Consider the following 288,358-nt stretch of genomic DNA (forward strand, 5'->3'; position numbering starts at 1 on the left):
AAAAGTTTAGATATTTTTATGCTGGTAGTCAAATTTAAGAAACACCTACTGAGGGCAAATAGTTTAATAAGACGTGAAGAATACATAATTGAACAGCGAAGCACTTATGCAGCTCTTACAAATCTGAAATAACATTGTGTAACACCTGTACTCTCACAACTGAGGCCCTTTTGCTTTATGAAATATTCAACTTTTTTTTTAAGCCACAGCATATCTTATTATAATGCAAAGAATGAAGTGCAGTTCACTTTTAGCCATTGTTTAAACTAGTAGGCATGAGCTTATTTTAGTCCCAAAGGTCTACAGGACAACAGTTCATATCCAACATTAAAGTTGTATTTTGTTCTGGTCCTCGTCACTTTGTGTGGTTTTTTTGTCTTCTGCAGGAATCTGTTGACTAATCTACTCTAATCTATTCTAATCATGAGGAGTAGCTGAATATAGAGTTGAATAAAGAGTTGTCTTCAGTTGGTCCAACACTTAAGCCCTGTTAGCTAGTGGGGTAGCTAAGGGAGTTCATCGCTCTTGTTTGGCCTGAAATGTCGGATATTGGATGGATTTCCTTGAAATTCTGTACAAGACTTTGAATAAATACAACGTGGTCCCTTGTCTTTTGACTATTGACATTTCCAGCAGCCACTACTTTCTTGATTAGCCGACTTTTGCATCGAGGCCAAAGTAAGATAGGAGGAACAGTACAACATTTGTTAAACTTCCACAATATCATTGTAAAGAAAATTTCCTCCTATTGCTGCATATCACTCTGATCACTTTGTATCTATCTCCAGGCACAATGAGATGCTATTAAAATTGTCATTGGACAACAGAAAAATTTACTAACTTGCTTAGCCTGCTGTTCCCTGTCCCTGGAAAAGTAAAGTTCAGTGGAAAGAAAGATGAAAAAAAACAAACCCTTTTGGGTAAATTAAGCCCAAAAACGTTTTTACAGGGGGGTTATGTGCCAAATTGATATATCTTTCATTCTGTTTCTAGCAGCGATTAAAAAAAAAAAGAATACAACATATACATTGTGCATTAAATGTGCAGATATCCAGTTTTTGTTACCAGTTCAGTCTTAATGCTAAACTGTGTTCGTCAATGCAAGCTGCTTCATATTTACAGATTTTAGATTGTCCATCAATACAGTCAATTTATGCCTCCTCATTAAAGCTCCCCATCTGCTATTTAACAGTGAATTATTAGGCTGCCTATAGAAGGCTCTATACGTAACAGATGGACCTTAAAGAAAATCTCATTAACTAAAGGAAAGCTTAAGAGATCACATCTTAGATTTTAAAAATAGTTTTGAACACATGCCCTCTTTGCCCGCTTAATCTTGACACATGTTGTGCAAGCAGCCAATCTGATGTATTCTCTAACCCAGTAAAGCCAACTGGCTATTCTTACACAAAGAACTAAATATGGAAACAGGGCAAGTTAAAGTCATCAGAATTGAAAGTTTTGAGGGCAAAAAGGCACAGAGCGTCCCTCAGGACAAGAAAGAAGAGCCCAGCATGCAGTTTAAGGTAGAATGGCCTAAGTGAATGGATAATAAGGCTGCAGAGGCAGTCTGGACAGACGGTCAGTGATCCCCCCGCAGGGAGAATAGAAGTTATTTTACAGCAGATTGCCTCACACTGCCCACACGAGCTAATTATACAGACTATTCATGCGCGTCTTGTATGGCAGAATTGTGTAATTACAAAGAGCCTGTTCCTGTGATAATGTTCAATGTGAAAAACTGATGGAGATTTTGGTTTTACAAGTACAATAAGTCCATTAGGTGATTTTCTTCCATGCTCGGCACATTATCTGTATCTCTGAATCAGGTAATTTACTTACACATGTAGACACATAATCTTGCAGTGTTGTCAATCTCTTCGGATAAAAGTATCTCCTCTGGGGAATGAGAATTTTTCTTTAAAGCATGCACACTGTTTTGTATCAGATGTGGAGGTGAAAAAGGCCATTTCACGAAATGAATCTTGACATGAAGCGGTGGCAGTCGACTGTTTGTGTTAGCCATAACAGGGAGAATCTCCGTGACAGGACTCAGCTCGGCTCTCAGAACAAGGTCAGTGTTTCCTTCCAGCACAGGCATGGAGAGTTCACAGCATCGCTCAGCACCACGTCTTAAGACTGGCAGGCAGGACCGCCAGACAGGAGAGGTGATGAGGGCAAATCAAATATCCAAACACACATATGAGCGCAGACAGATCTCCAAACATGAGCACACTCAACTTGAGGAGAAGCAATTTTAAAGTCCTTACTTTCTTCTTGAAGTTTTTAACTTTTAGGGGCGCAGTGCAGTCAAGTGGAGCCCCCCTTGAGTTAGTATTTGGGACAAATTGCCCACCGCTGCATGAATCAGGCCAGGTGCCACACCAGTCAACACTGTTTGCAGCGATAATTGCAGTCAGGGATCATGTCCTTGCTGCTGTGTCAGTAACTTCCAGGAACTATTGAAGTTCCTGGAAGGAACTCATAGCCTTCAGGTGAAAACAAACAGATGGTGAAGCCATGTGTCTTAGAGGAGGCAGATGTTAGTCTAAATCTAAGCTGGGCCAGGAGTGTGGGTCAGTGGCTGCAATAAAGTAGGAGACAAAAAAAAATGTCTCCTACTTTATTGTTCCCCTTCACAAAAGGAGAGTAGTTTTGCTAATGTGTGAAGTCACTTGTTTAACCTAAAAATATTCATCTTTCCAACCTTCAAATAAAACAAACAGCCCTGAAACAGTTGTGTAATAAAATAATCTTTCCTAAAAACTCTGTGTCGAGGTGCCACAAAGTCAAGTGTTACACTTCTTGCATTGAATTACACGGTTAAACCTTGTTATTAAAATATTAGCTTATGTTGTTTTAAGTTTTCTAATAGATTAAATAAATGATGTACTTTTGAAACCATGGGTGCAAATGATAATTTCAGCTGTACACAGCTAAGAGCGAAGACTTGTTTTAAGATTTTGTGATATTTAGAGGTAAGGATGGCTTTTGTGGGATGAGCAATTAATAAATTAAAAGAAACCCAAATATAAAAAGCTAACGATCAAATTTATGTTGACATACTCAAACCAGCATTAATTACAGAATGACATGGAATGATGGAGAAATGTGTGTCAGTGTGTGTAGTGTATGGAGTGGGGGAAGGGCAGGCCAAGGTAATTTGGACAAGCTTGTAAAGACCAGAAATCAATGTATTTTCTAAATGTCTTTATTATGTCATTAGAGTAACATTTGCATCAACTATGATTGAATCATATTTCTTTTCACTTACTTTTATATGGAAACTTTGGTTTGGCTTTGGCTTTATGAAAAATTACAATGCTTAAGTTAGTTGCTTATACAGAGGTCTTCATTAGACTTTAACTGTAGGTCCTCCATGGTCTTCTTCAGTAGTTAAATGTAATGGGAGGTGAAAATCTTCCTATGGTGTTCTCCATCCAGTGATTGTTATGTTGGTGTGTGGAAAAAAATAAATTGAGTTTGTCAGAGACAAACATTACCTCATAGACATTTGACATTGTCATCCCGAAAACGACAATGGTCAAAACCTTTTTGAAACGTACAAAAAAATACCCCAAATGTTCTATTTTCAGTTCACTTCTTCTTGGCATTTACAAAAGGCTGGCTGATTGGAAGTTGGAGCTTTGAGGTTGAAGTGATAGAGCTCTTGCCAGAAGTGTGTTTGATCAGTTTTAATCCCCAGTGGCAGTCTGTAAGATTTGAGCACAGATCTTGTGGTTTATAAAAAGACATCAGCTCTAAGCACTGAGTGTACGGGAGGCAGCAGGTCAGAGAAAGCAGCAGAAGCAGGGGGAGGAAAGTTTTGTTTATCAAGAAAATTTCTCTCTGCTTGATATCATTTGAACGACTGGAGGGAATGCTGCAAGACTTGATCTTAAATTTTACCAAATTTAGCTTGAGTACTTACCCTGGATTACCCTGGATCTCTTTTTTTGCATGAACATCTGGTTAGATGTTATTGCCTGTTTTAGGTGAGCTTGGTGTAATTAAATGGGAATTTGACTCTTTATTTGTGGAAGGCTGTAATAAGAGTAATATAAGCTCAGTAAGAGATGAATGGAAAATGAACACACACATTCAGACAAATCAGATAAATTAAACTCTTGTTAAACTTTCTTTAATTTTCTAAATGTTTATCGATCAAACGTAACATTACACAGATATGACTGGATGTTGTATGACTTGAAATGTCTACTATATTAACTCCAACAGAAGTGGAAGTCTGGCACCAATGCAAAAGTCTTGTCATGATTTGGTTTCTTATTTTCAGAGTTTAGATTTTCTTGTTGTTTTTAGTTCTCATTCTTCCCTGATGGTGTTGTTTCCCTTGGGTGTTTTCTAGGTTAGTCTTTAGCGTTTCATGTGTTATTTTGTAACTTCGTATCCTAGTGTTTCTTTATGTTCTAGTGTGTTTTGTTTCATTCTTGAGTTCTGTGTGTCTTTAGTGTTTCATGATTTAGTTTTGTAGTTGTCCTCAGTGTTTCTTGTATTGTATTCCTGCCTCTGTGTGTTTCCCTCCATGTTGATTGCCCTGATTGTCCTCACCTGTGTCTTGTTGTGTCTCACCTGTGTCTGATTACCCTATGTCTATTTAGTCTCTGTGTTTCTTCCTGTCTGTGTCAGTTCATTGTCGTTTGTAGTTATGGCAGATGTTAGTTTTCCTTGTGCTCCCAGTGATTCCTCGTGGCTACCTTTATTACATTTTGTCTTTCCAAGAAAGTAAGTTTTTGTTTAAATAAATGTTTTTATTTAGCTTCTGCACTTGGGTCCAGTTCCTTGTTTTTTACCTGAACGTGACAAGTCTGACAATGCAATGTCCCCGTGTTTAATACTTGGCTGATTTAAATCCAAAGCCTCACTAAGTTATACTATGTACTGGCTAAGAAAACCCTCCCTCACACCCAACCAAGCAGAGTCTGCTTGGCTAACATTTTCTTTCCTCACATGTCAGTGTGGGTACATGCTGGGGTTGATACCAGGTCTTGTCTGTTCATGGACCGGTGGAGGTATGATGTGGTGGGACCAATTTGAGCGATTAACCCCTTCCCCAACTTGGACCGCCCTTTATATCCTACTGATGTATATTTGATGCCATTTGTGTCAGGTTGGACTACATGGGGGACCCTTAGGGACAATTCTAGGCATGAAGTTAAAATAGCAGTCTGCATTGATAATAGGATTAAACATGGAATTTCTTTTTACAAAATTCTACTTTTTTTCAGACGTTTTTCTGGTATCCCAATCACTTCTGACTTGTTACGGACCAACAAATAAAAAGACTCCTTGTTTTTTTGTGTCATGTCGGCCTACGTATCATGGTTTGCCGCAATGGGCACAGTACGCTTAGATGTTAAAATTAAAAAGTGGAAAATGGAGGGAAAAAAGGTATGAGCTGCTGCTGGTGTGTCTAAATCACAATAATTTTTTTGAACCAAAACAAGACATGAAGTGTAGTAGATGGACATGTTTTGTATCAATTTATCACTTCCAAAAATTAAAATTATGAGCTCCAATTTGTTGCACTAATTGTTGCTCTGGAAAATCAGTGACAAAACATTTCCAGCTTTGATTTGCCTCCTATTATGCTCTTTAACACCCTTTATTAATGAACCCAGTCAGAGATTCCTGGTGAAAGCAAGGCACTGATCATTAATATAAATTATGTTTCCAAGCACACATCTCAGTGTTTTTGTATTGTACTTTTTTATTATTTTCATATGAAACAAATCAAGTCTCTCAATATCTTTTGAAGTGTGAAATGTCTTTTTTTTTATCATGAATTCTCACAGTACATTCAGTTAAGGTTGATCTGAAAGAAAACATCTTTGAACTTGGCACTTAGAAAACAAACACAAAGAATTGTCACCTTTATTCATTTAGAACAAAATTTACAAAGCCATTCAAACAGTAATTTTTTTTAAAATCCTTTTGTGTTTTTTAAACTCAACTGTTGAGAATATTCAAAATACACTTTTTAATGTTGCTTCTCTCTCTCTCTTTGTACTTACAAATATGTACATTAAAGTCTCAGTGTCTCGTCGTGCCGTCACACTGACTCTTCATCTCTGGTAATAAAAATCCTCTATTTTTAGTGTTTTATTTATATCTCTTCCCTTTGGCAGCACTCTTTTCAGCTCCTCGCTATTCTGTTTGAGCTCGAGTGTCTGTGATAGTTTGCCGTGCTTAGATGGACGTTCCGTGGCTGGGCTCACTGACTTCTGGGATGGGTCCTCCTGGCACTGGTTGGTAGGACATTGGCATGGGGGTCTTGACTGGGCTCTGCCGGAAGAGCCCCCCATTGGGTGCCCTGTGTTTGCAGCGGATGGAGGGCATGGTGGCACTGCTGAGGGGCAGGGGCAAGGTCCTGCCAGCGGGCACACCCAGTGTCCTTCCTGCCCCATGACCCTCCTGGAGGAAGGTGCTCACAGAGAGCCGTGGCGGCCCCCGATGACCTGGATAGTCCCGAACAGACAAGGCCTCCAGGGACTGACTGGGCTGCATGCTGCCAATGTCCAGGGCAGAGATCTCGATAGACTGGCCTGGCAGCTGCTTGTGGGCCAAGTCCTCGTCCAGGAGGCTGTTCAAACGATGGTGGACCTGTTCCAGGTTCACCTCTTTGTCCTGTAGATAGATGGGAAAGAAAGGCAGAGCCACAGAGAGTGTGTGGAACAAAAGAAACCAGGAGAGAGAATAGTGAATAGTGGTATTAATGGCAGAAGGAGAATGAATGTAATTAAAGAGGAGGGAGATAAAGAATACAAGTGAAAATGAATGAGCAGTGAAAGGGTTTGAGAGGTTAAAGAAAGAATGGGATGGAGATAGAGAGTGAATGAAGATAGAAAAAGATAGGTTACAATGGTTGTTTCATCATCATACCCTGTTTACATCCACTGACGTCTACTTCATTAATATTCTATAAGTGCAAATCTAACACGTATCTCATAATGTTAACAGGAGTTTGAAGAATGCTGAAATTACACACCGACTTATTTCAGCTTCAGAAACTCAGATCTATGAATAAATAATACGTTTTTTTTATACAAGCAGCCAACATCAAAAGAGACATTACCTTAAAGCACTTAATCCTGAATATGAGGTCATAAAAGGTAATGTCTCTACTGCTGAAATGGACTTTAATGAAGATGTCTCTTCATGCAGAAGTGTTTAAATTTTCTCCACAATTAGGTGACCACACAGCCACAGTGGGCGACTCTTGCATGAAGAGCATCAGCAGTTAACAAGACAGGCTCCAATGGACGCACAGATCCAATGAGTCGGACTTTGTTAGGCAATAAAATTTGTATGAAGACAAAGTTGTTCATGTCAGTAATTGAAGTTGGCTAAATTATGCCGAAAAATCTGTTCAAAAATTTCAGTTTTTTCAGACACACACACACACATCAAAGAGGCAACACAGACACAGGAGGAAATAGGGAGAAGCCAAAAAAAGGAATAAAGGATTGTTTATCAGAATTTTTTTTTGGCTGCATCCTGCCCTCAAAACAGCAATCTCCTATCCCACCATCATGCACCCATTTAAGTTGAGCCACACTGACAACAGACAGAACCACAAAAAGGCCGAGAAACAGGAGAGACCATGGGGTGAGATGACAGATGAAGCAGCTACAATCTACCCCTGCCCAACCCCATGCCCCGCCCCTGTTGCCCTGACACAGCCAATGACCATCCAGCACAGTCAGCCAGGCCTCTCCTGACCTGTGTCAAGAGCCTCGACCTCTTCCCAGTCTCTCTCTCTGTCTGTCCAAATGTCCCGCCTCCCCTCTGGTATGTCATTATATGTCAATGGACCAGAAACCCTTTCCAGACCGTAATCCTTAGTCACCTGCTGAAGATCATAGACAATCATTTGTAACCAAAACTTTCCCCTGCAAATCTGGACACTGACATATAATTTTATTTTCTCACTAGGTGACAAAAGGAATGAATTAATTAGCATTCGGGAAACAAGTCTTATTTGCTCTCTTTTTGTAATTAGATAAGAACATGTATACCACTCCAATGCCTAATGTAAAGCACTGTGAAGTGCGATGAGCTATTTTTGGCATCCATGGTTCAAGTCTGATAATTTCTTTCAGAGACAGAGTAAGGCAATTGACAGCTGGAAAACTTCATTAGCTTGGATGTGCATTCAATAGAAAAACAAATAGAAACCAGTGAACATGAGAAAATATAGTTGAACTGTGTAATTCTAAGTACTGTTTTCCCACGGTTGACTTTGGTAAGAAGATTAAAAAAAGAGAAAAAGATGCCTTTAAAATCTAACACAAATGGGATAATATGTGGTTGACCAGGAGTAACTCTTGCAACTAAAGTGCGATGCAGTGCTCAAAAGAGTTTTTAACAGTTAGACTAGCTGTTTTGTCCTGCTTCCATTGTTTGTGCTAAGCTAAGCTAACCGTCTCCTGGCTGTTGCATCTCATCAAAAGACAGATACAGAAGTGATGTAAATTATTTTCTCCAACTCCCAGAAAGAAAGCAAATAAGTCTTTTTTTCCTAGAAATCAACCTAGTACTTTAGTTCAAGGATATTTGCAGGCTAAGAGTCGATTTTGTTTGAATTGGCTGTCATAATGTCCACATACTACATTTGTGCTGTCATGGTGCCGGTGGTGCTTTGAACAATTTCAAGTGATACTCCACCAAAATCTTTTGAAAATCAAACACTTTCTTCCCACAGGCTTGAAAGGTAGCTGTGAATAGTTTGTAGTATGAAAACAGCAGCTGTGGGCAGACAGGGTTCTTGGCGCTTATGCAAGAATTGCTTGTTCTTTTGAAATCTAAATGGTCAGAAATCAAAAGGCATTCAATGCAAGAATGGTTTAAAATTGAGTAAAGCAGCAGATCTTCAAATGTAAACATCTTAACACAGAGAATATAAGTCATTGTTTCTTTAAAAAAGACTGATTATTATTTTGTTTTAAAGCTGCAATTAGATTATTTATAAATTACAAGATCTTCTTAATGATGTCTTAAAGGTCCGATATGTAAGATATTAACAGAATTAACTCATAAAATGACCTTACTATATCTTCAGACATTTAGGAAACGTGATATGTTAAAGTGCTTGCTTCTCTTTCAATAAAGCAGCAGCCAGTATGTCCTCCTCATAAGTTTCAATTCTGTCGCAGAACGGTTTGTTTTTGTTTTTGCCAGAGAAGTAGGCCCCACCCCTTCCTGGCTGTTTTGCCCCTTACTTTGCCAGGAGAACGGCAAACCAACAGGTGCTGCATCGATGAAAGCAAGAAAGCACACTGATTCTACCCGACCTAAAAAGCCTCTGCCTTTTTCTGATAAGCTCCACGACCAGAAATGTAGTAAAACAAGAATAAAGATGGAGATGCTTTTTTTAAAATGTAGAGAGGTAAGAACGCTGAAAGATTTCAAGACCGATGCAGAGCTAGTTAAACACTGTAGCTTCTGTGTCCACACATCGACTCTAGGGAGGAGGGGGCAGGGGGAGACAGCTCGCTCCCATGTTTAGAATTTGGACCGCAGTACCCATTTTTAATGCTAGGTGTCAGAGAAAATGTTTGTTTTATCCAAAGGGCTTTTGATTACAATTTTTAAAACTATTTTTCTTCTATCGACTGATAACCATGTCAGCATTTCTGAGGGTATTGTATTCAAATTTCTGTGGATGTTTTGATACCTTTTTCATGCTTAGAATCTGCAAACTTTAGGTAAAGAAAGACACACACCTACTGTATAACAGTCAGATTTCAAGCCTGTACAACTGTTTGATGCTCAAAAGCCAATTTTGTGTGTAAAATCACTTCAAGACATGTCTACAAACAATAAAAATGGACAACACAACCATTGTAATACTTAAAGAACACATTCAACACGTTGTCTCGTGTAAACAAAGAGTGTAGTACATGACAGCAGTATGTGGTTATTATGAGAGCAGATGTACACAGGAGACTGAAATAGAAATAAGCAGCAGTAATTCAAACTCTGACATGCACCTGAAAGTAGCATGGGTTGAGTTAGATTTACTGCACGTCTTTACAGGACAGGACTGGATTTTAAATGGGTGTCCTCAGACGGTGGTTCTTATTTGATTGTTGGACTGTCAAGTCAAACAGGAAGGTCAAGGCTCGGATTATTTATTAATATGTGCTTTTGCTCACACTTTAGTTTAGGGATCCATGTCAAGCCTTAGTTGTCTGGACGCCTCATGCAGAGGGGCTGCCCAGCCGACAGCAGCAAGATGAAGTCAGAGCTCTAAAGCGGTAAGACTTGAATGGATTAGCTAAAGAGAGCTATTGTACGACTGAAGCTCTTATGGACTCAGAAGTACAATTTCAGTATGTGCTTTTGAATTTGCATTTCATTTATTTGTTGTCATCATTCCAGCTGTGGTTCTCTCATATGATCACCAATGACTGATCGAGCCAGAATGTAGGCTATTACTGTTTGAATGTGTCACTATAAGAGAATCACAGAGAGAGTGTTCGAGAGAGAAGCCTTTCGAAGTTCCTAACAAAGCACCCCAACCTCTCTCCCAACATGAGAAGGAATGAGCAGATTGATCACATGACGTCTGGACTATGATCAGGGGCACACCTATTATAACTGGGTGTACTGCAGCTCGACTAAATCGGGGCTGGCGTCAGGGCCTGCTGGATCCATAAAGTAGAGTGTGGCAGTGGCATCTCTGGGCAGGACCGGGGGGCCCGGGGGTCTGGGTCTCGACCGGGGCCTTGGTGGGGCAGGGGGACCCGTGGTGTTCACCATGGCCCGGTTCTGGGTTAGCAGGCTTGGGCCTGGGCCTTGGCCCGATGAGCTGTCGGTGGTCACCTCTTTGGGCTGCTTTCTCCGGCAGTGGTTGCTGTTCCACCAGGTCTCCAGTGCGGCCACGAGGAGGGCCAGCAGCAGCCCTGCAGCCAGGATGCAGAAGACGCCGGCAAAGCTGTGGAGGCGCAGCGCCCGTCCCTCTGGCTGGGCGTCTGCGTGGCTCTGAAGGTCACAGCGGCCAATCTTTGGCCACCATTTCTGTTTGAGGATGTCGAGGTCGCCTTTTTCCTGAAGCTCCAATATCCTGTGAAGAAGGAAGATGAAGTAGTTATTTGACACACAGAAAGTGTGCAGATTCATGGGATAACACGTGGACACAGGACAGTGAACAAATCCCTCAAAAGCATTGATCCACACCATGGTAAATGCTGGCTAATCAAATTACAAGGACAGGCCAGTAGAGAATGGAAGATTAATTGGTTTTCATTGACAAATGAGTGAAAATTAGAAAGTCAACATCAAAATGTGTTTAATGACTGCTTACATGATTATACAGTGTAGCACATGAATTAACCTGATAAATAGATATAAAGAACAATGTTAATGTACAGCATAATCATTCCCTGTTACCTAATCAAAGATCCATGGGGGTCTGTGGGTAAATTGTAATACTGTTAAAAACAGTTACTAAAAGCTAACAGTAGCTGAAACACCAAAGCTACATAAGTTATACTTGAGTTACAGCCTCAAGATGAATTGGTGTGATATCAAATATATGATATATAGGCATGGGAACAAAGATGATCCAACTCTACAGTCAGCGCTCTTGTTAGCATGGAGGGCGGAAAGGATGGATTTTGTGTCGGAGAATGATGACGGCTGTGTACAAACTGAGGCGAGACAGTAAATCTGTCCCACTGGAGAGCTTAGTTTTCTGCACAGTCATTACTCAGCCTCTCACAAACAGTGACTGGCACACATATGTGTTTGTGCAAAAGCCTTCACATTCACTCAGACAATGCACACACAGCTGCCAAAGCTTTCTGACATTTTTTACACATTTACTCTTTACACATTTACTCTCATGAAACATCACAACCCCAAGATGCTTAATCATTCACAATTTCTCTCCCTGCAGATCATTGATTTAAGCTTTTTCATAGACGGCTCAGTGTGGAGTTTACAGGCCGATCAATCCTCCCATTTCAGTTGGTGTTTGTCCTTGAATTTATATTTCACATCTTTGAGAAAGTTTGCTACACTGATTTGAAATTCCCCTCTATCAATGTTGTAAAACTGCACTGAAAATGTTTGCAGCAACATATGTCTCTCTTGTGTCTGGAGGAGAAATAACAGATTAACCAATAACAAATAGTTAGAGCAGAATGTTTGCAGTATTTAACTCGCAGTCTGCCTCACCAAGACAAACTGGGATGAGGAATGTTGAAACTCTTCATATACTATTAATTGGATCTAGACACCTGTACCAATACTAAGGTTATTATTACCTGGGGTATAATTTTCTTTGCTCAGTGCATCTGTTTATGACAGATGGTATTACATTGTTAGAAAGAGGTTATTTGCCCATGTGCTCACTTCATGTTTTACATTTAAATAATGTTGGTTTAGTTATCAGGCCAATCTGTTGGTGCGTTAACATTTTACTTGTCTTTGTTGTGAAATCTGAACAGATATATGGTGTTTAAAACGTTGTTACTGATTAAACTGATGAGCAGAACTTAAATAAACTAAAGTTTGAAATATGCTTTCATTTTTTCTATTCATGATTTCAGACGGTTTACTTATTCTATGATACCAACGCCAAGATCAATAAGCTGATACTGTTGAGCTTTGAATATTCCAAACATGTACATGCAGTATGAAAACATATACGTACTTCTGTGAGAAGAGGTCTCTGTAAGGACTGCCGTGCTGTAGGGCCATGCCGTAGCCTCTGGTGCTCAGGCTGTTTCCTGCCACAGTCAGCGTACAGTCGTCGTCAGTCAGAGCGGCGTACTCTACCACCGCCATGTCCCACAGAAAGGCATACGACTCTCGCTTTGCCTGGAAAATTCAATGAAAATTCACACAACACACACACACACACATAAACTATTGTTTTTTTTATGTTTTTGGGACATGTTTTCCCATATTGGATAGGCCATGCAGGTAGGAGGGTAGGAGAGAGAGTTGGGGACAACATGCAGCAAAAGGCAGAGGTTGGAATCGAACCCATGGCCGCTGAGCCTCTGTACATGGGGTTCGCAACATAACCGCTAGGCTATCAGTGCCCTATGAATGGGTTAAAAGCAGAGACAATAGCATTATGCCTTATTAGAGACAAAGATGGTTCGTCAAGACACCAAAAACGTCTTACTTTACACCCAGAAACCGAACAAACCATCATATCATCTTAGAGAATAACAAGATGATTCTTTAGAATCTTAAATTCCGATTTTAAATCCTTTCTCTTTTTTTAATATATAAGAATCCCATTACTTCTACAAGTTGTTGTGGTTCAGTCTGCCTATTTTTAAACTTTTGACTTGACATGTCTGACAAGGCTTCCCAATCTTTTTCGGCTGGTGGCCCCACTTTGACTTCACAGAACTGTGGCGACCCCAGACATCCAAAACACATAGAGCGTTTTGCTAAAATTAATTTGTTTTCAATCATGTAATAGTTTTTCTTCTCTCTTGCAAGAAAACATTCATTTAAGACCACATTTTTGCTTTGCTATGTATATTATTGTGGACAGAGGAAGAAAGGCTGGGATGACATTTCTGCACAATGTATGACAGACAGACAGAGACATTGCTCACAGTAACCGGTGTTGGAAATATTTTAATTTTTTGTAGATCAATAAATACAAATTTAAGGCAACCCCCCATTTCAATTCTATGTAACCCTGCATGTGATCGGGACCCTAAGGTTGGGAAAGCCTGGACTTTGGCATTCCATTTTAAAGCATTTACATGCAAAACTTCTGATGACAGTTTCAACATGTGAGCCCATTTTCAGTTTCTGTCATGTTAGAATGAGTAGAACAGTTTGGTTAAATATGTTATACTTCCAGACAAATATTGCACAGGAAGCCTTCACTTTGGGAGAGCATTGAGGAGAGCAAACAGTGTTAAAGCTAAATATTTGCACAGGAATTTGCGTAGACATTCTGCCCACTCATAGAAGAGTAAACATTGAATAGCATGCACACTACAATACTTCTTTGCAAAGATGATGAAAATAGTTTCATCCTCGCTCAGCTTAGCTCTGCATTCCTCTGCGTGGAGCATATTTTCAGCGACATGATTTTGAGCTGTAGCCCCGAGCACACACTGTGGAGAATATTGAGAACAACCACAGCTGAAAATCTGTCTGAAATCCTGCTGGATTTCCTTTTGTTTTTTGGCGTACACATTTCTCTGGCTTTTCTCCCTGTGGTGTCCTTACATCTAATGTCTTCTAGAATTAGACTCTGCTCTGAACAGATACAGCTGAACAGCCTTTTCACCTCACATCTCATTAGGAGAACACAGGGCTTTCAAGTTCACAAACCTTTAATATATAAGCAAATACTGCAGAAATCCCACCGCCATCAAACTAAATAATTTAGGACGGGGCACATGCAGGAGTTTGAAGCACTGTAGTAATTCAGTTATTGTGAATATATTGGCTTCTTCTCATAAAGGAAGTTTAGAAGACTTGCTTTCCATTGATGTATCCGTGCAGTGCCGACAGGCCGACTACACTGGATCCAATTAGCTGCACAAGAAACGGAGCAGTTTGATGACAAGTGAATACGTCAAGTCTCTACAGTAATTTGTTTAATATGGATTACTTTTCAATCTGATGCTAAGTGTGTGCATGTTTTTGTGTGTTTGTCTATGTGCTCAAAGAAGAAAGAGAGGAGATAGAATAAATGAAATATTAATGACCACATTAGCACGCTTCTTTTGAGAGAACGGTTATAAACCCTCACTATTCAATAGATTAAACAATATCACTTCTCTCAGACACCTCTCTGAATAAGAGGCTGTAATTGCTTAAAGTTTATTTCTACCTGGCTGTGTGACGATGAAAAGCTACTGTTAATTATCATCAAAGATGAGCTCATGTTTCGCAGAATTTATTTCTCTTTAAGCTGAAGATATAACCTTATTATATTCTTGAATAATTTATGAAAGGATATTTATCTTCTGGAAAACAAAGTAGTACATTTAAAGTCTGCCTGTCTAAAGTGCAAGATTGGCTGAATATTTTTATTTATTTATCCTTATGTTAGCTAAATGATACTGTTAGAGTGCTGCAGGAATTCCTCTTAAGACACAGATACTGAGATATACAGATAGATAGATATGAGTTTGCATTTTTGCAAAGATATCGGACACAACTTTTGTTGTTAAGATTAAGATATTCCACCTTTTGTTCTAAACATGTCTTAAAAGAAGTGATATCTAACATGTAGGTCAATCAGACTACAGAGGTTGTCAGGTTATCAGACCATGTTGTCATTCATTTATAGCCTAACTGGCTTTTTGAATCTGGCAATCTGACCTTAAACTTCAGAAAGTTCTGGTCATTGTGTGAAGATTGTCATGCCAAAAATAAAAATCCCTGAAAGTATCACAAAAGTTTGGACTGCCATGAAGCTTCTTTAAACAATCATACCATATTGAAATGGAAAATCTCATTGTTTTTTCTGTAAAGGGATACAAAGGTGTTGCATCGCAAAATTTGTGAAAAAAAAAGCTTTCTTTGGCTTTCTGAGGACAAAGTAAAGCGCTGAAACATTTCCAAATATTGTGCACACTACCACTGTCAAAGGTTGTTTTTTTCTTCAAATGAGCTAAATGAATTGGTACAAACAGCCTCGTCTGAAGCGGTGTGTAGCCTTTGTTTCTCAATAATGTGTCCAGCTGACTAACACTTCCTGTGACTAATACATTTGTTTTTGACAAGTAACTCATTCAACCCCACTCCATAAAACTGAACTTTCCCTTTAAGGAAACATGGCCATGCTAACATCAACATTGGCAGCACTTAAGCTTGTTTGGTTTCCACAGCAACAACAAAGAGGCCAAAAGGAGTGTAACAAGTGGCAACAAGAGCCAAAAGTCCTCTGACAACATCGTATTTTCGAGAAAGAAAAATACTAACCTTCTTGATTCCCTCTGATGGGCTGGAGACGGAGTTCACAAAGCCATCGTTCTTGTTGATTGTCTTCCAGAGCTCAGCAAACGTGTTGTCCTGCTCCAGGGGGTTGGTTCCTTTGGCCCGGAAATACTCGTACACAGCCGACTCCCTCACGGTCCCATAAACCAGGTCAGCCTGCCTGGACAGGTCCTGGAATGACCTGCAGACAGGAACGCATAATCAAGATGATGACTTTGATTGGTAAAAGGTTAAAGACAGAAAATCACTTTCTCTGAAATATGAAAGGAAAACATTTCACTTAGCCTCATGTAGAGAGCTAATCTAATTTGTGAGTCAGCAGGAAGATGGACTATTGTGAAATTTTTAGTTTAGCTCTTCTCTTCCCAAGTTTCTAATATGCACTATAATCAGCTACATATAAAAAGACTGAGTTTTAAATCAGAAATGGACTTATAAATGGATAAATATGCCTCATTGGAACAAGAACCTGTTTTACAAATCTGAGTTAAAAAATAGTCTGATGATCTGACGTTTTCATCTCTGGTACTGGTGATTTGTTTTTGTTTGTATTTGGATCACAGACTGTGCCTTTGCATGATATTTACAAGGCTAATTTGTGTGTTACTGCCTCTTCACATTATTTATACACATGCACTGGCTTGTACATTTTTCTGCCAACAGAGCTGTTACATCTTACAATATGTCAGCTTTAAAAATCATCTCATTTTTGTCTTAATACACTCCAGTACTTTACATGTATGATGAAATAAATCACCAACTGAGGAAACTCGTGTCAAGTCAGAAAATATGCACCAAATCCTGATGTTTTATCTCTAACAGTTCAACTCCTATTGCTACATGTACATTTTGCATTTCATAACTGACTTTGGCCTTATTCTTCCCCTTTGTGCCTTTTACTAATAGTGAATAACATGAATTAAATCATGTTTACTGAATACATAATTTTGTCTGTGTTTTGTCAAAAAATAAAAATCAACATCCCTCTCTTCTTGTATTAATTACTTGACAGGGGCCTCTTTGCTCGTAGCCTTTCATGTACATAATTCCTCCTCAATTTGAAATTCAAGGTTTATTTCTATCCAAACAGTGAGCCTAAAAAACACTAATCAGCATCTCCTTTATCAACCAAATTAGCGCACCTGCAATGAGCTGCCTGACACTTCTGATTTCAAAGCAGAACCTTCCTCATCACCACCAGCACAAAGACGGTTTTTAGCGGTAGCTCGAGAGCTTGCCTTGAACTGTAATGTATTCTTTTATAAATACTGAAACAAGACTTGTATTTGCAAACTTGTCTCTGCTGATTGAAACGCTTATCATCCAGATGCTATTTGAGCAATGAGATATGTGACTCCGTTCAGCAGCTGTTTTGTTCAAGCAGACATTATTGGCATTTTGTAAATCCTCATATTCGCTGGATGCCAATGTCCTTTTAATTTGAACATAATTTGAATGGCAATCTACCCTGAAAATTACCTACTTACTTAAATGAGATGGTTTGATGTTTTTTGGCATGCTACTCTGTGCAGATTTCAGCAAATCAGAACACGAGAGTCACTCCATACTGTGTCTAAATCTAAGACTGGCTTTTAAATAACTCCCTAAAAAGTGAGAAATCACAAACTTTTCTTAGGATGACAGTATTGGACATATTTAACAATTTAATCAGAAGTCTATGGCGCAACAGTGGATGTTGGAGGAAAATACAAGTCAGAGAAAGACACAATTGATTATATATTGCATGCTTGTTCTCGCTTTAAACAGAAAGCCTTATTGCACCGAGTAGAATATCCTGCTTTAGTATTTTCTAACAGCCTCTGTTATTTACCTACACATGCTGAACTATTACACTCGAGATAAATCAACACAATATATTTCTAGATCAACAGGGCATGGAGCAAACATGGAGCAAATATGATTAACAAAATGGTGTGAAACCATTTATTGAAAGAAAAAAAACACTTGAAAAATAATAAACAGATGGCGGCACATGTTGAAGATCAAACATTCGGTATCAGTTATCCAATAAGAAGTGGCAAGGACTGAATGTAGTAGATTCTGTAGTATGTGCCATGGACATATGTCATCCATTTGTAAGCACTTTTCCTGGTTGGCCTTTCTAATCAAGCATTGCAACATACACTTTAATTTGTGACTAATACAGAGCAGTCCAACCAGCCCTCTGTTCATTCGCTGTAATGGCTCCTCGAAAGATTCAAAGAATGACAACACCAACCACAGCACACACGACAGCCACATTTGTCTCTCTCTCTCTCGGCCATGCACGGCTGCAGCAACAATTGCTTGAGAAGATTATGACATCATTCTCTTCTTATGCCTACATGTCACTAATTGCCTGTTAGGTGTAGGAGCAAAGGTGTTAAATGGCTGACAGCACAGTTAGGAATTATTATAAAGACATTTATAAATGTTAAGTAATGTAAGAATTAAAATAATTTAATACACAGTACAGATATATAGCTCACCCTTGTTAGTATAATATAATTGAATTTAAAGAACAGTTATGAAACGAAGACTATGTGTGCATGTGGAAGGATAAAATAACACTGTTAGCTTCATTATTGCCATGAAGACATTTTCAATATCACATATAGAATATGTATATGTAATATAGTTGAGCAAATGTTTGCAGAAGTTACTGTTCTATTTTGAAAAACACAGTCTTTACATTGCACCAAAATAATGTTTCATTCATGGCTGCATTCAGAATAATGCGGAGGCACACTTGGCAGACGCCCATAAGCACTTGGCTTGTTTTAAACTTATTTGAGGAAAGAATTTTAATTGCTGTAAGGATGTTTTTAAAATAATGGGAACAGGCTTTTTTTTAAATTTAAGTCATATCTGTCAGAATCCTTGGCACATGATTTGCGTTGGAGGAAAAACTGTTAATGCTTTTATGCAAAACATTTACAAAGAAGAGAAGACATATCAAAATGCTATATAATGAGATACATCACTAGATTGTTTTGGGTCCCAATTTAAATCAAACTATGGTATCATCTGCATATAAACAGATTTAAAATTTAAGGATCTTTTAATGCTAGAACACAGAGGGGGGAAGTAACCCTCAAAGCACAGAGGCTTTTTTCAGAGGAAGGGCATTATTAAACTATGTCTGTGCATTTATATGAAATTAAGTATCCAGCCACACTCAGCTTTTCGACACGAGCTAATATCTTAGACTTGTTGTTGTTAAAGAGAAAACTGTTTTTTTTTAATCAGCATTGGGGATTAAAGACACCTGATTTCCCCAGGTAGCTTTCTCCTAGAGAATGCTGATTTCTCTGCCATGTATATGGAAAAGCTATTTCCCCTCTTATCTGCCTTTTACAAGTAAGCATGGCAAGACTACAGACAGGTATAATGATACCTGAGCGGCAGGATGAAAAGAGAGATATTTACAGAGCAATACTATACTATTTGTACAAAACAGAACCCTTTCACAAAGTGAGGAAAAATGTAAGCTCTGGCTGTCGGTCTGCTGACACACACATTCACACACGCACATGCATTCATACATGTATACACACGCATACATACAAACAAAAAAACAGGGGCAGGGGCAGCATCTTTATCACTTTAAAAATTGGAATCATTCAGCCATGGTGTTTCAAAAAAAGTCTTGGAATAATAGAGAAATCTTATTACAAATGTGCTGCATGATGTAGTGCATGCATATAAAGATGACATTTGACAACCTGCTTCTCTTGGTAAAATGGTTCTTGAAGTGCATGTTACAGAATCAAGTTTGTATTTCAGATGTAGTCCCTCGAAAATATAAACCAGTTCTGGACTCTGCAGACCTCAGTAGGCATTGTTTAACTATTTGTTCGATGAATATTGTTGCATTGAAGAAGGCCGTCTCCTCAAAGGCATTGAAAATACCACACCCCTCTGTCAGTTCTCTTTTTTCTGTGTCTATATTACTTAACACAATAGGGAAAAGATTGAACTACTCGCAAGTTACAGTTAGGATCACAAAAGACGGTGCACAAAGACGTTCACAGTGAGTTTTACATCTAGGGAAGTATTTACCTTCACAGAATGTGTAATTGGAAAGGGAATCAGCAGAATTAATTTGGATTCACTGCTGCTAAGTAGGACCTGCTGCTAGGCAATTCAACAAGAGGCTTATGTTTGTGAAGAAAACAGAAGAGTGCAAAAAATATATATCTTCTACCTCAACTTAAGATCATTTTTGTAAAAAAAAAAAAAAAAAGGGATAATTAGAAATAATTTTTAATGCACTGTGCTGTAGTTCTTTACTGTTCTCATATTTGTGTCTCACCAACAAAAAGTTTGATTTTACTTTTCATAAATAGTTTTGTTGACTTAAACTTTCTCCCCACCAGTACATTTGTTCTCCCAGGAGCGTTCTGTATGTCTCTCTCTTTTATTGCTTTTTGCACAATGAATTTAGATTAGCCAAGTGGTGAATTCCACAGTCTCCAAGTCTTATAAAGTGCTTACTGACCGGGAACAGCAGACAGGGACATGTACAGCATGTGATGGTTCCAATTTAAAATTTGGTCACAGCCACTCCTAACTCCAATCATTTGAGGGTGTGTTGTTTCCGCTCCCTAAACTGTGACAAATATATACTACGTGATCCAAAGCCAATTGCAAACCTTAAAAACCACTGTGAACACACATGCAATGCACACTTGTAAAGGTCTTCTCACAGGTGTTCATGTGTGTGCTGCTTAGCATTCACTCCGAGTCCTCACATGTCCACATGTGGCTATTTGTTCAACAGAAGACTGACCCAATGCAATCAAATGCCTCCCTGCCTGTTCTTCAGGGACAGACAGCACACAGAATTGGATTTGGTATCTGGCATTTGTACTGAGAACAGGCTAGTTGTTAGTCTGTGGGTCAAAAATGACAGAAAAACAGCCTGAGGAAGTCAAGCAAGTGATGCTGATGAGCTATGCTTGAAGTGTAAATCTTGAGATAACGTATACTGCATGCAACACAAAGAAAATAAAATGATGCTTTTCCATCAAAACAAAGACATCAGAAGATTTTAAAATGTTTACAAGACAGCATGCAGAAGTTTTTAAAGGGGTCCAGTAACAGGGGAACTTGTACACATCAAAGTTGCTCCAAAAACTTAAACAGAGGCCTTTTTTCTCTTAAAGGTTGTTTCAGGTCAGTTTCAGGACATACTGTATTCTCAATGGATCAAGATAATTAGTTAATCGTTTGTACTGGGACTTTCAATATTCAGTAGGTCAAAAGAAACAATGTGTCAATCTGACACTGCTCTTTTCACAATCAAAACAGTCAATCCTCACTGTGGAACATTTTAATAAAGGCTGCATAGTGATTGTGCTATTCATTTTCCCATCATACACCCTCCCACCCAGCAGTAGGGGTGACAGACAGTAAAAAAAAACTATAGATATAATCAATCTTCTTACTTGGTAACTCATTTGTTATTGAAGGTCAAATGGAGACATCAGTATTAATTTCTGTCTTTTTTAATAACCAGCTAAAATCACCTCACAGGAGCTTTAATAGAAGTAAATGATCAGACTCAGTTTTTATAACTCATTTAAAAGACCAGGATCTGGAACAAAATGTCTTCTAAGGACATCTTCAATGTTATGCAGAATACATCTTGTGTATGTCTATCTTTTGAAATGTACTGTTCACATGGACACAGTCATATCATGAATATTAGAAACTAACAATAACTGTTGGTTTATGAGCTGTTAATAATAAAAAAAAGAATTATTCCTCTATTAACTATAGGTGTAGGTGTTTACAATGACCCCTGGTTGTGTTGAGGTTACACCAGTAGAGAGTCAAGTACATTTGACTTGCTGATAGAAAATGTTCGATTGAAGCTTTGGGGCCTTACCTGACAGCATTGTCCATGCGCGACACGGTGAGGTAGGCAGCCAAGTTGGCTGTGTAGGAGGAACACACGATGAGGGTGAAAAGCCACCAGCTGCCCATGACGATACGCAGAGCGACCGATCCCAGGATGGAGTCAGTGCCTGTGGAGGTACAGTATAAAATGTGTCAAAACAGCACCATATCTTTACTATGTATTGTAAAGGAATGCACCACTTTGATATCGATTCATAAATAGCAGTCTGAACTAAACTGACTCAAATAGCAGGAACTGGTATCCATGAAAACCAGGCCAATGGATTTGACTGAATTGAAGTGCGGATGGACAGTTTCCTGTGTAAGCAGTGGAGGGTAAGGCCATTGTTTTTCAAAAGTGAGGAAGGAAGCTTAAGTATCAACTAATTGGAGGTATTGACTGATACCACCTCGGCAGCACCTTGCAGCGGCTGCAAAGTTTTGAAACTTTGTTTTACAAATTAGGGCATTCACTGTTTATCTTAGTCTGATGTTTACTTACGTACACAAAAAAATGAATCCCAGTCTTTTCCACATAGTGGGGTTTACAGTTTATTAATTCAACACTGGCATCAGATCAGTACCAGGTATTGGATGATGCCCAAACCCCAGGTATCAATATAGGAACGTTAAAAGTTGGATTAGTGCATCCCTAGTACCATACAGAATGATATTATCTATATCATGATCAGCATGCAGCTCTCTCTTATATAGATACATTGCTAGAAACTAATGTGAGTTCTGAGATGGTCTTTGTGTTACAATGGGATGAGGCTACAGAATGGTACTTGTGACAATTACAGCAAGTTTATTTTACAACACATGAAGTAAATTTAAAATAATTTACATTAAAATTTTGCTCATATATATTTGTATGTCTTGAAGACATCTCACTTCCTTTTTTCATTCTTCTACTTGCCTTTTCAACATTATTTCTTAGATGTCTTGAGTCCTGTGCCCTTCACTGTGTTGTTTGAGGAGAAAATCTGGCTATCTATAATAGCTTTACTTTCATTATTTTATTTCTGCGTCATACTGAATCTCTGTCTTCAAATGTCCAATAGCTTATGAGGTGCAAAAAAAATAAAAAATGTCAGCACACATTCTAATTTTGAAGAGTAAAGCCATAGAAATGTCATCTGAAAGATTCAGGAGTGTGAAATGTAATGAAAACATATTTGTCTGAGAGTGTCACAATCAACACAGCTGCAGCCTTAGGACAGCTTGGGGAAGAAAAACTGAAGACCTTGTCAGATGCACAACATTCCGGCATCAGTCATTTTTATTACACACGGCCATGACAGATTTCTTAAGGTCATTGAATGTGAAATGTGCATCTTGAAACTTTGAGTATTCACCCAGTGCAAGTGCCCACTGTTGGGCAGGGTCTTTAATTTTAGTAACAGATTGATTCTACTTTCCTCTTCATATGGAAAAAAGTGTTGTGCCCAAAGTTCTCCTTCAGAGTTTAAGATGATTTCCAACCTCTCCCTGATCTGACAAAAAAAAGGAAGGTCCCTGTTTTAAGGCATCAAGGAAAGCCAGTATGTCTGTGGGTGGATTAGGTTATTCAACCCAGATCATACAGAAAAACAGGGAAATGCTGTTGTATCATTATGAAATCATTCGGTTTATGCTCCCTGACAATGGCACACAATGCGTCAGCAGACCCACATCAAAGTGGCCCATGTCATCTGATGAAATTAATGCAATCCACTTGCCAGAAACAAGGTGAAAAAAGGGAGGCAGAGAAAACACATGCCGTAAATCACACACACATTCCCTGCTCCCTACCTACAGAGGGAGTTCTCTGTGGTGGGCTATATCATGAACTCAATAAAAAAATATTTCAGTCATTACTCGCTCACTCAATGATGCCATTGCTGCCTGTCATCATCATTAAGAAAAACTAACGTTACTCTGTTGAAAATTCTTTACTCTTTATCAAAAAGGTTTCTGGAGTTTGGTAACAAAATGCCGCCCAAATATTTTCTTTTTTGTGTTTCTGTGTTCACACTGGTCGCACTGTTCTTGTCACTATGAGAGAGTCAAAAGTCTCTTTCTGCTTGCAAAAAGCTTTAAACCACTATGCTTGATGGTATATAATGCCTGGATAGTAACTGGTTGTATGCTACGTTTGAACAATGCATTGTGGGATAGAATGATTGCACTATATAGGTCATTATAATGCTCACTCAGAATTTGGTCCCCTCTACAAAATGGTGTATTCACTATATAGTGCTATATGCAATATACTGTAGAGAATAGTGTGTGGTTTCAGACACAGCCATGGAATTTAGCCTCTCTTAAAATACAGTGGGAGTTGGGCTCCTAGGCAGGGTGCCAGACTTTGATAGATGCAGTTTGTGGCTTTGACATTTGTTGCTGAAGTAGTCATTTATCCAAACCGGACATAACTGGATCCCCACCGGACCTAAGGAGGATGTTCTCCTTGACAAGGACACCTTCAGAAAATGCTAGGGTGGGCGTCGTGCCTAAAACAAACCCACTACTGAATCAGCATTTATTGACATTCATGTGTGTATTTTTATTGTTTGGTGTTTTGTCATGTCTTTCCATAATCAATTGAAGTAGTTTTGAGAATTTTACTTAATGAGCATTAAATTATTGATTTGATTCAGGATTCAGTATTTAAAAGTAATACCACTAAAAACCAAGAGAAACAGTAGATTTTGTATTGATTCAATAATGACACAGACCTTATCAACAAACACAACTTTCAAAAGAACTGGTAACTAGTTGAAATGTAAATTTGGCCACCTGCCTCACTGTGGTCTTCCATTACATGACAATTAAATGACATGTAACAATTGGCTTTGCATGTTGTGGCCGCCAGAATCAAACTATCACCCACCTTGTTGCACAAAAGCGCCATAAACAATCCAGATGGCGCTCTGAAGCGATGTGGACACAGACGGTGGTGGATGGCCTCCTGCATTGTTCTGGCAGCGCACTGCCTGGATACGTCTGAGTAGGAAGATCATGATGCCCACTACAGGGATGGCTGCAGCAATGCATGCCCACACTGCCAGGTCAAATGGTGCCAGCAGTGAGAAAATGTTGATCTTTTCCTCTGATTTGCGCATCAGGATTCCCACTGAATAGTCCAGATAGCGCTTGCTGAAATCCACCACACTCTCACGTTCTGGGGTGATGGTGATGGCTGAAACTGCCAAGTCAGCGCGCTGTGGATGGAGGATTATAAAATGCATTTAAAAAACAACAATATATAAGAAATAATAATAATACATAATTGTGAATTGGTTAATAATTTCAAACAATTTAGGAAGTTAGGGTTTATGGCTAGTAAAAAAAATAATCAAAACTTTTGTCCCAATTTAAGTAATTTCAAGTTTCTTAGTTTTTGGTGCACTATGATTAACAATCAGAGCTTTTATCCCTCTACATTTATTTACAAATCTAGCAGATTGGTTATGTTGGAAACCTTGTGTCTGAAATACCTTTAGGCCTTTGTTTCTGAGAGATCTCCAAAGATAATCATCAAATTCGAAGGAAATTTGATGTGGACATTTTCAAACCCATTTCGAAGAAACCAAATTTGTTTTGGGAATAACAAGCACCTGCCTTTCCTTAACTATACTGTCATCTACCCGAGCAATGTTGCTGTTGATGCTTATGACAAGGGCTACTTGGAGGTGGTTTCTTGGTCATCTTAGAATTAAGTTGTTTGTTATGCTCCACATTATCTTGTTACTATAAGTTGAAAACTATAATGACTAATCACAAATTAACATAACTGATGATTCTGTTTTGCCAAAGTGAATCATCATTGGCTGACAGTTATTTCAGCCAACATATTCTGGAACTAGTGACAGTTGGTATTGTTGTGTTAAATACCTTATTGTTCATTCTGTCAGTGTTCAATCAAACTGTTCTGTCTGATCAACAACAATGAGGACTGAAGGAAGAGAGTGCACATGCTTAACAGCATATGAAAAGTTTGAAACATGAACATGAGTCATCATTATGACCCGTACCAGGTTTTGTAAAGTGCTCAAACTTCATAGCCTTTCTCCAAAAAAAGCCCAAATCCCATCAAGTTCAATCGAACAGTGATGTCACCCTGACGAGAAAACTGATTTGCTAAAACATGTGGTTGGTTGTTGGCCCTTCAAATGTTTTTCTAATCTCTACATTTTGCTCAGCTTTCTAATTGGGCTCCCATTTCATAACAAGACAATGTGGCCTGACTCCCAGAAAAAAATGATTAGAAGTGAAATCCGAACATTGATTGACTGAGATAAAAAGAAAACAAACAAACCTTGCCAATGAGTTCTCCAATCATCCCATTCCAGGATCCATTAGGGAGAAATGATCCATACTTTCCATCCCTGACTTGGTAGATGTCATATTTGAAGCCCAGTATCTTGGCCAGGGCATCCAGGACATCGATGGAGAAACCTTTGTATCTCTTTGGTTGGCCCAGAATATTCTCTGCCACCATCACAAAAGGTTCTTCCTGTTTAAAGGAAATATCGTAAAGCTGGTCAAAGGAATTCTGTGATAACACATTACTGACAAAGATAATGCCCAAAATGGCTCTTAGGTGTGGGTGGATTGTCTCTAAGCCCACGATTTATTTGTGAACTCTGGAAAAAGTAGGGCACGTGTACTTAATCACAAGCATGTCATTTATAAAGATACTCTATAATCTCCTTGGGCCCAGATTTGGTGACCGAGGCTAGGACACATTCAGTCATCTTAAGAACTTTGTGATGACACCTCTAAGAGCCTCAAAGGTGATCTAAGTTTAACTTCATCTTAATAAAACAGTTTCCTCAGCAACTGTTGACCTGTAACACATGGCGCCATGGCAACTGCTACAGTTCATCAACCTGGAAATTGCCATTTCAAATTTATTGCGCACCCCCATGGTTCTTCTTTATGGGATGGAAGTGTCAGGGTAGAATTAAGTGTTTGAAGGAGGAGTAAAGAGAGCTTAAGAAGACATGTGGAGAGGGACAGAGAAGAGGGGGGTTGGTGTTGAAGTGGGCCGAGGCAAATGACTTGATTAAGTGACACTGCCAGGGGAAAGCTGAGCAGAACTTATGTGAATAAATACGGTGAAGGTAAATCATGTATGAAGAAGGGGAAAAACTATGAGAGGGGGAGGGAAGTGACTTTAGCTTCTGGGACTGATGAAGTAAGATGAAGAAAAACCTCTGGAATGCAAGGTTGAGTTTCAACTGCCTGCTGTTGCCATGGATTCACAAGACAAGACGGGAAGACATAGAATTTAGTCCTAGAAGAGAGTATGATCAAACAGTGTAAATTGGATTGGTACAGTATAGTTCTATTTCTCAAAGATCCAGTTTGCCCTTATTGGTTCTCCATCAGCCTTGAAGCTCACTGAGGACACGAGCATCTCAGACTTGCCTCTAATACACTTTTCTCACTGTATGGTTTAGCTCAGTTTGGCTGAAATGTAGGTGTACTTGCAGTACTTTCTACGTTAAAACTGACTGAAAATTACTTGGTACCTTGTTCTTTTAAAAAAATGTAACCTCAGCCAAGGTTTCCATGCAAGCTCTGCCAATGCTCGAAGATGGAGATGTTTACGTGTGCCCCATTGGAAAACAAAATTAGAAGCCTACAGAAATAGGGTGTTGATAATCTAACAGGAGTTTGATGCATGTTGCCTATCACAGTCAACTAAGTCTACATAAAGGGGTCTTCTCCAACTGGAAAAAAAAAAAAACTTGAGTCCCTGGTCCCAACTGGAGTCTAGATTAGGAGACCATACCATGCAGTAGGAATCAGGCTTTCAAGAGTTTTTAGTTAATTGGTTAATTGTGAGGGTTTTTAGGAAGCCTTCTTGTTCTCTGCTCTGCTTTTTATGAAGCTGACTGTTTTTAACGGAATTAAATTTGAAAGCTATGTTGAATGTCATGAAGAAAGAAAAGCAAAGCAGTATAAGTCAAAATACATTTTATGAGAAGGTAAATGGTGTTGCTCTCTGAAAAGGGATTTCCAGGTATTATGTCTGTGTGAGTGTGTATGTCAGAGTTGAGATGGATTATTGGTAGGTAGAAAGACTGTTATAAATGTGTTGATGAGTTTGCCTTTACACTGTGTGGTTTGTTTTCTTTCTCTGACCTGCCTACTCAGGTCAGGTGTTAATAGATTCATAGTTCTCCCACAACTTACCAGTAACGTTACGATCTTGAGCGTCACTCCCTGCATACCGCTCTCTATCCGGTTCTCCTTCAGGCTACCATTCAAACCACGGGTGGAGTCCCAAGATGCCAGCTAATAGGAAGTAAGAAAAATCAGATAAATGAGGAGAATAGATAAAAAAATAAATCTTGGGCAGGTCTCTGAGTAACAGTGGTGCATAACGACTCATTCATAAATGTATCATAAACAAGACTGAGCTATTGAGTAAAGAGTAATGATCTTATCTGCCATTTTGTAACTCAATTTGTAGTGAAATTGAACACTGAGTGGCCAATGCCTCAGTAAACACAAGAGCTGGTTACCAAGGCAACAAGTGTCAGTCATTAGCATACTATTGGAAGCCCCTTAAAGAGTTCCACAACTTAATGCTATTGCTTGTCATACTGGGAAAGCAAACTACTGTATACTTTACCAGATGGAGAACATGATGATGATGATGATGATGATGATGATGATGATGATGATGATGATGATGATGGGAGGAAGTAGAAGTATGCACATTGTCAAATAATAACTCTAAGAAGCCGTTTTGCTTGTTGCATTAGTAATGCAAAATAAAAACACCCCAAATTATATTACAGAAAAGTTACACATCAGTTTTGATCACTTCCAAAACAATCTGTCATTTGAAAAACTCTCATTCCACACCGTCAACAGTTTGAGTTATGTCTTAAGTCATGAACCTGATGTTCATTCAATTCTTCATAAGGGCTGCCAGCTGGACAAGGATTCTTGAGGATCTGACACATCATTTAGTGTGGACTATGAGATTCGAGCTGACAGAACAAGACTGGTGGCCCAAGGCCAACAACAGTCCTTTCTGTCCACAGCACACGTGCACCATCAGTAGAAGAGACATACTGTTCCGCAAAGCCATGATAGATACATCATTTTAAAGTATTTCTTAGTTTAGTAAAATACTCAATGCAAAACTTTATTTTAAACATGCTCTGTCTAGTTGAAGGACTTTGGATCATTGTCTTCTTTTCAGGATCCATCAAAACAGATACTTCTGTTGAACTCAGTTCAATAAATAACACATTTTATTAGAATTCCTTATAAATGTAACCCTTCCCTTAAAAGTTAATGATTTTGATCATCAGTCAAAAAGACTCAAGGTGAACTGAAGTTGCCAGTTGAATATCCAAACAGCATGTAGAGTGGAAACTTTAAAGATTCTTGAACCTTCAGTGTTAACTGTTAATTAGGTTTAGAATGGGAATGCAATTGTCTGTCACCTACCCACCAAAGGAAAGTGTTTAAATGGGTAAAAAAGATTAATAAGTGCCTGTGAACATTCTCCCAAGATTAAATTTTCTTTTTTAAAAGTTACCATGCCATCTGCCCGCAGCTTTTTTTAAATCACTGAACAAAACTATCTAAAAATGTCTATGGTGTAACAAAAAACAGAAATAGTGACTCTCATGAAACCAGCAACCCTAGGGGGGCTTGGTCTTCCAAATCTCCAGTATTATTTTTTGTCAGCCAACAACAAAATTTGGTGTCATGGTCAATGGATAGACCGGACTCTCTGTGGGTTCAGATCGAAGCCAGTCTGATTCAGCCTGTATCCCTATCTTCTCTCGTATTTATTAAAGGTTTCAGTAAGATGAAAAATATCGAACTCTGTTTGACTATTACTAACACTCTTTTGACCTGAAGGGACTGTAGTAAGAAATTTGGTACAGCTAGTATTTCATCCCACTCTTCCATTCACCATAACCCAGATCTGAAGAAGTATTTCCCGGTAATCAACATAAGCAAGTGGAAAAACTTGGGTGTAGAAGCAATAAATGATCTGTTCAATAAAAACATGAAAATAAAGTCATTTATTGAATTACGAGCACAATTTGGTGTCCCTAACACAGATTTTTTTAAATACCTACAAATAGTGTTGTAGCTTTTTGTTTCACTCAATCTTTATTTGATTATTATTTGTTTCTGTATATTTGTCGATGTTGGTTTATTTTCTGGGTAGGGTTGGGAGTGGAGGAGTAGGGAGTAGAACAGTTTACACATTATCTTTCTTTTTTGTATGTGTGTCTAAGGATGCTGGCTATTGTACACATTATGAAAATAGTAAAAAGATGTATAAAAAAATAAAAAATAAGGGCCTGTGTGCACAGACAGAGTTTTTTGCGCTTGTAGTGTTTGTTTTGAATGCAGAACTAATGCAGTTCAGCGTTTTCAACACTCAGCATCCTGAGTGCTAAAACGCCCTCGGCGTCAGCTGGTTTTTGTCGTTGGACTCATAGCGCTCTTGGTTGCTAACAGTTCAACTTTTGGAACAGTGCTGTACTGGTGAATGTCACTTTCCCCTCACCGACCAATAAAAATCAAGACGGGGCGGGACTTACTACATCAACTTTGTCAACAACAATAAGAGGAGATGCTAGTGGTACAAGCTGACCTGATTGACAGACAGGCAGGATGACACGCTTTGTTATAAGGCTTAAAACCCGCCTCAGCTTCAGCTCTTTATGTTAACTGAAAGTTAGGCTGCGACAGGATTTCCAGCATGGCAGCTGCTGCCGATGAGCCTCTGGAGCCCCCTGTCATAACAGATGGGTAATGTCACTCAGGCTTCATCCATTAATATTTACAGTCCATGGTTGTAATCCTTTCCTGCTAGTTTGCTGGAAATATTTAAAGTCTGGCCGACCACTGGTGCAAAGGGAAAACTTTAAGCCAGATATAGTCTGATAGGAGTTTTATGTGGTGCTGACACAAAAGATGAGGAAGAATAGTCAAAGATAGGTGTTGATCAGCTATGCTTTTTCAAATGTCAAATTTCTGGGAGAGGAATAATCCATAATTAGATGTTTTTGAACATGTTGCCTCAGTAAAGTTCTCATTTTGTGTGTTTTTCCTGCCAAATAATCACAAGCTGAAACTTAGTTATACCTCACTAGGAGATATCGCACGTCTCGTTTTGGCACAATTACACTCAGCTGAATCCTAGTAGGCAGCTTACATGACTCACTTTCATCAGAGAGGGAAGGTTTGCTAAAAGAGTGCTGGCACTTGAGAAAATAGTTCTGGACATTTCATTCAATATTTAGTTGAAAAAGGTACCAGAGAAAACTGTGAACAGGAGCAGGGATATTTTTAAGCTTCAAGATTTCATCACATGTCCTTGCACTCAATTTTGACCTTTTGCTTTATGAATTATTAAGAGTCTTTTGCTCTTTAATTTGATTGGACTTGTGCAGTTGGGTGTGGGCCTTAAAATATCAGAGTTAAAAAACAAGTGAGCGTATTGTCTTGATGTTAAGCAAAAAAAAAAAAAAAAACAGATTAAGCGTATTTAGTGTTCTCAGGATTTTCCATTTGGCTAGCGGACAAGATTGTTTCGAAAAACAAAAACAAATCTTTGTCACTGACACTGAAGAAGGCTAATGATTATACAATCAAGAGAAAACTATTTCTTTAAATATGCAAGGCAGCAACAAATGTACAGTATGTAACTGTGAATGAAATAAAGGCATTTCAGGCAATGGAAGAGGTTTTGAAAACTTCAGAGGATTATTTAATTATACAGTATGTTATATCTTTTTTTCTTAAAAAAACAAACATCTGGAAAGCATGTGACCCCCTAAAAAACATACCACATCTCTATGTTAAGTTCCACAGGCAACTGCTTTTGAATCATGTTTGAAACCTGCCAGCTTGTGTGGGTGGAAATGAACTGTTCTCTCATCGTGCAGGATGCCACTCAAGAAGATGTGTCGTCTAATTATCTAAGCGCAGTGCTCCCCAACAATATGGAGAACAGGAGGTTAAGGAGCTGTTCAATGGCAATTGGGTTTAGGGCTGTGCAGTATGTATTTACAGAATTTTGCTGCATTATAATTTGCTCAGAGATGTCAGTAGATCTTGAGCAAAATGCATGTAATGAGTCCAATTCTGCAGGCAAGTACTACACAATCTAATTATAAAAGCAGGTCTTCTTGTTTGTGTATGCCGATGTATGTGACTTTGTTGTTTTGGGTGTCACTGTGCTTGGGTGTGTGTGTTTGTTTGTGTGTGACGGGACAAAATGTCAAGCTGTGCTGCCTGTTCACAGGGGACTATTTTCTCCATGAGCAGCTTTGTCCTCCAGTGGAAAACAGAGCAATCTCTGCTGTGTAATCTGAAGAACACTAAAGAGGAACACTTCTACTTCACAGAGCTTTGCACACCGACATGCACCTGGGAAGGTCACAGACAGTATGTACACCTGCATTTGCAAGAGTAACACTTCACTGGACACACTGTGATCTTTGAATACAGCTTTGGAAAATGTCATTTGGGGATGAATAATTGCTTTATCATTGAATGTGCAGCAAATTGTAAATCATCGCTATTTCTTTGAAGTGCCAGCACATTAAGGCTTACGATTTAGATGTCAGCCTATAAATATGCAAAGAAGTCACCAAACGTTCACCTTCTGTAAGTGAGATCAAAACATTCTGTTGTTTCCTTCTAACAAATGGAGGAGGGTATGTGATATTTTTTTTTTGGTCTGAGAGCTCAATGGAGAATACCGAGCTCATGAGATTTATAAATGTACCGTTTACAAGCTGCAACAGTTACAGGGCTGCTTTTGAGCTAACGGTTATGATGCTCAATACCATGAAGTAATCATCTCCAATGGGGCTGATATAATGCCACTGACCACTTGGAAATGACAAAGGGAGGAAGTGAAATAGTGCCATAACTGTCACAATTAAAGGATCTCCCAAACATCTTATAGAAAGTGCTCGGTTTTCTTTCATGGGACCATTTGAACTGCATAATGCTGGATGTTGAAGTATAGTTGAAATACTATTCTGCATCTTCCTTTGAGCAGATAGTCCAGTTCCACAGGTGCTTACATATTGACAAGCCCATCATGCTACTGAGTTTCTTATTGACCCACTAAACACATGCCTTATATTAGAACTACCAGCCTATTAAAGTCCATGAACATACTGTTCCTAAACATTCTATATTTTTTATGCATGTCTTCTTTAATGCATATGTATTTGTGTCCTTCCGTGTGATCATGTTGTGTCTGTGCAAATCCACATACAGTAAATCTATTTTTTTTCCAATTCCATTTTGTGTCCTCCAGCGGTGAGGAACAAGACAGAAAAAAAAGGCCAGACTGGTTCTGACTCTAATCACCATGAACGCAGCGAAAAAATAAGCCGGCCATTTAAATCAGTCAAGCCAAGAGACATCTTATTTGTCCCGTACTCTGGAGAGTAGCACGGCTGACAGTCCATCACTCTAACCTCTAATAAGCCACACGGAGCATGATGCATAAAAACAGAGTCAAACAATAAAAGACCGAAAAAAAACAACAGAAGAGAACAAAAGGAAGATAAATGAGTAAGAAAGAAAAAAAAAAGATATAGAGGAAAAATGAGATGAAGTGAGTTCATTCTTCTATCAAAATGAAATCACTCGGCGAAAACGCAATAAGAAAACGGTGCCACCAAAATGAAAGCTCTCAATGATCCAATTTCTTCCTGTTTTCCCTCATTTATTTACCGCACATGTTCCCATTTTAAATATAATGTGTTATCTCGGAGAAAAGAAAAGGCACAGTTTCTGTATCAGTAGTTAGATCAGTGCACTATACCGCAGACTGATTGATCCTCTATTCTCTGTGTTTTAGCCTAAATTGTTGTGTTGCTTAAAAAGAGACTGGATGCAAGAGATGAAGAGAGACAGAGAGGGATCTGTGGGTTGATTGCACATAGTGTTGCACCGTCTATGGCAGTGAGGAGAATACAGACCTGCTAGTTGTCATAAAACAACTGGATTCTGCTCTCAGCTCATCGTACCCACTTATAAACTGAAAAGTATTTTTTTTCCTTTTTTAAACTTCACCTCATGAAGTGAGAGCAACATGGAGCAGGTAGTGGAGGTGATGTGCATTTAAATGAGCAGGGTGGCTGGAAGGTTGGGAACTTCTGCTCTGTGTTGTTTTATGATGGATTGGAGCACACGAGAGAGAAGATATTGAACAATGGGAGAAATGTCATCCACTTTCCATCCAATTATTTGACACTCTAAAAAGGATTCACTTTTCCAGTCTGACAGCATGTGGGTAGCTCTTGTTTAATGATATTCTTTTGATGCAGACCCTTTGTGAGACGAGGCATTTTGTACATAATTACAGTTATGAATTTAAAGAAGGACAACTTTTAAAATGGTAATGCAATGACTTTTTTCCATGGCTAAAAAAAAATAACCATCATTATACCAATTTTCACACTGCTTACCAGTGGTTAAAAGAGTATTATTAATTTTATAATGTGGACTGCTATAAATAGAAATATTCTTATCACTTTCAAGCCAGTTAGTTATCTATTGAAGGCAGAGTCCAAGCAAAAAATAATGAGTGGAAATCTACCAGTATAATATTAAGGTGCATTAAGGTTTGTTAACTATATTCATGATTGTGCTTTTTTTTTGCATTTTACCAAAACGAATAGTTCTAATTATAGTGCTGGTATTATAGTCCTACAAGTGCAAATCAAAGCAGAAAGGGGAGCTTACATAACCCTGGAGTAGACAAAGTTCCTAAGGGCTTGAACATCTTAATGCCTGGCAAATTAATCATCGGCTCTACAGCCTCATCAACCCCCTACAGGTCTATTATTGGTAAAGAGAAGCCCCCTAAGAGACTATTTAATGCCCTTTTCTGCTTCATCAGTCAGTAAGAAAAGGGATTGAGCAATAGGACACATCTAAGTACACCAAACTGGCATTGGGGCACATGTAGGTCATGTAATCGACCAGAATTCATCAACTAAAACCATGTAGGGTGTCACAATGTAGGAAATGAAGAAAACATTGAAAATCATCCATATCTCTTAGTTGATTGAAACCAAGTGTCTACACAATTGGCTCTATTGTGGCACTTGGGTAACACATTGCTGCCTGATCTGGCTTGGTTTTCAGTGTATGGACTTGGTGGAATTTAATGTGTAAATAAACTCCAGCTATAGCTGTATTGAGCTAGCCTTATGCCGATGTTGCCAAACACACTTGGATGGATGTATTGGTGCTGTTTGGTCTGTTATTTTTTAAATCTGGCAACAGTCAAGCTACCAGACGCACCAGATTCAGGCTGCCAATGACAAAGCAATTTTGTTGGCTCTTTTAAATTCATCATTACTGACTCATCAACCACAACAATTTATTTTATTTTATTTTAAAACATACAGAACCTTGTTCACTTTATTGACAAGGTAAATGGAATATATGCATTGCATTTATAGGCCATCATATGGCATGTGAGGGGCACTATTAATTATTTGTTTATTTTGAAAGGGACGGTGTCCAGCCACTTAGCCGTACTGTACTAGAGTTAGCAATGAGTTCATTGACATCTGTAGTCCCTGGACAGGTCACAGAGGCAGTTACTGTATTTACTGTATGAACAACCGTTGTTGTCGGACCTCTTAATCACACAACTGTAATCATACTCCTATTTCACTACAAAGCAGCAGATCAGCGGTAACACACAAACAGTAGAAGCAGTGCAGGATATTGTAACTGTTATCTGGACACTCTGCGTACTCTTTTGCATATGACTGAATCACAGCAATGCCGATATTTAGTTGAACAGCCCCAATGAGTGTGTTACAGCATAGTTCTAAGGGCCTGTGAGTACGAACGGCCTGCTTTGCACTTGCAATCCTACTTCTCACTCACCTTCCAAAAGGTTTAGAGGCTCAGATATAGGCCGAAAAATTCTCTTCAGTGTTTTTTGGTGTTTCTTTTTTTGTCTGTGAGCTCACAGCGCTCTCTCAGTTGAAACTGTTCAACCTTTGGAAGACGGCATGCTTATCAATGTCTCTCAACGACCAATCAAAATAAAGAAGGGGCAGGTTCCAAGATCAACTTTGTAAACCGCAATGGCTTAGAAACTAATAATTTCCTTCAAAGAGTTTCTCTCAAGCTACCAGATGAATGTTTTAGAGAGAACAATTTCTAGGTCTAGCGCTGCTGCTAATGCCAGGCCAGGTTTCCTTTCCTTTGTTTTCAAATGTTCTTTTGCATTTTAAAACAGACCTAATGGGCACCACCTAGCAACTTTCTGGTGAGAATGCTCTGAAATTAAAGTTGTGTGCACTGCCGGCGCAAAATACTGTTAGAAACAAATGCCAGTAGTTTACTAAATATTTATTTTCACGCCCAGACACTTGATAGTGCCAAAGGACTTGAGAAATGGGACCTCTGGCACATCACCAATCCGGCATCAGGTATTGGGTAGTGTCTATTTTGCCATAGAAAAGCACAAATGTTATTAAAATGTGAATTTTGAATATTATTAAATATTCCAGTGCTGTTTCTGTTGACACAGTGGAGAGAGAACTACTGCATGATGCATGCAAGATGCACGGCTAGAAGGAACAATTTCTTTCAAACGAACAGACTTCTCTATGAAGAGCTCTGTGTTAGCTGGAAGTCATTAGCAATATCTGCTTAGAGACGAGCTGACACATCAATAAGCGCAAACTGGGAAGGCAAAACAACAACAACAGCATCGATCACTCTGCAGCAGCACTGGATGGTGGGTGAAAACTCACAGTAGCCATCCAGGAAATAGTATTTCAGTCTTCATTACAGTTGCTAACCACAAAGACGGCTCATCTAAGAGCCATCAGGCTGGGGAGAAAATGGACTGAATGCAGATAAACGATGATGGAGAGGGAGGAAACCGTGGCTGAAATATGGGGAGAAAGGGGGTTAGCAATGGAGGGAAAGAGTGAGCAGAGGAGAGGATGGGAGATGAAATGAGAAGAGAGAGGGGTAAAATGAAGATGGCTCTAAGGGGTGGACATGGGGCGGATGGGAAAAGGCACATGCAATCACTGTTACACTCCACTTGAAAACACACACAGTAGCATGACATTACAGAGAAAACAACATAATTGTAGCTTTCCTCGTGTTTTGGGGCGAAAATCATGCTGAATGTATGTATGAACATCCCATTATAGAGAAACAGAGAGGAGAGGTCCATGATTTTTTTGTGTTTTCTCGCAGTATATGACTCAGACTCACAGACAGACTTGCCAGGTAATGAACAGCAGCACTGAATGCATTTGGCATCCTATTATCTGGCCTTGCTGTCCCCTTCTGCCTCTAATGATTTGGATATACAAGCGCCCACATGTGAGTGTGCACCCTGCCCTCTGTTCTCTGTTTGCCTGGCTGCATGCTCTCAGTGTCTGAGATGCACTGCAGTGTGCAACAATACATGTGTGTGTCAGGGCTGCACTGTTTGCATGCATCACCCTGTGCTTGAATGTCTGACTCTGCTGGTGGACGTGAAAGTGTACGTATCATCCTGTGTGCATAAACAACATGGCTCTGCATGTAATGCGCTGCTTTCTAGCTAATGCGAATGGCCATGTTATGATGAATTGGCCTCATGATTTCAGTTAGGCTGAGTGGTGATTAAATCTTCATTACTGCTTCTGGTCAGTCCTGCTCTACATAGATTGCCAAGAAGCTAGATTTCTCTTCATTCTGCAAGAAGTCTCTGACTGAATCAGGACATCCACAGCCACAAACAAATTACAGCTAAGAAGAAAAAAAGACACAAATTGTGTGCTCAGTCTCTCTCTTTAAGACAGCAATGATCAAAGATTAGGCAGGTTTCTAAGTCAATAAAGCTTGTTTGTTATTTTTCAAATGTGAAATGGCTTTCCTCCACATTTAGCCGGAGATCAAAAACATACCCCCTTTGACAGAATGCAGTTTATAGCAGGATGCAAATATTTGATAAAATCTAAGGTTATGGAAATGTTCAAGCCAGGGTGATTGGTTTCTTAAAATGGGAGATTATATCAGACTGACATGGTGCACTCAGGAGCTCCAGTAGAGGGCACCCTCACACCTGACACCTTCTTGAAAAATGTGAACCCTCAGGGATCCGAGTTGCTGATTTCAAGCCTACCAGTAAGTAAATTGCATTCAGCAGACATCCCAGACATATAAGGAAAAGACGAACAAAAACACAACAAGGATGTAGGATCCTGAGGATTAAGATTGAGCGGTCTATAAAAAAACCCATACGCATTCAGAAACAACTGGTAGTAGGAAGCCTATCTGTGGAGTATTTGTTCCAGGCACTTCAGTTTACCCCCAGGATTTCTAGTAAGAGTTGACTCGTTTCTGATTCTGCTGGAAAGATGCACTCCAGCTCTTTTGTTCCTCCTAGGTAGTAAATGAGCTTCCCGTGTGGATGTGCTGCATATTAACCTGAGAGAGGGACGATTACCTGCAGGACACCAAATTTTTAAGGATGGAAATTGAGCGCCTAATCTTAAAAAGGTTTTTCAGGGGGCCTTGAGTCAATGAAAAATAGTTTAATTTCACTTTCACTTTTCTCCTCACACAGCAAGTGGTCACACTGAGGCAATGTCTAAGTGAGGCTTTTTTCATCAGTGGTTTCACTGTCCCTGCTGTTAGCTCAACACCTACAGATTGGACAGTTATGTAAGTCCATGCAGTGATGAAATTACTAACAAAAAGCAGACCATGAAGTGCTATACCAAAGTTATACTGATTGGTGTAGAACTGGGATAGTTATTCTTGATATAATGAAAGGATACAAACAGCTATTACTGAATCTCTTTGCCATTGGGTCTGTAATGAATTCACTATTTTCATAAATATCTATTTGCTACACTTTAATATTTCATGTAAGATATCACCTAAAGTTTAACAAGCTGTCCTTTATTGACAGGTTCAGAAAAACTGTATGGAAAGACGATTGATTGGACTTACCCGTTTCACATCTTTGCCAAATGTCTCGCTGTAGCTGGTTCCAAGAATCTCAAACTGCACATGGGAGTTTGAGCCCTCAGCGCGGAAGTCCATCATCCCCGTCAGGCCGCTGATCCGTCCCTGTAGCAACGCAACACAGAAAGGAGTCACCGTGTGAGATATAAACACAGGAGGAGTGGCACTGATGACTATTTTGTATTTTATTTCTAATTGTGCATATCTAGGACATGACACTGAGCCTGTTTTCACTGACAAGTACACACAGCTCTTTCTCTCAAGGCATGTATGAGAATAAATGTTGCATTAGATTATGATCCTCTAATGAGTGTGCTTTGGAAGAGAAGTGTTTTGGCTGTATTCTACAGAACTGTGATGTTTCACATAACATTATCATGAAGGGGAAGGTATCACTGCTGCTCAATCATAGCGTTTCATTTATGCAAAGTATGTAATTATTCACTCCAAAGCCTTCTGAGTGTCATCCAACCAGGCTTGTTGGAACATTGTGAGGTTACAAATTGTGCTTTATTAATGCTGCTGTTTTAAAAAGGGGGTATCAAGTGTAAAACAAATCAAACCACTCTTCACTCCAAGTTATTTTACAGATTTGTTTGAACTATACCGACAGAACATTAGGACAAAAGCAACCCTCCTTTGTTTTTCTCCCCCCCCCCCCCCCCGGCCTTGTTATGTCACACTTGAGATTAAACCAGTGTGACTCCCAGAAACAATGAAAAATTCCATTATCAGACTGAAATAGTAGCAATCGACAAACTTTCCAGGATATGCAGCCTTATTTGTATGGAAAACTGAAAGGGTTACACAAGCACAACAATATCAAAGACCAGAATCTGCCTCAAATCTACCCTGAGGCCAAGCTTAAAGATCACATTTAACAGTCTGCTTCCTTGAGGGTATTTCAAAAATAACTGAATTTAAATGATGTTCCCAGAGACATCATAGTATATCTATTGACTTTTTTAAAGAGTTCTTGACTGTTAAAACTACTTCAATGCCTGCTAATGCTTTTCATGAATTTATGAATGAGCACTTGTGGCATATCTATTCATATAATCATTGAAGATAAAAAATAGTAGACTCTATAATTTCTAATTTCTCACAAACAAGAAAATATAAATCAGCACCTTTGTAAATTAATAAAAATGGTTATTACAAATGGACTACCTTTTGGATGGTGTCCAGCATTGACCATCCTCCATTCCACGGCTTGGTGGACTTCCTCATGCAGTTCAGGCTGGCCATACTGTGCCACTTCCTGTCCTCCAGTTTTCTGTAGAAGGCGTTAGCCAGCATCAGGACACTGTCGTACAGGTAGAGATTGGACACCTGTTGAGAAGAATTTAAAAAAGCAATATTAACAATACATCCAAGTGTTTGTATTATGCAACGCAGAACAGGGTGCAAACTGAGTATACAACAAAGGAAAACAGTTTTCAGGTGTCCAAAAAACCAGTCCACATTGTAAATGAACGGAACCACTTGTTTTTCTGTCTGGTCCTGGGAGGTTGGATTTTGAGAAATAAAATATTCTCAGTTGGGAATAAAAGCCTGTCTCCTCTTGGAATGAAACTGTGGAATCATAGGGCAACTGGTAAGCCATTTTGTCTTTGGTCTGACAATGTTACAGCATGCTGTTTGATGTCGAGCTGACATCCCAGGTTCTTTATTTATATAAGGGATATTCAGGGTTGGTACAAAAAATAATAAAGCAAATTCCTGTCAAGAGTCTTAAGTTGAAAAAAAGGCAACAATATATACACATATGTAATACCGGAATGACCTGTGCAGTGTATAGAAATGTGCAAGATGTTCAAAGGGACTGTGCAAAACATTTACAGTGTCAAAGACAGAGATCTACGGAGCCCCTGAAGTCCCAAAAATGTAAATATTTTATCTTGTGTGCACAATATAGTTATCTTGTATGTAAAAGTTATCATCTAACATACCTGCACAAGATAATGACTTCTTGTGTGCAGAGACTTCAGGAGCTGCATTCATGTAACCACACAGTCAAATGCTTGGTATAGCAATGAGATTAATTGGCAGTACAACTGTAGTTGTGCATTAAGCTACCTCGCTGAAAGGAAAGGGCAGAAGTCAAAGGTAATGATAGAGTCCAGTGGTGTGATGGGAAATCAACAGGGAGCAAGAACACAAAATGTTTTCTCTGGTTCAATCTTCCTCTAATGAAGCTGCCATCAGTCTGTCTCCCTCAAACTGCAGTGCACCCTGTCAGGAATCATGTCTCCTGCCTCCTGTCTTGCTGTGACAGTGGATTTGATAGGTCCTCTGGGTCGAGTCAAGTCCAATCCTCCCAACAGCACAAGATCCATGGAAGCAATACTAGCTGCCACTCCAGGCCTTCAGCTCATGACACCTTAAGACTTTTAGTCCTGGCCTCCTGGTGGTACAACATCATACAAGTCACGTTCACTCCCCTGAAGGTCACTCAGTCAGAAGCCGAGCAGCTCGGGACATCTGAGGTTACAACTTCAGCAGACGTGTTTGTGAAAGCACTCCACCCTCCGGGTGTTGAACTATTCTGATGAATGCTTAAACTTCCATTAGCCGATATTTAACCCTCTTTCATGTGAATTACTTAGAAATGTGAATGCACACACCACATGGTTCTGCCATCTGTCCAGAGTATGGATGAAAAAGGAATATGAACATTTGGATAGAGCTACAGAGATCACACCAATTACATACCAGATTTATTGAGGAAAGTTATAAGGTGGCACTTTTACCCCTATACAGACAGTACTGCGTGACAGGGCAAGGTTTCTAAGGGTGCGGTCACACTGGCCATCCGTACCGTGCCCAAGCACGCTTCAACGCTAAAGTCCAGTTCATTTGACCAGTGTGACCGCTCTGTATCGTGCTCAGGCACGGTACACTTCCTTGGCTTTGGCACACTTGGGAGAGGTGTGCTTCGGCACGGTACACTTCATGCACGAGCACAAGCACGAGGGTAAACAACGCTGACAGCCTTCATTATGGAGAAATCCAGAGTTTCATGGCTGTATCTGACTAAAATGACACAATATAAGACACAAAGTAGCTGTCATGTTCTCTGTGTTGTTCTCCGATGTGCGGGCGTCCGCGCATCGGAGAACAATTAATTTGTTTATTGCTGTGTCTGATTAAAATGGCTTAAAATAAGCTGTAAAGTAGCTGTCATGCTCTCTGTGTTTTTCTCTGATGTGCGGCTGCGGACTCGACTGCGCGTCTCTCTCTCTCTCTCTCTCGCTTGTCCGCCTGTTTGTAAACTGAGCACGCTTCATAATAACATAAAGTGTGCATGTGTTGTATTAAGACGTTACGTACAAGAGGTAATCGTGCTTAGGCATGGATAGTCCTGTGTAGTGTGATCGCAGGCCGCGCCGGCCAGCAGGGGAATAGCGCTGCGTGGGGGGGCAATCGTGCTTGGGTACAGCACGGTACAGATGGCCAGTGTGACCGCACCCTAAGTGTGTGGACTAACTGTGATTGAGCAAATGGAAATGTATTCCTCTATTTATCCATATTCTCAGTCTGGTTCAGTTCCAGATTGACAAATCTATGATAAAAATCCCAGATAATATAATTTTCTGTAGGGCATATATTTTGTGTGTAAATTAAACTGTTGTTAATAGACCTTCACATGGGGGCCATTTTGCTCTGACATCATAGCTAGAATGCTGTTATAATGTAATGCTACATTGTTTCAGGTTGTATGTCCTCTAAATGTAAAAAATCTCACAATTTCCATTGACATTTCAAGGCTTCCAGAGTTCTTTAAGAAAATAAATTGGGAAAATCCAAGGCCAGCCAGCATATCAACATATTTTATAGCCAATCGACAGCTAAAGTAAGTATTCATGCACTCCTAGCTAATAGTAGGCTAATAGAAGTGCTGCATGGTAATATTACTTTAAGGAATGTTATACAAGAAGATGGGAAAGACATACAGTATATAAACTAATTTTAGAATTTAGCCACTTTGTAGCTATCACTACCATTAGCATGGAAGTCACAACTTTTCATTGTTATGTAGCTTCACCATGTTCTCGTTAGCATTCAGTCACTTTCAAGCTAAAGGTGCTATGAGCTACAGAGTGGCTGAAGGCTTACATTAGCTGTCTCTGAAGAGTTTCACTATCCATGGTCTATTTATCAGTGAATAAATCAGGAAATGCTGAAATAAGAACTATCGCCTGATTCCCTAAGTTAAGACAACACAAAACCTAAAGACAGCACGTCCTGTACTGTAACCACATTTGAGCTTCCCCCTTAATGTGGAAGGAAATTTGCTCCCACGTGAATCAGTGAATAGTAAAATCTCAGCAGTTTATTTACTGATAATTTATTACAGCAAGGCTTAGACTCTCTTAGACTGGTACATTAATAAATTCAAGCTTTTCTTCACTTTGAAACAAGATTTCACTCTTTGCTGCGAGTAACTCCCCAGCCACATTGAGCTCAAGTCATTTATATTCATGGATGTTCATGTCCCTCATTATTACCTTATCTAGGGAGCTTAATCTATATTCGGTTGCATACATAATCAGTTAATATTTGTCTTCATGTGGCACTTTGCATATGCTCGTCTATGATGTCCTTCACCATGGCTGCATGCATATCCTGTGCAGTCACTATTGAAACAGTGGAAAACAGATGTGATCAAGCAGGTTTTATGCTCATAACCGCTCACAGCACATATTCAACACCTAAAACGACAAAAGAGCACACCATGCTCGTAACATGGTTGGATAAAACTTGGTGGTAGGTTCCTAAAGCACAAACTATTTCAAAACTCACAGCCAGTTGGATAAAGACGACAGCAAAAACACAACCTTGTCACGAGTCAAACCTTCAATTCAGCGTCCTTCATCATGTTGTGCATTCAGCACACTCAAAGCCCAGCCAGGCTCTCCTATGAGGGAAGCTATATGTACATTGCTTAGGGAAAAATTTGCATGGATATTGGACAATTTCCATTGTACTGAATTTTCTTGGATGTTATGATAATTTTTTTCTGTTTTGAAACATTACTACTTTTGAAATTCAATGTTTGAGACTTCAAACTCATGACAGCAACTTTTTTCTATCTTCCTTAAGAGCAAATTATATAGATATAATTTCTCCCAAGTTTCATTTCTCAGTACTTGCACGCACTGACTTTACTACACTTTCTACTGAAATATATATATATATATATATATATATACCTTATCAGATGATTAATAAAAAGTTTATTAAAGAGTTGTTTTAAATTGTAAAGTTCTTTGTTTGGAGTGTAAAATATGTGAGTTTTGTTGGTATTTAAGATATACATGCCTATACCCAAATTCAATGTTATTTTCACTTATTAATGAGTGAATGTGAGATGGGAAACCCATGTGTGTATGGTCAAGATTTGGGCCAAATGAATTACCTTTGTATTTGGAGGCAATCCGTATGATGAACACATTGGTAGAAGCAATTTGTTTTTAGCTGTTTATTTTTTAAGGTATTTGAATTAAACATATGTGAAATGTATACATCGACTATAGATCAATTATTTACTATACAGCAAATCCACATTCAACCTGTAACCTGTAACCTTAAATGTAAGTGGAAATATCTCAGGGACATCATCAGGAAATGTTAAAGTGTTTATATTTACCTCAAGGGACTGCAGATAGCCTTCCTGTGGGTCACAGAGCAGGGACGAGATGCGATGATTGTTTCTCATACAGCGAACATTGGTGTCTCTCCACATAGGGAAGATCTGACGGATGATGGTCATCCGGCCCAGAGAACTGTGGACCAGCTCCATGATGTCTGCGTCGCTCACCTCCTGAAGACAAAGACAACAGAAGGAGTTTAATGGGACACCTAAAATATGAATAAGAAGTTTACGAAAGTCTTACGTGGAGATATATATAAGAAACAAACCCTCAGAGGGGTTTGCATTGGCTGTGCTCGCTCTGTATGTAATTTAAATATTAGATGAGACGTTGGGGGGCTACAGAGCAATTAGATCCAAAACAAAAAGGTAGACTGTCAATGAAAGCTAGGGTTTGTAAAAACAACATTTTTGCTCAACTTGATTCCGTAAATAATCAATAATAAGTTATTTCTCTGTTGTTGTTTAATTGACAATAACCAAGTGTACATCAGCACTGATAATCCAAAATGTATGTCCCAATATTTGCTTGTTTATAACTTGGATCACCTGAGGGCATGTATTCAGGTCAGAAGTCACAGAAAATAACATTTTAATCAATTTCTATTATAATTTTAAAGACAGGAAACTAAATATGTTGTATTATTCCATTACATGGACAAATCGATAGACATTTCAAGTTGATCCTTCACAATAATATTCCAGGTGACCCTTGGCCCTGTTCAGTGTGTGTATGCTTGAGTGGAGGGTCAGCCGCGATCCAGCCTGTGAAGGGGTGGATCAATATTCATGAGACATCAAGCTGCCAGCTGGTCTCTTGAGCCAGACTGTGGTCAATGCAGGGCAGACAACGAGTCTCTGGAGAAACCTTGGGTTCATATCCTATCTGACAATAAAGCTGCAAGGTTGCTGTCGAGTCAAAACTGGAGCAGCTTTGAGTTGATCTAATCCTTCAGCACACAGGCCCACACACCCTATGCGATTTCCTAATCAGACGATTTGATCTCTCCCTTTCGCATCGACCTCTCCCTTGTTAGTTATTTCTCTATCTACCATCAGTGCACATTCCTTCTGGTATTTGTCACTGTAAGGTATTTTCTTTCTTTCATCGTACTATGGTTTGCAGTCTCTTAAAATCTTGCCATCATAATTTCTCTGTCTGTCTTTATATGTATGTTTTTTTGCATTACAGAACTGCATAATAAATTGCAATGTCATCATCAACGGTATAGGAACATGTGCATTAAATACAAAAACAAAGACCCCCTGAATCCATGATTAAGAAAAATACATTTTACACTGTGCATTCACATCAGCATGTAAACACATCAGCTTTCAGATGAAGCCGCATTCACACCATTTTGGTACATGATGTAAAGCCTCAGTCTCAAGTAATTCGGTGGCGACTGCAAGATTATCATTTTTTAGGGCCATTTTTGTCTTTATTAACAGGACAACTGAAGAGAGGCATGAGAGGAGAAAGTAGGGGGATGGCAAGCAGTGAGGGGGCCAAGGGTTAAGGTTGAGCCTATAGGGCCGCTGTGTTCAGAACTGTAGCCTCTGTACATGTAGCAAGCTTTAATCACAAAGCTAAACTGGCGCCCCACATTAAGCACTTCTTGAATTATGTTGGATTCAGGACAGAAAATGTGTTATCAAATTTGAAAATAACAGACAAAAAAGAATTGGATTTATATATAACCTTTGCATCTGTCCTGGCTGTATTTCAGCATGCCTATAAACCCCTTTATTTAAGTCTTGCTCAGAACAGGCTGTTTCTGCATCTATATTGTAAGTGAGCTGTGTTTCGACCACACCTCTCTCTTGAAGGGAGCACCATGCTCATTTGTTCCCGGTGAGAAGGCGGACTCAGAGGGCAGAACAAACACCTAGCTGTGGGGGTGTCATCCACCTGGGGGAGGAGTTACCTCCCTGTGTGATGTCACAAAGGGAAAATCTCTAAACAGCCTGTTTGAGCATGTGAGATGATGGGTATTTCTCAAAATGGGGGGGTTTGTAGACAGGTAAGGGACAAATATTAGTGTTCGAAAAACACCGTAAAGTGGATTTAGCATAATACTGTATGTGACCTTTTAATATGTTCATTAAATTCTAAATCATTTTGTTTCACACATTGAGCAATGTAATCCCACACTGCAGATTTCTCCCCTATAGTTCAGGCCCACAGTCAATCTTGCATTTTTCCACAGAATTTGTAGAAAACAATTTTAAACTTCCTTATAAGTTTTTCAGAGCAAGCACTCCCAACTAATTTATCTGTGTATAGCACAGAGAGTTAATCAGTCCTGGGGTGATTCAAGCACAGCTAGTTTTATCAAGTGACTCTTTTTCTGACTCTTCACAGTCACTCAGGTGGAAAATATGAATATTCATGAGTTGCCGTGACACATTAATCAGATGAATTATGCCGCATGGTTCACAGAGCCCAACCCTCACGTCCAAGCTAATAACTTCCAGTGCCACCCGATGCGAGTGCTCTGTCACCATCAAGGCTGACACTTGTGTCATAACTGGACCCGGCGGTGGCACAGACCAAAGGGACACGACAGAAGAAACTGTGCCTTTTCCCCTCTGTTTCAGGAGAGAGTACAGACCGTTTATTCACGATTTCGACTCCACTTTGAAGTATTCCACTTGTACAATATACACACAGACGAATCACCTATAACAATCTGATGAATACAAGGCAATCCAATAACAATCAAAGGATTTTAAAGAAACACTGAAAAGCACAAAATAACATATTTGCTTGATTGGAAGTAAAATATTTTTGATTAATCTGTAAGTATCTTTTCAGGTGCTAAGCCTCTTGGAGGTAATCCAGTCAATATTCTAAAATAGTGAAAACAGCTGACCCATGATTCAATGACAGCCACGCACCAAAATACATTAATCAAATCAAGTTGAGCTGACAGATAGGCTAAATTATCCTCTTTGTGCTGCGTGTACTGTTATTAATCTTTCACCAAAAAAAAGAAGGAAAAAGGGAGCCTGTAATCATGACAGCAATTTAATCACACGCTAAGGTGCTATTTGAAGCATTTAAGAAATATTGCGAAGGGAGTCAGAAAAGAGAGAAAAAGACTAAAGAGTAGAGCGTATGACGTTAATTTGAATGTTCTAGTCCAGTGGTTCTCAAACTATGGTACGCTCCCTGTGGTGGTACGCAAAGGAATCTCCACAATATAAAAAAAAAAATGTTCAGCATAAAACGCCAACTTTTTTTTTTTTGTCGTACTCTTATTTTATGTGTCTTGTATCTATTAGGTTGTATTTATATCAAATGTGTTTCCCCCTCTAAATTAATCTAGTTTTTGCAACAAACAACTTTAACCTTCTCAATTTATGCTCGCGCGCACGCACAGACATAAACACCAGGAGTACCCTCGTGTTTTGAAAAGTTCCACTCGATATTCAGTTATTTATAGGAGTTCAGTACTGAATCAACAGAAGGCAGCTGTAGGCCTTATAATACAGAGGCTCTGGTTGCACAGAGCCTGCACTCAGGGGCAGACTGACCAACTGGATGTTCTGTCAAAGTCCAGAACGGCCGTCCCTTTATGTGGCCTATGTGGCTCATCAGAAGTAAAAAAAAATTATCAGCGATATTAATGTCAAAACAACAGAGGGCGCCAATATGATAATTTATGTTATTTATGTGGGGAAAAGACACCAAACTTGAAACAAACAAAAAAAACACAAAGAAGAGGGAAAGAAAATGGGAAAAATACTTTTGCGTTTTGGGGAGGGAACGTAGGCCTATTAGTAGTCTATCTCTCTCTCTCACCCTCTTTCTCTCTCCCTCTCACAAACACAAACACTGTGTTTTGTCCTCTTTTCTCAAAAATGACAGAGCCTAATTAAAAGTAGCCTATAGGCACAGCCATTGTCCTCATACTTGGACAGTTGAATTTATTAAAGGGTAGGTTATGATATTGACGAAATATTGAATACGTTATTTAAGGGTAATTCTAACATCTCGAAGCATTTATGCTTATGGCCACAGAAAAGGACATCCTAATGTCCCTTGACAGTGAGCTCATTATAGATAAAGTTGCAGAAACCAGTGCCCTGTTGAGTTAACTTTTACTGCCACAGCATTGAGTACATTTTCATTAGCAACCTATAAACAAAGTTTCTATCCTCCAAGTTCAAGTTAATATAGGTTAGGCCTACCTTCTTTGAGAGTGTTCTGAAATACTTTTGTTTTATTTTAGTTTTATTGTAGTTTTGTTATAAATAAACACCTCAGAAATTATCATCAATTGTGAAATGTTATTATCTGTGAATATCTTCAGTATCGTCTAGGTATAGTGTCTTGAAACGCTGGCAAGTGGTTATTTAAATACGAAATCGGGAATGGGCTGTGGGCCTTTTTTTTTGGAAAAAGTCCAGGGCTTTTTTTTAGCCCCAGTCCGTCCCTGCCTGCACGCTCTCTCTCTTCCCCTCTCTCTCTCTTGCTATCTCTCTCTCATGTGCACGCAGCAATTTTATGAATAAATGAAAAATTAAGTAAGAACAGGCCGGAAATATACTTGGGCCCAGGTATCGTCTTTGTGTGGGAAACACTGGAGACTAAATATTCTCAAACAGGTTGCTGGTATAAAGTTGTCATTTTTATTGTGCTGCACTTTTTTTGATTTGGGCAAATGTCAGTGTTGTGTGGAGTTTAAGTGTCAATTCTAGCACTAGCCCTTAGTAGTCCTACAGCGTGGCTGCCAGAAGTAATAATAAATAATAAATAATATTCTTTTTATGAATATATTTGCCTCCTGCGTAAAATGTGTGTTGAAATAGGCCTACAGTGTATTTTAAAATCTACCATAATGGTGGTTCTTGGAGAGCCAAATATTTTCGGAAGTGGTACGCAGTCTAAAAAGTTTGAGAACTGTTCTAGTCCATAAAACACACTTGTGTACTTTAGAGTAAATGTGATTAGCAAGACAGGAAACTAAATTAAATATTTATTAACCAGTTTTCTGGTGAAATAACTGAATTTGTTTGATGTTGTCCTTAGAAATACAGAAAGAAATCAGAGATGAACAAGATTATATAACCTTAAAGGCAGGGTTGGTCATTTTTTCCAGATACTCTTTTTAAGATTTTGGTTGAAATTGTCTTTTGTTCAGGACAGAAATCAATTATTCATGGACTCTGAAAAAGGAATGAAGAAAATCTGTCATCTGTAGCAGTTGTAAGCGTGGAAAAATCTCAACCAATATCTGTCAAGAGGTACCAATCTGATGAACCAATCACACCTCCCTGTCTCCCTGCTCGTTCTCTACCCCTTGCGTGAACTAACCAACAAGAGTGCATCACCAATGACGGAGTTCACACCGAGTTTGTCTTTGGCCGTTGTGAGTAGTGAAATAGTCATGAGCTGAGGTCAGCTTATGGAGCAACGGCGTTCGTGCATGTAGGTGAGAGGCGTGGCTTTTGAGGGAGCACAGAGGGGAGGAGGTGGGTGTAGATGGAGCACTGAGGGAATGCAACTTTAACAATCATGTTCGTTTTTGAAAATGACCAACCCTGCCTTTAAGCCTTTGCTGCTGTGTGGGACTCAGACCTATATAAACAGAGTTCTAATTATCACTACATAAATGATCATATTCTATTTTGCAATTTAAGGTGTGCTGATCTCTCATTATTTAATCATCATTCTGCAGCTAGTATCAAATATATTCCCCCTTGTGGAAAGTGGTGATACAGTTTATATTAGTGGCTTTTCATACAGAGGACACATTCATTAGGAGGAAAAATGCACAATGGTTGTGAATTGGGTATTAAGAAGTTCAACTGTTTAGATTCAATGTCTTGCATATGCACTGAGGCTTGGGAAATAGCTTTCAGTGCATACATCTGAAAAGTTTTCTGACACCTAACCATTAAACTTGTCTTTAAAAGGAGCCTAATAGCTGACATATGTACCAAACTAAATGTACCCAATACTGGATGTAGGAAGTAAAAACTCAAAAAGTATTGGATGTCTCCAATTTGGACATTAAAGATGTAGAAAACATTCTACAGATGCTTCGAGAGCAGACTGCCATTAACAGTGCCTTTTTGGATGATGTTTTAATCCTATCATTGGCAGATTTTATTAATGGTGATTAAGCTTGTATTTTGGCAAACAAAAACAGATGATTCGGTGGAACTCTGCCAGTTCTACAGGAGATCAAAGTTATTATAACTTGTTTCCTCTGCCAAGGATACCAAAGACCATTTTCATAGCTGTTTGTCATATTTTGGGTCCTGTTTTATTCTGTATCAAAGGAAAACTTATGGACAGGTTTTTTTGGAAAAAAAAAAGAAAAGAAAAAGTGTATGACGGAAGTGGATGTGTCGCTTTGGTCAAGGAAGAACAATGTTGAGGCAGATTTTAATTTTGACTAAGCAACAAGGAAAACATCAGAAGCATTAAGTTATTAAATACATACAGACATAGAAAGTGAATGTGCTGTCAGAGTTTCATATAATAGAAGAATGGACCACTAGCCTCTGCAAAGATTTTTGCTCTCTGAGTGACCTTCTATTTAAATATCCATAGGTTGGTGCAATACATCCACAGTGGGAAATTAAAAGTCAATGCACTTTAAATTCTTTGAAAATGCAATAACTACAGTAAAACCCGCAGGCACACTGACAGATGGATGTACCATGTAATTACTTGTGGTAAACAGATTTAGATTTAACAAGGCTGAATTGTAATGACAGGGTTAAAAAGTACATGATCTACAGTACAGGTAATTGGACTTTCTACATCTTAGCCATAAAAAAGGCTAGTTGAAAAACTAGTCAGAAAACTATGGCAGAATGTAGTTTTCTGAAGCAAGTTTCAAATATTATTTCCATTTTCAAAACTGTTGCATTCAATTAATTATTTCTACTGAAATTTTCATGCCAATAATAACTTTTCCCTCGAAATGTTGAAAAAAGGCAATGTTCTTGCTGCCCACAGTCCATGATTGCCTGCGAGGAAAGAACTTTAAATTACACTGAAACAAAGGAAGGTCCATTTGCAACAACATGTGTTCTGAGCAGGCGGAAATCCAACATAATTTCATGCCAAATTGCACAGCACCATCTGATCTGCATCAGCACAACCAGCTCTGCATCTCCAACCAACCCCTGTGCAGGCTGGTTTGTTTAAAGGCAAGCAGTCACCAATCCAGCCATTGTGCAAAAATGACAAGAATATGAAAGTTAGAATTGGAATTAAAGATTAGATAGGCTGCTAAGAGACTGCTTATCTCAAAGTGAGATAAGGTAGAACGGAGTGTAAATGTTCACATCAAAAGCTTACTATTCATGACTACAGTGTAGAGCTCTATACAAGAGTTTGTGTTTATGTTACTGCTTCAATACAGTAGGTCTATATGTAACATTTTACATGTATAAATCGTTTTTTATCGCCCATTAATAAGCGAACGGTTAACTGATGTGAAAAAGTAGATGTTCACTGTCTTATCTGTGTTGCCTGTATAAAATGTTCGTATTTCGTATTTTCCACGAAAGCTCCAGGAAGTGACATTTTATGCACGTTCTCAACGTCCTCCTCACGCCACTCCGCTTACAGAGATCAACAGTACAAACTCATCACACACTCCCGGTCTTCACCTCCACAGTCAGAGGCCGCCTTCCACACACTTCTATCCGCCCTAAGAGCTCTCAAAGGCGGACAAACTCATCACACACTCCTTCTCTCAGCCTGCCGAGACTGTCGTTTGTAGGATGTAGAATGAATACAGACACACAGACTCCTTCACAGACTTTCACATGTGTATGACCACTTACCTCCTCTGTAAACATTATGCCGGTAAATATCCAGTGTTTCGCGGCCGATGATGATGCTCGTTTGTGTACGTACGAGCACGTATGACGAGCACGTGAGGGAGAGCGAGCAACAGGTTACTGGTGCAGTTCACTTAACGGTCATGCGGTATCGCTACAAACGCAGTATTTTTGAAAGTTACATATAGCCCCTTTAATGAGGAAGGTCGCTACTGTTGTTACTGTTTTAGGTCCTTTAGATTGATGACATCTTTATTATAATTTCATTTTAACTTTATTTAAATCGGATGTCCCTTTAGACTGAAATCTCTTTTATTATGGAGACATGGCTTAGACAGCACAACACTTACAGTTAAGAAGGATGAGATAAAAAAATAAGATGAGAATGATTAGTAACCCCATACTAATTTTTGGTGCCAAATTCAATATACAAAAACTAGAATAACATAAAATAAATCCAGCCCTGATATAAATGTGAATTACAAAGTGTGTGAGGTTACAACGCAAAGAAAATGCCTGACAGAGCAACATCAGAAGTACTATTAGTCAATTTAAAAAAAATGACTTCATTTGGAAAGAAGTAATGGAAAATTAAAAGTAGAAATCATTACTGTTAAATAATACTGACAAATAATTACTGTTCTCTGTTTAAAATAAATGCTTTGTTATATAATAGTCCGAACAAGAAAACATTTAGAAGAAAATCAATATTACTTAAGTCTACCTTCCCTTCCTACAGTGTGGCATTTCATTGTGTCGGTAGAAAAGGGTTTCCATCTGAATCGCTCGATGGGCAGTTACTCAAGACATCAGTCATATCATGACTGTCCTTCTCGACTCTGTCTGTCACGGCTGCCACAGCCACCTAATCCATCAAACATTCTGAGGTGTCACCGTCCTGCCTTTGAAGGAAGAAAAACAAAAGCAAATCCTCGCAGAGTGTGCAATATGAGTCCAGCAGACAATGTCAGATACACACAACCTCCTGTGTGCCTACCTGTCTGTCTGTCATCCCCCGACCTGACTGATTAAATTAAGTTTTCCGAAACTTTTTACAGTCTGTTTTTCTTAATTTCAAAGCTTTTTCTTTTTTTCCCTCAAGGATTATGTTGGTCACTTTTGAGTTGAAAATAAGTGTAACGGAACATCAAGTGGATACCACACCAATCAACTCCTGTAGGTATTAAAATGTATTAATATTTGTCAAATATAAAAAGAAAAATTTCAGTTGAGAGGGGGAAAAAATAATTTCCTCAAACTTTTGTCATTAAAATGACACCACACTGATTTTCCTCAAGGTAGTTTCATAATGCGTAATGTGCCTCTGAAGGGAGTTGTGTTCATTTTGAGAAAATAACTCAATCAACATCCCTTAAGTGACAAATGAAGATGTTGAGTTTGAAGGCACATCAGGGAGGAAAAATTAGGACAGCTTTTGAGTTGTAATAGTGGCAAACGTTAGTGGCTTTGCAGTTTGACCAATGCCATGGAACTAAATGTCAGTAAAGCTAATGCTTCATTAATTTGGCCCTTTTTTCCTTAAATGTCTGTTTCTTAAAGTTGGGGAAATTCAAGTGTGATTCTATTTTCTTAGGGACATCCATGTGTGATCAACAGCCTTCAACCAGTAACTATTTTGAAATCTCAGATCGCTGTATACAGTATAATACTGTAATTTTATATCACTATGCAAGTGTGATGCTTCTGACAGCCGTGAATGAAAAGACTGACTTATCATGACATCACTTCTATTCCCTTTTGTTTATATCGAAGTCTGTTACACCTCCTTGTTTTTTGACTTGAGATCACACTCGCTCATCATCAGCATTTTGCATTTCTATCCATCTCACTTGAAGCTCTTATCACATTGCTAGCTTGACAGCTACATTCATTCCGCCACATGTTGCCGCCGGTGGCAGATTAGCATAACTGCTTGTTGTGAGATTTGAATGAATTGTGAGACCTCGTTTTGCCTGCGTGGGGGGAGGTAAAAGCTGGCAGGAGCCTGTGGGAGCTGATGGGGGTGTGCGGTTGACAGGGAGCCTTGAGATCACCTAAATGAATGTCACAACTCAGTCAAGGCCAGGCAGCTGAATGGGAGCATGTGTCCCCAGAGAGTACAGGGGCAAGAGGTAACATGGGGAGCTGTTATTTTCCTGCAGGATTTTGTGATACAGTCGGACAGCATCTGGTCAGGAGAACAGGACATGCCTCAGTGCAAAAATAACAGCATAAGTGTGTTGTAACTTTGAAGTGAAGTGAGTCTTCTGACTTTACCATCAGCTGCTACCAAAGGAGATAGATTTTAGTTTTTACCATCAAATGAGGCGATGGAGGTTTGCAGGGTCACAAGGGTCATAGTTAGGGCAAAACACCAAGGGGATAAAGCTTGTTCCAAAACAAGAGTCAACCTTGGGTTGGCTTTCACCCTTGGATGCAGAGTTGGGCTGCTTTCTGTTTGACAGGCAGGTGCCAAGCACTGGCGGTTAGCTTGTGCTAGTGTGCTAAATTATCAGCATTTTCAATTACAACAAATGCAGGTAGCTTGCAGTAACAGCCCCTGATGTATCACTTTTTCATACTAATCAGCTGATATGAGAACATGTTGATTTGCTATTGATTGGATGATGCTACAATCACAGACAGCTTAATTCCATAATGAGGAGGCTCATGAGGAAGAGGAAATTGATGCAAAATACGGAGGATAATGAGGACAATGATGAGGATGGAGAAGAAAAGGAGTGCCTTAACAAGCTGCAATAAAACTACAAGTTTGCTCCATGGGAAAGCTAGAGAGTGAGTAAGTTAGTTCTGCCTATACCTGTGTGCAAGATGCTAACAATAACTTCAGCAGGCAGGAAGCTGCTAGCTAGCAGGATTGATGTATTGCTCTTTCCACAGTAATGTCGAAATCTGTTAATCCAGTTATAGTGAGTGTTACAGTCATTTTTCTCTCTGCAAAATCCATAGATGCTTTGTGTTTGGAATATATGTTATTGTAAGTACGTGGTTATTATTATTGATTCTTATTCATTTGATCTGTTCATTTATAAAGAACAGAATTGCAAAGCACTTTAGGACATTAAGTAACATGCATTTCAATTATAAGCCCATGCAGGATGAGTGCATCTTGTTTTTCTGAAGAAATATTTATTAATTATTGTTTATAGCTTCAAAATCATAAGCCCACTTTGAGCAACCTAGGCCCATCATGGCTCCCTTGTGCTGCTACTGTTTGCAATCTCATCATATCTGTGTTCCCTCGCAGCTAAACAAATACATTAAAAAATAAACCTCCTGCACACTCTCCTTGCCATCAGCCATGTGAGGAGCTTCTTAGAAATCAAATCACAGGCTGATAGAAACAAACAGAGCTCCCCTGTAAACCTCCTGCCCCTGTAGAGATAAGCAGCAAATCAGGATCCATTATTCTGAGATAGAAACACGCCTGTATTTCATTTGCATGATGACTCATGGTGATACAGGTTAAAATATAGGAATCAAGCAAAAGGTTGACTACTAATTTCAATTTTTTATTTTTTTCTGCCCAATCTGAAGGTGAACATTTGTGAGAAGTGTGAGAAGTTATTTAATATTCTTGTTGGCCTTTTCAAAATGTCTGTGGTATACTCTCATTTAAAGGTGTTTTTTTGGCTATACAGGTTGCTTATACTGGGTGATGAAATGAAAGGCAGACAAAAAAAAAGTACAAATAGTTTTCAGAAAAGTTACTAGAAAAGGGGAAAAAGTAATTAAGCTAAAACAAATCTCTGAACTAAAGGGAAAAGCAACAGAGGGACGCAGAAAATGAAAGATCTCTCTTGACAGAGGGACTGAGAAAAAATAAAGACAGAGAAATAGAATGGGGATTTATTTCATCGTTTGCAGACGCACATTCTTTGCTTTTAACTACACACCAGAGAGAGATTACTCTACACTGAGCCACATCACATCAGTCATTTAGGGAATGATGTTGAAAGTAACATGTCATTAGTTCATACTTTCCCTCAGTCTGATGCAATTAAAGCTAATGTCTTGGCAAAGGTTTTGCAGTAATTGGCTGAAAGGCGTTCACAAGTTTTTGTGTGAATACTGCTTAAAATTAAGGCCCTATGTTATCGTCTTGCTTTAAACTACAGAGGCCCTTTAGGGACATATAAACAAAAATCTGCCAGTTATAGAAAACTTGCAAAGAACTCAAGGTCTCATTAGCTTAAATCAATACTTCAGTGGAGAATGATTTCAAACACTGAAGGTGGTTATTTCATAAAAGCTCATTATAGTTTGAAATTAGGTTATTTAGGCTGCCATATTCCAGAAGGGCTTTCAAATTATTCAGCATCATTACCTTTTTTGGAGATCAATTTTCTAACTAAAATTCTTGTAATTGATTTTCTCACTTAAGCATAAATGACACCAATGTTTAACACTTTGATTAGAGTCTTATATGTATTGGGGCCAATATATGTTAATTTTACACAGTCACAAATTCTTCTGCTTCAGTCATTCTGTAACTGAATCACTCGGTCTGATGCTGAAACAACATTCATGGCTATCTGTGATGCAAACAAACATTAATCATACTCCATGAGCCTTGGATCAATACCCGTCATGTTTTTGGATGTTGAGCACATGTTCAGATGTTTACATAAGCAACCAGATGACATTTCAATGACATACCTCGAAATGGATGCATGTATGTGTGCGTGTGTGTGTATGTATGTGTGTGTGTGAGCTCCTATTACTTGCAGAAATGCTAATATTCAAGTTAAACTATCCTGGAACAACCTTTAATCTAATGGTTTTCATCCACCGCTTTTTTCATCTCCTTATCTCCAAATCACTGTGAATCAATAGAAATGCGGCACTAAAGCCAAATACAGAGCCCACTGTTCTGTATTCACAAAGTGCACCTGAGTTTTGTGCTGTTACAGCCACTTTAAAAGACCATTAAGGTCAATGTCAGATGCACAAGCACTTACACATAGGGGGAAACAACAAAAAAAAGAAGATCAACAGTTAAATGAGGGGAAAATATATTGATTCAAAAAGAGGCCTGGTCCCTCAGACAAGAAGAATAAAACAATTGCCAAACATTTTCTGCTATTCTAAGTGAATGTGAAAGTGCAAAGAGTGACAGCGTTATAGACGTTCATGTATTTGAGTGTGCCTTGGCAGCATATTGCTCTCAGTGTTGAAAGGGGCAAACATGCATTAAGGTTTAAATCACTCTGGTGTGTTTAAGGGTGTTTGTGTTTGGCCTCACCTCATTGGCATAGACCCAGTGGCTGTCCTTGGACGCCAGGTTGGTTTCCACAGCCTGCAGTGGGAATTAAAAGAAAGAGAGAGAGGACAAAGAGAGAAGGACATTTTCAGAATTCCGTGCAAAATTGATCGAAATTGTACAAAAAGTCAAAGTAAGTCACAGCCCAGGTATCTCTCTGGAGATTGATTTGTGAATCAAGACTTTTTGGCACGCAGACAGGGTGCTATTGGGATGGGTCATGGGGGTAGGCATCATGGGATGCATCAAAATTACTCTGCCTGGAGCATATTTCACAAATCAGCTATGCTGAGCACACAAGCTACGTACGTCAAACATTTTCCTCCAATGTGAGAGTGAAGCTTTGAGTAAACGCCCACAGCTCTAGAACTTACTCCATTAACTAATTTCACCACTCTTTCTTCAATACAGTTTGAAAGCAGAATAAGAAAGTGGAGCCCACAGAAACAGGTGTCAGTGTTGGATATAGGTATGATACGAGATCTGTTCAGATTATGCTGCACTAGAGAGTCAACGGCTTGATCAAAAAACCTGACAAATAAGTTTGGTAATGAGTTAAGATTAGATAGACAGATCTATTTACAACTGGCCAACAGAGTCTGCTATCACAGCTATTGAAATAATCCATCAATCTTTATTTGTATAGCGCCAATTAATAACACATTTTATCTCAAGACACTTTACAAAAAGCAGGTATTGACCTTAGTCTTTGTTTTTTATTATTACAAATGAGCAGGTAAAAAAGCTATATTACAAAGACCCAACGTTAATCCGAGACACTTAGCAACATTTAGCAAAGTTACATTGGCAAGAAAGAAAACGTCCATTAAAGAGGCAGAAATCTTGGGCAAAACTAGACTCAGGATGAATAACCATCTGCTGTAACTACGTTGGGTTTGAAAAATGTGATAGACGGAGATGCAGGAAGAAGGATAGAGACAAACTATCCTTATAGCAGCCGGACATCCCCACCATTGATCCAAATAAACTACCCTACGTTTACAGTTCGACACTACAAATGTTGCTGGTTTAAACCTTGCACTGAACATTTTAAAATTTTACAAATGTTGAGTTTTGGAAACCTCACTAAGACATATGGCAGCTCTATGGCAAGTTTCTGCGTTGATAGATTTACAGTATATGACTTTAATGACGTATCTTGCAGAATACTGTCTGATTTTATACCTTCTGCTCTGCTGCCCCTTTTTCTTGAGTGAAGTCTTTGTAAGGTAAATACACAGTGAAAATCGACTTTTTCAGGAGAAGTGCGGTTTTCTCTACCCCAATTACAAAACCTGGGCTTGTTTTGTATACATAAAATGTAAGAAATCAGATAATGGAGGTAGTCAAGTGCATTTAAATGCATTGAATGACCCCAAACCCTTCAGTACAAGTGAGAAAAAACCCCCCCATTGGAATAACCGTAAAGCATCCACCTCATTATGGGCTTCCTCCACCTGTCACGAGACTGCACAATTTGACATCTGTCATGCTTTACGTGCATGAATGCTTTCCCTGCAAATTGCTATCATTAGTGTCTAAATGAATCCGTTTCACAAAAAGCAATGAAGACTGATGTCTCAACATATAACTGGTGGAACCCTGCTGCATTTTAACTTAACAACACCATGCTCATCAATACAAGCCAGCGCAGAGCGTAGCACGGAAAGTTGCCAATCGATCTTCTAACCTTGGAAGAGACATGATTTGATTTTAATGCTCCTCTCATTCCGGATTGAGCTCAACATAGTGCAAGAGGACCAGAGCAGTGCAAGACAATATTTACCTCCTTGGTGTGAATGCCAGGTATTTTAAAATTAAAGCATGTTGCCTTCAAAAATTGCCCTATAATTCAAACCAATATGATTGCATTATCCATGGATTCTGTGAAACACGAGACAGATGGTGGACTAAGAAGACTTAATAAAAGAGCAGGGACATGTGTTACATGTGTGAGCATCATTAAGAACAGAGAAAGAAAAATGTATTTTTTTTCATCATTGTATGTTTGCCATATTGATTAGTGGTGAAACCATTCAACTAAATTAAGCAATATTCACATCAAGAAGTTATTTATGTACATTCCCAATGTTGTTACTGTTCTATTTGTAATATAGGTCTCAATAGTGATAAAGTTACGGTACTATGATGCACAACCTTCAGGCACAACAAAGCTCTGGGGAGGCCGTGAATTGGTGTGTGTCTCAGTGTGTAGGTGTCTGGAGAACATTGAAGGCTGCAGCTCTGGAGGTAAAGCTGCAGGGATGGCTTAAAGCGAAAAGCTGAACAAAAAGAAAGAGGTAAAGAATATAGATTGTGTGAACTCTGTGTGGTTGGGTAGAGGCAGGCGAGTGGGGGCTGCAAAAAGCTCTGAACAGGGTTATTCCAGTAAAATGATCATTGTCTTAATTAGTATATTTTTACTGAAGCATTGCATTCACTTTGACTGTGTCCGGGTCTGAAAGTAAAGCCAATACAGTGGTGCCTAAAAAGTGAAGTATTTTTTTTTAGAGGCCAGATGGGGACAACTGCTGTTACAAGAAGAAGTGTGATTATATTTATGCAAATCACAGCACCCATTAGCTATCCTCTGACAATGACATATACCTTATGGAGCAAAGTCTAACTTTTCAGAGCTTCTAGCCAGTGGTTAGTGATTGAGGACCGCCAGCCAAGACTTCCTTTTCTGTGCGCTGCAATAACAGTCCAACAAGCAACTTGACAAGTGAGAATCGAGTTAGAGATGATTAACAACATTTAAGAGCTGGGCTTGCATGCAGACATTGGAGGTCGGTTAAAGCGGAGCTGAAACTAAATTATGCAACTATTCGAAAAACCTCAGTGAAAGATCCTATTTTGACTACAAACATAAACCAGGACATCACTCAAACCAAAAATGGTGTCATCTGCTTCATCCTGTATTCTTATACAGAATCTGTAAATAGAGATTGTACTTAATCTTGTGACATAATGATCTTACTTTTCAATTGATTCATTTAACTCAACAGTTTCCTAGTTCGTTTTTTTTGTCTTAGTTCTAGTTTCAACTCTTCCACAAAACAGAAAGATGTTCATTTGATCATTTTAAGTCACATTTTAAGAAAAATGTTTAAAAAAAACCCTGTCATGTTTTAGGATACAGGTATACCTAGTGATTAATATGCTACCATGGTCCCCTGTCAGTCAGGATAGAGGCCAAACAATGCACATCATCCCTTTCATCGAACTAAAAATAACATGGCTCGAGCCAACATACCAAGCCTGAGGTTTCAAACAACTAGTCCAGAAGCCATGGATGACGACATGATAAAGTTGACATGGGAACACTTTATTAAGGTTAAAATGTTACTGTTTCAGTTTTCCATGTGCCACAAAAAATATATCCCAAATACAAATGGTGCTACATGGATAACAATCTGAGACACAATAGAACAGTTTAAAAAAATAAAAACTCATCTCAACTTTTAGCAAACTCAAACGTGAATTCATCATTGACACACCACTTGTGCTGCCGTGACTACACAGGCACAACAATTCAGCATTTAAGTTAAAAGCTGAAGATCACTTAGGGGCTCTTGTAATCTGTATGATGGGAAAACACATCATGAAAATCCTTCATGTGTGAGTAATCCATTAATTCAAATTACGAGGATGTCTCTGCAGGGCTAAATATAATCTGACAATGAGAACTATTGTCTGCCTTGAAGAATAACCTTGACATTCAAGAGAGACGACAGCTCCTTAAGCTGCATTCACTGTTCCAGACAAAAACTGTCAGATGCCATAATGGTAAAAAACAGAGTCAAGTGCTGTAGTGTGGGTTAGTTAATGTGTACCAGCTGGGTTGCAATGCTTTGTTGAAGCCGTGGGCACAGCAGAACCCACCACTTGAGAAGTTCAGCCCCAGTTCACAGCCCAACGCAAAAACACTGACAACTTTAGACACTTGAGAAATAAAGCCTTATTAAGCTAAATGATGATGAAGCTGAGTGAAATGTTTAGGAGCTGCTGTTTAACCTTGCTGCTGTGTGAATGTGACTCACTCATAATTGTGTGGACAGACTGAAGTGTTGGAGAGCTGCTTCCATTGTTAGTCAATGCTACCATTCTCTTTGTCTAAAGAAGCTAAAGGGGTAAAAGAACCACTGCCTTGTTCTAATCAAAAAAAAAATATATACATTGTAGAATGATAAAACACTATCTAGTTTTTAATGTTCTTACTTAGCATAGCAGACTCTGCCAGTGTTACCAGATAGTGTGGGTTAAAACAGGTTCTCTTGGGTGGACACAATTTGGGCGAATTTTTTCGAGTTGGGCAGTTTTAAATTGTATTATTACCATAATTACAGTATATTGAAAACATTTTAAGATACAATTAATTTAAAAAATGTCACATCTAAGCACAACATTCCAGTGAGAGGAGATATGAGTTGCTATCATCATAACATCCACCCAACTGTGGCATAGGCTACAATAATTTAGCTTTGGACTTCAATCCCCCAGAAAATAATATCTGGATTTTTTTTATACATACATACAAAATTCAAACTGTTTGATGGAGCTAGAAATGTAAGTCTCATTAGCATGGCTGGTCACATGAGAGTTGTTAGCCGAGTCTCTGACCTAGTTAGGCCTCACTACTGTAGGTGCTAATGATTCGCAGAGGCTAACATTTCTAGCATCATCAAATAATTAGTTTAGAAGTGAAGAAGACTTTCAGAGGAGAGGTGAAATTTCTTCAAGATTCAAGAATCAAGCCGTGATTTATCATGACCTAGATGACTGAGAAACCTACACAGCCATCTTGCTATGAAAACTTTTTAAACCATGTTAGTGAGTGTATGTTATGTCTTTTTGCATCACATCAGTAAATGTATCAGAATTGAATATGCCTACATTACTGTCCTCACATTATCTTTTTGTGTTGCCATCCTTGTTAACTTCCTGGTACGAAATGTTATTTCCTGTATGTTACTTGTTGTTTATGTGTGACCTTGAGCTTTCCTCCTTTTCTCATATATATGCAAAGAACTATGTCTACATAAAGACAATGTTCTTGTTGTTAGATCTTTATTTTTCAGATTTCTACCACATACATACCTCTTTACTTTTGTTGTTGATAAGAAACAAGTTAACGTGGATGATGTTGCTGAAGAGCTAAATCCAGCAATGATGATTAGTGGACATAATAAAACCACACCAGAGAATAAAGAGGACGAGGATGAGGCTGAAGAATATTACTTACTAAACAAGCTACATGAATACTGTAAGCTAGTGACGCATGCTAAGTTTAAGCTACTTCCGTCATCTGCTGTATGCCTCTAGCTAAAGTTACAGCTGACAAGTGCCTCCTAGCTAGCAGGAGCTGTCTTCCCGCCAACAAGCCGTGCTACAGTTGTTCATGGTCACAATGGAAGCATTCAGATACATTTTCAGCTGATTTTAAATTTAGATCTGGATTTATCTGTGACTGTTGTTGTATAAGTGCTGTTGGTTTTCTTTCTCTGTTCATATGCGATAGGGAATTGTTTGTGCTAGCGTTATCTAGTAACATGCACAGCAGTTCCATACATATTCCAACTGAGATGACTCTGCTCTCATTTTGCTTATTTGCAATATTATTTTTTATTGAGTTTTGCGTCACAATCTAGAACCCTCCTTTTGCTTTCCCAATTCAATTCCCTCACGACACCTTTGAGGTAGCAACAATTGGGATTGCTCTTAACTCAAATGTGAAATGTGATTTAATTAGCATCCAGTCATCTGAGATCTCAGAAACATCAGAACACAGTGTGCTCTAGGTACTTAAGGGAATTCTTTCATTTAGATTCAAATCTTGCAACTCTTAAGTACAAAAGCCCCTTGTGTGTCTGTATAATTCCTACATCATTTTGCCTAATAAGCCTTTTTCTAATCACACGTAGTCTTATTTCAGATGAACTAAGCTCGTTTTTCCCCCTGGCTTCAAATTTATCTCACCAAGCCGAAAAATCCATTCGAGACCTTAAATGTTATCGACATCCAGGCAGAGTAATTTCGGCTTTGTGTGATTTTCCTTTCTTTCTGCTCACTTCAGGAGATGATGTAACAGTGAAACTCTGGAGAGCAATGTTTTGGAGAAGGAGGCTAAGACAGGAGCCTGGAGTGACATCTGAGGAATATTCTACATTGTTGATACAGCCAAAGCCTGGCGACAGTAAGATCTCCAATCAGAAACGCAAAGTACCCCAGGCGTGTTCTTTTACAGTAGCAATGCCACAAAGGCAGCCAGAGAATGCCAAGTACAATTTAAAACCATGACAGCCAGAGAGGGATCGAGAGGAATTGCGGTGAAAAATATGTGAAAATAGCAGGGGGGAGGTTTGGGCAAGAAGCAGACTACGGAGGAGGAATCTTCTGAATGTGAATAGATGAGAGTTCTCAGTTTGAACTCATTCAATACAAAGATTTAACACAGTATAAAGTCATGTTTTGGATACTTTAAATCTAAGCAAATATAGTTTATACTAAATGTCACATTCTTGCAATAAATTCTGCCTTCATAAAGGTTATAATGATCTATTTTTGTTAGAGGCATATTTAACTTTATGGTAATTCTCGAGGATTTATTCATTTTTACGTGTTATACTGACAGGTGTTTTATATATATCTCCTTTTAATTAATATCAAGGGTAAGCTTAGTAACAAAAGCGCCTCTATAATAATTTTCTTCATTAACCTGCAGCTGTTCTTATTGATAAGAATCCATTGTAAAATTTCTAACACAGCTTAATTAATCCATTGGTGTTTAAAACTGCAGTGAATGTAAAAGTTAGGACAATTTTGACTTAGACTTATGATATCGTTATTGCTTGTGAAAATGAACTGTTGCAATAAATAAATTATTTAAATCGCAGCAGTGACAGAACATGTTCTAACTGAAGTGTTATCACTTTAGATCAAATGCCTTGCTTATGGACTCACAGTGTGAGTAATGTTGTCTGACTTATTTGCTCACATTAGAGTGTGCACTTCTTACAAGTAGAGAGAATCACCACCCTGCAGCTTACAGTTAAGATAATGATGTAAATGCAATGTGTCCTCTAAACAAACGCCTGCAGAGTCACCATGTGGAAAGAAGAAGCACTCACCCTTGGAGATGGAAAAAAACGAAACGTGTTTAATTGTTCACGAAGTGCATTTGCAGTTCACTGAACCATACTTGTGCTTTAGTTGTATAACAAGGTGATGTTGACAGCTGTGATTACCTTAAAAATCACACAGGTATGCAAGATGTACTAAAATGTCTTTCACTTGATGTGTCATTGCTGTCTGCATCTGTCTGCCGCTCTATCTAGACATGAATCTGAATTTACATCCTCTTCATCTTACAGGGTGTGATGGCCCTGGACAAGGTGTTTTGTCTTGTGCTGTTGTTCAGCCTAGATGAGCTGGTCACAACACAGGGGTTTTATTGGATCTCTCCAATCAAATTCCTACTTCAGGACGTTTCCATAATGAAAACGGTTGGAGTATCATGTGCAGTCTGCTTAAAGTCCTTACAACATTTTTTCATCAAAATCCATGTTTGTATTACAAAATATGCCACTGGCTGCAGAGAGAGGGTTAGCGGTGATGCTAGCTCTGAGTGACCAAAACCTAGTCTTACTTCCTGAAGCAATGTGTGGTTCAATTTACAGAGATATTTGCCCAAACATCATTGTTCTAAATGCCAGTGGGATAATTCTGACCAAGGATCTGGGTTAAATAACACTTGAACAGTATAAGCGAACTGAAACTAAGCTTTCTAAAAAGCTAGCTGGGGTTAGTTCTCGTATTTACTATTATTTAAGTGGTAGAAAAATAGTTCCACAAACAACTTATCAAATTCATTTTAGTCTTAACATAACTGTCATTAAACAAAAGAAAACACAACACACTAACACTGGTATATCGATCACAATTATGCAAATTGTTACACTTCAATGCACTCACTTTACCCACATGTACTTTACCAACTTGCCTGTCTCTCATACATTCTGCTCCTCTTTTTTTACCCTTCTCACTGTTGATCTCCAGTGACAACAAATTTATTCTCATTTGAGGCAAGGTACCATGGCTTTAAGGTCAGGCCTTGGTGCATGGCAACCAAAGGCTTCTCTCGGTTTGAAGCGGTTGTCTTTCAGAGTCTTGGTATTTGGATGTAATTTAGAGTGAGTGGGTAATGAAAAGGCTTTGGAAGCTTTCACACCTTTTGTGTTCTCTTGGTCTGTGGATCTTAAAAAAGAAGCCAGGAAGTAGTAATGAGGTCTGTCATAAAAGATTCACGATAGTCCCTCTGAACTCAGCCTGCCTCTGTTGCTGTGGAAACTCACCTACGGACCACTTCATCGGCCATGTCGGCACAGAATTGAACACAAAGGTGCCAATTGTCTTCAGTGCACCTTGAGACTGACAAATGTATCCATCTTCCACTAAAACACATGTAAACATGTCAATTTCATGAATGAATGGGTTACTTAGTCATGTGGATTGATCTATAGCATCTTACAATGAAATAATGTTGAATGCTGAAAAGACATAGCAACTGCGGAGAAAATCTGCACGGGTACTGATCTGCAGAGATAATTGTGCACCTGGAAAAATCTCTCTCGACCTTTTTACTCTCAGAATTTCAGACCAGGTGGCCCTCCCAGGAAGACGGCACACGTTTGTCACATTAAAAACAAATCACAACTCCCATCTGTCACGGTACGAAAGCTGCTACCTTCACTCTGCATGTATTAGCTTCCCACTGGCTTTCACTTAAGCCATGAGTGGAATGGCTAATGTCTCCTATAGGGGAGCCACCAGTAGCAACATTAAAATATGGACTAAAAGCAGGAACTGTGCACTGTGTGTATACATGATAGTATTGTCCATTTATATACAGTATCTCATTCTATTCCTCTGTCCGACTGTCTGTCTGTCAACGTACAGAATGTAATTGTTTATCTGTGTTTATCTCTCCACAACATGTGTTAATGTTTTATAATTCTCTCTCTCCAACAGCATAAGGTGAATGCACATTTGAACATCAATGTTAGCAATGTCTTGACATATTAAACAAATGTACCAATCTACTAAAAAAGACTAAAGATGATTTTAACATAACAAAATCAAACAAGTCAAATGATTTAAAAAAAATACTTCTTATCATACATGATATTGGATACTTAAAAAAGAAGTAGATATATTTTGATCAATTGTATCCCCCCACTGGACAGGATGATTGAAGAGAGACATAAAACTTTGGGAGGAGCGAGTGGGGGATGACATGCAGCAAAGGGCCGAGGTCAGATTCAAACTTACAGCCGCTGCAACGAGGACCATAACCCCTGCACTTGGATGCGCAACATCTGGTGCCCAAGTCCTTAGATACTTTTAGTAAACAGCTGATGGTTGACACATGAATGTAATAAAGTTGGTGTTCACATACAGGTTACAATATCACACAAGCCGCTTTTCTGCTAAAACAAATGCCAGCTGAAGTGTTTTGACGTTTCCTGTTATATCTGTAGCTCTATCTTAAGTAAGTTGGTGGTGGCAACTCTTAAACTGCTCCTCAGGAATATCCCTGCTGTGGACTGCTGAGCTGCAGCATTATGGGAGGGATTTGTCATAGTCCCTAAAGGGATTAAAACTAGGTGTGACATTTTATGAATGCCGTAGCAGGCAGAACAGCCTCCTGGGTGCAGGCCTTCACTGAGTCTGTTAAAACCTTTAGGGCAAGAGTTTGAGGACCGTTCACTTTTTTTTCAAACGGTGCAGAAGACTTGGTATAATTGACACTGAGCATGGAGTAAGCCCACCACACAAATAAGAGACAGGCTTGTAATGCTAGGTTTGCCAATATATAAACTGTTGCCAAAACAAAAAAAAAATGCATTGGCAACAACAATTCAATAAAAATCAATATTTACTATTAAATCCAATACCTTTTTAGTTTACATTGTTTGGCCTTATTTCCTAAGCTGTCTTTGTAACATAGCCACCATAACCAAATATATTAACACTGCAGTACCTCAGGGGTTCAATTTACCACAGTTATTTTTCCCGGCTCGAATCTGAACAATATAATTAGTGCCACGCCACAAAGCCACGCTGATTGATTGATTGGGGTGTATTGTGTAGTTAAACCCTGCTGGAGGACTGCCAATTGTTCAGACAGCTTATTATTCTGAAACCCCAATAGTCCAAATATGTCCCATTGGATTGATTCAGCCATATTGGGATTGGTGATAGGGTAAGGGGCTGGTAATGCATTATTCATCTTGAGGCCATTCGGATTTTAATATAATAAGCTGTGAAGACAATGGCTACCCCTGATAACTATGCATGTTTAAAATATTTGACTTTCTCATAACCACTCATTTTTGCATCAGCTTCAACATACAGCTTCAAAATGTGTTGGCCCTAAGTCAGTTCATAATATATTCTGCAAAAAGAAGCCATCAACAAGTGTGTCGCAATGGGAGCAAACTTGGCTTTGAGCAAAACAACTTTGTAGGAATATTCAAACTTAGTTAGCATTTTAACAAGACACCAAAGCACACTTCTTGAACAATACATCTTAGCAGAAGACAAATTACTTTGCATTTCTGCAGGGTGCCCTTGGGGGGGTAGTGCTGAACATAAACTAAAGCCCTGCACCTGGGGGAAATTTATGTTGTGGATCTCTGATGATATTTGCAATTGAATTTTTATTGCACAGCTGATGGATGTAATAAAGCAGGATAATTAACAGAGACGAGAGTACCTCCCCAAAAGTTATTTTGTTCATCTGTGACTACAGTTCCAACACAAGAGCATAAAAAAATATTGTCAATGTAAAAAAGTGTTACACTGGGAGACAAATCTTGATACATAACATAAATACAAATGTAGGGTTTTACATTCAGAGTAATAAAGGGGAAGACATAATTACACGGAACATTAACATTGCAGGCAACAACCTCTGTAACTGTGAACTGTACGAGGATTGTATTTTTGGAAACATGTTAATGTGAGTTATATCTGTCTTGACCTCGCTGAGATCATTTTCTGATTAATCTTTCAAAACATCTCCACAGGAGTAGAGCAACTCTTTGATGCTGCGTGGTGTTATAATTCAAGAATGAACATGGCTGAAGAGTGAGACACCATTGGTTCAGGGGGCGAAAACTGGCAGATAACATAGAACAAGGTTAAGAATTGTTCTGATGCGGATACCACAGTCGATACAGGTGCTGATATCAGTATCAGCTTCAGATACTCCCTGAAAGGTGGCATAATATATCAGTGAGTATGTATTCCAATGCATTGATCCTATACTATAAGATAACATGGAACAAAGCCTAAAGATATTTAGATACCAGTACCAGTATCGATATCAGTACCCTGCATGCCTAAAATGTGGTATCATATATCAGCGAGTATGTCAGTCAATATATGATATCATGAGATAAGATGGAAAAGGGTGAAAAGCTGTTTCAATACCAGTCTCGATACTGGAATTGATACCAGTATTATTGCCACTGATTACTTGGTATAAGCTATGGGTGGTTTCACATTAGGGACCTAGGGTCTGAGTACGCTTGACCCCAAAGTCCAGTTCATTTGATTTGAACATAAACGTACCATACTCATACCATACTCATGATTTATGTGTACTCGAGTAAGGTCTGCTAGAGATGTGAAGGCATCCCTGCTCAAACAAGGAAGTGGACCGCTGTATAACATAATTGTAAACGGCTAGTGTTGCTCCAAAAACCGCCATATCCACGTAGCACGGGCCCGTTTCATCGCTGGAGCTGCACGGTACATGTGTATGTTCTGTATGTTCTGTGAAAGAGGGTTGTTGTTGGCGCCTTAGAAATAACAAAAACATCCACAGTAGACAGGATGGTGGTTGCCATGGTTGCTTCTACTGCTTTCTGTTTTTTGGCTGATTAGCAAAAGAGCTATGTGCTTACTGCCACCTACTGTATCAGACTGTGCACATATTGTATGTGAGTGTATGTAAGTGTCGGGTACGAAACAACTGTGCCTAATGTGAAAACGCCCTAATCATTAAGTGTCTGTAAAGAAATCTGTATTGCACAGCAGTAATTGGTATCACATTATATGTAACAAACACTAACACTAACAAATCTCCAGCACTACAAATAAAGGAATGGGTCAAAGCAAAGACATTATAAGCAACTGAATACTATTCAAATGCACCTGAATAATGCATGCAACCATTTCTAGTTGAGTAATTTCAGGTGACTGAAAACAAGAAGTGTTTTCCACGTAGGTGCTTTGTCCTATTAAAAGTCCCTTAGCTGTAAATAATGAATGACAGAACTTTACTGTCACAATGAATGTCACAGCACAAAAACACACATTAAGAGAGAGGGGTAAGAGATGTTTTGTTCTGGAAACATTTAAATTACTAGCTGCATCTTAAGTCAAAGTTGTATTCAGGACAGGACAGTAGCTTCTTGTAAAACCAGAACTGGCAAAAGTCTCCAAAAAACTTTTATTTCAAATGTCGTGAAACACTTGCTTGCAGTGGGTCACAGATAAATAGAAGTGAGAGACACTTTGGCTGTGTTTTTTACTCATTTAAAAGCTGAGCAAATGAAAAGTTGAGACTTGACAGCTTTTGTTTAGCCAGAACTGCTCTGATGCTTTGATTAAGTTCAAATCATTAGATAAGGTTCCTTCTGGATTATCCGCCCTCTCACCAGAGACCACTATTATCACCACACTGCAGTGCCCTTTTGTACATCACATCCTCTCTCAGTCTCTTCTTGAGCTGTCGACTTTGTTTCTTACATTGTCACCAAGGATGGACTGCCCACCAGGTAAGAACAACCAGCAGACACATTTACAGACGACTACAGGCACACTCTGCTGTAATCTCTGCTTGAGGGCACATGATCACACTCTCATACTGCTGAAGCTGCCTCAAAGTCACTTCTCACAGGGGGCTGTCACAGAGGGAGAGTGAAAAAAAAAAAAAAGGTGAGAAACCTGGAAAAAAAAAATGAAGGTGGTATTAAGATATGGCAGCTAAGTCGGGATCTTGTGAGAAGACGAGTGTCGGGCATGTTTCTCCAGCTCATCATCTGTGTGTTTGTTACCGGTTGGCATCACATTACTCCTGTCCTTGCTTCCCTCCACTGGCTACCTGTCACTTTTAGAACTGATTTTAATATTTCACTGATCACTGTCAAAGCTTGTCTTGGTCTTGCCGCAGGTTACATTTGCGAAATTTTTACCCCCTACAAACCATCTTGTGACTTCAGATCCTCAGGTGGCACCCAACTGGTAGGTTCCAAAGTCGAGGCTCAGATCTAAAGGAGACCGAGCAAACAGGGACCCTCGACTTTGGAACGACCTGCCTGAGGAGATAAGGCGGGCAGAGTCAGTGACATCTTTTAAATCACTTCTTAAAACTCACTTTTATAGACTCGCTTTTATGTGATTTCACCTTTTACATTTTTTATTTTGTATTAACCTATCCCTCCCTTTTATTAATTGTATCGCTCTTAACCTTTTTATCAATTCTCAACCCTTCCTTAAATGTTTTAGCCTTTAAATGTATCCCTTCCTGTATTCATATTACCGCTTTTAGTCTTTTCAGTCCTACTCCATTTAATGTTTAACTCTTCTGCCCTCTGTTGCTTTTATTTAACCATCTCTCTTTTATTCTTCCTTTTTATCCTCATTCTGTTAGTGCCTGCGATGTGATGTCGTCTTCCACTTCTTTATTTTTATTTTTATACAGTTCCCGTCTTGTTGACTTTCTATTTGATCTTCCGTCATTGTATTGTTTTATAGCTTTGACTGCCTCTTGAATCCTGCCTGTTCTATCTCGTCTATTCCTGTTATCTACATTGATATTATTTTTGTACTCTGTTTGGCCGTCTGTTGATGTTTGTTCTGTTGTTGCCCTGACTTTATGTATTTGCTTTTTCTGTCAAAGCACTGTGTACACTTTTATTTTTAACAGTGCTATATAAATAAAGTTATCATCATTAATATTACAATTATTATCCAAACCTCGGTCTGCTTTTTCATGTATTCCCCCTTCCTTTTAATCCAAACTTTGTTTAAATATTTGGTGTGTTTATTTTTTCACTCCATTGCTGCGACCTGGCTTATCACATGTGGGCAGGAATTGATGCTATTTATTTCAAAGATGTAATGCTTTTTAAAGTAGCTTTTCAAGGGACCAGTTGGTATACATACCAAGTGCTATGAATAGTAAGCATGGTTTACTCATATTACTGGAATAAATAACTTGTGCAGACCAAGTACATTTATGGTAAACGGATTTGAGCTTGTATAGTGGTATTCTAGTCTTCTGACTACTCAAAACAACTTTACACCGCATGTCACACCTACCCATTCACACCCTGATGACAGAGACTGCTCAGAGTCCATCAGAAGTCACTAATCCCATTCACACACATTTATACGACATTGACAAAGCAGCGGGAGCAGCTCAGGGTTTAATGTCTTGCCCAAGGACACATCGTACATGAAGCTGCAGGAGCTGGGGATCAAACCCCGGACCTTCCTGTTGAGAGATGACCGACTCACTGAACCAAGGCCGCCCACAATTTCTATGTTAATGTATATATGCATGGCATTTTTATGGACTTTTTAAAATTTCAAGGATACATTAGTATGAAGCACTAGTAAGCATGGTATGTCTATTAGAAATCATTCAAATACATTTGATGTATTTTCAATTTCTCAATTATTGCTCTTCGCTTGTGCTTTTACTAAAACCCTTGTAAAGAAACTTGTAACTTGGTTCTTTAAAAGTGCTCTATAAATGAAGTCTATATTATTATCATGATCATAGAGTTGTCCCTCGTAGGCCCATGTAGCAGTGAGGAAAAAAAATCTCTTCAAGAATCCAAAGGAACCAACCCTGCACAACTGTGCATCATTTTAAGCCTGTAGCACATTAATAACATCACGCAGCATATTAATCATTTTCTAAATAGGCAGAATGTGGGTTGCCAGCTTGGATGCCGGAACACCTGTGTGGTATTTCACAGGATTTCTCAACTGGAGAGCCACTTCAGTTTTTTTCTCCATAATGTCAACCGTGGGTCAAACACAGACATTTATTATTCCTCCTGAACAATTAGTCTTTTTCTGGTGCTGTGTTCGAGACAAGACCACAGAAGAAGAACCTCTTATTGCCAGCCATGAGAAAAAAAAGAGCCATTGCTTCTTTTTCTGGAACATCACCACGTGAAAATGAGACAGGTGTTGTCCACCTGTGCAGATATGCACCTTGCCTATAATGGTTTGTGAAAAATAACAGATGTTGCTGTCCTGATGCGATGTGCCAATGTTCTCACCCTCCCCTCCCTTAATAGATATTATTGAGCTACCATTAGGCATGGAACAATACTGTGCAGACGCTGGTGATAGAAGACTGTAGGTGCACTGTGCTTACTGTTGTACGCTAGATGTGTGTGAGAGAGAGGAAAGGAGCTCCTGAAATAGCCCATTCATGCCCGAACAATCAATGTTGAGGCAGATAATGAAGGCAGAGAGATGACCAGATGTCCATTAAAACTGACATTTAAAAGCACAAGTTTCCACCACCTGTAATCTTCAGTGAAGTAAACAAGGATGTTTTGAAGTGAAGCACGAGAACACACAGACACTCAAATAACAAAGATGATAAAAGAGGAGCAGATGCCATACAAATGACATGAAGAAATATCCGGTGCAGGTTCATAAATACTTTGTTTTGGTCTTTAAAACCTTGCTAAATAGAGCTCTTTTATAAATCTGTGATGTGCCCGCTGGCTCTGTATTGATGCTTTTTCTTCTGAGAAATGTAGGACCTCTTCTCGCTGGAGAGTGTTACAGGTCAGAGTGAGTAGACAAGCAGCACAGTCCTCCTGATTGGACAAAAGTAAGCAAGATAAGTGGGCAGGCAAATAAAAGAAGGAATAAGAAACAGAGGGAGCAGGAGAGGTATCTGTGGGAGGTTAGCCGGGCCAAAGAAGAACATGAATCTGATCCTAATTATTTCAGCACGGGGTGAGACATGTCTTCTCAGAACACCAGCGGGAAAGAAGAGGTGTTATGGAGAGTGGGAGTGTGAAAGTTTTGACATGATGCTCATTCCAAACAGCTAGAAAGGGAGGCGGCAAAGGAGGGGGGGAGGGGTTGGAAGGCATGATGCCAAATATCTCTGGAGAAATTGGAGAGATATTGTTTGGGATGTTTTTATGAAACATCTTTAGTCCAGTTTGCTTAATCAGCATTGCGTTTATGGCATGTTTGATGCTTGTTCAGGGGCAAGAAGGGCTTTAAAAGAGGTTTTACAGAGGTAAACAACAGGCAATAGACGATAAATTAGTCAAATATGCTGTAAATAAACCATTTGTGCATCCTTTTTTTATCCCCCAGAGATCACTGTGGTTGTATCAAAGACACAAAGAGTTTTATATCGGCTTGGAAGGAATCTAATTTCCCAGCGTTCTCTGCTAGTGGCCTCCAGTAATGGTTTTGCTACTTTATAGCTGGCATGCTTTTCAATATACCTGAGGGCTGCGTTAATTTAATCTGTCTCATCAAGATCAATAAATGCGGCTGAACTGTGATTCTTTAGGACATATTGCCTGCTAATAGGCCACAACGATTTTAGACGAGACCATTTTTCTACAACCTCATATCCACATTTAGGTGCGTCTAATCAAGCCTGAGAGCCGCTGCGAAAGCAAAGCTCTTACGTACATTAACAGCAGCCCTCATACCAAAGACTTTCTCACTCACTCTGCCTTTCCCATACAGTGTGAGGTGCATGAGGAGGGCTGTGAGAAAAGAAGAAAAAGAAAAAGATGAGGGAGGGCGAGCGGAGAGGGCTTCCCGAAGCTGAGGGGGAGGCGCGGAGTTGTGGGAGAGGATAGAAGGTGCATGATCAAAGCCTATATTTTGAAATCACTTACTTCTCCATTAGTTTGATTAATGGGGCCAGCCGCACAGTCAGACAGTGGCAAGGGGCTTGAAAAATGATGCAATTACTGCTTTTTGAATAGAGGGCTGAAAAGGCCTGCTTGAAAGGAGGATCCAGAGGAGATTCTTGCAGGGTATCCTGGACAGTAGAGTATTCCTCCTCTTCATCCATCCATCCTTCCTTCTCCTGCTCCACATGCCATACACCCTGAGGCCCCCTCTGCACTGCTCCAACCCCTTCAGAGGCGGCTCCCATCAGGCTAAGTGACATGCTTCACTGGCCCTCTGTAAGCTGCAGGAGCAAACTATAAATTGTGATTAATCTGTATCTGCATCTTTTAGTGTTTGGGCTGCATTCTGTTTGATGCTCCTCTCTAGACCCCTCAATGCTTTCTATATTCTTCTTTTATTTATAGCAATGCTCACTCTACAGATGCTCATCAAGCAATATGAAAGATTATTATGTGACCCTCTTGTGTGATCAGATGCGATGCGACACAGAAGCCTGAAGTGTCACTTGTAAAAATGATTTTCTAAAACCCTACGACAGGCTTTCAAATCAGGTCTTCCTTAAATGTGTTTTAATAATCACACATATTGCATTCAACAACAGAAGCAAACATATCCTCTCTTCAATCTGTGTATTTCAAGTGTTTGGATCTGAGGTACAGGATCTAATATAAGACCGTTTTTATTGTATTATTAATATCAGATGGATGTTTGTGCCATTGACGGTTGGAAACGGAGTAAAAAGGGAAAAACCTGAGCTAGGGTTTTTTGTGAAACAGTGACAGGTCCCTTGGATAAACGCTCTTGAAGTTGAACTGAAAAGAGATAATCATTGGCACAAGTGATAGACGCTGTTATCGACAGTGTTGGGTAGTAACAGCGCTTTGCTTGTAGTTTAACCACGTTAACCACATGTCTCAGTGGCTTGGTGGCAGCATCACTGTTTCCTGATTCTGATGCTTTTCACTAGCATTGCTGTTTTATAGACAAAGTAGTGCATCCATACAAGCTAGATTTTCCCACAACAAAGTTTTGGCGCAGCATGAGCGCTCTGTCACGACGGCCTGAAATCAAACTGTTAAGTATCAGTATGATACGCTGGCATGTATTTGTAGCGGAACATCTACTTCCACACGACTGGGGCAGCACTGTCTAATCCTTCATTTGATACCTACAATATCCCTGCTGCTGGAAGATGTGCAGACACACACGCATTCAACTGATTCACCAAACAGCTAATACAAGCTAACATAACCAAACCCTGTGAAGTTTGAACATCGACAGTGCAGTCTGCAAACATCAGCCAGCAACTTGTCAGCAGTTAGCTTCAGCACAGAAAGAAGGGGAAGAGCGGCACAATCAATGAGGAGACAGTAGAGAAGTTGGATATTAGATTAGGAGGGAATGGGACAATTTGTGCCAGTGAGTAAGTAAGTATAGCCCACCTCCTGTTTTAAAGCAACTGTGCAAATTCTTTGTCATTTGATCTTAAGGAAGCACACATTTATCTGGGGTAGCTTCTATATAGTAAAGCCTAGTTTCATTTAGACTGTCTACTAGCTTAGCTCACTTGATTTACTACTTTCTTGCACAATACTAGAGGTCTCTCTGAGTTGGAGGCAACAGATATGTCTGTTAAAGTCAAGTTTACTAAATAGTTCAGTCATTAAAATGAAAACTAAAATGACTACTAAATACTAAATAAACACAACAAGACAAAGGAAGAGAGGCACCTCAAGCAAAATTCATACTTATTGAAATGTTATAATCCAATGCACTTGGGTTTTCAACTGAATGCTGCAGGTACATGTCAGCTCTCTGGAAAGTAAAGGGCAGAAAAAACTTTACAGTTATTCTGCAGTTCTTAAATGCCATCTGGCCAATTGTGGTTTTTAGATAATAACTATTTTTTACCAACTCTCTGTTGTAACTATGATTACATTTTGTGCTCTGTGGGAAGCCCTGATTATTGCTTTAATGAGACAGCTAATGTCTTTTTTCTGGCAAGGCTGGGAGAGCTTTGAACTTTTCAAATTGAATCTGCTTGGGGTAAAAAAAAAAAGAAAAAAACAGCTACAGTGACAAAGCTCTTGGTTGAATTCAGCACCAGTGAGACTTGCTTTATTTTGAAAGTGTCTGTATGCAAAGTCTTCACATATCAAGAGATGTGACACATGGGGATAGAGAAAAGACATAAGAATGAAGAAGAAAAGCATTTGGGGTCCCCTTTTGGAGAAAATGACGAGTTGAGAGGAGAAATAAAAAGCAAAAAATCCAAAGATTCATGTAATAAATTTCTAACATGTTACAATTTTAATTTGACAGAATGCTTCTTGGCATGATAATGGTGATAATACCTCAGCTCTACACTCTGCTACAATTAAATGAAGGATCACATGAACGTGTTGGCATTATAAATTATTCTTGGCAGAGTGAGAAATCCCAGTTCAAAATCTATCCCGTGTGCTTGTTCACACATTAACATTTACAGTGATTCTCCCCAGAGTGCTCTTTAGGTTTTTACATCAAAATTACTTGAGGGTTTCTATAAACTCTCCCAATGCAAAGTAAATCTGCTCATGAAATTCCAGCAGCACTAGCAGCTATTTGAAACTCCCACAGGCTTATAGAAAGGAAAAAAAAAACTCTTCTGAGAGCAGCCCCTCTCTGTGCTGGGGTGTGACGATCTGTTGCGCGGCTTTTAGCTTCACATTGAACGTTTGACACTGAACAAGCAGCAAGCTCCAGGGTTGCAAACTGCAGTTCCTTGAATAGCCACTTGATGGGAGGCGCTTAAGTCATCCAATCCCCATTAGGCCCCATTTTAAGATGCCCAACTTTACAGCAAAATTAAACATGTTCACAGCCTGGTACAAATAAATGTTTTAGTCTCCATAGCTCATTTTCTATTCATGACAACAATGAAGGAGGTTAGCTTTTTAAATTTTGAAAAAAATTTAAGGCTTTAAGTTAGCACAATTTGTTGGAATTGGAATTAAATAAAAACACTTGCTTCCTGGTTTATTGTGCTAAAAGACTGTCGAGGAAGTCATTGCTCCAGTTTTTTTTGGTTAAGTGAAATTCAAGTATATTATTATTATTATTACTATTAACATGTTAGCACTCATTAGCATGTCCGCTGCACTGGCTGTACCTAGTTTGTTACCTCGCTTGGTGTTTGTCATACATTGATTTATTGTTGTGGCCGGAGTTTAGGACTCAAGATAGTTGTTGCCTTATGTATCTGCAGAGAAGTGAGCATGATGTGAATGAATGTGATGAAAGCAGCGCTTCTTTTAATTCAGTATGATTCATTCAAGAAGGTAGTCAACACACAAATTATTGAGTGACTGTATCCATTATTTATACAGTTTATGAGACTAAATGATCATAGATTTGTGGGAATCTATATTAATTTATCATATATAAGAAAATACAAGTCATTCAAATGATGTGTCACTTCCCACTACTATATCATTTTCTCTAATTGTGAATTTCTTCTTAACAACCTTGAGGAAAACACAAAAATCAGAAACAGCTGCACTATCAAGCTGTTCAGTTGGTTTCATGAAGACATAAACTGACTGAAAAAATTAAAATTATGCAGAAAAATACCTACATGAAATAATTTATGCTGTTGATGCATTTCCAGAAAAGATCATGTTTATCTTACATTCTTGTGGATGACAAGGACAGACTAGATTTCCTCCCTTAATAATGCTACCTGCTTGTCTTCACATACAGTAGTTATGCAGAAATGAGATGCAGTGTGGGGCCATATCTTTCAAATGTGGGTGTTACCATATCCCTGCAAATTATACTTCAAAGGAAGATATGAATAAACATGTGCACATGTTGGACACTCAGTGGTACATATTTGTGTGAGAGCAAGAAGAGAAAATAAAACAGGTAAGAAAAAAGGATCAGGACTCTTGAACGGCAGTTTATATTCATATTCTTTCCACAGGGGCTGTACTTTAATTGAACATTTTCTCCAGAGCTCTCAGACTGTGATAGTCTGTGTGCCGGGTACCAATACAGTACTTGTTTTCCAAGTGGTTGGCTTTGCAATTACCCCTATAACTCTTACTGTATTTTGAGTCTGCCACTTGGGAAATGGGCAATAATCCTGAGCCCACAGCAACAATTTCACAGAGACAGAACTTTCCAACAATATTGGTCGCTTTCGGTATAATTGCATCTCATATTATGCAGCGGGGGGACAAATATACAGAATGATATAGCCATTAACATACAGAAAAAGTAACTGTCTTTTTGACTATTGCAATCCAACAAGAAAACGAAGCACATAATTGTTCTGCAAAGACATGAAATGGCTAGACTGTCTCAACAATAATGATTATTAGACATCTGAGTGCTCTTTAGGAGTCCTAACAGGCTTGACTTTGTGCTCTGGCCTGATTGTTAGCTTATTCACTGAAACAAAAGGAAAACAAATGGCTCAACTTTGATATTTAAAGGACTTTTGACACTCATGTACAACTCTAGAGGTCACCAGATAAATGAGACAGACTTCCTGGCTGCCTTTTACGAGATTTTGCTTCCTGAAGAAATCAAAATAGCCCAAGAGGTTTACTGTTTCAATAATGCTACGCAAGACTCATAATCGCAAACATCCATCAAAGTTTATCACCTGCTGTCAAGCATGGAGCCTGTGATTTGGGTGCTGCAGCTGAATCACATAAAGTGAGAGGGTCTTTGTTCTCTACACCTGACTGTACTGAATATTTGGAAGCATAAAGGACAAGGTTAGAGTGATCACAGAGGCCGGGGAGCAATCAATTACGCCAACATTTAGCTTTTCATCTGTTTCCTCCTCATCATCGTGATAATCACTGCTACCTCCGCCGCCATCAGTCGCATGATGTCGAAGTTATTTACCCTTTGAAGGCCCTTTCCCACTTTTTAAGAAGTACCTCGACATTGATTTATGTGACGGGATAAGCAGGCTCCTTAAATACACCACAGTTTTTAATTCTCTGGCATTACTTATGAAAAGGCAAATTATTTATGAAAAGCTCTTTAACTTCAGCAGATGATTCATACTTGGAAGAGTAATAACAATCAATCAAGTGAAGAGCTTGCCAACTGCCCTCGATTCTCCATTTTAATACCAGAGTTTGTATATACAACCATTCTTCTTGATTATTCCACCCTACAGTGAAATATGTACCTGAGGGGGGGGGTTATTTAGACTTTGGAGGGGTAAACTACTTTGTTACTGTTGTTCAGCCGTTGTCACTAAAGTGCATGCACAGGCAAACGTGTAAGGACGGTTTCAAAGTCAGAGTATGGGTGAAGTATTTCACCAGCTTCCAGGAGACACATTGAATTGATCATGGACAGAGAGGGAGCCATCTATTATTAGCCTGTCAACGTGTAGCATTTACTCAACATGCAGAGCAATTAGTGCTTTCTTGATGTCTGCTGGATTTTCTCCATGCTCCATGGTAATAAGACCAGGTTAATAAATTGTGAAAAATCACATGGAGTTGCTGAACTGAGCCATACCAACTTATTGGTTTTGCTCCCAGCTGTGGAAGCGGTTTGGAATGCTACAAAAACACCTGCTACTACTATTTGAGTGCATTCTTTTTCATCCTATGCCCATGATAATGATTATTTCCATGTCCAAATTACAGCAGGAGAACAAAGGTACGTGATGGTCTAAAAAGTGTATAACATAATGGATCATTCTCTGGCACAAGCAGAGACATGACAGAACAAACAAAGAGAGAATATTACAGAACAAACAAGCTGGCAGAGAGGGCCGAGGATAAATGAACAGAGGAAGAGAAATGGAGACATAGACAAAAGTATACAATGCAATAACAGAAGAGGAGGCAAAAGAAGATGAGGTTATAAGAGGGGGAGAAAAAAAAAAGTAAGGGCAGAAAGATAAAGTGCCCATGTAGAGAGAAACAGGAAACCATTTAGATGGGAAAAACACAAAGAGGAAAATAGGGAATGTCCTGTAACAGGGACAGGAGGGGAAAAGAGAGACAAAGAGAGCGAGAAGAGGAGGGAACAGAGGGCAGGGGAGGATGAGATGTAGGACAATGATAGATCGTTTTCTGGCAGGCTCAATTTGTCACGCCGTTATTGGGAGGAAAATGGAATAGAGGAGCAGCAGAGGGGGTCAGAGGGAGAGGACAGGGGTCCAGGGGTGGGAACGCTAAGCCAGGAGGGAGCAACGGGTGCAGACTATAAGCGAGATAAACTCCGCACACCTCTTCACCTCTGGCCTTCAACGGATGATTACTGGGGTTACAGTACGAGATGATTCCATCCCAGTAACAAGTGTCACCGTGTACACCGTAAAACCAGTCAATGTGTGGATGTTCAAGTGGTTTTGCTTTGTATTAACGTTCCTTAATCCTTGACAACTCATTTGGTGTGTTAAATTATGTTTTTTGGTTTATTAATGATACACTTTGGATATTAAATGGACATGCCACCAAATTTGAACACTGGGCAAGGATGGGCTAAAAATATTAATAATATAAAATATTGAAAGTGTGAGATTGGAGCTTGAGCCATTGTGGATAATAGTCAGGATATTCTGGCCTCTCAGCTGCACAGATTCAGATTTTCGTTCCTCTTTTCAAGTACCCAAACTGTATTAAATTGCAAAACTGAATCTATACATGTCCCGTTTTATAAAAATGATTTGATTCAGTATAAAATGTTACCCTCAGACCCAGAAATACCCCTCTAGATTAAAGTTAGCCTCTGAGTTTCCAGAGTTCAAGACATTTTGTGGTTGACTTTTCAGTTTTCTTCATTTTAAAACTCTTTTCTCGCAGATTCTGACACAGAGCAGCTTCAACTCTAATGACTAATACCCTGATATCATTGGGCTTTTTAGGCTTGAAAACATACTACTTGAGTTTTTATTGTTTTGCTTTTCGAGAGTTCATTCTTATGCACTGTTGTCCTACGTTGGCCTTTTGGGAAATAACAAATTTCAGATTTACATAACCTGAGAAAAAAAAAAATCTGTGTTATGAATATGCATCACAGTAAGTGCATTTGCATACATACATATGCTTAACAGCCCCTTCATTATAAGAACACGTATATAATTTTATATGATGCAACATAAAAGCTCAGCCATGCTATATTTACGACAGCATCTGTTGACACTTATAGAAAGGTTAAAATTCATCTTCATGTTTATTAATGAAGTCTTAGTGGGATGTGATTTTGTACTTAAATGCATTCTATCCAAAAGGTGTCTCTTTGCATTTGGCTAACGTACAGAGCACAGCTGAATGTAATTGATTTCAGTTCAACACCTTTGCAAACTACTATTTCAATGAAAACATGAAAATTATGCTTATTTAACATTTTCAACCATACACTCTTTTTTTTTTGTAAGTGCAGAATCTAAGGGAGAGCTGTTGTGTGGCCTGTTACTGAATATTTGGGCATTTCATTGCAGCTATCATGTTAAATTTAGCATTTCTGAGACGTAACTTTTGACTTATAAATGGGGATATCGCCCAGAATATTTATCCAACAATAATGCAATCAGTAAACAGAATGACATTCTCAGATTCCACACATTGTCTGTTTATACAGCAGGATTATCTTGATACAGGATTTTCTCTAAAACTATGTCCTCTATTTAAACTTTGCATACATTCTACCTTCTTTGTAATCGCGCCCCCTAATAATCAGCTTTGTTAGTCACCTTCATAAACTCTCCATGCCTCTGATTCTGAATCACGTCAATCAACTATAACCCACTGTGGCCTTCATTTGTATTCTGGACCAGGCTTGTTGAATCTTGGTGGCTGCAAGTGTGTTTTTCAGTGTAAAAAAAAATCAAGCTGAAAAGCACTTTTGGGGCTTTGTAATTATACCTGGCCTCACTCATTAGCACTAAAGGGGGGGGTGTAGACAGAACTGGCAGTGATGGATCATGGGAAGGAATGAGAGGTGACGCGGTGAAGGTGTATGCACGTGTTTAGGCATCCTTCTGTGTATGCGTGTGTGCATGATTGGAGAGGAAAGGATGTTGTTTGTGCCAGCTCTACGCTCCCTTACACCAACACCATGCTCTCTGTTTCAGGTTAATGAGTCATGCTGGGATAAACATTTCCAGGTCGCGGCCAGCTTTGTTCCATCTGAGGGAGAGGAGGGTGAGCCCAGGTGCCAAGACACAACTGTGTAGGAAAACTTAGAAAAACGTGCGAAAATTAAACACACACATACTAAGAGAAACAAATATACCATAAATAATACAATAATTTATTTTTAAAGTTTCTGATTTATCTTATTAAAATGTGATTCTTCTTTTAAGTTGAAATGTCAAAAACTGGGGCAACAGTACACACAGGGTACGAATTGGAAAACAGCAAACATTAAGTGAAGTCTAGATGGGCGGGGGGGGATTTTACCGTAGATATTCCAAACAGGGAAGCTGTAGACGGAAAACAGTTTTCGGCCGCCTTGATAACAATTTTAAATGCTGCAGATAATGGCAAGAAATCACTTCTTAAAAGTAAACATTACTCAAATTCTGCCACAGATTGTAAGTCTATTAATAGAACAGGTAAAAAAAAATGCTTGTGCTCCCTGTCACCTTCACATTAAGCGCACATAATCTTCAAACGCTCATTTTGTTTCCAGCTCGCAACACTCTGACTTTGACAAGACAATTGTGAAGGACACAAAATGTTACAAAGTGGGAGCTCACTGTCAAAAGGCAACTATGGGTTTCGTGTCAGAAAAATATTTGTGAAGTCTGTGAGGCTATTGGGTGTGTGTATGTGTGTGTGTTTTTGCGTCCCACAAGCTGTCATGTCAACGGCACAGAATTCCCAGAGCAAGAAAAAGCCATCATCACTGTCTCCTTTTCCAAAGCACCTCATAATAGCCCGTCAACTTTGGCCGCTTTTAAATCACCGTCCACAAGCGCTTGTGACGCTATGACGGAAGAGTCCTTGGCATCAAAACACAATTCCTAGCAAGGGCAAATGTGTTTATTACAGTTCACACTACGGTGTCACAAGGGTCCATTTTTAATCAGCGATTCATGGTCTTGAGGCTTGACAAGTGAATCTGTTTCCAACACAGCTAGCTCTCCTGCCATGCAGCCAAATGGATGCAGATTACCAAAGCACGCCCATTCTCTTCTATTTATTCATAAAAGAGAACATAAAAAGACACTCTTAGCTGTGAGTTTTTGGCAACATGTTAAAAAGCAAATGGACAAAATGGAAAAATGAAAGGTATTATTTACTGAACTGAATATTTGTAATCATCAAGCCAGACAGTGTTGCCTAAGAAAATATTGGATAGAGCAAGATGATAAAATTGAGTTTTTGTGTTATAGTTGAGCTGAATAGCGTAATAACAGAACTGACCTCAACAGAGTCAGAAAAAGATTCAGAACATTTGCTTTGAGACGGCCTAGATACTGAGTCCTTCCATTTGAAAGGGATATTTGAACGTTGAAAAATATGTTTCAGCTGGCAGAGATGGTTCATGAAGTGGCAGATTCAGGAAATAGTAAAATAGTCAATAGCAATATATTAGCTATGACTTACAGAAAGGCAGAAGGGAAAGAGACTGGTACCTTTGGCATGTCAGTGTGGGGTTGTCTTTGAATGCTGTATGTACAATGACATATTATGTACATTTATATTTGTAGATTTAATGACAGTTATTTAATGGTATTTTTTGTAAAGGAATGTTGCTTTTACTGTATAATGCTGTGTGTAGGCTACAAGTAAAAAGCTGACAATTCTTTTTATTCCTGCTCAACACAACACAAATATAAACTGCCACCCTGAACAAGGAGAAAGCTGATAAATGTCAAAGTCTATGTTTTTCAAAATAGTTTAAAACCTTATTAAACATAGCAAGTGCTAATTCAAGAAACTGGCATTACCAATTGAAAATGACAAAAATCAGAGCTTCTCATTGTGAATTTAAAATGTAATTTGCATGATTTGTCATTTGCATGATTTGGCAGTGTGGACCTGGTGGAGACTTTTCATTCTAGTGTAAAGAGAAGCGCACAAACAAACTGTTCTTCTAGCTGAGATCATCTTAGCCGTCACAGCTGGAGAAATGGATAAAAAAATCCTATGAACAAGTTTTCATCTTTTCCGTGTTAGACATTCAATCTGGACTGCTTTCACACTTTCATAAGGTGCCGATTAAAACACTTACGGCTGTCAACATCAATTCCTTAATTATAGAGTAAAACAAAAACCATTTATCCCAACAAGCTTTAAAATCCTCCTCATTGTCTGTCAGATACCATACTCAGTTTCTCAGTTAAGCATCCTTATCTCTTTTGTCTCTTTTCACTGTTGCCTCTTTCCATTAGATTTCACCCATCACTTTTTCATACAGAGAAGCTCTATTATGTTGAAGGAGTCCCTTCAAGCTCATCATCTCTGACCTTTCCTTCCTGTACCCATCTCAACCTGTCCTTTATTTCTCTTCCTGTTTGTCTCCCCCTTATTTGTGCTCTTTCTTTCTCTCTCTATTTGTGTTCCTGTCTTCCTCTCTTTACCCTCCTGCCACCCTTTGCAGCATCCTTTTCCCCTCTCACTTTCCCTGGCAGCAGGCAGCAGTGCTTGTCACTCTTGTAGCTCAGTGAAGCTGCCGCACAGGAGGCAGACCTCACCGCGCCGCCTCTCTCCATCAATCAACAGGCCCGCAGTGCTGGCATGTCAAGTGACACCATTCTGTTCCCCCTCAAAACAACTACTTTAAGAAAATAGAGTCGTGCAAACAAAGAAAACAAACATATAAGGAAACATTACATGTCCAGCGTAGACCATAATACTCTCAGCTCCATGAGAATAAGTCCATAATATAAACGTTTTTATGGCATTTAATATTGAATATTTATTGCTGTATATTTGTACAAAGAAGTGGCACTTATCATTTTCAGTTTTTACATTCAGAACAGGTATCTCAATTTCTGAAAGCATTTTTAATCAGTGTTTGTGAAAATGAATCACTACCTCCCAAAGCCAGAACCCACAGAGCCAAAAATCTAATTTGGGTTTTGCAAAGATATATAGCCCAGAGCTGCACTATGACAATTACTTGCAGAGTGACTTTGGTAACTCATAAAATGTGTCACGTTTTTTGTACCTAAAATGCATCGTTTTATGAAAGTGATTTTGCAAAATGTTCACCAATACAACCCAAGGACGTCGAAATGGGAAAGCTGAAAGCCTGAAATTCCACTTTATGACCCTCTAAAAGGCTTGCGTGACTCAAGTGAGGTTTCCCCAATGAAGGGAACAGAGAGCAGTCGGGTGTCAGGAACGAGGCGGCTCTGGAGCTGACAGAAGACGCTACATCCTCTCATGGCCAAAATGAACAAGAGACGAGATGGCAACTGTCTGGACGGGAAAGCACAAGAGCCAGAGAAACCGCCAACACTGTCAATTACATATGCATGTTTTTCAAAGTATGAGTAACAACTGTAGCCGGAGAGTAGACTATGAAACGGACAGCAGACTTGTGATAGAAATGGTTACTCAGGAAAGTAGGGCAACCTCGGGGTTGGATGGAGCAGAATGTGTGACTATAAGGACGACTATTGCAAATGTACTTGTGTCCTTTAATGTAAGTCAAGGGAATTAAGAACTTTAGAATAAAGTTATTAATTTGTCCAGCTACATTAGTCCTTTGATGAACTGTCCGACTGACAAAGGTACCTCTCCTTCATCTATTTTTTTTCCCATCACCGTCAAATGACTTTGTGGAGAAATCTTTAGGCATGGACAGATAATGAGAAGAGGAGAAAATGGGACCCTGGGCTGAGGCATGTTAAAAATGCCCACCACCAAGACACCCAGGCTATTTAAAAAAAGATCTTTAAATCAATATTTAGGTTGTTTCTTTAAATGTTTTTTGTGCTCATCTTTGAAGTTGTTTTTTTTTTACTTTTTAAGGCCACTGCATTTGAGCCCTAACTATCTGTCATAAACAACCTACAATAACCAGACTGTTTGTACTAGTTTTGAGTCAGGTAGGTGTGTGTATTTGAAGTCACCTTGTTGTCTTTTTTCCTTTCTGAGGCCACATTCTGTGTCTTTGAAGTCCCTTTGTATCTCATTAGAGTTGCTTTGTTTCTCTTGTTGTTGTTGTTTGTTTAAGTTGTTTGTTGTCTTTTTGAGGTCAAATTCGTTCTTTAAATGTCAATTTTACTGTCTTTGTAGTTCTAACCCTAGTAAAACGAAGTCTTTGATGTTACCCATAACCAACCAGATGATAAATGAAAACGTTACCAACACTACTGTTAGTAGTGGTATTGAGTTACTTTGAAGGTACTTCGTTTGTCTTTGTATTTAGGTATCTTTGAAGATGTTTTTTTTTTTTGCACTTTTTGAGGCCTTATTTTGTGTCTTTGATCTCCCCGAGTCACTTTGTAGTAGGTTTTCTTTTCCATTTTGTTGCTTTTTTGTTCATCTTTGAAATTTTGTTTTGTGGGTTTTTTGTACAGTGAAATTCTGTCTCTTTAAAGTCCTCATGAGTCTCTTTGTATTTATTCCCTTAACCCTAACCCAACATGTAAGAAAGATACTCATAATCATCGTTAGGTCACAATTTTTTTTATTTATACTTATGCTTGAAGGAGATTTTCTCTTTTTGAGGTTATTTTTGATATATTTGAAGCACCTAATAGCCTCTAAGCAGTTGGTTGGTTTCTTTATGTTGTTGATCATCTTAACAGTCATTTTGCATCTTTTGCGTTTCTATCCTGTTCCTTTGAAGTCCCTTTAAATCTCTCTGAAGTGGTTTTCTCGTAAGTTGTTGTCATTTGAACGTATTTCTTTTTGTAGTCGTTTTCAGTCCTTTCTGTGTTGTTTTGTGTCTCTCCTTGTTAGTTTGAAATGCTTTGTGGCAGCTTTACATTTCTTTGTCGTCACTTTGTGTCTCTTTGTAAGCAGGTCTAGCCATCCATCCATGTGAGTCGATATAAAAAATGAATAAGTAAACAGTAGAGCGTAAAGAGGGGAGATGATGAGAAATAAAATGGGGCTTATGAACTTTGAAACGCACAGATGACTAATTCAGAAAAGAGCAGGAAATAGAGCAGGTCTCTGTGGAAAACAAAAGTATTACCGTGAGTTTATCAGCTTTATAAATGTCATACTTACAATATTTAACACCGCAATAAAGAACCCTTCACACATTTTCTAGATTAACAATATCATTAGTCCTCCTACTTAACTGAGTTTCCTAACATATAGATTATCAAAGTAAAAAAAAAGAGAAAATACGAGACGCCTGTGATGAATTTTTGAACAGGCATTTAGTCATCCTCTAATCACCATGGCAACTTTCTCTGTAGTGCTGAAACACTTCATAAGTACTTAAATCTCCAAGGCATCCTCATCATCATTCTCCATTCCGATATTAGCATATTTACATTTTCTCCCTCTGTATCTCTTGTGTGGATAGGGTACGATAAGTGACAACAGCTACCAAGGTATTAATGAAGCTTTGATGAATTAACAAATCTCCGACACTTCTAATATATTAACCAATCACAGGATCATTTAGGATATGTGCTCCACGTGAGGCTGTGCTGCTATCGCAGTCCCTGAGATGCCTGTGTTGGTAATTGTGTAATGAATGATAAAGAATATAATGTGCAAGATTTAATGAAGTATTAGGAGAAGAAAAGGATGCATGAGTGTGTGTTGAAACACAATTCATCAGACTACAGGAAAAGATCAAAGCAGTGTGTCATTAATAAAACTTGTAAACCTTGGTGTATTCACAACCTGTGCACTGATTTATTTATAAGTGCTTCATTTTTAGATTAATAGTGGAGCACTAACACAGCTAATTGGAACACAAGTGATGTTTTTCACTTACTGTTCATTAACACTTTTTCTACCATGTAAGCTCATTTTGATTAGTTGAAGAAGAAGATGTGCAGAGCTATCTCAGATTGTGTTTAAACCCATTTGAGACGTTGAACAATGTAGATTATTCTGTATTTCATTCTTAAAAGGCTTCAAATCAAAAACTTTGTTACAGACAGGATTGCAGTAAATACAGATTATGTCAGTTATTTATCCTCCACTGATCTTCCAATGCAAGGAAGCTTCAATACAATAAAAATTCAAAGTAGACATATATATATGTTAATAAGCATTTCAATTTATCATCATGACTGTTTCAGTTCCTGCCACGTATACTCCAGCACCAGCTCATCCTCACTCTCTCGTGTAAGTATGGAGAAGTAGATTTACAGTAGCCTACAGAAATGTCATAACTCAGGCTTATGGTTTGTCTTTTTTTCTCGGCAAGTGACATTACACAGAATCGGGCCATGGGGTCGCCGATGTGAGAAAATATTGTTTAAGATTCCAGGGAACAAGAAGCTAATAATAAATCAAAATTGGAATATTGAACCTTATACAACAGATTTGGTAGATACTTTTCGGCTGTAATTTGACAGTAAGACAAATTTGCAAACTGGGGTCTAAATAGAGACATATGGATGTCATTGGGACAGGACATTTTGCTTCACATATCATTAGAGGCCATCATCTTTTCATGATATTTGTGACTTTCAACAATATTTTTTAAGGGTTTTGTGTTTTTAATTGAATTGAATTTGCAGATCAAACCATGCCACATTGACGTCAGACACATTTTCGTTTTAATATGAAAATACGCCGCCTTACATTATGTCCATATTATTGGACATTTAACTTTGATAGTAGAAAAAATATGTTGCTTAATTGAAACCATGAAAGGTGAAGATTAAAAATGGGATTTGTGATTAACTGTGCATTTCATTATAAATTAACCAAAATTGGTGGAAAAAGTGTGGAAGACATATTGGAGCTTTGTTGCTGTTAAGTAGGCCTTGTATTCTTAATCTTCGACAATATTTTCTCAGCTATTGTTCTGCTGTCCATTAGAAGCCCAAAACCTTGGTTTGAGTTGGAGAATGTTTGTTGTTTCATCAGTGTAATGGATAAACTCTGGATAAAGAGTCGGACTGTGTTGTGTTTGCTGGGCAGAACAAGCCTATCTGTTAGATTTTTATGATGAAATATTTCTATTACCAGTACTTCCACTGCCACGCATCGTTATTCCTCAAGCACTACAGTTTGTTTAAATTCAAGATGTCTGACCCAGTGGTGATAAGGAGAAGATCGCTTTTGCTATTACAACCTTTCCCAATTATTCTTGTTTACTTGTGTTAATGTCAGTAATTATCACCTAGGTTCATATCAACTGGTAAGAGGAGAAGACAGCCAAGCAAATGAACTTTGAACCAAGCAAGGTGAGATGTGCATCAAAGTAGAAACTTAGATTCATTAACTCCCACATGTTCCAGCTATATTTAGCAAACACATTATGGAAGACGGAACTAGGAGAAAGGTTAGTTACAGCTTTCGAGTTGATATTGCATGAGCCAGGAAACTATAAAACCTCTGTGGTTACACACAGTCACAGTCAACAGTTGAACTGTGCCAGGGGTTATATCATGCAGTGCTGTTGACTTGTTCAGAAAAACAGAAAGCCAAGAAGACTGATTGAATGATTCATAGAAGAAATTCGGTGTATGCTGGCAAAATATATATTTGCTACATTTCATTCTGAATATTGGCACCTGAAATTTGGTTTTATTCTGGGAAACTCGACAGAAAGCGACACACATCTCAGTTTGATCTCTGCCATCTGCTTTGGGGTTTTGTTGGAGCTCAACATGGTTGCAGGAAGACAGTTGCATCTTGTTTCATCAGTTTTACCAAGGGAAGGGTCGCGAGTCTGGTCTAATTGGTAGGTTCCCAATTTGAACAAGGCAGTTTGTGTCCTATTTTGTTATCATTTGGTTGTTTGCTTTTTTAAATGAGTCAGCTTTCTTTACAGGGGTGCAAAGCAGGTTATGTTGCTTTTTCCCCATCATTTTAATAAAAAGGCTTGTTTTCTGCCTGGGTCTATTACTGTCTCTCTGCCCGTGGTTTCTGGTTCATGGATGGAGAAAAGTCTCAGTCAAGCAGCCTACCTGGTGGATGAAAACCTGTGCTCCTCGAGGACTCATGAGCAACACAGCCCTCCGCAAAGTATCCCGGTACCGGTTCAGCTCCTCAGTGCGCATTGTGTTGAAGAGATCAGTAAAGACACGGCTGACATTACGGTCCACCCTTTGCAAGGAAACATCCAGACCCATTCGAGACGCCTGGTCCATAAAGGTTTGCAAACCCCGGATATCTGAAGAAGGAAAGAGAGTTGTTATGACAATCAGTTGTTATGGGGGACACACACACAAACCGATAGAGACAGACAAAGACGAGCCCTTTTGGCAGGTTTTGTGCAAAAGAGAACTTAATTCCCTGAGCATTTCATCTGAATTATGGCTGCACAACCTGCTCTTTCAACACCTGCACATGCCCCCAATATTTTCGGGCTACGTTCCAAGGGCTTCCAGGCAGGTTTCATTCTTTGCTCCTGATCCAAAGCGTGACAAAACACAACAAGCCCTCCTGTCTTCTCTGTTTCCTGGGGGTTTACAGGATATGAAACTGCAGGCAGGTGTAGCTGTCCCCAGAGATCTCCCTGTGTGTGTGTGTGTTTACGTGTGTGTCTTTCACTGTACAGGAAAACCGCTTATAAGAAACTGGGCTGCACACACAAATCAAAGGTGATCTGCAGCAGAGGGCACACAATAAGCACACAAATCCCAGCAGTCACCATGTGCCAAGTCATGTCGCATTGTCAGAGGTGGGGGGGTAAATCGCTATAGGGCCAAACCTCTTACTGCAACTACAATGGCTGTGTTTGTGTGTGTGTGTGACTATGTGTGTGTGTGTGCTTGTGTGGATGGATGGATGGGTGGGTTTTCCCCTGTTGCCTCTCTGGAGGTTTGATGAGTCATCTGGTGCTCCAGTGCTTTAGTGCTGGAGAAGAGATGATATACAGAGACATAGAAAGACAAACTTGCTCAAGCAGACATATGGCTGAGTAAATGCAAGACACACACATTCCCACACACGATTACACACACACATGCCTACAATATCATACTGAAGGACTGGGCTGCCCTTTTTTTGAGCTAATATGGCACAAAGAACTATTTTACTCATGGCCAAAAAGTCTAAATTTAGACTAATAAGAAACCCATGACCTGGTCCGAGCAGCAGAGAAACATATGGATACATTTTCTCTGTTTCTCTGTCTTTAACTTGGGGCAAAGTGAAACAACATTCCGACCATATGAAGCAAATCAAGAAGACATACTGTAGATGCTCTGCTCATTTTTTCCCCTTCTCATCATTGTATTGAAGTTTATTTTTTAGGGTACTCAGAGGGAAAAAAAAAATGTTCAAAGGGCAGAACAAAAGATGAAATTAAAGCATTCATCATTTTTGAAGTCTCTCCAAACTCTTACTGCAGCACTCTTTGAAAAACAATTCCGAACACACAAACTTAGTCACACACCCCTGTTGGTTTCTTTGCCTCTAAATTGAAATGATTACCCTTGGTACTGTTACTTTGGATACAATGAGTAATAGCTCAACCTCTAACCAATTCATTCTTCGAGGAGCACAAACACAAATTGTAAGTTAATCACGGTTCCTTCCCTCATGTCCCTCGACTGGACTGTTGCAATTAATTTTGAGCTACAATATATTTGTTTTTAAATTCAACATTCATCTGAGGAAACATGTGGTTATATTGACTGCAGAGTTAGCATACAATCTGAGTCATGTGTTCTCTGTTCTTCTTCAGTGTGAGACGTCTCTGTTAGGAAACCTGGAGGCTGTACAACCGTCTGTGTATTTGTGATGACTCAATAAGAAAACAACTGACTAATTGTACACACAAATTAAGAAGCTGAGGAGTTATTGGTGCTTATTACTTATCCTACGGGCTTTCTCTCTTCTGCTGTCTGGAATGGAGTGGAAGCTATTATTGGTTTTACACACAGTATCATGTCTTTGAGAGTAATGACAAATGTTGCAAATCCTATGTGAATTAAAATAACTTAAAAAAAGATGAACTTTTGCAGACATTTAAACTAAATAAGGTTTCACTGTGAGCACACCAAACAAGTTTTTCCATGGTAACAAACTGTAATGTTGCTGTTGGTTGAAAACTTTGTATCTCCCCAAATTGCAAATAGGAAAAAAATGTTCTGTGGCATACAAAGTTTTTAATCCCAAGAAGGGCCAAGGGAAAGCGAGCATGCGATAACTTCTATCGATACCGAGATAGAAAGATCAGACTTCAAGGGCTGTGTTCCAAACCAGTAGCGAGCTTTTCCACCAGGCAACCGTGTCGGCCGTGAACAGGGCTGCAGAAAAGAGGATTAACTTGGAACCAAAGGTCTGATTTCTGGACATGTTTACCCCCAGCTCCATTTCTGAACGCAAATCTGCCTCTGAAAGTTTTCGATATCACAACTAGTCTGCCACTCCTGTATTTAGAGTCCCGCTCTGGTGCTCTGACAAATGACAAATGACAGGGGACTCGGATTTCTCTCAGATTTTTCTTTGTCCCTCACCCATCAAATTAAATAACAGCAAAGATAGATGGAGGAAGAGGAAGAAGAAGAAGAAGAAGAAGAAGAAGAAGAAGAAGAAGAAGAAGAAGAAGAAGAAGAAGAAGAAGAAGAAGAAACAGCATGACGTTTTTTCCAAACATCCTCCCCAGCTCTATCTCTGCTGAGTTGAAACTAAAGCAGGACTCCCTCTTGGATTGTAGTGATGCAGAAATGGGCATGTCATGATCAAAGGGCTCAGAGGTTTTAGTGAGCTCTCAGGCTGCATCGCAATCAAGGCAGAAAAGCCAGAGAAATGGATCCGCTACCAGCCTGTGTTTACTCCAAATTGAGACGAGCCTCTTAAGGCTATCACTGTTATTTAGACAAAACTTACCATAGGGACTTATGTGGAATTTGGATTAACTTTTGTTTTTGCAAATGTGAAATGTATCAGCCACTGAGTGTGTTATCTGCTACAAGAACAGTCACAACGTTGATCGGATTGCACCTATATGTGTGAAAGGTTCCAGGCTGATCATTCATAGAGATATAGGTCCAGGTGATTGCCAGTCAGATCTGAAGCTACAGCTTATGGGACTGCATATCAATGGAGGAAGAATGGTGGAAATGGTCTTAAATTCTCAAATGATATCTTGGTCAGCAAGGGACAAGGTCTTGGTGGAATTAACAAGAATGCAAGCTTGGAGCACGTCAAGGAGGAGGCCTGCCATCTGTAGAAAAATAGGGAGCTGCCAAGGCTGAATTCAAGTTTTAAAGAAAAGTCATGAATGACATAGAGTCATCAACTGTCAATAATGCATTATAGGGAAATTGAGTCATGACCCCACAAGAAAATGATAACAACAATCTGTTTTCCACAGGTTTAACACATACATTGACTTTGTGTTGCAGAAACCCAAAGACAGTTTATACTTCTTCTAGTTTATGGATGGGTAAAAGGAGTGTGGTTGAACATATTGGGGTTTCTGTTGAGCATATGTCATAAAATGATCACTAATGACCTTCTAAACCTTGTTCCTGGGCTATTTTGGTGTGTTCGGGCTCAGGAAGTATACATCTGTAACTGTCATTTCACTGTGGTCCATTTTTCTGGCAAGTCAAAGACAGCAGCAGTTTGCTACTATACTTTTGTTAGGCAAGAATATATTAGAGTTATTTCTTCTTTTTGTGGTCTAGACTACAAATGCTGAAAGCACTGTCAACAAAATGGTTCCAATAAAAGCATTCTGGTCTGAATGTAGAGCGGGCAGCCACAGAAACAGTCAGGGAAAGGAATCATTATTTCAGTCCAGAGCTGGTGAATAGTCACAAAGATAATGACTACAGTTATTGTGTTTTTTTGGCTTACAGCACGAGTTTTAGTCCAAGTGGGGAATAAAATTAATTGCCCTACTTAAGTTTGGCTGACATGCTTTTTGGGATGGCACGCTGCTTTTGTTGGATGGGAGACAGATAAAACAGAATGCAAATATAACAATAAAAATGGTAAATACACAGTCAGGTGGAAGAATCCATAATATAGAAACATCAGTCCTGTAACAGACTGTGGGTTACATTCAAAGTGTATTTTTTTAAGATTGAAAATGGACTCAAATAAATGGTTAAAATATTATGTTGAGATTCAGAAAATGGGCCAGTGACATTCTCTTGAACCTCGTCTCACCTGCATCAAGACTGAACAATAATGAGGACATATTATTTACTTTCCCATTTTGTAAAAAGGATAAATGCTTTATGTGTGATCATGCAGGATTTATTTCTTCAATTTCCTAATCAACATTCGTTAGCGACGAAAACGATGGAGCAATAATAAATATTTTATCGGCATCTCCTGCTTCCTATAAATTCCTACTTTCAAGGTGATTAACATTTTATCAACACTTCCTATTTTTTTTTTTTTTTTTTTATGAAACTTTACAGATGATGCAAAATGAGACAGCTGTTTAACTTTCATAACTGTGGCCCTAATGTTTATACTTCAAAATATAGCTGAACTGTTTCCCAAATTACTTTTCTCCTCCTTAACAAATCTTTGTCAGTGTCTTTTACTTTCTCTTGAAATGTCTCATCACTATTCTTACGGGGAGCCACTTAATGAAAGGTCAAACTACTTGCACTCTCTGAGAAATAACCTTACAAGTTTGCAGGAAGTGTGACAAACCGTATGGCCTTTGAAAAACATTAATTTTGATGAAATAACGTAAGGCGATAGAAAAGTGTTTTGAACAGGATGAGAAGCATCTTGAGTGCTCTCTTAATATTCATAGTTTTATCTCTGATCTGTCTCCATCCTTTACCTTCACATTATGTATTAGCCTTTAGACCTGCTACAAACTCTGCATGAGATATCATTTGTGTTAGACCTTTCTTGTGTTATAAATGCACTTTTTCTACATTAGAATCCACCTCCTGCTTGGGACCAAAAGCAGTTTAATCAATCTCACACCTAATCCCAGCCTAATTCTCTCCTCCTCTTACAGAGAGCCATTCACCACAGGGTGGGCAGAGACAGATGTAGCTGCTCCACAGTCATTACTAAGCACATGTTAACTGAGACGGACCTGCCAAGGAGCCTACTGTTGTTCGGGACAATCGACCCTTCCTCTTAGATTTCCTATAATTGCGCATCAGTCGTCTTTTATACTCTCCTTGTTATGACGAAATGACAAAGTAATTTTGCAGAAGCTTTTGTTTGCAGAAAGTCTACCCGATGTTTTCTTTCCACACAGAATCAATAGTTGGCTTCCTTTTGCATACACACCGTACACTTTGAATGGCATACAGATAACACATTGCAATCTTTGAGAACAGGAACAAGAGCTTGTGACAATGGCAGCTCAGTGAGACTGTATTTATTTCCAGCTGTGCTTTGATCCTAATGCTTATGTACATTCGCTGATAAACTCACTGTGTAGGCTATTTTTAAGCAAGTTAAATGTCTACAATGTAAACCAGCTTTAACGTACAATATGTAGAATTTATAAGGTTTACATTAATAGTCCCTTAAAGGTATAGTATGTAGAATTTCATGACAATGTTTACATTCAAATTAATCAAAAAAAATGTTATATACATATATTTTGTTGAGTGCTTATTACCTCAAATATTTCCATCAGTTATCAAAGCCAGAGAAATCCATAATTTTATAGTTGTAACGGGACGTGTCTTGTCGACCAGCTTACTTTAGCATGCTAGTAGGTTAAAAAGTATTGTCTTTTTTTTTTTTTTTTTTTTTACCGTAAACACAAAGTATAGATCAGGCTGGTGGGAATGTCATTAGTTTAGCTTTTATTTGGTCATAAATCAGCGTTTTATGTTCCATGTCTTCCATGTTCCTGGGGCACAATATTTCCCAAATCAATATCCTCTTAATGTTACATCACAGTGACCTTCAACGGATTATCTCAGTGATAGTTTTACTAAGGTCAGATTTTCAAGATAGTCGCCCTTGGTTAATTTTATGGAATCCCTGCATTAAAGTTAGAGTTCTTAAATTGAAACATTGATATCTCCACAGTGGCTGAGTGGATTTTTACTATTCAAACTGCATGTGAAACATCCATCTCAACGTATTCCTTAGCCATTAGTATTGCAGAGAGAGCGTATACCATAATCTTGCAGTCTTTGTGAATTAAGTACCCTAGGAACATTAAAACCCCGAAAAGAGATTGCCCTAAACTTAAGTAGAGGACACATTTAATGTTGACTCGAAAAGATGTTTGGAAAGTTAAGAGATCACCAAAGTTGTAGCAATTCATCCTGATGGAGGCGTTTATTTCTGCGCCAGGCTTCATGGTGATGGCTACAAGTTAAGAAACCCAAATCAAGGTGTCAAATATAAACCTGGTGCGGCCAGAGCAAGAGTCAAAGTAAAGTAGGATTCATCTAATTGAACCACAAACGACAAATCAGTACTTGAATATTGCAGTCTGAATGTTCTCCAAAAATTAAAAACATTTCTGTTTACAGAAGCAGTACTAAGAAGGCAGTTATGTTTCAAATATTTGTAATACAACAGTTGGTTAAAGGAGGAATTTAAATCTTTGTATAGACACTTTTCATGTTTAAATTGTCAATATTGAATAACTCATTGAAGTGAAGGTGATGACTATTTGAGGTGTTTGCAGCAGCTGACTTACAGCAGACATAGAGGCATGTTGTGTCAGATTTCAAGCTTGCATGGCATGACTGACTTATTCGGTCTGCTGAGCGCTGTCTATTCAAAGACACGGTTAGTTTAACAAAACAAGCAGAGACAAGAGCAAGAACCTGGGTTGTTTCTGGTCATGGTGAAATGTAAAATGAAATCGAATAAAACCCCATCTTTCGATTCGCTGCAGGAACTCAACCCTCTACAGTGGATTCAGTCAATGTCATTTAAATGCAGCCAAAAGACAACAGAGAACAGTTGTTTGTGCATGAAAGTTTCATTTGATCTGCGAGCACTCTGGTCGGTTTGAGAAGAAAGCCCACAATTCACAAGGGGCAGCGTGATCCTTGACGGCAACAATGAAAGTTTGCTGTCAGATTTGTTTTTCAGCGGGAGAGGTGAACTTTTGTGGCCTTTACATTGCACTGTGTCTAAATTGTCCTTTTCAAAATAAAAGCTGAGGCATTATGCTACCCTTCAGTGGTGTCAGAGAGTGGGACTGGAACCTGACACAGTGGGCTTGTTTGAAAGAAGAACAGAATGGACTCTAAATTTATAATGAGAGAGAAATAAAGAAAGATGGATTAAAGGGAAACAGAAAGACAAAATAATAAACAACAAGAAAGAAAAACAAAAATCAAAAGAAGAAGGATCTGCATCTTAGAAAGCATGGAGGGTCTTTAAGCTTTTATAGCATTATCATACAGTTTAGTTCTGTCCTATTTGCCTTAAGGCAGTAAATGCAAAACAACACACATAATCTTTACAGTTCAGTGTCACCCTGCATTTTCTGGAGCCACAATAACAGAAGAATAAGGTTATTTCTGTTACTGCTGAATGGAATTAGGGAACGCGCACTCTCTCCTGACAGCCGATCAAATTATGTGTTGAAAATGTACAATGACAAATGGAACCAGAGGAGGTGAAGCCTTGGAAGTTGTTTACATAATGTGCCCTTTATGCGACTGATGCATTCGTAAAGACTTGGATGAATCAGCTTCCCTGACACACTTCTTTACACTATGCTAACCTTTGCCCCTAAGGTTGGAGAAGCCAGCTGTTTACCTGTAATACAAAACAACATATTTACTATGCTCTCCGTATCCAGAGACTGGTGGAGCTCTCACAACCAAGATACATTTGTTCATGTACATTGTTCTGAAGCATGAGGCCTTGGGCTGCGTTTAAGGAGGCATCTGCCATAATGCACTAGCAGCAAATTGCTGACACAGCAGCTCTGCAAAACAATCTATCACACACATTCTCCCCTATTTTAAATCTCCAGAAAAGAGTGTCTTGGTTTAGCAATCAAGCTTCTAATCAGTTTGTGCATGAATTCCTTTTTAAACATTTTCATTCTGACATTTCTGTAATTATTCGGAAAGGGGATATAAATGAACAAGAGAGTCTCTACAATTTCTGAAAGAATCCAAAACTCCCATTCTCCTATAGACAGTCACATTATAAATGGCACTACATGGGAATACACAGACCGAGTGCTATTAGCATAGATCAAATGAGTGCCATTCTAGAGTCACAATCAATCACCAAATCGTATTGACTGAGACAGCTTAAGTGCATCAGCCAATGCGTTTTATACTCGTATCATGTTTAAAGACTGTATGATTAAGGAAGTGCTTTAAAAAAAAAAAAAACATCTCAATACATCTTGCAACCATGTGATTTGAATGTTGAAATAAAACACAATAATACAGATCCGTCCCGTTGAGGTTTATTTTTTTCTGGCACTGGTAACAACAGGTTTACTGCCTGGTTGATAAGGCAAGCAGTTAAGTATAGACATTTATTGAGCATTTATTTCCTTTTGGATTTAAAAAAAAAGATGGTTAACATGCTCCTAAATCTTGTCAAACCCAAAATCTGTGCCAAACATGAATGTTTACATGTTCTTATATTTGCAGACATGCTGGTGCTTTCAAGCAGACCTTCATCACCATTCGTTGGTTCGATTGAATCACTTGATTAGCGACTGAAAAGATGGAAACACCTCAGTTGTCTTGGTTTGTATAGCTTTAACTGAAACAATTTGTCAAAAAAAGAAAATAAATGAGAACAACTTAAGTTCTTTTTGAGCCCATACAGTTTTATGGCATTAATAAAAATATTAACCACTATGCATCAAATCTACAGTAATAAATATACATGAAGGAGAAGTAGGTGTTTCTGGCCAACCATAAAGTTCACCAATGTGACAAATGTAATGAAAGGAAAATTCTTATTGAAGGGATGTCACAGCTTTGTACTTACTGCCCTTTTCATGCAAAATGCACACTGAGAGCTGAGAAGAGAAGACAGGAAGGCTTTGACAGGATCACACTGGGAACCTGATCCGAGCTCCTGTGCTGTAGGGTTACATAATCTCACTTCCACTGTTTGATTACCGCTGATCTGACAGCGAGTGTTGGAAGCAATATAATGTTCAAATCACATCCGTGCTCATGAAAGTTTAGCAATAATGGGAGAAGTAGGACCAGAGATTTAAGTGCAGTTTCTGAACAGTAAACTATGCACCCTGTAAATATATTTGATATAAGACAATTATTCATTGAAAAGCCATAAAAAAAATGATCTGTATCAGAGCTTCACAATGTTCTGCAACAAAGAAAATCTGAAGCTTCTTTTTAAATCTGAATTTAAATGCAGCACCCCATCAGCCCACTTCAACATACTGTATAAATATGCAATATATTTTTAATGCACTGCATTTTCTTCCCTAATTACTTTCAGTTAATAGTAAGTTAAACAACCTGACCAACATATTATGTATTGTAAATGTATGTAAGAAAATCTGTTTTAATGCACTTTTTTTGTTTGTGGGTAAAAAACAGACTGAATGAAAAAATTACAAAAATGAAAGAAGACAAAGGACACACATTTTCAAAAATTCCAAAACAATTCTGCTATATTTAAATCTGATACTGAGGCATAGAAAACATGAAGTAAGGTGAATTTCAATGTTAGATGTTAGATTTGGAGAAAAAGTTTGGAATATATTTCCCTAGCAGTGTGCAGCATACAGCTTAAACCGCTTCACCATGGTTTGATGTTATTCTGGGAGCAGTCATTACATTTAGGAATATTCACTTAAGTTTATTTTAGAAGTGGTTGCCCTTTACTCATTCTTAAAATACTCCAAGTCCAGCTGCTGCAAAATTAATTCATGAACATCCTGCCAATGCTATATCTTTTTTTTCTTTATTCTTTTTTCTTTTGATTAGACGTCTCTAGCGTGTATGCACCCACACTCACTGCACTTGACTGACATCTCCTGACTCTCCTGTAAACTCTGTTGTAAAAGTATTTTAGCTCTAGAGAGGTACGCTGCCTGCAAAAATCCTCAGGATATTCTCCAACAAAACATTAAGCGGAAAAAATTCTAATCATATAAAGCAACTGAAAGCGCCTCTGTAGGTTTTAAATGCTGGTATTGATCTTCTGTAGTTTTTTGGCATCGAGAGTAGTATGTCCTTTAGGCCTAAACCAAGTCTCAAAAGTGTGCTTATAAAGAGATGGCATCAATGTCTTCCTAATGATTGATTTTGTTGATTATTCTCTGATCAGTTCAAAATTTCAATCAAACATTTTTGTAAACATTTCTTGGCTCTAGTACTGAAGTAATTTCTCAAATAGCCACCAACAACTTGTGAAATTCAACTGAGTGTCCTGATTACATTTATCTAAGGCAACATGTAAAATGACTTATAACCACAGACATAAAATTATATAATGTAAGTAAAACTGAGTGAATGGCTTTAGCTGTTTCTCCTTATACAGCACAAGTTCAAATTCAAAATTCACTATCTGTGCCAACTCAGATTTGCAGAGCGTAGTCTACTTCTCTCTAGGCAGCATTGTGGGTCACTGTTAGTACTGCTCCAAGGCAGGCTCCACGGGTATTTTGACTGTTATGTGATGAGGATCCTAATTAGCTGCTACATTCCTTAATTAAACAAGTGCAGAGTTAAACAGTTTAGCACAAGCTCAAATGCCAATGGTGCTGACTTTGTAGCACCTAATTTAGCAGACTAAAAAAAGCTATTTGTGTGAGTCTGGTATCCAATTTTGCTCATGGATGGTGTCTTGTTTAACTGAGCCTTCGTGCATTAGACATCAGTTCCCCCTCACATGGATTGCTATTTAAAGCTATGAGGATTGAGATGTTGATATATCAAGAGATGGTTAACAAGACAGCCAGTCACACAGACAAACAGCTAGTCAATAACAATAAAGCTAGACAGACAGGAAACTAGCTAGTGAGATAAAAAAAAGTTAGGTCAACAGAAAACAAGTGAGAGCATAAGCAGGGCGGGAAGAAAATCAGAGAGAGAGGGCAAACTAGTAATTCAGACAGTGAGCTAACAAGCGCTTACAAAGAAAGCAGGTAGACAGCTAGACAATGAGAAACACAAAAATCAAAGAACTAGCTAGAAAGAAGAGTTTGCTAATCAGATAGAGAGCAAGCTATTAGACACCCAACTGGTCAGAAACAAAGCAGGACAGTTTGTCAGAGAGATAGTAATTATGTAGTAATTAAGATAGTATCATAGAGACTCAGACTGTGTGCTAACTGGTCATACAACCGCCTAGTGGAAGAGAATGCTAGCAAGATAGCTAGTCAAACAGATAGACAGTTGGCAATTATAAAGACACATTTATCAAAAAATTAGCTAGTAACAAAGACAGACATCAAGCTTGTCAGATATAAAACCAGCAAGACAGCAGTTTGTGAAGAAAAAAAGGAGATAAAAGAGCAAGTAAAAGAGTGTGAGCTAACTATTCTGAAAAATCAGAAGAGGAGCAAGCAGCAAGTTGAAATAAATAAGAAAGCTTAACAGACAGGCATTCCTGACTAGCTGTTTACAGATAGCTAGCATACTAACAAAATTACACAGCAAGACATCGGGTCACACAAACAGAGTTTTAAATAGCTAGTCAAATAGACTACAGAGGTACATCCAGGATTGCTCTGCTGTGTTTCTGTGAAACGTGGCTCAGAGACAGGATTCCAGATGAAGCCATAACACCAGCAGGCTACACGCTCTTCAGAGCCATGAAGAGTCTGGAGAAGCTGGTTCTACATTCCATAAACTCTGTGGTTCCAGGCACTGTAAGACCCCCTACAGTTTGCTTACCGCCCCAACAGATCAGTGGACGACGGGGTGGCCCTTGCACTCCACTCCACACTGGAACACCTGGACAGTAATAACACAGACGTAGCCTACACCTGCTCTTTTTGGATAACAGCTCTGCATTTAACACCATTAGGCAAATGAATCTGACTGGAAAGCTGGCAGACCTTCGAGTACCGACAACAACCTGCAATCCTGGACTTCCTCATAGACAGACCGCAGGTGGTGAGGATGGGAAAAAAGGTCTCTGCTGACCTCACAGCCAGCACAGGAACCCCCCTGGGCTCCTGCCTCAGCCCAAAACTCTTCTCACTGTATAGATGACTGTGCCTCCACCCAGGACAATAAAAGCATCATCATCAAATGTGCCAACGACACAACCATCCTTGGCCTCATCAGGGGGAGGGATGAGTCCTCTTACAGGCAGCTTGTCCCCAAAATCACTGTCTTTGGAGACGACAATGACCTTGTTCTCAACATAGTTACAAAAAAATGGAGTTAATTCTGGACGTTTATATTGCTCTTCTATTTTTTATACTTTTTTACTCTGTGAGAAATTCACAAAAAATCCAATGCACCTGTACTGTTCTGTACTTGTGCAAATTGCAATAAACATCTAATCTAATCTAAATAGAAACAAAGTAAGCAAAACAACTGTCTCAGACAGAGGGTGAGAGAGCTAGCTGGTTACAGGAAGCTTGATATGAAGCAAAAAGTCAGACAGACAATAACCTTGTTTGCTAGTCAGACAGAAATAAAGATGGAGACAGCTAGTCTGGAAGAAAGAGCTCTCTAGTTACAGAAGATAAATAATTAGCACCAAATTCAGTAAGACATATAGCTAGTCACAGACAACTAGTCAGAAAGAAAGAAAGTTAGGAAGAGAGCTAGTCGGGCAGACAGCGAGCTAGTCAAAGACAGCCGGTTAGACAGAAATAAAGATAACACTGCGTGTCAGACAGACAGCTAGCTCTACTCACAGCGTGCCAGAGAGAAAGACAGCTAGTCAGACAGACAAATGCTCTTCCAAGGTGGGATTTTCATTGATCCAACGCAATGCTGACAGTGCAGTTTTTTTACAGAGTTCCAATGTCATGAACAAATCCAAGGGCACATCAGGTAAATGGGAAACAACACGTCACATAGCCTACATTCACAACAAGCTCTGAGTACAGTCCAAATTGTCAGGTGAAAACCTGGTTGGAGTAAGCTGGTCGCTGTATTCCCTTTAGGGTTTCTTTAATGTAGGCTACACTATCAACTTCCGATTCCTTGTGCTGAAAAAATAAAACAGATTACTCCATTTTCTGGGTTGCACTCCTTCCTTGTTCCAAAAAAAGATTAGCCAGCAGTGGCAAAGTATCATCTAAAAGAAGCCAGTTCAGCGATATAATCTTCTCATCTTTCTGCCCTTGTACTTTCTTGCCAATCTCGGCTCTATCAGCCCTTAGCCTTTTGCCAAATGTGGGTCAGGAAAGGTCTGGTCCACAGGGGCATCGTGGTGAGAATAAAGAAACAGAAATAGAGAACATCTGAGAAGATAAATGGTTGGGACACATCCTCATTTCTCTGGTGCCACAAATGAGCCAATTAGGCTCAGACTTGTCTCTTCATGTATGCTATCAATGCATGTACATGCAGTATGCAGCAATCAAATCATGCTTAGCTGTACAATCTCTGAACTTTGATTTAATTTTTAACGATTTGCATTACAGATTGTGTGTATGTGTGGGAGTGGTGATGTTCTTTCATTCTGGCTCCAATTCAGAGTATTCTATTCAGCTTTACATCTGTGAAAGTCTGTGCACACTCCCTCAACATTGGAGATGGTTTAGGAGCATTTGCATTTGAATGGATGAGCTGAGATCATCTTACATACCAATGACATGTTTATGGGACACATTTTGACAATTAACCGCTCTCTTTCGTCCACACTCACCGTAGTCGCTCTCGTAAAAGATGATGAACTTATGCCAGTGCAGTTCTGAGACGAGGGTGAGCAGGACTTCATTGATTCGAACAGGTGGACGGGCAGCCAAGGTGTAGCTCTCTCCATCTGGGCTGGGGTTGAACTGGCAGGCAGTGCGGGGACCTCCATCCCCATTTCTCTGGATGAATAGGTGGGGAATGTGCATTGCATCCGTCAGAGACTGCAGAGCACTTGCAGCGGCACAGCCCGTGGATGTGACAAGAGCGAGGATCCCCTGGTTCATCAACTCGCATGCTGGACAAAGGACATAAAAATAGGGGGAATGTGAATGAAGCAAAAGGAGTACAGAAGAAAGAATACAAGGCAAGAAAAGAGGAGGCATATAAGGATATAAAGAAAATCATGATGAGGACAGAAGTTTAAAGGGAAGGTTCAAGAATTCATAATGTTAATATGTGTATCCTGTTTTGGATTACATCTGAGAACAGATTGGAAGAAGGAGGAAGTTCACAAAATGTTATGATAATGTGAAGATTAGGGATTCATGGGGTGCATCCCCTAATCCTTGCCCCCTATAAAACTACTTAAGGAAACACTCACTTAAAACATTGGATAAATTAAAGAGCAACATGAGTCGGTAAGGTATGCTAAGTGACAGCACATTGCAAATGAAGGAGAGGAAATGTTCAAAAATGAAAATCTGGAATATGTAAGCTACAAACAGGTAAAAGAATGGCTTCTGAAGTCTCAGCTAAATACTGTGCCGCCCCTCCTTTGCTCTTTCTCTCTCTTCCATGTAGACATGCTATAAATCTGTAAACCCGCACAGATTAAGTCTGCAGACACATGCTTGTAATGTCTGCAATGGGTCTTAACTTCCAAGCGTTTTTATTTACACGTTCTTTAAGGATTTATTTGTTTTAGATCCTCTTAGCGGGCACTCAGCAGCCCGCTGGGACAAAAAGCCCAATATCTTTTAAAGATGAAAATGCCATCCTTGACATTATTAATGCATCCAAAATTGACAAGAAAAGCTGTTCTGTCTAAGTAGCGATGAATATTTAATGACAGTGGGTAGACTTGAGGTTGCTGTGATCTGACATATTAGGCATTCATTATTATGCTCTTCAAATAATGACTGCTGATCAATGAACTGAGAAGATGATTTATACAATCAGAACCACAATATGTTAAGTATACTAAAGATAGCTGAGATAACTGGACATCTTATCAGTGTTATTCACAAGAAACAACATGTATTCTTAGCCAATATTACTTTAAAAGCTTGTTTTTTTCTGATATTTCAAGGTTTTAAAACTTAATTCACAAATGTTGACCCTTAAAACCCCTGACATGACTTTTTGTGGAGTAAAACTACTAATTCAAATCTTAGGATGCAAAACACTCAAATAGGCATCAGCGAGATTGAGAAAGTTACACAGGCTGAATTTTAAATGAAGAATATTGACCTTGAATTCAATTTTAAACCCTATTTCTGTTAAGAGCTGCATAAATATCTACAACATGGATTGTCTAATTGTGCATGTGACGTGGGAAAGGCAAAGACAAACTCTGCATTCAAGTCTTCACAACAGGACTCAGGACTAATTTCAGCATAAACAGCTGAGCATATTGTACAAAACAGCAATTAAATGTTCTCCTCCTGCATTTCATAATTCAGTCTAATTATATAGTCAGCTTCAATGTCTGCAAAATCAAGCACAAAGCTGCAGCACTGCAGTCCAAGACCACATTATTTCATACAAATCCTTCAGACTGAGCCTGTTGAGATACACAGCGAGGACTGCACAGCATGACAGTATCATACAGGTAGGATGCCATTTATGTTAAATCCACCATGCTACCAGAGGAGGTGTGAAGGAGAAGATGACAAAAAAAAGGAGAGTGGTTTAGGAGGGAGGTCTGAGACGGAGAGGGAGCAGGGGAAGGATGATAAGAGGGGGTGTTGAATGGAGCCATACTGGCAAAGGGTTGTGTATGTGTAGGTGTATGTGTGAGAATGTATGGCATGGGGGGGAGGACTATTAATGTGACAAATGACGGTTTCATCTGCTGACTGCAAGCGCAGGACTACATTAAGGCTCTGTAAATCATGAGCAGAGGGGCAACTAAATAACATACTGAGGAGGAGCGGGGGAGAGTAGGAACAGACTGCAGTATGAGGGACTGACTGTAGCTGTTTTAAAGAGTACAGAACAGAAGGAAAGAGTGCAAGAGATATTATTTGTAGCTTTTTGGATGAATGCTCAGGAAAGTGTAAGAAAGAATGTTCTTCTTCAGAGTGGAGAGTGTCACAGTTTTTCTCTATCTGTCTTTGTGGATGTGTGTGTGTGCGTGAGTCTGTGTGTGTGTGTGTGTGTGAAGACAAGAAGAGGGTTACATGGACGCTGATATGCAGTGCAATATGGCACTTTGCAGACATTCCTAAGTGCAACATGAAAAGCTAATACTCTGCAGCAGGAAGTCATGTGATTGACAGCTAAACAAATCTAGAGCACGCTTTAACACTGATTCAATGTGTAAATGTGTGAGTCGGTAACAATAGAATATGCACTGAGAACAGAGACAGTCTGTTCCTGACAGTCACTGATTTATTTCAAGACAACAATTTTCACAATATAACCTTTACAAGCCTGAACAATGATTTTTTTCTGTTTCGATACCATTTAGAGACACTGTAGAATGATAATATTAGAGCAGTCAAACATCATCTCCTTTTTGAATTTACTCTTTAAACTGACTTGTTTAGTTTGTTTTTGGACTATTGAATGGAAAAACAAAAACATATCAAGATACCACTATAGACTCAATGGACACATTTTCTTAGAGCACATCAGTTGACACATTTTTCAGTTGAATTGAATAAATAATAGAATTTAGATTTTTTTGTAAAAATTCATGATAATGTATCAAATGTCAGGCTGCTTTGTTTTGTGCAGTACTGGTGTGCTAATGTATAAAAAAAATACAGCAGTACCCCATCTGTCATATATTTGACCCCATCTAACTATATTTTTCACCTTCATTGGTTCTCAAAGAACACTGGTTCATATAGTAACCTTTTTTACCCTCTTTTGATTTGTAGCCACAACCTCCTATTGTTCTGCCATCTTTAGCAGGCTGTGGCTAAAGTGCATTTGCAGCCATTTTGGCTTCAAAATGGACACCCCAGGAACCATTACAGCAGACACCCCACTGACAGGAGGCAGAAGTACTCCAGTCATTGGCAGAGATGATAATGGTGGAATAATGACTCCTAAATGTTTCCCCTCAAGTGGACAGAGGCCATCAGTCATTTCCTGCTAGTTAGCCGACAGCAAATGTCAGCATACAACAGCAGCCTTATACGCACACCTTCAAATAAGTTCTTCCTTTGCCAGGATTTAGCAAATGAAGGTTCCTATTGAACCTCAATAAGTCTGTGTGTTGTGATAAATTCATGAACTGTGTGTGCTGACCGAAATGGATTCATGGATTTTACAAGGGTCAAGTCTACTGTCGTTGAATCATTTCTGCTAGAGATGCTTGTTAGAGCTGATTTTTTCGGAAAGAGAGATTTATTAATCCATCCAAACCCACTGTGGTCACTTTCCTCTCATTAATGTTTCAGTTGATGTATGCATGATGAATTCAGTAGAGGCAGATTAATTTTTAAACACATGTGATCACCACTGCATATCTTTAAAAATCTAATGCAATTACCATTACAATGAGATCCTGTGAACGTTGCTTAACTGTCAGCAAATTGAGGGAACAAAAATATATTAAGCCAACTGTAAGACACTTCTTTCATAAACTCCTGATTAAATAGTAACAGAGGACATCTACTATTAAATTAGGGCTGTTCAACAAAAGCACCCATTATTTTTTCTGCTGAAGTCCTGACTTAATCAGACAAGTGCTGTGCTGCAATGATGGTCATGTGAGAGGGAAAACATCAAAAGCCTCATACTAAAAGGAGACGTTACAAGTTTGTGCCATCACAAAATCAGTTTTTCTGTGAAAACCCGATGTGATCAGTGCATTGCTCTTATTTTACAAATGTCTTTTGAAGGGTTGAGACGAGCCACCATGCCACTGTTCTAGTGAATATTGCATAAATTGGGTCTGTCTCTGTGATTTCACAGTTTAAATAAGAAAGTCTCATTTAGTTTGCTCTGACTCAGAGCACAATCCCAGGATTCAAAGGAGAGAGACAAATGCTTCGATACTGTCATCGCCACTCAACCCCGCAGTGACAACAGTGTAACTCTGATCTAATTGAGACGGCTTATAATACATGATTCAGAATGAAACGTTGTCTGTTTGGTATCATCAGACGCAGTGTGAAAAGGCCTTGACTGTATTATAATCCGGCTTGCTATTTTTAGAGTAAGCACCTACTTATTCCCTCTAAATAACAGATCATGGGGAAAAAAAACAAGGGTTCTAATTAGATTCTATAAGAGTTTGGAGGAAAGCCAATCGCAGTTTAAACATCAAATTCACAAAATGAGACATCAGAAGAAGAAATCAATGCAAATTGAACACTGTCAAACAATTGAGCTCGAATTGTGTCAAAGTGGCGGAAAGCAAAAATGGCAAAGCAATTAAATGTACCATACATTAACATTTGTACCATGTGCACATTTTTACCCTTTCACCACAAATTACTGATTACAAAAAAGACTCTGAGATTGAAAAGCTCAGACGCTAAATTGCTCTCTGATGGTTTTTAAGCATTAAGCTGAGATATCTGGCACAAAGTTTTTTTTTAATATGTTTTACTTAGTGGGAGATTCACAAGAGCTTTAAATGATCCATATCACCCTCAGCAAAGAGGAGACTGGAAATTGCGTAATTTTCTCGTTATGAATGGGCCCTTGCACTCTGCTTTTGGCAGTTTCCCGCAGCATAATAGCTCTTCACACCACAGCGAGGAGAGAGATGGGAGAGATCTGTATTATATGGCAGCTGGACCACAGCTTAGTTCAACATTTAAGTGTACAGCAACACTGTCCTTCCTGCAGGATGAATCGTCTCCCCATCGCTCTCTCTCACTCGCTCGCTCAACCCCACCTCGCTCTCTTCTTTTAGGAAGATAAACATTCCCCGTGCCCGCATGCCTGCTGTCAGACTAAGATAAGGGTTCATATCCCCGTCAATACTATTGATGCTAAGGCTGCACATGTCATCTGAACTGTGAAGGAGTGTTTTACTGCTTTAAATTATACCCTCCAGACACCTGACGGGTAGAAATAGTCTTAAAACAGTAGATACTGTTTATATACACGCAGTGGATACAATATCAGGGTGTGTAAAACGCAGCACAAACCAATGCTCAGCACAAAAAAATACCTTATGTGACACTAGTGCATCTATATTCTGTTTAGTCCACATGGGGGGCAGGAACACCTCAGAATACGATTTGAAATAACACCACCACAAACCTCTGAGAGATCTGTATCTCTCTGAGGCCGACAACAAAATGTTTCCCTAAACGCTTCAGAAGTTATTTCACATTGCAGTGCAGTGTTTCAGGTGTATAACCTCTGCACATGAGAGCTGCCAGAGCCTAAAAAACAGATACGAGAAATGTTATTTATAGTGATGAATGGATAACAAGGTGAATAGGTCAGTGTTAGACAATTAAATAGATTGCTCTTAACTGAATCTATTTTAATAGCCATGTCACTGCGGCTGAACTAAACTGAAAACGTTTCTATTTCCTAAATTATAAGTCAAGTCCACGGCGGCCATGTTGCCGTGATGTCAAGCGCAGGGGTGGAACAGGGGGGAAGTGCATGTTAGGGATAATGTACAGTAAGCAGGTTGTTATCATGGACTAGAAGACAGGGGTGAGCAGAACTAGTCTCACCTTGAAGCAGTTCCTCCGTGATTACAACCCGCTCACTTTACATCATCCTGTTTATGACATGGCTACTTATTTAATAAAACAAAGTTTGACACAAAATATGGATTTAGAAACTGTTTTATTGCTTTCTGAATACCTGTTACCTTATTCCCTCTGCTAAACAGGTCATCTGTCAGAATCTACATTCAGAGCTGATTCAATCAATCAATCAATCAATCAATTTTCATTTGTATAGCATCAATTCATAACAAATTGTATCTAAATTCACTTCACAAAAAGAGCTGGTATAGAATGTACTCTTTGTTGTATTAAAGAGCATCCATAGCCACTGTTAACTCTGTAGACTTCTTAAAATGAGCCCAACTAGCTTTTAATCACATGACACTAAACATTTCAACTGATGAGGAAGGGAGACAAGGTGATCAGATCGGCAATAATCAGCGCCTGACTGAGTTTTTCTGCCTAATGACTGTCGGAGTGTGTTGACATTTTCTCCTCCATTCCCCAGTCTTTAAAACAGCACCATATCTCTTGTTGTGTGTTTACTTCATATGCCAATTTCAGTTTTGCAGATTTCTCTTTCATAGTCTGCAGTTTCTGGGGTCTGGATTGATTTGATAACAGTTTGTCATCCAGAGTCTATGATTAGAGCCCCATCCCTAGAAACGGCCTGCTCTTCATGGCTCGTGCCTCTAAACAACATTCTTCCATTGAGGGATAGCCGACCGTTTCTAACCATACTTGGCCAATCAGAATTTTTTTTTGAACAAAACCAATTAATACATTTTAATAAATTGATGCAGTGAATTTAAACAGGCCAGTTACATTCTTCTCAGGTTTACACAAGCAAATGTATTAGTTTGATAGCTGACTTAATTAATAACGCTGACAGTGATGTTAGGGTTCTTCTGAATTCAAGTTCCCTCACCAAAAACACAGTGTTTACAGTACTTACATTCATCTGCGGGTTTATAAGCCTCAGTCAAGTTTCTGTATCCTCTTTCTTATTGTTTTAGGATACTGGCAAATACATCAGCTTATCTGTTGATTGGAGAGAAGGCACTACACTGCATGGACGATACAGTTATGTGAAAATAACAGTAGAGCTCGAAGGGAGATCTGCACAGATTACGTGACGTTGTTAGCAGGAAATAGATCCAGCAAGATTGATCTCTGGCTTACTTAAATACGATCAAGATAAGCTTAAACATCTAGAATCAATATATGCCTTTCCTTTATCTGTGATTGTCAAACGTAAACGTTAACTACAAAGTGGCTGAATGCTAAGGTTAGCAGTCTCCTGATTGTTTTTTTCTGAAAATATGGCGCAATGTCTCTGTTTTCAGAGTAGTTTCTTACATATCGGGAAGCTTGGAAACAGTTGCTCAGATTTGCGGCCTGGAGCACAACAATAAGAAACAATAACAACTTCTACGCTTTCCACCCTGAGCCTGACGTCAATAATACGTCAATATGGCTGCCATGGGAATATGGTCTGTAGGAGCAAAATTATAGCTTATTTTATGCATTTTATATAACAGAACATACTGTCTTTAAGTACAGTCTTATTTCATTCTGAAAACATTGTTATCTGACTGCACTACACACAGACTATAGTGCCACAGCAGAAGAACTGATTGCTCATGTTCTCCCTGTGAAAGCTTAACAAATGTTCATAATAGTCATATAGATTAAAGCTTTGTAGCTGGCAAAGGCATAGACATTGTCTGTGCCTTTTTTTATACTCTAAGGCTTTGTGTTGCAGCAGCTGCACCAGAAGCTAGAATCAATCAAAGAAATAGTGTCTTGAACATCAAAAGGGTGTATGGATTGACAATGAGACCCTGTTTGTTCTGTAGTGCCTTTATGTTTCCCCCACCTGGGTCCCTATGTTAAATATACTTCTGAGAGCTGTCTCGTATTACTCCATGGCATTGGATTTGACAAAAGAATATATCTGCTGTGTCATGAGAATTGCGTGCTCTTGGATATGGATTTTTTGACTTCTGTTGCCTGAGGGACGCCACAGAAAGAAGGCCTGTAATCTAAATCTGTGAAGCCTAGAGGAGAAGCTTGACCCAATGCAACAGAATCTTATATATTCTGTAAATAAGATAAAGAAACAAAACAAAAACACATTTGTTCTACTGGGGAGATGTACCCAAAGATCTGACTCACTGACTGCTACTTGACACTGAAACTGATGCCACCAGACAATGAAATAAACAACTACACCAAAATCTGATACAACTGGCTGCCATGTCTTCTGGCACCAGTTTCAACTGTTGAACAATCGGTAGTGACTTAACCCCTTTTCCCCGAAGCGCTTAGTTTGTTGTCATGGGTGAGGGGTCTCACCCTGTGACAGGATTGTCATTTTAATTCTTTATAAATGTGATGTGGCAAAAGGCGGATCTTTATGAATACAACAAAACTCTCAAACTACCAAACACTACAGTCAGGTACAATACAATACTCAAAACAGAACCAAAGCTGTGGATATGTTCAGTCTTCAATTTTGTACAAAGGAACATCCAGAGTCTTTCCCTCCAACCTGATCAAATACATTTTCAACACCATCAATAGGCCTACATGTCCCGTCTCTGTACTTCTTTGCATTTATTTATTGTTATTCTTATTGTGTTAAGTCCGTTCGTGATTTATCTTATATACATCAATGTTAAGCAAATATCTACAATGTTTGTATATTGAAGTATGGTTCCATACATTTTAAAAAGAAAAAATATTGTACCTCTTATGCCATCATCAACAAGAAACACTGATTCACATTGAAACTGTGTTAATATAAATCCATTTCATTGAAACTCTACTGCATTGTGTTCTATCTCTCCACTCCCTCTATCTTTTTTCAGTGTGATTTCAACTCTGTCCCTCGTCTCTCATCGCTGTTACTTCTAGCAATAATAAGGGCATTCTAACGTTCATAACATAGTCTTCAGCGCACAATAATATATATATTTTCTACCTTGTTCAGGCCTGATTAGCCTTCTTACATTAGCACGCAGCAGTGCCTGTTGGGAAGAGGTACTCCACTGGCAGCGCTGCGCTGAATGTTGAAGCAGGTAAACAGGGAGCCCAGTTTTTATATGGCAGACACGTGTTTGGGTTTTGTGATGATTGATTTGGATGGTGTTATCGAGAAAGATTGGCTAGCATTGTCAGAGGATAATCATGACTCACTCAGCACTGTGACAGCGTCAGGCTGCCTCTTGCTCGTCTGCTGGAATTAGGAAACATCTCACGCTCTCTCTTGGTAATGTGTCATTTGCCCTGATATCATCTCTTTCTTTGTCTCTCATAGTCTGTACTATTCTTTCTCTCACTGGGTTTTTTCTTCTGGTCTGATCCCTTCGTGTTTGCCTCCCTCTTGTCATCCTGAATTCATCCTGAATTGACAATCACAACCTGCCCTTGTCTTTTCTCACCAATATGCATCTCGAACAACACCAACAACGTGCATGATAAATAGTTAATGAACTAAGTTCATTCAGGGATGCTCTCTGTCTTTGTGCTACACTTGTAGAATCAGAGGACCAAGGTTAGAAGTTTTAAAAACCTGATTTTTAATCATCTTAGAGATCTTCGAGGTCTTGTTCCCTCCCAACAGATTTTAAAAAATCAATTAATCAGCGTCTTGCTGCTCCTAAAAGGACTAATGAGACCAAGTTAACAGATATAATTGAAAGCCAGTGGTTGCTTCAACCAAGCTTAAGCTTTTTTTAACTGAAAGAGAAAAATGGAATAACAAATGTCAGTCTGAAGTGCTCCCTTTCATAGTCAGACACTTGTTCTTTTATTCCCCTGACAGGGCGAACATGACGCTCATGTGATAATAGTGTAAAGAGGTAGTTCAGGGTTCAGGACTATAACCTCTTTAAGTGCCCGAGTGATTTATAGTTCTCCCCTGACATCTCACAGATATACGTTTTTAAATTCTTATAGGCTCAATCTGTCTTCTGCAGCTGATTTTACAGTCACAAAAAGTGCACCATTTGCAGCTACGCTGAAATGCAGTTCCATACATCTTGTGGAATAAGTGAACGTTTGCTCTTTGCACGTCAAGAAGACGTAACCACAATCAGAGTTACACCAAATGCTGCAGAGCTTGTACCTTAAGAAGTATCATGTTACAAAATACTTCCTGGTAGACATTTAATGCACTTTTTAGTGTTTACATATTTGCAGCATTGCAACTTATCAATCATTTAGCTGTGTTGTATCTCCATTTCAATGAAGAAAACTACAGTATTACAGAGGAGGAGGATTTTTTCCTCTTCAGAATAAAGATTTTGCTAGTAATGGGATGGAATAAGCCTACATTATAGTAAAGCGTACAGCCAAGAAACTCTCTCTCAATGTTAGCTGATGTTGTTTTCATTTACAGTTCACATAAACTTAGGTACAGTCATTCCACTTGAAAGGAAAATTCTCATTTCTTTCCAAAGCCCTAGACTTATCCTCCACTGGAGAAACATTGATTTCACCATTTCAGTGGCTTATGTGAGGCTAGCGTTGGTAATCCACTGCATGAAGACTGTAGCCTCTACAGTATGTTGGCCGTAATACTACAAACAGCCCCGCTGAGGCTCATGTTGGCAGCACGGATCAAAGCCACCTGCTCCCACAGCTTGAACAAAGCTGGACATGTGGTCATCTGCAGGCCTGATGGCAGATAGGTGTTCACCTACTTCACAGAGTTATTCATCCAAATCCACCTCCTCCATTCAGTGAGACCTGACTGACAGGAAGAAAAACACATTATTCTTAAGTGTTAAATCAGAGTGATGGGTTAAGTTACTATGTTGCGGATTAATTCTGCTGATTTAAGCAATACATAAATGCAATGTCATGCAGTTTAAAGGCACATGACCTGTGTAATGTAGCTTTTGGCACTGGAACTGGAGAGTCAGGAACTAACCTAGAACCCTCCCTTTCAATGCTTAAAGGCACATGACCGAATTATTGTGAGGTCTTGAGTTGAAGCAGGCACATATGGAATGGATGTCCTTTGCTTTTTAAACCCAACAAGTTGGAGTAACAGAATCAATGATCTAAATGAATTAACTTGTCAGTGAAGTAATTTTTTCAACTCTACTGACAATCTAAAAATGGAAACATCATAACTCATTAGCTACAATTGGACAGCAGCTAACCTTCAAATTCAACCAATCCCAAGCTAACCTATTTTGTAGTGTAACATTTCACAACAGGAACAGTAATGTTAGCTTGCGGTTGTCAAACACTTGAAGAGCTAGCTAGCTAACTATACTGTTAGCTAAGAATTTATGCTATTCCTTGGGTATGTGAAACACTGTTAACTTCACTAAGATTGCAGGTATCTAACAGCAGCTAATGGTTAGTCCTGTTGTTTTAACGCTCCAGATTTTAACTATCAATTATCTTCACGTTTGTAAATCATTCGGGAAGTGGTCATATAATGAAATATTGTCAGATTTCTGTCAGTACCATTTATTTACTGAGAAGATACTTTATAGTAAATGAGATTTCCACTCAAGTGGGTCAAATCAGACACAAGAAAAGTCCCCATGTAAATGCTGTGAATGGAATGCCTATTGCTCCATTCTTACAGATGTCTTGGAGACTTATATATTTCTTAGCCACAAGAGCTTATGACCTAATAATGTAAAATGTACTGTCCTCAGAAAAAAAGATTTGTTAACATTCAGTATTTAATGCACCTATGTTCCTAAGAAAAAGAATAGCAAAGCTGATGTTTTTATCATTTTTAAATGTCATATTCATGTTCACAACAGGCAGTGTCCTCCTTTTCTGTCTGTCCCCATGTGCCCCACCTGTTGATCAGGGGAATAGTGTGGCACCATTGGTAAGACTGCAGCACTATAGAGCTTCACATGTGTGCTACCAGAGGAACCATTCAAGAGTGAGTCTTATTTTTGTTTGTATTTTGTATTGAAACGCTCTAGACTCAACAGGCAGGAACCACAATTTAAGAAAGGTAAGCATTAATGAAATTGCAATTAAGACTATTAAGGTCTTTAGATGAGGGTAATGGTGTGGACAAAAGTAAACAAACAGATGTGAGGCAGATGGGAGACTATTTGTTAAACCTGTTCTCACTTAGGCTTTTTTTTTTTTACTTTCTAAGCGAGTCATTTAGAATTAATGAAGTGAACTTTGCATTGATGAAGTTATTAATGCAGAAGATGCAAAGTGTCTCTCCTCTCTCCCCTGGAAGGGATGATAATCAGTATTCGTTGTCTGTTGTCAGTTTGTTTTTCATTCAGAGCAGCAGAATCTGAAACAAGCGCTTTTCATTACAGACATTGACATGCAATAGCCGTACAAAATATAATTTTACTTTTACTGGTTTGCTGTCATAAACAGCCAGCAGCTTATCCATCATCCATTTGTCATTCAGAGTGAAAAGTCTAATTTGATATATTTATAAATCCAGTTGGTTTTATATTAATTAATTGAAAATATGATATTATTGCACTCTAACTTGTGAAACAGTTAAGAGAATAGTAGCTTCTAAGTTTGTGATAAATATGTAAGACTTCTGGTGGTAAAAGTCTGCTATCCTTTCACTCACATCTCAAACACATTACCCTTTACTGCTTCATAATGAGCCTGTGCTTTCAAGAAGCACATCAAGAGCTGAAGCTTTAATAACTGAACACAAATTGACTTGAGACGGAAAATGTACCATTCAGAACAATTCAATTGCACATAAAGGTGATGGTTCTTTCTTTTGAAGAAGGTCGGACTTTTCCCGAGTGATCCGCTCACTCCTTAACGTACGCACTGTCCTGCTGAAAAACAAATTAGCTCATTATCCTTGTAAGGATGGGCACATAGGAGCAGTACGCGTGACGAGCCAACCCTTCGGATGTGCCAAGCTGAAAATGTCAACATACTACCTTGAGAGTGCACATTAAACTCAGGCGGTAATGGCTGTCACAAGACAGATCCCCATTATCAAGTCCATTAAGGCACCACACTCCTTCCCAACAATGAATGAGAGAAAAAAACAGCCAACAAGCAGCAGGATTGTGAAGTTCAAAATGAGCATCTGTGGATAAATGCCAAGGTGACACCCTGCTGCAAACAACACACATTTCCCAGTTCATTAAAAATCTACTGTGGCATACAAGTTAAAACATACATGTGTGGAAGCCTATTACCAGATTGCCATGTGACACACAATATGTAATTTTATAAGATTGAGAACATCTTGTCAAATGCAGAGTGCAATGGTGTTTTAGCATCTCTCTCACCATAGCCGTTTTTCACATATGCACTCCGGATAATATCTAGGTATTTACAGGAGGACTTCTACGGAGATTCTGCCGAACTAGCCGTTCACATATGCTCCTCACAGCGGGGGACTTTCCCTGTCAGAGGGGAGGGCGCGAGGGGGATTTCCCGACGTAAGACGTGACGTAAATAAACAACGTGGAAGTAGCGGCCGTAGCAACAGAGTCCGCTACACGACGTTATAATGAGAATATTTGCCTTTATATCAATGCTATGTGTAATCCAATGGAATGACAACATCCACAAAAGAGTGGAGAACAACATACTGACGAACAGAAAACATAATGCAGACGTTTAATTACGTGCACGGAGATCGTAGTGGTCGCGGGCAGACACTTTAGCCGGTCACTATATAAACGTCATTCTCTTCCTATTGGCTCAAATTGAAAATCTCCAGAGTATATTCGGCCGCGTTCAGACATCAGCTCCTCCGGATTATCTGCCGAAAAAATACTAGGGGTCTGGCAGGATAAACTCCGGGTAATATCGGAGTAAAAAATGTGGCTGTTGCGTTCACACATACAGCTCCTCCTGGAAATCTCCGGAGTTTTTCAGGAGATTTCCGTATGTGTGAAAAGGGTTCATGTCTCTCCTGTACTGCTAAGCGTCATCAGTCACATGCAACAAAACCACTCCTAAAGGAAGGGATTTATGCTAATTTGAATGTGGATTATCCATCAGTCTTGATGGTTAATGTAGTCAATAGAAGCACTTAATTCCTCTTTTTTGTGCTATATTGATGAAGAAAGCTGAGTTCTCCTGCAGAAAGACATACCAGCAGTACCTTGATGTAGCAGGATGCACTTCATCCCAGCCACAGCTAGCTACCATGGCCCCCCTTGACTGCAATTGCGAACGTGCGTTCTGGCTAAAATATATTGGCTTAATACCTGAGTCAGCCAAAATCCTTTAAAATATATCCTGTCCATAACTGCCCCAGCACTCATATTTTGGGTCGTCGTTTTTGCTGCTCCTAGCATAATTTGGTCACCAGTTTGCAATACAAGCAAAGGCAGCGACTGGAAATTCAAGATAAACAGTTTGCAGTTCTTCTGGGCCATCAACTACATCAAATGCCAGCACTGGTGCAAGAAGAACAACAGATTTTGCAGCTGCATTGAACTGCTCCCCAGAGACACTAAGAACATCTGGAACAACTGTAGGCTTCTTTCACACATTATACTTTACTGTCGTCATGGATAGATACGTAGATAAAAACTAAAAAATCTCATAAAGCCACAATAGCACTTTTTCCAAAGATGTTTTCTAACTTGTGGGTGTTGTGTCCTCTAAAACAAAATTAAAAAACTAAGTCAGTTTGCCAGGAGCCACAATAAATGTAAATGAATTGTCAGTGGCTCATTGTTTTGGTTATTTCACTCAGTTATTATTTGTGATGATGGTAGTCGAATACGTAAAGCTCTGAAACTACTGAACTTCAGTTAGAAATGTGACCTTATAGCCCAAGCAATCCTTCTTTTAATTCCAGGAGTTCTCATTGTCTCAAATCCTTAATGGCAAACCACTAATCATTTCTTGAATTAGGATCCAATATCCTAATCCCCAGCCCTTCTCTTTGTGCTGCCCTCTAGTTTTTGTTAATTTCCTCTTTTGGGAGGATGAGTAGTGAAGAGATACAACCAAATGCGGAAGGGAGACTCATCATGCATGAAATGAAAGGGAGCTTTGCCCTCCTGCAGAGGCTGACACTGATAAATTCTTTCAAGGTAAAAGCCAGCATTGACTCCAGACTATTACTGCATTTTACCACTCAAAGTTAAATTGGCTTCTAAAACATAGATCGTCTGAATTTGTGCTATTTAACTTTGCATGGGTTTGCACAAGGCCTGTCAATGACATGCTGGGGCTTTTCTGGCAAAATGATAACTATGATAAAAGTTTCCCTGGAAACTGCCTTTTATCTATAAGTATAGTCAGAAGCAAGGAATTAATAATGATAACTGACAAACAAAAGTTTGTTTCAGCAGATGGTAAATAGCTGTTCAACATGAGTTTTGTTTTGCTCAAGGTTTCTGCCTTTTAAAGATGTTTTCTTTTTGCCATAGTAACGTAACTGCTCTTTTGTTAAGTGTCTTGAGATAACAGTTGTTGTGATTGGCGCTGTACGTATAAGATTGATTGTTTGATTGATTGATAAAAGACAGCAGCACAACATAATAACATTTGAGCTTTCCTTGTTGAGCAGGACATCAGAGGAAAATGTCTGCAGTGTGAATACGGTAATGTTGTTAAATGTGATGGATTACGTGATTGGATTATGAGAATTGTTGTTATTTGTGGTACTTTCACATTGTGAAAATCTGAATATAAAACAACTAGCATTATGCATAAGAGCTTATTAAGGGACACCACAGTAGTCAATAAAGATGGGATTTTTGTGGTAGGATGATGCAAATGTAACACTATAATAAAAGAAATATAGCCCTGCAGTACATGAATTGTACATGAATATGCATAGGTACATGCTACAACACATATCTTCATTGGTCAAACTCTACTTTGGATATATAATAATTCATACCATCCGAACATGAGTCCCCATACACTCTTGAACAGTCTCACTCTTCAGTGTTCAGTGCATTGAGATCTGATCACTGCAGAGGCTATAGCATACAAATTGACATCATTTTAATACATTACTGCATCTGATGTGTCGCTTCACAAATTAATTCAAGTTTCCCAATTGATTTATCACCTCTCTGTGTGTATGTAGAATATAATTAGCTGCATAGGTTTTAACAGTCCCTGCGCTCTGCACAGAGGGGAAAACATAGTTGGACGCCTATTCATAGTCTGTATTTCAATACTGTAACAGGCAGGATGTCAGGATTTTTCATAGAAGAGAGAATGTACATAAAAAACCTGTTCTCGTGCTTTGACAGCAGATTAACAGCCCTGACAAAGTAAGACTCGTAGATTTGATCACAGAACTCCACTCATTCAGTCTAATTCATTAATTGATAACTTAGCTCATATTTGAGATGGATGTGATGTAATTAAATTACCTTGAATAATGTTTACAGTGCGTTTTTCACTGGTTTTTTTTTGGTTGCTGTTAAATCCTGTCGTGTCACAACAAAATAATATCCAAGGTCATCAATAAAGTTTCATCAGAGCTAGAATAAACCTTAAGGTTCTGTGTTCGAAAGGACAAAATGCCACAACCTTCTCAGAGTGCCGGTTCAACAGGTGGCATCGAAGACACACACAGACCAGACCATCTGTTAGTAGAAAGATGAGGCAAATGTAAGCAGACAGAGAATCCAGAAGAAATATGATCTACTTTATGTATTCCCTAAGTAAGCTGTCATCCACCATAATGCATGAGGGGAGCTGGCAAAAGTAGGTCTATTACCATGTTGATAACATCAATTTGAGGTGTCAGTGTGGGGTAAGCTAATACCCGGATCTGCGCGGCTGCTCTACCGTCTTCTCAGCCACAAGGTTTCTGCTTTGATTAAAATCACAAACCAGCCATTCTTTCGGACACTTTCCCCCCTACTACCTCCCACAGCAATTAGATTTATTTAATACCCCCCAGGGTGGTTTCACTGTTGTCATGTAAGACAGAGGGTGTTAACACAAATAGTGTTTGTTTTGGCTTTAACAACTCCTTATGTCTGGTCACAACCCAAGTGTTGCTATTATATAGGCCTATGCTTTTGTTTATGTGAGACCGAAATCCAAATCAGAAATCCAAATATGAAATCCAGTTTCAAAATTAAAACGACCTCTCATTTTGGCCTTTGCTAAAGATGTACGAGATCTTCATTTCTTTGCTTGACTAACAGTATATGAAGTTAGACCAGCTTCTCCATGGGTGATCAGTCAGTGAGTTAAATGTTTGCTGATATCCTGTTAGCACATCAACACTGTGGCACTGGTTTAGCTCAGTTGATATAGAGCAGGTGCCACATGTACACAAAGAGTCTTTGGTGCAATGGCCACAGGTTCCACTCCTGTCTTCTGCCTTCTATGCATGACTACACCACTCTCTCCTACCCAAGACAAAATTCCCCAAATTATTTTGTAAGAAATAAATAAATTGCACCAACTGTTTTTCTCTGCAAATACAAAACCCACCATTAGGGGAGTGGAATTTTTTTGTATGCAAAATAAAAAAGTGTTCAGACAGAAAAGTCTTTGATTGACAGCTGTCTGGCATAAGAAAAACTCTCTGTTGCTAATTGAAATCAAAACTGAAAAGAACTGATTTCCATTCCATAAATGGGCGTAACATTTGCATATAACAATTGAACTAGTAATAGTATTGCTAAATAAAAAAATACAGTTTGTACCAGACATCTAAATAAAAATCATCCTGCTGCTGCCAAACTGTACATTTTGTTCTATTTTGGTATGAGACACAGGTGGCTTCCTGCTGAATCACTGTCTTCTGTACTGTGCTCCAGTGATCACTGCTCTGGATGACCCAGCAGACCTGAACTGCCATCTGCTTGAGGATTCCTGCTGTCTTGTCTCCGGCTCTCAGATCATAAAATGTTCTACGTGTGATGTTTCTAAATCCCTATTCCCCTTTGTCTGTCTGCTTCGCCACCTCTCTTCTCTCTGGTGTACATTCCTTCCCCTCATTTATTTCTGTAACTATTCTCTAAAGCTGCATGCATTTCCTGTGCTACGATAGTTTCTACCCACAATGCATTGCAACAGATAAATTATCACTTATTAGCTCTGCAAACAGTAAACTTTTAAAAAGAAAAATGCTATCCACTGTCACATCCACAGTATCTCATATGAAGTCTTTATCACCTGTCAGCACAACAACATCATTACAGTGATCAAGGTCTAACTGAGATTGAATCAAGGTCTGTAGTTAGCCTCATGATTCTCTGCCTGCTCAGGCCTACTTAAATGTATGCAGACGGTACCAGAGACTCTCTAAATCTACATAAGTAAAAGTACTGAGTAGCTGTGAATAAAATGCAGTCCAAAAAGGAATTCTCTGTCCTACATTTCTCAAGGTTTTTTGTCTATGGCCATGAGAACACTGATATATATTAGATATAAGATGCAGAATAAAAAATAAAAAAGTTGTATATTCCAAATATATCTCAAATCAAATACTAGCCTATGACATCTTAACAAACAAAAAAAACATTTTTTAGAAGATGGTAGGATTTCAAAAGATTATAATAAGCACCTGTAAAGGCCACCTATACACATTCATTCTTTAGCTCCAACTAGGCAGATACTTTTCCAATACAGGAGCCTATATCTACTTTAATTCCCTCTTTTTCTCTTTTTCAACAGCTCTACTGAACAAACCTTCTCACTCTTATTCTCTTTGGGGCCGTACTTAACTTCAGGCCTCCTGGGTTCATCTCCAAGTCCCTTTTTGCTCCTTGGATGTTGCCATTTCTCTCCCTTCTTTCTCCCTGTATTTTAAATTAATTCAACAGGCCAGCAAGCACTCATTTTCCCACTGGCTTTGTAGTTGTTTAGCCCCGAGGTCAGAGTGAGAGCAGAGGGAGAGCAGAGTGAGCCATGCAGCCCGAGATTAGTAGCACATGTCTATTCCCACAGGGGCTGACAGTATAAAGGATTACTTGCGAATTCTTGTTTGTTTTCATGCTCTTGCTACATACAGCAATACACACAGGCAAACTACATCATTAAAGCGATAGTTTGACATTTTGTGAAATAATTTATTAATTTTTCTTGCCGGCCAGAGGCTCCACTGGTGACTCCAGATTTACTTCTGGACGGATCCAAGCTAGCTGTGTCTGGCTGTTTTTTTGTCTTTAAACTAAGCTAACGTTATCCTGGCTGTAACTTTTTTGGTCAGAGATGACAGTGACATTGATCTTCTCAAATATCTCTCAACATACTTGTTATGTAAAACAGTTTTATAACACGTGCTGTATTGGAATAACAAAGAGAAAGAGAATGATCTGTTACTGAATGGTGTTAAACAACATCAAGTGCTTTCACAATAAATACATTTTTGTAAAAGTGTGCTTGTAGCAGTCAAGATAATATATTAAATTGTGTATATATAATAAAAAATATTTATTTACTGAATAGGGATAAAAGTAGAAGAAGCAATATTTAGACAAGATGTGTTAAGATCATCTTGACCTTGAACACAAATAATCCCACTTTTCAGTCACTATAACTGCTTAAAAGGTTATAAGCCTTTACCACTTATTCCTTTTCATCTACTCTTCTGTTCACTTGATAATACGCACAAGCCACTAAACCCTTTTTTATAAAGGACCTACAGTACATGATAAAAACCTCCCAGGTAGCATGAAGAACTTGACAAGGACCCTTCCTCTCCCAATATGAAAACATCCTATGTCTGACAATGCAGCAGCCAGTATGTCCTCCTCCTAAGTTTTGATTCCAGGCCTGAAAGGTCTATATTCGTTCTGACCAGAGAGTGTAGGTGGTTTTAAGGCACCCCCACAGGGATTGATGCCCCTAGGTTTGCAAGATATGAGACCTGTTATCAGGGCAAGCCAACAGCTGTTGCAGTTTTAAGATGAAGTGGTCAAGCAAACTAGTTCAAATATAACTAATTCTACCCGACCTATAAAGCCCTGGCATTTTTCTAATAAGACCACGACCAGAAATGTGATAGGATTTGGCCAAGATGAATATTGGAGATGCCTTTGAAAAATGGAAAGAGGTGAGAACACAAAGGTTTCAGGACCTATGCAGAGCTGTCTAAACACTAGCTTCCATGTCCATGGCAACCTGTGTGCGCATCGACTCTAGGGGGGAGGGGCCAGGCTTTACATCCATTAAAAAAGGGCAGAGCAATGGTCAACAAAAAAAAGGTTTCTTAGGTTTCAAATGTGAATTTGAAAAATAATACAATGAAAAACAGCTAAGTAAACATGTAAAGATAAACAACAATGGATTTTAGAAATACAATAAGTTTTGAACTAGTGTGTTCTGAGAAATTTACAAAAATTGGTTAATGATTTAGCATGCCTGAACTTATCAAGAAGGTCATTCAATATACCGTTACCCAACAGCAATGACTATGGAACAATTACGCCTGAGGAATCTCAGCAAAGTATACACATCTAAAAGAAGGAACATTAAAAATGTTCCTCTGATTTCACCCAAAGGGAGAATCTAAAGGCAGAAAATGATGGTGCCTAAAACTGAGCCCTGCGGGATGCCATAATCAGAAGGAGCCATGAATGACACAGAATTGTGCATGTTGACTGAAAACTGTTTAATATGAGGTGAATAACTTCAGGGCAACATCAGATACATGGACATGTATAGTATACGCACCAGGTAATGCACTTAGCCACTAACTTTAAACTGCTCTCTGAACAGATTTGACTTTCATCTTTTGGCAAAATAGTCCCAGCGTGAAAACTTTTTGATCGTTTAAACTGACATATTTTACTGGAAAACTGACATTAATCAATTTTAATCTTGAAAAACATTTGAAGGTGATTAGGCTGTGATGCAATTGAAGAGGTGGCAGAGTAGGTTAGAAAGCAACTGAAGATGACAGTGTAGTGATGTCAGCATGCTGATGACACACTGAGCAAGATTCAGGCTCTGTCACCAGCAGAATGACTGACTATCCATGCCCATTCATAATCTCACCCAGACTGCCCACTTCCATTCAGAGCCCTTCTTTCTGAGCCCCTTGTTGGTGCACCTCTCAGCCACGACTCATAAGTGACAATTAAAGCTCCCTTTGAGGCACAGGAAGCTTTGTAATATACCCACTAGAGACCATCTGTTTTAAAGGATAAAAAGTGAAGCAAGCTCTCAAGTCTGACACCTGGTTTTATTATAAACTGCCATCTATAATGTAGCAGCAAAGAGGTACAGCTACATTTATTCATTTGTTTTCTTATCACTGCTGTTTGTTAACCCACATATTCTGTAGGGAATACAAATACAAATGCCTTCCTGGATTACAGTTGTTAATAAAAAGCAAAATACAAACAACGTGTCTTTTTCTTTTAGTATGTTACTCAGATAAAACTGTGATTCTTAGCTGCCTAATTTTCCCCCTTCAAAACATCATCCACACAAACAACCCTTTGAAGCACAAACACAAGTTATTTTTACACCTTGTATCTGCCTTTTGTGTTTTAAAGTCTCGTTGCATCTTCTCTGTGTTGCAGTGTGCAAGCCCTCTGAGAATTATGCTACGATTATTCCAATTCTCTCTTATCTGTTGCCTCAGGTTTAATTTTACGTCGTCTCAACTCATTTTCAGTATACCTGTTCCAAACACTGATTGCTCTAGGCTGTCATGTGTTGGGATCAGGCTCGGATCTTTTGTTGAATGCCAGTGTGATAAAAATCACTAACGTCTAAATATACATCAAAAAATACTTTTGATTTGCGCTGTCAAGAAATACTCCATACACATCTGGTCTTCCTTTAATGCCACCCTTCCGCAGCCTTTATCAGGCTCATATCTGTTTGATTAACTGCCACCTCAGTTCATGCACTATCAGTGAAGAGATCAGGCGTTTACTGTGTGTAGAACGTGGCTATCTTATCCTGTCGAGTCCCCTGGGTGTATTTGTTAGCTGTCAGTGACTATCTACCTTCATCCTTGCCCTATTGTGTTTGCTGGCTCATGCTGCCAGGAACAGGATCTGTCAAATGGCCGTCCCTGTAGGGTAATAGCAGAGCTCTGCATTTTGTTAAATCGAGCCTCTGAGACACATTAAGAAAGAAAGAGAGTCAGAAGAGCCGAGATGAGAGGCAGAGTGAGAAGACCACACCAGGACGGTAGTTAGAGGTTGAAGCTGAGGAGCAAACTGACAGGTTTGGGTTGTCAGAGAATAAAGATAAAAAAAAGGTGATAGATATTGGGAAAAAAACATTAAGAAGCAAAGGAGAGCTTCATGCGCAACAGATGGCTGATAAGTGAAATGAAAAGATGAAATGATATGTGAAAAAGGGAGACGGAATAAGCTAAATAAAAAGAAGAAGCAGAGCGGTGACTGTGGAGCTTCTACAGCTTGCAGATTATATTGCAGGATGTGTGATTTGCCTTTGACCAACCTCTAGCACCTTTTAACCCACATGCACAGACTACTAATACATGCCTTGTCTGTGGGAGAATGTGTGTGTCTTGGACAATGTAACAAAAAAAAAAACTGTTAGGCTTAGCCTTGGTGAAAGGTACCAAGAGCAACTGACCAAGATAGAAATGAAGGAAAAGAAAAGGAGATACTCAGGTGGAGCTGTGGTAGATAGAAGATGAAATGACAATAGAACTAGAGAAAAAAACTGTCATTTAAATGAATACAATTCTACAATTCACTGCGCAGACACCTTTGTCCAAAGCGAAGGACATCAGAGTAACACAATTAAGGATCTGGAGCGGAGGAAACAACGTCAGTAAGTGCAAACAAACAGCTTGAAGTCTGATCTGACACAGGTGTGCAGGCAGTGCACAGAGAGAGAGCACTTTTGGTATATGTTGAAGAACAGTCGCGCTGCTGGGTTTTGGATCTTTTGCAGGGCTTTGATAGTGCATGCAGGAAGACCTGCCAGTAAGAAGTTGCAATAGTCAAATTAGTTTGCTTTTCTGCAACATGACTGCCGGATGTTACTATGCATCAAGGGGCCATAAATTCTCATTAAAAAATGCACACACAGACAAAACATGAAGAGTAGTCACACGTACATGCAGTCCATAAATGATATAAAGTCATTTTAATAATGTGAATCTATATCAGAAAATGTAAGTTACAAAATATTTTCTTGTTCAACCCTTAAGAAGTAAATTTGGGGAATGACTGAATTTACAGTAATAAACTTATGTAATTATATACACAAATGTTGACGAGATGAAAAAAGGAAATTAAATGAGCTAATGAACAGAAATGTTGTCCCATGTTGGCCAGGTATTGGTGGGAAATCTAATGTGATCAGATTGTTATTCATAAATTGTAATGATATTCCAGTCATTGGGGGGAAAAAAGCTTCTACTTGCACACACACAAAATAAATTGTCATCAACCTTGCACTCAGTCTCTCTTTCCTTTACTCATACTGAGCCACACATAGGTGCACACCCGATTACAAACACACACACACGCGCACACGCACACACACACGCACACAGAGGGCAGAAGTGCTCTTTTATCTGACAGCAGGTTTGTGGTAACTTGAGTGATGGAAAACAGACAGACAAGCTGACAAGGACAGACAGCGACATACCTCCCTCTCCTTCCCTCCAGCCCCGAGGGCATTGATAAGAGCAGACATTTTAATTTGCCAGGTCAAAACAAATGCTCCAAGACTCTGCGGGCTGGCTCAGGGAAAACCTAATGGGCTCTTGAGTACTCCACTGGCAGAAGGAGCATCAATCTGCTGTAGTTTCTTATGGTCATCATTTTCTAATGGGTCCTGGCCAAATTTTTTTAATGAACTAAAACAGAGACTATACCCTATAATTAGAGTAATCAATTTGATATACTGCAGTGCATGTCTTCTATAAGGGATAGATCTATTAAACTAAATGTAGATGAAAAATTTAAGGTATAGTTTAACATTTCGAGGATGTATGCTAAATCATTGTTGAGAAGAATGGAGTTGACAAGATCAATACCACTCTGTTATATGTCCTTAAATGGCTTCAGCAAGGACACAGTTATCCTAAATTTGCATTAAACTTTAGGCAAGGATAAGAGCTAGCCTGGCTCTGTCCAAAAGTACAAAAAATTCCACAAACAGTCACCTCTTATCTCAGTTTTCTTATAATTATTTTGTACGTTTTTACCTCATTGAAACATAAGTTTGAAAACAGGTATTTGCCGTTTTTAAAAGTAGTTATGGGCGGGACTATTTCTTGGAGGATGAATGCTTAATCAGTGTTTAGGAAAGTTGATTTAAAAAGAATGACACCACTCTTAAACCTGTCTTTAAAAAAACTTCAGCAAGGACTCAATTAGCCTAGCTTAGCATTAGACTAGAGGAAGAATGGAGCCGAGAAGATCGATACCTCTCCCAAATCTGTCCTTAAATGGCTTCAGCAAGGACACAGTTATCCTTTATTAGCATTCAATGAGAAGCAAGGGTAAGAGCTAGCCACAAACAATCACTTCCAGTCACACATTACCAAAAATATCTGTTCATTTTGCATAGAAAAACAGAAAACTGGTATTTGTCGTTCTTAAAGTAGTTATGGGCGGGACTATTTCTTTGAGGATTAATGCTAAATCAGTATTATAGAGAGTTGATTTGAGAAGATTGATATCACTCCCATATCTGTCATCTGTCCTTTAAATATCCTCAGCAAGGACACAGTTACCCCAGTTTATCCTTAAGACTGAAAGCAAGGGGTGAAAGCTGACGGTGCTCTGTCTAAATGTGAATATCCACTTACCATCATTCTTAAGCTTTAGCATGAAATATATCTTGTTTGTTTAATCTGCATTAACACAAACATATAACCAATTTGGTATTTTATGTTCGAAAAGCAGTTACAGTCTGGGCGGGACAATGGGTTCCAGGATGCATTTTTGTTTTTTGTTATTTCCAGTTATTCTTACTTTCATTAATAAACATGAAATTAGCCATGAAATAAATGTGAGATTCCATAAATATGGCATCCCATATACTTTTCAGCCTATTCATCTTTATCCTGCACTTTCTCTAATTCTAAACAAATATGACATACTACTTAGTCAAGTACAATGAACAAGCAATGCATAACTATTATGGTTTAATTATAAGTTAATTTGAAGTAATCCAGCAGTCTAAGTCAACACTTAGTAGTCTTGTATTTGATTATTTCATTGTGTAAGACATTTCATTTTCAGATTCGGTCGTGTTTTGTTCTGATCATTTATTTCAAAACAGTAGGGGGCGCCGGTAGCCTAATGGTTAGTGCTCATGCCCTATGTACAGAGGCTAAAGTCCTTGAGAGCAGGTGGCACGGGTTTAAACCAGACCTGTGGCTACTCGCCCGCAGGTTCCCCACCTCTCTCTTCTATTTCTGACTCTGTCCACTAAACTGTGCATAAAAAGTCCCAAAATAAATCTTTAAAAAAAGCACCAAAACAGCAACTTTGTTACAAAAAGGCATTACATAACACTAAATATATTACTTTATTTCCTGATGAGGGTAACAAGATGTCAGCTGTAGTATACTCATAAGACAAACAAGATTACCATGTGTAATAATAAAACTGCTGAGACCTACGCTCACAGCACTAACACTAGTTAAACATGATGTACTAAAAACACTGTGCTAAAAATGGCCTCTGCTAAATAACATCTGTTAGCTTCAGAGTAATCTTATACTGACAAAAACACCTACAAAGGCTAAAAGCCAATCCCAAAATAAGCAATGAGATTCAGAAAACATGTTTTATGTTTAACATAAATGTTCATGTACTGCACATGTCTGTCGAATGGTAGTTTCATTTTAACACACAAGCTTGGTGTATTACAAAAATCTTTTTAAGACAAAATTCTGACAGTATGTTGTAAACAGCATGAGCCGTGCAACAAACAACACACTGACTTTGTATACATGACTAGTTCATTTATTGTAGAGTTCTTCTGAGAGAGACAAAGTAATGATATTTGCTGTGTTGGCTGCATTCGGACAGGTTATTACCCTTGAGCTGCTTTGACATATTTTCCCACATAAACAGCCTCCAAACAGCACAGCACAGCACAAGACAATCACACAGGCAGCATCTGAAGTAAGCCAACCAGGGGAAAAGAAAAGATCGTTTGCACTCTTATGTAGACATAGACGGAATGACTTTAAAACTGTTGGGTGTATCCTTAACTTTGCAATCAGTCAGACTTTAAGGTAACACAAAAGCATTTGGATGGAACAGTGGGGTCACAAATAAAAGTTAGAGTGCTCAAACAATAATATATATACTGTGGCACTGGCCTATCTTTCATATATCATCTTCCGGTTTTATTTCAAGATGATGTAAATAATTCTGTGAGGAAAAAGTAGGGCAGCGAGACATGCTGGTGCGAGTTCAGAGGTATTAAGGAGTCAATTTGGAGCGTTCTTTGATGCCTGCCCTGGTTGTCATGATGCTTCAGTAATGAGCAGGTTCAGGGTTTTTTCGTTCTCTCATCAGGGGGATTTAAAAAAAAACGAAAAAAAAAAAAAACCTCGGCTGGCTTAGACATATGAGTTGCAGAGAGGGCACAGAAAGGTAAGCTCTCATTGTGACATTTTCAGAAATAAAAGAAGACAGACCAGAGAAGAAGCACTGTCTTTTTAGCCAGGGATTAAATTTAGTAATAACCAGAATTGATGACACCCAAACACAAAGCCCAATGGGATCAGTGAGGAAGCGATGAAAAGGATGCCTTCTTTCCCAGCTTTGCCTTTTATTCACACCTCTCTGCTTCTTTGCTCTCACAGAAGACAGATGTCAGGAATCTGTCATGTGAGATTAGAAAGAAATGTCAGATCTATGTAAATTATTTTCCAAACTGATCCTCATTAAACCCTCAAACAGCTCACAACCATTGATCCATGCCCAGACGGACATAACTCAGGTGTACCAATGAGGCTAGTAGCATCCTTATCATTTTACAATCCAATAAGGGATCAATTTCAAGAGCTTTTAATTAACAAAGAGTAATTGACAGAGGTGTTGACATTCATGTTCCATTATATTAACTGGTCTTTTCTCTTCATCGCTTTAAGCCACTGTTTGGTATGCGTTTGTGTGTGTTTGTGTGTATGTGTGTGTGTGTGTGTGTGTTGGCAATTTCTAGAAAGGCTCATCAAACTGAGCAGCACCCTGCTTACTTTGTCTGTGTGCACAACATGCTTGCCCACAAGGTTCGTGTGCTTGTTTGCTCCATGTGTGCAAATATGTGCAAATTCTGCAGCTGCTCCCTCATTTTCTTTTCAGTTTTACTACAAGATAAGCGATTACAGTTTTAGCTTGTCAGATGTTACTTTTATGTTGTCAATTTTTTTTCCCAGCAAAAGGTTTCTGTCTATCTATCTGTCTGTTTGTCTGTCTGTCTGTCTGTCTGTCTATCTGTGGTGATGGATCTGTGTCGTGTCCAAACTAGTTCCACCTGCTGCTGCAGCCATTCATCCATCGGTCTACACACAGGGAGGTGGACAGATAGGAAACAACAACAAAAAGACAATCATTCACCCTCATTCAGATGGACTGGCAGCCACACTGTGATTCTGCTGACAGTTCAAGGACTGGACTGATAAAATGTACTTTTGTTCTGTATAATAACATCAAAAACACAGCAGTCAAGTGTAAGAACTGAAAACAAGGTCTTTAAGAATCTCCAGTATTTTCTTTGTTGGCAAAGAGACACTTTCATTCATCAGAGTGTGTGCCTTGTTGTTAACACAGATCTCTATATAAAGACAAAATACTTTTCTTTTCTTTTAGTATAACATAAAAACAGTGTAAACGGTTAAAGGAATTTCATGTACAATCATTTATTCAATGATTTTACGTCCATGCATGACAAGGTAAGTAAAAACTCTTAACCTATGTGTTTTTAGAAATCAGTGCAATGGTACATCATCAATGTTTCGAATGCATCTCAAATTTCGAGATCAAACAGCACTTTCCCCAAGTCTTGTGTAGCCTCAATTTTTATTAGGATGATTTTCTGACTCGGTTATTCATGTAAAGAGTTTCATCTCATTAATGACCAACATAGGAAAAATATGCTTTTTGAAGAAAGCTACGCATAACATACTCTGTTCAAAGAGCATGACAGAGCTATCATTTGTATTATTCCTCTTTTCTTTATCATTATGAAGGCATTCAGTTCCACTATGATTGCCTTACGCCATTGCTCCGTTTACTGGTGCAGAACATCTCTGCAATGGCACACAGTGACGTCCCAGAGAAGATTCCCTGGCTTACTTCAACGTCCAGGACAGAGGTGAAATTGGCAAAGACGTGCATACAACGACACAAGACAAAAAGTACACACACACACACACACACACACACACACACACACACACACACACACACACACACACACACACACACACAAAGACACAAATGGCTCCTTGTCCCAAAGTTGGGAAGAAGAACAAGCCAGATATTGGCATTGACCACAGGCCTCTTTAACAATGCCAAAACAAAATGCTGCACTAATCCCAATTAGGCTTCTGTAATGAGGGGAGCCTACACACAAGGAGGAAGTGCCAGGCTGTATCCCCAAAACTCAATTACACAGCTATCCAGGCAAGGAAAGTAGGGACAGTGTCCAGTTATGTGTGCATGAAAAATTGAATGTGTGTGTGTTGGGGGTGCACTGATGTGGCTCAAGCTATGAAGACACAAAGTTGGACACAGAGTGGGGAAGCAGAGGGATTGTGTGGGTGCAGAAGAGGCTTTAACTCCAAAAGAACACACACAGAGCGAGGCTTAATTCAAAGCCAGTGTTGTTTTTTAAGGGAGGCATAGGAAGAGCTTTTGCTGCTGCAGTCAGACGCCATCTGAAATAATCAACAAGTAGCCAAAGAAACTTTGTTACTGAGGTTATTCGGCCCCCAGAGGGATCAGCTGCAGGTCAGGTAAACAGTCCCAAAAAACATCAAAATAAGGACGATAACTTCTGTTTGTTTTAAAATGAGTGTCTCATAGTCGAGGCAGAAGAAAAACATTCTGAGACTTGTCCTTTAACAGGAACAGAGAGCACCACAAATGTCCACATATCAACAGGTACACGTTAGAACATGTGCAGAGTGCTGCTGAAAATACACGGGTATAACTTCCTGGTAGAAGCTGTTCTTTCATTTTTTTCAGCTGTGTGCACATAGGAAATGAGATCTGTCAAACTGCGGAGCCTGCTCTAAGTGAGTGCTACATTCTTATAATAATACTACTATCAGAATGGAGTTATTAAAGTGTTAAGGAAATGTTAGAAGAATCTGCCATAAAGTCAAGAATGTCAACTGTTAAAGGAAATGTGCTTTAAGCCCTTGTGAGGATTATGAAACAGGCAGCAATTAATATTGATGCCTCTTCATGACTTACAAAAGCAACCAATAAAATAATATTGTCAACAAGAACATTTGGATAGTAAACTTGAATGTCTGTAACTGCTGCCAGATGGTAGGAGTCAGAAGACACAGTTTAACAAGAATCTATTTTTTCTTTTATGCATTTTTCAGAGCGCATATTCACAACAAGTGATGCATTTAACTGTTACAACGTAGCAGAATGAGATTTTCTTCAGAATGCACTACCTACAGTACGACAATTGGTGGGTGCTGTGTGTGTGTGTGTGTGTGTGTGTGTGTGTGTGTGTGTGTGTGTGTATGTATGTGTTTGTGTTGCTGTGTAGTAGGGAGAAGGTGGGTGTCTTCTGGTAAGGTCACCCAGTCCCTGATTAGACACATCAGCAGGCTATTAGCAACAAGGGAACTGCCACAGCCTTTCTCCAATCAATGGAAAGGATGCCATGTAAAAGGACAGCGTCCAATTGTGTTCAGTCTGATCCATTAAATGTCCCCACACAAATTAGTCTAAACTTCTCAGTAGTGGGGAAAATAACACGAAAGAACAGGACAGATTTATCTCTAACCTGTTATCAGAGAATTACAAAGCTGCAAAAAAAAAAGCGTATGGAAGTAAAAAGTGGATTACAAATTATTAAAAAGGCCTGTACATGTAGGGGGAATTTGGAAATAATGGTTTGCAATTCTACTACCGGGTCAAAAAAAGGTGGTGTTCTGGAAAAAAAGATTCACACTTGGAAGACAATGCACGAATGCATTTGTGAAGATTTGCCTTTTTCTTTTAATTCTCTTATCATTTAATGTTTCAGTCAAACTTAGCCCTGAATGTTTCAACCTACTGCCACCTCGAACACGTCAAGAATGCCTCACCTCCAAATCCCTTCACACATGCATGCACAGCCATAATTGAATTTCTCCTATTTTTCACAGTAATCGGAGAGAAGCCTCTGGCTATTTTTATGTTCACTGTGCAGCAATTCAAAGTTTCAATGGCAGTAGCATCCTGATGAGGTGCCTTTATGACCCCTCCCCCCTGCCAAACACACACTCACACAAGTATCATAGAGACACATGTTGAATTACACTGAATATCTTTGAGCATACAAATCTATTATCTGCCACACTTTATCTCTTCCCTTGATGGCTTCATTTGAATACGACCCTTGGGGATAGAGAGTAGCAAGAACATTAGGGGGTGTCCAATGTTTTAATACATAACGCCTCCAGGACTCATTGCAAGTCTCCCTCTCTTGTCAACACATAGGTTGGGCAAATGGTTTCATGTGCATGGGGATAGGTGATGACAAATTGATAACAAAAGAATTCTAGTTTCTTTTACATGCACAATCGATCAAAAGAGACAGACATCCATGGCTTTGTTTGAAAGAAGGAGAAAAGTGCCATATGAGATAACGGCGCTTTGTATGCTTTACCGAGCTCTCTCAGGAAATATTTGCACAGTTTTAAACTGTAGACATTCTGCTTGGACTAGAGCATTTAGAACATTTTCACATTTTCAGAAACCTTTTGTCTTTCCCAAAACCAATTGTGATACCAAGACTTGAGTATTGGCCAATGCGATAACACTTTTAATACCAGAGTGATACAAATATAGGCCTGTAGACATTGCTCCTGAAAAACACTGATTGTTGACATTTTGCTAGTTTCGGCTGGCATTACACTCTCTACGAGTATGAAATTATTCTTTATGATAACATGATAATTTACCTGAAACTGTTTGTTTTTTATGACTCTGCATTTAAGGCTGTTTATAAAGGCCAATACCAATGCCAGTATTGGTATGTGTCTCTGATACAGCCAGAACGACTTGACTTAACAGATCCCCAACCAGCACACCAATATTAGGCCAATATGGGTTGCACCTGTTTGATCTGGGGTACCCAACTAAAGCCCAGCCAATTTAGCCTCAAAATAGTTTTGGGTAAGCCAAAATGCAATGATACCTTGATGAGCACCATACAGGGGCCCATCATGTACAGTATGAATAGCCCACTTTGGATCATTCTGGTAGCCATGTTTGCTGTCTGGATTGCTAATTTGGTTCAAGATAACCAACCAACCCCCAGTGAACCCCACTCCCATTTAAAACATAGCCATCCCAGGTAAAGACAATGTGAGCCCCACTCAAAACCTGTTGGTTGCAAGTGATGGCATTGTTTTGTATCCTGCTCCATACTTGGGTATTTTTGTCATTTTCATAGTAATTTCTACATTGCACAGAGAAAACCTGTCAAATGACATTGGTATTATCCTGAGATAGCCCTTCAACATCAGGATTAAGGTAATTGAAAAGAGCAGTTTGCATTTGCGTCTTGTTTTAAATGGCTAGAAAGGATTAGTGCTGAGGTCTTGCAAACTACAATATATTCAAAGAACTAATAGCATGACTAAAATGTTTTCCTTCTTGTTCACTGAGCAGGTCAAGTGAGGACTGAGCTAATGTAGAGAGTGTAGAAATAAAATCCCTGCCTTTTATCTCATGTGCTTCATTTCCTTCATTCCAGAATGGTTTCACATTTTTGTGGTCCTCTAGTGCGAGCCTGTCTCCTCCTTTTTCTCTAATCCGACTCTTACTGTGGGTCTCCCCATCTCTGTCTTTTGGGCTTTAATTTCATCAGCGTGAGAATGTGGGACACAAGGGCTTCTTTTCATCTCCACCTTGTATAAATGCGTGACAAGGAGTTGGAAGCCGAGTCAATCCTGGACAACAGACAATTAATCTCCCTCTTTCCATTTTAATCTCCACTTCTTCTTTCTTTGCTCTATTCTTTATTCTCTCAGTCACCCCTATGCATCTTCTACACCCAGTTATCCAAGCCAATGAGGTACCAGGAGCCTGATGGTTATCTGTAATTCCAATTACCAAGACACAATAATTAGACCAGAATCAGAAGTCAAGCAATTACAACAGACATCAGCTCCTTCCAATGACTCTATTTTAATTAGTCTCCAATGTTTGAAAAGAGGTGATGCATAATTCAGAAGTGTTTCCAATGCCTATTTTTCTGTTTTAATTGAGAGAAAAAATTAGTTGCCTTTCTCTTTGTTTTCCTCGACAGTACTAATATGGATTTATACCACTGATAATATCCCTCTTTAATTGTTCTCACAGACAACGTTAATCCACTGGTTTAGCTATTGTAATTTCCACAGTGTCTACAATTTGAAGAAAGACTACATTTACTTACATGGATGGGGATTCTTCTGCTTATATACTTAAAAAAAAAAAAAAAAACTTCAAGTGGAAAACATGAGCAAATGTTCAACCCCTTGTGTAATGGGTCCCTTTCATTGAAAAAAAAACCCAGCAATTTTTGACCACTTTCATTACATTATGATGTTTGCCTTGGAGCTTAACTTAAAAGTTATATACCAAATAGAATGATTTGTTTTGTATGACAAAAACTGTTGCTTTAGTGATTGATATTTTCAAATACTACCGCTTACTAATGCACATTAAACTGTGCAACTAAATACTGTAATCTGAGCTAACAAGCCAATAATTGTGCCACAAAGGCATGTGGTCCATTAATGTGTAGTGGATTTCTTAGGTATCAAAATTTGAGAATTTCAGTTCCATGAAATATAGATGTAATATGATGTGTGATATAGACTAAATGTATCTTTACCATACTATATAAAGGCGAGAGCAGTCTTCAGAAGTGATGAATTTGATCGCATCAGCAATCATTTGCAGCAGGTGGCTTTAAGTCTTCTTAAATAATTGAGCATTTAAAAGGCTGTACTCTGCTGCATGTCATGAGTCATCAGCAGGAGGTTGACATACACTTTCCGTTTTGACATTTGACATTCAGCCTGCCTCAGCAATAGAAACCAAACACCCAAGGAGGCCGGACACTGTAAGAAGCCTGGCCTTCAATCTGAAATACCATGAATATTTAGTTGCTCCTAATTATGCATTTTGCTGGTTTGACATCTAACTGCTAGAGATCACTCCTCTGCTGGCTAGAGATCTGCATTATCTTGCGCCTCTGCTATTATTTGTGTCACAGCTGAGGGGTGAAGACTAAGCCAGTGGATTGGAGGCTGGGTGAACTGTAGATCCTCTGAAAAAATGCCATGCTTAGCTGAGCCAAGCTGGCTTAGTGCTTTCAATGGGTGATCGCATTTCTACTCTTTCCAAGGGAGGCCTTGGCATTACAAAGTGCTTACTCACCATAGAGGAGGCTTGACTGTGCTGTGATGAAACAACTCAGCAATGTCAGTCAAAAACGATATGTTTGTATTAACTCTGAATGAATTACCCAAAGGAGAATGGAAAATGGAGTTTCACAAAGGACTAAGACAATACTTATGCCTTTCTGACTGTGAGGTCAAAGACAAGGGTCAAATGGAAGGAGAATTGGAACAAAGTACATTAATTACATATTCAGCAGACTGCTATGTATCTCCTCATCAACCACTGTAGGGCAGAGAAGAAGAAGGGCATATTTCCTGAAACCCATTACTGATGTATACTACAGTAAGGCAATCAATGTCACTTAACACTTTATGGTGAACCCAGCCTACTTTAGCAGGGCTGAATGATGGTTGAGCACTCAGCAATCTTAATTAGTAAAATATTAAAGGCCACTAATAGGCACTTTAGCTTTGATGGATGGTATGCACCCCTATCCCCCATTGTGATGTCAGAAGAATGACCTGTACCCTGGCGACCCCACTGAGAGGAGAAATGAAAGGAGTGGGGATATCAGACAGCCTGTGGTCATATTGAAGACCTTCCACTCAGACCAACAAAGAGACAACTGACTCCAGAGTAAGACCTAATGTCGTTGTCTTGCAATTAAATTGCAATCCCTGCATTCAAATTATTGCTTATAGACCCCATTACACTCTCCTTCATTGGTATACACATCTTTGTTTTTCCCATTCTTCAATATCTCTTTCTATTCCTCTCTCTCTACCAGCCTCTCTGCACTTTGTTGATGGGTTGACCTTGAGCTGATTGGAAAAGATTGATCGCTGCTCAGACAGAAGAAAAATAGGAGGAAAATAAAAAATTAAAGCAAGGCCTGTAACCCAACAATAAAAGTAGGAGGACATTTGACTTCCTGCATACCCTCTTTCTATGACTCATAATGAAAGCCCACCGCTGGACAGTAGTAATTATCCCTTCTTCTGCAATTTCTACAGAAATAGATAGTGATGCCTTGAGAGTGCCACAATCTATTCTAAGACACTCAATGAAGTCTTAAAAAATACATTTAGAGTTCTCTTTGTGTTTCCACACCGGATCTTGCTCAAATTCCTGCCTGTGACCTTTTGCTAGTTTGCTTACCTGCCTGTAAGCGTTTCCTTGAATGAAAAGCATACAATTGCACCATTCTACCCATTTATATCTGCATGTAGGTTTCCCTACTGCCTTCACTTCCAGTTGTGACACAGAATTATTTCTTTTATGAACCTCAGAATTCAGAACTAGTCCATTTGTGCCCACACCTGCTTAATTTTAGTTGCACAATTGGAATATTTAAAGACATTAAGTCTTGGCCTAGTAAGTAGAGTCAATCACAATTTTTTTTGTGAAGATTATTTGCTACACTGACAGACCAAAATGCTCTTTACACTTGAGGTTGATGTGAAAAAAAGAATATAATCATCAGTCCATGGTTATCACAAATCAAGGGCGTAGGTTTGGATTCAGAATTGGGGGGGGGGAATTGTCAGCGGGGGTCTGGGGTTTCCCCCCCAGAGAATTTTGAGCGTCAAACACTTCATTTCCTGCATTCTGGTGAATTTTTATGCAACAATTTGTGCCTTTTCTGAATTAATTTATGGCGGAAATTTCTTTACTATGTGTAGGAAATTATAATTATTTTTGAATTGCTATTACCGGTAATTATTCAACCGTATTGTTCATAACTTTCTGCATATTCAAAACATTACAGGTGTTTTGGGATGTTTTTTTTAGGAATCATGTACATCTCAAATCAAATCTATTAGAGAATGACACCTTGTTATAGCCTTAGTATCCAAAATTTAAAACTACATAAAAGCCGTTGTTATGGCTGACTAATCTTTCACTCACTACTGGAAAAAATGCGGTTGGATATTGTCCGTGTTTATTGCACTTAAAATCAATTGATAGGCAGGCTATATAAAGAATAATATCATCAAGGCATGTAGATTTATATTATATATGCTGTTTTTATTAAAATGTTGGCGGGCAGAGGACAGAACAATTACACAATGAATAAAGCAATAACGTAACACTGCCAAACATCACAATGACAGCGGACTTTAGGGACTTCTGTTCTGTGTTGTTTAACACTTAACTCTTAATCAACAGCCCAAATCATGGTTAAAAGTTAAATGAGTGATAACTTAAACGATGTTATTTAGTTATGCTGGTTCAGAAGCGCTCTGTGTTCAGAAGCTCGCTCCACGTCGTCCATTCATTACTGATAATTGGACACCTCGTCGGGCATTAACTCGTATACTTTGTGGTGTCACCTCTATACAGTTAATGGGACACTAATGCAAACACCAACCTGTTGCTCTTGCTTTGTCTTGTCACTGTCTGCGCCCGCGACCATAGACTGTATAAAGACCACGGCTGTATCCGAATTGCCAAGTACCTACTCAATCTGTTAGTAGGCAGTAGGCAGTACCTACTATCTGTACTGTATACTGTTTAGTACCTACTATACAGTAGGCATGCACAGTAGGCAGATATGTGTTCCTACTTCTTCTGATTCATTCAGTAAGGAAGTGGCGTCATTTACGTTACCCGAACCGGCCGCATTCACCCATTTTTTTTTGTTAAGATTTATTCAAGAAGAGTAATGCGCATATACAGTCAGGTAAACAAAAAACAATATCACAATGTAAATCAAGTAAAAGGCAGATTAAATAACTAAATAACATACAGTAGCCTTCATAAAGGAAAGTACAAATGAAAGACAGTAATATACAGAATATAAAGTAAAATAAACCAATAAAGACACATTTAAATAGTGAAATCATTATTTAAATAGAGGGGGAAAGGTTTTATAATAATGCAGATATTTGTTATATTTTATAAAAGTAGCAATTTCAGTTGAGACTTTAACTCTAGATTGAAAATTGATTCAATTAATCCACGCTCGTTTGTTTTGATTTGGAGGCGGACGTGACGTGACGATTTACGTTTAATTTCACACAGCATTGTGGCTGGTAAAATACAATTCATTTCCTGAAAGCACGCATCCGATCCATACTGCATGAAACCCGGAAGTTAGTATCCATACTGAAATGTTCAGTATACTGAGGTGGACCCAAAAAATGCATACTGAATGACCACGAAAGTTCAGTATACTGAAACTCCCTACTGAAAAGTACGTACTGCCTACTGAACTGTGGCTATTTGGAAAGGGCCCACAACTCCTAACCTGACCGGACCTGATCCATTGACCAAGCGTGAGCGAGAGTAACATGCCTGCGCACACGTATGTGACTGTGCGGCAAGGTTAAGATGGTATGGTCCACTATAGGGGTGTCTGAAATGATTGGGAAACGTATTTACAGGTCAGAAGGATATATAAATGTTTTGAGCCCCCCGAAATGTTTTTCATTACCTCTTTTTTCGACCTTTTAAATTTTTTTTAATTTTTTTTGAGGGGGACAAATCTACCTTTTCTCAATATTGGGGGGGACACATCCCCTGCGTCCCCCCCAAAATCTACGCCTATGTCACAAATAAATAATAGGAAAGTTCTCTGCATTGCTTTTGAATCAATGAATCAGTAAGATTTCATGAATTAGCCAAATTATAATGTATATGTTGTAGGCTTTTAAAATATTATTTATTATTTAATAATACTTATTTTACCTTGACTATATTACCATTCATTTTTATCATGCAATCATTTATTTTTTTTTTTTTTCAAAAAAGAATCAAACAATGATTCTCACGCCTACCAATGAAATTAAACAACAAAGAACATTTTTACCTTAAAGCAGATTCCTTCAGGTACCCAACCATCGGTAATGCTAAAACAAACTTCATGAAACAAATGAATAGACTGAGTTTGTGAGGCCATGTTGCTACATTCTTTGTTTTTTCTCTGTATCAAAGACAAAGGATGCAACAACCATTGTCAGGTATTTTCTTTTCAGGCTCCTGAACAAGATCTCCCTACTGAGAAAAGCTCAACAGTTGTGATGAGAAAACATGTAGTAGTTGAGAAGCAAAAAAAAAAAACCTAGGGCTTGTCTGTAATGTTTTATTGAAAATGCATAACTTGTGTGCCTTCACATCCTAGCTATGCTTCTCAACACTGCTGAAGCTTTGATCTGGTTGAGCCATTAGGGCTGTACTGTACTTTGAGACTCTATTTACTGGGCAAATAGACAAAACATCACACATCTCTGTTGACAAAGGGGAGAAAACATTTTCCAACAAGGCCAAGAAAATCAATAGCTGAATCCTGAATATAAAAACTATTTGGAGGCCATAAACAGTCAGTGGAGAGACAAATACTGTAGTAACCCCTAGTAGCAAATTGTTGCCTCAAACACTTCAATCATGTTTCACTTACATGCGTCTATTTCATGCAACAGTTATTCCAACATTAAAAGCATATCGTTTACTTGCACCGTTGTTAATTTACTGCTCTGTGTGCCTTTGAATTGCCCCCCGGGGACAAATAAAGTTTTTTGAATTGAATTGAATATTTACATTCACGCAGTAAAACTAAAATGGGTTGAAAACCATAAAAACAGACTAAACAAAAAATCCAGCTTTGTATTCAGATTTTAAAGTCTTGTTTCATATTGAGATTGGCTGATAAGGGCTTCTATACTAAAATGGTCCACACTTTTATTGGTGGCCATGATTTAAAATGTGAAGATTAAAGATCAAATTCTAATGTCTTTGAAAGGTACTCAGTTGTACTTGTGAAAATGTATCTTTTAAGAATAGACAAAAGAAAAGCAGGTATATCATGGAATAAGGTTGATCTCACAGCAGGCTGGTGAACACTTTAATGAGTATCACATAAAAAGCTGAAAAGGGTTGTATCTGTGGAAAGGAAAGTTTGAATGTAGGATTTTTCCTCAAGCAGCCACATCAACAACACATTAAAAAAGAGCATCCTTTATATCCCTTTCAGTTGTTAGAAACATTTGAGTTAGGCTTTACTGGAGTATGAGGGTACTTTCAGCAACAGAAAAGAGGAAAATTGTCAATATATCTGTTAATTCCATTTTCTTTCTTTATTATTTGATATTATGCATACCCTAGCTATATTTACGGTATAACATATATTAAAAAAATATCTTAAAAATCCCAAGGATTTCCATTGTACAGCTCATTATTATTTATATAATTATCATCATGTTTTTACTTATATGTAAATAAGGAAAGTGTATTGTGATGTTAAAGAAACTGCTAGAATGTCATCATTCAATAATCAAAACAATGAGCATAAAAAAAATAACACAGTGTAAATGCAATCTCACTGTTTTTCTACAGTAGCAAATTGTTGAGTAAATGATATGTGCATTTCTGTTAAATTTGTTTCCAGGAAAACCTGAAAAGTGACTTCAAAATGTCCTTTAGCACCATGGGAGCAGATGTAATACTGTGACATAAAAACCTGACATATCTTTTAAAGGTTTTCCATACTTTACCACTCAAGTCTTGAGAATCAGAGAAAAAAAAGAGTTCTGCAACTATTCATAATAGACCAATATTTCTCACAGCACTGATAAACACAAAACTTGACTGCAAGCTAAGCAGCCGATGGATGAAGGCACAAATAATACAACCAACACAGAAGGGCTTAGGGAGGAACATCTATCATGCATCTTTCCACCTCCCTCCCCTCCAGTTTCATGGCTCTCCTGTGTGATTGATAGTCAGCACAACTGCAACTAACGTGTTGTCCGAGTTAATTAGCAAAGATGAATAGCAGTGTGGTGAGGCTGTGTCAGCCTTGTTTGTGAGAAATCCTGTGTGTGGAGAGCTGCCCACCAGAAGCAGTGGAGAGTGAAACCATCGCACCTTTGCAACACAAGTTAATGATCATTGCAAAGTGTAAAAGACATGACAAAGTTAAGTTAATCATTGAATTCCATGGGAAAAAAATTATTGATCTTTATATCTATAGGCACATGATCAATAACTATGGAAGGAGATTCCCCCAACTCATCCTCCCAGTCTATCCCACCCAGTCCCACTCCCACTGGAGTTACCACTGTCCACAACTGACAAGAATTCATATAATAGCAATAATAAAATAATGTACTGTATACATATACATTTATACACACACACACACACACACACACACACGTATAGTATACATATATTATCAAGGATATGCGTAATTCCAATGCGTTATCCCAGTAAAAGTGAAACAGGCTATGAAAAGAAACCACATTCTACTCAACACAGCCCTTTACCCCATGGTGCGTTTAACCTTTCAAGCTTTAGATGGAGCATGACATCTTTTATCCATTTGACATGGGAAGAAGACTTAGGATTTTCCCTATTAAACAGTATAAGCTAGTAATAACAGGTTAAGGAGACAACATATAGATTTCCTGACCAGATAGTGTTTTCTCGTGTAACACTAGAAATAACAGTCTCATGATTTGGCTCCACTACATATTATAGGCTTTGCTTAGATATTTAAAAGAAACGCCTCCCAAAAACATGCAGAGAAGGACATTGCATATGAATTAAGTTGGCTGGTAGGGGTTTACATTTATCACAAGACATACACCTTTTTGAGTCCTTAAAAAAATGACTCATTAGAGATTTCTGTGTTTCCACATTTAAATTAGAAAGAAGACTTAACCCAGGGAAATATCCGTGTGATACTTTGTATAATAATAGATGAATAAGAAATGATTAATAGGGAAAGAAATTTTAAAAAGAAAAAAATTATGTTGGGACATTTTTACCAGTCCTACTTTAGTTTGTTCCCCAGTTAGGTTGTCCAAGTCTAAAAAGTCTGGACATCCCCTGCCTCCATCTTGTGTCTTGATTCAATTTTGACGCAATCATACCTCTAATTGTATTTAGAGACAATTACCCCTCAAGAAGTTCAAACAAAGACCCTCTCCTCTAACCTCTCACTTCTTAAATGGCAAAGAAATGGCATAACATTTCTCAAAGAACTGTTGCAATCAAAAGTTGAAGAAAAAGGGCATTTATGATATTACAAAACATACAGCCAGATATAACAAATGTTTTCACACCAAAGTGGCAGCAAAGTGAAATCACTTTTCAGTCAGACCTCATTCACCCTCTGTGAAGCAGCCCACTCAAGGTAGACGTGTAAACAACTTAATTTATACCTGCATAAAAACATATACCAATTAGTCATCTGCATAGAGGCAGTTCAAATCATTTGATTATCTGCTGGAATAATTCAGTAAGTATTTTCTGCCAATGGCTCAGCCTCATTAACAGAAATCACCTTCTGCATCAACTTCAGTGATTACTTTAGACAAATGGTTTTTCCAAATGATAGACTTTCTAACCGACATTTGCATAGCATGGTTGTTCATGCTTTTCATTACACAAAAGAATGGAAGTCTTGTGAGGACGAGGAAAACACAATTTAACCAAATCTAAAAAGAGTATGGATTAAAAAGGTCAAAGCAAAGTGATGCAGAAAATCTCCAGTAAACATTGTCAACAACTCAACTCTGCTCAAACTGAGAAATTTGATCCAAATAGAACTGCTGGAGCAGATCCTGCAGGCACGTGATAGAGACATTTTAATTTAGTCAGGCAGGCAAGTAATGCACTTTATTTGATGGTGTTGGTGAGGGAGGGAGGCTGAGTGAGCTCTGAGAGTGGTGCTTTATTAACTTGTTTTATTGCCATTGTCTTTATGTCAGGCACATGCTGAGAGAGAGAGAGGATTGTAGTTCCCCAAAAATAAAAGCTGATGGCTATAATATAGTTTTTCAGAAATGCATGAAAATGCTCAAGACCAAAAAAATCATGTTTCAGCTTCCTCAAATGTGCAAGGCACGCCTTAATGCTGAGTTCTGAAAATGTCCCATAAATACTTATTGTTCAGTTTTGACAAGGCCAAATTATTCTGGTGTTCTCTTAAACAAAACAATTTGTTGATTTTACCTGATGACGAAAGTAGTTGTAGAAAATCTGTTTTTTTCTCAACATTTTTTGCTAGACACGGGACATCACAAGGAGCTTCAAGGCAAGCTGATGCTAGCGTATTTGTAACTTGGTTACAGGATAATACTTCTTCGGTCTTTTTCTTAAAGAACCTTTTACTGGGGCCAGAAATATTCACAGGGGTGTCTATTTCTCTACGAGTAAGTACAGAAGTATTTCTTTTAAATTGAGTATTTTTTCAACATTCTCTGAAGAGGGTTTTCAGAGCTTGAACTCAAGGTTCTGCTAACTTGAGTTAACTAGAGGGCTAAAATCTAAAATATGGTCAAACAATAGATTTGAAAACAACAGTGCAAGGCCAACAGTTAAAGATGTCATAATGACCAATCAACAGCTGGCAGGTGTCTTGCAAGTAAAACATGAGACTCCTTTAGGCAGATAAAAAAGATTGGTGTAGTACTGGGACAAGTAGTCAAGGCTTTAAAGAGTCCATATTATGCCCTTTTTGGGGTTTGTATATTTAATCTATGTACCTACTTTTGTACGTTCACAATAGCTAAAGTTCGAAAAAAGTGTCTGTTTTCATGTACTGCTCCTCCTTGCTCCCTCTACGCTCTGAGTCCGTCAGCTGCACTCTGTTGAGCCCACACTGTTAGACCCCACGTGGGCCAAGTCTGCTCTGATTGGTCTGCCGATCCGCTCTGTCGTTATTGGTCAGTTGCTCAGCACTCTTCTCGGAAATTTCAACATGAGCTGCAGGGCTTGCCACAACGAGCCAATGGGCTTAGATCAGTGATCTCACACTGACAATGACGCCGCACTGACAAATTTTTATCGAGGGGGTCTAGAACCGAGCGTTACATGCAGCTAATGCTACAGCTAAACAGGAGGACGTAGGAGAAGCCGCGTTTCCGCAAACTTTGAATTTTTGCACATAGATGTGCCTAAACATGCACAGGACACTTGGAAAACACACTAAAGAGCATATAAAACCAGAAAAAGCATAATATGGGACCTTTAAATTTGACATCCAATATGATGGGAATGACAGATCCTAGTAGATTCATAGCAGAATTCTTATCTTTGCATGTGAAACAAATGCATATATTTTCTACTTGACACGTGCAAAGCCACTCTCAATATTGCCACTTCGCTGTCAGACAACATGAGTGAGGATCTCTGGCCCTCAAGGGTACTGCTTCATGTTTATGGCATCACACTGACACCCAACACTTTGCTCAGTTGACAAAATATGTTGCTAATGTGGTGATTTAGTCTGAGATACACAAAAGAACCATGCATGATGCCAACACTGACAAAGGTGCTGACAAAGTGAGGGCTACACAAACAGCAATTACCGACCAAAAAGCCCCCCACTTAAAACCGCCAATTTAATGACAAGAGAGGCAGTTGATAGACATGAATAAAATAATACACAAATTCAAATATTTTTGACCAAGAGCCTGTCTCCAAGATGAATTTAATATCATTCAAAGTTCAGAATAAGTGAGCAACAAGTTAGTTCACCTGCCAAAATGTTGTCCTTCAATTGTACAAATATTGGACACGGACATTATGATAGCCAGACAAAAAGAAAGGCTGACTAGTTTCATGAAAATAAGATGGTCACATCACACATATACACCTTATGTGGGAGATGACAGACTGGGACTCAGACTGGGACTTCTGACTTGCTAGGGTCAACAGTCATTTCTGAATTATTTTCCAAGAAACAAAAACTTGTACAATGGATCAGTGGACAGCACAAGTATAATGAAAATCCACTAAAAAAAGCTGGTTTCACATACTCAAACATCAGTATATGTCCACTTCCACCAGATGGAGCAAGTCTAGAGGTGACGGGACAACACTATACTGTGCTAATGGTCCCTCCTGTTTCTCAAATAAGATGATGACTCTCTGCAAATTTGGTGCATTGACATGGCCAGTGGTGGCCTGTTTTAAAAAACCCCACACTGGACTTTTTGGTGGCTTGGGTAAACAACAAATCACACATACATATTAAAATAAGATAGCTGCCAGACTCTCAGGAAAGCATCAGCACATACTGATGTCAACTCCATGAACTCCATCCAGTTGTGAGACTTTAGCATGCTAGCAGAACCCTTTTCTTCATACCTCATTTGGTCCAACAGCACCGATGTCACAAGCAGAGTAGCCACCTTGAATATTCACATGGAAGCCGCTGTTTTAGCTGGGAATTCAGTGTCCATGTTCATAGTTTTACATTATTTATCTATTTGTTTCTCTAAGGTCAGTGAGCTAAAACAGCGTAATTTTTGTAGGAAGAAAAAACAAGATTTCTAATTCAATAGTCAGTAACAAATCATAAAATAATCTCTATTAAATATGGAACAGTGGAAGAGAGGAAAAAATAATCTCTTGGAGAAAATTCTAAGCACATCTGAGAGATAATAAGTAAACATAGAGACACGTCCTATGAAAAAAATACACTTTTCTCTGACTTAATAGAAACCAACACAAGCCCAGATAATCCACTTCTTTTTCAATTCCAATCCCCATTTCTTTCGTCCCCCTCTCTTTTCCACTCTATATGTGTTGTCTATAATAGAGGGAGGCCATTTGATGATAAAGCGGGAATCTATTACGAGCTCTCACTCTCTCCTCTGACCTGTGAAAACAGTTTGGCTTTGTCTCATGAGGGGGAGGCTTCTGTGTGAAAAATTAATCATTAAAGTATGTGACAACCTCTGCCACGGGTGACTGTCACAGCAAGGAACTGCAGTTAGACTTGGCCCAAACCCACGGCGGGGCCAAACTAACTGGACGGACCTATGACTCTTATGACCGCGGCACAGCAATAAGGCCACCGGAGGCTGCAGGCTCAGCAATCAGACGTCCTCCAAAGAGAAAATACAGAAACTCTGTGTCTATATTGTGGCCTCACAGGAGGTCAACTCTGAGGTCATTTTTTGATTTATATTAATGCATCAGAGCAATACTACAATACTCAACAATACTCAGGATTTATATTTATATTTATATTGCACTTTTTTATACAACTTTATCATTTATTCTTAAATCACCTAATAGAACTGATTTGTCAGAAATGTGTATCTTTAACCTTTTTAGATGAGGTCCAGGTAAGGACTGTAGTGCTGGGTATGGATGGTGAGTGTTGTTCAGGTGATGTCAGTGAAAACACCAGTGAAGCAATTTTGAGTTGTCTCAAGAATGCTTTCCAGTATGCTTGAAATACAGCAGAGTGTATAGAATCTGGACATGCTGTGATAGCTGTTTGTATGTTTGGAGTGTGTGTGTGTGTGTGTGTGTGTGTGTGTGTGTGTGTGTGTGTGTGTGTGTGTGTAATATTCTCATGGGTGCACACAATACAGCCCTCAACACACAACTGGTGATTCAGGCAGGGCAGCTTACAATGAACAGTTAACTCTACTTCTAACTGCTTAACTGAACTACATGATTTGAGTAGAACTGCACACAGTCGAAGGGGCGGGGCTATGACATCATCACACAGAGAGCCTTTCGTACAACCTTTATGTATGTTTTACTACAGTGGGTCATACATTACACTTTCTGTACATATTTATATTTATTTTATTAGATTATTATTGATTATATTTCCTATTTGTTCCCTTCTCTCTTTAGATATTTTATTGTGCACATGAATTGTAAACATATTTCACTTTTTTTCTTATTATTTAAACTTAATTTCTATTCCTTCAAGCTGTAAGCGGCAAATTTGATTCCCAATTATTTATAATTTCTTGTGTGATGATGACTTAGTTAAATTGGCAATGTATTTTAATTACACTGACTTAACCCCCTGGAGTCAGGAATCTTTAATTAACTGAGGCAAGAGGAACTATCAAATTTGAGAAATAAAGAAAGACTGACAGAAACAAAGATTAGAGAGAGAGAGGGAGCGAGGTCAATTACATGCACGGCATGCAGAATCATCCGTGGCCATTGATTTGAATAACAAAAACTGATATGTCAGTTATGTCAAGAGACAATCGTGGATAAATAACCATGGTTGAGGCAGGAGCTTTCACACACTAAGTATTGTGTTCATGTCAAACGCTGACAAACAGGGGATGTTTACCTGTAATGCCTCTCTGAGCTTGTTGTGACAACTGCATTATGTCTTTAGTTACTTAGTGACGAAACAAGAAGGACAACCAGAAAACCCCTTTTCCACCTCTAATAACTATGTTTTCTTGTAGGACACTTAAATGTGTCAGAATCAAACCACTGGAAGTGCACCTCAAGACATCTTAAATCAATATTACTTCAGTCAATGAAGTTTCTAAATGTTATTACTGCTACTTTCATTTCAAATATAAAAGAGGTGAATAAGACATGTTCTATTCAGGCTTATAAGAAGAAGACTTTGTTTAATGGTAAATGGACTTGAGCTTTTCTAGCGCTTTTCTACTCTTCTGACTACTCTAATGCTTTAACACAGCACGTCACAACTACACTTTCACACACATTCACACGCTGATGGCAGAGGTCATTATGTAAAGTCATCAGTATCAACTAATCCCATTCATACACATTCATACACCACTGACAAAGCAGCAGGAATAATTTGGGGGTTGCGTGTCTTGCCCAGTACATATCGGACATGTGGCTGCAGGAACTGGGGATCGAATCCCCAACCTTCCTGTTGAGAGACGATCGACTCTACCAACTGAGCCACAGCCGCCCCTTGTTAAAAAAACACTGTACTTGTGGGAAAGCTTATGTCTGGCTTTTCTTACTGCAGATTCTTCCACTGCTGCTCTGTTATGGTAGATCTTCAAGTAACTGCAAATGAGAGGATGTGATGTGTTTGATGATGTGTTTTTGCTATTCTTATTTCCCTGCAGCAATGTCTCAACCTTGTTAGGAATTCTTTTTAGCCAACTCTAGGCCCCTGCTCCTCGCCTTCAAATCAATACAAAATGGCGGCACACACAGACAGCTCTGCTGCTCCTCCGGGCTGGATCTAGAAGCTAACAGCGGATTGACATTGATGAAAGATTATCAACAACATAGTTGAGCCCTCGAGCAGTGAAGTAGCAATCTTTTGAGCACTAAAGGGAGTGATGTTGGAGCCGCTCAACTGATCTTAAGTGTGTTTTTCTATTTATTTGTCAACCTTCTCGTTGCTGATTTCCACCTGTTTGGCATCTTAAGCAGGTGGACTACATCACAACTTTTATTTTGTCAAATATAATGATCTAATTATTTCTTCAGTTTCTCTATAAAAGGACTTGGTCAGTCTGGTGAGGGGTGGTTGTTGCTAAATGTGATCTGTTCATAAATTGACCTAATTTGGAAGGAACTTATCCTGCTCAATACATTTAATATGGGGACGCAAGTAGTTTGCATGATTTCCATTTGAAAAAGAAATCCTTTTTCATCTTGTGCTTGATCATGAAACCTCACAGGTCAGTAAATGGGGGTTGTAGAAAAAGCAGTCTACACTGAACTCTGGGGCACAGAATGATGTAGTTCAACAAACGGGACTTGTCGGACAGCTTGAAAAGCAAGAAACTGCTTATTAACTGCTGTCTCCTGTTCTTTTTTTGGCCTTTTGAGAAGATAGCTTTTGGCCCAGGACAAAAAAACATGACGTGCAGAAGTTGGAAGGTCTATCATGTATAAGATGAAGTGTGAAACCTCCCAAAAGATATGAAATGAACAAACAAAAAGGAAGAAATGACTTTTGAACGCACAAACATGGCATTTGCTTTGGTTGAAAATGCTGTCCACATTCTGCTAGTGACAAATGTTGGACAGTATTCCTGTCTGCACCTGCTCTAACACACAATGCCCCTTATTCAAAGCAGAGCCAGCACACATGATGTGTCGTGCTTCACACCATGATGATGCGCTCAAACCTAAAATGAACACATCACAGCTTCCTGGCTGGCTGTTTTTCAGGTTATACACTGGCTCATTCAAAGATAGAGCAGGTGTTCATTCAATCTTTTACAACAAGCCTGCCATTAACTACAACTCCATCAGCTCTCACAGGTGGAGGGGGGTTTACAAGGTGCAGGGGAGGAAGCATTAATAGCTTTAAGCCCATGTTTTAAATTTGAAGATTGAAGTGAGGGAGCTTTACTGGGAAGAGAGACTAACCTCTAAACCCACATCTTTTAGGACTGTAACAATCATATATGTCAACTATTGTATTGGTCCACAGTTTGGTGATCTATTCATCTGTATCTTGACTTCCCAAATGACAGGCGGTTGAATATCTTTGGGTTAAGGATAAGAGATTCTGAACCGACATTCAATAAACTAACTGATAAATTAAACCCCCCCCTTTTTTTACAATCATGAATTACAGCCAGATTCCATTTGACTGAAGACCAAATCTTTCAGCATCAGAAAAAAAGCCCAGGATTCTTGGTATGAAAAACCACTGAATTATATATGAGGCAATATGAGAAGAATATTGTTCTTATATCTAAACATATATCAATTTACAGGTAAATAAATAAATAATAAATAAACTGCAAAAGAAAATGTGGTCAAGCATTTATAAAGAAGGACGGCAAAAAGTCTAATTTATCATGCAAAAAAACTCAATTAAAAAGGTTCTATATTAACATGCTGCTCAGTACTATGTAATATGCGTAGCCTTCTTACCAATGGAACATTTCCATTTATGATCTTTGGCATCTTTGGAAAAGTTTGACATTGTGTAAAAACGTTCACAATAACATCCACCAGAAAAACAAAAACTGATTTCCATAATAATTCATTGTGCCCCAAAGAGCGAACACTACGTCTTCATCCTGGAGATTATTTATGATCGTAGCTAGCAGCCTCGTTTCGGCATTATCCCACAAACATGGAACGTCACCAACAAAAGAGGGGGAAGAAAAAGGACGAAGAGAAAGGAGGAATTTTGTATTCAGCTTTTGTTTTGAGGGTGGGTAATGTGTTCGTTTGCATACTCATGTGTGCACATGTGTTTGCATGTCTATGTATAAGTGTGATCGAGTAGAACGGAGAGTATGACTGGTTGAAGCCCCTCGAGCTCAGTCACAGAGACAGAATACTGATAGAGAAATCCACTGTCGTCACACTCCACAAGCCCCCATCTCTACCCCCCACCCCCTTCACAGCTCTCTCTCTCTGATCATCTTTCTTGATCATCACGTTTTTGTTTTTTTAGATTTGATTTGTGCAACCCTCATAACCCACATCTCACACAATCTATTTTCCCCTCCCTAGTCATTATTCAACCAAGTAAATAGCACTTTCTCTAATCCCATCCTGATTCCTTTTACCCTGCATATTATCACGTCTCAGTGACCAGCTCACCTCATTTCCTGCTTCCCCACTATCTCTAAATGCTTGTTAGCTTAAGCAAGACTCAGGAGTCCCCCTAGCTTTGCCATCTCATTTAGGAAGCCATGGCTCATTCAATGGGCCCTGTAATCCACAGTGAGTGGTAACATGAACAACTTTCTCCTCTGAATTTGTTCATCTTAATACGGAATCATACTCTACCTTCCACAGGATCTTGTTTGGTGTGTGCTGAACCCAAAAAAGAATTGCAAAACCCCCTTAGAGAATTCATTTAAATAGTTTTGGTTACTCGTATGGGTACTTCTGAACTACGTACAGTCCAAAACCATGGACAAAAAGGCAGCTGCTTGCTTCCCCACATGGGGTAAACCAAAGGCAGACCGCCAGCGTTCACTCCTATTGGCATGCTGTTTCTCTCTAATGTACACAGGCATCAGTTTTACAATCCCCCTCCTGCTCCGAGGCTGTGCATCTCATTATAAACAGAGCAAGCAACCAACGCTGCTTTTTAGGCATTGAAAAAATATAATTATGTGCACATATGGGCAGAGCCTTGAACCCCCCCACGTGTCGTGGCTTAGTGTGGGATTATGACAAAGTGGGCCAATGTGATTCCATTCAGCCTTCAAAAGCCACATTAGCAGGGAAGACAACAGTGTTGTCTTGGTGAGTGTGTGCATTTTATTCAGGCCAGCGGGAGGCAAAGGTCCAACAGCACAAACAGTGATGTCTTCCTCTGCAGCAAAGCTGTGCCTTTCCTTTCTTAACCACGAGCACTGACTGCTGTCGCATTATGTGTATGTGTGTGTCTGTGTGTGTGTGTGCAGGAAACTTTAAAACTTGTCTTACCTGTTGTAGACGATATGCAGCATCATTTAGAAGCAAAAGTGAAGAGGAGACAGATGGGAAAAAGAGAGAAAAACAGAGCGAGAACACAGTTAGTCATGCACTGTACCAAATCCATTTCAGAGTGAGTTAAAAGCATCATCAGCATAGTGACATCTATCAATGTCACTGTGCCCACGTCCAGACTCGAACAGTCATTAATCATCAAGTCCGGACTGATGTGGGCCATAATGGCACATGCTAGTTCCAGGCCTTGATTATAATTGGCATGGACACCTAGTTGGAACTCTAAAAACTCCTTTGCGTAATCTCATGCTGCCAGGCAACATGTGTGAAGGACCTCACTTAACCAATCACCTTGGGGCCAGAACCTTTCCCAGCTAAGGTTGTGATTTTCAGTTCATTTCACTCAGAAGTGTTTCCTGTTGTCAGCTTAAAAAGTATAGTATGCTTGTGATTTCGTTGTGCAGAAAGGCATAATGAGTATTTCAAGATGTCCAATTTGTCATACCCAAGGAACCATGATGAATAAATTGTTGAATGAAGGGCCAGAAAGAGTAGACCTTAGCTGAGTGGTGTCTGAACATGACTACTATTCAGCATTCATTTGACTAGGGTAGACAGTGGCGATATCCTTGAAGAAATCCAAATGCAGTGACCTCAAACGTGTGCTTAAATGCGATGACCTTGTTGCCTCTGAAAATTGACTTAATAGAATAAGCCAGGAGATTTACAGACAATTTAACAGCCTTGTACTACAACTTTCATATGACAGCTCAGTAGCCTTCCTGGCACAAGAACTGCATTTTAAGACATTTTAGACATTTAAACTCTGTTTTGTGTCTGAAAGGGGCTTTTTCAACTTGCCAACCACCGAGTAATTGAAATGATTACTCTATTAAATACTTAAATCTTTGAGAAGTGAAAAATTTACAACACTTTAAATGTTTAACAGTATTTTTTGCTTCACCCACTCATCCACTGGAACAAACACTGTGAAGTTATATGGCTTCTTCTGCCAGCCATGTACACAAGTAAGGATTCAGCAGATTAAGAAAAAGATTGTGTCACATACGGAATGAGTTGCAAACATTGAAATCTCAATTGCTTGCCAATTTCATGCCTTTTATGACAGTAATAATACGGATAATGACCAAGTTCTCAGAATGAATCATTCCTAGTGTTTGAAGAAACACCGTAATTGCGTCTGACGATTTTCCTATGGGGTATTTTACACATTTTCTAACGACTGAGAACAAAGAAATACATCTTAAGAGAGCAAGGCCATTCATGGACTGATTACATGGAGGAGAAGTAAGTTTCTTTTAATCGCAATCAATTCTTTGAAACAAACAAAGATTGAATCTGATCAATAAAGTGGAAGTTGTTTTCTAAAGGGGAACTTTGATTTTCTTTATGTATTGCATTTTAACAGTACAGTAGATTGGTTTGGCAGAATGAACTTGAGCAATGAAATCAGTCGGGAGTTGGATTAGTAGAAATACTTTGTGATGTCAATGTGTTGACTCAGCTCAAGCAATCTTAGCAGGGCCGGCAACAATACTTTCACACTTAATAGGGCTGGTTTTCTTTACATTACATCAACGCAAAGTGCAACATTTTCTTTCACCCTTTCTTTTGCATTAACATGCCTCAAATAAATATTCATAAATGTAAATTGGGCAGTACTCATTACGTGTACATTTCTTAAGATGGCAGGTAAATGGCATTTCCATCTTGGTGCACCTGTTTAATAAGTGACAGGCATGTCTTCAGGCGTAGAATACATCTGGAATGAAGCACATGTCATAATAAATCTGGCAGTCTCAGCTGGTGCTGTATGACCTCTGTTTGCTGCTCCACTGTGCCTAACTCTACGGGATATCAGTAAATAACAAGGTGTTCCTTTCATTCAGGGTGCACTTATACGGCTTTATTTTACACTTGAAAGAGCGTGCCTTGCTAAGGTTTTGTGCACCAAATATGCACAGTATTAGAAGTTATACTCAGCTGTCTTTTAAAATAATTTCAATGCTGGCAGGATAATTGAGTGCCATTAAAGCCTTCAACAATTATTTTATTATGAAAGCAGTATTGAAGAGAGAGTTTTGTAGAAGGGATGCATGGCAGGATAGGCCGATACACAGTGTGTTGGATCATATTCCCCGGCCTCTCCTTTATGAAGGAGCAATAATTTGGGCAGGAAGCATACGGGGAGGTTGAGTGAGCTCAGGCCAGACAGAGACTAAAGGTTTTTCAAAATCAAAATGTAATTAAAAACCTGATTGCACCAAGCACATGAGGAAAACTTTACAGATACTCTCACTATTGCATATCAATCACAAAAGGGACTGGTTTTCTATTCTCCAGCCAGAGCTGAAGTGGGGATTTTACCAGTTTCTTTCTTTCTGCAGTAGCCTGCCAGCTAACATTAGGTGCAAATAAATGAAAGTCCTTCTCTCTAATTGGATGACTGGGCCCAGAACACAAAGAAATGATTTATCATCCATATTTTCAACCTTAGATGTTAAATATGTTTTTAATTATTGGATTGACACCAATGAGTCAGTGAGCCGTTCAGAAATTTGAGGTCGTATTTGTAAAATTCTTATTTCCCCAAATAATCTGGGTCCAACATTGGTGCTAACCAAGGACCCCAACCAGATTCTTCCCCCGATTGTCAAACATGCAAATTGGGAAATAATTGACCCAAATCTCAAGTAGTCTGAGCCCTGCTTTGCTTTAAACCTCGACCAGAATTAATCTGGAAATTGCATGCTCTGCTCAGTTTGACTAGTAGTAACCAGAAACCTTTTACATTAGTCATTACTAATTTAAGAAATATTGCTTCATGCACTTTTAAGATATGGCATTTCTTTTGAGCTACAATTGTGATTACTCTTTGTTTGTTTAGCACATCATTTGTTGGGTGGTTTTTATTGTAGGTACTGTTGAAAAGCCCAATTTCGCTCTGTGTATAGTGGCTTGAACTGAATTCTTTCTCCTCTTCTGTCTCCTCAAACCTTCTTTCCCTCCGAGTGGTGATAAGACGTTCTGCCTATTTGAACCAGACTATTCTGTTTGCTCTTATCACACCGTCTAAACACACCACCTTTAAAATGGGTGGCCACCGGTGCTGACAGTAAATGCTCCGTGCTATGTGCTCTCCTCTCTTGCCCTGTCATGGCAGCGTTCAATTAGGCCCTGTGGTCCCCAGATCCGACCCCTTTTAGCCCTCCCTTCAGCCCTTTCCTGGACACCTTGACTGACCTTCCCTATTTTCTGTCTAGCCTCAGACAATACAGCTCCTCATTTCTAAAGATGTGTACTTGCACAATTGGCAGACCTATACCTGATTAATTACAATCAGTGCGCAATTATGTACTAATAACATGTGAGCACCTGTTTGTGCATAAGTTGAGTCTACATTGAGCTGCTTGTGTGTTTTTTTATTGCCTGTCAGCGTTTCACTCTGTTTGTTGTCTTTGAATGCTCCAACCTCTGAAACGCTCTCTGCAACCTCTCCCAGCGTGATCATTACTGCAAAAACTTCAATCTCTCAACACTGCTCTAAACAGAGTACAGACACTTCTGACAACGTTCAAAGAGCCCTGCAGAGTAATGAAAAGGATCACATAAAAACGTTAGAATTCTGAAAAACAGGATAAATATGTTTGCAGAACCCTGAGGTCTGGTGATACAGAAAGTAATACAGTGTTAGGTCCCAGAATGGGAGAACCTGATGTGAATATACTACTGGGATTGTGTATGGGCAGAGTAGTTTTAGGACAGAGCAAGTGATCACAGTCAGATTCAATCAATACACAACACTCATTTATACGGAAAGCATGGGCCACAAGGGAACGACACAACACACAAGGACAGCTATTATTAGATGTTTAGAATTGTCGGCTGCTTGTTCATCTGCAGAGCCTCCTTCATCATAATCAAAGTGACACCGAAAAACAGACACATAACAAAATGGACACCCAAGCCTTTTCCACCTACAGAGATGATACTCCTTTGTGAATCTTCTTCATATATTGTACCATATACAAAAGAAGGGGGCATGCTGCAACACAGTGGAACAAAACACATCACATCTCTGGGCCTTCGTGAACAATAATCAACAGCAATCAAGCTGCAAGTCCCCTCCACAGCAGCTGTACACAGAGTTGGTGTAGACACTAGTGAAAAAGTAAGATACTGATATACTCTGTAAAAGAAAAGGCTATATTCACAAGGTTGATGAAGCAACAAAAGTTAAAATAAAGATGGCAGACCAGACCTGAAACAAAGTATAGTCTGCATTATTTATAAATAGGACACTCAGTTTATTTGGCTATGTATCATAGGTTTGATGTTTTAAATATTTCTCTTGGTTTTCTTGAAATTTATTGCATTTAATTAAAATTGAACAAAGAGAGTTAAGTTACTTTCAGTTTGAACTGGTTTGCCCCAGGAGCATGTTGTACAGTGACTATATTTTATTGTCTCCCTTTGTAAGAAGTCAGATATATTTCCACATTCTCTGAAAGGTACGGCATTATTATTTGACTTTACAAATGGCTTAACAAAGAAATGTAAAGACTAGTGGCCAGGTACACGATTACCTCTCTTGCCACAGCAGTACTTAGTAGTAGTCATATCTACTTCCACCTTGACTTTTTCAAATAAAATTCCAGCAACAAAATGCACCCAGACATAATTTTATGTAAATGCAGAGACAGCTAAAACAGCGGTAATAATGATTGTAATGACAAGAAGGTGAGAGACAAGCCATCGCCCTCAAATGTATAGACATGAATAGATAAGTGTATTCTAAACAGATATGAGTGCCAGACCTGGAGACATCTGTCTTCCTGCATGCAATCATCAGGCGGTTATGTGCAATCATCTGACAAAGTTTGCAGATGATTGCAACCAGGAAGTCCTTGAAGGAAAATAGCAAAACAACTAATTTTATTTCAAAACCTGATCACAGGGGCTCTTGTCGCGACAAATGACAGCATGTATGTGTAAAACCTGTCTGATAAATCGACACATTGAGAAAACTGTAGATACCATTTTTTAGTCACTCATCTTGCCCATCTTGGAACTGTACTGTAGTCTATGGTCAATAAAAGATGGACATGTATTGAGCGGATAATGTTTTGTCTAAATGCCGCTGTTCAAAGGGAAATGTCATATCTCCACAAGAGTCTGAAAAACATTTAGCTGTAAGGCAGCCCAGGCTGCACAGTGGGCACTGCATTGAATAATAGTAATAAATGAAAGCACATCATAAGAAAACAACCAGGTTCCCAAAGTAAGATCTGTGAGCTATTTCCCCCCCCCCCAAATCGATTTACTGCCATCAACACAATTCACCATCATTCATTTTAGCCTTGCTTCAACCTTAAAGAGAGAAAGGGCTCATTTGAAATTGCCCTGGGACTGCTTAAATGCCATGTTAAATGGCACATAAACATGTACAAAATGTGTAGATGGTAATAGCAGGCATATGGGAATATTAGCCACAAAAGACCATTTCAGACAGTTTTTGTTATGCATCCTCTGGCAGGTACGACTAGACATCTTTTGAACTTCAGGGATACAGAGGCTCAGCTTTTTCTCTCCACAAGTGGTGCAACAAGGTAGTCTTGCATGAAGGATTTTCTCTTTCAGTTCTGAGGGACTAAGAAGAAAGCGCCACATTGAAACTTTTGTCGATGTTATCTGACAATTTACAGCCAGGGCCTCAGGAGATATCTGTCTTTTGCTCTATCCACATGGTAAATGTTATCAGAGCTGTTGCGCAATTATAAGGTGCAAGAAATGGTTTTATAGTCCAGAAACCTTCACTTAAAGCATAATATATCTAATGATTAAAGGCCCTGCTCTCGATAGGGTGACTCCAATATAAATTGAGTGTTTGGTAAAGATTAATCTGGAAGCACAATTAGCCTGAAGAATAATTAGAACAAAATGTATTTAATTACAGCAACTAAAGCAATACCAGTCATTACTTGAAGCCTTGGTCTTTTCCAACAGAATTTCACTATTAAAATTGACTGGGCTAACAAAGTTGCAGCCATTGCATTACATATGTATATATTCACAATAATGTGACTACTGCCAACTCAACAACAGCCAATTTGACTCATTGCATCACTAGCGATGTGTAAAAAAAACCTCTCTGTATTGGTTTTTAAATAAGATCATTTGTAGTAATCATTGATTTCATACCTCCATTGGCCATTTAGTAGGTGCTTGTGCCTTTCATTGGCCTTTGAACCATTCCTTGTGTTTGAAGTAATTGAGTTCAGCAATAATGGGTTGCAGTGATTTTTATGAACATGATCACAGACTGAGGAGAAACGGGGTTGGAAAATAATCTGGTTCTATGTGTCCTCTGGGAGTTTGAGTTGGGCCTTTAATAAAGTCTTTGATCAGTGTCTTGGGACATTCAGATGAGTGCTCAGGAATACCAGAAGAGATGAAATTGGCCTGAGGGGCATCCTGTTTGAATGTGTAGTATGGATCCTCTCTTGGTTGTACATAGGTGCAGTGGAGTTGCTGGAGATTTCAAGGCTTGAGCTGTGCAGATGTCCAGTCTGTTGATATATGCAAAGATGCCGACAATTAAAAGATGTGTGCTTAAAGATGATATCTTCCTTTATTTTTGTTTTGGTTGTAATGGTGCATCCATAAGATATTGTCATCTTTTACACAGGGAACAGCTGTATCAAAACCCCACTGCAAAGCCACCGCAGTCAAAGCTGATAGCAAGTACTCGAGTTAATGCTTGAGCTTCCAACAGATGTGCAGCAGCATGCTACAGAACATTCCTGAAGCTGCTTTATGCTCATCTCATCTCAAAATGTATGCCTAGTCTTTTCTTGAAGGAGCAGCTGCATGGCTCAGTTCATCTGCATAGAGCTGATGAGTAGGGCCAAAAGTCAGACTAGTAACAATTATGTAAAATCCGACAGTGTTTTTCAAAATGAAACACCTCTGGTAGAGAAAAACTTCTTCAACATTTAACAATATAAAAACAAATAGGCACTTAAAGAAAAAAAAAATCAGTACACTGCCTGTCAGCACCTGCTTATCAGTCTTAAAGCTGCTCTTTGGCACTTACTAACCTGCTTTTCTATTTTTCTAGATTATTCCTTGTGTTACTCTATGATTGTCATTTTAAACAAGGCACAACAGCTTCTGCCAAATTGACCAATTGAACAATGTTAATAACTCAGGCATTACAGACACTCTGCTTCTCAGGCGCTCTCTGTGGGGTTTGAAGTAGGGAATAGAGCAAACTTGTTTTGCAAAAGCATTTTCATGGAGACATGCCCTGCTGAATCCCTGTGCTATCTGCTGAGTAAAGGTCAGTGTAGGTTAACTGTTTTGTGATGTGTTTGTTGTGTGTGTGTGTTGATGATCTGTTTTGATTGTAAATGACAGGTGGAGACCTGGATGGATGGGGAATGTATTGTTATTTATTATTTTAATTAATTTGTTGAATTAGGACAGTGCAAATTAATCAATACACAAGCAGTTAGCATCTATGTAAATATGCAAGAAATAGCACAAAAAGCCACATTTCATCCATAGTCCTAATGCAGGTACCAACAAACAACATAAAACATATTTTCAATTACTGCACACCTGACATGATAGTCGACTGGACGAAACACAAACAAACACACAGACAATTTTACATACAAAATAGACACATATGTTGCATAAGAAATAACAGACACACAATTAGTTGGTTAAAAATGCAGGAACGGGCATCAGAAGAGGAGACCGATATTATATGTATATGAGTGTGACTGGTTCCTTTTTCACCAGTGTTTAAGTTGTCATTTCTAGTTATATCACAATCCCTGATATGTTCTGGTAATTTGTTGCGGGAATGCGTGCCTCTTAACAATTGTTATAAAAATGAGGCAAATTGTTAAATTACTGTATTTATGGTTTTAAGATGTTGAAGACAAAAGAAGGGAATTACCACCAGTAAGTATGTTCACATGCACAATGACCTGCTGGAGTCTGATGGAAAACTTGAGTCACAATTTATAAGTGTAATTAACTTGTGTACATATCCAGACTGTTGTTAATTAATAAGATTACTATCAAAGTACTCCATGTTTCTGTGATTAGGTTCTTCACTTCAGAGCTTAATCACATTATCATAATCAGAGTAGGCCTATGGTGGTTCATGGGCTGAGCCCGACTGGCACCATTCCCTTAATTAAACTATGATTGAACTTGTTATATGAACAAAGAGTAAACATGGCTTCTGAAATGTGATAATGTGCAACACATGTACGACAGTCTTTAGACAGCACACTCTCTTCTAGTGTGAGGGTAAACGGACGTAATAGGTGTGCATTTAACCTTTTCATCCACTTCAGAAAATAAAGTTACAAGACAACCTGCTCTTTTAAAGTGATCAATCACAGTAAAATACACCTTTGAAAAGAGCACAAAGCCAAAGGAAGGAGATATTTTCTTACTGCTGAGACACACTTGGGCACATTATTGTCAACCACGACATATTAAAGTGAGCAATATCGTCTGAAATACTATCGACTTAGAAGCATGACAACTCTTTTTGCCATTTAAAGTCTCTTTTTCACTCTTCACTCGATACTCTTCCCCTCATACTGGTTGTGCAGGAGAGAAAGGTATCGAACCAAACAGCCTGGACGCACACAAGCATAAGCGTAAGAGACTAGAGGAAATAAATGTGATGGAACATATAGACAACATTTTAAACATCACACAGCTCGTTATTTTTTAGCTGCCTCACCTCTAATCTCGCCAACCTTATTTATACTGCCGCTGTGTGCCAACAGCCACTTGAGATGCCAATAAATGTTTAATGCTACCGATGTCAAACTAGAGACCTCTGACTTTGGAGAAGCAATTCCAATGTTCCAGGAAAAATCACACCACTCGTGAACTTCTCTCAACAATAACTGATGAACGCAATATAAAGAGAGTTTCAAGTCTGCTGTTATTTATTCAGTAGTACAGTAACTATCTTTTGATACACACGTAATCCTTTAATTTATTTTTTAATGGAAACTGCCGGCATATGATAGAGTTATATCCACCAAAATATTTTTTCCAAACCCTATAAGCCTATTGCACATACTATTTTGTTTGATATATAGTGGTATCTATGACTCTAACTGTCATAAGTAAAAAGAAATCACTGAACGCGATTCACATTTCTTGCTTACTTTCAAGTGTACGACCACACTCACTCTCTTTTAGCTCTTTCATTTTGTTTATACCAACTCCTGAGACAACAACCTTGCTAAATTCTCCACTATGCTCACTAGCTAGATGCTAATATTGTGAGTCTGGTGTTCAGAATGTATCAAGAGTATTTGTTTTGTGGGCCAGACAAATAAAGAAATCGCCTACAGTTTTGTGTTTTGAGGGCGATACTTCTGGGTTGTATTTGGGTTGCATTTGCAAAAAAAAAAAATCCTTTCAATTTTTTTTTTTTTTTAAACACAGGCAATAAAAAAGGCAACCAGAATACAAATAGAAGTCATCCGGCTTACAACCTGTATGAGGCACTGAGGCACTGTAATCCTTTGAAGAAATACAGGTGATACAGTAAAAGCAGGCCTTTGACTGTGCTTGCGTTTGATGAGGAGGATGAGCCTGGGGGTAAGTCTCTGTGCGGGTCAGGTCAAGGCCTGTTTCAGTCACTCGCTCCCGGAGTGTTTCCAAAGAGATGGAGACACGTTCATGGCAGCTCTCACTGCTTTTTTACCTGAGGAAGCAACCTCAGCTGAAGCATCGGGACAGCAGCCAACACTCACTGCAGTCACTGTGCTGACTCAGCGCTTTCAGGCACATGTTCATTGTCTGTACTGAAGAGGATGTGGCTGTGCTGCGTCTGCAACGTGTTGTTGAGTGATCCCGCTGTCTTAACTGTCAGTCAGCTCTCCAAGTGGAGCAAGAAGTTTTATTGCGGAAAGGGGAGGAAACACACTACATTGACACAGACAGTTTACAGTTTCAATTAATATTTAATTTTTTTAATGTAATTTTTCGTTACATTTTACAACTTTTGGTTAATAGCCCCCAATTGATGAAACTAAAAAAAAAACATCAAAAAGAATTGACTCACATGAGCAATTTTAATTTAATGTGGCATGAATTCTGTTGGTGACACTTGGCATGGGTGGTAGGCAAAGCAAAGAGTGCTCTACTGGGTTAAATAGTCTGTGTTGAGAGCTATAAAGGCAGACTATATCAGCAGTAACGCACTTCTAGATCCTACATCAGTTTATCTCTATAGTGATCCGCTATAATTGCAGTAGTTGTAGGCATCTCCTCTCAATTCCAACTTGTTTCCTTTTTTTGCTGTCATTTTTTTTGCTGATTGATCTCTTATATTACCAAAAAAGTTAGGATCAAAATCCTGTATTTATTTGTGGGCTTGTTATGCCTTTATTGTAGAGAGAGAGAGCGGAGAATTGGACATGCGGGAAAAAGCCGGATTCATACCTGGGCCACCGACTACATCCTCTGCACATGGGGCGCACAAACTAACCACTAGGCCACTGGCACCCTAGGATCAAAATGTTATTGGTATTCATTGGAAACATGAAGCCTGTAAATCTTAATCTGTCTCGTCAAATGTTTTGGATTTCAGTGAATGTACTGACAGACGTTTAGAAATCTTTGACTAAATCATCCAGCTTTTAAAACTAAGGACATAAAGCTTCAAACCAAAATCGACTGAAGTTAAGAAGCTGAGTGGTTCCCTGATGTGAGCTATAGCACTGATCCACATGCTTTAAGAAGACATGTGATTAATTATCAAACTATCACATTTACAATCGTCTAACTAATTATGTTGATCTTCGCAGATGCTCCAGGTTAGCACTATCCACTAATAATGCTGTGAATATTCTCTTTATTAAATATATTTCTGCACTTTAACAGTATCCTCCACCAGCTCTTTAAACAGCTCCTCGCTGCAGTGACACGCAGTTGAATGAGTGTTTTTTTTTTCTTTTACAGTAAATTGATTCCAAGCAGCGGGAGGTACAGTATGAGGGAACATTTTGTGTTAGCGGTGTGACAGGGAGGTCTGTTTTGAAGTTTGTTTTCCTGCTCTCATAATCCACCTACTCAAAGCCCTGTGGAAGAAGTTAGAGCTCTGCGCCTCGGAGAACACAGCTGTTTGAAGCCTGACATCCAAAGACAGACAACACAGAGCAGAGAGGAGGGTATAGGAATACTAAAGTTACATTTAAAATGCTGCATTTAGTCTTGTGCCTCAGAGTCATTTACAATAACAGGGAAGTCAAAAGCCCTTAAACCTGAGGTGGCAACTAGTTTTGGATTACAATACCTCTACCTGTGTCTGAAGTCACCATGCCGTGCAGTGATGCTCCTTGTAAAGACCTCTTGCTGTCATCATCATGAACGGATTCCCATGGGCCTACTGTATGCTGATTTATAAATGTAGCTTCTTACAGCGATGGCTGATGAGCAGAGAGTTAATTAGCGAGCGGCAGGATGGCTCAAGGGTTTATGTAATGTTACACCCACTCTGTCAAGCCAGATTAGACCAGCATAGAGGGGAAAAGGGCATGAACAAGTAAATGAACAAGGGAATTAAAGAAACAGATTCCTTCCGGGCTGGCTGACTGCCAGGCTGTGTCATAGCACATGTAGAAGCCCTGCGATTCTGTGGGGATACAGATGGCAGCAAATGGAGAGTAATTTACACTGAGCATGTGCAGAATTAAACAAAATTAGTGAGTCTAATTCATAAAAACCTAATATTTCAGATGATCTAGGCCAAGGAGACAACTTTAACTTTTCCCTAACAATATGAAGATTCCGTCGCCAGGGGGCTCTTAATCAATGCTACAATAACAAAAGATGACATCGAGGCTAGCGGGGAATCATGGGAGTCATGGGTGAAAGCGGTGAAACTGAACACCACGTTGACATAGTAAAGAGGAACGAGCGAAACAAACCTGAAGAAGAGAATATGTTCACAGACGATGTATCAAAGTTATTTTTTTTTATCAAAGCAGCACATACAGCAAAAGTATGGCGGCTTTCAGTAACTTCCTTATGTAGCAGTCTTTTACGTAACATGCAGTGTTTCCACGGCAACAATTAACATTATGTCTGTCACGGCGGCCGCTTCAACAAGACACGTCCCGCTACAACTATACATTTACAGATTTCTCTGGCTTTGATAACTGTTGGAAATATTTGAGATAATGTTAGTACACAATATATATAACATGGGTTTCGTCAATTTTTTAATAATTTAAATATTTTTATGTAAACATTGTCATAAAATTCGACATTTTGTACAATTAATATGAATCCGGAGGGAACTACTGCCATGAGGTGTACAATGAGAGCACTGGCTTTTGCAGTGCTTCGTCCTATCATTCTACATGACTTCCTCTCCAGGTTTCCAGCGCTCACACTCTGCAGGTTATGGCAAGAAATGTCAAGAAAAATCACCAGTCAATATCTCTCATCGATGGCAGGAAGGTTGCATATGGAGCTTCCTATGGAGTGAAAGATGCTTTTTACAGAGGTGGTTCATTATAAAGTAATGTTCAAATTCACGAGCAGCAGGGATCCTGAGAATGCGTCATAACATATCCAGACTCACAGATTTATGAGCTGTATTTGACATTTACAAGCAGTTATCAGCATGATTTACAACAAGGACTTGACTACTATTGCTGACCCTATAGGATGTCCCCCGGACGTGTCTAACTGTTCTGCCAGGCAACAGTAATGAAGAAAAAAATGTATGAGGATGGATTTTTCATACTTTTCCGTGTTTGCTCATATCATTCCAGAGGCATTGATACTTTATATTTAGGTTAAAATGTTTCGTTTACTTGCACTGTTGTTAATTTACTGCTCTGTGTGCCTTTGAATTGCCCCCCGTGGACAAATAAAGTTTTTTGAATTGAATTGAATTGAATGTTTGTTGTGTACTTTTGATTCCAAGTAAGACAAGTTTGATCCAGAGAAACCGCACAAAACCTCTCCCTGAAACACCTTAGGCTGTATGAACTATACCAAATGAAAATACTGACTCAACTTGATTCAGCTTTAAGGTGAGAGAGCAGCCATTGGTGGAATATGAATTAGAAATAAAATCAATATTATTAAAAGTTTCAACAGTCTTTTTGTTCAGTGGTAATACTCATAAACTTTGTGAGGAAGTATTCTCCGAGGAAATCATACATTTGTTTCAATTTAATAATGTCCTCGCTTTCATGGATTCTGCTGTTAATTTCAAAATTATTGTGCAAGTCTGCCAAGCTCCAATTCAACCAGAAGTTATGATCATCTTATGAGGCAGTATTTATTTTCTTTCACAGAAGAATAAAGTTGAGGAAAACCTAATGAGCCTCTTCATCTCTCTTTGTTTAACATACATTTAAATGACAGTTATCATTTGTTAATGAGCTGGAATTAGTCCATCTCAGGATTAGACAGAGTTAGAAATGTTTAAGAGGAGATGGAGTAGCATCATGATGTCATAATCTGTGCCATCACCATTAGGTGCTACATATGATGAATACTGGTGGCACAGCTGTTTGTCTAAAATTATTGTTTTTCAGCACAGCATAAAGAGTGTGTGCGTGTTACAAGAGCTCTAAAGACAAAACTAACAGAGGGATCCTTTATACTTGAGTGCGTTGCTGCAGTCGCTCATTGATTTGCTGACTAAATGAATACATTCAGTAGATAATGTCAAAACATCTGCGGGGCATTTAGCAACCACTGTCAGAGTCGTAACTTTGGACCTTGTGGATGAGTGCCACCCGTAGTGATGTAGCACTGAAGAGGAACCTCAACCGGGGACTGACCCCTTGCACACGGGGAAGACGGGCCGACCTTGGCATGCACGGAAACCTGGATACACACACTTCATCAGGTGATGCAGAATCCAGTGCACGGTGGCTTCATTCGAGTCAGTGAGCATGGCTCAGCAATGCCATGCAGCTTTATTCTCTGAAGAGAGGGCGTACAGGGAGTGTGAGAGGAAATGAAGCAGCACTATGTTTGCGTTGACCTTCAGTGAGCTTCAAAAGCAAAAGTGTCTCTTTTTAGTTCCTCTAATACCTGTGAGAAAGTCAAAAACTTATGAGAAAGGATAAAGAAAACTATTCCCCTTTTCCAACCTGGGTCATACCAGATGCTGCTCACACTTTCACTAAATCTGAGTCAGGTAATGAAAAAAAAACCGAGTTCCAAAAGTAAAGCAATAGAATGTAAATCAGCATTCACAGCACATGCAAACTTGGAAATTAAAATACAACATAAATTCTACCGCTAAGTGAAGAGTCATTTTATAGCCATTCACACATGAATTCCTGAAACATTCAGACATTCAGGTTGTGACATTTTCTGGATTTGCCGTTTTACATGTCCCACACAGCAGGACAATGTGCGTGCATGCTCACACAACCTTGAAATACTTAGTGTTTAGTTAAGATGAGGGGGGCACCTTGGTAGAGCACCTGGTCTTTGGTAATTGTGCCCTTTTCTAGGCTAATAGCTCCAAAACATGTATAAGGATGTTCTGGAATATTTAAACATTAAAATGGAAAACTAAATGCAGACAAGTGAGGGGAGTAGTGTGTAAAGCAGCACAACTCCACTCAACAGGAACAACATCATCATCCTGCTCACTTGCTCCTTGTGAATGTTCTAGATACTATCATCTCAAGGAGGGTAGAGGAAAAGTCTTATGTAAGCCAGCATGAGCAGATTTAGCGATTTGCGTTAAGTCGTGCATCCGAACTGAACAAGGTTGGGACATTTTCAGATAGGCTGTCCATGTGTGAAAGGGGCTTTCCTCCCACAGTCCAGAGACAGGTACGTTATGTATGAGACTCTAAATGGCATGTAGGTGTGAAGGTGAGTGTGAATGCTTGATATCTCTATCTATATGTCGGCTTGTGATTGATGGGTGACCTGTCCATGGTGAATCTGGTCTGTTATCCAATGTCAGTTGGGATCGGCTTTAGGGATAAGTGACACAGATAATGGATAGATGGGTATATACAAGCTACAGGACAGGACTACAAACCTGCTGTTATGGTGGAAACTACCGTTCCTTTGTCTACTTTTATTGTGTGCGGAATAACATAAGCTGAACATGAGGAGCTAAAGAGACTGTACACACACCTTTTACATTTACAAAGAAGGATCCACTATTTGCTCTATAGAGAATTACAGACGGATAGGTGTAAAAATAGAGATACATGGATAGTTACGCAGAGAGCATATAGAGCTCTAAAAACAGAAAAGCACGCCCACCCCCCCTCCAGCACTCTGGCCTCATTCCCTGATATTGTTTGAGTGCCTATAAACACTTTTAGCTAGCTCACAGGAGATGATCTTGCAGCACATTAGCACACCTGGCCTCTCTATACAACCAGCAGCTGACACATCATCACTAAAATTCTGCAACATATGGAACGGCTTATTACAATCACAAACACATTGTGTTTTCCTTTGTGTACATTGTCATTTTCATTAGAAGTTCTTGGAACAAAGTGAACATTATATTGGCATGTTGACAACAGAAAAACTTGCAAAAGCATTTACTTCATGATAGTTATCATTTATGCATGCATATGCTAAAGTTTACTTCATAGAACTAACTCCCAGTATGAAGCAATATAATTCAACAGCATAATAAACTGCAGTTTTAACCAAATATAGAGTTTCATAAAGGATGGTTATATTGCAAGGTTGCTGTGTTTAAGTGCATTAGCTTTAGCTAGGTGTGCCTCATAACCATCTAACTAACTAGGTTTATGTCCTTTGAAACTAGATAACGGCAGACATTTGAAAAATGTTTTTCTACTTCAAAGTAAGGGACTGTGTTAGCTTGGGGTGGGAAAAAAAATAGAAACAGCAATATACCGTCATCCTTACTCGTGTGATACAATTGCTGGTGCCAAATATCAGTATCTAAAAAACAAATGTACAGACATTTGAATAAATTTCCCTGGCATTTTGACTCACCAAGTCACTGCTTCATGACTCCATAGTACAAAAGATATTTGCCAAAGAATTTGAAAGCAGGATTGCAGAAGAATATGGTGGGATAATGTTGGATAGCGGCAAAAAGAGGTTAACAGATGAAGCTGGCAAGAGGTGAAAATGGCACCAAATTGCTGTGAACAGATACATAAACCTGCACTTTACCTTTTAAAGGTATTTTATGTCATCAGATACTCAGATATCATGATGTACAGTATATTTATGATTGTCTTACAATATATAAACGATCAAAGAATTGCTGTATTGCGATATTTTTTTGGGCCTCGTAACTCGTCGAGTTAACCTGCAAATCCGACCACATTCATTGTGTTGATCTTTTTCTGCCAACTTTCTTTGACCACTGATGGTTATGCCACAAAGCATTTTCTTTTCCTTTAATCAGTCATCTTTATTCAGACAGGTTTTTAGTCAAAGTTTTATCTGACTTCTAGTCAAGCCTCAGGCCTCACCGGGGGGATGGAATGGATTTGATTATATTTTTTACTTTCACAGGTAAAGGCTTTATGGTCTGTCCGCAGCAGGCAGTACCCACTGTGACCAAACTGTGCAGTCATTTTCAAGTCTTTGATGTGATTCAAATGGAAACAAATCCAATTAGGGCTCCACAGAAGAGTTAAGCAAAGCTTTCTGTGTTATACTTGCCGCAAGTCCTGTTCAGCCAACAAAGACCGGGTTGAGCATTTACCAGAAGGTAAAGGGAGTTGAGAGGAAGACCGAATGAGACAAATGGTACCTACTCCCCATCATTTTCACGTAAGTGTTTCTGTGACTTCGCCTTTTTCAGTTTCTCTCCCTGCTCAGACGTTTCTTCCCCAGAGTTCTTAAAAAAAAAAAGGGTAGAGTTCATGTAAAGGGAACCAGGTGCTACTCGACTTTTCCACAGTTTCACTTCACCTCCTTTAACCTCCTAGCTCACTTTTGCCCTCTTCATGTATTGATTGACAGTATCAAACCTTTCTACCAAGGCTAGGCTATGATGCTATAATACTCCCTGCTAGATAACTTCATGAGTCCCACGCTTTTAATTCAATTACTTTTCTCCCTGACACGTACAAAAGTGACAACGAAAAGTAACAGGCTCTTAAACAGCCTCATTTGAATAATCCTATAGTGGAGGAGGATTCATTTACATAACCACAAGCTGGATTTCACTCGAGGCACTGGAACTCTTTGACTGCCTGTATGCATGTGTTTCTATCTCCTAAAAATTGGCTGAGAATGTTGTGTTATTTTATGTAAAATTAAAGTCAGCGCAAAAGTGAGTCTCCTAAATTGCTTCTTTTAGAGAGAGAAGCATTTAATATTTTCTTAATGGTGCACTAAAATGAAGTAAATCACAAGCTCAGTCTACTATTTTGAATGTGTATCCTCCCTTACATCCCTTTGCAAAAGGCTTTTGACTTACGCTGCCTTCATGTGCAGAGCCCTCAGTATCTCAGCCTGATCAAAGCAGTGTCCGCAGCTCAACAAGACAAGGCCGGAAGATCTCCAGATAGATGAATAGATTAGCATCATTAATGGCAGTGACACAATGATTTAATTGTGGCTCTTGTATTCAGGCTAGCGTGGCCCCCAGCGAGCTATCTCTCAGTGGTGAAGCACAGCTCGACTCCAGAAGTCACATAAAAGCAGAGCTGACTGATTGGCTGAGATGCTAATTTCGTAAGAGCTATATCCATGGCTACACTTCCATTTCATTTGGAAGGAGATGCTTGTTCATCTAGTAGCATCCACTTGACAAGGAAGCTAATTATCAGAGGCTGGAACTTGCCCGAAGATCGCCATATTATTCATGCAAGATGAAGCTGAAGACGTTTTTTGTGTATCTCAAGATAAGAAAAAATTAGGAGGTAAAGGGCTGTGAAGCAGGGTGATGAATGATAATGACTTAACTGCTATTGGGTGGAAAATGCTTGGATGACAGTCAGTGAAACATGTCCTCCATAACAGATTATAGTACATAAACACACATAATATCTACTCTGGACACTTTTGGGGAAATGACAAAGACTTTCAATGATTTTTCTTGCAACGAGTTCTGAATCTCACAAGTTTGGTCAGCTACAAGACCATTTATAACAATCCAAGCAACCTTCTTGCATCAGTTTAAAACATGCTCCAAGTCAAGTTAGCAATAACGAAACGTGTCACAACTGAGAAGATGTCAAAAATAAAGCTTGTATGGAAATATGTACAACATTTTGACGAGCAGTTAATGTTCTAAAACAAGAGCAGTTTGGTCCGGTTTATGCAGCAAAATGTCTGGTTATGTTGTGAAGATTAACATGTTTGGGGTTTAACTTAATACCAAGGTAAAAAAAATAAAATAGCAAGCAAATGTTTTTTAGTTCAATATGTAACTAAGTTCACTAATTTATTCAGGTTATGTAAGTAAGATGTGTTTATTCGAGGCGGCAACCTCTGTCATTAAATAATGAAGGGGACATGTAACCAATAACCCAAAGGGTGTCAAGAAATGATTCCAGATACCTAAGGTGTCCTTTTTTGGTCAACGGCCCAGGTGTTAGGCCGTTGACCAAGCTGCTGTATTTTATTAATTTGGAGATAGAATGTGATACTCCTAGTGACTTACCCTTACCTCCTGCTTTCCTAATTATACCATTTAGGACTAATTTGACCACTGAGCCAGATTTGTTTACTTTTTACTGATTGGGGGCTTGACTCTTGACCTCAGCTGGACATGCCAATTGGTCTTCAGTCAAACATGTGCCAACAAAAGAAGGGATATAATCAGTACACAATCCTACCTGAGGTAGGGGGTGGATTTTAATTAGCAATTTGCCAAACAGAATGATTCATTTCCAACTAGAAAATGCTCACATGCTTAAATATGGGCCTTATGCAGTACATACAGTGCATCTGAACCATGCACAGAAATGAATGAAACTATACTCTCATCGCTGATTTATCTTTGTTCAAAATGTAAAACGATCACAAGCACACAGGGATTGGATATAAAGCCTAGAGATGGCTTTGTTGGTTGAGCGAGTTCTATTATTCCAAGCAGACTTAATCAATGGCAGAGAAGCATTTGAGAGAATATGAAGGTTTATTCAATAATACTCAGCTCTATAAAATATGATCACGAACCGAGATGTGTGAAAAGTGATCTATGGCTTTCACGATTGCGTCTGCTTTAAACTTAATTCTTTGTCTTTGCTAAACTCTCCATTTCCAACAGATGGGCGAGCAGAGGGTGAAGGAAAAGAAAGTAGCAGAGATAAAGGGGGAAAATGCCACATGGCAGCACAAGGGAGGCCTATTTAATTTGCCCGGACTAAAGCATGACCAGCACAGGGGAACATTATGAATAAATGACATGCATTATTTCACATGGCTCTGTTTTGACTTTCACTGTTTTTTGTTAACTTTGTCATTTGCCTGCTCTCTCCACTGGCAGCTCCATCCCTGCACAAATATGAGCCTCTGAAATAAGTCCAAAGTGCAGCCACGCTCTTCCTCCCCCTTTGTCTGTGCTGTGAGGGGAATGTCCCCTCACTGCTGCTGTGTAAATGTCCCCTGCTCTGTTGATGGATCTTCACAGGGTGGATTCAGCAGCACGGTCTGATTGAATTTCCCAGCATTAGATTAATCTCCTGCAGACACATGGGGCCACTTGCATGTGAATGCATATGTACATCCACATGAGAATGGACATAACCCCACACACAAAACCAATGCACACAAAAAATGGAAATACAGATGCACACATACAAAGCAGATATACATAAACAGCCATGCAAGATCTCCCTTTAACAGCGAATGCTTTCATTTGAATTTGGCCAGTTAAACGACCTTCTTTTAAATAGAATAGACACACAGTTGATAACTTGCATGAACAAATAACACCCAGCAGCCTCACTTCATGTAATTTCAAGAATAAAACCCATAGCTTGAAATGATTCATACACAAACAATACACTTTTCAGACCCAATTACCTATTTGTTATATCCATTATCCACAAATGACAAACATCATAAAAAGATAGTGGCAGCTTTAATTATTTCGGCACACAGGCCACACTTTGCAGCTAATTATCACATTCAATGCGAAAATGTTTTCTCTAACCTTTTCTTTTGGCGTATACTGTTATGTGTTTCTTTTGAGGACACAATTATCTCCTGATATTCAATTCAAGCATGGCTGATTTAGCTTTGATAAAATTGCAAGTCAGGTAAGGAAAAATTAACATAATTATCTGATTGAAAATGATGTATTAGGTCAGTCAAGGCGGCTGTATGCCTCTGCAAACTGTTTATGGGGACTTCTGCCTTAACAATGGTAGCACATGATCTTCATAATAAAGAATAAAAATAAAACACTTGAAGAGACGAGCCTGTGGCAATCACATCAGTGAGTTTAGAATCAGTCATTTGTAGTGAAAGGAAATAAACCAAATTAAACCGAAGCGTATCTCCTAATTGTTGTGAAACAAGTGAATTTAAGGTTTACTGAACACTTGCTGGTAATTGTGCGTTTTGTTGTCCTGGAATGCCTTATGTAGCCTAAAAATACCCCTCACATTTGCATTTTCAATGTTTTTGAGCAGTACTGGACGTTTAAATGGATGCATTTCACTTTTCAGCTTTCAGTTTTCTTTAGATAAGTTGAGATCTAATAGTTGTGTCTTGGCTCCATGTGTTAGTGCTGCTGCTGGACAGCTGTTTGTAGATGGGGTAAGAACATTTTTGCAAGACCTTCTGTGTTCCTTCTGCATATATTATATAGAAAGGAGTGGAAATTAATCTCTCTGGAATAGTTGGCTTACAACCCATCTGTTTGTGCTCTGACAAGGGAATGACTTTTAACAATCCTGCTGATGGTTGGGGATCTTTATGCAGTGCTCAGCTCTGGATAGAACTTTTTGTTTCGTTTTACTGTGAAAGGTTGCCTGGATGTAGGTTAGAGTCTTAATTTGTAAATGTGAGTATGTTATAGGATAACGTGCTACAAGTTTGTAATGGTAACTTATGTTGAAAATAAAGTCAAGATTTAAACAATAAAAATCGCGAAATAAAAATATAAGATGACAACCTCATCTGAGATGTGCTCTTTGTAACAGTCGCAGCCATCAGCCAATCCCACTTGTCTGACTCATAAGTGTTCTCTTTTGCACACATGTCAAATCCTGCTGATTCAGATGCCCATCTCTTCCTGGTCTGCAATTCGATTACCCTGATTGGAGTAGCATCCTGTCCAGTACTTCAATCTATAGGGATCTGAAGAAGCTAAAAATGCTCCGCTATTTTGACAGTCCACTCAACTGAGATTCAAAGTGAGCGTGGAAAACATAACCATAAGGGAAAACTATCTGATGGTATTATAAGTAAGGCTTCATTAGTAATCAGAAAAATAGAAATAATAGACTGATCACTGGTGGGATGTCAAATTAAGGATAAATTAGGTTTCAGCATAGTTAAGGTTGTTTGAAAGTTGACATTTGTGTATTGAAATAATCCAATATAAGATAAAAGCAGAGTAAAAATGTTTAAATTTGAAGTACATGGTTGGAATTTACAAGCTTTAATATGCAAAGATGTAGGGTTAGAGGTCAGAATATGAAATTACAGTGCAGTCCATACAAAATTAGAGTTATAACATGGCCTGGAATTAAAAACAAATTGAATGGATTCATCCCACAGCTTGACAGTGCAATCTCCAAGACTAATTGTCCTGACATGCTGGAGTCTTTGAACAAATGAGGTGTTGCCTGCACTCCCCCTGTACTTTGCAGTAAATTTGAAAAAGTTTTAACATGTAAGAAGACCCCCAAAAAGAACCTCCATGTGATCATTCAATTAAATTATAATCCTCTCGTGGTGAAGAATGAAGCTCATATTAAAAAATAATGAGTCAGGCAGTTTTTTTTGGATGACACAGGCAATTATGGCATTATCAATAATCACATTGTTTTAATGGGATTTCCTTTTTGCTGTGCAGAAACGCATATCAGCAAAGACACAGGGATGCATTTGTGCAGACAGCTGTGAAGGTTTGTTGAGTAAAGACAGAATAAATAGTTTTCAAAAGAAATGCAAAAGCTATGTTAAATAAGACATGCAGTCTGAGTCATGTGGCAAAGACAAAGACATCACGATGACGAAGATGAACCAGGTGCATCGTACATTTGCATCATACAGGCAAACATATTACACCGAAACAAGCCGGCTGTGATCTTATTTTATTTCAGGATAATATTAAATTGAACTGATGCACTATAAATAGATATTCTAATATGAAGATGTGGATCAAACCAGGCCATGTGTTAAATGCCTCCAGCAATGTTTGTGATGATGCGGTGAATTGCAACAAGCAGAAAGAGGAGATCTTATTGTTAGACAAATTGTTGCCCTCTGTAAGGCGTTAGTCAGACATTATATCATCTCATTTGTTAGTGTGATGTATACATTTAAATATATTGTGTGATGTAACTTTAAGCGATGAACTGTATCAAACCGAACAACCAGAATACAAACATAATATTTATTTTTTACGTAAATTGATTGTGTGTCTTGATTGTTCTACTCATTGTTCATGGACTGCGTACTGTGGCTAAAACGTAGTCTGAATGCAACATCCCTGAGGGATTCCAGCTCGTGGTGAGATCCAAGGTTAAAGAACGATGATTCACTCAACATAATACCAACATTGGAGTGAGACTTACAGTTATGGGAGTCTTGGGTATTCATTCAGTTTCAAATTGTTTATGTTTCAGATAAATATAACTCAACTGGTAGGAAATTTAGTGGGAACTGTATCATTTTGATGGCAAAAAAAAGGTGCTTTAGCAAGAGTTAAAAACAGACCATTTATTCAAAAAATCTAAACACATGCAGCATAGATCATTGGTTAATCTGAAGTGGACTAAGGACCTCATGCTATTGTGTTAGGAAAACATAAATAGCAAAACAAGTGAAAGACTCTCCCTTATGTTTGAAAAAGTGTGTGTGTGTTGTGGGCTTATGTAAAACATGGTGGTGCAATATGGAGAATAAATGTTCCCTCTGTAGATAGGGAAGTGCTCATAAATAGCTCATTATAAGCTAACAAAAACACAACCTTTCTCAGGCTATCATACAACGATTAAACCATATTGGTTTAAAGTATATCTTACTAAAAATGAGTGGTAATTAGGAGGGTATTGAAGGCAAACTCTTAGTTATTGGCCTATTAGCTGTGGTAATGTAAAATAAGATATTAATAAGTGCTTCAAAATGACTAATAAGTAGGCCAGGATGCTACTAATTAGCATGAGAATGAGCAACTAGTTAACTGTGAATACTGTGGCCTTAATTTAGAGTGTTACCGTTTATTTAATTCCAGCCAAGAGATCCTCCTAAATGTTACAAAGAGGCTCTTTAAATGTCAACTCAGCTCAATTTAAATCAACAGAAAACAACTCACAACTCAGCCACATTTTAGGCACTACAATAAAGACATTTGATAATAATATTTCTTTGTTTGCAAACATAACCGACGGCTTCTACAAACCCTTCTGCATCTGTGTCTAACATCGTGATATTCTTCTAATCAAAGCGCTTATTGCAGTAGGTGTCAAGGAGTTTGTCCGACACTTGTTAATCTCAGCTGACAGGAATAATGCAGAGGCAGGTAAATAGGATCCCAAAGCACATAACAGGGTGCTTTGTTAATCCCTTGCAACAACACCACTGTGCTCCTACTATCTTCCAGGCCACATTCACATTTTGTAAGATCATTCTTCTTCCTGACACACAGGTTGCTACGCCAGCAAACAATCCAAGGGGAGACATGGTAATAGACTCAATTAAAGCCCTATGGAGCACACACGGTGTTGTTTTTGTAGAGTTAGTGCCGGAAGGAAAAGGCCTTATTAGCCTCTCTTGTACAGCACATTACGTCAGGTTGGCCAGAGCAATCAGTTGGTGCTTGATAACATTGCTTTGGAGAACTGGGTGACTGATGTCTGAAGCATATATTTATATCTACTTGTTCTATTTTACGTTGTATAAATAGCCACAATAATCAACGGATAAATGACATAGCTCCAAGGACTCTTAACAGTATTCACAAGGAGGCCATTTGAACTGCATTCAAGCTCATGGTGGTCAGCCGATGTGCTGTTTTTATGTTGCACTGATGAGGTCAGGGTTGCAAATCCTTTGAGCAAAGGGTACCTGACTAATTCGGATCATTTCATCGCTTTTTAATGATGAAAAGCTTGTTTGACTTGGATGGTTCAAGTGCATCAGTATTGTTTTTCTCATTTTCTTGTTTTTTTGCTGCAAAACAGCAGGACAGCCAGATGACAACAGTTTGTTTCTTCTTCCGATGTCACGTTTGATCACACGAGTTTCTGTGAGATCCCATGTCCAAGAAATCTTACTACAAACTGTAGATGTGTGGTCTTGCAGTGAGTTGAGTGTGCGTTCAAAGTATAACATTATTGAAAATTGGTTGAAACCGTCATTATGGCCGTGGTCTCCGACATTTTAAAATTGGCTAAGATTTGAAAATCTTCTTGTATGTAACCAGCTTAAGATATTATATTTTTTTGTAGGCTAAATGCATGTCAGCTTCCAATCGTGAGAATGACGTCTACAGGAATGGTCCCTGTGTGATTCCGGTAATTGGGGCTGCTGTGATATACAACATAGCCTAATATGCAAGAGAATACTAAACGCACAAATAGCCACCTCTTTAATTAGCTGCTAATTTCAATAGAATGACCTAGCATCTACTGTAGCCTTAAGGCCCATTTTCTAGAATGGAAGTCGGATTCTTTATGAGTAATACAGTTTAAAACCAGATTGAAGAAGGACAACAGGAAATGCCTTCATTAGGAAACCAACTTTAGACCTTAGCATATGGTAAGCTAACTTAGCCTGGAGCAGCTTGAACATAATAGGAGGATTACTCTCACAGGACAGATCATAATCACTGTGTACCAGGCGTCAATGTTATGGTGATTGCTTCCCCCCGTTTCTCTACAGTTATATTAAAGGTGACGCAGCATTTTGGACCAATAAGCTGCCGCAGACCCGAAGGTCATCTAGGTGCTTTCTGTCTTCACGGCAGATGGCAAGACCTGTCTCACCTCTTCCCTCTGTCTGCTCATTTTTCCTCACGTTTTCCTTGGATGGAAGTCAGTGCTTTTTTCTGCCGAGAGAGATATCGCCTGCTGCCAAAACACAGCGTCGTGAGGCCCACGTCAAGTCAAATGAATGCAGATGCATTTATGAGATGCAAGCTTCTGTTTACAGCAATAATTTCTCTCAGTGGGGGTTATCACTGCGAAGCACCCTGCGTATAGATCATCTGTTAAACACATCTCATCTCTCATGCACTCTTCCTTCCAACCTCCCTCAGCAAAACAGTGGCTAATTAGTTCTACCCAGTTTTGTACTAATTAACTGTGCTACTTTCGCACCCATCCCCAAATCTCAAAAGCTGTTTAAAGATGAATGAGTCGACACCATTGTCCGTTTGTGTGTGTTTATGCTTGTCGGTGTGTTTGGCTTGATGAAGACATGTTGTGCTGAGATGATGTATGCACGATAAGAGACTGTGAATCAAACTGTGAGCTGAATCGCATTGGGGAGAAAATGACTGAGACAGAGAGAGGGAGAAACAGAGAGGGCAGAAAGAGGAGAGACAAAGAGTGAGGGAAGTAGTAGAAGAGAGCGACAAGAGCCGCTGAGCCTTTGGGCTGGGTAATTGTAATGGTGTCAAATGAATAAGGTCATTACCGTTAATGTCTTTCAGGGCATTATAGTCTATTTGTTATGTCCTTTATACACCCAGGCAATGCATGGATTGTGACACAAAGGCTAAAATATAATTTGCATCACTTGAATGGAACAAATAGACACATTTTCTGTCTATTTTAATGTCTTACTTTTACATTTCACAATGATGACTTGGCATGAAATAATGGAGCCACTCTTGATTGTGGATTTCCTCAAGTGTATTCTAAAAGATGAGTTCCTCTGCGTGTTTTGGCAGTTTCTTTTGTTTCAGAGAATCCAATTACTTTCTCCCATAGAACACCCGACACTTAACTATATCTTCCCGTCAGCATACACGAATCCCAACAGTCAATTTAAATGGCAGGGATTTGAATTTTCAATGTTACTGTAAAACTACAACAAGCAGAAATGCCACATATTCCCTTGTTGCAGCTTGTGTTTAATTGGATTTTTTTTTTTTTTTTAATGTGAAAGCCAAATGAATATTTGGGGATCTCAGTTGGACCAGACTCAATTTGATGACTCACCTTGGGTTGAAAAAAGTTGCATTCTGTCTAGTGCATTTTCCCTCTCTTTGTGACATATATAGACAATCGATATAAAGTTAAATAAATGGCAGATTAGTCGTGAAAATATTTGTAGGTTACAGCCCAAACAGCGACCAAAAATGCTAGCCTATGAACAATGGCTGATCCTATGTGAGAGCCAATGACTGCAGTCACATGTACCTCTGTGCGGCTATGACACTTGACCTGTTTGGAAGCCCCCCCCCACCCCCACCCCCAGGCCCTCGACAGCCCCATTTGTCCAGTTGAAGTAGCTGACAGTCTGTCTACCCAGCAGGTCCTCTCAGGCCTTACTTTCGGCCACTGACCCGCATGGATAAATAAAAAAAAGGCCAGTCTGTTATCTTTCTAAAGCCAGGCTTGTTGGCTAAATGTGTAACCAACTGCATACAAAAATACACATTCTGGAGCACACCTACAATGTACACAAACAGCGCACATGCAGGTTTTTTAGCATGAAAATAGTGTATATGTAGATATAAAAAATACATATACACAAACACACTGCGATAAAAGCACATACTTCTTTACATGTCTCGGCTGGCACTGAGTGGCTGTACTACCGCCATGACTCTTGCCATATGGCCGCTTACATACTGCTTTTCATTAGGGCTCAAACCGGCATCCCACCAGGGCTAAACTGTACCTCTCTGACACATCGGAAAGAAAAAAGTCTCCTTCCCAAAGGACCCAAATTACCCTTTGGACACAGATTGTAACGCTAGGTTTGAAAAGAAAGGGCTTCAAACTAGGCTTCGCTGATTTATCTACTAATAGACAGCAACCATTGTTTTCCGCATTCAGCAGTAATGTCCAATTGACAAAAAGGGAAATACAATTATACTTGGAGAATTGGAGAGGAGTTGGGGATGGGGCTCAGATTAATGTTGAGTAATGGTAAATTCCATCAAAGAGGCTATTTGTCACAGCAACCCTTACAAGGCAAATTAGACGCACATTTAATAGGATTTACAGACGGCAGAAGAAATAGCAGGACACAACACAGTGAAGTGCAATATCCTTCTATAAAGCAATACATTGGTGAAGCTCAATCTGCTGTCTTGATCAGATGTCATGTTTTGTCTGGAGTATAAATTATAGTGCTCTGATTTTAACCTTGACATACATTTCTTCAAGAAGCCACTTACAAACTAATGTGTTGTTATCACATCTACATTACACCTGCTGCATGCCTCCTTCTACACAAGATGACTATACTACAAAGTCAGCGTGGCTATCGGCGCTATCTTTGATAAACCCACACAGCTCTTGAATATAAATACCTACATTAAAGGCTAACCATATAGCCGCTAGGTCAGCTAATCTGTATGTATTATCAGAGGGCAAGGCTTTTCATATTTAAAATGAAAATGCATGTTGAAGATGAAAGTTTGTGATTGCACATTCTAATATTGTAAACAAGTGACAGCTCTCCCCTCCTCTCCATTGCTAGTCCTGTCTCTCCTTTGTGTTTTCCTTTGCCTGTTTCATCCTGTAGAAATACATTTTTGTAAAAGACTTTCAAGATATCCATCATTGATGTCTTACAGTACGTGTGGATTTTATTTCATCAGTTGATTTAACCATGGTATTAAAGGGGAGTTTGGGGGAGGGGGTGGGGAACCTCTTTGGATATATATCTGCCTGTGTTTGGCCCTTATGCAATTTTACACAAATACATTTTTAATACGTTAATTTGTACGTGTCATATTGGTAGAAACATGCAGATTAAACAGTTTGTGCTGTGTCACATCTCTTTGAGGGAAATCATCATTTTGCTTCAGCAGCCTGTTCAGAAGCACGGGGCATTCGAGTGCTTTGAAAGAGGCTGTTTCTTAAAATGCCACTTGGACAACCAGCTCACTTCTTCTTCAGTCAACTCAGGTTGTGAGTTATAATGACTGTAATTGGCTGAAGGTAAACTTCCAATTAAATACATTTCAGAACCAGATTCTAAGGTAACATTTGCATTTGTAATATGGTCTCTATAAATGCCTCTTCCTTGCATATTCAGTTCAAATCTGAAGCCCTAATCAGACATTAACCCTGCACTTTAACACACCCTCCCGCACTCTCAGGTCTTCTTCTTCCATTCAACTCACTGCACCACCTGTCTGCCTGAACACAATGGGGTCCAGAGCCTTCAGCCACCCTGCCCCACTACCTCTGGAACTCCCTCCCACCAGACATGTGTGATGTGTTTTTCCCCCCACAAAAGTGCCATAAGTCAGCCACCATCATGTCTTTGTACATTTGTATTGATTCCGCAAGGGTGTAATATTGGTGTCCAAGACATTCACATTGCATTTCAGTGTTTTTGAAAGCATGGCCCAGTGGGAGCTCCATATAGACACAAAGTTGGACACGCACGCACACACACACACACACGCACTCACTCGCTGGCTCCGCTGATACTGCGTTGCCTCTGTAACGCCTTTGTTAGTACCTCTAAAGATGGTACAGAGGGGGATCACTTCGTCCCCCCAATATAACATTTAGATTGGAACATCACAGGGGAGTAAATATAGCAGCTTGAAACTGCAATCTGCACGGACTTTTGATTCATTCCATTTTCAAATCTCGTCCCAAAACACAACACATCTTTTGAAACTGGCATAATCAGTTTGATCATCACCTATCTTGTCTCAGGTATCCTCTTCACAATGATTTCATACGCTGTTAGTGTGTCTTTTTCATGTTACATTTCCTGATTTATTTTTACCTTGATATTCATTTGTTTTCCTCTGCTTTGTAAGGTGACCTTCATTGTTTTGAAAGGCGCCTCTAAATAAAATTTGTCATGACTATTCATCCGTTCACCTGTCAGGAAGGGGGGGGTGGGGGGGGGAATTGGGATGCAAGTGCAGACCCAGGGGTGTCTCAAAGTTATCCCAGAAGGATAACCACAAAAATCGCAATAGCGATAGATTGGAAAGGGGGGGGAAGAAACAAGAAGAGCCACAACAGGCTTCGAATAGGCACCGAAAAGGATTAACTAAACCACTGCTGCCAAGCAGCTGACTCAAAACCAAAATTGTCCAGAAGACCCAAAAAAACACGAAACAAAAAGCAAAGGCTGCCGGGGAGATCTTTGATAACACAAAAGACTGGAGTAGACACGAAACTATCCAGCAGCCCAAGTTAAACACTGGGAGACTGGCAATGGAAATCTTATGTAGAAAGTTCTTAGTTGGTGTTTATACGTAGCTACACGCAACCACTCGAGAAACCACAGGGAGAACCTCTCACTACCTCTGAAGGTGAGATAATGAGTCAGCACAGAGCACTGGAGACTATGAAAACTCCCCACACCTGGGCTTAATCAAAGCCAATCAGTGCCACACAGACCTGATTGCAATGATTCTCTCACCACTCTCACTGAGCAGAAAGAGTGAGTGCCCTCACAATACCTCTACGTTTCATTCTCTGTTTTCAATGTTCAGTCATTTCCATTTGTTTTATCGAGATCTTGAATTCTTTATCTTGTATTCCTAGAGTTGCAAAAGCATAAAACAAAGAGAAATAGAAAATTAGAAGATCAGCTTTGTTATCTTGAGATAACAAGATAAATATGTCACACTCTCCAGAAAACAACTGAACATGACGCGTTATCACTGGAAAATGGAGAATATAAAATGTATGGATGCCTATCCTCTTAAGGCTTCCATACAGGTCAGTAGTTTAATACTTAAAAGGGGTATTTGTTTCTATATAATGCAAAGGAAAGGAAATCAATATTGTGTTTTCTCAATAAAAAAGGTGTGTGTAAGATAATTAACCATTCATATTTAGAAATAGAATTGAAGAATTGCTGCTACCATTAAAGTTAGCATGTTTCATTTACCCAAGATCGAACATGCAGGAAACCCCATTAACCCTGTTCAATTGAACCAGTCAGTAACTCTGAAAAAGGTCAGGACCGTCTCACTTTTACATGATTAAGTCCCTAAACCAGTCAGATCATTTGCTACAGAAATAACAGTCATCATTTTTTAATGATGTGTCGATTTAACTGCATTAATATTTGCTCTTGGCAGGTGCCTCCTGTGTAGATATGACACACACACACACACACACACACACACACACACGTACATGCAAACACATCCATACACATTGATTTGGTTTGTTATTTGATATGTTATTTTCGACAGCTCCTTGATGGGTTTCTTTGTCTGGAGGGCTCGTCAGATTAACACGGCTGATACATTCTGCCAACCGTGTTGCTTTTCTTTGTTTGTCCCCTGTGCAAATGTTTACCGTGCTACTGTATAATATGATGGGGTCTCACCTTGAATGCAAAAAGGAGAGACATAGTTAGTAGGGGGTAGAGAAAAATGCGGCTCAGGGAGGAAGCGGCGGGGACAGGAGCTACATGTGGGAATATCTAACTTCCCATCTGCACCCTCAACATGCACAGATAACAGCATCACCAGGGACCTCTACCAACACACACTGCCATTGCAGCAGGAGGAACACACCTCAATGTAATGAGGGGTACATTCACAGAGAAAGAAAGATTCACACCGTACTGGTGGTTGCTGTTTTTTTAAATTAAGATGTTTGTCATTCTCTTACTCAAATGCCACCATAATCAATTCAAAACTAAAGTTAGAAACACGCCCCACTAACTACTAATGATTACAAGATCAATGCCATTTTCAGTCTGAAATGTTCAAATGAAAACCACTCTGTTGTGACTGCAGGTTTAGTGTGTTACATTGTTCATCTGCTATGTATGTGGTTATGTTTAGAATCAATCCATTGCTGTGCCGTCTAAGTCACAATACTGCTCACAGATGTGCTTCTGTTAAATATATACATGCACAAATAAATCATTGCAATGACTGTTTGTCCTGCTTTTCAGTTTATTTGCCTTAACAGCCACTGGGCCGTGCAAATTAAAGCTTAAGCAGTGGCTCCCATGGAGTAACAAAAAAACAAAACATGATTGCCTGGAACCACAGAGTCATAGGTAGCAATTGTGTTTTAGATTAAAAGCTTAGTATGCGGATTGTCGAAGCTATCCGAGTCAATAAGCAGGCCTGGTGAGAGGAGTGCACACTAGACCGGCGTCGGTGATTAACTACATGTTCCTGAATTTATTTGTGATCAAGCACTGAGATTAAAAGCAGCGGTGGTCAGGGAGGAAATGCAATAAAAAAGAGGTGCAGCGAGTGCCAAGGGGCGTTTAAGTTCACCACAGGACTGATGGTGAATATATCAGCAAACACAGAGCCCCTCTGGTGGTTGGATCCTCATTCAGAACAGCAGAAACATGCAAAATATCCAATGCTCTCCCATGGGATAAAACACTATCTTAAGTTACTCTTCTTTTCCTGAAGGACCCAGGTTTGATAAAGACGTCAGACAGATTCCTCAGGATAGCACATCTCTTCCCCCCACTGTAAGGCTAGGTTTCTTATAAACGAGATAGCCATGTCACGCTGAGCGATCACACTGAGTTCTTGACATTTTGAGAAATCCCTACTGTGTCATCCAAGGTGAAAAATGATCTCCTGCTCAATAGCAATCTATTATGTATAGGTTTTTGTGGCGACACTGAGTTCTCACAATGGGGTTGTCATCCTAAGGAGTAAAATGTGCCGGTTCTCACAGTGTCACTGATATGTTATTACTTACTAAAGTGTCACAATAACAGATGACAAATCAATATTTGTTACATTCCTAGATGTAAATCCAATTACATCCAAATAGAATCAGTTCTGTGGCTCCATTTAAGGAAGTACACAAAAACAAAGTTATAACAGTTGGCTGACTGAGAATTTGCTACCTGTGTGAGTTGGTAGTAAACAGAAGCGTTCTAATGTTAGCTGCAGGGGCAACAATGATTAAAATTGCTAAAAAAAAATTAAAAAAAAAACCTTGAAGCATAACGTTTTCTTTCTGTCCTCCCTCTGTATAAGAAATAACATTATCATTAAGATTTTTAAATCCTAAATATCAGAGGTTTTTTTTTTTAATTCTAGGGATTGCCCCTTCATATTGAACAGCCTTTATAGTGCCTGGACCCATGGTTCTCAACTGGTGGTTCAACCCAAAAGATCTTACACTGAGGACCTCAAAGGAACAACAAAAACGTCAGCGTGTTGTGTGCAGTGAGCCGCTGGCACATGAAAGCATGATGTCATCAAAACTGAATTAGCATTATAATCGTAAAACTCTGAAAATAGTAAAGAAGTATGTCTTCACAAGAAAAGACGTTTGTGACGTTGACATGCTGTGATGTCGTGTTACTTCTCTCAAAACTGAAACATGATTAAATATTTCAATTGTTGAAAATGTTCAGAAATTTGTGGTTGTGATTTGATATTTAGGAGGTGTTGATCAGTTGAGGACTATTGGCCTAAACCGCCAGACAATCTATATCAACGAATGGAACAGACCAGATTTCTCCCCCGTTTGTAGGAGTGAGAGAAAAACCTGATCCTCCTGTCATCATGGTGCATCAACAGCACACATGGTTTAATCTTTTGAATTTCGAATCTGAAGTTGCCCCACAGTGGTCTGGCTATAAGGAAAAGATAGCGACCATCAGTCTGGGAAATAAGCTGAAGCCACCATGCTGGGTACAAAAACAGAAACACTCTATATTTAGATTACTGCATCTTTAAATTTGTTTGTTTGGATTCACACTGCTGAGTTACAAGTATGAGTAACCACAGATGTCAGACTTTCTCCTGTTCTCCCCACTGTGATCAAAAGCATTTGGAAGTAATTTCCAGGACTCCGGAAGACAAACAGATCCGATATTTCAGGCATGTCAGGGACAGTTATTCGGTGTGACCTAAGTTAACTTTTTATTTTCCCACCTCACAAAATGATCCAAACTCTAAATGGTCTGGACTGTTTGCTGTAAACAAACCTTCAGAAGGTCCCTGAGCAGGACGATAAAGTCCTGTCTGCAGGAGGATTCACCTATAGCAGACCTTGTGCACCATCAGTGATGTGATCGGGTGCCTATAGAGAATTACCTTCTATTTACACAAGCAGGCATACAGCTTTGATATTGTGAAATTAAATATTTGTTTGATTCAGCGCAAAACAAAAGGCTAAATTGAGAGACAATTAATCATATAAAAGCAACTTTTCCCCATGAAGACATTTTTTTTGTACATTTAGCCGAAAGATCCTTCTGGTTTCCTGTCACAGTCAAGCTTGATGGCAATTAAATAGAAGCAACAACAACGGAAAATATCAGTTTTACACTTGATAATGAATAATAACAATCTCATTTTCAAATTATTAATTACATTAGAGCCCAAATAATAGCTGATTCATCAATTTTAAGATTTGGGTTTTCAGATAAATTAACTGCCACTATTTAAATAAATGCTTTTAATTCAGTCCAATTTCCAGAAAAAGCAAGCCAACAACTCTTTCTTCCTCATGTAATAGACAACCAAAGATATTAATGCACAGGTGTTACCACCATCATATAGTGCTTTAAGGTATTCTGGTGTTCATAGTTCATTTTTGACATCTGATGATTTGATGGGCCAAAAGAATAATCAATGATAAAGATGATTGATGATAAATATAATGATTAGCTGCAGCCTGACTTTGTTAATTAGGATCCCTACAAACAGACTGTGGTCCCAATTATATCTCAAATCAATGTGATGTTCCTAAAACTGTCGTTTAACAATAAGTGATGTTAAGAACAAGGCAAAAAGGAAAAGTCTGATATATAAGCATGTTACAGAAGTGAGTAAGTTAAATTACCCAAAAAATAATTAGTCTTGCAATACATTAATATGTGTACAAGCACATGTGGGTATGCAACTCCATTTCAGGCTTTAGTGTGTGCTTGATGCAGGTCTGTGTCATTTTTTCCCTCTGTGATTGGAGGGCCACTGCAGTGTCGAGAAAGCACATCTTTCTAGCCTTTCATTTCTCCATACGTCATTTTCACATAAAGAGCTGACAGCCTATTGGACATCATTACAGCTCTGCTTTCACTGCCTCGTGGCTCTGTAATGAAAACCTCTTTTTGAGGTACGCCAATGTGAAAGCAAACAGTACCTGTCGCTCCTTTAAATATTACACTGACACACAAACAAATGCACATACTGACACCCTGAAAAATAGACTGATTTGCTTCCTGTAGCTAAAGTCAGAAACATGGTATGATATTTCAAGAAAATGCAAATTCTCTTCTTCTCTCTCTTCAATTGTGTTTGGTGCATTTGGCGGGGTGAGGAGAGTCGGGGTAAGAGGGTGAGGAGGGGCATGCATTTGCAGCCATGCTGCAGTAATGGAATCAAAGACTGATGAGTGTGCATACCAGGCTATTTACTCAGCCTGGCTCCAAAACAAAAAAGCCACGATCCCTACTATCTTTCTTCCAAAAGCCCCTCCAGCCTCATCTCTCAACATATGTCCTTCTGCCCCCCCACCCCCCCAACTCCTCTCCCTCCGTCTCCCTGAACTCTGAGTTAATCATTCAGAAATAATTAAATTCAATAAAGCGGAACAGATTAAATAAGAAACAACGATTGGGCGTTAAGGGGCAGGGTGCAGTAACAGAAGCTTCCTCCCCCACTGTAGGGAAGAGCAAATGAGGTGCTGAAGCAGAGACAGAGAGAGGCAGAGGGACAGACAGAGAGAGAGAGAGAGAGAGAGAAGCAATGACTTTGGAGATTTTCAGAGGAAGGCAGGGATGGACAAGTGTGTGCAGCAGCAGCAGCGACAAAAAGGTAGGACAGAGAATAAGAAAAGAAAGGAAATAAAAGGAGGAGCAGAAGAGCTGAAGGACTGGTTAAATATTCATAAAGGCTGTGTGGTGATGGGTAGTGACGTAGCGTAGCGAGGGAGATAGAGGAGACAGAGGAGCGAGAGGCGAATAATGAGCGCAGAGAGAGACACCTCAATGCTTTACGACACAGCTGGAGGCACAAAGGCAGTAAGGGTGCAGACACAAACTCACAAAAACAAATGTGCAATTACAGAGACGCAAACACATGTGGACAATGGGCACGTACACTGCAGGCAAACCTCCTGTTAGACATAATTATTTTTACATTAAATATGTTTTGTCATGGGTAAATTGCTAGTAGTTAAAGGTTGATTCTTTTATTGTATTCACTGTCAACCAATTACACAAAAGTATCAAAACAAACAATGTATTCGCTGACTTTTAATACTTATTGAACTCTTTTCTTTTCTTCTCCCTGGCTCATCAGCTCCTACTGAAGCAGCAGACATCAATATGCTGATCAAATGTTGCAGAACAAAAAATGTAAACAATAAAACATAAGAATGATAAGGCCAATAAATAAAATTAAGAAATAGATCCAATACCAGAAAATATGTACCATGCAATTTGTTTTCTACAGGATAACAAGAAAACATCAACAGAACATCCCTTAAAGCAACAATATGAAACTCTTCCATTTTAAAATAGTCGTTTCAAAGTCGATCTAAAAGTACAACAACTCCGATCAGGTAGAATAGGGTCTCTACCATGTCCACAGATCGCCAACCTCACCTGTTCATAGCACTATGTCAGTATGGCAGCCACCCCCAGTTCTCTCGCAAGAATTGCAAATGGCTTTACGGTACTAGCCAGTTAGCCTGTATACTGTTTGATATAATGACAGAAGCTAAGAGCTTAGCTGAGGCTAACAGACGGCAGAGGAAAGTGACAGATGAAGCTAAGAAGAGGTAAGACAGTGGCCAAGCAAGAAGCCGGGTGTACATCCCTGTAGATATTATTCATAGCAGATTGCGACGTAACATTAGACTGTATTGTTACCATTTTCATCATTGCTTAGCAATTGCACTCAGAGACTTCCGGTCAGAGTGCACCAAATTAAATTTCTACATATTGGTGCTTTAAAGGACAAGGTAAACTAGTTAAGTATGTTTTTATTTTCAAAAGTTGGGTTTCTGTTGGTCACTGACTCTGGAGATAAATTAGAACCAGCAGTGACCTTAAAAAATGCATTACACCTTCTTGCTTTGGTTATTACTGAAGAACCAAACCACTGCTTCATATCAATATTCTCTCACGGAAAATGAATTAACTTTCAGCTCCCTTTTCACAGGTGATGACTTCTTACTTGGACTGGAGCAATACGCTGGACATGTGAGGCTTTTCAATTAAGTTTATTTTTTTAAAGTTGGCTGTGGCCCTGGTAAACTCCCTCTCGGCCTTGCACTGGAGATGAAGCTATTGACCGCACTGCTCTGGATTGGACATAAACACTGTATTAGTGTGATTGGTTGGATGGAGCTGATCCATGCTGGGGGCAGCCTGTCTGCCTGCCTGCTGCTGTTGCTGCTGCTAACCAATCTCTGAGGGAAAATCGGAATTCAATTAGTCTGGCCTGAGGAGCTATCTCTATCTTTTTCTCCCTCTTATGTTTGTTATCCACTCTCTTCTCTAACTTCCTCCACCCCCTTTTCCCTCTTTTTCTCAACCCTATCTCGGTTAGAATTCCCTTTATGACTGTCTGCTGCTATAACCCGGATCAGAGGGGCGAGCAGAATTCAATTAGTCCTGCCTTGGGAGCGCTCTCTCTTGTTTACTATTCATCTCCGCATTCTTGCACTTCATCTGATGGTCACTTGGATCTCTTGACTCTTTTTTCCCCTCTCGCATGGATCTCCTTTGCTCTCCTGCCGTCTGCACCCAGCAGTAGTATAAATCCATACAGATGGGAGGGTAGGGCATGGGGGGGAGAAGAACTAAACATAAAAGTAGCAGGAGAAATAGAGAAAGATAGCCATAAGAGGCATCTAGGAGACTATTAAAAAGAGAAAGGGAAGATAAAAGAGGTAGGAAAAGGATGGACCTGTAAAGAGGAATGATTGGATGATGGCGTAAAACAGGAAGCGGTATAAATAACTGCTTATGAAGGCAAAAATAGAAGCTAAAACACAGAGGAAAGAAAAAGAGGGAGGTAGGAAAAACAAGACAGAAAGTGATGGAATATGAAAATAGAATGAGACACTAAAAGCTAGGAAACATAAATGTATAGAGACAAGAAAGAAATGCATGGAGAGCGAAGAAGAAGCTGTTATTTAATGTTTTATCTGACATTGTATACAAGACAGATGTTCTGAAACTCAGTCAGAGCATCACTCCAATCCCCACTTCCTATATTGCAACCAATATCAGACTTGTCTGCCTGTAAACCTACAAAAAAAAAAATTATGCTTTTTTTTTTTTATCAACTCACACAACAAGCTGTTGTCATGAGAGTGCAAATACAGGCTACAATTCAAATCCCCCTCAAACAGCAGTAAATAAAAGTCTCACAGTTGTTGTCTTTCTACCATTGCCGCACACCCACCTGTGGACAGTTTTATTGCTTTGAGTCTTAAGTTGAGGGAAATGTTGAGAGTTCGCCTGAAAAGCTTTACAGATTTTATGAATATTACCATAAAGTGATCTGCACACAGCAACTGCAGACAGCTTGTGCTACGCTCATGCACAAATCCCAGGGGAAACACAAGTAGCGGTCTCCCTTTGACGAGCTGCTTCTCTCAGTACTTTTCAGGGTTTTAAAGTTGTAGGGGTAGTAAAGTTTTTTTATTACAGTTTACTCAGAGAGAGGGAAGAAGAGCTTCATCAAAAGACTGCAGAGTTGCATGCCCGCCATGATGTAAACGGAAAGTGGCAAAGACATAGAGGCAGGTTTATAAGTAGCATTTGTACAGTTTGAGGCAGTAAAAGCTACAGTTTTTGACTTTGGGATTCACTATCAGACAGATATTGACTATGACTGAAGTTTGTTTCACTCCGGATTTTGAGAAAACTGTTTTGGTTTCTTACTCATAGTTTTGGGGCTTTTTACGCCTTTATTCTCGAGATAGGACAGTGGATAGAGTTAGAAACCGTGGACAGAGAGTGGGAAACGACACAGGTCGGATTCATATCCGGGCTGGCTGCTCTCTACTAGCAAGCCTCTATACATGGGGTCAAACTCAACAACTGCTAGACTACCGGCGCCCCGCTGAGTTTATTTTTACCTGATGTGATTGAAAAAATTGACCCATTTTCTTTTTTGCTTTACAAGAAAAAAGAAAAAAACTAACACAGCGGAGAATCCATTTATCAAAAATGACAAAAGGTTACTTTTATAGGATGTTTTGATTTTTCTCTCCCAATATTTCAACATTTTATCTAAAAGGCAGTTGGCCGGGGTTGAAGTTCTAAGTTGTTAAATAAGGAAAAGCCTTTCTGTTTAGATGCTTCTACTTCAAGAACTTGTAGCATTTTGGATTAAACTCTGAATCACCTGAATGACTGAAAATCTACAGACAAATTCTACAATCGCAATGTCCCTTCCACTTGTAACGTGACAAAGAATTTGTTCCAACCCATGGAGAACATTGGTTTCAAAGCAATGTCTATAATGGTATTATAGAAAAATATATTAGCAGTTTGATACTTTTTTAATGTAATGTTGCATTTCAAAATCTATTATTTTACTGATACTATACAGAAATATACTACTCAATTATCATGGTTGTTATAAATTGATGGGATTTGTTGTTGATTTTTTTTCTGTGTTTTGCATGTTCAAACTGAAAACTCTTACTTGACTTAGCCTGATAACTTAAACCTTGAATTTGCTTTGTGAAACAGCTCCTGGTTCAGATTGTTCCATCATTAGATATTAAAACCAAGTTCTGGTTCTGAAGCCTTCTTTAAAACATCTACATTTTTAAAGCTAACAGAACATCATTAAAGTATTCACTTTGTTCTGATTGGAGTTTTTTCGGTGGACAGAGAGCAGCCTGTTCGGTTTTAATGGTCACCATTTCAACAACTTAAATAGGATATGTTTTGTCACTTTCCTCTCTTTGCTGGCAGTTATGTTAATCTGCTGACAGTTCTCATGTTGGATTCAAAGCTAACACAACACCTGAGCTAATTTGTAAGATGGTGCCTTTGCGACATTCATGGCCGGGGCTCAGACAAAAGCAAATGATTCCAGAGAGAGATAGTGGGGCGCGGCCTCTTTTGATTAGCATGCTGCATGGGGAAGATAAGATGGCATGGGTGAGTGGTGCAAGACTGGGGAGTTAAAGGGTTTTCAAGACCAATCTTTTCCAAAAATCGCTTTCGCTTTTGAAGGGAATTGCCTTAAAGCAAGCAAATACAATTTGTGGTATTTTCTTTCTGAGAGTGTTTGAATGTTTACCCGCCTAACAGAAGGCATAAGAAAGAAAGGAAAGAAGTAAAAGAAGAAAGTTACGCTCTGTACATATATGTGACGATTTAAGAAAGAGCCTTCTAACCCCAGTGAGAAATCTCTGCTTCTTATCCGTCCTTGTGTTTCAAGGGGGATGAAAGCAATCTTCAAATAGCATCTCCAGTCGGGGCGCACTTGAACCCAATCAGCACCTGTCAGACCCAAATGGACCACAGGAGAGTTTTTGTGGTGGAGGGAGCCTAATGGCAATCACAACAAACACACATATTCAAACACATCAGTCAAGCATTTTGATCCGATCTGAGATAAAAGGAGCACTAAATTTGGACACTTGTTGCACGTCTGGAGAGACAGCTACAGGGAATAAAAGCCGGATTATTTCACTTCCAAATAGAACATTTACTTGCCCCCTCTTTGTCATCTCAAACCGAGTGACCCTATTGCTCATGACTCCAAAACTCCCTCCATCCACCGCTGTCTCCTCCATCGTTAACAGCGATTTTACATGTTTTATTTTTCTGAACCTCAGGACCCCCGTTGTCAGAAATTACACAGGCTCAGAACTCTGCATGAGGGCAGGTAGTTCTAAATGTCATTGGCATGTGGGAGCAAAGGCTGAAACTCCTGCAGACCCAGTAAAGCAAGTGATGATAGAAAAGGACGCGCTAATTAAAAATAATGAGATGTGTGGGACTGTCCAAGTGTCTGCAGAAACTGGTGACATCATGTCCATATAGTGAGTAAAGTAGTGTTGTTTAGATCAGTAAATCTCCAGTTCAACATGCAGAAACATTTGGGTGTAGGTCTTCATCTTCATTTATCTGTAGTGAGTCTCAGAGTCAGGAGTGTGCTATGTTGAACCAGTTGTCTAGATTTTACTTTCAATGTTATATTTGAGAGTTAATACATTTGAATGTATAAACTTCTGAATTTACCTCCTGGGCAGTTGAGGATCAGGGTCCATTATTGAGGAAATGTGTCTCCTGTATCTCAGAACTAGCTGATTTACTCATTAAGAGAATTCCATTTTCTCCACCAGTACAAATAGTCAGATTTACTATATTATGTAAATATAGTAAAAGCAGAGTTTATTCCACTCAACTCCCCAGTAGTAACATTCAACTTCAGTCAAGGGATTTAGCTTCTGTTCTAAGTAGCTGGTGGTGATACATTTACCAACAAAATGTTATTTCAAGAAGCAAGCATCAAATTTAAAACTCTGCTGCTCGCTCACAAAGCAGCAGCAAAAATGGCTCCTTACCTAAACTCTGTAATCCAGGTCTACACTCCCTCCTGCCCACTACACTCTGCCAATGAAAGGCGCTTAATCCAACCTTCACAGCATGGCCGTAAGTCTCTAACTAGACTCTTCTCCTCTGTCGCCCCCCAGTGGTGGAACAAACTATCAAACTCCCTTTGCACCTTTAAGAAAAAGCCAAAGACCCAGCTCTTTCATGAACACCTACGCACGTCATATTGATGATGATGATGATGATTTTGTTTGATAATGACAATGGTGATATTTAGGATGGTTTTGATGCTGAGGGCTCTCAAGGACAGCTGTTGATGTTGTGATTTGGCTCTGTGCACTGCCTGTCCTCCTCTCTAGATCCTCGCTTATGTTACTCTCTGATGTACGTCGCTTTGAATAAAAGCGCCTGCTAAATTAATTGTAGAAGTTTATCATCTGGTAAATGAGAGCATGAGAATGAGGGAAATGAAAGTCAGCCAATAGTTATGTATGCTGTTGGAGAGGATGTCATTCTAATCGTGTCAATGTTACACTTCCAGACAACAAAGTGCAACAGTGATTAACAATTCATGACTGCTCAACTCAAGATACATCTATAACATACCTCATTTAAATTCACAGAGATAAAAGCCAGATCAAATGTAGTGAACACAAAATCACAACTTCTCTTCTCTTCAAAGACAGTCCCAAAGGTCCAAGAAAAGGCAAAACAAGTATGAATGTATGAATAAGTTTTAGAAATGGAATTTCATATTTGTGTGTTTATTGCTATGTCTTTCATGGTCACATTAGAAATACATGAAGTAAGGAAGAAAGTTGTTTCTTAAAAACAGAACGCAAGCATGTTTTAAGATTGTTTGAAAAGATGGATGACATGACAGCCCCCCAAATTAGAGCAAAAATATTTGGCGCTCCCTTTGACGACTTAAGCTTCAACTCTTAAATGTTAAAAGACTGAACATGGGTCAAAATATCAAATCAAAATACACATCACTTTAATGTTTCTCAAACATTGTCATCTCTTGTTATCATTATATCTTATCATACTAAGGTTTATTCCTCACCAGTTAACACTGACAGCTCCGTTGGCAAATAAGCAGCTCCCGTGTTACTGTTATACGATATGATAAACTTAATTGTCCCCTTGGGGAAATTTATCTTGGACTCCAGGACAAATTTCCCTAAGGGGACAATTAAGTTTGCCGTTGAACTTTCTAGATTCTGTTTTAAAGTGGATCGTAACAAGAGGGTTTTTTGCTGTTTAATCAGATTAAAAAAACTTTTGGTTAGCAGAGGGGGGCATGGTGTCATCACCTTTGCTGCACCAGCCAATCAACACAGCCAAGACTCTGGCTCCATAATGCTCTATATCAGCACCCATCGTGCAGGTATGATGGCTTCACTTTTGCACAGCAAGAGGAGGTTGAGACATGTTGTCTATCTTAATATACAGTTAATGGTTGAGCCACTTGTGAACAATTGAATCATTTGGAGAAGGTATTGTTGTATTTTACTTTCACTAAAAGGTAATTTTGTGTATTAAATTAGTAAAAGTCAGATGTAAATCATTTTGAGATAGTTTCTTTTTCTCAGATGATAAAGCTTCACACCAACCACCTGTGTGTGTTATAACTTTAACTATAGCTTTGATGAACATAAAGTGATTTGTAAAGATTCCCATGGACATTTTGGAGAAAGAGGCCACTAACAAAAGCTGATACCAGTGCCAAAATGCAATTCTACACTGCTCAAAACATGGTTTATAAACAGGAAACTGTTCTTCTCTGCGCTTATTCATCCTGTATGGATCAAGGCACAAAGGTGGCACTTACGTTAAAAAAAACATTTAGACTGCGTTGGTGTGTGGCACATCCCTGCTGTGTAACCATGGCAACGTTTGATGTCTAAAGCACAGGCTGGTTCTGAATTGCACGGTTATGTATCTTTAGATTTTTTTCTGCCCCTGGCCTTCACGCTTACTCGCTCAAACACTTGCACTTGTTTGAACTCGCTCACTTTACTTTTAATTACATGTTTATTGTCTTTTAATTACTGTACGTGTAACTTCCTGTGTAAATATGCTGTGAGCTTATTTTAAGACACAACAACTAGTCTGTGTGTACACTCTTTTGTCAGCACTTGTTGCAAGTTTTACCTCAGGTAACCTTGGAACAACCTTATATATGCAAATATATGTAAATGATATGCCCTGATAGGCAAATGTGAATAAAAATAGATTACTGTGATCTATTTTGTGAGCCCGATCTTCACTCTTCAGTTTATGACTCAGAGCTGGGGTAGGCTCCCAACACAAGAACATGATTTTGCTCATAGACACCAGATTTCGCTCTCTTTTTTCAGAGCATTTTCATTTAACCTATTGATGATGAGAGTTTCCTCAAAATGTAAGAAAAAACCCTAAGTTTAAGAACAAAAACACACATACTAAAGGTACCTCAGTTTCATTATGGATTTTAAAATTGGCAATCATTTGGTCAAGGACATCGTAATGAATCTTATATTAAAGGAAACTAAAGTGATTTGTTTGGAGTAACTAAAAGACCTTGGAAAACTAATGATCAAATTTAAACTGACATAAATTCATCAGTCACAAAAGGAATGCTTTATAAGCAAGAACGGGAAAAAAATCTGAACATGAAGCTAGTTTGGATATGTGTGGGTACCAAAACTATTTGGATAACTTTGGTGGTAAAGATCATGGTTTTATGGGAACAATCTTATGGGGGGGGGGGGGGAAACGAGAGTCTGGAGTGCTCGGAAGTTCAAACAAAGTATGGTGAAGGGGCTCTTTGGTGGGAGACACTTTGTGACAATTCCAAAATATAGATAGATAGATAGATAGATAGATAGATACTTTATTGATCCCGAGGGAAATTCAAAAGATGGCTGTTTTAAAAAAATTTCTGTGATGAAATAGCCAATTTAATAATGGCTTTTTACTTTTTTCAGAAGAGTGCCTTGGGTTTATTTCAAACAACAAAGCTTTAATGGTAATCAGGAAAAAAAATCCAAACAGAGACAGAAAACAATAAACGACACTAATGGATGATCAATCTCATTGTATCTTTAAGGTAATGGGTTTTGCATTGGCGTGAGGCAAACAGAGGATGTGGTTAGCCCTGCTTGAGGGTGAGCGGAACTCTAGCTATCGATTGCCAAATGAGAAGAGCAGAGTGGAAACTGGCCAAAGCACTGAACAAGTCACAGCCCCAAAGAAAAAGTTGCCTTGCAGTCGATGTTTGAATGGTGACCATTTGCATCGGCCTGGAAAGGGAGTTAAGTCAGACTTTGTAATGGAAGAAATACATTCATACATTCAGAGTTGATCAAGAAATCAACTATTATTAGTCTCACAACAATACGAGCAGCATTATTAGAGGCAGCTGAGATGAGAAGGAAATGAAAGGGGTTTAAAAGTTGAAAGCAGTCGGCTGTGACACTCTGGGGGCTTTAGTATTTATGCTTTTCAATTTGTGTGTGTGTGTGTGTGTGTGTGTGTTTGCATATGTTAATGTACAGAATGTGCCTATGCGGTCATGTAAGCATTAGAGAAATGAGAGGCGGAGGAGTCGGGTGAAAATGTGTTTGTGTGTGGTCCGTTGAGATCTTAGCATCTGTGTCCCAGTAATTATAAACAGATTAGCCCTTGGAAAATCACCAGAGATATGAAACAGATCCACAAAGATGGATTAGAGCCGCCCTTACATCTTTTGATCGTTTTGTCTTGATTTTTCTTTTGTCTTCTTGTCAAGAGCTATTTATCAAAAAGCCCGCAAAACACACATGCAACCGACTTTCTTATACACACAAACTCAAGAAACAATGTTAGGCAAAAACTTTGTTATGTGCTATTCGAGGTGACACGGAGCACAGAAGTGACACAAACTGTGTATGTCAGCTCCAATCAGGAAGTATCTGTGTGCTGTTCTCTTTTGCAATGTTTTCCCCCGCTGCACTGTTTATCTCCATCGCTTTATGGCTGCACAGGCTCATCCAATCTGACTGCAAGTGAGCAGCGCCCTGTGAGTTCAGTGGCTCACAGATCTGCAGTAACAGAGGCCTAAAAGCACAAGAGGGGCTGCTAATTAAATATGGATGGAGCTAAACTTATGGCTTAGGACATTTCGCCAGTGGTGCCGTTGAGAGCATGGAACCACTTCTTGTGTTTGTCACTATCTGTTCACCTCGTCTTATCCGAGGATTTTGTTGTATATACTGCGAGTTACATAAAGGTAACAAACTGTCCCCACTCCCAACTCGACAGATAAGAGCAGCTTGGTCTTTGACCCTTAGCTTTTAACATATGACTATGTACTGTAGGTATCTGTCCATTATTAGGTTTGCTAGTGCAGGGATCTCCAAGTCCATATGTATTTTCAAGACTTGAAAAAAAATCCCTCAAGGGGTTATGAATACACAACATATGGTACGATTAAAAAAAGATGAAACCATAGTAACATATAAATACATGAATAAAAATCAATGTGGTAGAATATTGGTTCTTCTTCCCCCACTGGCCTTTACGACCCCTCTTTATGTGTATTTTGCTGTAATCTAGAAGCTACATGATGTGTGCAAATGATGTGCAGCCCTGAGCAGACTTTACTTGTTATTGCTATCAAATACATGATGTGTATTTCACGACCACACAGACCCCCCCCCCCCCCCCCCCCCCCCCCCCCCCCCCACACACACACACACACACACACACACACCACCACAAAGGACTAGTTAAAGCAGAGCGAGGGGTTCCCTCTCTGGAGAGCGACTCTAACAAGCAGGCATGTATAAGCAGATGGCAGTCATGATGTGTGGTATGGCCGAGTGCACATGACTTACAATGTCAGATCAGCCGCAGTGGTGAAAGATGTTTTCAAATTAAACTCAAAGCGGAATGGACTGTTTAATTACAGCCCTATTTCGGTGAATGACAGGAAGGGCATAGTCGATGTATCGAAAGGCTTTTACTGCTTACAGCAAAAGGTCAAAAAGAAAAAAACAAGTAAAGAATAGTTCCTCCCCAGTTCAATAATTGACAAAGCTGCAGCTACTGGAAGGAGGAGACTGAAATCCCATAGAAGGGAGGAATATCTGCTACAAGGAAACATGTGCTAATATTATGCTTTAAGGAGAAATGGGATGGAAGATTATCTATTATCCTATCTTCCAAAAGCCGAGCTGATATGAGATGGAAATGACAAGAGGGGGACACTTTAATGCAGAGTTAAATGGGATAAAAGCGCATTTTGTAGGGTGTGATTGTTATCTAAATGTTACAGAAGCCTCGCAGTCAAGCCAGTCTTCTATCATACTTGTGTACTTAGTGAATCCATTTGCCTTTGTAAAGCAAATGCTAACATATTCCAACTTGCCTTTATTTTTTTTCTCTCACCCTCAGCTTTCTACAGTCAATGCAGAACATTTTAAAAAGGGCTGCACACATTACGGCACACACGCACACTCATTCACACTCACATCGGGCACGGCTCATAAGGAACATCCATCAGCAGCTTGAACACACACTTGTGAATCTAACGCTCAATAAAGCAAATATAAACCTCCAGTTCCTGTTATCTGTCTTCAGCAGGAGCCGAAAGCTTTGACAGAAGGCAGAGAGAAGAGGAGAGGAGGAGAAAGGGATAGGTGGCAGGAAAGGAAGAGACGAACAAGAGAAGAAGAGGTCTGGCCAATTTGATGCATGCCAGCAGCTTTTCCTCAGTGAGTGTACAAATGAGTTCCCATTAAGAGAATCCACACTGGCACACATACACAGACACATATACAAGGTAATATCTCCATTGTAGAAATTCTATCTAAAGCAACTAGCACAATAGACTCCTCTTACACACAGTTCAGAGGAGAGAGCTGGTTCAGCAAACTACATTAAGCAGAAGATGAGTCCTATTATGGGGAAGGAATTGAATCCCATATTTCTCATGTCTCTCTGGTTTTCTTTCTGTTTCACATCCTCTCTCTCTCTAGCTCTTATCATCTCATTTTACATAACATCCAAGAGATTTTCCTCCACAGTGAGTATCCTATTTCACTTGTTGTAGTACCTCTGTGGCCTTAAACGATATAGATGCTGGGTTGTGTGTACATTTCAGCATGTGCATGTCTATTTGCACTTGTGCTTTTATGCAAATGAGAGATGCAGATAAGTCTCTGTGGAGATGTACAAGATGGAAACTCACTGCTGCTTACTGCAAGGCTGAATGTATTACAGTGTGTGTGTGTGCATGTGTGTGTGTGTATATGTGCGTGCATATATGTGAATGTATAACTGAGACTATACTCTCCTCCTCTTCAGATATAAAGCAACAACACATATGATTCAAGTGACATATATGACTAATGCCTCTAACAGCATCTGAATGATGAAACACTCATAGACTGTATACCACAAATGGATGTAGACACCATGTCACAGATTGCTTTTTTGATTGACGTTCTGAAGCATTCAATTTTGCAAAATGGACACTATTTGGATAAAAGGGTTGTCAGCCAAGAGGTCAAGTTTAGTGACTTAGATTAGCTTAAGTTATGCATAACAGAGAGCTAGCAGAGACAAGCTGTCACTCAAATAAGCCATCCCCTAAATCATCAGTTCCCAACCTTGGGTCCGGGCCCTGCTGGTGGACAAACAAAGATTAAGGTCTAGAACTGTTCCTTATGTAAAGTATCTTGAGAAAACCTTTGTTATGAATTGGCACTATACAAATTAAGATCTACTGAGATTGATATTCTGAAACTATTAAAATTGATTTACATTTTTTTAAAGCAATGTATTACTTTATTTTAGTGTGCGTCCTTGGTGGGCTTAACTTTTCTTAGATACAAGAAGGAGTGGCTCCAAGGAAAAAAGTTTGGGAACCACTTCCCTAAATAATACATATCATATTTGTCTTAATAGAATTACGTTTTTTTATTTAAGTTAGGTAACCACCATAAGATGATGACTAATTTATCTAATTTTAATTTTAGTTTCCAACTTCAAAAATGCACATTCTTTGACTAAATTAAAATGAAGAAAATTACATTTGCTTTTATATTTTAAAAAAATGCTAAATTTATAACATAATTCAAATGAAAAAGCAAATTTTAAAATGAAAATGCAGTAACAGAAACATGTTTTAATTTTCAGAATATAGGTGCTCTATTTGACCTTTATTTAAAATGAATATTCAGTCATCCAATTTGCATTATACTTTTACTCTCTATGTATGCATATTGTATGACATAATTCAAATGAAAACGAAAAGGTCTTTGGCTTTTCGTTTTCAAACTTGCCGTGCTAAAAAGTGATCATAATTCAAACCAACTCGAAAATAAAATGGCAAAGTGGACGGCGCAGGAAAGTGACGTCTTACTTTGGTAGCTAAAGTTCAGCGTTTTGTTTTTTGACACGCAATGATGTAAGTGACTTCATCAACCAATGGTAACCATACAGCGTTCATTCATCTTCAGTTCTGCTCCCTATGGGGCTAGGATTTACAAAATGACCCTCATGCTGTTTAAATAAGGCTTGAAACTAGCCACTGAATCTATGAGCTAGAATATCAGTGGAGCAGTGGAGACATTATCTTGACTGTTTTCATTCAATCGGAATTATTTTTTGCAACCATTTGAGCTGACCCCTGCTGGCCATTAGAAAGACTGCAGCTTTAAGGATTACTGATGATGTTGCATGTTATACCTTTTAATACAGTGTTATTCACAAAAACATATTGTGTATCTAACACATGGGATGACCTCAAGTCATTTATCATTTCAAACATTTTCAAAACACATCTTTCAAATGTTACATCGTTTACATGAAATCACAGCTTTCTACTGTAGCAAACGACTTCTTCTGCCTTGTCTCTGTAGGCCCTTCCCCCATGTCCTTGGCATATTTCCATTTTTATCTGTCAATCAGGCGATATGGCATGGAACCATAGTTAGAATGGTAATCAAGCCATCTGTGTGCTGATGTGTTTATGTATGTATACAAGATAGATGCCATACAGGGTCCCACTTGTAAAGACTCTCTGTGGTGCAATTATCGGACACAAAATACACAGGATGGCTTTCAGGCAAGAGCATGGGACTTTGATCATCAGTATCGAGGGTGTGACTTGCAGGTCGGAAGCTAGGATTTGTATCAACTAAATCAACAATAAAATAAAAGATGTGGTCCTTCACAACTTCAAACACAAAATCCATTGGCTATCATCTGATGACAATATTGCCTCTGGGAGCAACAGACAATTTTGGCCCCCAGCGTGGCCAGCAGTTATTCTGATAAATCATCAAGTATTTCCAGGCCAAGAATTCCTTTGCTTTGCTAATTTTTTTTACAGTTGGACTTCAAACTTGAAATGCAAGAATTGATTTGGGACCTTCTGGTGTTGTGACATTGAAGTGAAAAAGAGCATCTGGCAAAACTGTGTGTCATGGAGCTAGCAAATGTCCATCTGTAGCTCACCTCATGTGAATACAAATGACAACTGCATAGCACAGAGATTTGGAAATTGGAGAAAAATTGGCAACGGCCCCCACCCCAAGCCCCAATATTTTGGATTGGGAAACTTGATATCTAGAGTTCCAATGGCATATTGGTAACTGAGTCTGAGTCTGCATCGAACTGCCTGCCTGAGTGATTTCCTCCTTCCCAGGGTTGTACTGGTGGATCTCAGTGGTTTAGCTACAGTATGTTAGTTGGCTCGCAGACACTTTGTTGTCCTGCTCCCTCATGAGAAAGGTCAAGCTTGAGTGAAATCAGCCAATAAGACCTTCACTGGTCCCTGTGGCATTGACACACACCACTGCATTCTCTCTAGCTATCTGCTTGACCATTACTGATTTTCTTCCTCACTTTGCAGCCATTTATGACTTGGTCGTGTGTTATCATAGCCCCCAGGTGAGGCCATGCTACCGTGGAGAGAGGGTGAGAGAGGGAGGGGGGGAAGAGAGAGATAAGGGAGGGATAGAGGGAGAGTAATAAGAAAGGATGAGCAGATAATGGAAGCAAGGTTTGGGATCTGAGGAGATAGAAAAGATGGAATCAGGCTCACCTGATGTCATTGATATTTTTTTTTACCTGTTTCTGCAGCACACTTCTGAACACAGAATAAAAAACATCCAAACACTATTATTGATAGTTGTTTTTTACTGCGATAACCTCACAACGGGCTACTGAGTCAATACAGTTTAAACGTACATGAGGAAATGTAATGTTCAAGACTGTGTGGAGCCAAATCAGAGAGTTAATTGGATGTTTCTGTAGAAGTTACTCAAGCATGATGGTCTATTATAATATCAATAAGCACACTGTTATGTGAGGGATGGAGATTTACATCAACCATTGCAGCTGTAACCAATGCTCTGTGTTTAGCTTAATAAGTTCCTGTGATGGCTCACATACAGTAATTGACATTTTTTTCTAATTTTAGCATCCACCACCTTCTTTTGTTAGTTCCTCAAATGTCTTTCGGTAATATGAGCAAAAGCACATCAATGTATTTAGCAGACCATCAAGGGGATGAATTGCCTTTTTGAGATAATGGAAGCTGAACTTTCCTTTTTGGTAGATCTGTAGTGCTGTTTTCCACAAAGATCTACCATGTCAGCTCAAAACCACAGAAAAGACCGAGCTCACTTAGACAAACTGTCATGTAAAGAACCAGAAAGGAATTTGAAGAGCCTGCTACTTCATGACTAAGCCCCATGCTCTTTGCGCAGCCGTGCACATTAAGATAGCTGACATTTGTTGAGGTATATTCAAACAGTGATGAGCTTGATTGACCCAACATTTCAAATGGCTATATCATTGATATGAATTAAAATATTTTTAAGGAGGAAGAGAGAGAGCCAAGATTGGTTACGCTAAAACCAAATGGAAATAATGTCAACCTAACGAATAGAAAGTTTGTTTATTTCACTGGGATACAAACTCAATGGAAAATGTGGGTCATACCAATAAAATATTAAACACATTTTCTCATTCTGGCTTCTATTTACCAGCAGCATATGGCCCCGAGAAAAATAGTGAGTTACTGTACATCATGTAGGTGGTAAACATTTCTGGACATACACTACTACTTGATCTTACTTCTATTCACAGCAGCAGTAACGTCATGAAAACATTTATATACTCATACAGGGGAAAACAGGATGTTCTAACTTAAATAAAAGCCTTTCACCTCTGTTTGCTTAGTGCTGATTTGTGAGCTCTCACGTAAAGGAGAAGGAGCCTTTATTTGTTGTCATGAGGATAAGTAGCTATATTGAGATAAAACAGCCCAATCCTACATGTGAAATAGGTAAATGTTCTGCAATGACACAGATCATACTCCGCAAAATCTTGCCATTTTGCATTGTAGGATTCTTGCACGGGAAAGTGAGAAATGCTGACAATATCAAAATGTATAATTTGACGCGACGTCTGTTTACAAGGAGCTGCATGCAATTTTGACAAGCAATCGGTCATCCACATCTTACTTGGAAAGCTTGAATACATGTTGCAGCATGAAGGCCTTTATTTAGAGTGTCAGCACATTCAGTAGTGAAACTTTGATTACACACATGTGAAGAAGCTTTCTATTAAGAATGACACCTGTGTAATAACACATTTGCTTCACTCCAGATCTAAGCATGGAAAATGATATGATATTCATTTTTTTCAAACCATAACCATAGTTTGGTTACAATGATTGGCCTGATGGGTTGAAGATGAAGAAGTGAAGAAGCACAGAAGTGAATATGTATCCCAACCATCTCATCATTCCCATCAGCATTCATAACCTCTGTGTCAGACCAGGAAAGGATTTCTGTTTCGATTAAACTTTGCTCACTCCGGGACGACATTTACGCGAGAGGACAGCTGATATTTTCACACTGTAATTAAAGGCATAGGTCAATGAAACACAGACACAGCTGCCATACGCTCAGCTCGTACTGCCCGGTTAAGCAGATCTGACCCAGCTGATTGAGCTGTAGACCATCACGAACAAGACGTGCATATATGCAATAAGGGAGGGAAGGCAGAATCATTATGAAAGCTTTGACAACATAAGTCTGCAAAGTTTGAGGAGAATTGATATTCCTGGGCTCATAAATGTTCTTAGTTATCCTATAAGTAATACAAAAATGTAAATCCTCACCCTAACCCATCCTTTACCCCCTCATGCATATTTGACTGATTTCTGCCTTGCCATATATTTACATGTTAAAAATGTACCTTAAAGGGTACATTTCAACTTCCGCTTTACTTTTCTTTTCCTGCTTAAGAAATAAATAATTAAGGTTTAAGGTTAAGCTGTTATTTACTTCATTGTACCTCCTGTTTGCTGCTCTAAGATGTTCAAATATACACAAGGCCAAAGCAGGCACCCTAGAAAGCTTTGCAAAAAAACACTTTCAAAACAAAATACAAAATCTGCAAAAATCACAAAATTTCTGTATCAAATGTTCAATGATGAAAATCGTGAAACAGACTGTGGATCATCTTAGATGTATTCAGCCGTGGTCAGACAACATAACAGAATACACATGGCTGACAAATCGTTGCCCCTTGCTGACCCATGCTGACCGAGATCTTACAACCGCTGGCAAAGTATTCACCTACACAGTGTTGCTTATATTCTGCTAGAAGGTACAGCCTACAAATTCATTTCCATCTGGTTAGACTTCCACACTTCTACACATACATATACATTTCTTCAGTCTCAGAGTCACATTTCCTTTTCAGCTCACAACATACACTTGGCTCCAATCCAAATACTGTATAACTCTGCTGCTATGAGGTCTCTTACACATACTGTATGTATTACAGCTTCACAAACCTAAAATAATAATTACTCTTAGATGGTTGATACAAGATATTTCCACAAAATTATCAAGATGAATGACTTCATGAAAATACGTACTAACACATATGTTTGTGTTGTATTTCAACCCGTATAAAGAGCGACAGGTAGGGGATGGGCTTTGAAGAGTACATGGCAGACATTCATTGGTCTTTTTTCATTGTTATTTGGCAACCAAAAGGATAAATATTTTACCTTTCAACTCTTCATTAAACTGAAAAGTGCCCCTACAAAACAGTAGAAAATGTAATCTGTCTGCACTATTGTTTGGTACACCTCCGATCAATGTTTTAATTGTATTGGCTCCATCTTCATTCCCTTGAAAATATCTGAAAAATAAAAAAGGTAGTAGAAAAAGGCTCTTATGGTTTTTGGATAAGAAAAGCATTTTTACAGCAAATAATTACCTGCTGCTCTTACATTTAACTGTGCCTACCTCATAAATGGTACTTTTGAAGCAGACTTTAACTACCACAGAAGGATCGTTTTCATGTTTGCTTTTATCCTAACCCACAACTAGCAGGACGTATAGATTATTCTACAGTTCTATAGGTCCATCACAAAAAAAAAAAACAGTTCAACTGTGAGGAGAACTGCTACCGATTAGTGTGTTGATGTCATTAAAACCTCTCCCCTCTGCTGATTGGCTTTATCGATCTTGAAGTCGAAGTATCAAATCAATGGAAGAGAAATACAGATATATGGTTGATTTATTTTAGTCAAAATCATCAGACTTCCCCAAGAGTTAATTCCTTGTTTTTCTTTTATTGACCTTTAACACAAAAACCTTTACTTGCATATCATTAAGTTTGAACATTGGTTGAAACCATTTGCAAACACTTCAGTATGAAATCCCACAAGAGCATGTATTGATTTTTTTTGTTCAAAACATGTAAAACAAATCAATGTTTCATAATTTTTCCTATCCTCCTAATGTAGCTGTGACTCAGCAGATCTGCACACCTGCCTCCCACACCAGTCATGTAATGAACTGCATAAAAGAGAAGTGATGTTTGAGCGGGTATTTAAACATGTCCCTCTGATTCGTCTCTCTGGGGGAACTCAGCTGGATCTGCCCGCGCTGCTTCAGTGAAACCTTCTCATCAGATGCAGGGGGAAGCCATGTTGGGCTAAAGGAGGGGGGGGGGGGGGGGGGGCACTCAACTGACTTCAAAAGGGGAGACAAGTCTAGACTAACACAGTGCAAAACTAGGTGGTCGTTTGGTATGCATATTCACTGCGGGACAGACTGTGTGTGCAGGTCACAAGTACAGTCATTCTAGCAGTATAATTATGAGAGAAGTCTGAAACACAAACCCAGACAAACACAGCAGTACACATGGTGATGATGCTGTGAATAGTTAAAAGAGCTTTGGAAGGATAACATTTGAAACATCACAATTATTTGCTGAATTTTGAATAGTTAATTACAGATAAGAATGGTAAATGGCATGTGTAAAGTTCAATTAACTGGCATTTCAAAACCATCTTTTAAGTCTATATTAACAATATTAAGCAAAATGTAGTGTCTTGAATTAGGAATCAAATAAATACAAAGACAATTTCAGTTGTTTTCACTGTTAGTTCAACTTACATTTTCAACATCTGTGCATTAAATGCATACCTTTCACCGTAAGGTATTTGTTCTGCTGTACTCTGCAAACTGATGTGAAGATTGCACTGAATGATTTCAGAGCAGAAAATGTTCTTAAGCCAGCTAGAGAAATGTAGAATTATGTCATGGCAGCAAGGGCTCAGTGATTTGATAACACTCACGCTTACAATGCAATGAGTTGCGAAAAAATGCCACGGATGGCCTGCCGTTCACCTTGTGCGTAACTGCATAATTGCACAACAGTTGTGATTATCTGCACATGTGCAGCCCGTACATGCACACAGTCAATGGACCGGTGCACATATGTCAGACATATCTCCTTCTAAACACAAGCCATTTTGCCAAGCCTCTGCAGAGCAAAACAAGGTTGGAGCTGCCATTTGGGGCGATGCCTGAAGGGTGGCTAGAGTAAAATGTTAAGCTAGATCAAGCAAGGGGCAAAAAGCTGCAGGTTTCTAATGAGTATGCCTTTGGCTATACGAAGTGGATATCGATACACAACCTACATGTGTCTCTTATAGAAATGACACCTTTTAAATCCAAGTAAATACAGTTAGAAGGTGTATGCATTTTGTCCTACTTCTGTGCATGTGTGTGCGTGTGTGTGTAAGCCTGCAGAAGATTTTATATATGGTGCATGTTTGTTTGTTAAATGCTATCTGCCTGTCAGCATTCCCGCTCCTGCTCCTGTCTCCAGGTATACATGCAGGATGTGATCAATCCAAGCTCTATACAGCAGCAGGAAATCCATCAATAATAGACAGGTATCTATCTAACTCGCTGCATAATTGGCAGGTTAGAAGTTCATCCTGCCACAGAGGCCTATAGGAAACATGATCCTTGCATGTATACGACATGCACAGCAGCAATACTAAATCTTCAGCTCGATCCTGATTGTCTGAAAGGCATGATAACGTCCTCTCCTCTGCAGGAGAGCAGCATCCATTTCTCCTAGTTATTACTCTTAGGGCGGAATCCCTTTGAGGAAAACGATACAGCTCGTCACGATTCACTCTATTTGACGCTTTCATAGGTAGAAAACACAGAGGCGTTGAGGGAAATAAATGACAATTTCATTTTTGTGGAGTAATTCATCAGCGTGAAGGAGCTGCAGATTTGAAGTGTAATTATCTGGCCATCGCGAGAAAAGGTCACAAATAAGATAAACGTCATGTGCGCTGAATGCTGGGGAGTTCCAAGCCGTCAGAAATAAACACAAGACAGGTATTGACTTACGGCATGTTAGGTTTTGAAGGGGCCGCCCCCTGCTGCTTCAGAACGACAGACCACTGACAGCTAACGATAAAAACATTTAAAAGGCTGACTTTTATTTCTCAAGCTGAGTAGAGTGGTTTATGTCTGGTAGAATTATTATTATTTTTTTTTTCTAAATACAAGGGTCGTGAAAGAAATAAGAAGTGATAGGTTATATAAAATGACAAGCTACAGGTACACGCAGTATAAATAGTGCATCACATGATTTCCCAATGGAGTGCATCAGGCTCGAAGCACTCTTTGTATGCTAAATCACTGCTATAGAAGCACAGTGATTGATCTCAGCCCCCCACCCACGCTGACAGTGGATGATGCAGCACCTACAGGCTCAACTCCGTGCCAAGCGAGAGGAGATTGGTCAAGAGAAGACGGTTGAAGGCAGAGATGGGATTGACCGAGGAAAAGAGGAATAGGAATGATGGGAAAGCAGGGATGAAAGGCAGGATAGGTGGGTGGTTTGGTTGGGTAGGTGGATTGATTTTTTTTTTTTTTGACCGCCCTTTGATTGTCTGCATGGTGCTGGGTGCTTTTTACACATGACTCATACTTTCCACCACTTAGTCACAATAGTTTTTCGGTAACAAACATTATAAGTGAACAAGGATTCGATTGATGTATCATTCTTGTACTAGAGTGGCCAATAACATTTATACTGGAGTACCTGATGCTTTGTTTGTGTCTGTTTTTCGCCTTTATTTCTCCCTGGATGACATTTTATTTGGACAAAAGTGCATGAGAGGATTTGCTCTGCGATGGTCATGAGCAAATACAAAAACAATAAAAACACAAGGAGAACAATATGCAGTAAAACACTGGAGATTCAAATGGTTTATGTCAGGAAGGATATCAGCACCATCGTAACCTTAAAGCAATGATATTCAATAACAGCAACAGACACTTAAATATAAACGTTACTGCTGAACAGCAAATAGATAAAAGGCCCTGTGGATGATGGGCACAAACAAGACTATAATCATTCTATCACAGCCATTATGATCATATCGGGACCATCATCATCTACTCTCTGACATTTGGATCATATAAAACAAACTACAACTTATTGTGTGTGTGTGAGTGTGTGTGAGTGTGAGTGTTGGTATGGAAGAAAAAGACAATTTGTTTTTTGTCCTCTGCATTGCTCATTTTGTAAATTAGATTTGTTCCACTGCTCTTTTCACTGGAAATGTTATCAGCATGGAAAAGAATGCTTGCAAATTCCCTGCAGGAAAACAAAATTCATGTATATTTTGATTCTTCCTTGATACTTTCTGACATTTACTTATAGAACCTATAGAACATGTGACCTTGTCACAGGTCTTGGAAAATGCACTTGATAAGAAAAATAACTAAGATATCTTGGTGGTTGATGAATTTTAAGATATTTTGACCATTTATGTCCCCCGGAAACCGATCCAAACCAGATGATGAAACGTCAGACAAGAGTAAATGTGTGATATCTCCAAATTTAAATCACATGCTTTTGACTGACTGACCTGGCGCTTTGTTGCTGAACAGATGAAAAACCACCTTTTGAATCTAATTAACAAATAAAAAGCTGCTACTACTGTATAGATACAGAGGTATATGTACATAGGTTAGACCAGATGAAATAAAGGGAAACACCTGTGTGGGTGTTCAGGCCAATTTCATTCCACTTATGTTGAACTTACAAAAAATGCAACAAATGGCTACAGAAGCATGGGTGATTCTGAAAAAAAGGAAAGAAAGGTTTTGAGAATTAGACAGTTTTGCTTTTGTAATCATGTTGTGATTTTGAAAATGATATGACGCTAGAGCAATAGAACGCGAGTGTATAACACACAGACTAAAAACATGGGTAAACCACTCTAGGTCTTATTATAATACAGTTATTTGCCAAAATGTCAGACATTTTTGTCAATGACGGCTCAGTTCTAGTGTCGCAGGAAAGAAAAGCTGCACTTTCTCTACTACGATATGTTAAAGCTTTTAAACTCATGCTTATTTATACAAAATGGTCAGAAATAATAAAAAGAGAGTTTTTTTCCTTTATTACGTTAACTGCATAAATGGGCCAAACATAGAAGTAATATATTTAGAGGGGGCTATGGGTTGGATCAAAATGAGGTGTGACATGACGCAGCATCTGGAGCATCAAACAAACAACTTTACAGAAAAACCTTGTTTCACTTTTGAGTGAAACTCAAACTGACAGGCAACTGAAACCTCCTTTCTGAGCACCTACATTTGTCATTACAGGTGGTGAAAGGGGAAAGGCTGTGTCATGTCTCTCCATTAGTATTGGCTTTACATATACAACAATCTGTGTTCTATAGAGAATCCTCTTGCCTAAATCAGAGTAAATATCTGCAACCAAATCCCCTTGCAAGCCCTCTATTTCTATTTGTGAGTTAGCCTCTACATTCCCGCCCATGTGCCTTGCCTCTGTGATTGGCTGGCAACAGGTTAATCCCAATAAATCCAGCCATCTAAATGATTTGGGGTCTCATGCAGCAAAGTGATCAATACACAGATGGAGACAGGGGATGAGCCTTGGGGCAGGCTGGCTCTTTCTTCAGATTTCAGACCTGCTCTCAGCCTGGAGAGAGTAGACGACTCCAGTGAGCCCCGGAGGAGCTGAGGGAGGGAAGGCGGGGTGCAGGGTTTTTTAATTTCTGAAGAGCAAACAGGCCGCCTTATCGTGGTGTCAGGGGAGAGCCAATTGGTGATTCAGAGAGGAGAGATTTAAAGCGGTCAGACAGAACCTCATTGAGGAACACAATCACATAAACACACGTGTGCAGAGCATTGAAACAGAAGTGCATCACATATAAAGATACATGCACAATTCTCAGAGAATATTTTGCATGCACACAGGCTTAAACACACATCCAGTCATTATTGTTTCTGTTCAGCACTGCACCACATGCACATGGGGCCAAGGCCTTCCTGCTGATTAGAACATTATCTCTCTTTTGTATTGCAACATGTATATGGGATGTGTCTTTAGCAGCTATTCTTTTCTGTTAACATGTGAAACAACCCACACAAGCATTTGCAGAGAAACAAGAAGGAAACCTCTGCAGACTGATGAGTGCATGACCTCTATCGCAGAGCTAACCACAACCTGACAATTACCTCTGCATATATAGTACCTTTATATCTGCTCTCGATATAAACAGAAGACAAAAATACCACTAGCTGGCCCCTATCAGCTGACACGGAACAGTCATTACGTGTGATAGAGAATAATGGATAATATACCATTGCATAATCTTTCAAACCTGCAGGAATAGTTAGAACATCAATAAAAGAGTCAGATCACCTTCAGCCTACACCTAGGGACATGTCCTCAGATCTCATTAAAGTTCTTAAAATCCCCTCGAGTAACGTTCACGAGATCAAATGGTGCCAAACAACTCCCACTGTCTAACCAGCAACCTTTTGTACCTCTCACTCTGAGACCACTCCGAGGGAAGAACAGAGAGAAACATGAGAGGAGCGAGAGCACGGCGAGGAGTGATTTTTGAAAGTCTTTGAAAGAGATGGTGGAAGAGCAACCGGGCTAATCACAGGGGTGCAGAGGTTATGAGAGCTGGCTAATGGCTCGAGTATTCTCTGCTACATAGATGATGTCCCTGTGCTGCTAACGCTGATCTCTTCAGGGCCTTTAACCCACTCCCAAAAACTTCTGTAGGCTTTGTAAAATAGCAGCCTATACGCAGTGTATAAAAACACTGGTGCCTTCACCGTCATCAGATTACATTTCGTCTTCCTCTTAAATATTTGTTCTTTATTCAGCAGGAGCCACATTCTCAAAGGATCTTATCTTAAAACTTCATCTTACCACTCCAGCACAAATGGAGCTCCAAAATGCACTACAAAGAGCAAAGAGGGAAATTTTATAGCAAGCCTTTCACAAAAAGTGACTGAGACTAACTGTAGCTAATACTAACTATCAGGCTGAGAGAAGGGCCAAGGTTGACCTCATGCTATTATCTTGTTTGGTGCATGATATATTCATTTTGGTGACAGAGCAGGGATAAGACTCAACTTTGTCAAAGTAGATGGGAACAATCTTCACCAGGGGTCGGGGCAACTACTGATGTGTACTAAAAGTGTTGTACATTTAAACAGGCAGATTAGAGGCTGATACATTCACAATATATTTGATATTTGACTTTTCATTTGGACTTTTTAAGTGACGTGTATCTTGAGAAATGTCCTTCAAGTTCTTTAAAGAAACTAATTCAGACATGATAAGAGTGTGCAGGATTTGGCCTTTTTTTTTCTTTGGGCTTTGGAGGACTTGATTTGCTTTACAACTTTAAAATAAATGACAGATCGAGTGGGGTGTGTGTGTGTGTGTGTGTGTGTGTGTGTGTGTGTGTGTGTGTGTGTGTGTGTGTGATACCTTGATACCTACAGTTGTCAAGTGGAATAAAAGAAAAAAAAAACTCCATGTAAAATAAGAGTAAGATATCATTTTTAACTGCTGAAGGCGGTGGCCAAGAAATCTTTACAGTTTTAAATATCCTATTGATCCAATTATTTAGCCTTCTGTGATGATTATCTACTCCTGATGATGTGTCAAACCAAGAGGGGCCTGGAGCACACATTGGTTTGATGAGACATTTTGAAAGATGGTGAGGGTTTTCATCAGCGCTCGACTCCGTACAGTAGAGAAAAGTAACTGTAACAGAGGCTAACTATGACATACAGTTTTATATAATTGTTTTGATTGGTTGGTGAGCTGAGACAATCAATGATTAGCTCAAAAATACGATCAAAAGGTAATTCTAATTGCATTTTTGCAAAGTGCTAAAAGGAAACACATTGTTTGCAGTAGATTAAGGGGCTGTTTATTGCACTTAAGGCTCTTTGGAATAGTCTGAAGACAAAGACTTAAGAAGGCTCATTGTTTGGTGTTCTGTTAAAATGGCCTTTTGTTTCTTCAAGCTATGTTAGTAGAAGCACCTCGCAAAGTAACCACAAGCCACATTGATTTCTGTGTTAAAAGGGCATTTTATTGTGAAAAGTGTGAATGAAAATGATCATCTTTCATCTGAACTTCTAACCCTCGACTACAAAATGAAGCCCAAATCCTCTCAATAGGAAGTGATGATCCTCTGGGAATAGGCGGAGAAAGCTGAATAGCATAATTACCACTGGAAAGAACTCCAACAGGGACAGGAAGGAAGACAAACAGCGGAAAGACAGCATGACGGGTGAAAACAGTGAGGAGTCATCAGGATGTAAAAAAAGAGGATTACTTTTTTTTTTCTGGCACGGGGATCCTCAGGTCACTCTTACCACTTACCAGCAGCTTCACCTCATAATTGTTGCCGGAGTGCCCATCACACCAGGGATCAAAGCTGAGCCCTGACTTTCTTACTGCTTGGAACACGATGAGAATTATGTTTCTAAATCTCTATGCTGTTCACTCACTTTGTTCAATTTCATTGTGAGAATCTCCACCATACCCTTGTGTGATATTGACCTCATCTCTGCATTTATTAACTGTTGCTTTATATCCTATCGGGCAGTGCAGGCTGCTCTTGTGGAAATATTAGAGAAATTACAAATAACAAAAAGAATTCAATGGGGTACTTAAACCGTACTTTTCTACAATATGATTTTTTTTTCTTACTCTAAAACCATTTTTAATAAAATAGAGCTAAATGTAGAAAAAAAAGTTTACTCATTTCACTAAATGCATTTTTTATGACCTGCTATTTTACTAGAGCCCAACTGATAAATCTGTCGGCCGATAATATGTGAATATGTGTGACTATGTCCAATATGCCGATATAACTAAAAAATAAAAATAAAAATGTATATAGTTTTTATTTATAATTTTAATTTTCTAAGTTCAAAGTTGTGTTTCAGTGTACTGTTGTTAGTCAAGCCAATAAAGGCTTTTGTTCAAGTGTAAAAAATGTTTTTTATAACAGCATTAAGGGATCAACGCAATTAATGTGTGTGTATTTCTAAATCTGTCCATCCATCCATCCATCGATATAGATTGATGATAGAGCTAAGAAAGATATCGGCCGATATACATCGATATCAGGATCCCCCCCTAAAATACCATATTGGTCGGGCCCTACCATTTACAAAGTTTTATTTTTTCAATTTGCACCTTTTAACAAGCTATTAAAGTGTTTCTATAGTTAGCAGACAGGCCTCAGACTTTGCAAGAAGGCAATAAGAGAATTGAAACCTCATTGCTCTGCCCTGTCTCGGCTGTACAGCTCATCTGAAAGCACGGCTGGAGAAGCTGCATAAAGAGTTTCATGAGGTCCCATATCCTCCCCTACATCGACCCGTACCCTCCGAGTCCAAGTATCTCCCTCAGGGGAAATTATTATCAACCCTCCCCATTCTCTGCAGAGGTCGATGTACGGTTACTGAGGGGCGACAAGGTCACAACCTAGACGCCAAATAAATGTAGTCGGCTGCAAATAACAATTATTTTCATCAATAATAATCGTTTATTTTTTATAAATAATGGGGATTCCATGAAATGTCACAAATTAATATGATTTGCAATTATACAAAGCTGAGACAATTGCTTGATTAATTATTAATTGAATGTTTTATTCATTGGCTTAATTGCCTTAATTTAATTTCACTTAATAATCTTGTTAACATGAGTTGACTGCTAAAACATCCTTCTGCATGCATTTCAAGTATTATGTAATATTCTTATATTTACAGAGAGTTATTTTCTCTCACAGCAGAGTGTACCAAAGTTGTCCTCGGGGTTTCTTTGTAGTTTGAATGCAAATTTACATAAGTAATTATAACATGACACTTCACAAACCAGATTTAGTTTGTGTATTTGCTACATTCTGGTGCTCGTGGGACTCCTGCTATTTGGTTCAATGATGCCTTGTTAGAAGAGATGAAGACGTTTGCTAACGTGAGGGCATAAACCAAGGACCTCTGTAGTGGTCTCTATACTTACTGTTTCACTGCCCATTAGCAGCGTCCCATCCCTACCTGTTAGCCGATGATATGGCAGAAGGGCAAGATGTAATTAGAGAGGTTGATCTCGTGATTGCTCTGGGGAAAAGATGCAAGTGACCCATTCTAACATGCTATATTTAATGGATTATACAAGCATCTCCCCACAGGGGGAAAAGGAGACAAAGAGGCTTGTTAATGCAATATGTGACCTGCTAATGTGTCCTGTTTCACAGAGCCATCATGCCCTAACTGTTCGAGGTGATCGAACCTGAAATCATGCACAGATATGAAAACATGCACAGCCAGTCATTGGCTGTCAAATTCCCGCACACAAAGCAAATCTTTTGGGTCATGTTTCTATCAAAGTCACAAAAAAAGTATGCGCCATGACAGAAGTTTGATTCTTTCACAACAGGGCGTCCGAGAAAACCAGAATGAACAACATGGACGTTGACAGCTTTGTGCAAATCATAAATAAGTGATAAAAATGGATGCTTTCTCTCGCTTCTTCTCGCCATTTGTTCTGTGCCTATTGTCTTCAATTCTGATGGCTGACACCCGCTGTGCTGTTTATTGTCTAACTTTCCGTCTGCTGCCTCTAAGCTCTTTATTCAAGAGCCTCTATAAAAGTATAATTTGTCGTAGAGTGAATAACTTAGTTAATGGTGACAAAATAATGCTGCAAAAGACATTTTATGCTATTAGAGGAAAAGCCAAGATGCACAGTGTGATTACAGAGGTGGCATGCTGTTCCTCTGTGGTGAACGTGTAGCGGTAGAGGAAATAAAGCCATCAGTGGGTGGGAGATTCTCAGCGTTGCCTGCTTAAATGTGCAAATAAACAGCGGTGCGGCTCTTTCAGGGCCCCTCTGAGTCTCACCATGCCCTTGAAGAGCTCCTGTAGGGGCAACGAGGAGTGCCAAGCAGAGCTCTAATCAGCCTGTGACAAATCAGCCTCTTCTCCAGCTTGTTTTTCATTTGGATAATGCTAGCCTCCTCTCTTAAGTGATAAAACAACCTCTGTGGAGTGGTCTTTAGGCAGCCAGATTAAATGTGATCACCTTGCCAACATACCCTGGGAGATTGCCATGATTAACAGGCAAAAAGAGAATAATGATAATCATATGCAGGATAATAGCCCATACCAAATGGCTGCGTGATCTGTGCATAAATCACAAGCCATTTCCCACCCTAAAGGACACGCTTTTACCCTTTGGCTGGATTTACGATGGGAACAATCTGATTTTTTAACCCCTGTGTGACCTACATCTGATTATATCACAACCAATTTAATATTAAAAAAAAGAACTCCTCCTATAAATCTGGATCACAGAGTGGTATTTTTTCAAACGCATTCTGTTTTATTCTATGCGATTATACGCCTTCAGAGTTAGATAAAGGGCTGCAAACTGCAACACACACAGCAAGGTTGAGGCCTCATGAATGTTACAACGAGGCTAATAACCCTGAGCAAATATTAGCTTGGCTTCAAACAACACAATAATGACTACATAAAGGGGGCTAGGTCGGAGGATGAAAAGATGAAAAAATGCTATATACAGAACTGAATAAGAAAGCTGAAAACTGAATAAACATGGCAAAAGTGCGGTTAAGGTTAATTAACGTTCATGTGTGCTTCTCTTTTCAGTCTTCAAATAAAGAAACTTTGGGTGAGAAAATGAACAGATTTGTTAGACCTGAAATGCACAATTCTGGGTGTGTCTATCACTTAATGAAGGTCTAATCACATCAGAAAGCTCATGGCACAATACCAACTCTTTATTGAGGGTTTAGCACAAGCTGTATATCTGCATCAGACGGAGCAAAAAAACTGGCAACATCCCACGAATAAGGGGTATTTCAAGCATAAAGTAAAAGTAAAATTAATTAGCATCAACTCAATTTGTGATCTATGCGATACGGGCAGAGCTAGCATGCAGGTAAGACCTTTGACAGGCTTAAGCATTGTCTACAACCCTCAGGGAAATCCAGCCCAGAACTAATCCATATGAGTAGGAAGGTACATGATGATGAGAAGTGCAGAGCACGTTGTTAGATAGAACACTAAGGTTAAGAGAGAGAGAGAGAGAGAGAGAGAAGTAATGAGAAATAAAACAAGTAGAACTGATTCTTAACATTTAGTCTATAATGGGAATACCTCTTGAGACTAAACAAGGGCAAAGGAGAGGAAAATGCATAAAAATAAACATGCATCAACAACAAGAACAGCGTAACAAAACTACTGTCTTTTCTTGCAAGGTCAAAAAAACAACAATGTTCAACAAGAAAAAAGGAACTGCAAACAAGTCAGAGGCTGCTTTTTCTAACTGTGTGCTGCACAAGCAAGATGTGCTGCAGCATACCAGGCCAATAATCCACCTTCCTTTTAATGAAAGGAAAGATTCCTCCTCTTATTTTTTTTGTGGCACGAATTACCAGACGTGAGGGAAAGGTCACACACATCCTGTGTTTTTGTAATAAAGCATGTGAGGCACATAATGTAGGCTCTGTCTCCACTGACTCGATGTGATGATAGGAACTGGTAAGTGGAATACCAAGCGACTTTTACTGTGAAATACTTTGGGTAGAGAAACTACTTACAGAATGATCTTTATCTGCTAAAGGTGTTGACACATGCTCTGTATTTGACTCTGGTTTTATTAGCTTTCAAGTTCTTCCACACTGCGTTGTGTAAAGGTTTTCTGACTAAAATGCCTTTATGCTCCAAGGTATCTTTCTGACTATCTGTAGACCTTTATAAATGACCAGAATATTGGGCCAATATGGAACAGCAAAAGCATCCCCTTTTTTAATCATCAATAATAATAACACATTTTAATGAAATAGAAGTACATAAAATTTACTTTCTATTTCTATTTTCATTTTATTTTATTTATAAAATGTCTCTTCAATGGAAGTCCTTGCAAAGTCTACAGAAAAACAATGTCACATAAAAGAAGAAACAACAGGCTATACTGTAAATACCTAAAATTGCATCAATCTATGAATCAGCAACTTAAACACCAAGACATGTGTATTCAGTGGTCAAATCACTTATTACTAAAGAAGACAAAGAAGCGTAATGGTATAGTCAGCATGAAAATGTAACATTCCTACATAATTTATTGATATAATTATTAATAAACTAGGACCCAATACAGACCCTTGTGGGGCACCATCTTGCTAGACTAGACCATCAACTTGGACACATTGCAAACATATGTTAATCAATCTCTGTACAATTTAAACATTGCCAAAGGCCTTTGGATAAATATAATAAAAGAAGGTGCAACACTGCAGTTGCTGTTCTTGTTTAGGTTTGTGAACAAGACTTCCCTGTAACATCTTGCCATCATTTCTATACACAATGGTTAACGTTGTTTCTATCCTTGTTTACTAATACAAAAACAGTTTGAGGTTAAAACAAGAATCACCACAAAAACATTTTTTACTATAAAGAATTCCTTTAAATAATGTACTGCTCTTTAATACTATTACTGCAATGATAGAGGTATCTAATAAGGACTTCATTGCACCGTAGTAGAATCCAATTTGAATGTTTTACTGTGTTACAGTAGCTGGCATAACTATGAATTCATATTCATGGAAGGGTATAATCTCATCTTGAAATATCCCATATGTAATAAAAGGGAAACTTCAAAGCTTCTTTCATAATTGTAGGGCCTGAACTCTGGTCTCTGGCGGTTTCTGCTGAGTGGATATAAAGACATTCCTGCCTTTGATCATTACAGCTTTTAGGGGAGGGAGGTGAGGTCATTTAGAAGCTGGATCCCTTCTTGGAACTAAATCATCAATTCAAACAGCATGGTCTGATCCTGTTGCTCCAACACTGCTGTTCAGACTTAATCACAGGATCGTTACACTGTGAGCCGGGTCCAGGAAAGAGCTCAGAATCGACACCACACCCTGATGAAGATGAGACATCTTGATTCCACTCTGGAGACTCCATTTGCCTCATGTGAATTAAGATTTACACCTTAACCCACTGTGTCTGCGAGTACAAATGCACACATCATTAGAGAGCCAGTGGTATCCTGAAGGTTCAAGAGGTGCACTCATAAGATGGAATCCTCGGGCAGAGAAAGCAGATGAAAGTGGCACTGTTTTTCCTCAGTGAGGGCTGCTGATGTGAATTTTAGCACCAAGGTCTGCTTTGTACTGCAGAAATCTCAGGCAACTGTTTGATTATCAGCAATAGTGACCTTATGCTACGTTATGAAAAATGGTTCATTTTCAGCTTGAACGTTGATCGATATGAATTGGCAAATCACGATTAAACGGAGAAGAAGTCGAATAAGAGTTCATGGCGAGGAAACTGTCGATTGAAAATATAACTGGATTGAAATCATGAACACACTGTTAATAAAGTTTTCCATTAAAAACGTAACTAGTTCTACCAAGAAAATAGTAGAATCACATCACACACACAGGTATTCAGGTATTTACATTAGAGTTAACCATGATCACAACTTAAAGATCCATGAGGGAACCACTGGCTTTCATACTTTATTTTGTAAATGCACCTAAAATTGTGATTGTGTTACTTTTGGGTGTGCAGATTTGTGAGTGTCTTGTCATGTCATTGCCATGGTTCCATAAAAAAAAGATGTTCTAATAGTTAAGCTTTGGTTTACATCAATAAGGATGAGAGATAACACAATTCACGGCAAGAAACTAAAAGCAAAAAGTATTTATTGAACCCATCAACAATCCACAATCTCGAAAAAGCACATCCTGCTGATAAGAGTGTGGGGTGAAAAAATGACTCTTATTTTTCCTATTTGTTTATTCCTAGTTTTGGGGGGAAATAAGTGGTTCTGGATCTGAACCTGTTACATTTTAAACTGGATTATGTGATTTCCTTCTGAGTTCTGCCACAGGGGCTTGGGAAAATGAACAAAAAAAGTGGTCTTGAGAAGTAGAACATCTATTAAAAAGCTGCAAAAGGAGAAACATTGAGAAAAAGCTAACCTTGTTCTGTGTCTGCTTTGACAGACAAGGTTGAGTCCAAACTACTTCACCGAAACATGAGAGACCTTTTTTGTACTGACTGGATCCAAAGATTCTCAGTCGGTAGCAACAAAACCAATAAACCAGATAAATATGCTACAAGGGGCAAGAAATACTGTCCATAGGTATTAGTTATTACATTTATACAAAACTGTGGAGAATCAACACCAAAATAATAAAATCTACATACAAAAAAAAGGAAATAAATTATTGAGCAGCCCTAATGGAAATTAATGTGCTCCATAATCGATAAACAAAGCCTCATAATATAGAGGTCTTAGTATAATTGTGGCCTGTATCTAAAGCAAACATTGCATCCTACATTATTTATTGAGCTGTATTGCTCCCAGCACCCCATTAACTGAAGCCAGTTTATATTTAAAACTCTAATAACACTCCTTTTAAATGTCAGGGCCTGAGGTATGTAATAATCAACCTTAATTCATAATAAACACTGCCCAGTGTGTCCAGGGTCGGGGAGCATGGTCACTGTGGCCTTGTTCTCCCTATTTCAGGCTCAGCATTGATCCTCATGAAAACCAGCGCCAGGTGTAATCCACTTCTGTTGAGAGCAGCATCAAGAAAGTTTCTAAATCCTTTTTTTTCCCTCTTAAGCGACACAGCGGAAGGATAAACTCCATTCATACGGCACATACAGTGAGAAATAGTACAAAAGGGTGACATTAAAGGCAACAAAAGAAGCTGAGATAGCGGTGTTGGATTAGAAAGGGTATGAGAAGTGATGGTGTGGGTAAGTTTAAAGAGTTTAAAATGGCATTGACAGCACTGAAAATTGAGGACTGAAAGGCATTACAGGACTACAGAGATTATTGATGACTCATCCCAAAAGCCTTTCCTATTGAGACCTTGTGCTCCGATAGATGAACACAAAATCAGAGATTTACACAGTCTAAGGTGAAATCCTAAAAGCTGTGCTCCCGTACCTCACTGAGAAGGGGGATGGGGCACAGAATCTCTGCAAAAGCATGCAGGCATACAGCCAGGAATAAGTATTAATATTTGCAAACACATTAATGAACACCAACTGTGGCACAAGCCTGATCTGGCTCATAACAAAAAGCTGCTATTAGCCCGTTAACAATTGAACCTGATGCCAGGCAATAATTTTTAACGTAGAAAAATCCAAATCCTCCAAATGTCCCAGATGAGAGCAGCTTGTCTCTATGCTCTGTGGAGGTAACGCAAATGATATCCCATCCCTGCCCGACCAGTTTTAAACATGAATAATTTATTTCATTTTGAGAGTTGGATCAAAGGGGGAAGACTGTTGGCTATTGGGGTTAAGGCCAACCCTGATCCTCGTTCAATCACATGAATTATGTTCATTAAAAAAAAAAATCAAGCTGAAGTACCTAATCCCAGTTAACTCACCAAAAAACAGATGTATGGCCTCAAGATATATTTCCAACACGTTCTACAGCACCATAGCAGCCAAACGTTGAAATATTGGCGTTGAAACACAGACACACACTGCAAAAAACATATTCCATCAATGTTAAATATAGGAGAAGCAACAAAAGCAAAGGAAATTCCAGCAGTAACAACCATGCAGTATTTTTTACTTTCAGACTAACACATTCTCTGTCCTCTGGGCTCAGAAGGGAAAGAACTGAGTTGGTCATTAAAGCTTGCCCGTCTTTTTCCTGACACAGAAAAAGGCCGAATATATCTGTTGTTAATCCCTGATACCATCTCTGTTTCATATGCCACATAGGATCATACTATATAAAGCCTTTTTGAAATTAAAGTGACTAATTTGAAGGGAAATAGGGCACTACTCAGTGCACAGTCGTTATGGCAATCAGAACAAGAGTTCCCTCATGCTGGCATCACCATTTCTAACAGAAATTGCTCCAAGCACCCCCCCCCCCACACACACACACACACACTCCCCCACCCCCTCAAGAGCCTGATTTTATCACACAGCTATCAGGAGGGAGAAAATCAGTGCGCATATGATGGAGGTTTTAAAAGATAGTGTCTGACTCCCGACCCAGCATGTGCCTTGATTTTCATCCCAGCAGCAAAAGTAACAGAATTTCCATTCTCACACTTCTCTGCCTTTTTCTCCCTCATCAACAGGTGGACTGGGAAATGTTGTTTTATCCAATGGCGAGCAGTTGCCATATCAACCATCCCCTTAGACTAAGGCATTAGACGAATCCATCCAAGTGCAATCAGAAACATGTTTTAACAAGATGAAAGTATGATGCATCATGAACACACAGTCATCGACATATTAAGTCTCTATTCCAAGGATTTCACATGACTTCAAGGTTTGTTGTACATTCAAACTCATATCTTGTACACACACACACACTTAACTCCCATACGAGCCTGTGATTAAAGCACACACACCATTTGTATCGGAATGAATGCAACCGTGTCCAAGAGTTTTCATTTTTGTGCTGTGAGGGGGCTTTGTTATGGGAATGAATGGGCATAGGGTGAGTCAGTGAGGGACAACTATTCAATGGGGGGATGCCTTATTCTTTCATCCTCTCTTCCTAGTAGCACTGCCTGCCAGGGCGTTGCTAGGGAAGAAACTGGCACTGCCATAAATGATGACATCACAGTGATAGACGTCCTCCTGCTGTCCAAGAGAATAGTGGAAGATAAAGATATGATCTGAAATGCTGCCACCTCCTCCATCCCCACTGTTCTTCTACTTCTTCCCTCCAGGCGATCTGCTCCTCTTCTCTTCCTACTCATCTTTTTTGTATATTTCCACGCTTCCTCTAAGGCCTCTGTTTCAGATTGTGATGTCTTCTTTGGAAGAGATAAGGCTCTACATAGTGGATTTTTTTTGTCCTGTTCCCTGGGTATGACCTCATGAAAATGTAGCTCTACAGGGCATTTTGTTTGATTTATTTCTGGTGTTGACGAGTACAGAGTGTTTGCTGCTGAGTGCATTTTTGGAGAAACTAGAAACTAGGGCTCTAAGTGGCTGAAAATCACAATAGCCAATCTTATTTTTGCTTGGGGGTGTATAGGTAAGTTATCTTGCTGAGAGTGCGAGTGTGTGTCCTATTTCTACCACGATGGAGCCTAAGACACTATGTTACTAAGTGTACCATACCTTAAGGGCCAACCACATTATCATTTGGACATTAACAGGTCTGTTTTGCTTTTCCTAGCTTGAGTTTGCTGACTGAATTTGATTATTAAACTTTTGTTTCTACTGAAAGTGTGATTCCATTAAAGGACCCTTTTGCTGTTGTTTTCATAGATGTAAGCTTCATCACCATTCGAATGGCATTTAAATGTTTTTTGTCTTCTCTTCTTTGAAAATAGAAGATCATTCTGAAGCATGAAGCTTGGTATTCAAATAACTGAAAAACAAAGACATTCAGGACAAGGCTCCAGTTCATACATGCAGATTTATATAATGGAATGAAATTGCTTCATGGAATTCCCCTATGTTATATTAATGTATGTACTTACAATACATTAAGCAACTTTTAATGTGCAAACCCATCAGGTGCTCATACATTGAATGTATGTAATTATCTGGATGACGAAGCGAGCCCTGCCCAGCCAATCATTGGGAGTTAACCACTTCTAAAGACTGGCCTTCTCTGGAAAGATACACATGAGAAGGTTTAATGCTTTGCATAGTATAAATCCTTGAGTAATTGTAGGTCATTATGGGGCCATGTATTTTAACTATTATTATGACCTGGTTGTGTTAAGGTGTTTAAATGTCGATTTAAAGTATCTCATTGCTGGAAAATTATTAATTCTATCATCACTACATGGGGATGTCATTGGTATTGAAGGTATTTGGTCATAAAACACAGTGTTGGACAAACTTATTTTAACCCGAGGATGGTAAGAAAGAAATGTCATGGATTCAGTAAAAGCTATTTCAATTTATCCTGAGTATGATATGAATATGTGTTCAAAATGTCATTGAGTTATATCCATCAGTTCTGCAAACATTTCACTGAAAACCATCAGGGGTGTCAAGGGGTCATGAAAGCTGGTACAAGTTGTTTTCTAAGCACCAAAAACATCCTTGGCAAATGTCATTGCAATCTCTTTCAGACTGTCTGGCAGACAGAGAGATCATACACAAAAGGGCAGGCCATGTAGTGTAGTTTGCAGATATTAACTGTATGACTTAAAAACTTTGGAGATTGTGTTTGTTGGAAAAAGCAGTTCAGACTAGAACCACGAGTTGAGTCGGGGCAAACCATGTGGTGTTTGAGAATGAAACAAAAACACACAAATAAGTCAACAGTTTAGACAAAGCACATAAAGATGATGGTAAACCACATCATACATGAATACCAAGTGAATGCCATGGCATAATGTATGTATTATTTGCCCATTATTTGGATTTTCATTCTGTTAGAGAAAAGTAAACATGTAGTCGTTCAAGTGCCAGTGACAAACTGCTCAGTGCTTTCAAACATGTTTTCTCTGAACAAACGAAATGACTTCATGTCTCAGAGTGACATGCTAACAAAAGATGATGAACCTTATTTGTCTTGTTCAATTGAAATAATGAATCTTTCCTGAAGCCTTGGGTTTGAAAAGGTGGGGACACCAACAGTGCATAAACGCTTCTCTCTACATCACTTCTTCTACATCACGGTAAAATAATCCACCTTAACATGGAGTAGCAGTAAAAAATAAATAAATAAATAAAGGCAATGGCTCAGTCAGAAGTCTACGACGGAGGATTAGGGCCACATTAAAAATATATATTTTTTTAATTTCGAGAATAAAGTCGTAAATTTACGAGAATAAACTCGTAAATTTACGAGTTTAATCTCGTAAATTAAAGAGTTCGAGACCAGCCTGCGTGAAAATGATGAAAGTAGAACTCTTAAAGTCTTTAAAGAATAAAAGAATAAAGTTGTTAATTTAGTCTATATCAGAAGAGCGGCAGCATCCTGTTCTCAAATGACAAACACGGAGCATCTTGTCCTAAAGGTTTCACTAATAAGGAAATAGGCTACTTCCTTGTGTAGTGGGTAAAAACAGTTAGTTCAAGAGAAGTTTTCACTTCAACTTGCAAGACATGTTTATCTGTAAAATGATGTATGAACAGGACACAAACTGGCTCTGCACATGAGACACTTTAACAAGGCAGACAAGTGCAACAGACAAAAATAGTTGTGTTGGGGCTTTACTTTTGCAGATATGAAACTACACATGCTTTTGGCACATCATCATCTTCAGATTGTCATAAAATATCAGGAACCTGAAAAGATACTGCAGTAAACTGTGGCTTTTCCGAAGAAAGAACCACACTGACTTGGAGGAAGTTGTCTAAAGAGGAAAAGACTCTACTTTCATCATTTTCTACTTTCATCATTTTCGCGCAGGCTGGTCTCGAACTCATTAATTTACGAAATTATTCTCGTTAAGAATATCTTTTTTTTAACATGGCCCTAATACTCTGTCACAGAAGTCTTTGTAGCTGCTTTAAAATTACTCTTCAATACTGTGGCCATGGTTCAAGTGAGAGTGGTACCTTTGTGGGTGTGAGACCACAAAAGATCAGGCACCTTGTTCAATTTCCAAACACAGTTTACGCTCTAAATGGGAGGGCATTAGACCGGTGTGTGGATATAGTAGATAAGGAAACAGTAACACATATAACCGTAGGAAGAGTAAAATGCATCCTCAGTCGACAGAGCACTGCACATCATGACTCTGATATATCTTCATGATATTAGGAACATTTATTCATGCTGACTCTATGGGGAACCCCTTTCACTTTGGTACAGTAGTTTTCTAATTCCTCAACTAGCATCACTACTGGGGCATCAGTATCTGATGAAATATCTAATGGTGGACAGTCCATGTATCCAACTGACTTTGGTCCCCTGGAGAGGAGTCTGCAGTGTTTAAAGACTGGTAAATGGAAATCAATCAATATTTTTATTTATTTATATACCACCAAATCCTACTCTTTCTTGTATCATTTCAAAAGACCCAACATTAATCCACCATGAGCAAGCAATTGGCAACAGTAGCAAGTCCAAACCTCCTTGTAACAGTCAGAGTTCACTCATAAAAGAACCAGGCTCATTGGTGAACATCTGCCGCAACCAGGTGGGCGGAGAAGGTGTTATAGAAGGAGAGACGAGGGCAGAAGGAAATGTCAATAGACTTTGACAGGCAACCGGCAAAAAAATCCAGTGAGGTTCCGCATTCATTAATGCACTCCTGTTTAACTTGTCTCATTTTAATATCAATAGGAGTGTTCATATGAATGGAAATAATTACCGCAGGAAGGCTAACTTTAAGATGACAACAGAGTTTATTGTGACTGTGGATGAAAACTGTTTAGACTATTTTTCAGTGTTATAAATATTGTACAATCATTTTCAGTTATTCTCTTGGTCCGGCATCATCCTGTTTTTGGTTTATTTCCACTATAATAACCTGCTCTGTGTTAATTATCCATAAATAACATCCTGTCATGAAGTTAATTAAACTGAGGGTTATCACAGTTTGTCACCTCATGTCTATGAAATGACATTGTCAAACAGTCTGGGTTTTACTCCTACTGCTCAGATGTCACTGTAGAGTGTAATTGTGGCTTCACCGTCCTGGGTTATGCCAATATTCATAATTACAGACCTAAACTTAATAATCCTTGTGGAAAGGCATCATGGTTGAAAGTTTAGGAGCTACTATCAGTAAGAAGGACACTATCAAACCCAATAAAGCAATACAGCTTTATACATGAACAAGAAACTGTTTTCATCCGAGTCTTGGATTGAATGACTTGGTTTGATTGTTAGGCTTTTTCTCCTGAATGAAGCCATCCAATTAGAACCCTCTTCACGTTGAAATAGTTCAAAAGAAAATGAGAGATTCAATTACTTTTGTGGCATGGGCTTTAAAAAGCGTGTTGCGGTTATGATTTAAACCCAACAGTGACAACTTGCTTTTGTGCAGCCTATTCAGAGCTCATGTACTTGAAAATGGTTGGCACATCAGAAATCAGATCGAGACATCTCATAAGTGTTCACAGGAGGATTTCACTTGATGTGGAAATTAGATGGATTAGATAACATGTCAAATGTTGGCCTTGTTAAGACTGGAATGCATAATCAGGTCATTTTAGAAAGAATAACAGTGTCAGATAAATGATTTATATACAACTCATCTCTTCATCTGTAAGACCCACTGATGTTTGTCATATTTTAGTCTAAGTCTGAAAAACAGTTAAAAAAGGGTATGGGTTTCAAAGAGGAGATAAATAATGCAGCGGCTTGTGGAAATGTTTATAGTACAATAAAGCGACAGACTTAATCTTTAGACAACTGAAGTACAATTATATTAGAATGAACATTTCTCACAGTTTTCTGTCATGCCAGAATGTTTCACCCTCTTTCAGTCACTCATGAGGTTTAAGATGGGTTTTGATTTCACTCAGAGAGAGCTTACACACTAGCTTAGCCTCATCTTTGGATAAAATCCATGTTGCCTGGCCATGGCCGAGAACCCATGAGTGAGTGAGTGAGCGAGTGAGTGAGCGAGTGAGTGAGCGAGCGAGCGAGTGAGCGAGTGAGTAAGACCGAGATTCAGAGGAAGACTGAAGAGGGGTTCTTGTGACAGATGGTCCCACTTCGTAACCGTCTCTGTGGGCAGGAATGCAAACAACGGCTTCCAAATACAGTTTGGCATCTCTTCGCCAATGGATCTAGTGAGTCGAGGCCACAGTTTCAAATGACCTCTCTTGTTTACAATAAGGACAGACGTTTTGCATCCCTGCCTTATCTTTCCTTTCCCAACCTTCTTTGTTTTCCTTTTGGTCATGCTTGCTCACCAGTGCACTCCGCTTCACCTCTTTCACCTCACTTCCATTTTTTCCCCTGACTCCTCTCCCCACCCTGCATCTCCCTCCTCCCGCTGTCTGAAAAGGGTGAGAAGACGGAGATAGAAGCACAGCGTTTCCTTGGCTGACTCCTGTTTAGCCTCTAATAAGATTTACTCAGGGGCTCCTTGTCTTCCTTCCTGGAGTCCTCTTTCCCGCCAACGGTTCAGGTGGTGGGTAGTAAATTATACACACTTCCCTTTGAGCTAGTCAGCATCAATACACCCTACCTCCCAATTCCCCATATGTTTCCCCCACCAGCACTTGCCTTCACCAAAGAGCAGCACTACTTTTAAAAAAGCGTCTTCAAACACAAACCTGTGTCTACAAAACTAGCACAAACACAACACAGTATCAAACCGCACACATTTTTATAACCTGGTTCACAAGAAAACAAATTCTCTCCTACTATTCATACGCCCACTCTTCCTCAAAAACTCTCCTCATCTCTGCCATCTCAGCAGCTCAATAAAGTATAACTGTGTACAGAGAGGAATGATGCTACCAAGCTGGGGCTGGGATGTATTACAACAGACTCAGGCCGGGGGCCTCATCAGCATCAATCTGAATGGACAGGACTTCTCCTCCAGGCAACCTCTCTTTCTCTTTTTCTCGCTCACTCAGTCTCTCTCACTCTTACAGGTAGAGTAGTATTGATGGCCATTCCCCTAGTGGTGGTTGGGGGCTGTTTTGGGGTCGTTGCAAAGCACTAACATCTGTCACGGTGTTCTCTACAGCTCGTTATAAATCTGTCACACCAGAGAGGACGGGAACATGAATAAGACATGTGGGCTGAGAGACCTGTGATAGGGAAAACATGTGTTGTGTGTGTGTTCATGTGTATGTATAGCAGGCTGCCTGTTGAGTTATATGCGGCGTGCATGTGTGCAGGTCTTTTGGTAATCGTAAATTTTTTGGTCCTTCAGCCATTCGTCATATGTCAGATGCTGCTGTCACAGAAAAAATAAATCTATAAAGGTGCTACATTTCTTTCAAACAACAATTATGGGAGCAGGGCGGGATGAATATGGACGCCTGATAGGGTTGATGTCAGTGACTGAGCTAAGTGGTTCAAAAAGTAGCAGCTAATGTCAAATTTAGGAACCCTGTGTGCTCATCGGAAATGGAATAGGAAGTCCAACATCAATCAAGATTTCTACGTATCCCCTTTTTCAGATATTTTTCTTGCATTTGTCCTTCAGAGACAGACAGCCATCATACCACCCAGAAGCCATTAGTCAGCCTTATACACAATGACCCCCCTACAACACCCTCAATCAAACATGCCACTGTGAAAAAGCGATGAAAATACTTTGAAAATCAGCTCTCAGCTGTCTGCCAGTGTGGCAGCACAGGGAGTGTGATGAATGCATAAAAGCACAAAGACCCCGATGTGACTGCCACTCTCTCTAATTAGCGCAATACAGTCATTCTGTTTACATCGCAGACCAAACATTTGCTTTCCCCATTTTCTGGAAAAAAAAAAAAGAGAGAAAAATCCGTTGAAGATTGCAGTTAGTAAGAAACCCAATTTCTCCCCTTCTTTGTATGTATTTCTTTATTTGCAGAACCGTGAAAAACTTGTTTCTGCGCTTTGCAACAACGCCGTCTCTGTGTACTCAAATTAAAAGATGACTATAATCCCAGCTCATGGTGACATTTAGCACATCGCCGGTGATGCTTTTGAATACAGATCAGACGTGGCCTTTAAGTGAATTGACGTTTTTCTTGAAGTTAATCAGCAGACCAAGCCTTCTGGCTTAAAAAAGCAAAAATCACTTTCAAAGTCCTCCCTTTTCCATTTTTTTTCTATAATTGGATACTTAGAAATGTCTCAGCGCTCCTTTAAAAGAGAAGTCTAAGAGCTGCCAAATGGGACGTCTATTACAGATGTCGAGATTATGTGACACAGAGGTTTCCCACTGCAGGGGGGAGGAGGAATAGCGGCTGGCTCTTCCTGTACAGCACAGAGGACCAAACTTGCAGGCCTGCTTAGTAGATCCGACATTTAACAGCCTTAACCTCTCTCCATCTCTCCCCTCTCTAAACACATATATATTCTGCTCTGTGCTTCTGCTCCCTCGATGGCAGACATTGCTGACTCTGGCTATTCTAAAGAAATGATGGAGGAATACATATTCTTTTTCACAGTGGCTACAGCTCCCATAGCTCCTCGAGTACGTATGTCATCCACACTGCATGGTGTGAGAGGCACAGGTATGAAGGGACAAGTAGAGGTTTTTTATAATCCACAGAACTGCACTGTCAGTTATACAACAGGTGTAGGAGGACAAAAAGCAGACAGTAAAAGTGGCAGTACACCTTGGGGATCTCTTGTAAGGGGTTTAATGAGTTGTAGGAAAACAGACAGCCAAAGAATTAGTAACATAACACTTTGCACAAATAAAGTATTTACAGTGTAAGCCCTGAGATAAACTGTTAATCACATATTCCTTATTGCACTGTTAGACAATAAATGTAAAAACTGTCACCAAACTCCAAAATCTTATCTGATCTTATCTGAAACCATGCAGGGAGACACAAGTTCAACACACAACTTGTCCACTTATCAGGAGTAAAGATGGACAGCCATCTTGTGTCCATGCATTAGCATTCCCTATTTCTGTCTCAAATGGTATCTGCTTTGTTTCCTAAATTAGAAATAAGAGTGGAAGCAAGAAAATGCATAAGGAGAAAAGAATAGTGCATGTACAGCATTGAATGGTGTGCAGTTCATCAATTCCCATCAGTTATTGGTTATACACTGTTTCCAGATCACTCCATCACCATAACTGTTCCAGGTCTACATTGATGTATTGACATGTTTTGCTACTTGTATCTGCTGGCACATGCTGCAACTGACTTCCCCAAAGATTTTAAAATGACTGAATGATAAGTATGTTGACATTCGGATTCTTTTTAGTCAAACAACAAAAATCTACTCAGATGGGGGCAAGTCTGTGTTCTGACATGTACAGATTGATATTTAAGCCCAAAACCATAATCTTTTATAAAAAATAGCCAAGTACTTTTGTTGCTATTGAACCAAACCAAGCAGGACCGTTTCTTCTTTTCAATAGTCACAGTTTGGTTTAGGCAGCAAAACACGTAGGTTAGTTTTAGGACAGATCATAAATTGGCCAAATGGTTTATGAAGTGTTTTAGTTTACAGGGACATGGATATGTTTTCAAGCCCCTATGTGACATCCTCATCATTTTTATGTACATTAAAAGTCAATTAAGGCAGGGCGCTAGTGGCACAGTGGTTAGTGCACGTGCCCCATGTTTGGAGGCTGTGGTCCTCCAGGCGGGCAGCCCGATGTTCGAATCCCACCTGTGGCTCCTTACAAAATCAGCATTGTGATTCCGCCATTAAAAAAACGTTTGGTGAAGATATTTTCTCCATATCGCTCATTTCCATGACTGAGGTTAATGTGTGAAATGTATTCTAAGAAGCAGATTTTATTTCTCAAGCTAGCTATTGGGTACTGTAAGGTACTCAGGGCAGACGTACCCTCTTTAACCATGAACTGGACCCCCGTGTGCCAACACAGGCATCCCACTAAAGGTTAACCCTGCATGAATGCAGAGTAATGGGCCCCACATTGTGAAGGGATTAAATGGTGAAAGGTAAACCTCTGCCGCAACATCACTTAGCTGATTAAGGTACCAGCAGGCCTTTACACAGCCCATTGAGGAGCTTATGACTGATTAAAATAACCGCTGGGTAATTAACGGGGGCTGGTAAAATGGCCTGATCGTGCCCCCCCCCCCCCCCCCCCCCCCGCATGTCAGGCTGGTAAAAGACATAAAAAAACAAACAAATCCATTACCTAGATTTATGTGGCATTATTAAACGCACTGGAACAATAATAGTGAAAGGGCAGCATTCCATCACACACAGCGAGTAATGAGTTGTCATAAGCAGAGAATCAGATGGAGAATATCACATTACCCACAGCCACACCTTCAAAGGAACCATTATTTTAACTTTTGTCAGTAGAGAATGAGAAAAAGAAAAAAAAAAAGGGGGTGGGGGGGGAATTGCACTCTGCAAGTTCTTCAAAGTCTATTGGCTTACAGGGACAGAAGGAGCAGAGAATTAAATCCTCCTTGACATTACCTTGGCAGGGGTTGGATGAAAATGGAGGGTCAGTGGTGGTGTGCTGTCTGAAGAGTCCTCAGTGAAGAACACTCACCAAATTACTGCACATTAGAGGAGCAAGAAACTACTTCCACTAACTGTGTCCAGGTGGCTGTGTTTTTTTTAACCTGCTTTCCTCTGAATGCATGTTTTAAAATGAAGTACCAGCAAAGGTTTATATAGAATACATGTTGTTTATACTTCGATTAGTTTCTACTTTGGCTATCCTCTCTCTTGGTTTTTTCAGAATTAATTTGTCCTATTTATAGCCACGCTTACTAATGTTGCCCAGTGAACCACTTCCACTTCCAGACTGCAAAGTCTGAAACTAGCCTACAGGAGGGTTTACTATGAAATGATCAGAGTTCTTGGAGTATGAATTCTTGTGTCTTTGGTGAGCCACTTACATCCATCTAGTATCCTCTCATTTGGTTTAGTTGATTGATCATTTCTAAAAAAACAGTTTGGTTTATGACCAAATAACCTGCAAAATGATTGACATTCACATCAACATCGTTTATATTTATTGCTAAATAGTGAACGCAGTTTTAAAAACACTAAACATTCACAGGCTTTCTCTCGCTTTGATGCCTTCAGCACATCCCCATTAATAATCCCAGACAAAGTCAAAGGACGTGTTAAAAGCAAACTACAGAAATATATGAATTTAACAGACTGAAATGTTGTGTGAATGATAAAAGAAATAGTAACCTGCAACCTTCAGAAAAGGTTTGCACTTTAATACATAGCAAATTCTGTCAAAATGTAAAATGCCCTTATATTATATAGCCAAACGATATCTCCCTGTCACAGTATAACTCTACGCTTCAGATGATGACAATGGTATCCAGATGTGTTCAACATCAGTATGTTTGTTTTTTGCAAACATGGTCATATTGGCATTTTGTGTAAAGCACTGCTATACCTGCACGGCTACACACTCTCTACAAACTTGCTGTATTTTGACCATAATCCTGCACCATGGGGCGCCGATGGCCTAGTGGTTAGTTTGTGTGTCCCATGTACAGAGGCTGTAGTCCTCAAAGCGGGATGCAAGGGTTCAAATCCGAGATGTGGTTCCTTTACCACATGTCATTCCCGACTCTCTCTCTCTCCCAGGTTTCTAACCCTATCCAATGTCCTATCTCTCAAATAAAGGCATTTGAGATCAAGAATCCTGCACCTTTTGGCTCTCTGTCAGTTATTGAAATGGGGAATTTTTAAGGATTTTTGAGGGCAAGTGCAGCAACAACCAAATAATCCTGAAAAATGCATTTAGATTTACATAAACAATTGTCAAGTTGGCAAGCATTTCTGACACTTTCTGACACCCTCAATGAATACGATGCAAGAAAAATAGAAGCTTGTTACCCTATGTATAGTTATCTGCACTTCAGGTCCAATTAAGAAGTTATGTATAGGCTATATTTTTACAGATGCCACAGTCTGATTCACTCAAACGCCAGGTATACTCACTTTGTACCATGCTGGATGTAAAAATGCAATGGTGATCTTTCTATCATCATTAGTGACTTTTCATGTTCTCATATCCTTATGTGACCCAGACATGCTGTCCTGAGTGATGACTGACTGATTCTAAATTATTCATCTCAATAGCAGAACATGCAGTTATATTGTACAAAGCCACATAAAAGACATAATCCCAACTTTCCCTTGCAGAAAGCTGGTGTTAGTGTGTCCATTTTCTTTTCTTGGTGTAGTACAAGAACTGAGGGGGGGGAAAAAAACAACACATGTTGGATGTTGCACGGACAATTTTTTTTATCTTTGAGAGCATCATAAGCTGATATTGTCTAAAACGTCATGACAGACGTCAGTGACAAAGTTTTCTCTCCGGGTGTTGAAATCGTCCTCTTCATTGTCTCCATTTGCAGCGGCCTATAAATAGAACGGCATCTGGCAGTTGCGTGGTCAAGTGGCATATATATCCAGCAAGCCTTGAGCTGTCATCTTTAAGCCATCGGAGAGAGGCAGGCCTGTATAGCTGAGTGTTTCTGTGTGTACGCTGTCTATGTGACGTCCTCGTTATTAAATGTTCCAGCCGTGCAAGGACAGAGAGCCAAATAAGGATAAACATGACTCTGCAACTACGCCTTCCACTGGCCTGGCACATTTCCCTCATCACCTTCCTCCTATCTTTATTCTCCCCTACTGCTCCTCTTTTGTCCGCTCATGTTTATTCAAGTTGTGATCATAAGTCTTCCCTATTTTTTGCTCCATTTACATTACAATTACAGTTTATCCTCATTCTCATTGCTCTTCTCACCTCTAATCTCCCTCTCTTCCTCTTCTCCAACTCTATCGTCTCCTCTTCATTCCTCTCACCTCCCCACCTCTTTGCCACGTGATGGCGAGGTCCTGACTGCCACTCACAGCGGGACAGCAGCGAACAAAAGAGCAAATGCAAAAGGTCAACTTCTCCAGGGTGTCACTCAACACACCTCCACCCCGACTCATGAGTGATGCTAGAATCAGGGGACACCCATTGATCCCTTCACGTTATCAGCTACACATTATTCCTCCCGGAATTGAATCGCCTTTTAATCACCTCGCTCTGCAAATCTGTCATTATCAGGAGAGTAACCGTAAACAGTAATTAAGCATGTTAAATGATGCACAATCAAGGCAAACGAAAGGCAGTTCCATCAGCAGGAAATAAGCACGGAGTCATTTTTAAATGCAATAACCTGCAGCAGCAAAATACCTTCACAGCTTAGATGTGGGGGGGGGGGGGGGGGGGGGCATGGTTTTGTATTGTAATATTTTCTGGGAGATTCAAAGAAAGAAAACATCAAAAGAGAACAACTTTCAGAAAAATATCAGTTTTTAAGTGATCCAAATTGGATACGTTTCAAACACTATCTTTAACTGGATACGTTTCAAACACTATCTTTAACTACACATCTGAACTGTATTGGCTGCCAAGTCTGTTTAATTACTTCACTTTTTCATCTCAAGCAGCAGCTACTGATAAATTAGCCAAGTCACACGTGTGTGTAATACATTTTTTATCTCATCTCAGCAGCAGCAGCAGCTGGACTATGTCTTCTGTATATTCTGGCTTAAGAACCGGAATGCCTGTCTTCTACATGTCAGCCTCATAAGGATCCTCCCCCCCCCCCCCCCCCCCCCCCCCCCCCCCACCCCACCCAACCCCCAAGATTGTGGCTAAATGACATGGGATAATTATTATAGCAATGGGCAGGACATATGATCATCTTTCTGTGCCTGTCAGGGGCACTATGAATAGCAATGAGTCATCAAGGCCTCTGTACCACCGGGGACAAAAGTACATGCTGGTAACAAAAAAGTGCAGGGGACATAAACAGCCTCTGAAGGTCCCAAGGAACCTATTAAAGTCTGGATTCATTTTACTGGAGGAATTTTTAATCACTCCTGCGGTCTAGTGTCGTTTGGAGCACCTTTTTCAGTGACTGGGAGAGATAACCTTCACAAAAATTATTTCATCGCTAATTTCCTGTCTGTTTTTTGTGGAGGTGTTTACATTCTGGGCAGAAACGGAGACTCCAAAATAAGGCAGTGAAACATTTCAAGGAAGAGGATGAATAAATGTCGAATGAGTCAAGAGACAAAAATGTTTGTGCTTTAGTGGGGTATTGGTGCTGGAATAACATTTGATCATCTCTCAAATGTTTTTTATTGCACAAACATTATCCTTATCTCCTAGGCTCTAACTCAATGCTTCCACCTAGCTTTTCATCCACAGAAGACACCTTGCTTCGGTAAACTGGCACACAACAGTTTGCAGATAAAGGCACACACACACACACACAAGCACGCAGAGCTCTTTCACATGCATCATCATCAATGACTGCTTCTCGAGCAACCAAACCCGACTCATCAACAAACAATATAAACACACAAAAAAAAAAAAAAATGTGCGAGATCAGAGCAGTCAAGAATACAGGCCTTCCTGATGTGCCCCGAAGTAATCAAATAAAATAACAGGAGCAATTTATTGCAGAAAAAGGATTGGGGAAGTGGGCTGCTCTTACCTTCCTGCACAGCCTGGAAGGGGTTGTTAGGCTCGATAAGTTTCACAGAGTGTGTGATTTTCTCGCTCTGCAGAATGTCATCGTTCAGACTCAGGTCTGAGATGGCGAGTTGGAAAATCTCATCATCTCGCACAGCGTTTTCCTCAAAGATGGCACCTGTTGAATAAAATAAGTTACATGGAGGAGTTATTTGGAGAGAAGGAAAAAACAGAAGTGTCGAGTTTGAGGTGGAAGAAGCCGTGAATGACTTTGACAACAGCTATGAAAAACAGAGCCAAAACGTCAAAAGGAGTTTTCGGGAAAACCTGTCAAAGGAAGGAAGGGCCTTATTAATCAATAGCTTGTGGAATTTGGGGTTTTGAATGGGTGATTTATTTGTGGAACAATTTCTTTGTGCAACAAATGCTTAGCTAAGTGCAGCGTGGCAGGATTTCAGCACCATGGAGAGGGACACATCCACATCACGTAAACAGTATTATTTGATGCATAAAGTCCCCAAACTTGGAAAGAAATGATTGTCACATCAACCAAATGAATAGAGGCTTCCTAATTAGCATTATAGGCCCAGTGTTGGACGCATAATGAAGCCTGACTGTCTCACCCCCCTCCCTTCCTCCCTCCCTCCCTCTTTCTTCCTTGTTTATCAAAATGACATCAGTTGCTTTGGGTTGAAGCACATATATCACAGAATACGGTTTCAGGAAATGAAAAGTAAAATTGGGGCACCCTAACATAAAGCTGAGCGTTGGCCAACATTATCTGGACGCAGTCCCACCTCTGTATTAAGGCAGTGACTGAGCACCTGCTGCTTGCCAGACTGTTGCAGTAAACTGAGAGCAGCAGCACCAGTAGCAGTGGAGGAGCAGAGAGCGAATTCGCTTACAGTGACATTGACATTTTTATCTGAGATTACAACGCCAGTCATTTTAAAAGTAGCTGCGTGCGTAAAAACGGGAAATAACCCAATTTTTCAGAGTTTGTGCGCGTGTGAGGAGAGAGGGCGGAAACCATTTCAAACCGTAAAATGAAATATAATGCGATGTTAACGGGTACACATCAGTGTAGTATCATTGGAACCTGATTTTGTGATTAAAGCTGTGAAGGGTGGGGGGGAAGAGGTCTGAGCTCGGGTTTGAAGTTCGAGAACAAAGAGGCTCTATGCGTTTTGCATCCCTAAAACGAAACTCTTCTGACATTCCCTCTGTCGACGTCTTTGACATTGCAGTCACGTTCCGGTGAAAGTTGAAGCTTGTCGGGTACGCACAAGAGGTAGCTTGGTTTAAAAAGAAGCCTCGGTCATTTGCTTATTGGATGTTAATTTCGTCAAAGCTTCAACAATAAGGGCCATTCTATTAAGTCTGATGCGTGCTTTGAATACAATATTGCTATTACTAAAGCCAGGCAATGGAGAGGCTTGGATCTAACATGAATGCAGTGATTTACAGTCAAAAAGTAAAAGCAATATCGGCACAAAAAAAGGTAATAAAATTGAAAATGGAGATAAATATTATCTGAACAGCTCGTGCGACAAAGGCCAGAGGCATGTGCATTTACAAAACGGCAACTTTTTAACTCACCAGAGAGTCAAAGTGTTGCTTAAACGCAGGGTACAAGCTGAATAGAGTATTTATCCCGCCCTCTCACCAAAAATCCTCTGATCAGCGCAGTATGCGTTTTCTGAGCTTTATACTAGCACGCGCTGCATTTATGAGAACTATGTAACACCAAACAGCATGTTGGTTCATCGGGCGCTTACCAATATGTATGATGGAGTCCGCTTTGGCCGAATTGCATTGCAATATCCACAGGGAAAGACAGATCAGCAGCAACTCCATCTCGGGATTTCAGCGAAGCGGCTCATCCAAGCTCTGCTCTGCTCGGCTGTCCTATAGCTGTCCAAATGGAGCACCCAAAGAAAAAAAGACAAGATGATCAAAACCCAGTGCAAAACAGAACCGGTGTCCTCCTCCTCATGTGAGCCAGACCCGCAAGAAAGCCTGCAGAAAATATTTCAGTTTTCTTTTTTTTTCTTTTTTTTTAAACCAACAAAAACAAGAAAACCGCAGAAAGGTGGGCTCAAAAAGAGACGAGGGAGCACCGATGGGGACCAGAGGTAAGACTGAAAAAGAGACAGGTAGCCCGGTGAGAGAGCACGGTGTTACCTCTCTCACTCTCGCCTCTCTCCCTGCGCTCCGGCGTCTAAAGCATGGCAAGCTGCAAAAAAAAAATGCGGAGGAGGGACACCCCTCTAACTACACACACGGAGAGACGCGCACATACACACTCCGAAAATATAAAACAAAACCACACACACACACACACACACAGAGTCAGAGAAAAGCACACACACTCTCTCCTCAGTCCTGTCTCGATCACGTGACTGCAGAGACTTCACGACTCGGCTGCTGTCCCGACAAGCCGGGTAGAAATGATTTGGACTAGCCGGAGAAAGACGCGCGGAGAGTCGAAATGGAAACACATGATTGGCGGTTGCAGGAACAGGCAACACAAAAAGTCAATCAGCCTTTGCGGGTAAAGACAAGAAACTGCGCGACAAGAGCTCTGCAAACAGATCGGCGCGAGGAACGAGAAGTGGACGCATGTGTATGAACATTTTACTTTTGGGGAAGTTGTCGTGTTTCAGGGATGATGTGGGGGAGCGCAGAGGCTGAGGCGCATTTTCAGCGCAGTTAAGTGGCGACGGAGCTCAGCTGATGTGGCAGAGAAAAAAGGGGATTTACACGCTGTTTTTTTTTCCCTCGGCAAGGGGCAGACGGATGAGGGACAGACGTGACAGGAGCCACAACGCCTGACTGAACCGGGGAGCAGCAGGAAGGAGTAACCGAAGCACCATTTTGCAGAGGAATGAAACAAAAAATATCGCAGTGATTTGTGAAAAGCTGCATTACTTTTTCGATTACTCAATCGCTTCTCCTCAAAATTGACACCCTTGTTTGTAGTTTTGATTAATATCACGTGGTTATGGCGTCGGTGTACAGTTTTAGGTTGAGTAAATCAAACCTGTAATATTATAGGGTGTCGGTTCTACGGTTTTCACTGTGTTTGAGAATAGCCAGACATGTGCCAATATGGGAGAAGAAGAGGATGAAGGAAGAGATGGAGTTTCTAGTCAGTCATAATCTTACAATTAAAGGATATTTCTCGTGACTGAAATAAATACGGAAATATCTCTTAATTGTTTGGTTAAGTCTGTCGGAGGCGCAGAGCACAAACTTTCAGCACCACCGACTGTGGACAGCTCCTCCGCTGAACAAGAAAGTTGCAAAAAAGCACCCGCAGAGCTTACAACTGTTACAGCTCCCGAATGGTCTCCTGTTTGTATCGTTTTCTTTTGTCTGAAATCACTCTCGCGTCAAAGTTTAACATGTCGTGTGTAACATCGTAGTCTTCTGTTTTGTTGTTGCAGCCGAGGAATAAAGATCCATGCCTCCAAAGTTGTTGTAAAATCACACACTACCCCTACTGGCCACCAGTCGATACCGCAGCTGTGCTTGCGCAAAACGGTTTCATCTTTTCATCACGATTTACGTTATTTATGAGTCATTTACATACAAAAAGATAAAGGGAACGCTGAAATGAGCCACGCTGCTGCATCCATAATAGTCTGATGTCAACAAAATAAAATCTTATTCATTCATATCTGAATATTTGTTAAATGAACATATACATAACACATCCTGAGTTTAAATGGAACAAAAGCTTGGGCAACAAAAAAAGGAAATGCAGTAATTGAGATCAACTCCAATTCTCAAAGCACAGAAGATCAATCTGAACTCATTCTAAAGAAATCAAAAGAGAAATCTTAACCTTGAGATTCAAGATGTAAGCTGATCATCCCAAATGCCATAAACAACACGTCCCATGAGAGAAATACATCTCAATTTTCATTGATCTATGAAGCAATATGTAGCAGAGATTTCATCAAGATACAATAAATTATTCATTTTAAAGCTGTCAATACCCACAGGTATTTCAGAGGCTTCATTCTTGTGTTGATTCTGGCTGTGTGTGATGAAAATCTGCCTTTTCCCCCCTCACTGTGCTCTTCAGCTGTGGCGGAAAAACACTAGAATAATAAAAAAAAAGAATCATCCGTCCACCATAAGCGCCACTGAAGCTGTCCAATAACATTTATACTGAGTGTTATGTGGATCCAAGATATCGGAGCATTAAAAAAAAGAAATACTCCCCACCCCCTCTAAATTGTTACGGTGGAAACTACAGAATATACAGTATGTGAAACTAATCACAAGATTATATATGTGTAGTTCAGCAGGTGAAAAACACACTGTATGAATGCTTTTTGCTTCCAGTTCCCCCAACAAGCTGTAATGGAACCCACTAAGATTCCATATAGAGACTGTATGTAAGTATAAGTGGTAAGGTTTTCTATCTTATGCTATATTACACATTAGCATACAGCAGACAGGCCTGTGTAAAGTAATGTATGTTATGGAATATGTATTCTCTGCATATAGAAAGGTATTTATGAGACATTTGAATGAAGAGCACTGTGTGTTTTGCACCATGAAGAGGTGGACTCCATGCATTTGTAAGCAGATTTAATATGAAGGAGGGAATACCTTTGCATGGAAACTAGGCCATCCAAATGATAATCGCCCATTTCAGTGGGGTTCATTATACAGCTGATTCATACCTGCTCCGATTTTGGGCCCAAAACATCCTCTGGTGATTATTATTATTATTTTAAATCTCTGGCATCTGTGAGTGTTTTCTTCTTTCGGGTGCGGTTGTGTCAGCGTACCTCATGCATCTCCATGAGTGTCAACCTAAGTTAGACTCAAATTTCCCGCCAACAGTCGTCGAGACATCGGTGGGTAGGTCACGCCTGCTCATGGTGATGGAAGTGGAATTTCATTGACATACAAACCTGAGTCATTAATGTTTGTAGCCAGGAGCATTAAGGTGAAAAGAAGGACAGAGATGTCCTCCTCCTATTTTGGAACATGGTCAAAAAGTGAATTGGAGGAGGCGATGCCACATGCTGGCTATAAAAAAAAACACCTTGCTGCTCATGAATAGAAAAGCACTGCAGACCTCTTACTACTGGCCTTTTCTTCTTTATTATTGTTTTTTTCTCCATCCCAAATGATAACTATCCAAAGCCATTGGAGCAAGTCCATTATTGTTTCTACAGAGTAACGTTTTTCATGTTTTGGGTCCTCAGTTTTTTTTTTTTTTTGATGAGTCCCATCTCTCCGTTTAATTTTCAATTATTTTCTTATGCATGGCTTGGGGCTCTGCACGCTGCTGCTTGTGAAATGAACGCCGTCTATCGCAGTGTAAATTACGTTTGCTTCTGTGTAGCTGGTCTCCGTCTTTACTGATTAGTAGCACTATTAAAGCTTTTATGTACTCACTTGATTGGCTTCTGACCCCGAGTGAAGAAATCTATTCAATAGTTTTATATTCAAGCACAGACATTTTAATACAGTAATGGATAATTACTGTGTTGATTGTGTTTGCCCTCATCCTTGCACATGGAGCCATAATTTGATAGTGTGCTGCAGAAGAAGTCTGAGCTTTATCGCTTCCTTAGCCTTTAGCCTAAGTTTTTACACAGTCTAAGAAAAGAACTGGACTGAGAGAAGACAGCATGCAATGAAATGTACTGTAAGTGAACATAATTACACAAGTTACTAAGTTCTTCCCTAGCAAGAGTTCACATATTAATGTTGTTAATAGTAAGTGTGAAGAATGCATTATAGTAAGGAGAGAAATAGTTACTATTTAGAACTTGGTTCCCTATAATCATGAATGGCAAGAGATGATACTGTCATTTTGATGTGCTGACCAAAGACTCTGCTACTGTGCAGTTTGCACTGTCTGTCTTACTGTGCTACTTGTTGCACCAATTTGGAGGCGGGTAAAACCCCGGACAAGTCGTAAATCTATTCATGTCAAGCAGAAATGTGCAGGGAATATCAATAAGTGTCTGCAGCACTAGAGGTGAATAAAATTCTTAAAATACACAGCCCGAGGTAATGTTATAGATTAATCATGTTATGGGAGAATAAGCACACGCTCCATCACAGACTCTGAATCTCAATGTGTGAAATGTTGACTGTTCACATCATTATATGTTTCCGCATTAGACCATCCTGAACCATAGTCAAATATGAACACGGTTATAAATATATTACTGCTAATGAATACATGGGAAATATACCAGTGGGCTGAAGTTTTGTAAGTTTTAAGGATGTAGGAATTTCTGCGTTAGCCAAGGACCTTGACAGCTGCCGGAGCACAGGTTCCTCAGTTTTCCAGCCAGGGACATGAATCTGAAATCAGTCAGGTATAACTTCAAACATGATTATTCTTATGGAGAACAGGCCAGTTAGGATCTGATGCTGCTTATGTAATGTGGCAGATCAACACAAAGTTAATGCCCAAGGAAACTCGTTTGAAATATTATGAACGTTTGAATGTTGAGTTTCTTGTAAAGCATCTACAAAAATCCTCATTTATAACTAATGGGAAACCATGATTATAAAAGCTAGTTTGCTGTTTAGACCATATAGTAAGATAATATAGGAGTGGCAGATCAGTGTAGTGCAGCTATAAAAGGTATGTTTGAGATGTCTGAGTAAGAACTTAGAGGAAGAAGCAGAAGTGATGCCAATGCAATGTTATTCAATTGTAGTGTTCATTAAACGGTAAGTTACAAAAAGGTGTGCTAGCCCTATTATGACTAGCTGTTAGCAAGCACACACGATATTAGCCGGGATGCCTGTGTGTTTGTTTCATTCATAATGATAGTTCTTAAGCATTAGGTATTGCTTTGTTATTACAAAGCTAAACCCAGGCTGATGCCGAAAAAAAGATCATTAACTTCCTGAATGAAACTCCCCAAAAACACTAAAAACCAACTTCCTCCAGCTTACAACACTAACAATCCCTGTAAACAAGCATATGGTAGACATGTTTTCCCATTATGATTGGTCACTGATTCAATTGTATATATTTTTAGTACAAATACCCAAGCATAACCCACCCAATTCAAATCTAATATCAGTATCATAACAAAGACTAAGACGATAATATTTTGATTGGGACAAATTTATAATACTTGTAAAGAGCTTACTATTATCTTTCAGAATTAGAATGAGAGGTACTTTAATGATCCCACATGAACGTTAAAGTTTATAGACCCTAAATGACATAGTTGACAGCTATCACTCTCAGAACCACTCTGACTTACTTTAGCTGTATGAGTCCAAAAAAAAGGAAAAGATTTTGTAATTTAGTGGCAATTAGCAGATTTAGATTTTACCAAAATAACAACATCAAGATGCAGATTTGTATTAAATAAAAGAGTATACTTTTTCAGGCCTGTCCACAAGAGGAGAAGAAAACAACAGTTAAAAAGAAGGGAGAGAAGATCTAACATTACTGATGCACTCCAGGTAGTCGGGAAAAAGTCAAGAAGATTGTTTGCTCAAGTTGAACATTTTGATGTTCTAGAATGGACTGTCGGCTGCACTTGCATGCAGGTCTTGGTTTCTAGAGGTACATGAATCGCTGTGATTTATGGGATGTGTGTGTGCCAGGGTGTCATGACTGCAGATTAAGTTTTATCTGCCGTTGCCTTCCATACCTCCTGTTGTTCCTGCATAGACAGCAGCCTAAAGTTTTGTGATTGGTCAACTCCGACTATAAGGGAACCACAAACGGAACCGGAAGCTTCAGATACTGAAAATACCCCCAAGACTCCCCCCAAGGAATCTGTAAATAGAGATTAGACGCTGTTGGTGATTGGATTTCCAGGGGCTTTTAGACCAGTTTCAGATGTTAGGTCTAAGTCAGTCTATCAAAGACCCCTTTACCACATCAGAGATTGGGCCCAAACACATCCCCAGCTCTTTTAGTTTATATTCATGTCTCGTGTTATTCCTGCAAAGATGTAATGTGAAGAAACAAATACACTTGGTAGCCTGCATAATTGGATAAAGGACTGGCTGTATGATCTATTGTGGTTGAAATGCAAAAGAGGGTGTCCCAGCTGGATGCATTGTGCAAGTCTGACTGTAGCAAGCTGTGAAAAAAAATAACAGCTCTTCTGTTTCCTTTCTTTTTCCCCTAACCGTGTGCCTCATCATCATGTCGATGTCCAACTGGGAGTGAAGGATTGTGGCTACTCCTATTAAAAATAAAAGATGAAGGGCTCATGCAGCAGATGTGGTCGGGACTTACTGTCTTTCTTACCCACAATTCTTTGTTTACACTGATCTGTGGGGACACCATAAAGTGATAGGACCATATGTTTTATCTACCAGCTTGTCTGTCTATCAACCTGTGTCAGTCTGATGAAATATCTAAAAAAATAAAAAATAAAAAAATAGCATTTAAAAGAAATCTAAGTAATGAATGATAGTTTTCATTTAAAGGATACGGCCATGAAATTAAAATGAACTTAAAAGGTTTTCTATGAGCCAAGTCAGCCACATTATTATCAAGCATTAGCAGAATTGGCAAAGCACTAATTTTGCCTGCAGAGATGTTTACAGTTTATACGCCTAATAGCAACTGTGCAGCCATTTGTTTTGTGTGCCCTGAGCAGTGCTATTGAACCCAGAGTGTGTGTCAGCTACATTTCACTCCAGCTGTGCCTGCAAGACAGTCATTAGTGGATGAGGTTGTTTAAAGGGGAGCTACTTAGCAGATCAAGAACAGGGAATGTACCTGCAGATGTATGCTTTGCAAATGAGCACAACAACAACAGAAACATTTGATTATTTAAGGCGCTTAGGAGCAGGTCAAAAAGAGTCATTATTAAACTCAGCATTAAAGGGAAACAAGCAAAGGTAACCCGAGTATACAAAGCATGGGTGCAGAAACAGAGAAGCCCTGTCTGGAATTTAAAAAAGCTCTGCCACCGCTGCTAGGCAAACATCTATTATTCCAATTATCCGCATATTGTAGCTGCAGACCATAGAAACAAAAACCTCAAAATTATGTTTCCAGACAAACACTTATGAAAGTTCTCAATTTCTGTGGCCATTATGCAAAACAAAAGAATCTAAAGGCACCACACAAATTACTTTAATGGCAGCAGACTGTGGTCTAGCAGATGTATGTTTGAAAAATCCTGATGCAAATACTAGACTATTTTTTTAACAAGTGAAATTCACACAAAAGAAAAAGCCTGCACTTGTGTTCATTGTCATTGTGCACAAAACAAACTATTACAGTTAATGGTAGCAGGACGATAAATGTATTTCTGTACCCATTATGATTCTACACTAAGGGGGGGAAATAATTGGTTTGTATTTCTTTAAGTCAATCACAGGCATCCTGGATGGTTCAATGCAAATAATGCAGTGACAGTGCTCATGCAAAAAAAGGATGGGAGGCACACTGGGCATATCTTGTTCAGGGAAGACCGTTGGTTTGAATGGGGTGTTAAAGAAGCCATCTATGTTAAAGTGGAAAAACCATCCCTTATCCCAGGTTGTGGTCTTTCACCAACCTGCAATGCTCTTTTGAATTCTCCTCCAAAACAACTGAAACACCAGTCCCACCTTGGAACATGTGACTCCAACGATCCACAGACCACTGGGGGGGGTGGCAACGACTCTGGGTGAAACTAGGTTAACGACTCAGCTAACTACGCTGACGTGTGTCATCCTTGATGATTAGCATGCTAATGAGCCACAGAGGCCAGATAGATATCCACCAGATAGTTTAAAACTGAAGAAGCAAATAACTAAACAAATAAGCTAAGTACGTAGAGGGGGAGAGAGGTTTGTAGAGTGTTCCCATTGATTGGTGCCACCTTGTTTTTACTGAACTCCAAGTATCAAAGAACTCAGGGAATTAATTTTAAATATAAGTCGGAAAGGGAACACTTAATCACAAAAATAATCACCGGCCTTAACATGCTGGTATTTAAATGACAAATGTGTTACATGATCGATGGTTTTACAGCGGTAGATCTTAAAATAAATGTTCCTTCACACCCTATTCATTCTGGAATAATATTCAAGCTTGACAGTTTCTGTCTTCTGTTTCTGGCTATTTTTCACTCTGATTTGAGATCAAATATTTTACTTCATCTGGTGTGTGCCCTTTCTGTCTTTTAAAGTGGTGATAAGATTCAATGTATCTGTTTGTAGATGTATCTTATATCCACAACTCACACTGCTATATAAAACAACAAAATGCCTGTTTGTTGTTCAAAAAAGGATTACCTCCATTTCAGAACCACACAATAATTTCTTATTTAGTCATTTTTTAGATTTACATTTTTGCATTCCTGACTTTCCTGCAGACTCATGTCCTTGTACGGTCATTGGAGGTGGATTTCCCCGTGACATTTATCAATTTAAGAACACTGGTGCAAATAATTTTGTTCAGAAAGAGGGTCATACATTTGCTTCAGACATGTCTTATTAAAGGTTTAAGATAAGAATTAGGAAGCTATTGGTGAATGGGGCTCAATGTTTTGCGTCAGGGAGGCAAGCCGTCGCATTTACAAACCCGTGCAAAAGAACCCCCCCCCCCCCCCCCCAAAAAAAAAAAAAAAAAAAAAAAAAAAAAAACTTTAAAAATGCGTAAGAAAAGAAGAATTGAATTTAATCTTCGTCAAATTATGCCCTTTTAAGTGCATATTGTTGCTAGCGGGAAGGTTGTGGTTTATTCTCATAGTGATGGGGATTTGGAAACAATAAAAGACAGTGAAAGAGAAGAAGGTTTCCAACTGAACTAAGTGGCAAATGGCAGCTTTGTGCATCATGTTCAGCGCTCTCTTAAGACTGCCCAGTGTAAAAAAGTGGCTTTCTCACCCTGCTATTTTCCTCTCTCAATTCTTACCTTCTCTCATGCTGTCCCAATCTCACTTTCTTCCCTCTCATGTGCTCTCCAACACAGACCTGCTTGAAAGATCTCTCGCTCTCTCTCTCACACACTGTGCTCAAGAGGAACAGATGACAAGACTCTTTGTATTCAGCTCAGTTCCTAGTGTTCTTATAACTATGGGGTCCCTCCCTTCCTTTAAGCTTAAAGCCTACTTTTAAGAAGTTAAAGCCCGAGGGCTAATGACAAAATCTAACACAATAAGCTTTACTTATATGAAACCAAATTGGATTTCTTTCAGTTTGCTTTAAATTAATGCTTCCCACTCTACAACTTGTGAAGCTCATCCTGAGTTAGCAGAGCTCCTGTGGAGAAATGTCCCCGTGCAGTTAGTTACAACGCACAGCAAAGATTGATTGAACACACTGGTAAATCTGTCGTTTCTGTCTTTAAAATATGCAGGAATATGCCTCATTTCCTTTTTTTAAAAGAAGATATCATTTACAAAATCCCCGCAGTTAAACATTTGGGTAATTATCCTTCAAATTTGGGCTAAATGACAGAATATTCTGGTGACATCTGATTAATTAGAATGAGATTTAATAGGCCAAGCTCGGCTCTATTGGATTAATTAATTGGCAGATAATACTCTATAGTGTTTCAGGCCTATTACGTTAACTGTCACACTGCATTTGATGACAAGGTGCCAACCGATCCATCCAGTGACACAAACATGATTGGACTTGATATTATCCCTTACATCCCTTACATCATTCTAAACGCAGGCTGCTCAGACTCTACAGTAATGACACAGTCATGAATAGTCTGACAAATGCCATGATGAAAGGGCTTCCCATGCAGATGGGAGTGACCACTCACCCACAGCAGACAGGTGCAGTGCAGTCAAACTGCAACCCTTTCTTTATTGTCATACAATTATCCTCTGCATTACAGAGTGACCTTGATACTAGCAGGTAGAGGCATTATGAGTGTAAAAGAGATTAAAGTGGCATTCCAGTGATCTTATATTTCACTCCCAAAAATGATAAATCATTAGTAATCTCTTTGAAGTTTAATAATAATGATTGAGATATAGAGATGCATAGGTGGGGTTGAGATTATTACCAGCCGTCCTCAACAGCAGTCTCCTATGTTATGAAAGCAACTGTTGGAGAACCTCAGCTCACCTCAGCTCAGCAACAATCTGTGAAACTGCACCGGTGCTTTGCTGCTCTTCACACTGACAGGTGTAATGAGAAGTGGAGCTGGCAAAGTGTCGTTTTAACGATGTTTGTAAAACTGATTATGGCTAACTTACAGTGGTAGTGAAGTGTGTAAACAAAAGGGTAGGTGAGGCTATATTCATCTGCCAGACCGAATGCTTTGCCTTTTTTTTGTCTACAGCTTTACATCAACACATCAATGGTTTTGTTCAATGTTTCACGTCTTGTGTCTTGAGCGTCTAGCTCCTGGGTTTCTTGTGCAACACGGCCATGGGATATCAAAAAAGCAAGACATGAATCCAAATTTTGATCACAGTTTTTTATAACTAAAGAGCTGTATTCCCAAATTTTCTTAGTGGTTTTTGATATTTTAATAATTTTAACTAACTGATTTCTAACATTCGTTTTAAACTCGTCTATTGTTCTTATTTCTGTCTGTATGTTAATCCCTTGGTTGAGTTCTTTTTACACACTACTCCTCTTCTGAGTCCACCACACTGTCTTTGCAGTTTGCATCCAGTTAAAAAAAACTCTGATCCTGGCCTGTAAGGTAGTAAAGACAACTGCTTCTTTCTTCCTCATAGTCAGTCAACCCCGCAATGTGGAGCAATCATTGCCCTCCGTGCCTGTGGGCCATTGACTGCGATGTCACTCTGAGGACTCTGCTGTGGCTCATGTCTGTCCAGACTTTCGTTTGTTCAGGCCTGAAGTGTTAGAGCAAACTTTTCACATCAGGACGTCGGAGTCGGTGCCGATCATTTGCCGCAGGTTGACAGGCTACAACACAGGCACATGCAAGCACAGTCATAACTGCTATTTCTAATAAAATTGTAATACAACACCTCAACAATTGTTCCATATGACTCTGGAGATGCTTTGTGCATTTGAGATTAATTCTGGAAATCAAATTTGTATTCTTGTTATGATTACTGTATAATTATGCAAAGACCATAACAAAATACCATAATGGCATAATTATAATAATTCACAGGTTGAGGAGGTATGTTTAATAATCTAATCATAGTGTATGAGATATGACACAGGAACATTTTCCAGCAGACACAACACAAAAATGTAAACGTCTGTGTTTAATTCATTCAACAGTTACATAGTAAAGGTAACAGATTTTCTTTTTAAATCCACAACAAATACATGTTTGTCGCATTACTGACCATGAACTTGAATCTGTCGTGTATCCCGTCCAAACCGCACCTCAAGCCCAGACTTTGTGTGTCCAGGAAGTGCTGCTATCTTTACACTTGTCTGTATGTAGGACAGCAAAGTGTTCAGGTATGATTGTGGATGTTCAGCCACTAATAAAACAGATTTAAACATAGTGTGTGTGACCACAGGTGACTTGTGTTTCTGGCCTGCCTGCGGCTTTTTGCAGGCGGATAATATTTTATTTTGTCTCCCTGTCTAACTTAGCTGCAGGCAACTCGCCTCTTGCTGACAGATGATAACAGCACTTATTCACAATGGCTGTGACAGGGAAATTGTGTGTGTGTGTGTGTGTGTGTGTGTGTGTATAAGGAGAGAAAATGTGTTTGTTCAAGCTTGTGCATTTTTTATTTTAACTTTCCCCCAGGGGAATATTTGACTCCAAAAGGCCTCTGCGTTGTTGATTAAATTTCTTTAAAGTGTGATTTAACTGGAGTACTGTGACAACTGTTTGATCACCACTCTGAACAAATACTTTGGTGAGATCTGAGTGTTCCGTTTAAGCTAAGCAGCCACATATAATCAATACCATAAATGGGTTTTCATTTGCTTTAAAAGGGCCACATTAGCCTAAGCCTAACCCTTAGGCTACTGGAGAGAGCTGATTAAAATTAAGTTTATTCTCAATATTCTAACAGCCTGGACCCAAAAAAACAAAACATGTATTTACACTATATCCAAACTGATGTGTTCTGTAGTTAGAGAAGAAGAAAACAAATCCTGATCTGTGCTGAGAGTGTTGTTTCATTATTTAGTAGTTGGAAGAAAGCAGTGTGGATGTTGCTAAGCAGCAAGAGAAACAGTCCAAAAGGTCTATATTTTCAACACCTTGCTGAGTATTAACCCTCCACCTGCTTTTCTGTCTGGGATGGTAATTCATTCTCCATGTGTGTTTATTTGGAAGGTTTTAAGCATCTTTAACCACTTTCATACTGAGCTACTGTTGCACTCCAGTGCTATCACACTTCCGGGCATATTCTATAGAAGTTATGGACCCCAGCTGTTTCCTATTTTTCCTTTTGTGTGTGTGTGTGTGTGTGTGTGTGTGTGTGTGTGTGTGTGTGTGAAAAGGCACCGGCCTTAGCCCTTGCTGTTTCACATGCACACACACATACACACTCTCCAGACAGCGATTGTCTGTCCCTGGTTGAATCACAACTAGTCTGCTGAGGCCGACAGTACAAACAGGTGAACCGCTGGCAGAATGAGTGTGCAGACTTATACACCTTGTTCTGTTTAATTGGTACACCGAGGGATAAAGGTGGTTTGATGACAGCTGCATATAGATGAGCTTCTTATTACTGTTGCATGTGGAAACCTTAAGACTCCAATTTATGTAATTGTTCATGATGCTCTTGAAAGATGATAACCACCCTGTCCTTATTAGGGGACACTCATAAACAATGAAACTGAAAACCACATCCAAATAAATGAAGCTCTTTTATTTTCCATTGCTGAGAACATTGTTCTTCCTTACTTAACATTTCTTATTTACAGTCAAGATCTCCATATAAGCTCTTTATGCAAACACAACGTCACATGCACAATATCTATAAAAAGGGTAACTTTTTGAAATGTTGAGCCATTATTTAATCGTTGAAGTGTTTTTTACTGGAGCTGAAGATAGTATGCAACTGTTCAGACACCTGGATGCTTAGTGGGCTTTGCAGTAAGTAAGAGTTATGCTTGGTAGAACCAGCAGGAGGGAAGGACCCAAACACATATGATTACAGGCAGACTGATGTAATTTTATGGCTTACTGGCAGGAAGTGGTAGGCATACATAAAAACTGGTCACAGTTGCTAACATGCAAATGACCCAGTAGTTGGAACTGGCTGGAACTGGATAGCTGGCAGGAGCAAGTCTTTGCTAGTCAGCTCTTGATCATATTAGAACTTTCCTGTATCCAGTTCCTGAAAACACTCTCATCCACAGTTGAACAACTTGCTTACTCTGGGAAAGGGGTGGGAATCACTTCTGTAATTTTTTTCATCCTGGAAAAACTTGGGTTAATTGGATGTTTTGCTTGGACGAACTCCAAGCATATGACTTAGGTTTATTGGACAAACTCGGTTAACTCTTTTACACCAAACTTTTGACTTCTCCAGAGATGTCTTTGGGGTTTTATGAAGACTTAAATGTTTGTCTCCTGATGTAATATGACAATCATTTCTGGTCCCAGCCTGGATTTCACTGATCCAACAGTGGGCATGCAGACTAGTCACAGGAATCAAACAGGTTGGCAGTGAGCTTTGTCTTTATCCTCTGCCAGAGTCAAGCACACTTGTTGGGCTCACCCTTGGTTCTCCATTTGATTTGATTTACTTGGACTGGGTCCCAAGAGACAGCCAGGTAAAAAGGGTTAAGTTTAAGGATCTTCCATTGCTCATCTTTGCAGATGATGAGGTTTGTAAGCTGCTCTGTGATGGCAAAAATAACCATTTAGTCTCGATTAACTTGTTTTCATGATCGTGGGAAGCAAAAATTTTAATTGAAAATTGAAATTGAAACAAAAATGTCAATGTACCTGTATTGTATGGACAATAGACATCTAATTGAATCTAATCCAAATGTGTTGTGGCCCCTTTAAGAGTCTAAACATATGTGAACAAAGGCAAATAATATGATACTAATGTTAGTAGTTACTTTGGATTTGATTAGTGGCGACAGAAATGGAAAATAATTGCTATTCTGACATTTGTGAGGATACATGTACCTTATGCTAGCAAGCATATGTTGGTGCCCAAGTATGGACTCCTCAGACATAAAAGTCTGGACATGGCAATGTTTAACTGCAAAATCTGATAAAGATGGTGTCTGATTTGTTTCTTCTTTGTTGATAGATTATGAAAAATCAAACAGTAAGAACACACCAATTACTACACAAACAAGAGCTTTTTATTAAACTTGTTTACAGATGCATTTGAGCTCAGTCTAGTCTGGACCCCACTCTCTGTTTGTTCTGAAATGAAAGACACAAGAAGTCTTAGTGTAGTCTTATGGCCTAAATCACCCCTAATCACACTGTTCAATCTGAAACACAAATGTAGTATTTAATGTGCCAATCTCATTTTCAATCTTCATTTAGCCTTAAACAAATAATCCTGGTTAGCTTCAAACATTTCTGAGAAATCAATCCCTGATGTGAATTGACAGTTGTTGCGTGTAAGTGCAGATCACTAGATCGAAGCCAGATTGCGGGTTTTTGTCTGATTCTGTAGACAAAGAAAAATACCATCTGAGCCACTACAGTTTAGAAAATTGCCCAACTGTCATTCACTACCCTACTGTGAGTGGAGTTGTTAAAACTTGGAAGAAAAATAGCTAGTTGGAAGAGGCCCAAAAGTGCAGATTTTTAACAAAACGACCAGTGTATTTTCTGTAGATGTTCGATCTGTTGTGATTGAAGAGGTGCATGTGTGTGTATGTGTGTGTGTGTGTGTGTGTGTGTGTGTGTGTGTGTGTGTGTGTGTGTGTGTGTGAAATTGTTTGTTAAGACAAGTTTAAATCTCCCAGAGATATAAAGCAACTGAGCTGACTTTTCAAAAGACATCATGTCTTTTTTCAAACAGCTAACCCCCCTCAGCTGGGTTTTTTCAAGTGAACGAAGTTGTGTAATGAGCATATTCTTCACCCAGTCTGCATATTCTGAGTGGTATCACAGTTTGAGATGAGTTTAATCAGGTCATTTCTTGGTGCAACATACTTGGCCTCCAACCAGCTGTGTGAAGTGAGGCCGAAAACTTTAACCTAATCTGAGTTTCCATTTTGATTTTAAATTTGAATGAATTGAGATCAGTTTTTAGCCCATCCATCTAAAATAAAATCTAATTTAAAAAGATCCCCCTCTGCTCCATTTTTTCAAATGAATGGCAAAAGAGACAATGATTTAAGAAATTTGCAATTAGAATTTGAAAGCAGAAAGGATATTTCCCCCAGTAATAAAGTTCTGCCGATTTACAGTGGGTTCAGAACTCTTGAAAATGTAGATGTGAAGTACTGGATGTAAAAAAAAAAAAGAAAAACATTGAAAGCAAATGCATTAATAAGATGACCCTGCATGTAACAGATATTTTGTGAAATAGAGGCCATGACACATACAACCAAGCAGCGCTTTAGAAAGATGAAGAGGAAACCAATCAGAAAAGAGAGAAACTAGTTCCTTTTTGTGGTGATGGGGCTGGTGAGAGCCAGAGATTGACTGTGGAGTTGTTTGATAAACCTGTGGTAAATTACTCTCTTGCTATTCCACTCTCCCCTCTAGCACTGAACAACTACCATTACCAACCTCCAAGACTGACCAGCTCTTCTCTCTCTATTGCCAGGTCTGAACAGTTGTCTTTGTGTGTGCATCTCTGACAGTCTGTGCTTTATTGCGGTCATGCACGGTAGCGAGCTTGTCTGCAGGAGAGTTTCATTATCAAGTTGCTGAACCCCAATAGTAGCCAGATAGCCTGATCTCAGCATCGCTCTCCCAGACTCAAAGGGTTGCAGCAAAAAGATTCCTTATGGTACGAGGCTTAAGCAATCAGAGGAGGGATATCCATCAAAGATCCGGCCATGCAGTCGTGTGCGGCTCACTGAGCCGATTTTTAGCCTCATAATACTTCCCAAATCATCACTCCATTAGTTGAGAGAGGTAAATACAGAAAGGGGGAGAAGGATGCCCTGTTGAGGGTGAGGAGGGGGGGGGGGTGAATAAGTGACAAATGAGACAGGGATCATTGATTTTTCCTTTAGAAGTTATCATTCAGTGCAGCAGAGCGTGTTTGGTGTTTTTAGAGCTCTTGAATGGTGCGACAATATGAAAAAGACCCCCGGGGCGGTGTCTAACAGCCGAGCCCTGAACAGAAAAGTCAGTTGTGTTCAGAATATTTCCTTTAACATTTGTAAGAAAAAGATTCAAGACCATTTAGACTGGTCCATAAATGTGACATAATTTCAAATATAGCCACCCTCTATATAATAGAGTGTCACCTTATTGTGAAAACACCAAGATGATTAGTAGTGACACATGCTATTACAAGACCCCCATTGCTGGCCAATAACCCTTTACAAGCAAGTTTGACATTCTATTGCTCTATATAGTAAGATACATTAAATCCTTACATTCAATATACTATACATAATTAACCTCAGGGTAATACAGTATCCAGGAAGCAGCTCTACTGATTTAGACATTCATCCTGAGATCATTTTGAGTATTCTTCTTATCAGTTTTATTTTGACTCAGGAAGAGAGGGAGGTCACAGAGCAGATTACACAGTTCTGTTTTACAGGTCTTTAAAATCCCGTGTGTGAGCATTTACTATAAAATATATTAAAAGCCCAGACGTAGATACTTACAATATGTGTGGCATTTGTCATTTTCCAGATAGAGGTTTTGATTTGTCGAGCTGATTAGAAAACACAACCCTTTAGGAATGACTAAATGAAGTGCTGTAAGACCAAAAGATTAACCCTAGATCCATTTAAATTTCCTCTTCTCCTTGTCAAGGCCATCCTGGCAGTAACAAATTGGGTACCAGGTGTCTTGTGGGCAGCAGACAGAACATGGAGGAGATAAGCAAGGCCTCGCTTCCCTGCCAAAGGACTCGGCAGATTATAAAGGAACTCATGCATATTCTGTAGGACCCATCGCTTCCTCCATCCTAAGACGAGACAGCGACTGTCTGCTGATTTTTCTTTTTGTGGAAGGAAGAATTGAGACCACAGAGCTTCGCCACAGCCTCCCCCATCCCCACCAACACAGCTATATGTGGTTATAAATTCAGATTCCATGGCTATAGGGGTTACTCAGAGGGCTTGTTATCGTTATGCTGCTATCGACCCATCATCCACACGCACACACTTGTGCACAACAACATGAACATGCACGCACATGTGAGTTTTCATATTCTCATTAGCATGCCTGCTCACTCATTCACACGTGTCTTGACTCGTGCATCGACTCCTACAAGTATGTGAACTCTACAACATTGTTCATCCTCGTGTAATTACACTTACAGACAGTCCTTTAGGAACTAAGAAACGTAAATACATATACTTATACATAACATCGATGAGGATTTCAGTGATGTATATTTAGTGAGGTTAGCGGACTATTCTCTACACCAGTGGTTCCCGAAGTTGGAGGTCGTGCGACACTGAGAGGGGAGTTGCGATATTCCTTCCAAAACCATAAAAATCTAAAATAGCATATCTTATCCATTATTGTGAAAATAAATACAAAAAGTTAGTTCAAGATATTATGGCTGTTCTGCTTCCAGCGTTTCTTAAAATAAATTACTGAAATAATATCATGTGTTTTGGCAATATTGTGCCTGTCTGTGCGCAACATTAAATGATTTTACCACCTTCACGGACAATGGGGGTCCCCAGTTGCTATCTTATTAATACATTTGCTTTCAATGTTTTTCTTTTTTTTTTTTACATCCAGTACTTCACATCTACATTTTCAAGAGTTCTGAACCCACTGTAAATCGGCAGAACTTTATTCCTGGGGAAAATATCCTTTCTGCTTTCAAATTCTAATTGCACATTTCTTAAATCATTGTCTCTTTTGCCATTCATTTGAAAAAACGGAGCAGAGGGGGATCTTTTTAAATTAGATTTTATTTTAGATGGATGGGCTAAAAACTGATCTCAATTCATTCAAATTTAAAATCAAAATGGAAACTCAGATTAGGTTAAAGTTTTCGGCCTCACTTCACACAGCTGGTTGGAGGCCAAGTATGTTGCACCAAGAAATGACCTGATTAAACTCATCTCAAACTGTGATGCCACTCAGAATATAAAGCGCTGCTTGGTTGTAAGCAAGTATCTCAAGTAATTTTCTCTGTTTGAAATGTACTGTACTTATTGTGCAGGAATCAATCATTGCAATAAGTATAACCACTACAATAAATAACTATTTGTTCTAAGAAGAATAAAGGAATAAATGATAATGATGGTCCAACTATGTCTTCTGTGACATTTCATTTTAAACCTTCTTTAAATTACCATTCCACAACAGCTCAGTAAGGAAGCTCCAGTATCATTCTACCTCTGTACTTTAAAAGTGAATCGACCACCGTATTAATATTGATGCCCTAATGTGCTGGTATGTATTGCTGTAAGGCGTTTTGGAAGCATGATGCTCAATGTGTAAACAAACAGCAAGAGCTCCACATACACACAGTCAGAAATGGAAATACAAACAGAACCGTTCCGTCCTACCGGCTCCTACGTTTTACAGTGATGCTGTTTCACTCTCATCACCATTGTTACTACCTCCGATGCCCGCTCAATAGAAGAAAGACTTTGACCGACCATTACTGTATGCCTGATAAAAATGTTATAAACCAACCTGTATGAGTAAATATTCATACATACTGTAAACATGAGACTCAGTAAAAGGTGAACTCAACTGGTTATAATGCATCCTGAAGGAGACACAAATGTAACATCGAAAATTTCATAGAAAGTCATTCAAAATTATAGAGAGCATTAATCAAATGACATTTCACTCATTGTGGCACTAGAGTCAACATCAAGGACTGACCAAAGGATTAGGATTCATCTCCTGAAGACTGTGAATGTTGGCAATGAATCCAGTCAAGATCTTTTTTAATTTAAAATTGTGGAAGGTAAAAAAAGTCAATATTTGTATATTGTAACTATTTACGTATTTAAGTCTAATGCTTCTGTTTTAATTGTAAAAGCCTAGCCAGGGACAGGGGTTACAAATTAGCCACAGCTAATGTTATTAATACCTGTCCTGTATGAATCTGCTTCGTATTTTACAAATAGAGCAATGTTCATCGCATGTGTCCATGTTAAATAAACAAATTTAAAACATATATAAAACTAGTTTTAATGTTGATAGTTGAAAAACTAATGGATATATGAATGCAAATACAAATACACAGTCAGCGCACCACACACACACACACACACACACACACACACACGCACACACACACACGCACGCACACACACACGCACACACACACACACACACACACACACAAGCCTCCCCATCTTCCAGAGCCTCATACGATATGATTTTCTCAGAGTAATTCAATATTTTTGTGGTTAACCTTTTCATCCTAAGTGAGTTAGAAAGGCTTAAATAAGCAACTTGCTCTTGCTGTTTCAATAACTGCTGCTTCATGACCTGTCTAATGGAGCAAACTATCTGCTGTGCACGCCTCTGTCGGTTCAACTGCAATCACTTTTAATGTTAGTGGACCAAAACAATCGATACTCATAAATCCATTTAATATCGACATTTGCTAAATGTTCTGCAGTTTCTAACAGGAGTAGATGTTAAACATATGATGTCGTGCATGTAGGAAATACCAAGAGTTTCCTTAAATATATGCATCCATATCACATTGGTTTTCCAACCTATATTTCCCTGAAGATAACAAGGACATACCACTTTGACCATTTGGGGATCAGATCAGTTTATTGCTTCGGCACACAGACTGAAATCCCCATTCGCCAAATCTGTAGTCGACCTGCCGCTCCAACATCCTCTTTTTGAAAAGTCTCAACGTATGAAATATCAATTTCATCGTGAATATTATTTCTCTCTCGCCTGGACTTAGAACTTTAATTTACATGTTGAAAGCAACGACAATTCAAGTGATTATTATCATAAATCAATACATCTTTGTAAAATCCTATTAACTCTAAACTGTTTGATGTACACACGCCTGTATCGTTTAACTGTCAGCAGGTGAATTCAGAGAAGAAAATTCTGCTCTCATTTGAGTTCTTATTATCTAGAGTAGATTGTCGGTATTCTGAGTATCAAAGAAAAACTATTATTATCAATACGGGGAGAGGAAATTGAAATGGTACACTGTAACTATATCTATACCTGACCTGCTTATCAGATACTGTTGTATGATTGAAATGTGATGGAGTAACAGCAGGAGGCAGAGAGGATGTTAAGCAATTATGTATATCATTGAAGACATTTACAAACTGTAAGTGGATATTTCAATCAGGCATTTTGCAGGTTTTTTGAATTTCTTAAGTAGAACACATCTTACACAGCTAGTTCAGGGTTAGAGTAAAACAGAATCTTTACTAGTTCAACAAAAGAGGGAAAAATAAAGACCATAATGCACTTCAGAAATCAACATGAATACGCTCTGTGTGTGGAGATGATTACCTTCTTTTAAGTACATTGATGAATGCTGAGAGCCTAATAGGAGGGTGGAGAAATATTCAAAAAATTATAGATGGAGTCAAAGCAACATAAACTCGATGAGATGGGGAGGGGGGCTGATCACTAAACGCTGATTCTAACACTCAGCATCAACCACTCGTTCTCAGTCGAACTTATAGCTCCACTCTGAAAGGCGAAAACAGAAATCAGGGTCAGTGGCAGCAAGGAGAGACTCTGAATTCTGACGCCCCGCTGATAAAAGCTGTATCTCTACTAGCTAAAATGATAGAAAACAACCTTTGAACATGCTGGAAATCCTGTACAAGCTTCATGCCGGGAAAAAAGCAGCAACAGAGGATGCACAGGCTGACAAGCTAGTCCCCCCAAGAGCCTCCATGTCTTGCAGAAAGTCTCTGCAGAGAACATGAATTCAACTGATCCTCGGCAGTTCATGACATGCTTGCTTGAATGTCAGATGTGTGAAGCACAGGCAGCAGATGAAATGTGTGGTGTTTTTTCCCCACCATTTCACTAACACCATCTGTGGTTTGATATGCAACTTGCGTGGAGATTAAAGACTATAGCAACAGAGTGCAATAGGAAACTTGTCACTGAATCTGTGGAGAGAAATGAGATCTGACTTTTGCTTTGGGGGATATTTTAGCCGCAGAGCTTATGTTTATGTGTAAATAATATACCCTTGATATATAAAAGCAATAAAAATTGATCCCTTGCAGAGAAACATCAGTGGCACTTCATGACATTAAAGTATCATAGCTGACAACATTGCATGCATACTGTAACTCGTAGTGCAGAGCTATGGTGCTGATATATTGTACACTCAAAGCATCTGTTAGTGACTGGCTGTATTTTAACTATGCTCATGTGTCCTTGAGTTATGGAGCTAGCCCTTTATGCTACCAATTTATGTGAGCTATGAAGCTAACCTTGAGCTCAATCTTGTTCAAGACAAACACAAAAAAGTGTTACACAGACGGTTCAATGTAAAGCCTGAGGTATTAACCATTCTTCTGACCACTTACTTAGAATATGATTTTGTATGTTATCTGTTTCTGTGTTAAATGGCAATCCACCTCCAAATAAGATTACAATGACATTTTCAAGCTAGAAGCTCTATGAGGCTGTACTCAGGCCAGTTTTGCATTGAGCTAAATTCCAACGGGATAACATATACTGTACATTTAACCAACTTTGGTTGACATTGTTAGCATGCTAGCATTTGTTAATTTGTACCAAATAAAAAGTACATGCAGGGCCAATGGGACTGCTCAGTATTGGACATAGGGAAATTATGTGATGATGGCGTTGAATGAAAGGTTATAATTTCATCAGGGTGTTCAATTTGGAAATCCAATGAATTATCTTCAAATCTTGCGTGGAAAAAGAGAAAAATGAAGCTGTGTAATTGTGTCATATTTTAGAGGGATAGTTTGGTATTTTTGAACAAGGGTTTTATGAGGTACTAGTCAATAGTAAGTGTATTATACACTGGAGATTTTGGTCAGGTTTGCCCCCTTTGTGGAGAAACCAGCTGGTGTGCCTTCACGGACACATATTCGTCGTAATTTAGCGAATTTTAAGAAAAACTGACCGAAACATCTATGACAATGTAAGTGTATGAATGGAAATTTGGTCTTAAAGTATGTTTTCAGCTTGAACTCTTTTTTTTTATTGCATAATAACACAACCCACGGTCCACACATAATGTTTCTTGATCAAGCCATTGCTGTGCTGTGTCAGCCAGAAAATCTTTAAAACATTTGATGCTTAGACCTATCTCAAACTGGAATGCAGTTATACCAAACTCAACAATATAACTTTACAAGGAACAATTCAGGTTTTCTCACTAGTGGGTAGCAGGCTGATTAATTATTTTGTGGTGCTGCAAAGTATAGTGCTACAATGAAGTAGCTTGCTGACAGTAAAGTACTGTAAGTACTGAAAAAATGTTTAGTGTAAACTTAATTCTTCATTGATTTTCATGCTGTTTTTTTCTTAAAAGTAGCTGAGTTATAAGGGAATAATGGCACAGTCCACAGGGATATTGGTCCTAGGTCCCATGCAGGCACTTTGTGTGGTTTCTCAATAAAGGGGCTAAGTTGACCGGCATCTCCTGTGGCTAATACACTTTCAATTGACAAGTAAAGGCTTTTGCACACCTATTTGTTTGTTTGTTTTCAGATGCCATTTATAGATTCCTTAATCCAATAAAAAAAAAAACACGACACACAGACACACACAATACACACATACTGAATCAGATGGATTAATTTTTCTATCGTGAAATTCGCATTTTGAGACAAAATGTCTCGTACTCATCAAGCAGAGTCATCAAGCAGGGAAGCTGATTTTGTGGTTCTTTCACTTCTTGAAAAAAAGATAAAGAAAACACTGGGTCCATCCAATCCTGAAAACAAGACATGAGCAAGGAGAGTTTCACCTGTTGACAAAGCAGCTGCAGAATTATCTCGATCGCATGTGTTTCAGAATGTCAGTGATCCAGTTTGAAACGCTGCTATACTGGAACCACATAGTAAAAAGAAGAACAGGAATTTCTCCTATGCAAGCATCATGTGTCTGTGTGTGTGCGTGTGCCCAACTATCTCTGCTGTGCAGCCCTGCACCAAGTGTTACAGCTGAGTTGACAGACTTGAACTGCCACCTGCCTTAGTAAAACCAAAAGGGAACTCCTCTCCGCCCTTAGTTGTCATGTATCTCTGCACAGTAATGTGTCAATGTTTGCAAAAAAATATATATATCCTCAAATTTTGCTAAGCGGTTTAGATGTGGTTAATAATGTATTTATACGTATTGCTATAACTCTTAGAATCCCAGATAGTTGATAAATAATACAAAATATTGGGGTTTTGTGATTCTATTCAAAATAGCAGGTGTTCAATGTAACAGAAGAAGAGAAGCCTCGTGGTCTCTCAGAGTGCTGACATACATACAGACAATCCTTCAATCTTTTACATTCACACCTTCAGGCACTTATCAGTCCTGCAGATGGCAACTTGAGCACCTCAGTCAGAAACCCACGCAGCAACAGAGCAAATCAGAAAAGTTGCCAACCAGCAGATGGATTCAAATCCAGAACCTTTCAGATGGGCTAACGAGTCCGGGGCGAAAATCCTCAAATAGCACAGACATTCTATAAACAGCACCCAGGTTTAACCAATGAGCACAAGGCTCCTTTCCTTTTGCAGCCTTGTCAAGATGTAAAGCTCTGAAGACGGACAAAGAACTATGGAATTTGGAAAGTTTCAAAGGAGGCTGTTTCAGTCAGACAGAGTTAGATCAAAAAAATTACTATTTATAGCGAATAGTTCAACTGTGAGTGGCACATTACATGCTCTTTTAAGCAGCCATCAAAGACTCCAAGAAGAAATTAGACTTTCTTTTGGAGAGCTGTTCTGGCCGCAAAAGAGTACCTCTCTGACTAAGCGTTGCACTCCTTGAACACTGTGAGAAACACAATGGATAGTTTTGTGATAACCTAAAAGGATGCATGCATTCTTTTTCATTGTCAGAAACCTGGACGTTATCTTGACAACATTGCCACCTCACAGCCAACAGTTCAGCTATAGTGTGTACTAAGCATAGATGAGATTGGGTAGAGGTGTTACTTATTTGATTAACAATGGCTCTCAGAGCCCCAGTCAGCCATAACAGTGTGACAGTAAGCCAGCATACTCCAATACTAAAACTACAGCAGCTACATGGAACTCAGCCATCATTCATTTAATTATTGAAACTCTGACTTCCCTTACTGTGACATGTCAAAATGTGTTCTTTGAAAAGACAGATGGAAAAGATGAATAAAGCAGTCAATGCTAATGAACTGATGCAAATATGTTTGCATGACTGAGCTCAGAACAGAACGTCCAATTTTCTGTTTAGTGCCAATTAGCGAAGTAGTTACCACACTTCATGTGGTGGGGAAGTGGGGCAGGTCTTGGAGGGTGGAGCACGGTGGTGGTGGGCATGTATAGTTTCTTAATTGGCCTGTATTTGTGTATTCTCTTTTGTTTTGATGAACCAAATACTAACAGTCTCTTTTTAGCTTCAACTCTGCCATTTGGTAGGATTACAACAAAGGCATTGAAACTCTCTCACATCAATCCGCAAAGTAATAATCTCTAGAATTTTCTAAAACAAAGAATGAAATAATTCAGACTAGCTCTCGGTTTGTGGGCAACATCATGGAGGTTAATGATGAAGCTACAATTAAGCTAGCAATGTCATGTTACATCGTTAGCTTAACAAAGTACTCTCAAATACTCTGAGAGAAACTCAAAATGTATTTGCGGTATATCTAACATACCACATGCTTAAGCAATACTATTTCCTACAAAAAGGCGAGCAAAGGGACACGAAGTAGCAGATTGGTAACAGTATAAGGGTCTCAACCCTCAATGGGCCAGTAGAGGAGGCTTATGTCATATACAGCAAACCACTCCAGGTAAGAACATCATAGTTATTGAAGACAAACATAATTTACAATTCAAAAATAAGAATAATTAAAACCGCGGTGATGAAGGGCCCTCACACCCCTGTGCATGTCTGGGTGTGTTGCGACCGCGGTAGTGCAGCAGCAGTGGAACGTGGCTAAGCAGCAGACCGTGCAGTCCGATTTGTGTAAAAGTCGTACTATGGTATGCTGAAATAGGCAACGTAATGAAGATCACAGAAATTTTTGACGTAGAGCAGTTCAGGATGGCACTGTCATGATAGCTATGAAATTTGGAGGAAATTGAGCATTGTATATAGGATGTAGTACTTATTCTTTGCAGTAGGGGGCGCTATTGTTGAAGTTGACTATTGTTATGTCAATGTGTTCAAAGGCGAACCCTGATCATACATGTGAAATTTCAATCAGATCCTGATCATACCCTGATCATACCTATGTAATTTGAAGAAGATCAGACAAAGTATATATGAGTTACAGCCACTTCCTGTTTGATGGCGATGTGATTTGTGAACTTCCTGTTGAGTTTTGGGCATCACTTAAACGGTATAAGATGTTTGACTTTACTACCAGGATTATATGTATGAAGTTTCGGGACAGTATGACTATGTTAAGCCTGTGCAAAAACTACTTCCTGTTTGATGGCGAACGACGCATCCATATGGCGACAGCGTAGACAGGGACGTAGGCGTTTGACCTTGAAAGTGTTGTATGGCCAAGGTGTTAGCATGGTCCACACCAATTTTGAGGGGAAAATGAGCTACCGTGTAGCAATGGCTAATGCTAATTGAGAAGCAGTAACTTCCTGTTGTCAACAGGTGGCGCTGTGACTAATCAAAAAATGTCAATCATGGATGTGTGTGTGAGTCCGTCCCAACAAGCTTAATAAGTGTACCAATTTTGGTGAGTGTACGTGAAAAAAGCCTTTATGGGGAGGCCATTTTGAAAATTTCAAGGGGGCGCCACTGAGCCATTTTGCGAACTCCGTTTATAAAACCACCAAAATATCAAATTTTTCACGAGACCTGATGACCGTGGAAAGTTTGGTGAGTTTTCGGGCACGTTCAGGCCCTCAAAAGTGGCCGCAAAGTGGCAGAACAATAAAAATAATAAAAATAAAAATAATAATCGCTAGGGTTTCAAGAGGGTCCTCGCACGGTTCGTGCTCGGGCCCTAATGACAAATAGTGGCAACTAGAATTGAAAACAGTAAACTACAGAACACCCCCATCCCCACACCTTCACTGCAACAGAACTGGGGGTCAGTGGCGAATCATGACGCTTTAAAAACATTTTTAGTCCAACATGTTTAGACCAAAAAGTGTGTTTATTGGGTATTACAGTTCAGTTTTACATGCCTAAGAATAGTTTGTTTCAAGTCATAAATCTGGAGGTGAGAAAAGACTTTAATGCCTCAAGTGGTGCTTCAGCTCTCTTAACCCTACTGCAGTGGTAGCATATTTGAAGGAATGTTTTATTTTTCTGAGAAAGATCTTGGCCAGGAAAACAGAAAAAGAAAGAAACAAAAATATTTATAAAATGTTAAAGGTCTACACTGCGTCTCAACCACAACTTTAAAATAACTTTAAGTATTTCATCTGAGCCCAACTCCTTCCACTGCAAATTACAAAAACTGGCAAAAAAGACACTGAAGAGTGTGACAGGCAGGAGGTTACATGTATAAGAAAGGAGTTGCTCAGTAACAATGATTGGTGTTGTCACTTTATTTTCATGACACAGATAGCAAAATTTGGTATAAATGTACTTTGAATACCTTTTTTCATCTTAAGAGTGGGCTTCATCCTATATATTGCATGGTGCACCCAATATACAAGTATAAGATGCTGAGAGAGGTATTTTATGGGCCTATGGTCTATCTAAAGCTTTGTCATCACATGCGTCGTTAAGGCAGCAAGTACACCCAAGAATCCTATTGCATGTGAACTGACAGGATTGAAAATTCCCCATTTATTATGTATTGCAAGCAGCTGCTTCTCTGCGCAAAGCATGCTGGGATACATAGCCATGCCAACCAGGCCAGTGCCGCCAAATATAAACATTTTCTCTATCCCTAGGGCATAATCCAAATGCATTTTTAAGAAAACAGTGGTGTAGTGTTGAGTAGATAAACCTTGTTGAGGGCTGGTTTGATTGAACAAAAACTCCTCATTAAAGACAACAAGTGACCAGCTGAGGCGAGCAGCGCGACTCCAGGCAAATTAGTGTGTGTATTAGGGCTGTGGGATTGTGTCACAACCATCTCTGTTACCGTTGGCTGCGAGCGGCAGTACTGGTAGCTAGCAGGATTGCAAACTCCACATAGTGAAAACAGATGGTTCTACAGAGAGCTACAAAGCTGCACAGAAACTGCACATTTTGGACCTTAAAGAACATAATGGAAATTGTTGCACAGAATGAAAGTTCAAACCTTTTTTGCCCTCTGTGAGATGCAAAAAACAAACTGTCTTATATACTGGTGTGACTTGCATTCCATATTTTATGGTATGTCATGAAGATCAATTTCAGCAATGTCACTGCCATTCTTTTCCATATTGTTTCATATACACCATTTAGATTAGAGCTCCAAAAACAAGCTGTCATAACGACATGAAAGACAGCTTTCAAAGGAATCATTACTGATGTTCTTCAATAAGGTCAATATTTTAAGTTGTTTTGACGAGTAATTGTATTGCTCATGTCTTACAAATAACTGATCATAACATTATACATTCAAACTCCTGATATTTTGGAGGAATAAAAATCAATAAAAAAACAATGCTAAAATGTAATAATGATCCTTTACTTGTTATATTATGATACTAATGGTCTTTGTTCCTATGCAGTTTACTGTCGGCATGAAGAAATATATACATACAGTATGTATGCCGATGCATGCTAGTGAACCTCAGTGTGTCCCTCTAGAGGCATTTGCAGAGGAAGGTGTTGGCCTTCCATCATATTTTTCATTATCTTTGAAAAAAGGCTTGGAGGTATATATTAATGCATTTACTGTTAGCATATGCTTATTTGCTCCCCTATGGGCTAGTTGGTTATATGGTTTTAATAATTGCACAACCTATGCGATTGCACATGAATTACCAACAGGCGCATTCATTTGTAATGTCCCTGAGTGTGAAAATGATGTCCCCACCCACACAGTGAAAAAATTGCACACCTCTCTCCTTATTTATAAGTCATTAGCGGCAGCGTTTCATTCACAGCAATGAAGAGACATTATATCTGGTTAAGTTGCAACACTTAATTACACATGAAAACGTGTCACCCTGGCAATCATGCCAAAGCTACAGCAGACAGGTTTGAACGTGTTGATTGCACGTCTGTCTTTTGAGTTGAGAGGTCAGTACTGCGGAAGGAAGGAATATCCTGTCACAGTGATGGGCTCTTCATCAGATTATGTGTTCACATGTTATTTTAGTACTGCACATGCCTCACATAGGATTGATGATTCAGAATTCAAATCCTCTAAAGTGGACAATAACACCTGGAGATGTTAAATATACCAAACACGTCCAAAGTAAGCAGCTTTTTATCTTGAACTGTAAACAAAATTATGTTTGTGTTAAGTTCCTATTGGAAAAAAGTATATTAAATATATTTTGGTCTCCTGTTGTATGGTCGATGGTTTAAAGTTCTCCGGTCAAAGCAAATGAAGTGACAATTATGTGTTCCTGCATCTCGTTTTTCATGAGGCAGATCAAAATGCCATCAAACACTGAGCAATAAACTCTGAACCTTTGAAGAAAGGTCCTTCATAGGAGATGAAATATATATATTTGTGTGTGGGTATTTGCGAGAGCAAGATATAGAGAGAGAGAGAAAGAGACAGATATGGAAAGAAGGATAGAGAGAACTGTTCTTAAAAGCGTTGCCTCAGGCTTTCACACTACAAAGTCTATCCTCAGATCAAATACGATGAGTAAGGTCTTCAGCAGTCACAGGAATTGTGCACGAAACACTCCTACACAAGGTATTGTGCAATGTATTCTGTTTAAATGTACAGTATTTACACACGATATAAATAGTCAAACAACTCCAGAAATTAGACACAACCTTTATTTGAATTCTCGTTAATCCAAACTGAGCTACAGACAAAGACAACTTTTCAAAATAGTCTTAATTTAGATGGCGAGTTTATAGCAGAATGAACAAGCCAGGTTTGACATGTGAATGGCATTTTCATTGTTGTCCCTCTAAACAATGAAAATGGACTGTGAGTGTGGTCTCTGGGGGCCAGAGGAGGCTCTGCATGCAAGTCCAATGCCAGGACTTGGACCAGCTGTGGCTCAAACAAAAGGACACCAAAGTGTTTTACATTTCCACTAAAATGGTTCACTGATTTTCTAGAGAATCTCTATGACATTAAAAAAAGAAGAAGAACGTCAAGGCTAGGAAGAAATTTAATGATCAAAAGAAGCCAAGAGATGAACTGGGACCAGAAGTAAATGTGGAGAGCAAAAAGAGAGGAGAAGGATAAAGACCAAAAGCTGCAAAAAATAAATAAATAAAAAGAATATGCAACTGCTTTAAATGTTTGATAGATTTTGTAAGAGGACCCCATATCAACTTCACTCCAATCCCACACTCAATGCTGTCCAAAACACACTATCATTTATCATTGACATGAAGGCATCTCTTCACATGCTCTTCATTTTGGAGGGGGGGCCACAGTGGGGACCAAGCTCAGTGTTACAGGGGCACTGGCCCCTCTTAGCTCCTGCCCAAAAATGCCAATGTGAATACCAACTAACAGAGAATTGATCGTGGTAACTATTATTGTATGTGTACTATTGCTCATTGCTATATTCCTCCATGTTTACTACTAAGATTCAGATTCTTTGATGGATGACATTTTTAGTTAATCTTTACCATCTACCATTAATTGATATACCTAAAAAGGCACACTAGGCTTTAAACCTTTATTTTTCAAGTTATTATGATAACATTTAGGCTAATATTTCTCTAATTCCCAGTACAGAGTTTTGTTTTTCTCCTAAACAATATGGCAAGGCAGCTTCAGCAACGCACAGCTGTATTGGCTCATTAATAAAACATGCCTAAAATGTTCATGAATTAAGTTCCTCAATTTGGGAAAACAACATTTCTGCATTGTGCGGGTACGACAAGTCCCGGTTGTTCTGACCTTCGATTTTTTTCTCTCTAATGGGGGTCTATTGGATAGTTGAACTGTCATAAGCAGTCTCCACGACAACCTCCACGGTGTTGTTGAGAAAAAAAAGGGTGCACCAAATTACTGACGCACACATTCAAAAAGGCCAGAATGATCTGAGAACATTGGAATTAATTACAGCCACAAAAGCACACTGCTGCTCACCGGACCTAATTTACATTCAGACTAGATGTGTTTTAACGTGTGTGTGTGTGTGTGTGTGTGTTCTTGATAACCTGATTGATGTCGTATCATAGGAAAAAGAAAAGCCATTACGAGAGACAGATCCTGCAAGCTGGTTTATTGGCCTGTAGTAATCTCAGTTGCAGGCCAGCATTCAAGTCAACTTAAAAAGATAGTGAGGGAGTCACTCTCTTGATCCATGATGTGTTCTGCCGACTGTCACACAATCGTTTAAATGCACAGATAAATATTTTAGAGTATGACCCCAGCTACACCACATAAGTGCTAATATCCTATTGACTTTCTGTCAGGTGTGATATGTAGCCTCCAATAAAGAGCATTCATGAGACACATTCTTGTGTGTGTAATACAAGGGTCGGTTTATTATGCACACGCTTTTTTCATATTCAAAACAAAACTAATGCTTATCGACTTTTCTAAAAAACGAATAAATAAAAGTTACCAAAGACCGATTATTTTTTAGATTCATGCACAGTTAAGATACAATAATCCTGTGAGGGGAAATTTGATTTTACACTTTGGTATTGAGCCATACTTCACACACATAGGCTCCTAATGACATGCACTAATGGAGAGATGGGGGAGTGAGCGAGCGATCCTGAGCTCCTGAGGGAGGGTCTGTACTTTGCTCAAGGGCACCTGGGCAATGCTAAGGAAGTGAACTGGCCCCTCTCCAGCTACTAGGGGTGTAAAGGCACACATACTCGGACCGGACCGTTTCGGTACAGGGCTTCCACACGGACCGCAAAGCGGAAGCACACCTCAGGGTGGAGGAAGGCTGCGGCCGCTGGTATGGGACACATACTTAGTAACTTGTAAAAAAGTTCAAACATAAACTGTGCAGATTACTAGTTCCTCGAGCCCTGTCCGATTTGACAGTTGCATATAACCGAGATGGAGTTCTTTTTACGGACTTACTCTTAAGTTTCGTTTTCATTTCCAGCGATGATCCCGCTCCAGCGCTGCGGTGCAAAAGGGGAGGGGGAGACGCGTCTGTGTGGGAGCATAACCTGCAGCATGACAGAATGAACACCCTCCCTCCCCAAAGAGACGTTTACAAGACGAGAGTAGTGTGCCGTCGTTGTTCAGCGGACATCGGGTACGTCGCAGGCAACACGTCCAACTTATTAAAGCACTTGATAAGGCTCAACGCGAAAGTAAACATCACTGCAACTAGGAAAAAACAGACAGCCTTTTGCTAGTAATTCTAAATGGGCCAAAGCCATAACAAATGCCATTGAAGTTCTTATATCGACAGAGGGAAATATTAATTGTTCTGCGATGAAACTATACTGTCCCAGATGTGATTAGGTTTATTATGTGCTCAAAGGGCATTCAAAAAACTGTTGGCTTAATAAACTAAAAGGTATCACTGTAATTAAAAAGAAATATTTTTACATATAGGCTATATTAATTACTTCATTTCTTTCTAAAATAATGTATTTCATTCATGTCTTTTATTTATTGGAGACTCTTTTGGTTGAAGGATGCAGCATACGTTTATTTATTTACAATGTTTAATTTAAAATGTTATTAAAAAGTAACCTGAGCAGGTGTACAAGTCTGAACTATCGATGCTGCACTTAGCCCAATGTGTAAAAGGGAAATTCTAAATGTTCCTAATAAAGGAAAAAAAAGTGTTGCATCAGGTCCCTTTACTGTACCGAAAATGTACTGAACCGAAGCTTCAAAACTGAGAACCGTACCGAACCGAAATTTTTGTGTTTACCGTTACACCCCTACCAGCTACCAAACCAATTTCCAGACTTGGAGAGAGAGACAGTTATGGACCGGGACTTGAACCAGCGACGCTCCGGTTCTCAACCCAAGTCCCTACAGACTGAGATACTGCCGCCTAGTTGGTGACCAGTAAATAAAGGGAGTAGGTTTTCTGATTTGAAATCTATATAATACATCATTAAATGTCATCTCACAAGACATAAGTACTGAGGGTGGAGCAGCTTTTGTTCTAACACAGAAAAAAAGATTTGTTCCTTAATCCAGATCTATTTTTAAATTTGAACTTACACTCATCTAAAGTCAGCCAAATATCATCTCTGTTCCACTTTAACTGTCTGAAAACATGTTAAAAATAGCTGGGCCAGCATCTGACTGCCACAGTAATCAGGGCACTATAAATAGATCATTGATGATCTATAAATACATCCTAGCATGCAAAACATTATCATTTGTTATTTCTTTTGTGCAGCGAAATCAAATGTTAGAAAAACATGACAGGCTACATGTCTCGAGATTCCTGTTCCGATATGATCTCGGGGAGTTAATAATAAAGAATGCAATAAACAGAAATAGTTCAGTAAATGTCACTCTTCCATGAAACATTGTAACTTTTCTGAGAAGCTCACTTTTTCGAAAGAGAGCTTATCGCAAAGGTGAACACTTTCTGTTTTTTTCTGTTTCAGTTTTTGGTAAGCAACTGGTCCCGTCTCTCTCTCTAAGCCTACTTTTCTTTGTCAGGTGAGCATTGAAATTGAACACATAGCACAACATTTTTTATGCAGCGTTGACAACGTTTTTATCAATATCACATGACAGGGAGCGACGTTTCAAATATCAGTCCAGTGATTTGATTCGGTCACAGGCATAGGGGTACAGGCTGAGTGTTGAAGAGAATCACAGTGCACTGATGGTCAGTATAACATCACGACCTCAGGTGTTATGTTGCTTTGATAGAACTGTTTTACAAGACACTAATAGTCGTGAAAAGTGATTTTGACTAACAGATTATAATCTCTGGTGGCCTGTGTTTTTCAGAACAGCTTGATCAATCAACAAAAGACCATCTGCTGCAATGTTAATTAACAGCACTCAAAAACACCTGGCTGAGGTGGAGTGATACTCTGTGAAAAGTCCCAGTGCTGTGATTACTGTATCCACACTCATGGAATTCTTCATGCCCAAACAGATTACATGGTTAGAAGTAACTGTTGCATAAAATCACACAGAAACAGAAACACTTAAAAACCAACCGTGTCATTAAATTAAACATAACATTCACTTTATTTTGCTAGATGTTCTTTTCTGAAGGAAAAAGTTGTGGCTTACTGGATTACGCTCACAGGCTGAGGTGCATACTTTAACACATACACTGTAAGATTTTTTTTTCTCACACAGCTCCTACATTGCACCTTTTGTACATTTTGTGTTTTTGATTTTTTAATTCTATTTTATATATTTTAATAGCTTCTTATACTGTATTATTTAAGTTGTTGCTAGTTCTGCGTTATTTCCTTAATTGTTTAGCACCAATACACCAAGTCAAATTCCTTGTATGTGTAAATGTACTTGGCAATAAAACCCGATTCTGATTTTGATTCTGACAAAAGGCCAGAGTTCAGATTGCAAGTGCAAATCTGGTAACACCCTGGCATCAAAAGCTTTTCGACTTTTTATGCATTTTCTACACAACGAGTTACTGATTTACCTCTTCAGCAGTTGCAGGGCAACATTATTTTTTCTCTGACAACCAAAGAAAAAAATATATATTTCTTTATAAATACTCAATGCTTCACTATGTTCATGTGTTAGTCCCCAACTGTGTCTGTTTGCCATTTGGTGCACAGAAGGCCTTTAGGTACCCACTGCGGGGATAAAAAGACATGAAAGGGAGGGTCGGTAATTCTGCAAATGACTCTTAACATTTTCCTGAAATATAAATGGTGATTGAAATACTTGATCCAGTATCTGAGCACTGGTGATCTGAGCATTAGGATATTGCAGCTAGCACTCTCCATCTCTGGCAGACGTTCACTGCCACAGGGTGAGTAAGGGAGTGTAATGACGGGTGCCAGACTATGCATATGTTTCCCTTTCCCTATGCATGATATAATGCCTCAAGAAAGAGCTAGCTGAGACACTCCCCACACCCCAGAGGCCAGTGAGCTTATTGAGCCCCTACTGCTCATGAAATATATCTGCTTTAGGTGATATTTATTACTGCTATAACTAAAGAAAGGAGCCAGAGCCAATAACCTTCATTTCCCCCCTTTGTCCAACAAAGAGGACCCATTAGCTATTCCCCTCTGTACTGTGCTTACAGTATATTCTCCAGGACCAGACTTCATTGTTCAACTGCAGGTTATTTCATTTGGTCACATTACTGCAAACAGCAGCCTCAGAGTAATATAAATTGCCACTAACTCAGTGCCTATTAGTCTTTTAGGGAAAATAAAAAAGGTTATCAGGTAGCATGGCTAACAGCATAGAAATAATTGGTCTTTGCCGTTTCTGTGTAGGGAAAGAGTTCTTTAAATTGTTAAAGCTCCACAGGTAGGTTTCGAAATGTTTCTCTTTGGTAGCTCTGTGAGCATCAAACACCTAACCAAGAACTTCCACCAGATACGCGTGCGTCACGTGTCAGCGCCGCTCTGGTACGGTTCCGTGCTTCCTCATACGTTAACACCCACAGGCTGCGTTTTCAGAGCGCAGCACCGCCAGACCGCTGGAGTGCCAAGAAAAAGGAGTTCCCGCGGGAATTACAGATTCACTCGCAACAGTACAAGATAAAACAATATATGTAGTATAAAACCGTAAAAAAAACATCATATAAACACATCAACAAACACACATACGGCCGTTGCTCTGAACAGTCAAACTGGAGTATTTGATCAGAAAATTACTAGATTTTTTAATGTTGTTTTTGTGTGTGACTTCCGGTCCCACTCGATTTACTCTTTGGTAGATTGATGCCCCATGCTCCTGCATCCAGCAAAAATAAAAGCCTTATATCATGCTGCAGAGGGCCGTGACGGAGTCGGGGCGCGGCGCAGCGGAGACAGTGGAAACACATACATTGATTGACTGGTGAAAACTTATCAGCTCCGCTGCCATAACAGAGCGGAGACGGGCTGAACGCGCAATCTGGTGCAATTTAGCCGTAACATTTTACCATGCTAACAGGTTAAGCTTCCAATGTATCATGTCTAAAAAAACAACAACACTGGTCCTCATAAAGATGAAAAACACTAGATGACCCTGATGACATAACCAGGGTTAATTTTTTCCTAAATGTAGAACCAGAGAAAATTGACCACTACCTCCACAACACAAGCTGCCAACCAAACTTCACATATCAGTGTTTCCCATTAATTAACTAGACTGTGGCGGCCCGCCATAGAGTAGAAATGTGAAATAAATTTTGAAGTCGGTGCCTTCTTGGCCGAGAAAAGGCAGAGAGTGTCTTTTTGTCTCATGAGGATGAAAGACACCAAATCCCAGAATGCACAGCACCGCAGGCCACTCCCACAAAGGTCCTCGATTTCAGAATCAGAATCAGAAATACTTCATTAATCCCAGAGGGAAATTCGATCGTTACAGTTTCTCCAAAATATACAATATAGCAGTAGAAATATAGTAATAAAAACATTTACAGACATATTTACTTCAACACATACGGCCATTTCCTCAACAGATTCCGAGATTTCTTCCAGAATTGATCTTGGAAATTCCTAGCAGAAAACAGACTCTATGTCTGTGTCCATAGGCAAACAGCAACGGCGGCCAGTAATATAGCAATATAGCCGCGAGATGGTTGCTGCCGACAGGCCGGTTTTGTGTAGTAGCGGCGGCCCCAGCGTCCAGCGCTAACACCCGGTGTCCAGCACCAGCGGCCCCGGCAGCAGCCGTCTCACCGCTATATTTATATTTTTTCGCCATTATCAGCTTTCTCCATAGAGTCTGTTAGAATAGCTTCCAAGCAATATGGCGGACGTTAAGTTTCGATTCTGGGAGCGAGTTCCCACCCACTGATCTGTGATTGGTCTGTAGCTTCAGTGGTCTAAAATATGAGGAACTAGCGTTGTAGTTTCACCCCGCTAACCGCAACAGCTTCCAGTGACGCAATATGACGATATTTGCGTCACTGGAAGCTCCTTTTCAGACTTAGAAATACAAAGATTTCCCATCTCAGGGGGAAATAAGGGCGGGATGCACGACCATTCAAAAATACTACCAGGTTTCTAATGATACAAAGCTTAATGCAAATGGGTGAAGTATCCCTTTAAGCAGATGTTTTGAAACCAAAGCCATACTGCTGCATCTTATCTCCGCTGCAAGATGTCATATATGATCTATGTTTATGTGGCTAGGGGGAAATGTGTCCATGCATATGTGAATGAATGCGCATAATAAAAAGTGTGTTGGCATCACCTGATGTACCAACGCACTGTTTATTATATGTATTCATGCATAAACGTGTGAGTACATCATCATCTTCAATGTACTATTGTATATCTCCTGTGTGCAGCCATTTCTTCTGGTGTGTGGGTGTTAAAAATATCCTTCACAGGCCAACGTTAAATGCAATAAACCGGTCGCTTCACCTTCTGTACCTTTAGCTTGAGGTGAGCTAGGTGAGATAGGGAGAAATTGTAGTAATTGCCTTTCTTTATGTTTGAACAGTGGACCATTTGCAAAAGGAACCTTGGAAGCTGCTGCATGTACATGAGGATTTCATTCTATGAATATGTCATCTACATTTTCCCAAATGCAATAGAAGGTATGGAAGCGAGAGAAGAGTCATAGGACAATAAAATAGATTTACTTTGACATGTATTGTAGATGGGCTTGTACATAAAATGCATATGTGAGTGAGTGCCTGCAGTGTATGTGTGTTCTTGTACTCTTTACAATCCTTATGAGGACGAGATGGCCAAAAGAGGTAAGTAAAAAGCCTCAAAGGTGACAACCATTTTTCTGATTTTGTTGACCTTTTCTGGTTAATTCTAGTTTATCTCTGGGCTAGGATTTATAAATTGGAGTAGGAGAGAGGTAAGGGAATAAATTATGGCCTTTTGGTCAGTTATTAACCAAAGATTAAATTCAGAAGGCATTGGAGAGTTGTCATCTAAAACAGATAGTTAGCTGCTTGTCTACAGATATCCGTTTATAACGATGTATAAACTGTCATCAGGTTGTTGCAAATGGGAACAAGGAATTCATTACCGCCTGCTTATACTCCCTGTACAGACTGTTTTTCCTGCATACACCAAAGTCTGCTGATACCTTGTTTGGTCAATATTTGGTAAATGGTTAATGGACTTGAGCTTGTATAGCGCTTTTCTAGTCTTCTGACTTAGTGTCAGTATCAGAATTAACTAATCCATTCATACACATTTATACAAAGCAGCAGGAGCAGCTTGGAGTTTAGTGTCTTGCCCAAGGACACATCGGACATGTGGCTGCAGGAGCTGGGGATCGAACCCCAATCCTTCTGGTTGAGAGAGGACCGACTCTACCAACTGAGCCACAGCTGCCTCATACCTGGACCACAAACAAACTAAAAACAGAAGACCAGAGCACTCTCATACCAAAGTCCCGTCCTACATGTACACCCAGAGGTTAAAAGGTTTGGTTGGGCTGTCAATTTTAACGTTGGAAATATGGAATTTGATTGAAAAATAAAAAGGCTGGACCCCATAAAGATAGAAGAAAAAAAACATTTCAAGATAAAAGGGGTCAAAGTGTTTCTTTGGTTATGAATATGTTGTAGCGACATGTTGTGATGTATAGTGTCATCCTCAGTGTATTTTTAAGGTGTTTATGTTGAGATTATGCATGAAACAGCATGTGGGAGTTTCTAATTGTGTTTTTACATGTCAGGGGGATAAAGGCAGTGGGTAGATTATCAAGAAGACCAACACAAGTTGTGTCTGTAGTATGTCAAGATGTCTATAATCACATAAATAAAGAGGTTTCCTAACACTATGCTCTGCTGGTAGGTGTCACGTATAACTAAAGTCGTTTTGTAACCTGTGTCTTCTAATCAGTCTAAAAGTCACCTCTTTGCTCTCAATTGTGATGAGGTTAAAACTGACACTTATTTGTGCTCTTTGTCTCCGTCTTCCCTGAAGGCCAGTCATTATGCCCATTTTGTCGCCTGTCGTCTCCAGTGCGCAGCCTTGCTGAGTCCCAGTGGCAAATTGCTTAAAAAAATGCAAGAGGAAAAAAAGGACAGAAGAAGAGCAACTGTGGCCTCAAGTATTCTATTCAGGGTTACGATAACAATACATGGGGTTATTATTAACATCATCATCACTCCTGGTCGCTCCAGATCTTCAAAAGCAGCAGCACGACATGGGGATTTGACAAAAGAGGAGCCAGGGGACAGAGATCGGACTGAATAAAACAGTGGAAGCCTTGCAAAGTCAGTGTATTCAACCATGTGTATGTAACTATGATTACTCACTTCCATATGCTCAGCAGGTTGCAATACAGCAACTCTAAAGAGGCCAAAGGAATTGTACGTCAGTTACCCCTGTTGGGATACAGTTGTGTGGATAGTGTTCGGTCCTGTAGATGCTGAGTGGTCTCAGAGGTGCAGACACATGGTGTAGAATGATAAAGGCCTTTGCTCCTGTGCAACAATGTTGGATTCAGGAAATGTTGTGACCCTTAACCATGACCACTGGGTTTAAACATGGTCCCTCTTGGATGGTTAAAGGGTTTCAGGGACACTGTCCCTTTGCAAGTATTTTTCGCAGGGATGTCAGCTGTTTCAGTTTACATGTAAGCAGCTCTGTGAGTCTGTGGATGACAATGCTTGAGGCTAAGCATGCTAACATACTCTTAATGAGAGTACACACATGCTGTTGTTTAGTAGCTTATAATGTGTACTATGATAATGTCATGCTAACATTTGCTAATTAGCACACAAAGCAGAGCTGAATTTCAAGTCAATCAAAGCGAGCAATATCAGCTATCAGTAAGATATGAAGCGGTGGACCGACTGGAAGACTGACAAAAAAACATCCAATGGGCTAAGACGTGAGTGTGGCTAAAAAAAAAGCAACATCTCCCTGGGCTTGCATAAAAAAACATTAGACCTCCTATATAAATGATGTTGTGCACACACTTTCACATAAAATCAGTCAGCATTTGTCTTTAAAGCCACTGTGAGGAATTTAATAGTTGATCTTGGCGACCCTTGTGGACAAAGAGGTACTTCTTATCTCTTTGCGGATCCTTTCATGTACACGCGTATCATGTATGTAATGAAAAGGAACACCCGGTCACACACCTGTTGCTGTGCTTCCTTCCTCAATCAGCTTGCTCACAATTGGCTATCGTTTCATGTGCGTGCTCAGCTTCCCTCGAGGTTACCCACACCCAACAGGATATTGGATTGCGGCCACAACATTTTTCCAAGCAGAAACGGGGAAATGGGAAAATCACTCTTAACATACTTAACAATACGGGTCAATCTGGCAAGATAATCTTTGGAACCGTCAAAAGATTAAAGACTGCTCTTAAAAGGCCTCCATCTATAACATTGTGTTCAATCCATTTTTAATATGTGCTGCCTCTTTGCCAAATTACCTGACATGTGTTAGCTATCAAGGTGCAACAGTATTATTATAACAAAAGGTGCAACCACTACAACTACTTGCCTGTGAATTAAACATCAATGTCATGACTAAAACCGGCCACCAATGTCACTTCTTAAGATGTAAGACGTCTACACTGGATTGTGTTTCTACTGCTGTCTGATTCCATCACTTGTTCCTTTCTAACAAAATACGTATTGAATACTAGAGCACAAAGTATTAAATGTTAAAACTACAGCCTTTAAAAAACAAGCTACAAAGCTGTGGGTAAAATCTGACCTACAAATTGTCTAGACAGTTGTCCTGATTTGTGCATGCCTTATCTGGAAAGTGTTGTATTTTTATGATCTTCTTTATGCATAGTTTCTGATAAACATAAAAAAATAGTTTGAGGTATAATATGTCTTTCAATTTTAATTGTTTATGAATGTTTTTAATTCCTTTAGCCATCATGATTTCTGGTGCAGACACTTGTGTAATCAAATTAGCACAGCCAAATTCTCATATTAAAATGCACCACCACACTGTTCTTATTTACATAATCAGAATATGCAAGCGAGACTTTCATCTGATCTCTCTGTAACTGGAATAGGAATTAGGAATCTACTACTGTATGATTAGGACAGTGGAGTTCACTTCCAAACATAAGAGAGGGGCTGTATGTCTTATTCATAGCCCAGTGGGGAAGTTGTAAACACTCAGACAGCTCTGAGGTCAAGCTACTGAAGTCGTTTCATTGAGAATATTGTTACAAGCAAACTGCAGCAGACCAGGTGCGTCAAAAGGGTAACCTACAGTGATTCTCAAAAAGGAATTCTTTTACATCTTCAGTTGCCAGGGGAGACCTGGAGATATCACAAAGTAGGTCAGTTAATTAAAAATATATATATATATATGGTTTATGTTCCACTAAGTCGAAGTCACTGAAGCAAAAATAAGTTGTTAATTAAATTAAAGGGAAGGTGGTTTACCACTATTTCAAAAACTAAGCATATGACATAAAATGTATTTTTTAATGTCATATGCAGTGGCGGCTGATCAATAGAGGGCAATAGGGTGCCCCCCCAGCCACTCACCACAAGGAGAATGATTGCAATAAAAATGGCGAGTTGTAATTTTGCTTCTTAAGTTACTGATCGGTGACACATTTCTGGTCTTCTGCCGTTTCTTGGGGGCAAAAAAATGCATCCTGAGCCTCTATTGACAGCCTCATTAAATAAAAGTTGTACATGCGCATTTTCTACTCTTCAACAAGTCAGATAGGAGCTTCGATGGGTGCTGGAGAATTGCATCCATGAATTGATTTGATTGGATTTATTTTTGAACTTTTGAAAAAGAGAAATAAGCTATTTCTTAGCATGGGAACAGGACAAACCTGGGCTTGCATGTAAACTTTTCTCTGGCAGATGAATCTGTCTAACTCATGTTTAGACAGGCCTTGGTCAGGCCAATCACAGCTCTTCCATTAACAGGGTTCAGGTTTAATACTACAAATTTTCAGGGAAGCACATTTGCTGCATTTTTGTAAAATAAAAAAACAACATAGTTGCCACTGCCGTGATGGGATCTGTTCATCACACTAGAGTCTCAGTTTTTAATTAACTGAACTGTACTTTTTTTACTGTGCCAAGATCTAACAACTGTACTGTAACTTTCAGTTTAAAAGCAAGACAAACATTCTGTACTTCCAGCTGGATTAGTAAAAAAAACGTTTTTTTTAAACTAGCCTAACCAATGTGTTTTGTTGCTCCTGGAGTTTGTATTGCCCAGAGGCATTTTGGTCCAAGCCCATGATGGCGAAAAAAGAAGATCAAATATGAATTGGTTTGGGAATTTGAAATGAGCAATTTTATAGTCTAACAAATTTAGATTCTTACCAATTCTTTGATGTGTCAAAGAGTGAGAAATTAATTAAAAATAAGACATTAATCTGATACCTCAACCCTGGAGCTAAAGCAGAGGAGCAAGGCTGACATTATAACATTTGTCCAGTGGAGGTGGGTTGCAGGGGCTTTGTAGCCAGATCCACTGCAAGGCTTCTGAGAGAGAAGTAGGAGTCAGAGGGCAGGCTCATGGGAAGGCAATCAAAGTGCTTGTCACCATAAGGAGCACTGGCTGTGGCTAAAAAGAAATAATGCTGTCTGTGCTGCCAAATGCCAATCTGGGGACTAACCATGAAACAAACATCGTCTGATCACCCAGTGGGGAGCCTGCCTTGGCTGAGGGGTTCTTCTAAAATATCCTAAGACGCTGAGGTACGTAATTGAAAACGTGTCGCAATGGTAGCAATGTCCTCTAAAGTAGATCCTTGGGTTGGTTGTGTTGTCTTGACTGTAGCATCCTTTTTGACCATCTTTGGACTTATTACAATGGATACAATCCAGACTCCTAACAGTTAAGTACAGCACATTTTAGTTTCACTAGGCAGGTAGGTTGTCAGATAAATAACCTAATCGCCATTTCCAAAAATAATCCAGTACTAAGCAGAAATCTCAAGGAACAAAACACCCAGTCTTTCAAAAAGGAATTTTCAACCTTGTACTGTCAAACCTGTTTGACAGTAATTCAGGGTGCATTAATGAAATTAAATGAATTCAAAGCCTTTTCATGTTTCCTCATCCAACACATACATTTAACCCTCATTTTTTTAGTCAATTAATTATTTAATACTCAGGTGCCTCCTGTTGATATATGTATAAATATGTATGTATAAAATTATAATTAATTTTGGGGTTTTTTCTTGTTTGTTTTTTGTGTTCCCCTTGTATCCTTGTTTTTTTTGTTCCTGTCTTTTCTGTTGTATTAGCATAGGTTATTGGTCACCATATCTCTGCATTACTCTGTCACATTTTACACACTTTAATCAGACAGACAGAAAAAAAAGTGAGGGATTTCCCCTTCAAAGTATAGAAACGATATTAGGCCTGCATGTGAGAGCAATGTGCAATACTGTGATAACAATATGAAAGTGCCATAAATAAGCATACTGTATATTAAAAACTACATATAAACTGTACCTCACAGTTTCCATGTTTGTGTTCTGTTCTTCATGTTCTACAAAGTACCATTTGCAGCAAGTCGCTCCTGAATCCTACATTTATCCAATCAGCTGATAACTAGCTTTAGCTTCACCTGATTGCATTAAAATGATCAAAAGCACGGACACTATACCCAGGCCTTCATCCAAGAGGTAAAATGCACACATGCTGTGTGAGAAAGCATTCTTTGTTAACATTTCATATTTTTTCTTATTTAATGCAATAAACTTCATTCTTTTGCATTCTGGTCCTTACAAATATTCATATTGCATTAACAAAAGAAGTTTAGATCAATTGCGCCGCCCTTAAAAAATATCCACATTATTAGACTTCAAAGGGCTGAATTAAATCTTTTATCTGAAAGTAAGGGGGGATGTGAGTAAGAAGAGAAAGAGAACCCCCCCCCCCCCCCCCCCCCCCCCCCCCACGATGAAATATCCTCCTTGTTTAAATGTTTGTGAACAAGAAAATAGATCCCTCCCAGCTTGAGTGATGATCCTCTGAGGCTGCTGTTGATCCCTGACCTTCCTTTGAAGTGAGAAGTGGATTCTCCTTTTCTTTCCTTTTTTTTGGTGTCGACACACAATCATAGAAACACACCCCTTCACAACGTTACGTAAATGCTTTGTGTAGGGACGCACATAAAAGACTCACACTGCCTGTTTTATTTCTCCACCTGCAGGAAGGGGGGTCCTGAGTGGGATCACTTTCATCCCTATCCATACACACACACACACACACACACACACACACGCCCACTAAGATGACTTGGCACACAGATGTTTACAGATGTTCAGCTTCTAAGAAGAAGAAAATGGACTGATTCACACGTCTAATTTTCCTCCAGTCTGTCTCCTATTGGTTCACATTACTTTGAATGTGAGCTGGATCTATATTTAGTCAAGCGATGTACTAAGATCCAATCTTGCCTGCATGCTTTGTTAATACAGATTCTGGCTCCAGTGGAAGAAGCCCGCCTGGGGACGGCTTCCTAGATTTAGTTTGGCCCTCACCTAATCTTCTCCTCTGCGCTGTTGCACTGTTTCTTCCCATCTCATCATTCTCGCTCTACTTTTCTTTATCTCTCTCTCTTTTCATGTCCATCCATCTCCCACTTTGTGTGTGCGTGTGTGTATGTGTGCGTTTCTCAGAAGCAGCCAGCACAGGAGGAGGAGGAGGAGTGTGGCAGGACCGTGTGATTATTCACCGAGGCAAAGGCAGAGAGGGCTTTTTTTCCCACTTACTCACTCACCTACTCAGCCTACGGCCAGTTTGCCTATCTGTGATGAAATTCATCACCATCCTCCCCTTCCCCCCTTTTTCCCAGCACTCATACTGACACATGATTCTCCTCAGAGAGAGAGAAAGAGAGCGAGAGAAGCCTCCCATGGCAACTCTGTTAGAAATCGCTTCAACTTCCGTTACACCAAGTTCTGTGAAAGTCTTCACTTTGCCTATTCGAGCACAAACTCCCTCTCCAATTGCACTGTCGAAGATCTTTATCACTATGCTTTGACAAAAAGATCACCTGAATTAGCCATGTGTATTTTTTTTGTTTTACTCATACGAACGTACAGATTGTTTCCCAACAGGACTTCACAAACCAAATTGATATTATGCAAATATGGGCAGAAAATTAGCGCGAGGGATGTGAGGGAAACTATTGGGACAGTCCGAGGCTGCCTGCAGTCTGAATTAATTGTGTCCTGGCATTTGGAGCTGGAGGAAGCAAGAGCAGGAGAGAAGGGGGTTTTTATCCCTCTCGGTGCAGCCCCGGAGCTCCGCTGGAGTTTTAAGATCTGGTGATTAGGCTGTGAGGTCGAGCTACTCAGCGGAAATCTCCTCTGAATTCTGAGGAAGCGCTGAAGGCATGTTCTTCACTGCAGTGGGAGGAGAAGGACAGAAAAAAACTAGGGTTTTTTTTTTTTTTTTTGCTTTTTTCTTTTTTAGATGCAGGCTCAGATTCAGCTGGCCGGTACACAAAAGATGAGAGGACTTCAAGGCCCTTTGATTTGAATCCAGTTTCTCATTGTGAGACTTGTGATTGAACCATCTCAGGGCAGGGCAGATGCCTTAATATCTAAGGCAAAGACTTCCCTCAACTTAACTTCATCTTCCTCAGTCTTGTACTCATACATGTATTTAACCCACTTTGTCCTCAATTGTCAGGTAAGGTAAAGGTATGACTCCAACTAAAGAACACCCAACCACCTTCACTGGATTTCTCAAATTTGTAGTATAACTCAAGTCCACGTGAAAATAACTAGCTTAAAATAAAAAATCCCTCTAAATTCATACTGCAAGGAAGAAAAATGCCCGAGGCTGAATTTCCACCTAAGGCACTGCATTATTCATGTGATAGTCTGCAGTGGGTTTTGGTAAACAGCTTGAAAACACCCTCCTCGTCCCTGATATACAAGGTATAAAAATCCAAAATGATACACCTGCACCCATCCCTATAGCTGCCCTTGGAATAAAGAAACCAACCCTTGTTAAACAAGCAATCACGTGGAATAGCAAGTGTTCACAGCATTAACACACAAGTATGGATATGAATTTAAAAAAAAAACATGTTCAGAACAGTAGAGCCTTTTTTGTGTTGAGAAGAGAAATCAATGAAACATTCACTGAACAGAAAACAATCAACAGATCTTTTATAGATGTAATTATTTTTCACTTTTTCCACTTTGTAAGTTAGACCTTTATTAAATTCAGATTAGAAATGTATAGTTTATGCTTTATTCAAGAGGAATGGTGTGTATTGACAGGATAAAAACTGAACCGCATCAAAATGGACCCTCAACTGAACTTTGAAGCCCACATTAAACATCTGTGCAAAAACACATTCTACCACCTCAGAAACATTGCCAAACTCCGTCCTACACTCTCCCTGTCAGATGCTGAGAGACTCAGGCTGGACTACTGCAACGCACTCCTCATCGGGATCCCTAGCAAGAGCCTCCAGAAGCTCCAACATGTCCAGAACAGCGCTGCTAGTGTCCTGATGAGGGTGCGTAAATATGAACACATCACACTACACTGGCTCCCTATTTCATTCAGGATTCAGTACAAAGTCACCCTTCTCACCGACCAGTGCACCCATGGAAATGCCCCCCTCTATCTCAAAGAACTCCTCACCCCACAATCCTCCACACGAAGCCTCCGCTCTGGAAATACCAACCTCCTCCATCCCCCCAGGACTAAACTCCACACCATTATGCTCCTCTGCTCCCAGTCTGTGGAACGCTCTCCCCGAGCAGCTGAGGGCTCCACAGTCTGCTGACGCTTTTAAAAGGGCCCTAAAAACCCACCTTTTTAACAAAGCCTTCTGCTTGTGCTTTTAGTTTCGTTAGTTGCTTAGTTGATGAAATTTGTTTTTATTTCTATTTTTTTTCTTCCTGTAGCACTTTGAGATTTTTTTTGCAAAAATGTAAAGTGCGTTACAAATTAAATGTATTATTATTATTATTATTATTATTATTATTATGAATAATATTAATGTCAACAACATCAGCAATGCGCCTTATTGTAAATAAACAAAAACAGACAAGTTTCAAATTCAGCCCCCCCCCCCCGATACAGTGTGTGCCGCTAATCAGACCAATTTCATTTTTTCAACCAGGCTGTAAGCATGTTAATTTGTTCGTTTTAATTAGTTAATTAGTTGTTTTTAATGAGTGTGTTCTCGAAGCTGAGAACGATATTGTTTATTTTGTTGACTTTTTCAGGTTAATTCCAGTATATATGGGCTAGGATTTTTTATTTGGTGTATGATAAAGGTGAGGGAATAAACTGTGGCATTTTGGTCAGTTGTGTTATCTAGAGATTAATAAACATTTCTGTCACTAAATAAAAACAATAATCCAAAATTAATTCAAACTTCAAGCACTTCACAGGGTTAATGTCAAATTGAGCATAAGATTGAACAAAAGAATGAATGTCTTCAAGGACTATCTTTAAGTGAGCACCATTATCCTACTGTGATGGCAAGGTTTCATCCCCATCATTCAGTGCAGCCATTTGACATAAGCTGGTTTAAAGGGTTCTCTATAGACCTCTGAAGCTACACCATCGCTGAGCTGCCCACTCCTGAAAAATGGAAGTACAGTCAATGTTCCAGAGGTTTGGTGAAATGTAGTGCCAGGACTACCAGTGGGGAGCAAATGTTCAGAGAGTGAAAGAAACATGAAATGGGTAAGGAAAAGGCTCTGTCCGTTATCTTCTCCTTTTCAGGAACACACCTGCACCAAAGCCATTTCCACTGCAAAACTTGTGCCCGCTGTAGCCTCCTTCTCTGTAGCAATGAATGAAAGAACTGAAATAGAGAAGCTGCCAAGAGGACTCTCATTCTATAGTTAAAGAAGTTGGTATTTTCTATACCACCCCCACCTCAGATCAAAAACTGAAAATAATGTGAGATCAGAGAAATCTCAAGTCTGAAAATAAATCAAAATGTTCCATGATCCAAAAGAGTAACTGGGAAATCAGAATTCCAGGCTCTTCAAGAGGTTTTAATGCTTTTTATATCATTGTTAAATTATGTCTTTGGGTTTTGGACTGGTATATATTGATTATGCAAAAAAAAAGTTTATAATAATAAACATTTTATACGAGGTTATTTTGCTGTGACATTTTCTGTTTCACATATAATTAAAAAATTAAGAAACACTGGCATGAGAATTCAAAGCTGACATGTTGGATGTTTTGCATCATCCTTCATGAATCTGACAGGACCCCCACCAGAATTGGGATTGAAATGGAAAGGCTCTCTCTTCCCTCCTCTGTCATATAACCACAGCACATGCCTGTAAAACCTCCAGGTCTACTGAAGGCCTGCTGCACGACGACGTCCATGACATGAAAATGAGCTGCTTTTCTTCTACCGTTTCCTCCGAGGTGCTGCTCCTGTAAAGTGCCTCGAGTGCTGCAGTTAAGTCCTCTGTCGGGGATTCTTTAATTGCATCGCTAGGCAATCATGACACACTCCGATCCCCTCGGGAAGACGACTGTTTCTCTCCATTTGTGTCAATCAAGATTGCTGTGGTTAACCTCTGTCACCTGTCACTCATCTGATTAAATACTGCAAGCATTGTGGAATGCAGACAGGGGAGCGTTGGCTGCCAGCGTTATCAAATTTCAATTATGATTTTTAATTATGTGCTGGATTCACACCGCTATGTAGTCTGCTTGTATGGAGAGTTTACATACATGCTTAGATCCCAAGTTGACTAACCCAAGACAGCGTTTCATACTTTTGTTCTTCTTCTTCCTCTAAAGGACTTGTGTGAATGTTGAAGTGGCATGTAGAGGTAAGTTTGCAGATTGTAACCAATTGATAACTCCTGCCCTAAACCAACCCTCCCACACTGTGGGTGGTCACTGGTCACAAAATGTACTAAAAACGTTTTTTTTTTGGGCTCTGCAGTTCCAGCCTACCATGATCCACCCCAAAGAATTTAATGAATCTATTCAAGGTTACAAAAACACAGGTATCCTCCTTTTCAGGGGATTAGACACCAATGAAAAACAAATACTGTATGTATATTATATTTCACTTCCTTTAGTTGTTATAGGATCTCATACTTGTACATGTATTCTTTTATATAGTCCGTAGAGTTCAGTGGCTGAACAGGCCAACAGACCTGCAATGGTCAGAGCCAGTTTATGAAAATGTAAGGTCTATGTCCTTATTCAGGGAGATTTAAGTAATAAGGCCAGCCCTGACAACTTAAATCTCTGCGTGGTCCAAAGTCTTGTTCCCACACTGGGCATTGAGCCTGCCTCTCCCTTGAATAATAAACCGTTCCACTGAACGCCTCTGCAGGTATGGATCACCTCTGTTGAAGACTGATTTGCAGCGTTTGTCTTGTCAGATGTTTTTTCGTAAAAAAAAATATTTTTGATCATGAATAATTCATGTATTTGTATTGTATTTAATGTTAATGCAGTTGTTTCAGCTTTTTATTTATTAGCATAAGGGCAAGTAAGGAGCAAGTAACCCGTTGCTACACACCACAGGATTTATAGCCTAAGGTAATTCGCGATACCCTTCCCGAGAAGGGCCTTTAAAATACATAAACTCAACAACAGACACACAAAAATAAGCACAACAATAAAAGACAGAAGAATAAAGGATACAAACTATTAGACGAAGGAAAACAGTTTGAACA

General features: G+C 39.2%; 1 protein-coding gene across 3 annotated transcripts; it reads right to left on the reverse strand.

The window, feature by feature from the left end:
- Window positions 1-5,859: 5,859 nt before the first annotated feature.
- On the reverse strand, window positions 5,860-240,196 carry grid1a (glutamate receptor, ionotropic, delta 1a). Of its 3 annotated transcripts, XM_061040061.1 has the most exons (18): window positions 239,646-240,196; window positions 239,240-239,375; window positions 237,484-237,639; window positions 104,387-104,671; window positions 90,649-90,854; window positions 57,603-57,656; window positions 44,522-44,695; window positions 40,039-40,200; window positions 38,854-38,973; window positions 28,048-28,149; window positions 26,162-26,359; window positions 24,734-25,064; window positions 21,848-21,986; window positions 15,940-16,135; window positions 12,680-12,846; window positions 10,846-11,086; window positions 7,741-7,870; window positions 5,860-6,645 (listed from the first exon to the last, which is right to left on the reverse strand). In XM_061040061.1, exons 2-18 carry the CDS (start codon window positions 239,316-239,318, stop codon window positions 6,233-6,235), a joined length of 3,153 nt encoding a protein of 1,050 aa, XP_060896044.1. In that variant the 5' UTR covers window positions 239,319-239,375; window positions 239,646-240,196; the 3' UTR covers window positions 5,860-6,232. The 3 variants fall into 3 exon arrangements, with proteins under 3 accessions (XP_060896044.1, XP_060896043.1, XP_060896045.1); XM_061040060.1 differs by lacking the exon at window positions 239,646-240,196 and having other exon boundaries at window positions 239,240-239,483; XM_061040062.1 differs by lacking the exons at window positions 7,741-7,870; window positions 239,646-240,196 and having other exon boundaries at window positions 239,240-239,483.
- Window positions 240,197-288,358: the final 48,162 nt, after the last annotated feature.

The sequence above is a fragment of the Labrus mixtus genome, chromosome 6 (genome assembly GCF_963584025.1).
Source record: "Labrus mixtus chromosome 6, fLabMix1.1, whole genome shotgun sequence".
Taxonomy (NCBI): domain Eukaryota; kingdom Metazoa; phylum Chordata; class Actinopteri; order Labriformes; family Labridae; genus Labrus; species Labrus mixtus.

Bases quoted from the DNA above. Each gene is read 5' to 3' on its own strand.
- grid1a (XM_061040061.1), bottom strand. From the start codon at position 239,318: ATGGAGTTGCTGCTGATCTGTCTTTCCCTGTGGATATTGCAATGCAAT. The intron at 104,672-237,483 runs GTAAGAGCAGCC...TCCTTTGTCCAG, and splicing joins CTTCCAGGCTGTGCAGGAAG to CATGCGAGTTGATGAACCAG. The intron at 38,974-40,038 runs GTAGTCCATTTG...GCGTTGCTACAG, and splicing joins TGCTGGACACCATCCAAAAG to GGACGGATCAGCGGCCTGAC.